The sequence below is a fragment of the Camelina sativa genome, chromosome 15, assembly GCF_030686135.1.
Source record: "Camelina sativa cultivar CO46 ecotype springtype chromosome 15, ASM3068613v1".
NCBI lineage: Eukaryota > Viridiplantae > Streptophyta > Magnoliopsida > Brassicales > Brassicaceae > Camelina > Camelina sativa.
Window position 1 is genome coordinate 30,801,326 of NC_141894.1, and position 277,761 is coordinate 31,079,086.

Consider the following 277,761-nt stretch of genomic DNA (forward strand, 5'->3'; position numbering starts at 1 on the left):
TCGTGTTCATGTTTCTAGAAACAAGTCATGATATCTTTTTATCCAAGAGATTAGTATTACACAAAAAAAAAAGCAATATTTTAAACTAACATGTAAAAGGTTAACGAGTCATAAATTTTGGACTCGGACATGGAATCAAAACAATTTTTCTAATTGTATGATACAGCTTTAGTTACTAATTTGTCAAACAAATTCGATCGATTTGATGAAAGTTTTAAATATCTTCTAAGAAATTTTATCTGCAATCTTTTTATTTTTATTTTTTAAACAGAGTTTAATTTTCAAGATATGAAGGCAAGGACTACAACTAGTAATCTTATTTCTATCCCCAGTTTAAATTTATACCATTCCAAAAATTTTCATTTTCCATGAAACCACATTAATAGAACGTATGGGGCTAAAAGAAGATTATCATAGAGAAGGAAAATTCGAAAGGTTTCTCTATACAAATGGAGGAGACAAATGAATCTTTGAAGAATCATACTTGAAGTACTTTTGGTATATAAATCTATATCTCCCTGTCTCTTATATATCAATTCTTTAACTGTGAAAATAGGCTTTCTTCAAAAGAATCATAGACAACGTCATTGGGACGAGCATCAGGTGAATACCAGTTTTGTTTTATAGCTTCTTGTATGAATTCAGTCAGAGAGCTTTGTTTTGGGTTCTACATCGTCTCCATTTGAATGTGGCGCTGCTGCTGTCTCATCGCCTGCATTGTTATTGATCCGCAAACCATCAATGCCTTTGAGTGCGGTTTCATAGTTTGCATTGTCACTCCCGCCACTGAATGGTTCACGGCTACTCGAGTCCACAACTCGTCTTGATGATGATCCTTCTGATCGACCCAAGTTCAAGGATCCAAGTAGCTGAGAGATCACAATGAACATCCCGAATCAAAATATGGTACCCGGGATGGAAAAAAACAGCATGACAAGAAACTTACCAGCTTATCCTTTGCAACTGCAGATTCATTTACAATCTTGTCTTTCTGCTTCTGGGTAAAATCCGGATTTGTTCTCTGGTTTGGGACATCTACAGCAGACAAACACGCCTTAAGTATATACACACACCTATCTGGCTGCATTTTCTTAAAGAAGGATTCAAAAATATACCTGGACGCTTCTCAGAATTGCCGACCGCAGGGTTCAATCCAGAACTAGTTCCAACACCACCATCCTGACAACAGAAACATTGCATTATTCATCTGTGTATGTACATGTATCATGGACGGCGCCCAAAATTAAAAGTATCAAGACTGTACCTGGGGACGAGGTTGAGGGTTTCCAGATTGTGATTGCTGATACTTAAATACTGTCCAGTCAAACACAAAATCAAACTGAAAACCTGGATAAACAAAATACTCATTTGGTGTCAGCAAATGCTTCTGTATGAATTTTAATAGCTTGATAGAAAGAAAGAAGAGATAAAATGAAATGACCTTCACGAATAAAGAGGTTGCGGAATAGTCTCTTCAAATATGCATAGTCTGGCTTATCATCAAACCTAAGTGAGCGGCAGTAATGGAAGTAGGATGCAAACTCTGTAGGATGACCTCTGCATAACGTCTGCAAAGACACTGATGCAAAGTTAAGAGTATTATCTATGATCAACCTTCTCTACTTCATAATCATTTCTTAGTACATGGGACTAGGACTTGTATAAGTTTCGAAAACTGTTCACCAGACAAGAAGAACTTACTTCGATGGAGGTTGAAACCTTCTTTTCGCTGATCTTATCATACTTCTGTTTCTTGTTCCCAGCTTTCAGTCCCTGCCACGGGAGACTAAAAAGAAAACAGGATGTAAGAGATGGATTGGGAGACAAGAAGCGGGATAGAAAGAAAGGTTTACTCAATGATGACTCTCACCTTCCCTTGAGGAAGTACATGAGGATATAACCAAGCGATTCTACATCATCTCTCCGACTTTGCTCTACCAAATGTGTATAAATGTACAGATGAACATAAAGATTGAAATAAGAAAAAAGTAGCCAGGGGAAAGAGAGAATAAGATCCGCGATTAATCAGGAGGGTTTATAGAAAGCTACCGATCCCTAGGTGAGTGTTCAAGCTGGCATACCTCGGAGTCCCAATTAGACTTTTATTCTCCCTGAATAATTCACACGTAAAATGTATGCATAAATAAACCCCAAGTCAGAAAAAAATCAGAATCTGACATCCAAAACCTTATTATGTACCTGTATGGGATGTGTCTATGAGTTGAGCTGTCTCTGTATTTCTTAGCCAAGCCATAGTCTATGATGTATACCTAGAGAAAGAGACTAAATAAAGTAAGATCCCAAAATAAAAGTTGAGACTAACGAAAATATCATAACAGAGTTTATAAAGAAAGATAACCTGATTTGCCCGCCTTCCCAAACCCATGAGGAAATTATCCGGTTTTATATCTCGATGAAGATACGACTTAGAATGGATGAACTCGAGACGATTGATCTGACAGAAAGGTGTAAAACAAAAGGTTCATGGAAAGAAACCCCCAGCACTGAAAGAGTTGCATTGTTAGAAAAAGAGAATGGCATCAATCAATCAAAAAGCATTACCATTTGATCAGCTAGCATAAGAACAGTCTTCAAGCTAAACTTCCTATTGCAATAACCAAACAGATCTTCAAGGCTAGGACCAAGCAAATCCATCACTAATACATTGAAGTCACCCTCTGTGCCATACCATTTCATGTTTGGAATCCCAGCTACATCATTCAACGAGATGAATAAGCCTAACCCGCAAACAAACTATATATAATCAATGAGAATACAAAACAACAGAGAAACATTGCGTACTTACTTCCACCCTGAAGAACTCTATAAATCCTCGACTCATATGACAATTGTGGATGCGCAGTCTTCACACTCTCCTGCACAAAAACCCAAAATTTTAAAAAATCGAGCTTTATCATGATCCAAACCCCCAAATGTTTCGAGTCAGTTCTCCAAAATGGGGACTTTTAAACAGGAGTTTGAAACAACACACTCACAAGTTTAATAGCAACCTCTTCGTTAGTCTGAACATCAGTTCCTGCAATGACAACCAGTCTCAAAAACTTAAGTCTTTACAGACGAAAGTAATTGACCAAAAATGAACCAAAAGAGGGGGAAACGAACGAACGAACCAAGGTAAATCTCTCCGAATGAGCCGCTCCCAATTTTGCGGCCAAGGCGGAACTTATTCCCAAAACGAGGTTCCATCCCCAATTAGAAAAATACCCTAAACTTGTTGTGTTGTTCGTCTTCTACTATGTTGAGCCGATTTCAAACGCGCCGGAGAAAGTGAAGTGAAAATAATTAAAAAAAAAACTAAGAGGGTTTCACAGAGTAGTTGAAATAGGGGAGTGCGTAGGTGAGGAAATTAGTGAGATTCCATGAGATGGGAGCTTTGGTTGGGCAACAAGAACAGGAACAAGGAACAAGGAACAAGGAAGAAGAAAAAGCTGCGCGTGTGCGTGTGTCGCTTAGCCTGTACATATATTTTTATTTTATTTTATTTTATTAAATAAAATACTGAATTTATATATATGTATATATGTATTTATTTTAAGGTTCTTTTGCTAAAAAAAAATACATTTACCTAAATTCCAAAAAATCGCTAAAATAGAGAAATTCGTACGTATTTCAACATTCATAGATCTTTTAATAGAAAACGAAAAAAAATTTACCTACTAGTTACAAAATCTATACTAGTATTTTTGAAATACATTTTTAAACATTTTTAAACTTCAAGATCAATTATAGGTAAAATTTTAAAAGACAGGAAAATCTCTCTATTTAATTCAAATATAGATATTTGATTCTCTTTTCATTGTTATTTGAATTTATATTTAAATTATTTTGAATTATTATATAAAATATTTAGTTTATAAGATTTGTGATTTTTCTGCATATGATGTAATTCAAAAAATTTTAGGCTTGAATTTTTTTGGCAATGGTTTAGTCATAATATAAAGGAGCAGGAAGCTTGATTTAGGGGGTTATTGGTTTAGGATTTAGAAAGAATTTGAATGATTTTAAAAGTTATGTAAAATATGTTGTTATTCAATCAAGACTTTTTAAAACTCTTTAAAAATTTGGTGTTATTGGTTGTGGATTTGTAAAAAGTTATCTAAAATCTTGATAAATCTAGTGTTATTGGATTAAGAGTCTTATAAAGTCATTAAAAGTTTTATGTTATTCAATTAAAACAAAAGAATCATGGATTGTTAATGAATTCAAATTTTGTGTTATTGGTTTAGGATTTTATAACATTTCCTTCATAACAAAAGTCATGAAAACTCTTTCATCAAATAGAAAGATTTTGAAAGATTTTATGAAATATTTTACAAGATTAGGAAACACAAATCAGCAAGATTTAAAATAACTTCCTAAACAATCTCTTATAGAATTCTTCATTTTTACTTTCTAATTTTCTATGATTTAAAAAATCAGCAAGATTTTTAAAAACACAAAGTCATTAAAACTCTTTCTAAATCCTAAACCAATACCTCCCCCTTATCATTTATTCAAATTTAAATTTTTTATTCGGTTATTCTGGTTTCTTTATTTTAAAAAATTTCAAATTATTTTAATATTTATTTTAAATAAATTTTATAAATAGAAATATTTTTAAAATATTATAAATATAAAACATTTAGAAAATTAATAATATTTAAACTTTTATGAATTTCAAATATTATAATTATGTAAAATTTATGAAATGGTTGGATGTGTTAAAATTGATGTACGAGTATAATCCACAGAGCAAAAAAGGTGCAAGTCGATCTCTCGATTTGATCTCCGGTTCTCAATATCCCAATAGAATCTGTTTAGGAAAGATTGTTAGCCTTGATGAATGTGATTCTCTATTCAACTGGTTTTGAGAGCTCGTTTCACAATTTCAATAGATCTAATTTTGAGTTGTGAAGCAAGTGTGTTTGTTTGGGACATGGATCCAAAAATCTGTTATAATCGACGACATTAACTTGCTTGATATAATCGACGACATTAACTTGTTGTACACCTCAAATACATATCTGATATAATCGGCAACATTCACAGTTTCTTATTACAATCCAAATCATGGTTCATTAATTTTTGATATGAACGATTAAAAAGCTTGGTGATGTGGTGTGTTTCTCTGTTTATGTTTTGCATTTTTGGAAAAAGTCTCCTAATTCTAGGTCGGCTTGATTGTGCATGGAGATGGACCGAATGTGGTCACCATTGCTCTGGGAAAGCAGTGTCTTATCGTTCACTTGCGCCAAGTCCTCCAGATTTTTTGTGTTTGTGGTATTTGGAAAATAAAATTTGTGTTGTATTTTTGGAAAAAAAACTAAAATATAGTATTTTGGAAAAAAAAAACTTTGAATGTGGTATTTGAATTCCTCTTTCCTCTTAAAACCCTTTTATTTTATTTTATTTTTTATAACAACCCCTTTTTCTTATTTATTCTTTATTGCCATATAATTAAAACATATCAATTAAAATTAAACTCAATATATTCTCATAATTTATGCTATTTTTTATGGTTTTTTTGGGTTTGGGCCTTGGCCATAATGACCAAACACGGCTTTGCTCTTTTCAATTAAAAACATTAACCCAAATAGGCAAATATAATAAAAAATAAATAAATACAGATATTGTCGCCCTTATAAAAAAAAGTGTCCAGTTAATTCGGTCTGGTCATTTTCTCAAAGCCCTTTTTTCATTTATTTATATATTTTCTTTTCTTCTCTATTTGTCCCCAAAAATCTAGGGTTTTAAGGTTTCTTATCTTCCTCCTCCTCCTCTTCCTCCGCCAGATTCTTTTCTTGCGAAGATGAGCAACGACAAGGACAGCATGAACATGGCCGATCTCACCGCCGGTAACATATTTTACTCTAGACCGAGGCCTTTGTGGGTTCTCTTTTCGTTTTCTTGATTTATTGAAAAAAGCTTCTCTTTTTGTGTTTTGCTTGTAGCTCTTAACGAGGAGGATCGTGCCGGGCTTGTTAATGCTCTTAAGGTGAGTTTTTTTTTTTCTAATTCACGATATGATTTGGGTGTTATGACTATATGTAGATTGGGTTTTAGGGATCGATTTGATTATAAGAGAATTCGAATTTGGTTTTTTAGGGATTGTCTCTGCATCTTAATTTGATTGGTTTGTAAAGTTTTGTGACTTTTTGATAGCTATTGTACTTATTTTCCTGATTTGTGTGTTTGCTGCAGAACAAGTTGCAGAACTTGGCTGGACAACACTCAGACGTCCTTGAGAACTTGACTCCGACTGTCAGGAAGCGTGTCGAGGTTCTAAGAGAGATTCAGGTTAGTAAATTTTCAGCCTTTTTACTTTGTGATCTTTGATTTTGTATTTTGTTTAGATTGCTGTTGTTGTGTTCTGATGATATTTGGTGGAGTGAACAATTGTTTGATTCCTTTTTGTTTTTGTATGAAACCTTTGCAGAACCAATATGATGAGATGGAAGCCAAATTCTTCGAAGAGAGGGCAGCTCTAGAAGCTAAATATCAAAAGCTATACCAGCCTTTGTATACCAAGGTTTGATAACGGTCTTTGATTCTTTGAGCTGCTTATGGTCTTTAATTTCCTATTATTAGACTATCTTTGTAATACATGATGACACCTCAACTGCTGAAAGTTAAAAAATATGACTTCTCTCTGTTGGTACTTCCGTGAATCATTAGGGATGCATGTTCTTTACCTTTTTTTTGGGCATCATTCGTGATTATAACTAATGGTGATGGTTTTCCTCTTTCCTAATTCCCCAATCACATGCAGCGATATGAGATTGTAAACGGTGTGGTTGAAGTTGAAGGCGCAGGGGAAGAAGTAAAATCAGAACAAGGAGAAGAGAAAGCAGCTGAAGGTAATTTTATCAGTTCTTACTCTGAAGTATGTTTATTTTATTAGTTTCTTATGATGATGATGATGAGCACATGGCTTTTGTAAATGATATACAATTGTCTTTCTTCAGAGAAAGGAGTGCCAGATTTCTGGCTTATTGCATTGAAGAACAATGAAATTACTGCTGAGGAGGTTCGTTATTAGATCATTTCTTATTCTTTTTGGGTAATGAATTTGCGATTCTCCTTATCCTTATGTGTATTTTTTTTCCATGGCTTTAGATCACTGAGCGCGATGAAGGGGCTCTCAAGTATCTTAAAGATATCAAGTGGAGTAGGGTTGAAGAACCAAAAGGGTTCAAGCTCGAGTTTTCCTTTGATCAGAACCCTTACTTCAAGAACACTGTCTTGACTAAGACATATCACATGATTGATGAAGATGAGCCTATCCTTGAGAAGGCCCTTGGGTAATCTTTTACTTTATTTAGTATATGCCTTTTTTAATTGTGAAGGCGAGAGAGTCTTTATTGATTGTTAACTGTTGTTGTTCAGGACTGAGATTGAGTGGTATCCTGGCAAGTGTTTGACACAAAAGATTCTAAAAAAGAAGCCAAAGAAAGGATCCAAAAACACTAAGCCGATCACTAAGACTGAGGACTGTGAGAGTTTCTTCAACTTTTTCACTCCACCTCAAGTTCCTGACGACGATGAGGATCTTGATGATGAAATGGTATGTCCATCTCCCGTTGCAGTTTAACTTTTGATTCAGTACGTAAGATTGTGTTAAACGTAAATCTGATCATTGAAATCTTGCACAGGCTGATGAACTCCAAGGCCAAATGGAACACGACTATGATATCGGGTTTGTACCTTTTTATTTCATCTTCAGTTCTCTTCACTTAAATTCTCTCAGTTATAATATCTGAATCTACCTACTGTTTATCCTGTAGATCAACCATAAAAGAAAAGATCATCTCGCACGCTGTGTCATGGTTCACTGGTGAAGCTGTTGAGGCAGATGACCTTGATATGGAGGAGGACGATGATGAGATTGACGAGGATGATGATGAAGAGGACGAGGAAGATGATGAGGATGAGGAGGATGATGATGAGGATGATGACGAGGAGGAAGAAGCTGATCAAGGAAAGAAGAACAAAAAGAGGGTAATTATGTGATATTATTGGTTTACTTTATGTCTCTAACATACAACTAAAAAAAACTCTGAAACTGATTTGGTGGTTTCTCTTTTCTTGTTCGTTTTATTTTGCAGTCATCAGCTGGACACAAGGTTTAAACAATCAACCAATCTCAACAGTTGGATATATGTTTCTTGGTTGATAATCCAACGACTGTCACTAACCAGAGGTCTCTATTTTTTTTTAATAAACAGAAGGCAGGAAGAAGTCAAGTTGCGGAAGGTCAAACAGGTGAGAGGCCACCGGAATGTAAACAGCAGTGAAGAATCTGAAGAAAAAAGAGTGTGAGGTCTTTGAGTTTGAGCCGAGGTTGTGTTTCTTTAGTTTGCGCAGTCATGGTCCGGTTTTATTATATATCAAGTTTTGGGTGGTTGGTTTGTTGAAAAAAAAAAAAAAATTGGTTCTTCGGTTGGGTTTGGTCAAGTCTTTGATTTTTCATTTGTAATATTTTTATGAATTTGTTTTAAGTTATAATATTTATGTCGTTCTGGTCAGATTTCAATCCAATTTAATTTATTTTCGACAATGAAAAATAACTTGGTTTATTCAAATTGGTTTTGGTCAGAAACTATGTACTTAAAATGATCATTATTAATCAGTTCATGAATTAACCTAAACCGGTGAATATAATTTATCAATAATATACATAAACGAACCAATGAGCCGGTTTAAACGTCGGTTTGAGCTAAGAAAGACAGAAGACAAAACATGTAAGCCGGCGACTTTGGTAAAAAAACCGATCAAAAAGGTTAGAAAGGAGGAGGGAAACAAAGTCCTAAAACCCTAAAAACTCTTCCTTTTTTTATTTTTTTCTCCAGTTCATAAAAGTGTGTCTTCTGGGTAGTTCGAATTTTCCTTTTTTTTTTTTTTTTCTTTTTTTTGGTATTCTTCGTTTTTTCTTTACCTGTGGTTTAATAAAAGTGGAGAAGAAGCTTTAGTACTTCTCTATGGCGAGATTACTCCGAAACGTGTCTTCTCTGAGACGGACTCTGTTCTCGTCAGAGGTATTTATATACTTTATTTTTCTCACTTGGGTCTTGCCAGAAATTAAGAAAACTCTGTTACTGTCGTTTTCGTTGCTTATTTTGAGTGTGTGTTTTGGTTAATCCCATATTCGTAAAAACAATCCCAAATTATGTCTCTTTTGTCTGATTTCGTTCTCTTACTGTTTGGATTGGTAAATTAATTGAGAAGGGTTGGTTGGTTCCATGGGGTTTTGCAGGTATTTAATAGCACTGTGGTTGGAACATCGTTTCAGCTTCGGGGCTTTGCTGCCAAAGGTGGATTGTCTTAAAGCTTGCTTTTTTACCTGTGTCTGAATCGATCTTACTGAAATTGGTTTTTGATTTTGATGAAGACTAAAGCCAAATCCGTTTTCTATTATGATTGCTTAGCTTTTCATTATGGTTGTTACAATTGAGGTTTTTACTGTGCAATTTCTTTTCTTTTGAAGCTAAAAAGAAGAGTAAGTCAGATGGAAATGGATCATCATCTGAGGAAGGTATGTCCAAAAAGGAGATTGCTTTGCAGCAAGCACTTGATCAGATTACAAGTTCATTTGGCAAAGGCTCGATAATGTGGCTCGGTCGTGCTGTTTCTCCTAGAAATGTTCCTGTTTTCTCTACCGGATCTTTTGCCCTCGATGTAGCATTGGGAGTCGGTGGCCTTCCTAAGGTATATATTTATCTCTCTTGGTGATATTGTGATTTAGTGTTTTCTTAGGTTGGTTCTGTTTCGATGTTTAGCTTTGTTTAATTGAGATTTATGTATCTCTTTGAAGAGTCTAATAATATTGGTCTCCCCATTGTGATTTTCCATAGGGGCGTGTTGTGGAGATATATGGTCCTGAAGCATCGGGAAAGACTACACTTGCTCTTCATGTTATTGCAGAAGCACAAAAACAAGGAGGTTGTTACACGTTTCTTTTAACTCGTCAGCAATGTTCTTTATATTGTATTTAGTATCCTAAAGAAAGTTCTCTTTGCATACAGGAACCTGTGTCTTTGTAGATGCTGAGCATGCTCTTGATTCATCACTTGCTAAGGCTATCGGTGTAAATACTGAAAACCTACTTCTATCGCAGCCTGATTGTGGTGAACAGGCCCTTAGTCTTGTGGACACTTTAATCCGAAGTGGTTCAGTTGATGTTATTGTAGTTGACAGTGTAAGTAAGGTGATTTATATGGGATGGATAACTGGTTTGATGCTTTTGCTTTGGGATCTATTATTTTGCTCTCTCATGAATTCCATGTGATTTTGTTTCACAGGTGGCTGCTCTTGTACCTAAAGGAGAACTCGAAGGTGAGATGGGTGATGCCCATATGGCTATGCAAGCCAGATTGATGAGCCAAGCTTTGCGTAAATTGAGCCATTCTTTATCGTTATCGCAAACACTTCTCATCTTTATAAATCAGGTAAAAGACAACTTTAGTAGCTGAGATTTGTTGAAAAGTTCCTCTTATGTGAATGTTTTATTTACAGGTGAGATCAAAACTATCTACGTTTGGAGGATTTGGAGGTCCAACAGAAGTTACCTGTGGTGGAAATGCTTTGAAGTTTTATGCTTCTATGCGTTTGAACATTAAGCGAATTGGACTTATCAAGAAAGGCGAAGAGGTAAACATCCGAAACCCGCTTACGCATTATGTGTTCCAAGCTCTTATCTTACGACCTGTCTTATGTTCGTGATGTGTGTCTCTTTAAATGTTGTCTACAAACTGCATTTGCTAGTGTTTGAAACCCTGAGATTGTATGCCTTTTGTGCAGACAACGGGAAGTCAAGTCTCGGTGAAGATAGTGAAGAACAAACTCGCTCCACCATTTAGGACTGCTCAGTTTGAGCTTGAATTCGGCAAAGGAATCTGCAAGGTCACTGAGATAATCGACCTGAGCATAAAGCACAAGTTCATCGCGAAGAACGGAACATTCTACAATCTCAATGGTAAAAACTACCATGGGAAAGAGGCCTTAAAGAAATTCCTGAGACAGAACGAATCTGATCAAGAAGAGCTCATGAAGAAGCTCCAAGACAAACTCATCGCCGATGAAGCTGCAGATAAGGAATCTGAATCTGAACCTGAGGATGAAGATTCCCTGAGAGTTGTGGTTTCACCTGACAACACAGATGATGATGAATCAACAGCTCCTGTTGTTGCCACTGCTGCTGGAGTGGTTGGTGAAGCAACCTGATCAGAGGCGTCCGGTTTAGTATAATATTTTTCCTTTGGCCTAGAGTTTTTTCGGTTTAATCTGGTTTGGATTCGGTTTCCGGCTCCTCATGTAATTTTTGTGCGAGTTAAAATCACATTTACATATTTAATCGTTTGATGTGGGTGATACATTTTTGTAATTTTTATAGGAAAATTTTAATGTTTAACATTTAAATCTCATTGATCAATTTTATAGGTTCTTGTTTTCGGATAAGGAAAAATATATCATTGAGAAAAACCAATTTTTTTTTTTTATTTATTAAGCAGTCTACGAGACTACAAAAGTAAAAGCATTCTATTTCTGTTAGAGAATTATAGACTTAAAAAGTTAATCAAAATATGTCTTGCCCTGGAGATAACAGTTTCTTGGGATCGAACAGCTCTTTCTTCTTTGAAAAATCATTCCATTTTGATCCAAAATGCTCAATCCAATCTTCTTTTTTGGTGTAATGCATTAGATATTGCTTAATCTTGATACCTGAATCCTTACAAAACCTAATTATCTTCTCGTTAACGCTCTCCATTTCTTGCAAATTCTGTGGAGTAGCCGATTGTAGTAGTCCGATGACATAGATAACATCTTCATCGACCTCTGGTATCATCGCCGACATACGATTGTTCCATCTAACAATAATAACAACAACAAATCATTTCATCAAAGTTTGATCTCTACTTGTTGTTCTTCTTGGAGATAAATCCGAATAGAGAGGAATGAACGTACTTATTCCGGTTAATGGGATAGAGGAGAGCGAGTCCCGAAGCTGATTTTTGCTTAGAAAGAATGTTTTTGACAGCACCCTCATGAAAATCGAGAATACGAGATTTAGGGACGTAAAGGTTAAGCCATGGATGAGGAACTTCCCATAATCCCAATGATCTAAGTTTATTTTCTTCGACTTGTACACGGTTCAAGAAATCGAAGTAGGTCACGTCGTGCATTGATATGAACCCGGGCAAGTAACTTTGGCTTTTATTGAGTTTGTCAATCACCTACAAACTCAATAAATGATATTTAGTTGGTCTCTGAATTACGAATCTATAGACAATATATGGTGATGTATGTGGTGATGATGATGATGATGATGATGATGATGTGTCTGTGTGTGTGTATGTGGTGCAATGATGATGTGAATGTGATCAAGATGGTGAACAAGTGAGCGAGTATCAACGCATAACCAAAGTAGTAACACTTAAAATGACGTATGTAGATCATGAGAAGATTAAGTGGTATATATATGTTAATGTAGTGCAGTAAATATCATATAAATTTCTTATGGTATGATCGAGAGGTGATGATGAATATGTAAATGTGTAGTACCGTGTGGATGATGGGAAGATTGGGATCATCATAATACTTGGCTGCTTCGAGAACGTAGATGATACCGTGCTTCTTCACTAAATCAGCGACTTTAGATTGATCGGACGGTGGGAAAAAAGAAGTGTCAACTACGCCGTTTGACATAAATATTTGGCCTTCTAAATAGTCAACTCCACTATCATTGGCCATTGATATCAAACGTTCTTGGTCCTTTGTAAAAGCTGTGAAGTCACTGTAGAGCATCCGAAACCATTTGGCCTACAAAATTTTATTTGGAAAAAAAAAAAACTCCCTTTAATTTATTATACACAAAAAAAAATTAAGTCTATTATTTTCACATTTTTCAACGTCGTGAACAGTTGAAAATAAAACAGAACGTCATCGTATATTATTATTGTGACCAAATCAGTTTTACTAGTGATCTGACGTTATGTTTAAAATGATAACCAATTATAGTGTTAACCACGGTTGTAAGATTCTAGTTAGTCAACAAACTTACCATTAATACCCAAAGACTATACTATATAGTATTTTACCAAACGTTGGAGTATATTTGACTAATTGAGGAGCTTCACTCTTATAGACAAGGATTATATGTTGACATCAAAAAGATTTGCACGCATAAGACAAGATTGGACAACAAGTCCTAGGAATATAAAGTATACATAATGAAATAAGCCATATCTTATTTATTCAATGCATAGATTTTGTTCAAATTTAAGCCTTTTGACCTGAAGCTGAATTCCAAATTCCTACCAAATTAATTGTACACCTAATTTTAGTTTTCGGATACCATCTAACAAAGCTTCATAATTTGTGATCCATACGTCTCTAACTCTCTTAGTGTAAAGTCATAACATAAATAGACATTATCCGATTTATAAATAGACGTAATTATTTTCCATCCCGGTTTTGTTCAGGTAACTTATGACTAAATGATATATACAAAAAAATAAAGAAGTCTTAATAACATTTTCGCATAAAAATACTGAAATCATCTTTTTTTTTTGCGAAAATTATGAATATACCACTTATCAATGCTGGCATATATATTCACACAAAGTTTACATGATTATTATTGGATACCCATTTATATACTAGTGTTACTCTATCCTAGTTTTTTTTAAAAGGCTGTGGAAACAATTCTTCTTGTTCTAAATGACTAAAACTGCTAAAATTTAAGTCTGATTTGCATAGTTTTCATCTTTTCATAACGAAGCTTTCTTTCATAAATGACATTTTCTATTTTATCTCAATGAAAATCATAAGAAAATCAAACTCTTGCAAAAGATTCATTTTCTATTTACTAAAAAATTGTATCAAATAGAAATTGAAAGGTAACTACTAATAAAAATTGGGCCATATATGAATGTTGACCAAATAAACAGATATATTCAATGAATATAAAATAATTGGTAAGATGAGATAATACGTACCCTTTTAGGTGCATGGTCTAAAACAATTCTGGCTCTCGTTATAATTCCAAATTGACCCAAACCTCCTAACACTCCATAGAACAATTCTGAGTTTAGCTTTGGCGAGCATGTCAACAGTTCACCTTTCCCTGAAATAAATATATTAAATATCAAGCAAAAATTATGTTTAAAAACTCCGTACGTATAATAATATTTAAAGAAAGATTTGCAACAAGTCATGATTTAAATTTTCAAACAAACCACTACCACATGATTAAAATTTTGCCACCTTATGGGTTGAGAAATGATATATTTAAAAATTCTATATGTATTTTGTTTGTAAAAACATTCATTATGAGTTATGCTCTCATACAGTTCACGTTAATTTATACAAATTATGGTGTGCATAAGTGTATTCCTTCAAATAAAATTTCAACCCAAGAAAAAAAATGTCCCTTCCAAAAATGTAGGTTACCGTCATATGAATGTTGCTGGTGAAAATGTCAACCAACATAGTTATTTTAATTCGTTGACCTATTATTGTAATTTGATTGTAGCTGAAAAACTGAAAAAGGAAAGAAACAACAAAAAATCTAGAAAACCGAAAAGTTCCATATGCATGCGTCATGCATGTTTGTGCATTACAAAAATCCAAATTATCACGCTACCAATTGTGGTTAATCAGTCTTAATTATATCTATTAATTCACGACAAAATGTCTTATGTGTGTATGCTTCATTTCGTAGGAAATACAAAAGTTCCTTGAAACAATATATATATATATATATATATCTTAGATGCGTTACGCATTTTGTTTTTCGAAGATTCCATATTGCGTGTGGTGCAAAAAGTTTTGCCGAACTATAAAATCTTAAACATTAAACATATGGTACACCAAAAGTACTATATTTTTTTTTTTAAATGTATCAAATTAGTTTAGAAGATGCGTACCAGTTATAACGTCCAACTCAAGGACGTTACTAATAAGAGGACCGTTTCGAAACACTTGACCACCGATTCCGCCATTTGACAGCGTTCCTCCGACGCTTATATGCAAGTAATCTGTCCAACAAACCGGCGAAACACCTTTCTCCGCCGTCTTTTTCAACACATCCACCCACAACGTCCCCGCCGCCACGTCAGCATACTTCTTGTCTTTCGAAACCACCACGTCAGAGAGACATGTCATGTTGACGACGACTCCTCCCGAGACGGAGGCTTGGCCTTTCAAGGAGTGGCCTTGGCCGCGAGCCGCCACTTGGAACGTTATTTTTCCGTTCGCGGCGTAGTGGAGGAGACGAGATATATCGGAGGATGAGGAGGGGCAGATTACGCCGCCGGGAGTGACGGTGGTGATGTTTCCGAAGTCTTGAGAGGCGGCGGAGATGGTGGAAGGATCGGTTAAAAGGGTGAGGTTAAGGGATTTAGGTAAATCAATTCTAATGTCTTTGGATGATTTGGTGAAGCTCGAGAATAAACAAACCAAAACTGTGATTAGAGTGATCATTAGACGAAGATTAGCCATTTTTTTTTCTCTCGCTTTAATCGGAACTTGAAGAAGAGAACTTTCACTTAAATAAATAGCGATATTAATTTGTTGTATATATATGGATATCCTATTCCTATATACCAACTTGCGGAAGATTTAGCCATATATAATTATGGCAAATAATATACGTAACATTAAATTTTGAAGTCAAAATGAAGATCTCAAATTACTTTAAAAAGAGTAAAATATTTAATATTTTTTTAACTCTTTGAATCCTTGGAGAAAAAAGATTAAGCACATCCCCATATTTTTTTTTTTTGGTAAAAAAGAGTGAGCACATCCCCATATTTAGATATTTCATAAAGATAAAAATAAGTTTTGACTATATTTATGGCATATTTAACTATATTCTCTACCAAAAAATTCTTAGGTTCGTCGAGAAAAAATATAAAAGAGTCAAACTGAATTAAAAAAGCTTCCGGTAATGTGCCCATGAACATAAACCTACCACCGAGTCATATATGAGATCCTAGAGGGGAGAAAAGTCGTGTAGGTCAAGGAGTGTATCCTGTTGTGAATGATTCGGTTGAAACTAAGCTCCCGATTGGAGCCCGAATCTTGGCTGGCCAATGCCCAATGGGCAGTCTCCTTGACACTGATTTGGATTGGATGGACAGTTTTGAAAGTGAAGAGCGGCACACAAGTGATGATGAGTCTTGTGATGAGCTTGGAGACACTAGCTAGACTCAAACAGAACAAATTAATTAAGGTTTTTGCTTCTTTTAATCAAAACATTAAAAAAAAAAACATATATTGCTGTTGACTAAGAGGAGACTTGTAAAGGCTTAGGGACACAAACTCTCCAGCATCTCATCAAAGAAAGATAGAAAGAAATCTAATGCAGCATTCGATCGTATTGCTGTTGGCCTCATAATGAGACATATTTTGAATTTTTTCTTCCTTCGGCACCAGCTGAATGTATTCACTGGATAAGTTGTGGGGCAAAGTAGATAGCTAGCGGAACTGACTTGGCTATAATGATCGCCTATACAAATATGTAGAGTACAAGATACAAATATGTAGAGTACAAGAGAACCAGGTTAAACACATGGGATGCGTTTGGACTAGAAAGATATAGCCCAATATTGCCCTCAAATTAGAGCGTAAAGATCACAAATGCTCAAATTGCTATGTAAATTATTGAAATTGAACACTCCATTTAGAAATCCTCGTCTACCACCAATTACACCCTGTAAAATCGCTAGGTCCATCTTCTTCGCCTCGATTAATGACTAATCCCTGCCTAACACATATTATCTACTTATATCTGTCTAATTTGATTATAACCCAACTAATCCGATTATTCCCAGCTTAATTTTTTGTTTACCGATTATTTTTGGAGCCAATATATAAATCAAATATTTATTTTTCTTTGTTATCTAACCATTCAATTTAAGAGTTTGTGATGTTTTATAATAACTAATGTACAAACTCTTAATGAAAATCGTAAAATTTTATTTTAAAATTATTTTTTTATTTGTTTACCATAATTTTAAAAACAATACTATAGTTATATATTTTATTTGGTATTTTTCCTTTTAAGTTTTAACAGTTTGGTGTAACACTGCCAGTGTTTATGAATAAATTATTTTAAAATGAATAAATTATTTTAAAATGAGACGATATATGATTATGTAGAACTGAGTATTTACAAAATTTAGAATTAATAATTAACTGTATATTTTCCTTAATCTCTTTTTCTATATTTTTTTAGAATTAATAACTTAAAATTAAAAATAAGTAAGTAATATTATAATTTTGAATTTTATGAAATATATATATATATATATAATCTTCTTATAATTATTTTAAAAACTTTATATTTTTTTTTATAAATTCTGTTATATTTGATAATTATCTTTTTACTTTATTAATATTTTTTAAAACAAAATAATAAAATTCCACATGAACTTTTACATATGTCTAAATCTGAGATTGATAACTTGACACATGTCAAAATCTTGTTAATGACTAACTTTCAAAACCCAACTTTATATAATAAGATATGATTACAATCATGAACAAATAAATATCAAAACTTACAAACCTAGATGTTATATAACATTGTAATCAAGTAATTGAATAAAGTTTAAAGTAGTGTAATGGCTAACGTTAATAATGAGTAATGTGTGAGGTAGTGAGTTTGATTCCTAGTAGACAGAAAATAATTTTTTTTCTTAAAAAGATGAGGGGTAAGAGAAAGAGAGCTCGAAGGAGGATTTGGAACAAAAAGAGAAAGAGAGCTCCAAAGAGGATTTGGTTGAGGAAGAAGAGAGCGCTGCTGAGGACAGTAATGGAGAAGAGAGCCGTGAGGAGGTTGAGGAGGAAGTTCCCTCGAAGAAATCTGAGGAGAAGCAGATTATATGTGTTTCTGGCAAAAATAACCTTAGGACCAAAAATGCACCAACTCATAAGAAACTTTACCTTTCAAACAAACCTTATATACCTTCAATGGACAAACATTTTTCTTTATATTATTTTGTTTCTGCAATTTAGATCATTGCTAATTTTTAGACTCAACTCAATATTAACACTTTTTTTTTTCCTATTTTACAACAGCTGAAGAAGGTTAATATCAAACAAACAATTTATTTTAAGGTATGTTGACTTTTGATTTTGGTGAACTAAAAGTATTTGAACACATATGTTTCTTTTATGGTATGATCACTTTTTATTTTTTACCAACATAAGTCCCTTGCATGATTGTACATTTCTACTCAAAATTGGTTTCTTTGTAAGTAAGTGAAGAAAAAGGAAAAGATATGAAGGAATAGATAAAATTAAATATTGTATCGATTTTTTCTTTTTCAATAATCCTATTTTCTGTACTTTTGTCTAATTAACTAACAATTTGGTTTCTTTATTATAATTTTTTAAGGTAATTTATAATTTAGCAATTTATAATAAATTGTGTGATTTTAATAATTGAAAATTTCAAACAATTGCCTATGCATTTATTCCACATTTTAAACCAGTTAAATCTATATTAACATTTGTGAAATACATTTTATGTTTAAATTTTTTAGTTTTGCTTATGTAAATTTTAATTTACAATCTTAATCCTACAAAATCACACAAATATAAACAAGTGACATATGGTAAATCGACCAAAATCAATAAAGTTTTGTTCCCATAAATTATTTTGAATTAATTGCTCTTTCACTTTTAAAAATTAAGAAAGATTTATTGTTTTATTTAACAAACAAAAATAATATCTGCCTTAAGTATCTATATTAAAAAAATTGAAATACATTTGGTGTTTTACCCTTTAAGTTATATTTATCTAAAAACTTAATCTCTAGAAAATTGCACAAAAAAACAAAATCAGTTAGATTCCTAAAAAATGTCTCTACCGGTTTGGTCAATAATTTTTTAAAATAATTTATATGTTTTGAAATTTATTACACTTAATAACATATACCAAAAATATATATATACAATATTTTTTTACCTTTAAAAACTATTTGGTGTTACACTGCTAGTGTTTATGAATAAATTATTTAAAAATGAGACGATCTATGATTATGTAGAACTGAGTATTTACAAAACTTAGAATTAATAATTAACTGTATATTTTGCTTAATCCCTTTTTCTATATTTTTTTAGAATTAATAACTTAAAATTAATAATAAGTAAATAATATTATAATTTTGAATTTTATGAAATATATATATATATATAGTCTTCTTATAATTATTTTAAAAACTTTAAATTTTTTTTACAAATTCTGTAATATTTGATAATTATATTTTTACTTTATTAATATTTTTTAAAACAAAATAATCAAATTCCATATGAACTTTTACATATGTCTAAATCTGAGATTGATAACTTGACACATGTAAAAATCTTGTTAATAACTAACTTTCAAAACCCAACTTTATATAATAAGATATGATTACAATCATGAACAAATAAATATCAAAACTTACAAACCTAGATGTTATATAACATTGTAATCAAGTAATTGAATAACGTTTAAAGTAGTGTAATGGCTAACGTTAATAATGAGTAATGTGTGAGGTAGTGAGTGTTATAATATTTTTTTACCAAATAGAATTATAATATTTTTTTAAATAATTTATTTATAAACACTGGCAGTGTTACACCAAATAAATTTTTCCTATAGTTATATATATTATGTGGAACTGAGTGTTAAAAGTTTTAACACAAATAGAATTATAAATATATTTAGTATTATATATTTTTGTTTTATTATTAATTTAATAAAATAACCCTAAAACTAGTCCCTGATGTGGAAGCCCCCTTGGCCCAGTGGTTCGCCTAGGGTTCATTAATGCTTCTACACCAGAAGGTCTGGAGTTCGAGCCCCGGATAATACGATTTATTATTTGTGCAGATTAATGGAGGCAAAATTACAGACGATCTCAAGTGATGTGCAATTATCGCCGTTCGCCGTGATTCTACATACACATGAAGGTGAGCATAGAGAAGGAAAGTGTCCATCAAGAACATGGAGCAGGAGAGCGTATGAAGCAAGAGTGTTTGTAATGAATCTAATAGGGTCGGAAGGAATAGCCCATGGTAGAATCATATGTAATTGTTCTCATAATTTGCAATCAATAATAAATCCAGACGATAAAAAAAACTAGTCCCCGACTAATCCCGTTTAATCTTCGATTTTCTTGTTAGACACTAGACATACCCGACCGCCCAACTAGCGTCTAGCGATTTCTAAAACAGGGCTCCATAGTGAAAATGTATGCAACTTGATATGTAATATGAACAAAAATTGTGGTGTGATAAATTAGTGATGATTAATTGATGGTAAATCATATACTGAACCAAACCAATGTGAATTAAAAGGATAATACTTGGGGATACACCTTTTTATTCACCTTCTTATAAAATAAGGACCAGAAAATTTGTATACATTATTGTAAAATTTCAATCCAAATGGTTGTTATGCTAGCAGATATGATGCAATCAAAACAATGCAAGTTAAGCCAAGTGATAAGTGGGATTTTGACTAACAACCTAGTGTAAATGGCAGTGAAAAGAATGAAACAAGAACTACTTGACCTAGAAACACGATGCAAGCAATCATGTACCAGATCGAGTAGGTGATCGAGTAACAGAAAAACTAAGAAAATAATGATAAACAACTAGAGGGTCTACACGAAGCTGGAGATCGAGCACCGGTTCGGGTAAAGGTTTGAGTTTAAGATAAAAGCTTAAACAATCAAATACGAAAGCTCCTAGGGATGGGGTAATCGGTTCATAAGTACTCCTAATCAATCTGGGATGCCTTACATACCTCAAGCAATATATTCCCTAGACAATGAATCTCTAAATCTTGCTAATCCACTATCATGGTAAAAACAATCAACCCTAATCAGATCTCAGGTTAATCGAAACAGAAGCATAAAAATAAGAACTTCATAAAATAAAAGTAGATGATGTATCAAAAAAGGAACAAAACGTAGTGCATAATCAAAGTGTATGAATCGCGAAAACAGAAGATAATAGATGAGAACATCATTATTTTACCCATATTAGCTATAGTTTTCATATATATTTAGGAAGAGTTTGATGAGATTTCAGGTATAAAAGGTCTATTATCAAGTATTTAAGGTTTCAACAAGGTTTTACAGGGTTTATAGCAAAAAGTATGAGAACCCACACACACACTGTCTGTACGTCCGTACAACAATCAAGATGGGCCGTCCGTACAACAAAGAGATTCAGCCAGCCCAGTTCATAAATGAGGAGATCACCAACAGTCACATAGTATCCAGATCCTTCTCTAGAGAGCTGTTGTCGAGGTTAAGCAAGTGGGAGCCAAAGAAAGTCAAACAAGAGTCACATGCTGTGTTAAGGAAGAGATGTCGCTCTTAACAATGTAAATTGTGCACTAGTACCTTGTAGAGAATATTCTGTTTGTAATATGTCTATAATTAGTTTGTAACTAGGAACTAAATCAAGTAAGAAGTTACAATTCTTCTTATACACTTCTCTCTCTATCCGATTGACTCTCCTACATAGGGCTGGGCAAAATAACCGATAACCAAATAACCGACCGAAACCGAACCGAAAAAAACCAAACCGAACCGAACCGAAATTTTTCAAATACCCGAATGGTTAGTAAAAATCTATATCCAAACTAACCGAAACCGAACCGAACCGAACCGACAATTAAATGGTTAACCGAAATATCCGAAAACCTAGAAGATATCAAATATTATATACTTAATATTATGCAAAACTATAAAATAAACTTAAAATATAAATTATTTCTAGATTTAAAACAATTAAATATTTTAAATAATCAATATATGTAAATGTTATTATTTTGAATTTACAAAGTTAAATACTATTTTGTAAAATTGAATCCATATTTTTCCCTTTTTTGTATTTTTGTTATTGTATATTTGGTTAATTTTGGTTATATTCGGTTAGTTTTGGTTATATTTGGTTTATTTGGTTAATGTTAATATAATTTATGTTAGTTATGGTTATTTATTTAAATAACCAAACGGAAACCGAACCGAAAGAAACCGAACCGAACCGAACCGAAATTTCAAAAATATCCAAATGGTTACTATATTACTATATCCAAAATAACCGAAACCGAATACAACCGAACCGAAACCGAATGGTTAACCGAATGCCCAGGCCTACTCCTACACTTCTCACACTTCTATACACTCGATTTCACTCTCATACTCGCTAATTGTTACTTGTTCCCTAAGCTATTCTTAGCTCTTTTCTAAACTTACATGGTATCAGAGCGGTTACGCTCCTCATTCTAAATTTCACACCCACCAAATAATTTCGCTTCAATATCTTTCTATACTTCTGTTTTGACTTTGACTTTGAAAGTCTATTTTCTTTATCCGTTGGACAATATCATTAACCAATGATCACTTCGACATGGAAGGCTCTAAGACCTTGATTGTTCCAGTTACTCTCAAAGGAGAGAACTATCTGTTGTGGGCGAGAACCACAGAAACGACACTCTGTGGCCGAGGGCTTTGGACCCACATCACTTCAAGTGAAGATCCAAAGGAGCCATCGACCCAAGAAGGCAAAGAAGTTATCACTAGCAGTGAAGACAAGTGGTTCCAAGAAGACCAGAGTGTTCTTGCCATCATTCAAAACTCGCTCGATGCTCCAATCCTTGAAGCATATTCCTATTGTGAAACCGCAAAGGATCTATGGGACACCCTCCAAAATGTCTTTGGAAATGTTACTAATGTCAACCGAATCTTTGAGATAAAGCGAGCCATCAATAATCTCAACCAAGAAGATATGGAGTTCACCAAACATTTTGGAAAGTTTAGATCTCTATGGGCTGAAATCGAGATGCTCCGACCAGCGACCATAAATCCGGCAATCCTAAACGAGAGGCGTGAACAAGACAAAGTGTTCGGCCTACTTATCACCATAAACCCATCTTACAACGATCTCATCAAGCATATCTTGAGGTCAGACAAGCTCCCAAGCCTTGACGATGTGTGCAACCAGATTCAGAAGGAACACGACTTGATTAGACTATTTGGAGGCAAAGGAGAGCTAGTAACCGCCAACAAGGTGGAGATTGCTTATGCAAACAAAGGTTATTACAAACAGGATGACAAAAATCCACCGGTTTGTGATCATTGTAAGAAGGTTGGCCACTTCAAGAGCCGATGCTGGATACTTCACCCTCATCTCCGAGTTAACCGGTCCATGAATAACCGTGGAGGACCAAGGGCTCATCAAGCGACCATGGTGGGCGAAGTGACAACCTCTGAGCTAAACCATCAAGTCTCTGGAGGAAATGGAACTGCTCTAGCAGCCTCTTATGAGCTGGTGAGGAGATCAAACTTTGATGCTCTCATGAAAGCTCTCAAGAAAGCCTCCGGTAACTCTTATCTTGCTCTAAGACCAACAAAACCCCTTATTGTTGATTCTGGTGCATCACATCATATGATTAGTGACTCTAAGTTAATTAGTGATATTAGACCTGCCATAGGGAATGTGGTTATAGCTAATGGTGAAAAAGTTCCAGTTGAAGGAATATGCAACTTGAAATTATTTGATAAAACTTCTAAAGCCTTTTATATGCCTAGTTTTACCTCCAATTTATTATCAGTTAAAAGAGATACCACTGATTTAAATTGTTATGCTATATTTGGTCCTAATAATGTATATTTTCAAGATATTGAGACCAGTAAAGTCCTTGGCCAAGGTGGTACTCAAGATGATCTCTACTTGCTTAAAGACTTGAATCTGCCCTCTTCTAATCTATCTTGTTTTAGTTCAATTAATGTTAAAGCAAACAATGTTATTTGGCATGCTAGACTAGGACATCCTCATTCTCGAGCTTTAGAACTAATGTTTCCAAGTATTTCTTTTTAAAATGATGAGTGTGAGACTTCTATCCTTGGTAAAGATTGCAAATCTGTTTTTCCTAAGTCATTGACTATTTATGAGAATTTTTTTGATCTAGTTCATTCTTATGTTTGGACATCTCCATGCTTATCTAGAGAAAATCAAAAATATTTTGTTACTTTTATTGATGAAAAATCTAAGTATACTTGGCTAACCTTGCTTCTTTCTAAAGATAGAGTTCTTGAAGCTTTTATTAGTTTCCAAAATTATTTGACTAACCATTATAATGCAAAGATTAAGATTTTGAGATCAAATAATGGTGGGGAGTATACAAGTCATGCCTTCAAACAACACCTCACCAAATATGGCATAATTCATCAAACAAGCTGTCTCTACACCCCACAACAAAATGGTGTGGCTGAAAAAAAGAATAGACACCTAATGGAAGTGGCTAGGTCCATGATGTTTCACACGAACGTCCCAAAATGTTTTTGGGGTGATGCTGTTCTTGCGGCGTGTTACCTAATCAACCGTACCCCCCACAAAGATTTTGCACGATGTCTCTCCATTCGAGGTACTAAACATAGAACCACCTACATTTGATCACCTAAGAGTATTTGGTTGTGTTTGCTTTGTCTTAAGACCAGGAGAATTACGGGACAAGTTGGATGCCAAAAGTACCAAAGGGATGTTTATTGGCTACTCTACCACACAAAAGGGCTACAAATGTTATGATCCAGAAACTAAACGAGTTCTCGTCTCTCGTGATGTGAAGTTTGTTGAATCTCAAGGCTACTGTGACACGAAAAATTGGGAAGATCTTCGTGACTTATCTACTTCTACCTCTGATAGAACAAGGAACCTTCATATTATACTTGAATGGCTAGGCGTTGAAAATGATCGGGCCAATCAAAATCCAGCCGGGCCAAACTTACCAGGAGACTTTGTTCCACCAGTCGACGGTGCTCCTAGTAGCTCAACTGAAGGAGATCATCCTATACAAGTCAATCAACCCGATCACGATGAGGACGATGAGCACAATCATCAACAAATTGATGATGATAAACAACCCGGGGAAGTAGTTGTACTATGCGATAATGATGATGGTGAGGAACAAGATCAAGAGGAAGTAATCCCACTTCGATGAAGTCAACGGCTAAAACATGTTCCTCGCATGTACTACAACAGTGTCGCTGTTGCTCATCCAATTCAAGCCGTATGTACTCTTGCTCATTTTCCGTTGGAACACCAGGCTTTCCTCGGCCAAGTAGACAAACATTGGGTACCACAAACCTATGATAAAGCCGAGGAACATAAGGTGTGGCGTGATGCAGTCAGCGCTGAAACGACGACCATGGAGCAAAACCACACGTGGGACGAGGCAAATTTACCGAAAGGCAAGAAGGCAGTCACCTCTCGATGGATTTTTACTATTAAATACAAGAGCGATGGGGAGATTGAACGCTATAAGGCAAGACTTGTCGCATGAGGGTTTACACAAACATATGGGGAGGACTATCTTGATACGTTTTCTCCAGTTACAAAACTACATACGGTTCGAGTTGTTCTCTCACTGGCTACTAACTTGGATTGGGAACTTTGGCAAATGGACGTAAAGAATGCATTCTTGCAAGGTGAACTCGAGGATGAAGTGTACATGCAACCTCCACCTGGCTTAGAAGATACTATTGGCCCAGGTAAAGTTTTCAATCTCAACAAAGCTATTTACGGTTTAAAGCAATCACGAAGAGCTTGGTACCATAAATTAAGCACTACACTGCTTGGGAGAGGCTTTCGCAAATTAGAGGCAGATCACACTCTCTTCACATTACCAAGTGACAAAGGTATTGTAGTCATTCTAGTATATGTTGATGATATCATCATAACTGGAAGTGACAAGGTAGGTATTCAAGAAACTAAAGACTTTCTCAAGTCAGTCTTTACCGAATTTATAATTAATGAATTTTGATATTGTATCCAAACCAAAATAGTGGTACCGACTACAGGTCGAAATCAGAATATGAAGCTAAGTAAATTAAATATATAAAATTATAAAATATATACAATAAAGAAAGTTTTTTCTATTTTTTTATAACTAACAAATCCAAAGTTACATAAATATTTCCCGCGATGTACGGCGTGAGTCACTCTCTAGTTAAAAGTGTTAGGCCAAAAGGATAGTAAAACTTTGAAAAATGATGGCATTTTGAAAATGACGTTTTCCTATGTCACTTTTCAAAAATACTATTTCATATTCGCCATTTTCAAAAGTGCTATTTTTCTATGTATAAAATAACTAAATTCTAAGCACTAAACTCCAAATACTAAATCTTACCCCCTCAAAACTATACCCTAAATATAAAATAGAGAGCTCAAACCTAAAAATAAAATTTTAAAAATTAATTTAACATATTTTAATTGTGTAAAAAAGGGTAAAAATGAAACAAAAACAAAAATAAAAAGGTATATTAGAAAAAGAGTATTTCTAACAAATTCTCAGAAAAAAAATGTGAGAATAATTTTGGGCTTTACATATAAGCACAAAAACTTTCTTTTAATAAATTGATGATTTTTATTTGGATGGAAAATATTATTAATAAAAACTGTTTTAGTAAAGTTATAAGAAAAAGTGATAATACAATTTTGAATGGGACACAATAAATTCCTAAATTTACATGAGAAGGATTGTATAAGTAGATCAATATTTTTTTTATTCCATAAGTTTCAGATATATGTTGCAATCTATGAAAGAATAATTTTTCAATTGAAAAACTCAATGGCAATAAGATAGAAAAAATCTTTTATATACAATATAAGATTAAATATTTTAAATTTAAAAATACATATCTATGGTAAGTAGTTACTATTTGTATGTGTTTGTGATAAACCACTCCAGGTTTACGTGAGGAAGAAGGCAGCACGTCCGGCGACTGGCACATGTGAATATGCTAATTAAAAGGACCGTTGGATGCAGATATTTTATGAGAAGCAAGATGATGAACACACATGGTTGTTGAGGGAAAATATCTGGTTTAAGCTGTCACCTCAACTATAAATAAGAAAATGCAATGTATCTGGCTTTTTATGCAAGATTGATGTACAATTTCTCCTACGTGGGATCTGAGGGTAAGTGATTTAGATAAGATGATGATCTAATCACCTGCTTTGTATATCGATTGAGCTTAATATTATCTGATATCCGTTTACAGTCTTATCAAATTGGTGCATTGTGAACCGGGTCGTTCTCTCGCCGTGTTCGTGTAACTATGGTGCTCGAGTCTCTGTTGTCACCGATTCAGTCCGCGGTGTCGCCGGGTTCTGACTCATATCCGATTCTCGAGCTGTTTGAGCGCATCAACATGCTCACGACTCAGTTTCATGAAGAAAGGGTGCGATCGAAGCAGCTTCACCAGATGATAGAGAAGCTCTTACTCCGTCTTCCTCCGGCAGAGGAGCATCAAGGCTCTCCAACGTCTAGCTCCGTTGATCGCTCTTGTTCTCTGGATTTTTGCAAGCAGGTTTTTCCCTCTCATGCTGATACTAAACAAGGTGACTTTAACCCTGGATTTAGGGATAATTTGTTAAAGAACTCTGAGATGTCGGTGTTTGATGGTGAGCGTATTTATGGTTGGCTCTCATTGGTGAAACGGTATTTCTGGATTGGTGGTTTTAATGACATGGAGAAGCTGGATCTGGTCTCCGTTCATTTGGCTGGTGATGCTTTGGGATGGTATAACTTGGAGGTGAATAAAGTTCCTTTCTCTAACTGGTTTCACTTCAAGGACCGATTATTTTTGCAATTTGGTAACCTCAGAATCATAGGGCTGAGTCAGACTCTCTTATGTATCAAGCAGACTGGATCCATGGTGGAGTATGTGTGGCTGTTCGAAGATATCTCTGCTCAGGTTTCCGGGTTGGATGACCACAAACTGGAAGGGATCTTTTTGAATGGGTTGCGGCCATAGACGCAGGAGTTAGTCTACATGATGAAACCATAGAGCTTACCCGAAATGGTAGCAGTGGCTCTCTCCATGGAGACTAGCACTTTGCGTAAGGTGATGCTAAAGGAGTTGCCTAGTGGGGACCCTGATCCCTCTACTCGGGTGCAGTAGTCGAAGTCGGTGGTGATGTGGAAAGGGAAGCCGGTTGTATCGGATGTGGGTAAGCCTACCGAGAAGCAGAGCTCCAGTGTGTCTCTTCGTCCTCAACGCCACCATTCCAATGTAGATTTGGATGACATGCGCCGCAGAGGTTTATGTTTTAAGTGTCATGGCAAGTGGTTATGAGGTCATGAGTGTCCGAATAAGGAACTACAAATCCTTACCGTTCTTGACGATTATATGGTGGAGGTGATACAAGACCATCAAGAGGAGGATGCATATGATATGGTGAAAGCAGGACAGAGTGTGGAGTTATCCTACAGCTCGTATATGGGGTGGTTTTCTTCTCCTATGACCACCAAGCTGAATGGAGTCATTTCAAATGGTGAAGTCACGATGATCATCGACAGTGGGGCCTCTCACAACTTCATCACTCCGGCAATGGTTAAATGCTTGAACCTCCAGGATCAGTCCTCTGGTGACCTGACTATTGTGTTAGGCACAGGTATCACAGCCAAGAGGAGTGGCATTTGTCGTCGGTTAAAGTTTTTGATGTAGGGTTGGTCGTTTGTGTCTGAATTTATCATTTTGGAGCTTGGTCAAGTGGATGTCATTTTGGGGGTTTATTGGCTTCGCACTTTGGGTGATTGTAACGTCAACTGGGAAAGACGTGAGCTTTCATTCCAGTATCAAGGTGAGCTGGTACGCTTATTTGGTGAAGTAGACACGCGGGGTTTGTATGCTACTCTCTAGCTGGCATATCCTTTTGCAGAGCCTACTTAGTCTATGGCTTGTTATAGTACGACGGTCCTTCACTTGGAGCAAGAGATTCCTGTAGCAATATCCCAGGTGTTGTAGGAGTACGTCCACATGTTTGAGGAACCCAAGGGGTTACCACCGGTTCGGGGCAGGGAACATGCAATTCCACTGGTGAAGGGTGTTAATGCAGTCAGTGTAAGGCCCTACCGTTATCCTCACGCTTAGAAGGAGATCATGAAGACTTTGGTTGAAGGAAATGCTTCAGGCGGGTACGATTCGTCCCAGTCATAGTCCTTTTTCTAGCCCAGTGTTGTTGGTACGCAAAAAGGACAAGTCGTGGCGCTTCTATGTTGACTACAGAGCATTGAACAGGGCTACTATACTGGATAAGTTTCCCATTTTGGTTATTGATCAATTGCTTGATGAGTTGCACGGCGCTAAAGTAATCTCTAAAATGGATTTGCGTGCTGACTACCACCAGATACGCATAAAGGAGCAAGATTTTGAGAAGACTGCTTTCCGCACCTATGATGGACATTATGAGTTTCTCATCATGCCCTTCGGTCTCTCAAACGCTCTTGCTACTTTTCAAGGGTTAATGAATGAACTATTCCGCCCCTACCTTCGTCAATTCATCTTGGTATTTTTCGATGATGTCTTGATTTACATTGCTACTCTCACGGCTCACTTGGACCATTTGAGGGTGGTTTTGGAGATCTTTGCCAAATATCACTTGTTTGCCAATATGAAAAAACTGCTTGTTTGCACAGTCTCGTGTGGAGTATTTGGGCCATGTGATTTTTGCTGAAGGGGTATCCACTGATCCTGCAAAGACTGTGGCGATGACCAAGTGGCCTTCTCCTCGTACTGTGAAGGAGTTGCACGGGTTTTTGGGGTTGACTAGTTACTACCGCCGCTTTGTCAAAGGCTATGCCGTTATTGCTAGGCCCCTCACTGACCTTTTGCGTAAGGAGGGTTTTGAATGGAGTCATGAGGCGCAGGTTGCGTTTGACCACTTAAAGTCTGCAATGAACTTGGCGCCGGTTTTAGCTCTGCCAAACTTCACCAAGCTTTTGGTCGTTGAGGCTGATGCTTCAGGGTTTGGTCTCGGGGCTGTGATGATGCATGAAAAGCGCTCTATCGCTTTTTCATTCATGGTCTCAATGACAAAGAACAACTTAAGCTGGTTTATGAGCGTGATCTCATGGCAATTGTTTTGGCAGTTCAAAAATGGAAGCACTACCTCTTGGGACGCCGGCTTGTTGTTCACACTGACCAAAAAAGCCTCAAATTTCTGCTGGAACAACGCGAGGTCACCATGGATTACCAGAAGTGGTTGATCAAACTGTTGATGTATGAGTTTGAGATCCTTTACAAACTAGGTATAGACAACAAGCTTCGGATGGTCTTTCCCGAATTTCTCAGACACTGGTGTTGGTTTCCACGTTGAGTTTGTTCGCTTTGACGGTACCAACAAGTCTGCACCTGCAGGATATTTACAAGGAAATTGACAGTTGTGTTGAGTTTCAGCGCTTGATGAAGAAAGACCCACATGTTCTTGCATCCGAAAGGCTATACAGTACGCGACGAGAAGCTGTGGCACAAGAACAGGTTACTCCTACCGCCTAAATCATGCTTTATTCCATTGATTCTCGAGACTTTCCATGATAGTTAGTTTGGCGGACACTCGGGGTGCTCAAGACCCTGAAATAAATTCAGCTATCTTTTCATTGGTGGGGAATGCTGAAGGATGTGCAACAATATGTTGCTGAGTGTGTAGTGTGTCAAACTCATAATACTTCTACCCTTTCTCCTGCTGGTCTCTTGCAACCACTGCCTATTCCTGGTCAAGTTTGGGACGAGGTGAGCATGGTCTTTATTGAAAGTTTGCCTATGTCTCAAGGCGTGAATGTCATATTGGTTGTCGTGGACCGTCTTAGTAAGTTTGGTCATTTTATGGGATTGCGCCACCCGTTTTCTGCTCATGAGGTCACTCAGAAGTTTATTCATGAAGTTCGTCTCCATGGGTTTCCAGCGGCTATTGTCTCTGATAGGTTTTCTGAGTAACTTTTGGAAGGACTGCTTCAAGCAGGCAGGTACAAAACTCAAATATAGTACCGCCTTTCATCCCTAGTTTGATGGTCAAACAGAGGTCCTTAACCGTTGCCTGGAAACATACTTGAGGTGTTTCGCTTCTACTCATCCTCGGTCGTGGGCCAATTTTATACTGTGGGCAGAGCTGTGGTATAACACATCTTTTCATACTTCCCTTCAGTCCACACCTTTCAAGGTTGTTTATGGCTGTGATCCACCTCCTCTGCTCCCCTACGAAGCTCGTTCTTTTTAGAATTTTGAATTGGAGAAAATGCTCTTGGAACGGGACTCCATGCTCACTGGCATCAAGGCACATTTGCTTCACGCTCAGCAACTGATGAAGAACTGTAACATTCGCAAACCAAAAATTGGTTTTTCTGGGATGGGTGTCGATCGACACCAAGGTGGTGTCGGTCGACACCAATGTTATCTGGTTCGATCAGATTATTTTACTCGTCGATTTTGGTCGGTTTGGTTTAAGGAGAACCATTAAACCGTGATATTTAAGTAGGAGAACGACCTAGGTCGTGTTTTGTTGTTGTCTAGCCGCTGGAAACAAAGAGAAAGAGGAGAAAGGAGAGTAAACTTGAGTGTTCAAAGCAAAAGGAACAGAATCGTCAGGGTTTGGGAGAAGGAGGATCCGACTGCTCAAATCGTTTTGAAAGGTATTGATATTTGGTAGGATTGTACCTAAGAGATTTTTGTACACTCTCCTTTTTACAGAAGTGAAGAGTTAATATTGTAAAAGATATCGGCAGTTTGGTGGGGCGTTTCTTCTCAGACGCGGATTGAGACCAGCAGGTGTTTCGGGATCGATTGCGGTTTCATCTGAGATCTGATCGTGCTGAAATTTTGTGGGAAGCTTCGTGACATCTAGGGATAGCTTTCCACCGGAGGGATTTGATAGTTAACGGTTGGTTTTCATTTTAGGAGGTGAGTGCATGACCATGGCTAATCTAAGCCTTTGATTCCCTTGTTGTTGCTTGTTGTTGCTTGTTTGTGTGTTTTTCTTACTGGGATTGGTTGATACAGGTTCATATGGAGGTATAAGGCTTGGGTTTTGAGTATTGGACGATTTGGAGGAGATTTGGGAGCGAGATTCGACTCTCGACTTCGCGCGGATCGCAGTTGCAGAAGGAGTGTCGATCGATACCACTTGGTGTCGGTCGACACCAGCAAATTGGGCATCAATCGACACTGTGGGGTAGTGTCGGTCGACACCATTGAGCCAGTGTTGGTCGACACTAGGCTGGTGTCGGTCGACACCTCCCTTCCAGCGAGACGATGTTTGATTTCCTGGGTTGTGTGTTTGTTTGTTGCTTGTTTTGGAACTTTGGAATCATTGTTGCTTGTGTGTATAGCCCAGTAGATGGGAGGATTGCCTCACTGAATGTTTATCAAATACTCATGCATCTCAATATGTGTTTGTGGTGCAGGTAAAGGCAAAGTGTGATCGTGAAATCAAGGCGATGAAGAGGAGGATGTTCTAGTGGTTCGCTTGGTTGTCTGGCTTCTGTTAGGTTGCTAGAGTTGAGTCCTAGAACATTGTTTAGGATTGCTGGTTATTTGATTTATGCTGTTTGGATCATTAGTTTGTGATTGGAATTAATACTGGTTATGATTTTATTGGTTATTGGTTTATTGGATATTTATTGGTTTGTTATTCCGCTGTTGATTGTGAATGTTGTTAGGTGGCTAGTGGGTATGGGACCACTAGTTGTAGTTTATTTATTATATCATTATTATTATTTATTATAAAAAAAAAGTCGTTCGTTTCATTTTGGTATTAGAGCCCTTATGGTTCTAGGTTTGGGTTCACTAGGCTTTGTGCTTTAGATGTTTGGGATTTACATGCTTTGATTGATTATGTGAGTTAGTCAATTGTGTGTGGCATGGAGTCCTAGAACATCCTCTTCGAGCCTACAGTGTGATTCCACGGTGAGTTTGTGTTTTTGTGTTTTTGTGTTATGTTAAAATTGCTTGTTAGCCTCTGTTCTTGGAAGATCAGTGGTTAAGGTGTTTGAGTTGTTGGTCGTGGACGGGGACGTGGTCGTGGTCATTGTTGGGCGGGTCCCGAGGCCAGCGAGTGTGTGGTCCAGAGTTCCACGAGGAGGTACGTCAGAGGGTCGCAAGCGTATCAGGAGGGACCAGAGGGGGTTAGCCGGTGAGCGTGCCGGGGGTGCTGGGAACCCAGGTGTTGCAGCAGGTGGAGCCCAGGGTCGAGATGTTCGCTTGGTGGATCTGTTGGCGTACTGTTGGAGCGGTTACCGAGAGGGGTACCAGTGTAAGAACAATGCTGACAAACGCCGTCGGGATGTTGAGTTTGTTGTCGACTTTTGGGTATATCTCAAGCTATGTCCCTACCGCCAACAGTCGGTTGTCAAACGCATCTGCCAGAAGTTGGCCGCTAAGTACTATGGGCCTTTCCGGATCCTCGAACGGATTGGCAAAGCTGCTTACCGCCTGTATTTACCTCCTACTTCCAAGATTCACCTGGTTTTCCATGTTTCCCAGTTGAAGCAGGTGTGGGGCTCTCATCACCAGGTTCTCCCCCTGCCTTCTTCTTTTTCTGACAACGATGAACTTGTTCTGATTCCCGAGGCTGTCCTGGCTATACGTTTACAACCCGCAAGGTCAAATGGTAGCACTAGTTTCTTGTAAGGGGTTGCCCGCTCATGAGACGACGTGGGAGAACTTGAAGGACCTTCGACAGCAATTTCCCACACTATCGTTTGAGGACAAGCTTGTTTGCGAAGGGGGGTATTGATAAACCACTCCAGGTTTACATGAGGCAGAAGGCAGCACATGTGGCGACTAACACGTGTGAAGATGCTAATTAAGAGGACCATTGGATGCAGATATTTGATGAGAAGCGAGACGATGAACACACGTGGTTGTTGAGGAAAAATATCTGGCTTAAGCGGTTCACCTCAACTATAAATAAGAAGATGCAATGTATGTGGCTTTTTATGTAAGATTGATGTACAATTTCTCCTGCGTGGGATCTAAGGGTAAGTGATTTAGATAAGATGATGATCTAATTACCTGTTTTGTATATCGATTGAGCTTAATATTATCTGATATCCGTTTACAGTCTTATCAGTTTGGTTGATGACGAAGAAAGATAGTTTAGTTAAAAAATGTTTGGCAAAAGAATAGTATAATTAGTTTACTTTTTAATATTGTATAATTAAATAAATGAAAAAAATGAGAAAAAAGGGTTGGCTCAGGTGACTCCATCTCTGTTTGGACTGATTCCTGGATTCCAGCTCAATCCCCAAGACCAGCTATATCTAACGGGTCTATTCCAGATCCTACTCTCCGATTGACTCAGTTTATTGATCCTCTTTCGCATATTTGGTGTCGGGATCGGCTTCTTGAGCATTTTGATCATGTGGATGTTGCCTTGATAGAGGCTATTCCGCTAAGTAGTTGTCCGAAGGCCGATTCGTTTGGGTGGCACTTTACTAAGTCTGGTAAATATACGGTCAAATTAGGATATAACACGCGCGTCATGGTGTTCCTAACACCTTCTAGGCTTTTGGGTCTGGACCGGATATTACCCCTCTTCTTGCAGGGGTTTGGCAGGTTCGTTGTCCACCAAAAATTAAACATTTTAAGTGGCAAGTCTTGACTGGATGTATCTCCGTCTTGGCAAACTTGAAACGGCGGGGGTTTTGCTTGTGATGCTGGTTGTACGAGATGTGGGGCTGAGGAGGAAACTATCAATCACGCCTTATTTGTATGTCCACCAGCACGTCGCGTCTGGGCTCTGGCCCATGTCCCTGTGGGTCCTCAGAACTTCCCTACGGAGTCTATCTTCTCCAATGTGGATCATTTTCTAGGGCGGAAAAATCCAGGTTCACAGGTCGTATTTTTTCCTCGGCTTATGTGGTACATCTGGAAAGCGAGGAATGCAAGGGTTTTTGAGAATCAAATGGAACATCCTGATGAGGTGGTGCGACTGGCGGAAGGGGAGGCGTCCTCCTGGCTTCAGGCACATGAGGAAGTAGGGGAGTTGGATTGCTCCACCTCTCCTCTTTCCTCTTCTCCTACGTCCTGCCGGAGCAGTCTGGCTCTACCTTTGACCTATTCAGGGTATCGATGTTTTGTTGACGGCTCTTGGAAAGAGTCTGATTGTTTTGCAGGTGCAGGGTGGTGTTGCACTTCTTTGCAGAGCGAATCCCCTTTACTCGGAGCTACCAATTTTTGGTGCAGTCTTTCTCTGTTACACGCTGAAGTGGAAGCTTTTATTTGGACCATGCGGTGCATGATAGGCCATGATTTCCAGGAGGTAGTTTTCTTTACGGACTGTTCCGACTTGGTGAAGATGGTGTCTTTTCCTTACAAATGGCCGGCCTTCGCGACATACTTAGATGACATAAAGATAGACAGAGAGGAGTTTTTTTTATTTATTTATGTTTTTCGTAATGCTAATATCAAGGCGGATTCTTTGGCACGCCAAATGCGCAGGAATCCGTTCTGTGTTATGTTTGTAAACAATTTTTCTCCAAATTGGCTCGTTGGAGCTTATTATTTTGTGGAAATGTTATTTAACAAAATATCTGATTTAGCGAATAAAAAATAAAAATGAGAGTGGAACGGTGGTTGATTTGTTTGTGAGAGGCGAGGAGAGAGGATACAAACAACACTGAAGAAAAGACAAAAAGAAAACGAAAGAAGGGAGAGAGAGAGAAATGGAGAGCGACGAAGCAGCAGCAGTGTCTCCTCAAGCGACGACGCCGAGCGGAGGAACCGTAGCTTCTGGGCCGAAGAAGAGAGGTCGGAAACCTAAAAACAAGGACGATTCTCAGACGCCGTCGTCTCAGCAAGGTGGCAAAATGAAGGAAAGCGGAAAGAAAACGTCGCAGCAGCAGCCGAGCGTCGACGAGAAGTACTCTCAGTGGAAAGGTCTCGTCCCCATTCTCTACGACTGGCTCGCCAACCACAACCTCGTCTGGCCTTCACTCTCTTGCAGGTTCTCTTTTCTCTTCTAGGGTTTCGCTTAAAATCGTCATCTTCCGCTTAAATTTGTGTTCCTGGGTTATCTATGAACATTATGATGTGTGGATTGAGTTGCATTTCTGCTTAATTTGAAGAAGAAAAAAACAAAAATGCTGAGAGATACACATTTTCTCGATTTCTGGGTTTAAGTGAGATTATTTTTTCCAATATTCCAGTTAGGGTTTGGTGTTTAGCGTTTTGGATCTTGTGCTTATTTCCTTTTAAGTTTTCAGATATATTTATGTTGTCCTATTCAATGGTTTTGGTGTGTTACAAATGATTTTGAGAAAATTTGTAGGTTTCAGATGTTTAGCTGTTTACATATCTGATGAAGTCTCTTTAGTTCTTGTGCTAAGAGTCCATTTGGTGAATTGTTGTTTGATTTTTTAACAGATGGGGTCCTCAGCTTGAGCAAGCGACCTACAAGAATCGCCAGCGTCTGTATCTCTCAGAGCAAGTAGGGGTTTTTCACATTCTTTTGTATCTTAGTCGCTATAACATATCAGTTAGTTGCTCACCTTCTCAGAGTATCTGTAATTCTCATCACATCTGTATTTTTTCTTGGTTGTGTCTCAAGACTGATGGCAGTGTGCCTAATACTCTGGTCATAGCGAATTGCGAAGTTGTTAAGCCAAGGGTCGCTGCAGCAGAGCACATATCTCAGGTAATTTATTAGTGGGTTTTTCCTACTAATCTTGTGCCTTTTCCTTTTTATCCTTCCCCAAGGATTTCCTGTCATGACAATTATTCACGATCTTCTGCAAATGTTCAGTTCAATGAAGAAGCACGTTCTCCATTTGTGAAGAAGTACAAGACCATCATTCACCCTGGAGAGGTGCGATAACCGTCTACTCTCGAGATATTACTGTATCGACATTGTTGCTTCTATTTCTATTTGGTGCATTAACTGTATCTGCGTAGCTGTTCAAACCAATGCATGAAGTTACTCAGTTTGGCATTTTGGTGAAAGTAAACCCTGTTTTGATGTGTATTCATCACCAATTTGCAATTGCAGGTTAACAGAATCAGGGAACTCCCGCAGAACAGTAAGATTGTTGCTACTCACACCGACAGTCCTGATGTAAGTTTTGCTTCTTCTATTTTGTTCTGGTCATAGCAACTCGAAATATGTCGGTGTTACCTCAACAAGTATCCTTTGTTTTGGACGTATTCCCAGTTTCAGTTATCTGAATACAATACTTTGCTTCCAGGTGCTCATATGGGATGTTGAAACGCAACCAAACCGTCATGCGGTGCTTGGAGCTGCAAATTCCCGACCGGATTTGGTATGACCACTTTCGTGAACTGTTGTTGCAAATTATTGCTTAAGTGATATCTTCTTAGATAGTGCTAGTTGTTTGCATCATCTGAACCATCTTTATTGCAGATACTAACTGGACACCAAGATAATGCTGAATTTGCTCTTGCAATGTGCCCAACTGAACCCTTTGTGCTCTCTGGAGGTTTGTGTTTCTGTGATTTGTAATGTCCAATCCTGTGGTTTGCCAGTTTCTCATACGAAATTTGTTCTCTTAGGCAAGGACAAATCAGTTGTTTTGTGGAGTATCCAGGACCACATCACAACTGCTGGGACAGCTTCTGGATCTATCGTCAAACAGACTGGTGAAGGTAGTGATAAGAATGAGAGTCCTTCTGTTGGCCCCCGAGGTGTATATCATGGCCATGAAGATACTGTTGAAGATGTGGCATTCAGCCCAACGAGGTAACTTCATAGAACAGACTCCTCCTTTTGATCTCGTATTTTTTTTGATGCAAAACACATTACTTTTCATGCTTTTCTAATGATGCTACTGGCAAAATTTTATGTCGTGAAGTGCACAAGAATTCTGCAGTGTTGGTGATGATTCTTGCCTTATACTATGGGATGCAAGAACTGGCACAAACCCTGTCACCAAGGTACTCTATCTTCTTAATCTTATCAAAAGTTTGAAAATTTATCTTCTTTTATCTTTATTTTTGCTTTGTGTTCACCAGGTTGCAAAGGCGCATGATGCTGATCTTCATTGTGTCGATTGGAATCCTCATGACGACAATCTGATCCTGACAGGGTATGGAGATGATTGATACACACTTAATATATGAAGTAAGAAAACGTTTAGCATATGCATACATATACTAATTAATAGTTGAGTGTTTCAGGTCAGCAGACAACACTGTCCGGTTGTATGACCGTAGGAGCCTTACCTCAAATGGAGTCGGTTCGCCTATTTACAAATTTGAGGGCCACAAAGCTGCTGTTCTTTGTGTTCAGGTTTCAACAAATGCGATATTTTTTCCTTCTACGTATGATGTATATCTATAAACCCACTGACACCATCTTGTTAATCATTTTAGTGGTCTCCTGATAAGTCATCTGTTTTTGGGAGTTCTGCAGAAGATGGTCTTTTGAACATCTGGGATTATGACATGGTGTGTACATATAATTCACTCAGACATGTCTGAAGTTAATCTTTCTTCACTTTCATCACAGAAAGACAATTCAATGTACTCATGTTTGTTTTGTTTTGATTATTTATCAGGTCAGTAAGAAGTCTGGTCGTGCAGCTAAAAGCCCTGCTGGACTCTTCTTCCAGCATGCTGGTCACAGGTTCTTAATGACTTAATCATAATTCCCTTGTTTGCTTTTCTCATTAACTTACTTCTAAGTTCCTTTATTTGTATACTTTCTTAGGGACAAAGTTGTTGATTTCCACTGGAATGCGTCGGACCCTTGGACTATTGTCAGTGTTTCTGATGACTGTGAGACGACTGGTGGAGGTGGAACATTGCAGGTAAACCTTTAAACACTTTCGTGGTACCTCAACAAGTAGATGTGCAATTTTTGTCGATAAAACTGAAAATGTTGTTTATACCTTCTTCCTTTGCCAGATATGGAGGATGAGTGACTTGATTTACAGACCAGAAGAGGAAGTCCTGCAAGAATTGGAGAAGTTCAAGTCGCATGTAATGACTTGTGCCTCCAAGCCTTGAGAGTAAAGAAATAAAGTACCGTTGTCTATCTATCTATGATCTATCTCTATCTATCGTCTATGTTAAACTAATGCGGTTTAGATGTCGGTTTAGTGAGGAATCATGGGTTTTTGAAACTCTGGTTCGTCTTTTGAGATATTGGTAGCTTTTAGGACGTTTCAAAACCATTTAGGGGTACATGGCTTTGGTTCTTGATCATGTTTCCACCAGACTCTTAGGTGCTGGTTTTGTCCAACTGAGATATTAATCGAATCGGACCAACTATTTATGTGTTTTGGTTTAAGTTTTTGATGCTTGGCCTGAACCTAATGATTCCTTCTCTGAAGCCAGACCATAACTTCGAAAGTTTGCGTTGCATCAAGCTTGTGGCAAATATAAAATAGCCGTATTCTCATTTTTAGATAAACATGTAAAATACAGTATTAGCATCGCGAAAATTGTAAACTGGTAAATATTTTTTTTCTCGCAATTCTCGTCACGTTTAGCAGTAGGACTTGGTGATTATCATATGTACAACCCCTAAACAGATTTTATTACAATCTGGTAATAAATTCGTAGACCAAAGTAAACACAATCTGATAATAGCAAACAAATTGCAATCAATCACAAAACACACACACTTTTTGTCATACTATAATTTAATAAGATGAGGGTTTGTGAAATGTTTGTGAAATGTTTGCTTTTACTTTTTATGGGCTTTTACGTTTAATATGGTCCCCCGAGATGAACAGGGCTTTATCAAGAAGTCTCTTGGTGAGCTAGAGACTTTCAAAACCCAATCGCAGGCAGAATCATACATGATATGATAGTACCGTCGTCCGTCAAGATCAGTCAGAGAAGAAGAAGATCAATGCGAAGAACAAAAAGTTAAGTAAGAGAGAATCAATCTATTGCTTGAGGAATAAGGCAAGGAAGGCAAATCAATCACAAGTAGGAGAATTAGGGAGAGGGTTTCATCAAATTAGGGTTTTCTAGACACCTACATTCTCTTTTATTTTTCCGACGATACTTATTAATTTGCTCGAGAAACTCTATATAAGTCGGAGGTTTCGCGAAATCTCTCCATCGGAATCGATGGAATCGTGTCCGTCTGGATCCGAACCTCCGCAGAAAGTGGTCTCCAAACTGCAGAAAGTAGGCTGGCGAGCTACGATGATCTTCAATCTCGGTTTTGCAGGTTATAGAAATTTTTATTACTTTCTTAGTGGGTTTTATTCTATTACGCCCGTAATGTGTTTGATGTAATGCCTAGCTGAGTCATTTATCTTCCTTTTGCTTCATTTAATGTTTCAAGACTCTAGACAAAATTCTTCTAGCAAGCAATATAGTCAGAAATTATGCTACAACTTACACTGGAACCATTGTCCTTGCTTTGCTTTGATTATCCAAGAAAGCTGTTTAATTCCATAATAGCATTACTCCAAGATTGTTTGATTCGCCATACTGTTAATCAGATATATAGAGCATGGACATTTTTCTTGGACCTGCTGCATCTCAGACACTGTTGATGTTTTCAGGGATAGGAAAGGACATTGAATTAAACAAATGTAGTATTTATAAACAACTATCTATGTCTCTGTGTGTGTGTGTGTGTGTGTGTTGGCTAAACAGTTACGTTGAATAGAGGATGCACTCGACTCAACTTCTTGTAAATTTCTCTGATTCATGGACATAATTGCACATCTTGTTTTTTTTTTGTTTTTGCTGTCAGAACTATAAGCTTGGTCTGAATCAGAATTGAGAAAAGCATGCTTGATGTCTTCTGGCATTATTCAATGTTTGCTGATTTTTTTTACCCCTTGTTTCTGCAGCTTACATATTTGCGATAAAACGAGAAAAGGACATTGATGCGGATGAGAAGAAGAAAGGGAAAAAGAGCAGCGAGGCCAGAAACAAAGGTGTGAAAAAGGGTGTTGTTAACGCTGATGATGTCGAGAAGAAAGGTGTAGACGACAGCAGAGTTGCAGAGACTAATAATAACAAGGCTAAGGAAGCAGAAAGTGCATTACCAGAGAAGGAAGAAACCAAGCCGATCCCTGAATTGGATCCGCTGTTTGAGTTCACAGATGCAGCTGATCAGTCGATGTTTCAGACTGTGGCAACTGAGTCTGTAAATGTAGCAAGGAAACCGATTCCAGAAGATGAGCAAAAGGAGCTGTTCAAGTGGATCTTGGAAGAGAAAAGGAAGATAGAACCAAAAGACAGAAAAGAAAAGAAACAAATCGACCAAGAGAAAGCTATTCTGAAACAGTTCATTCGCGCCGATAGGATTCCCAAACTCCTCCCTGATGATTCCGTTGATTCTTCCCTTCGTGATTGGGACAAATTCTTCTCCAAGTAGAAACAGAAACTAAGTGTACTTGATTTTTTTTTGTTAGTACACCAAATTGAACGTTGTCTTTTTAGTTCGACTACTCTGATTGTTACTCTAATCAACGAATAGCATAAAGTCTTTAAAGAACAGTTATAAATGTGACTTCTTGGTGTTGAGAATGATCATTTTATAAACTATGGGGTAATGTTTCTATTTCTTATAAGATTAAGGACCTAAAAATAAATTCAATAAAAGATAAGGTGTTTCTGAGAAAGAGGGTATAAATAGCTTAAACCCTAGAGCAACTAAATTGATCATCTTCGTCCCTCTTCACAGAGTAGTAAATTAGAATCAGAAGGAGGAGAAAATGGTTCGCAGCTTAAACCCTAAGAAGTCAAAGAGGAAGAACAAGGTTCGAACTTTTGAATCTGTACTTGCTTTCTTGCTCAATTCTTCAATCTGCTATTCTCAAATCAAAACCTAATTTGCGTGAATTGGATTTGTTTTTTTTTTTTTGGGTGGAATTAACAGAAGAAGGCAGAGGCGTCTTCTTCCGAGATACCATCGATACCAACTAGGGTTTGGCAACCAGGTGTTGATACCCTCGAAGATGGAGAGGAACTTCAGTGTGACCCTTCTGCTTATAATTCTCTTCATGGGTTCCATGTTGGTTGGCCCTGTCTGAGGTAAATTATCATTTGTAATTCAATCCATGTGTTCTTGTTTAATTCGAAATGGTGAATCTAGAATGGATTTGTATTCATGTAATTTAGCAGAAAGCGTGAGATTTTAAGAGATAACTTTATATGTTCGAAATGTATTAGCATTTAGCAAGTGTAGTATCTTAATGTTTTTGATGCATTTAAGTTAAGAAGTTTAGTGTCTGTGAATGATTACTATGCAAGTTTTGGTGATTTGATGGCTTTCTATTCCCTTTTTCAGTTTCGACATTTTGGCTGATAAGTTGGGTTTGAACCGAACTGAGTTTCCTCACACACTTTATATGGTGGCTGGTACTCAAGTATGTTTTGCAATTTTTTTTATATCTTCGTATGTATTCTTGCTTCTAAAATCTTGTGGTAAGTTGTTAACTCCTGTAAATACATTTCTTTAGGCTGAGAAAGCAGCTCATAACTCCATAGGATTATTTAAAATCACCAACGTGTCTGGTAAGAGACGTGATGTTGTTCCCAAGACAGTAGGGAATGGTGAAGATGCTATGGAGGATGACGATGATGAAGATGACAGTGATAGCGATGAGGAAAGCGACGATGAAGCTTCCAAAACTCCAAATATTCAGGTAATTCTTCATTCGTTTTAGATCTTCTGTTAATAATATCTGTCCTCTCTGAACTCAAGAGAGTTCTCCTGGTTGATTTTTTTTTGTCTCTAAATTTCGATATACAGGTTCGCAGGGTTGCTCACCATGGATGCGTTAACCGTATACGTGCAATGCCACAAAATTCTCATATCTGTGTCTCTTGGGCAGATTCTGGTCATGTACAGGTAAGATTATGTCCTTGTTAGCTCAGCATTTGGGCAATATGGATATATTTTTGTGTCTACTTACGTAGATTGGGTGGTTGTTTATATGTGTCTTTGTTATAGTGGATTAGCTTTTGTGTTTTTTTGGCAGGTGTGGGACATGAGCTCTCATCTTAATGCTTTAGCCGAATCAGAAACAGAAGGTAAAGATGGAACTGCACCAGTTCTTAACCAAGCGCCCTTAGTTAACTTTTCCGGCCACAAAGACGAAGGCTATGCTATAGATTGGAGCCCTGCAACCGCTGGAAGACTTCTTTCCGGTATATTTACCTCAGAAATTTCTGCAACACTCAAACAGTTACATATACTTTTCAATATAGTCAACAAATTTATCTATTTTTTGACTGGCTAGGGGACTGCAAGAGTATGATTCACTTGTGGCAGCCAGCTTCTGGTTCCTGGACTGTTGATCCTGTTCCGTTTGCCGGACACACTGCAAGTGTTGAAGATCTACAAGTAAACTACCACTTTGCAGCTAAGTTGTATTTCTGCTGGTACCATTTCCTTTTGGCTGAACATTCTTTTTCTTTGTTCCAGTGGAGTCCAGCCGAAGAAAACGTGTTTGCTTCATGTTCTGTGGATGGGAGTGTTGCAGTCTGGGATATCCGACTTGGGAAGTCGCCTGCACTATCTTTCAAGGCACATAACGCAGATGTGAATGTCATCTCATGGAACAGGTTCTTGTGCCTCTATTCTGTATAACTTTATTCTGTTGGATTTGGTATTACCCACAAATGGCTCAATCTTAATTTTTCTTTTTTCATGAAGGCTGGCTAGTTGCATGTTGGCCTCAGGAAGTGATGACGGGACATTCTCCATTCGTGATCTTAGACTGATCAAAGTAGGTTTTTGATGGTAGCTTTATATTTTCCTTGGCAATCTCTTAACAAGATTCTGATACAATAGCATATAAATCTTGAACTAGGGTGGAGATGCTGTGGTAGCACATTTTGAGTACCATAAGCATCCTATTACGTCAATTGAATGGAGCGCTCATGAAGCTTCAACACTTGCAGTCACATCCAGTGATCACCAGCTCACGTAAGCGAGAAAACAGTACACCGATTCTCTTGAGAAAAACCTGCAAAAGCTGTATCAATTGATTTTTGCTATCTGTTGTTGTGTTTGCAGGATATGGGATTTATCCTTGGAGAAGGATGAAGAAGAAGAGGCAGAGTTCAAAGCACAGACCAAGGAGCAAGTGAACACTCCTCAAGACTTGCCTCCTCAGCTTCTCTTCGTTCACCAAGTAACATTTTTACTTTAGCATCATTGCGTCGGGTTTGTTTGATCCATGTGTTTTTTTTTTTTGGTCTGATAACCTTGTTTATCGGGAACCCCAGGGACAAAAGGACTTGAAGGAGCTTCACTGGCACAACCAGATTCCGGGAATGATCATATCAACTGCTGGTGATGGTTTCAACATCTTAATGCCTTACAACATTCAGAACACACTTCCGTCTGAGCTACCTGCCTTAAAGACCCCCCAAGTCTTTGTCTGAATTCTCTTAAAAGTATTACGCATAGTTTTGTATTTGTACTCTCTCAGTTGTTCCATTGAACTTTTTTTGTTTCAAGTAACTATACTCTCTTTCAAAACTTTCAAGGTTTTCATCATCTGTTGGTTGATTTCAGTTGTGACAAAATGTCAATTTTGATTGGAATATAACATTCTCTTGTCCAGGAACATAAGCCAAATAAATAGTTAGAAGAAGCTTGTAGAATTTGAATGTGGTCGCCTTCATCGTAATTTTTAAACCGAAAGATACATATCAAAATTTGGATTGAATGCCGAGCGAATGTAACTAAGGGGTTTTATAAACATTTGACTTGGATGTTTAGCAGTATAGCATTGTTTCTGGGAAAAGGGTCATTTCCGACCTGTACAATCTCAAAAGTATCAATTTATACATGTACAAACTCTCGGCGCCAATTTCTATCTATATTCAAATAAAATTCAAATTTCATACCCAATTATAAAAAAAAGTGCCGATTTCAAAGTCAAAATCAATAAATATTAGTCAAGCGCTGACTCAGATGACACGTATTAGATAAAGTGTCATATATTAAAACGACGTCCCAGGTCCATCAAAGAATGAATAGAAGCTTTAACCATATGATCCAGCAGCTTTATTCAAAATATTAGGGAACTTTATTGTTTATAATCATATCCGTCTGTGAGAATCTATCTCCTCTTCCTCTTCTTCTCTTTCTTGGCATCGTTAATGGCTGCTCCGTGGTGGTTTATTCTCCATCTAGATCCGCTTCTGTTGGTCCAATTGCTAATTGATTACTTCTATCATGGTTTCCCAAAATTTGATTTTTTAACTTTTTGATTCTTTTAAAATTTTGAATTTTGAAGATTCTATGTTCTTCTTTGATCACAATCATCATCAATTCATCATTAGGGTTTTTGTTTTCCAGTAAAAATTAAGGAATGAGTAAGGCAAAATTATGATGCCATTAACGATGTGAAGGAAAAGAAGAAGAGGAAGAGGAGGGAGATTCTCGGGGGTGGATAGGATATAATTATTAATGTTCCCAAGTATACCGAATGAGGCTGTTGGATCATATGGTTAAAGCTTTGATAAACACTTGGATGGACCCGAGTTCGAGTCTGGGTCAGCTTTTAACTAATATTTATTGATTTTGACTCTGAAATCAGCACTTTTTCTATAATTGGGTATGAAATTTGAATTTTATTTGAGTATGGGTAGATATTGGCACCAAGAGTTTGTACATGTATAAATTGACACTTTTGAGATTGTAAATGTCGAAAATGGCCCTTTTCCCATTGTTTCTCCTTGCGCAATTTCCAGCTTGTGGTTTTTGGCATCTTCCACAGGTTATCATCCGATCCACAAACTGTGAAGACCCTCCATTCTTTGACAATCCTGACTGTGGAGGTCTCGTCTCGTCTCTCGTGAGCACTTGATAAAGCAGGTCTTTTTAACTCTGGATTTGGTAATTAATTAGAATGAGATCGAGGGAAGGATCCTTTCTTTGGTTAAGTGTTACCAGTGTTGCGTAGCAAATGTGTTAAAAGCTGGGTTGTGAATTGGGGTTTGATTACCGTGACCATATATATTATGGTAGCTGCATTGTCTTAGCATCCAAGGGATTGTTGCTGCTTCTGATAATATTACACCATAGTCCATAAACATAAATATTTTGTATGAAATTATAATCCACATTAATTTAAAATTTTATCTAATTGTCTTATATTAATGTGTCGTCAATCGTCATCAATGAAACACTTTGAATTGGCATTTCGGCGACATAGTCTCTAACAACAACCCCGCCGTCTGCTTTTGCCGGACCACCGCATCTATTTTCTCCACCAACACCGCTCCTACGATCCTCTCGTAACCTCCTCCACCACCGTTCGCCACGTAATCAACCAGCGCCGCCTGCACTGGTCCCATATACGCCGCCGATTCCCATATACGAATCGGTGATCAGGATTTTGATATCAGGAGCGTCGCGGTTCATCTACAAAGTATGCCCTCTGGTTGCAGTATCAGAGCTCTCTGGATCATCAACAACAATCAGGACAATGTTGTCTTCTCCAGGTTTTTGTATTCCCCCAAAAAAATCTCTCGTTCTTTCGCCCCTAAATCCATACTCTTAAAATTCATCTCAATTCAATTCCCAATTCAGGAGGTTCCCAGTCGTCGAGAAGCAATGGTGCTCCTCCGCTTACAAGTCCGGAAACACTGACTTAGATCTTCCTAGACTCCCCACCGATCAGCAACTCTCCAATGCTTTCACTCGAAGAAAGAGACAGTACTCTCTCTCTCTCTCTCTCTTATCTCTCTCTCTCTCTCTCTCTCTTGGTAGCTCTCAAAATGTAAAACCATGAATTTTCTTGTAATCACGAATTAGGGAAGGCTCTACTCGTGGATACGGCATACGTGTAGCTCAATCGACTAAAGGATCAGATTCTTGGGTTGATGATCCCATCGCTCGTCATATTATCAGCCTTTGTTTAAGCCAAGAAGATGGTGATGATGATGATGATGATGAATCTAACGAGCAGAACATTCTCTGGCCCATTGCTCTCCACACCAAATCCTTTTACTCCATCCTCGTTTTGCCTTTGGTTGACCCAAGGGAGATGAAGGATTACCTCAACTTATCTAGGAGATCTGACTGTGGTCCAGCCGTTGGTGAAGATTTCAGTTTGTCGTCTCTCTTGCTTAACATTTCCTCCATCACTGGGTACTCTTTATAACTTCATCTCCTCCTCCTCCTACTCTCATGTTTACCACTTATAATGTTTTAAACCTTGTTGGTCTTTTCCTCACTCATGTTGTAGGGCTTTCATGGTGGCTCATGCATTTGGTGACATCATTTCTGGTGATACAGTTGAACCTGAGGTTGTTGTGAGTGCCTCACCGTCAGTTGGGGGGTTGTTTGATTCACTCACTGGAAGCATTGGTATCTCATCCAGGGCAAAACCTGTTGCTGCTCCTCTTGCATCTTCTTCCCCGTCTGGAGCTGCAACATCTGGATCTACAGCCTCGGATGCTCCCAAATCAGGGTCTAGGTTACTCGATAGAGATTTGCTTAGGAATTTTATCGCTAGTGCTATGCCGTTTGGTTAGTGTTATCCCTCTGTTGTTGACGGTTTATTCTGTTCTCTGCTAGATCATTTGTTTCCTGATTGGTTTCTTATAATCACTTCTGCAGGTACCCCATTAGACCTCAGCTTGTCTAATATTTTTGCTATGAAGGCGAATGGCTTTTCCTCTGCTGATCCTCCTCCCCAAGAACTTAAGCAACCAGCATGGAAGCCATACTTGTACAAAGGAAAGCAAAGGCTATTGTTCACAATTCATGAGACCGTGAACGCTGCAATGTACGACCGCGATGAGATTCCTGATAATGTATCTGTTGCCGGACAGATAAACTGTCGGGCAGAGCTAGAAGGGCTGCCTGACGTATCGTTTCCTCTAGCAGGGCTGAGTACAGCCCACATCGAAGCTATATCTTTCCATCCATGTGCCCAAGTGCCAGCACATGGGATTGACAAGCAGAACATTGTTTTCCAGCCTCCCTTGGGTAACTTTGTTCTCATGCGATACCAGGCAGGTTGTGGACTCGGACCACCAGTGAAAGGGTTCTATCAGCTATCAATGGTCTCAGAAGACGAGGGTGCATTCCTCTTCAAGGTCCGCCTCATGGATGGTTACAAGTCTCCTCTGTCAATGGAATTTTGCACTATCACTATGCCCTTTCCACGGAGACGGATAGTGGCATTTGATGGGACTCCGTCAGCTGGGACTGTTTTAACCACAGAGCACTCTGTTGAGTGGAGGATTCTGGGCAGCGGACGTAGTCTTTCTGGAAAAAGCCTTGAAGCAACTTTCCCTGGGACAATCAAATTTAGCCCACTGCAGAGCAAGAGGAGAGGGGATGGGGATGAAGAAGAGAGCGAGTGCGAGGGTGCAGAGAATGTGGTGAACGTGGAGGACTTCTTGGTGGAGAAAATGAACAAGGATCTCCCAGCAGTTGAGTTGGAGGAACCGTTCTGCTGGCAAGCATATGACTATGCCAAGGTATGTGTGTCTTTTGCTTCTTTTTGAATTGGTTGTTGTTCAAAATATATCTTCTGGTTTACAGGTCTCATTCAAGATAGCCGGGGCATCTGTATCACGAATGTCAATCGACACAAAATCAGTAAGCTTTTGCAAGTTGGAATGAATTAGTTGACAGTGTCACAGCAGGATTATCTGACTTTATTATCGCCTCGCTTTGTTTTTGCCAGGTCAATATCTACCCAACCACAAAGTCGCCGGTTGAGTATTCTGCTCAGGTAAGACACTGCCAATATATAGTATTGAAATCTGAAAGTCCCCATGAAATGGTTGATAAATAGACTTGTACATAATATGTGTGCGTTAACAGGTGACATCAGGGGATTATATATTGTGGAACACATTAGGGAAGGCTCCATCTGCAGCCGTCTTGTAAAACCGCCAAGTCTCTTGTTCTTCACTGGTGTTTTATTTTCTCATCCCAGAGGAAGTGCGATTTGTTTGTCTGTTTCTCGAGTGTGAAATTTTTAAATGTATGAGAATTTTTTTTATTTTTTGCCGCGGAAGTGGATATTGTTGTTTCTTAAAGATAAAAGAAGATTGAATGTTTTTACTTTAGCATCATTGCCTCGGGTTTGTTTGAACCATGTTTTTTTTGTTTTTTCTGACAACCTTGTTTATCGAGAACCCCAGGGACAAAAGGACTTGAAGGAACTTCACTGGCACAACCAGATTCCGGGGATGATCATATCAACTGCTGGTGATGGTTTCAACATCTTAATGCCTTACAACATTCAGAACACCCTTCCGTCTGAGCTACCTGCCTGAAAGACCCCAGTCTCTGTCTGAAATCTATTACGCATAGTTTTGTATGTACTCTCAATTATTCCATTGAACTTTTTGTTTCAAGAACTATACTCTCTTTCAAAAGTTTCAATGTTTTCATCATGGGTTGATTGATTTAAGTTGTGACAAAATGTCACATTTTGAATAACATTCTCTTCTCCAGGAACATAAGCATAGTTAGAAGCTGTAGAATTTGAATGTTGTCGCCTACATCGTAATTCGGACTGAATGCAGCGATTGTAACTAAGGGTTTATAAACATCATAACTGTTGAAACTATTTGACTTCGATGTTTTAGTATAACAATGATTCTCCTTGTGCAATTTCCAGCCTGTGGTTTGGTATGACCTTGGCATCTTCCACAGGTCATCATCCGATCCACGAACTGCGAAGACCCTCCATTCTTTGTCAATCCTGACTGTGGAGGTCTCGTCTTTCGTGAGCAATTCATAAAGCAGTTTAAGACTGGTAAATTTTATGTTGCTTTAACTCTGGATTTGGTAATTAGAATGAGAGATAAGAGTCTTTTCTTAGTTCAGTGTTGTCAGTGTTGCGTTTGATTACAGTGATGTTGGGTTTGATTACAGTGACCACTAGGTTCACTACGGTAGAAGCATCCAATCACCCAAGGGATTGTTGCTGGTTCTGATAATAAATGATCTCTACCTCTGCTTGTATAATAATCATAAGACAGAAATTATTGCAATCAAACAAGACTTTATGGACAAAAAAATGTTGTATTCTGCTCATACAATGGAAGAGTACTAGAACAAAAAGGAAAAAGCAAACGGCAAGAATGTAACATCATGATGATGATGAGCAATCTCCCAAAGACAAACTGACTAGTTGTTGTTCAAGAATCACTGTCTTGATAAACTCCACAACTGTTGCAACCAATGGCTTCTGATGTTTGATGTAACCATGATTAGCTCCTTGCACAATCTCCAGCTTATGGTTCGGTATAACCTTTGCAAACTCCTTGGCATCTTCAACAGGCACAATTTTGTCATCCGAACCATGAACCGTCAAGACTTTGCAATCTTTGTCAATCTTCAGACAAGCTTCATGCATATCAGTGTTCAACCTATCCATTAAAGACTCTTGCGTAACACGAAAACAAGAATTGTTCTCTACAGCATCGATGAATCCTTCTTCCTTAATCCTTTCAAGATAGTTATCTCCGAGTCGTACACCCTTTCTTGAGATCAAAACGTCCCGAGATATTAACCACACTACGGATGTTGTCACGATACTTTGAAGCATAGAGAAGAACCACATCACCTCCTTTACTATGCCCGAGGATCACGGAAACCACACGGTTCATCTTGTTAGACAAGTGTTGGATGACGTAATGAAGATCATCATCAGCTTCGCTGTTGAAGTTACCATAGTGGAACTCGCCTTCGCTGTCTCCGTTACCAGAGAAATCGAAACGAAAAGAGCTGATCTTTTCTTTCTCTAAAGCAACAGCCGTCTTCTTGAGAATGGTGTTGTTCTTGTTCGAACTGAATCCATGGCACAAGACCACAACTTCTTTTGATCCGGTTTCGTGAAGCAAACCCACGAGCGTCTCGTTGCGGCTGTTGGGGATCTCGATCCTCGTAACACAATTTTTCTTCATCCTCTCCGTAATCGTAATCGTAATCGTAATCGTAATCGTAATCGTGAGAAGAAGATTTACCAAAGGCTTAAAACCCTGAGAGAGAGAGAGAGTTGAAAAAGGAAATCAAAGTCTCTGGAAAAAAAAAAAAGGAATAGTTCTATGGGCGAATTTGCACCATGACCAAAACAAAAAAAACCAATAAAGAATATAGCCTATTAACTATAAAAATTAAGTGAGTAACCATTGGCTAGTGGAAAAAGACAAGGGAAGGGTAAATGTGAGTGACAGGTGCGGCCAAAGAAGTGTTGGGGGTACAAAATGATTTATTTATTACTTTATTTATTTGAATAAATAACGCATACCCTTTAAAATTTTAATGTCATATATCTTTTTACCAAAAATAGTTAAAATTTTGAAATTTGTCATTAAAAGTTAGATTTTTTTTTCTGCATTCAACATAACTGAAATTTTTTAAATCGAATATTGAAAATTTGAAATGATGAATAGGAATTATAACAGGAACAAATTATATTAGGACTATATAATATATATATATATGATATGCAAGATTTAAACTCAAATATATATGTAAAATCAGTATAAATAAAATTTAGATGTTAAATAATGTATTTTAAATTAAATGTTAAACAAAAAATACAATAAATGAAATGATGAAATAGTATAGAAAAAATAAAATAGTATGAAACATAGATCATTTTAAACGTTATACTCTAAGAAAACAACAAAGGCAACCCAATCAATCGTTTCAAACGCTAATCGTAAGAAATAAAACATAAACAATTCAAAATACCAAATTAAATGCATAAACGCTATACCCTAAGGGATACAACATAGGCAACCCAAATAACCAAAAAATATAAAACATAGACAACTCATATGCTCGGATAAATGCACAAAAAAAAACGCTATACCCTAAGGGATACAATATAGAGAACCCAAGCAACCGTGTTAAACACTAACCGTAAGAGATAAAACATATCACAACTCAAATTATCAAAATAAACGAACAAAAATATAGTATATTATATCCTAAGGGATACAACATAGGCAATCCAAATAATTGTCTTAATTTCTAACGTAAGAGATAAAACATAGACAACTCAAACAGCCAAACGCACAATACAAATAATTTATACGCTAAAAGTTACCGCATAACAATCCACATCAACCAAGTTAAACACGGGTAATAAAATGATATATTCTATACCCTAAGGGATAAATGATATATTCTATACCCTAAGGGATACAACATAGACAACCCAAACAACCAGAAGATATAAAACATAGACAACTCAAATGCTCAGATAAATGCACAACAAAAAAACGCTATACCCTAAGGGATACAATATAGAGAACCCAAGCAACCGTATTAAACGCTAACCGTAAGAGATAAAACATATCACAACTCAAATGACCAAAATAAACGAACAAAATATAGTATATTATATCCTAAGGGATACAACATAGGCAATCCAAATAATTGTCTTAATTTCCAACGTAAGAGATAAAACATAGACAACTCAAACAGCCAAATCCCTAGTTACCGCATAACAATCCACATCAACCAAGTTAAACACTGGTAATTCTATAATTATAATTGAATTTCTGTAATTTGAAATTTGAGAAATATATTTTTTGAAAATAGAATAGAGTGTTATTGTGTTCTATATATTATGAATATTTTTGTTATTTATTAATTTATGAACTAAATTTTATCGTCTTTATGTCTATAAATAACTGTACAATAAAAATAAAAATCTATGGTTTTAACTAAGTTTGTAAAATCAAAATAGTTTGTTCAATAAAAAGTTATTGCAAAATATGAAAGAGTAGATATAAAAAAAGAATTGAGAGAGAGATGACAAAATATATATATACATACATAGCCATATATATCTACATACACAGTTTGCCAACAGTATGGACGAGTGACAATAGTTAACTTGGTATGAGGTTAGAATTGTCATTAATATATATATTATAGAGTATATGATCTTTTCATGGTTAGAAAAGTTAGATATTGAATTATAGTTTTTTTCTTTGTTATTCCTGCCAATTTCCCTAGTTCTATTTTTCAATAGAGATTTCCCTAATTTTGTAACTATTTTTTTCTTTTCTTTTTTTTGGTATTTTTCTCAAATGGCTAAATTAAAAAAGTATATTGGGAGAAATGAATTAATTATTTAAATTTCAATTTAATTATTAGTATTATTTAAATCTCAGATAACTTGTCGGTCTAAACAAAGAAACCCTAGAAATCAGTCTTGTTGGATTCTCTCGTTGTGATTACTTTCGATTTTGGCAATGGAGAAACCAATGGAGAAAGAAGAGCTGAAGAAATTGAATCACCTATCTCTCGTATCCAATGTCTGCAACGAGTTAGAAACGCATCTAGGAGGATCCGCGGAGAAAGTTTTGGCAGAGTTCATCATCGATCTCGGTCGTCACTCCCAAGACTGTAGATGAATTCGATAAGAAGCTTAAGGTTGAAGGCGTCGAGATGCCTGATTACTTCGTCCGGTCGTTGTTAACTGTAATCCACGCGATTTATCCGAAGAGAGAGGAAGCTGAGGAGAATAATGATGTTGCACCTTGTTCACGTAGGCCATTAATGAAGAAGATGAGCTCTCCTGAGAGGTGGGAAGTGAAACAGTTGATTGCCTCTGGTGTCTTGAGAGGAGTTGATGAGGAGGATGGAGATGGGATGCTTTATCATCAAGAGGAGGAAGGTGCTGAAGAAGAAGTTGAGATTGAGATTGAGATTGAGATGAATGAAGACGAACCTGCTTTCTTACAAGGGCTAACTAGGTACTCTGTTGACATGTCTCCGGTTAAGATCATCAAAGATCCAGAGGGTTCCTTGAGTCGTGCAGCTGCACTTCAGTCAGCACTCACCAAGGAGAGGAGAGAGATGAGGGAACAACAGCAAAGAACAATGCTTGACTCAATCCCAAAGGATCTGAATCGTCCATGGGAAGACCCTATCCCTGAGACTGGTGAAAGGCATCTTTCTCAAGAGCTTAGAGGTTGTTGGGTTATCAGCTTATGACATGCCTGAGTGGAAGAAGGATGCTTTTGGAAAAACTCCTACGTTTGGACAGAGATCTAAGCTTTCTATTCAGGAACAAAGGGAGAGCCTTCCGATATACAAGTTGAAAAAAGAGCTTATACAGGCTGTGCATGATAATCAAGTTTTGGTGGTCATTGGTGAGACTGGTTCTGGAAAGACAACACAGGTAACTCAGTACCTTGCCGAGTCAGGTTACACAACAAAGGGAAAGATCGGGTGTACTCAGCCTCGTAGGGTTGCTGCAATGTCTGTTGCCAAGAGAGTGGCTGAGGAGTTTGGTTGTCGCTTAGGAGAGGAGGTAGGGTATGCGATTCGGTTTGAGGATTGTACTGGACCAGATACAGTGATCAAGTACATGACTGATGGTATGCTTCTTAGGGAGATTCTGATTGACGAAAACCTCTCTCAATACTCTGTAATCATGCTTGATGAAGCTCACGAGCGGACAATCCACACTGATGTGCTTTTTGGTCTTCTAAAGAAGCTGATGAAACGTCGACTTGATCTTCGTCTGATTGTCACGTCTGCCACATTGGATGCAGAGAAGTTCTCAGAGTATTTCTTCAACTGCAACATCTTTACCATTCCTGGAAGAACCTTTCTTGTTGAGATACTGTATACCAAACAGCCAGAAACAGATTACTTGGATGCAGCTCTGATCACAGTCCTTCAGATTCACTTGACTGAACCTGAGGGTGACATTCTCGTCTTCTTGACTGGACAGGAAGAAATCGATTCTGCATGCCAATCTCTATACGAGAGAATGAAAGGTCTAGGTAAAAACGTTCCTGAACTCATCATACTTCCAGTTTACAGTGCCCTTCCTAGTGAAATGCAATCTAGAATATTTGATCCTTCACCTCCTGGTAAAAGGAAAGTGGTCGTAGCTACAAATATCGCAGAAGCTTCTTTAACAATAGATGGTATATACTACGTTGTTGATCCTGGTTTTGCAAAGCAGAACGTGTACATCCCAGAGAAAGGGCTAGAGTCGCTAGTCATTACTCCAATCTCACAAGCATCGGCAAAGCAAAGAGCTGGACGTGCTGGTCGTACTGGCCCCGGGAAATGTTACCGTCTCTACACGGAGAGCGCATATCGTAATGAGATGCTTCCTACATCAATCCCTGAAATACAAAGAATTAATCTTGGAATGACAAGCTTGACCATGAAAGCCATGGGTATTAATGACCTGATATCGTTTGACTTCATGGATGCACCTCAACGAGAAGCATTGGTCTCTGCAATGAAACAGTTGTACAGCCTTGGAGCTTTGGATGAAGAAGGTTTGTTGACGAAGCTTGGTCGAAGAATGGCAGAGTTTCCTCTTGAACCGCCGCTTTCTAAAATGTTGCTAGCAAGTGTGGATCTCGGGTGCAGCGATGAGGTTTTAACCATGATTGCTATGGTCCAGACGGGCAACATATTTTATAGACCGAGGGAGAAGCAAGCTCAGGCTGACCAAAAACGGGCAAAGTTTTTCCAGCCCGAGGGTGATCACCTGACGTTACTGGCTGTATATGAGGCGTGGAAGGCAAGAAACTTGTCAGGTCCATGGTGTTTTGAAAATTTCATATAGTCAAGATCGTTACGACGTGCTCAAGATGTGAGGAAACAACTTGTCAGCATTATGGACAAGTATAAACTAGATGTGGTGAGTGCGGGGAAGAGTTTCACCAAGATAAGGAAAGCAATCACGGCAGGGTTCTTCTTCCATGTAGCAAGGAAAGATCCACAGGAAGGTTACAGGACACTAGTGGAGAACCAACTCGTGTATATACACCCGAGCAGCGCGCTCTTCCAGAGACAACCACACTGGGTTATATATCATGATCTTGTCATGACGACCAAAGAGTACATGAGGGAAGTAACTGTGATTGACCCAAAGTGGCTTGTTGAGTTAGCTCCAAGGTTCTTCAAAGTCTCTGACCCTACGAAAATGAGCAAGCGCAAGCGTCAAGAACGCATTGAGCCTTTGTATGACCGTTACCACGAGCCTAACTCATGGCGTCTCAGCAAAAGACGTGCTTGAGAGACTTTTTCCTTTTTTTGGGTAAACCTATTCTTCTTCCTTACGTTTTATTTTGTTATCTTCAAATGTACACTGTTTATGTATGTATTGAAAGCTAAAAAAAAGGCTAACAGAAGTGATGGATGAGCCACATAGATTATATAGCTGCATCATCGTTTTTTGTTGACATATATGAAAATTTGTCTTTCCTTCTGCTAGTCCAAACAAAAAAAAATTATCAATTACTTAAATTTCCATTTAATTAATTATTATTATTTTTAAAATCTCATGGATACATAACTTATTAATTACTTAAATTACCATTCAAATATTATTATTTTTCAATTTGGTATTGTATTCTTCTCTGTTGCTTTCGTTCTTGTGTTAGCTCTTGTGTTCATTGATGTAAAAAAAAAAAGGAAATTTACAAGCCGGTAGAAGAAGTTCTTATTACTTTTCTAACATTCCTTTTGCTAAATAAAATCGACCAGACGATATCATCAATAAAAACAATAATGAAATTAAGCAATATTGTTCGCAGGGCTAGCTCGTGAAGGTACTTTATAGATATAATCTATGAGCCAACCGGCTTCCCGTTTAGTTTAGGGAAAGGATCTTGCTTGCTTAGAACTACCACTTTGCTCTTGTGCGCTAAATAGCCTTTCACAAGGTTCTTGTATATCAATATCGTCATTATACATTCCACCTGCAACAAAAACCAATATTTTTGAGTTTATAGAATTCATTTCTAGTAATCAAAAGCAATGAATGGGATGGGAACGTAGAAGATACCTCGTCAAGATCCATGTCCATTTCTAGCCATCTTAGTGCTTTGGCAATCACTTCAAGCTTCAGCTGGTGCGCTCTCGCTGGATCACTCTGCTTCTGGTTGATATAACTGCAAACCCAAAAAATTGATAATAAGAGTTATGAAACTAAAGTAACCCGAGAATCTTGGGTGGATTGATAAGCTTGTGTTACATTGCTTACATTTTCTTCATGAGTCTCTGGTAGACTTGGAGCTCTAGCTTTTCCAAGACAAGATACACACCCGACCTCAAGAACCTGTACAAAGAGTTTATTAGATAGAGAGACTTGAGTCATTAAACAAACGAAAGCATCTCAATACTCGAACCAATTCCAAATCCCAACCCCTAAACAAATCCATAATATCCCAAACCTTGTGCCCCAAATTTCTTTTAACCTGCTAGCTCTCTACCTAACCAATTGTTACTGAGCTATCAACACAGCTACAATCCACTACAAGCAGCCTACGCTAATTGCACCTTAAATGACCACAATGACTTATCATTTGAATTTAGATGAGAAAACCAAGATGTCGAAAGAAATACATACCGGTCTTCATGTTCTTGAAGAGCATGCCGTAGAAGCCTGAGATCACCCTTCCTCAGAGCTTGCACAATCTTTGTGTACTGGACATGTAGAGAAGTTGATTTAAGAGAGATATAATATCACCAGCAGATGAGAAATAAGTTTTGACGTAGAATTGAAAAGAACAAAAGTAAAGTTGTTACCTCATGAAGATTATAATTTTGCAAGAGCTCATCTTTCGGTATAACTCCTATTGAAAGTTTCACGGGTATCAAATACTTCAATATCATCCTGATACACAAAAGCCACATAAGCTGATTAAGCAACGCAATGCAAGAGTAAGGTAATCACAGAGTAAAACCACAATCAAACCTTATATTCCGTTCTCTTTTGGGGTTGCAATATTGCAAGGCATATGATAGCTTTGTGTCCGCCTGCAAGATCCAAAGAAAAGATTAAATATTACCATCAATATTTCGATTGACACAACAAAAAGAACTGTTAAAGAATGAGAAAATCTCTTAGTGACTTACAGCAGGAAAATTTTCGTTGAAGACTTCTAATCGTCCGGTATAATACATGTATGTGACCTGGTGTTTGTGAAGAAGAAACCGAAGATAATTAGTAATCAAATGAGAGGCCAAAAACTAAAACTGTTTACAAAGAATTGCATTATACCTTGTCTCTTCTTGGAAACTCCTCAAAGTCAAATATCCGAGCAGTTTCAATACTTCTTATTACACTTCGGCAAAGATTGACGGTTCCAAGCTGCAATACAAAATTAGGGACACATGTTTAGTTGGATGTAAAATCATTTCAGATCAGAAATATCAAACTGTAGCCAGAAAGCACATCACCTTAAAGTAGGTCTTGAACAATTGACACGTCACATATAGTGCTCCAACTCGTTTTGGACCTTTCCCCTACAGTTTAAAACCACATAAGGAGCCAAAAAAAAAAGAAACTGACACAAACATAAACTAATATTCCTGAAGATATATAGATAGATTGAAGGGACAACTTACAGCAAGAACTCCAAAAACTTTCATGAGAAGAGATCCAGCTGCTTTTAATTTCTCGGGAGATTTTCCATTAGAAGTTAACTCTTTATCAGCCTGTATATCAATTTGGAAAAAATCATGCTTTCAGAACTGAGTCCTTGATGCAATGAAACTAAACAAGATTAAAATTTTCAAAAAGGGACATATGAATGAGATATTACCTTTTCCGCAAGAACCCGAATTTCATAACAAACTACATACAGAGCTTCCAATGCCCAAGCAGATTCCCAATTACGAAACTCCTGAACAAATGCACTGCACATACAGAATCCAACAAATATCAGACATTGGGAACACACAAATAAAGAGCTTACCTATCATACAACAGGTAAAACCCTGAAATCAAATTAGAACATTAATAGAGGAGCAGAGGGGAACAGAAATACTTACTTGGCAAACTTCTCGAAAGCAAGGTATGCTTCGACTAGATTTCCAACTCGGTAACTTTGTAGAGAACGAAACAGATGAGCCAGAATCTCGCCGTATTCAGAGAATTTATCAGACTGTCTAATCAAACTGCTAGCATCCTGTATCAGTCAAAGAAAGGAAAATTCAAAGGATTTAGCCCTTTCACAGCTCTCTACATATAAAATCCAGAAAGTTTCAAACCCTAAATCTAAAAAACCATACTCATAAACTCAACCATAGACACAGAGTGTTTCAATACAACAACTCAATTAGAGAGACACTTTCACGCCCTAAATTCAAAATTTTTATACTCATTGATGAAGTAGGAGGACCCAATTGGAAAAATCATACTCTAAAGATCCTAAATTGATATTGAACCTAAAAGGTACAAACTTTGCTAGCAAAAAGATCATGCCTTTATCCTAGGAATATGCTCCTACTGTATTGGGCCCTAAATTCAAATATACGAGTACCCAATTGAAACATATTGTAAGGCATCATAGATTGAAATCGAAACAAAAAGCCACAAACTTTACCACACAATCGCAAAAACATTATCCTCGTATGTTCAAAGCTACTAATCTACATCATGGGTCTAGATTAAAACAGGAGAAATCATGAGAAATTTTAATGTACCTGGAAGACGTTGAGCGCATCGGCGAGTGAGAGAAGAGGTGGAGAATTGGAAGAGAAAGAGAGGAGACGGCAAAGTGTAGAAGAGTCTTGGTACGAAACGGCGTCGCAGAAACGGTTTGAGTATTCAGTAATCCGCCTGTGTGCTTCACCCATACTAACGTACGCCATTGTCACCTTCTTCTTCTTCTTCTTCGTCTAAACTTATGCTTTCAGAGAGAAAACGAAATCGAAGTCTTCGACTCTTGTGGTTTAATAGAGGTAAGAAAAAAGGAAATAATGGAGATGTCTAGAAGAACAAAAAGTAAACGACGACGTTATATAAATACACTAATTGTAAATCGTGAAAACTCTTGGACCGTCCGATTGAAGTAATCTGACGGATCAACGGAAAGTATCTAGATAATGTTTTCTGTTATTGGGCTTATTATTTGACTAGTTGGGCCACTTATGGTCCATATTAAAAAAAATAAATAATTGGTCATAATTTAATTGTGTGCAAACTTTTTATTCTATAGGGTTTTTTTTCCAAACTAAGAAATAGTTAAAAAAAAAAAAGTTAGAGAGAAATGTATCCCACCTGCATTATCTCTGAGCTTGTCACATCAGAAATGAAAATGCAAAGTGGCTCAACAATACTCTTCGATGTTGATTTTGTTACTCAAGTTGTGATGTCTTTTACCGTAAAAGACAAAACAACTGACAGAACAAAAATTGAGTAAGCGGCTGAGATTTAACCTCAATTAAGAAACTACGACAAGCCTACAATGACGTCTAGTATTAAATTTGAGAAGATAACAAATATGTCTACGTTCTTGTTTCCACAATGTTTTTTCCTCGGCCTTTTTTAAGCAAACATCCATTTCCTTAAAAGTTAAAACTCTTCCTTACACGAGAGTCTAAATTGTTACAGCTATATCTATTATTATACTTTGATATCTCCTATATATTAATCTTCTATATATTAATAAAGGAACATTTTGGCATAAAAGCTGAGGTGTCAGCATTACAGAGCTCTGTACACTATTTACTTTTTTTGTCATCAGCATTTAATAATATTTACATTTATTTACTTTTGTATTTTTCCCAAAATTAAATTCTTATATTTTCTTTCTAACTTAATTACATCCTTTAATTATATTTTCATAAAATCTTTAAAATGAATTTTAAGAACTCTTTGTTCATATGATATAATAATATAAGATTGATATTATAATAATTTACACGGGTTAAATTATAATTATTATACAAATTTTTTTATAGATATATACTACACAATCAAATTTTAGATTTTTCAGTTACTGATAAATATAATAAATTTTGTAGATAAAAATTACAGTAAAAATATTTAATAATTATTTTATACCGCACATAGTGCGGGTTATTACCTAGTATATATTAATAGAGGAACATTTTGGCAAAGCTGAGGTGTCAGCATTACAGAGCTCAGGACACTTTTTCCTTTATCTGTCATCAGCTTTTAAAAATATTTATATTTATTTACCATTGTATTTTTCCAAAAATACAATTAACACCCAAAATTAAATTTTTATATTATTATATCCTTTAATTATATTTTCATAAAATCTTTAAAATGTTTTATGAACCCTTTGTTCATATGATATAATAATATAAGATTGATATTATAATAACTCTCACGGGTTAAATTTTAATTATTATACAATTTTTTTATAGATATATACTATACAATCGAATTTTAAATATTTCAATTACCCATAAACAGAAGAGATTTTATAAATAAAAATTACAGTAAAAACATTAAATAATTATTTTATACCGCACTATGTACGGATTGTTACCTAGTATCTTATTAGAATAGTTGAATCGAGAGAAGTTAATCCAGGATTAGTATATATGTTGTAATGCTAAAAATTGGAGAATGGAGATATATATATATATATTTTTCACTGAGTGGATTATATTAAAACGGAAGAGTTCGAAAAGGTTACAAATCACAAGATAAAAGACGAGAATAAAATTACAAAGACACGATGATCTTTCTATTACCTACAACTAGAAGAGGAAAGGAATTTACCGATACATTGTTTGAACCAAAAACATTTTGTCTCGAGACTGATTGAGCTCTCGAAAAACCATAAGGACTTCCCATATACCAAAAGATGATAACGGGCTTCAATACAAATGGTCATAACAAGAGAATGGAATTTGGCTTTCTCCGAATAAGATGCATCTTTCTCTATAAGTGCTTTGTCAAGGGTCTCCCGGGATGTAACCGTAAAATAATCTAGACCCACTTGAACCTTTCAACGCCACATAGAACAAGTAATTAAGCTAAAACAAGCCTTAATTCTAAATGTTCTAAACCAAGCACAAACCAAAGCTCAATCCCCTAACTAACAAAGAGATATAGTCGAGGATGAGAAACTTAGCCCAAACAAGGGAAACTACAGCCCATACAGGGAAGCTACAGAACCTGAGCAACTGATGATACCAGATCTTAAACGGTTACAATCTGATCAGAGCAAACAGGAGACACAAGAGGAAAGCAGTAGAGAAGATGTGATACCGAGATAATGAAGATTCGAGATTGGCTTATGCAAAGATTTATCGATGAAGAAAGAGGAAAGAACCGTCGCTAGAAGAAACAGGTGCCTCCACTTCGCGTATACTCACTAGAAAAATCAGCGGTCATAACTGAGCCTAGCCAATATTCCCCTCCGTGAATCACAAACACCAGCGGCACCCCGAGCACATCAGCAACCAACAGATCCTAAGAAACATGAACCAACAATCTCGCTAGATCTGAACCTCCACATCTACAGAACTACTCACCAAAAAACTCCACGCTTTAACAACCGCATGATACAATAACAAGGACTGAAAAAATTAAGCAAGAATGTAAAAGAGGTGACCGACGCTGGCGCTATATGAGCTGCCACGCGCCGGTCAAAGTTTTAACGGAGGCTTTGAGAAGGAGAGGCGGCGAAAGAGAAATATTATGATTTTTAGAGAGAGAAATATTAGAAAGCAGAATGGAGATATATAACTAGACAATTATGTAGGATTCCTGCTAAAAACGTATGCTCTTAGCTTTTTATCCTAAAAGGTATTCCTTATGAAATCAAGTAATCTAAAGATCTTAGATTCATTGTTCACCACTCATAGTCTCATCGTAGGAGTTGCTGAGTGGACCATCTTTATATTCTCTCCTTTCATACAATTCGTATTTGGAACCTTTACTCCAACAAATCAAATTCAATGTAGAAAGGCACCAAAATATGTACATTTATTTTTGCCTTTCTGCGAACATAAAAGAACCATCATAACTTAATAAAAAGAACCGAGTTATACAACCTGACTTTACTAACAGTCTAACACAATATTATGATAGTAGTAGACTAGTAGTTTAAACTTTAAAGTGAGCTTTTGGTTTTTGTTTCCAAAAACTCATTTTATTTTATTTTAAATCAAGATTTTAATATATTGTAAATTGTTTAACACTAATATCTTTTAGATTAATTTGAATTGAGAAAGTTTAACCCAGGATTAGCATTTATGTTGTAAATGTTAAAAGTTGAAAATAACTAGAATATTGAGAGACTTTATATTTTTATGGTTCCTACTAACATATGTTTGTATATTTTTTTTTTTTATATAAAAAGTATTCGATATGAAAACCAACTCATCTAAAAAACTTAGATTGATTGTTCACGACTCACCAACACACCAAAAGGACAAAAAAAAAAAAGATAACAATACTCCATAGTCCAAAAACATAATAATTGAGAAACAAATTATAATCCACATTTTAAATAATAGTAATAAAAACTTTATCTTATTCTCTTATCATATGTGTCATAAACATTATTTTTAAATCTATCCACATCATCATTGAGAGAAGCACACATCAATTTCAACAATTATAGTGTATGAAATAAAAAAAGGGAAGTGACATTTTTGTTTATTCGTTTTCGTCTTTGCGATAATTAAAATGATTCTCTCGTTTTAAGCTGCATAGCAATGAAACACTTTGAATTCGCATTTCGGCGATATGGTCTCTAACAATAACCTCGCCGTCTGCTTTTGCCGGACCACCGCATCTATTTTCTCCACCAACACCGCTCCTACGATCCTCTCGTAACCTCCTCCACCACCGTTAGCCACGTAATCAACCAGCGCCGCCTGCACTGGTCCCAAACTAGGATTATACGCCGCCGATTCCATATACGAACCTCTGTACACTTTCCCGTCACAATCCACCAACGAGACTCCCGACGGACACAAACTATACGGCGCGTACGATCTATTCGCCGCCGCTAGTGCCGTTTGTTTCAAATCGGCGAAGGAATCGGTGGTTCCGTTACAGATCGAATTGAGATCTGAGATAACGAGACCGTTATCGTGAGGTTCGAGGAGAAGAGGGAGATCTTTCTCGAGAAGATCGTCGGGACCGAATCTGTGAGGCAAGAAGCTTCCGAGGCGTAAGAATCCGTCTGAGTCGGCGGCGGAATCGGAATCGGCGGAGTTTTTTGGATCGGTGATCAGGATTTTGATCTCAGGCGCGTCGCGGATTTCTTGAAGGAACTGGCGGCAATGACCACACGGTGCGGCGGAGACGGCGAAGTTTTTGAGGTGACGCTCGCCGTTGAGCGTGAGGTTGGTGACGAGGAACTGCTCGGCGTGGATTGAGTGGTGGAGAGGGAGCTTTGGGAATTCGACATTGACGCCTAAGAAGATCCGACCCGATGATCCGAGTCCGACGGTTGCGACGTTGAATTTTGAAATCGGAGTTCGAGCGTAGGATTCCGCTGGTTTGACTAGCGTCGGGAGGAGCTGGAGGACGGAGACGCCGAGTTGTTTCGCGGCGGATTCAGCTTCTTCGGATTGGATTACGAAGCTTGGCTTATCCATTTTGGGTTGACCCGGTTTGGATCGCGTAAATGGGTCGGGTTTTTTGTTTTGAGATAGTAGGAGAGATCCGGGAAACGGGGAGGATTATGAAATGGGAAGCTCTGTGGAACAAAACTATTTATAGAGATACAACAAAGTATGAAACTACATTACGCAATTGAATGAAGTATCTGAATTGGTTTAATTTGGTTTGGTCTCGGACTCGGTTCAATTTTGTAAATTTAATAATAATGTAAATAGCTAAGATGACGATCTATAAAAATCATATTCAGAATTGATTAAAAAAATAAAAGCAAATACAAAATGGATTTGGCATATGATTGTTGATTTGGGTTTATAATTAAATTAAATTTAAAATATATATACGACTTCGGTTTTAACTAAACCGAATGGGATACTCTTTTAGTCTTTATGCAAACTACGAAAAATGCAAGAAACATGTTATTTATTGTAACATAATGCTAAAATCGTGGTCTAGAAAGCTCATCTTGAATTGAATATACTATTTTGTGGATTAAGGAACTAACCTAGTAGTTTCGACCACGTTACGAAACTTAAAAAAAAATCTCCGGATAATATTATTTTTAAGGTTAGGAATGAATTGTAATATAGCTAAAGACAGCATAGGTTTATATAATTTTTTTGATAGAGGGAATAATAAACATTTTAATTGCGGTGTTGTTAATTTAACAATTACTAGGATATCCCGTGCTTAAAGCACGGGTCAACAATTTTAAAATAAATTATAATATAATAATAAAAAAATTTATTATTATTTTTTTAAAAGTTATTTTGTTTGAGATAATATGTAAATTTATTAGTTTATTTGAATACTAATTATTTTAGAATATTATAATATTTTATTTTTGACGTATTATTACAGTTTTATATTGTTTGTTTGTTGTATTTGCATCATTATTTTTTGAAATATAAAATAGTAATTTTAATATTATAATTATGAGTAAATAAAAATTATTAATTTATCATTTATATAAATTTAGTTTTACCGTGGAAATTAAAACACACATTTTCACATAATGAGTGGTATATCTTCATTTTAAAAAATTCAAATCACAACATATGCAGAAAAAAATATGCATTTTATTAATTATAAGTTTTATATGAAAATTTCAAACAATTTGTAAATAAAATAAAATAAAGATGATAGGAGAATCATAATTTGAAAACTTAACAAAATCTTCAAATTTAGTTATTCAAAATAATTGTATTGTATACTTGGATATAAAATCTTAGTTTTTAAAATTCTGATTGGTTTATATATTTCAAAAAAATAATAATTAGTAATTTCGTCCATAATTTATTAGAGTGAGAAAATATACTTTTAGATTTTTTTTAGATTTTTAATATTTGATCTGTGAGTGTTTTTTATTTTTAATTAATTATATTTATTTAAATTAGTTAATTAATTTTTTCTAATGGCAATTGAATGTAATTTTTTACATTTTTCAAGGTTAGTTTCATATTTGTACTTCTCAATTAATATAGTAGGATAGGATTTGATTGAGATCCAAGGAAAAATAGTTAATTACAAAAATATGTTAGTGAGATAGAAAGAAGTACACGGGACTAAAGAGAGCTTTGTATCCTTTAGCAATTATGGTTTGTTCTTATCGTTGGAACGTCGTCACGCACATTTCTCTCGATTATATTAAGATGAGAGCTCCCAAACAAAAGACAAGTCTTTGTTGATAATTATGTCTTAACCAACGGTTAAAGATTCTCCTTAGTAGAAGATACTGAGAGAACACTCTATAACCCAAACAACAATTCACTGCTTTAATTAGGGACATTTTGTGACAATTTCTCTTTAATATATATCGCTTTTTTGGTCCATATCAAAAAAAAAGAAAAAGTTGTAGCATAAACTCGACCTTACATAATAAAAACAATATATGTATATATATATCCTCGATGGCGTAATTGCATCAATCATAATCACCAACCGAAATCATTCATTGGCCTTGCGACTCAGGAAGCTTACAGCCTCGAGGCAGTAAGCTAGTAACCAGTAGCCCAACCTTCTAAACACCACCTAATGAAACCCCAAAAGAAAAAAGAGGTGAAAATATAAAAACCAAAACAATGTACATTAGTTCAAGTTTGCTTTCTTTCAACACCAAATCTAACATAAACAACGTAAAGATAATATCCATAAGAGAACGAAATGATATCACAAGCTATTTCCGAAAACTCCAATATTTTCAAGTTTCAACAACTACAAACAAATTTATAAACAGATACATTTTTTAGACCCAACCTTGTTTGTATTTGCGGAAGAGATCCTCAGTCTGTGCATTCCTAAACGCACTACACGCAATGACATAAACCCATATGAGAACAACGACAGTGATGATAAGTATGAGATTTGCTTTACGCCACTCTTTTCTAAGGTTCCCCAGTAGACCAGCTTTGCATGAGTTGCAATTGTAACAAAGCTGGCTTTGATCGTTGCTCCATAAGTAACAGTCCGCGTCTGCAGCCATGTTGGAAGGGTTTAGCCACAGTGTTGGGTTCACAAAGTTGTAGCCACACGCGGTCGGTGGTTTGCAGCAGCCGGACTGTGAAACAACAAGACGTTGAACAAAATGTTATAATTAGATATGAAAACAACAGAACTATACTGCCTTGTGTAAGAACAATAAATAGTTACTTTTCAAATTAATGAATATATGATAATCCTTCTCTGAAGATATCTTTCAATATATATGTGCTATACTATAAGCTTGGCGAGAACATGTATATATATATGATCCTGTAACATGGATTTAGGCCTATGTATTCTGAAATATTGTGCTCTAATTGCTTCAAACGCAAGTTTTACGTTTACTATTGAAAACCATAATTCACATTTCTGTAATATAAACCTAGAATTATAATATGTTTCACAGTGTAAACACAAACTCTACCATATGCGTTTGGCGTTTGTGTTTACAGAGAATAAATAATTTTTGTTTAACATGCTCTAAGGTTATGGGTTGGATAAAAAAGTATACACAAAACAAAATGCAAACAAACACAATCATGATATAAAACAATGAAACCTAAACAATTGCTTTAAGTGTAAAGTAAATAAGGAGAGGAAAAACACTTGAATCTTATCACAGAATAATCTTCATATTCCTTATGAGTAAAATTTGGTTTTCACTCGAGGAAGAGAAATTGTATAGTTCTTTCCTAGAAATCTATTTATTTCTTCCGTCTCAATTATTCAAATAAGAAAAAGAAAGTGGGACAACATGGGAGGGATATTTAATTATGTTTCATGATGGAGATAAAGACTTGTGATTTGTAATTATTGAATCAAATCATTGGTCCAATATTTAATAATGCATGTCTAGTGACTAACGATAACTCAGTCAAAACCTCATCATCTAGGCTTATTTAATTATTAGTGCTTGGTTCCAATCTTGTTACAGTGACAATGGACTAGGATGACAACTTCCTAGAAATTTAGTGACGAAATATAGTTAGGATGATATATAATACAAATTTACCGGAATTTCTGATTCGTTAAGAAGATAAGAAAAGTAGATGATCTTATTTCCCACACAACTAAGTCTTAATTTCGATAGAGTAATACCAAAATCTTATTCATATATAACAAAAACCTTCAAGACTCGACGCTACTACAAGGATATCGTGGAGCAGATGAACTTGCAAAGAACTCTTTGTCTTCCCTTTTGACTCTATCTAATTATCCTTTTAATTTACCTGTAATCTCATCTCCGAACCGAGTCGCTGAACCGGACCGGAATGTAACATTTTCCAATTAATCATAACGAAGTGGTTTGACAAAAAAAAAAAATATAACAAAAACCTAAGAATTTATAGTTCCTACTTCCTTTGGTCAGTATATTGTTCGAATAAAAAAGTTCCTATACCCTTAATTACTCCATGTTTCAAGCTTAAAAGACATAAAAGTTAATTTTAAGATTGATTTTAATAAATATAATTTGAATGGAAAAAGTTGGAAATTTTGTCAAGTTTTGAGTTGGGATATAAAAAGACTTATCCAAAGTGAATGGGATCATTGAATTTTGTGAGTGAGATAGTGACAAAGGACAAACATTATAAATAAACAGATAAAACATATTTTATCATGTACCATATTGTGGGTGCATGGGTGGGTCCTTATGATAGTGTATAATTTTGAATTCTGATTATATCTTAATCTTACTACATAATCTTTTGGACTTGGTCTCAATCAACTTCTACACCAGTCTACTAGGCATAAATATGTTTCAATAATGGTGATTGCATATGGCCTAAATTATCACAAAATGTCACTAACTACGATATGTTAAGAAAACTAATGTTTTATTTTCCACTCCAACACTAGAATACATGATATTAATTAGGTCAGAAACCATTTTTTTTTTTTAGTTTTTTCAAAGATAAGGAGATATACAAAACAAAATATAACTTAAAGCTGCAAACCAAAAAAAGAATATAGAGAATAAGAACAATGCTCTTTTGGACTTCACAAAAGATAAAGAGAAATTTTATAACTTTATGATATAAGCCACATACTTTACTTATTTTTTTCCTTTGAAAAATGGACCTTTCTTTCTATTCTTTTGCAAGAACAAGAACAAACCGTAGGTCTCACATAATCTAGAGATTTACAAAACATTCTCTTTTACTTCGTATCTTATCTCCATTAATCATCTAATACTACTTAATTAAACCCAAAATGATTCGTTGGAAAACCAATATTTAGTCTAGATTTTAACTTTAAAAAGTCGGTCACGGTACTATCTGTCAACTAATCTTTGAATATTTAGTCTAGATTTTAGCAAGAAAAGTTATTTTACAAGTTACCTATCAAGTATCAATAATGAATAATCATGTAGAGAGATGTACTAAGCTTTTATTTGACTTATGGACGTATTAAGTGCGATAATGACTTAAGTATTTCGTAAATGCATCATAATTAGTATGAAAATGCATCATACCTAAAGTTGCTAAGCATGTTAAAACTGTCTTGCTTCTTGGATTCTTTTTTTTGGGTCCAAAAACACTATTATTTTTGGCCTAAAATGTTAGCCTAATGGTTTTTATAGTATCACCAACCAATTCAAATTCGGTAAAGTGCGGGAGTATATAAAATGTTTTCTGAGTTAAAGCACAAAGACAAAAAAAAAGAAGCAGTTCCACTTTTTTACTCGAAAATGTTACTTAGAGAAATTAAACTTTTTAACGTTAAAATGATAAAATAATATTAAATGAAATTTTGCATAAAGTCAAATAAATAAAAACCAAAAAACCTCTAAAATGCTACACTCCTATATGAACAAAAAAAAGACTACCAAAATGAATATGTCGCTGTTGAGTGTTGAGTCTGACTACTGTCTTAATATGATTCATTTACCCATAATCCTAACCTACTTTAATTAACCACAAGTTGCATAACAAGTAACAACTACCACAATACAGTAATACACCAACAAAAAAAATTATGGAGGGAGACAAATCAAACAAAGTAGAAGTTGAGGGGTTTCTTAAGAAAAAAAAAGAATAAAAGAAGAAAGAGAACATGCCTGGAGAGGAGTGATCTTATTAGAGGAGTAGAACTGATCGGCGGTGATGAACTCTTGGTTGAGTTTAGGACAAACGTTAGTATCAGCCAAACAAGCCCTTAGCCTCACCCAATTCTTGGAATCAACAACGTTCTCCTTCAGCCAATTCGAGAACCCTTCAACTCTATACTCTTTGTAGCCTCTACCCGGAACCTGATACGATCCATCGGGTCGGGTCACGACGAACGCAAATATCAAAACCACCAGCAAAAGCCCGATCAGTATCGCCATACAACACAAGTAAACTGCCAGCAAAGTCTCCTTGTACCTGAATTTGAAAGCTCAAAGTTTAGATCTTTAACTCACTCTGTTTTCTCTGTAAATTTCATTAAAAAAAAAAAATTGTTATTTTGATTGTTACTTGTAGGCGCCGATGAAGCCGGTGGCGGAGACGACAAGTATGAGAACGCCGAGGACGACGACGGGCCAACGGAGGAGATTAACGCACTCGTTGTCAGGCTTTGAAGCTAGCCATATACCTGACGCCGTTATTGGTATGGAACAGAGTAAAGCTAGTAAGTTCAGTATCGCCGTTAAGTTATTCGCTAACGCCATCAAAATTCTCTCTCTCTCTCTCTGACTTGTAGAAGATTCGAGCTTTTTTTTGTTTGTTTGTTTTTTTATAGAATGAAAATGAAATAATGAGAGTGAGAGGAGTGTTTGTTGTCTCTGTTTTTAGACTTATGAAGGTCGGTGGTTAGAGGTGGTGGGATGTGTGAAACCTCTGTTTACCCCTATTTACACAAAACGAGGTTCGGTCCGTTCCGGTCCGGAAAACTCAATTTCCGGTTTGATGTTGATTTAAAGGGAGTGGGTTATTATTTTATTCGATTAATTAAACATAGAAATGTTTGGTTTATGATGGAAAGTAAACTGGTAAAAAGGGATAATTTTTAGTTTCACTTTAATGCGATGTAATAAGGTGAACTCTCTGGTGGTCGGACCGGCTTTTTGGGTTTTAAGGAGTGGAATCATGTCACATGGTCTGATGGATGGACGGACACGCGGAGACACGAGATTACTTTTTTTGTTGGCTTTGAAAGCGAGTTTGTGAAACAGACGCGCGTTTGTGCGCGTTGTTACTGCTTTATATCGAAGAAGATTCTTCTATTCTGTGTAAGTAGTTGATCAACCAACGAGAACTAACCACGTGGCGTCAACGACTTTGTGTGATTGCGTTGAACGTTGTTGTTTCCGACAGAGAATGCAAAATGGAGTTTTGGAGCACGATTTGTCTTAAGCTTGATGAGGGAAATGTCGAGTAATGATCAAGATTCAAGAGGTAGGCTTTGCTTTTAATTCAGAGGATTGGTATTTGGTGCACACAAGCTGCTCGATAGAATGTGTAAACCAAAATTACTGATTAAATTTTATTATTTTCTCATCTGGTTTTTGATATGGAATAAGATGATGGGGGAAGTTGTGGGTAACATTAAGCGTCTGCGTTGCGTTACATGTTGACATCTGATACCTCAATTTACTAGCTCATTGTCTAATCATAAGATCAAAAACTCTTCTTTTTGGTATGGTGAGGGGCTCTTGAGGAATTTGATGAGCCTGCTTCAGCTTTGGTTTGGAACTTGTTAAGTGAAAGTGACGAAAGAAGAGCTTCGTTGCCCCAGCCAGATTTGGTTCTTAGAGGAGTTTTGGTGTTGGTGTTCCCATTGACATTCAGGAAGGATGGGTTCAAAAACTTCATTTTCAAGGTGATGTTCGGTAGGGATAGAGGTCAAACAAGTTTCTGAATTCTGATGGGCTCGGTTAAGGATTTCAAAGTTGTCATCAAGGCTTGTGTAGTCAAAAGAGCATGAGAGGAAAATATATTACTTTTGAATGGAACAGAGTGGTCACATATTTGTGAACTGATCATCCCAGGTGACGAACATTATTACAAAAAGTAATAATAATATACTAGATTCGGACCGCACGTACGTCCGAGATTGATTTAAAAGTTAAAGTTATTATTAGATTTGCAGTATATTATGTATGTGCAGGATCATGTTTATAAACAAATTTTTAACGAATATTATTAACATTTATCATCCTAACTCGTATTAGTATAGTATTTGATATGTTTTTATTTTCTTTTAGACAAATGAATATTTGTTTTGTTATCAGTATAAACAACTACAATAATAATAAAAGAGAAAATAGAATAATAATTTCTGGACAAAAAAATTGTCACGCCCCATAAATGTCATATATATTTTATTTCATAACCATGATTTAAATAATAATTTACCCATTTGATATTGTATATTTTAGTCCAACCGATAAAAAAAATAAGTAGAAGATTCAGATGGGATACTCGTACTTCATGTACTTTTTGTTTGAATATTTAATTTTTACAAATTAGTAGACATTATATAAATTTTATTTATATTTCTCAAAAAAATTATCTATTAAACTGGATAAAATCTGCTATAATGATCAAAACTTCCTAAACTCGATAACCTAAATTGTATAGCATGACAAACCCACATTAATAGGCTTACCTCGTATTGGTTTTGCTATTTCTTTACCCGTGAAAAACTCGTCCCCAAAAACCACAGGAGCAATATCTACATTCTTCCTGTTGAATTTGCAAAAACCCGTGGGTAACATGTATTTCAATTTAAAAAATTTATAATCTATGATATATGTCTTAAGAGATCGGGTAAAAGTGTATTTTATGTTTTGATAGTCACAAACTCTCTAAAATTTTCAAAAGTACTCAAATTTTCCATTCCAAAGTTATATATTTATCTATTACAAAGTTGCTCTTATTCAAGTTAGATTTTGAGAATATAATATGACTATTAAAAAAACGTTTTAGCCTGTTACCCAAAATTTTATATATTCATGTGTGAAAAAAGTAAAACTATTTCCGTTTAAACTTGATATTTATTCATTGATATTTATTAATGAAACTTATCCTTATGCATCAACACAGCTACGGTAATTATTTTGGTACGATAAGTTTTTTGGTTTTAGTTGGTATGATAGCTTCTTTTTGCCCAAAAAAAAGTTGCTATGATAGGTTCTATATTTATGCAATCTAATTATTTAAAATTGATAATTATCTTTCCAAAATTTTATTGTACATATTGGTTCTTATAAGTTTCGATATGAGATTTTAACAAATACTCTAAAATATGTTTTGTTTAGTTTGATTGTCGCAATTTAAATAACACATAAATAAATGAAAATTAACAAAAATGTGAATTTATAATTTAAAAATGATTTGATAAAATATATTAATAAACATTTTGATTTTTTTTTATATTGTGGATGGTTACACAAATCTACTATACAATTATGTTGATTATCAATCACTTTTTTTTTTATCAACAATTGATTATCAATCACTTAAAAAGTATATTCTTCATGATTAAAGTCCTTTGACAATACTCTTACATGTATTACCTTTGACACAATATACTGGTATCTTCATGTATCTGTAATAAAATGAAATTTAAAATATCAAATCTTAATTAAAGATATAATTTCATAAACATAAACAAAACAATGAGTTGTTGATTGGCGAGGATTCATCAACCATGATGTAAATGGGAACCCTCTTCAAGGATGAAAAATATTAGAATACTAAAAACATAATAAAAAACTAATAAGAGTAGTTCAAAATAGAAAATAAATGGTCACATATATTTTTTTGAGTTAAACATGAATTTTTGAACCCTGTAAAAATACAGTTAAACATAAAAAAGTTTCATAGTATTTAAAAAATAATTTTACAAAATAGAAAAGAAGTATGCATACTAAATACTTTTAAATTCAAACCACTGTTTATAAGTGATGATCTCTTTATTATTTCACCCGATAAAACAACCTTCAATATATCTTACATCATGATTAGGATCTACCATCGTTGGTAGCCATTTTAATATACAAAATTAGAGATTTCAAGTAGGATCGGGTACACTAAACTTTGGCTCTGATTGGTACAAGACTTTTAAGACTTTAAAAAAAAACTAAAGTTTTGACAGCCATTTATTTGCCAATCATACTTTTTTGACTTTAATTTTTTTAAAGCTTTGTAAGTCACTTGTTTTTTTTTCTTCCTTGTTTTCTCAAAATTTTTAAAGCGTCAAAAACAGGCTTTAAAATTAAAAAAATATAAAACTTTATTTTTTTTCCCCATTATATTTAAAAGCTCTCCAAAAGTTTATATATAAATTTTACATAAATTATTTTTACACGTTAATTATTCTTTTTTTTCTCCTTCTTTTAAGATCCATTTTAATAATTATTATTTTTATTTTCATTATCATCATTTTAATATACTTTAATAATAAAAGTAACAGCTTCAGTTTTAAAATTATTTGTTACCAATCAAATTTTAAGAGTTAAAGTTTCTACAGTCAAAGCATCTACAACCAAATTCTCTACAGCTAAAATTTTAAAGTTAAAGTCTTTACAGCCATAACTAACAGCCGTTACCAATCGGGGCCTTTGTCTAGGATGGTTATATTTATAGTGGAGGTCAGCGGTTCCATCAATAGGATAAATGCAATTGATACCACATATTTTCATAAAAAATTTAGTATTTTCGTTCCTATATTTACGATTTTTAAAATTGAAAATGTCTATGATTTAGGTGATGGTAATTAATGTTTTGTGCACATTTGGTAAGTAGATAATATATTTTTAAGATTTTGAATTTGATCCTAATTAGGGGTGTCAATCGGGCTGGCCCGGTCCGGCCCGGCCCGAAACCCGTAAAACCCGCATATGTTTGAGCCCGGCCCGGTCCAACCCGAAATATTTCCGAGCCTATGTTTCAAAGCCCGAGCCCGGCCCTAACAGGGCTACAGGGCTTCTCGGGCTTTTTCGGGCTTATCTTATCGATCAAAAATTCAAACTTATAAGCCTTAAAAAGCAGTGTTTAAAGGTGCACTATAAAACAAATCAATCAAAAATTTAATAACTCATCTATATTTACTACAACCAACTTAATTTAATAGAAAATGTTTAAAACTAAATAAAATTTCGATACTTTAACCAAATAAACCAATATATATAACTCATATAAAATATCATTAATAAAAATATTAAAGTATAAAATATGGTTATTGAGTATATATGAAAACTAGGATTATAATTTGAAACTTTATTTACAATAAATTATTAATCAAATATTGCAATCAAATAAAAATGTTAACAAAAAGGTACAAATATATTTGTTAAAGGGCTTTTCGGGCTGGTCCGAGCCCGGTCGGGCTAAGCCCGAAAAATCCTATAACCCAAACGGGCTGAGTCTGAATGGCCTGATTTTTTCTGGACATATATATTTAAACCTGAACCCCGTGTTTTTCAGGGCCGGGCCGGGCCAGCCCGCGGGCTTTGGCCCCAATTGACATGCCTAATCCTAATGACTCATATCCTAAACAATTCAAAATATGGTTAATATTTAAATTCATAATTGTTAAGATTTGGATTTGGAAAGTTTGAAATGTAATTATTGAAAAGATCTCACGTATGGTTAGTATTTGTTGATTGCATATCTTTATATCTGTTATAGTATGTGATAATTAATAGAGATTATGATTTTTCAAAGATTTCCGTAAACTGATTAAATTCATTTTTACAACAAAAAAAGATCTGTAGGAAATTTCTTTGTTTGGTTCTGATTGGATACGAAAATATCTGTTAATTGTACCTGTTTGGTTTCAAGAATTAAACATATTCTTATTCCTTATTTGAGTGGCATTTCATTATAATAATCTCTAACTCTACGTCTTTGTGTTAAAAATGATTCCCTTAGATAGTAGTAACGTGACATGTATCTACTTTCAGATTACTAGAAAGATGTATCCGTTCCTTAAATAATTTATCTCTGCATTAGTAAATTAGAATACGCTTTGTTTAAGTTTGACATAAATGGGCCGTATTGGGCCAGCTTTAAACCGCCTACAAGGGAAGATGCAGGAGCGTCCGATTAGAGTATCTAACGGATCAACGGTCGATCCAGCATTAATAATATTAACGCGTTTACTGTCAAGACTCTCAAGACACAACGGATTAATAATTGGGAATATGCAGTGGATAGCATATTTTTGAGACTTATTAAAGAAACTACCACAAGTGTCACTGTGGATGTCGCTTGGCCCGTAGTTAATTACCAAGCTGGCCTTCAGTAGATGACCTCTTTCTAGGGAACATATATTATAGGGGGATATAATTTTATTATTTAATAGGTTAAGAGAAGGGATAAGATAATAGAGGATAGACCGATTTAGGACCACATATTTACCCGTTCGTAACAGTAAATATATTTTGCTATTGGTAGAAGGTGTGTTTGCCCAAACATATCTTCTCACTGACCCTTCAGTTGTCTCGCCAAACAATTCGCAGAGAGTTCTAAGCGTTTGACATCCAGTATCAGCAAGTAGTAGGGTACAATTATTTTTCGTTGGGTTGGAGCTTCTCCTGTAAGATCTTCCCTACTCAGCCCCATCATTTTTTGGGAGTGTGTGGAACGCAAGCGGATCTCTGTCCCACTGTTTTGTCGTCTACTTTCAAATTCGTTAACCCAAAAAAAGACAGGTATAATCAAAATAATTATCCCTATTTCCCTTATACCTGTGTGTTAGTTTTGCAGTGGTAAATTTGACAAACATCTATTTGACCGATACAGTTCATGGAGAATTCAGTCATGCCGCTTCGGCTGTTCAAAGAAGGTGCAGAACCAAATGGTGAACGTGTCCAGTCGTATAGCGAATTAGCTTACCTTGAAGGGATAACCTCATCATTGTTACCTGAGGATTTGAATTTCTTGAGATCTTCTCAATTTGGCAAACTGCTTGAGATTGTCGACGGTTCGGCTTTCTCAGGTAAGCTTGTACACTTTCTGTTAACCCACCAGTTGGTTGTAAAGAAAAAAGCAGAGTTGTGGGTTGTATTTGCCGGTTCTCCTATTCGATTCTCTCTGTCTGAATTCCAAATGGTAACTGGCCTTAATTGTGAGAAACCTCCAAACGAGAAAGCTAGAAAGAGGAAACGGGTAGTCGGACCTGGTAGATATTGGTACAGTCTTTTTGAGCGGCCTGATGTTTCTGTAGAATGGGTAGTTTCCAGACTGAAGAAGCGTTTGGTACCCGACCGTGATACCAGAATAAGATACGCACTGCTCGCCATAATTGACGGCGTGTTGTGTCCAACCTCAGGAAAAGCGAAGATTTCCCCTGTTCATGTTGATATGGTAGCAGATATATCCAAGTTCCTGGAGCACCCATGGGGGACTAAATCTTTTCAAATGACCTTGGCCAGCATAAAGGCAAGGGGGCCCGAGAAGTTGAATAAAAAGTCAGTGTCTCTGCAAGGATTTCCACATGCTTTGCAAATGGTTCTCCTTCAATGTGTCCCCAATATAAGGGAATTACAGTTCCCTGAAATAGATGTGGACGAGTATTCTGATATTGAAGAGGAAGTCCCCGAACCGGAACATCTTTGGAATTTGAAGTTGGACATTGTTTGGAAAGTCGACGCAAAAGCTAAGGTGAGTTTAAATTTACTAGTGTTTTTCATATCTATATGTAACTGTTTCGAAATAAGTACATGTGTTTTAATGTAATAACATGTATTCTATAGTTGTCATCTTGTTTTTTTTTAGTGAATTTCGTTTTATTAAAAAAATATCATCACTAATGTTATATATATAGCACATACGTAGTCTTCTCTACCATATAAAACAACTCTTTTGTGATATTTACACTTAGGTGGTAAATGAGAATCCAACGGCAGTGTATTTTTTTCTTTTCTTTTCAGTGTAACGTCACCCCCATCCTCGCAGCGTCTGCACCAGGACAGCCGTCAAGTAGTAGTAGTTGGATGGAGGATGAGGAAGACAGCCATGTGGACAATATGGTGAAACTAATAAGCAATGGCCATAAATTTACCACTTCCATGTTTTCCGGTGGTTTACTTTCTGCTGAAGTTTCGGTTGAACAAAATGACAACAGTGATGTTGGTAGCACGCATGACTCAGACGCTGCAAATAATCTGAAAGCCGAGAAGAAGAGTTTTGCGTGTAAGAAGAGTCACAACGTTGAAGACACAAGTGAGCATATCGAGAAGGGGATTAAACAGTATGTTGACATGCGCGCACAGCTTTTGGAGAAACGGCTTTTGCAAGCAATCGAAGACGCGGAGGTGCGATTGCAAACTACCTTCGCCACAATTGAAAGTAGAGTTAACAAAAGGGATACTCAGTCAGTTCCTGGAAACATTGTCTCTACCAAAGATACGGAGGAACCCTCTGTTCGTAGAGGAGAGGAGAATTTAGGGCTGGCAAAAGACGCGTCAACTGGAATAGCAGACAATATCATTGGTTCTGTATTGGCTGCTGTCGATAAAACGGTTTCAGTAAAAGAGGAGCAGCCCGTAGAACGGTTGTGGCATAGCATACTGGTAAACACTGTTTGGTACACTTGGGAAACCACTTTAACCTAATCGAATTCTAGATGGGACCATCTTTTTATCGTCTGATTAACCCCTCAATATATTTATTTTGCAGAAAAGATGTGGAGGCACTGCAGTTGACAAACTTTGTGTTGCAGAACTCAAAGCTTCCCCCTCGTTACTTCCAAGTAAAAGGCGTAAAAGTCTTTCTGCAGACGCCGATGTTTCAACTGCAATGGAGGGCCAGGTGCAAAGCAAATCTGATGGGAAGCGACCGGTATTATTAAAAATTAAAGTATTTAGTGTTCTATTGACCTTATGGTTTTAACAGTTGATTATAGGGTTGTATCCTAATAGTATGAGCTTTTTAGTAAAGTTGTTAGAGCTCATGTATATATACAATGTTATGTTGTGGTTGATTTAATTATTGTTTCCCCATAGCAGATTTATTCCACAGATGTGTTACCTGAAGTAAAACTAAGTGGCGTTCAAAGTGAGACTGTCTCCTCTATTCGGAGTGCCACTTTTGCAGATGACCATGGAGATGTTCTTTGTGAGGATTTAAGTACGACTATAGGTGGTATGGGTAAGAAAATCAACGTCGCAAATCTCCCGGTAAGTGTGTCATTTTCGTGATGCAAGAACAGTGGATTGGGGACACATCGTGTCCCCTCGGCTTATTAAAGATGCAAATACCAATGCTTGTAATCGGTTGCCAGGCTGTAGATAGCGTGCATAGTATGTCAGACTCACCAACGATTGTGAGCAGAGTAGGATATGACGTTGAACAGATGCAGAAACTATGCCGTATTACTGCTTCGATGGGGTAACTGTAGGAAAAAGATAGTGGTCTACGCTTTGATTGGTTGTTGACCTTATGGTCACACTATGCAGTATTTTTCAAATATCTGATAGTGGTCTCTACTTGTGTTTGGTTTACTAGGGAGATTGATTTTGGTGTCGGACGTCAACTAAGCAGCAGGGAGGTACTTGATATTCTCGAGTTAAAGTCGCCACTCACACCGCCGGTAAGCACCCTAACTCAACATTCTAATGAACTATTTCCCTTTCCAGTATCTTGTATGAAAATGTATTGGTGTTTTTGTAGATTATGGACCTGTTATTAAATACGGTCCGGATTGGGTGGGAAGCAGTACCTCATGTTGGTGCACATGAGAGTGTTGCTTTTCTGGATGCAACATTTGTATCTGAATTACTGAAGCACTACACGAAATTTACCAAGTCAACTGATAAGGGCATGTATGCGTTTGATGAAGACATTTTAAGCTGCACCCCAACTGGGATTGAACGTGTTTACATGTCCTTCATGGCTGATAAACAGCATTGGGTGGGATTATGCGTGCATCTTTCAGACTGGCGTATATATGTTATTGATTGTTTTACTTCTTCGTCTCGGGAACAAAAGCTGAAGAGTGTTGTTAATCCTTTGGGGGAGATGTTGCCCTACTTGATTCGTTATGCGACTGGAAAGGGTGGGAAAAGAAGTGGTGTTTATAAACCCATGAGTGTGCAGAGACTGAATAATATCCCCCAAGCTTGTTTTGGTAGACACTCTGGTGTGATGTCTGCACTTTTGCTCCAAAGACACGCAGTTGGAGGTGTAGAAGCATGCAAGGATGTGAACATCAATGACGTCTTCGATGCTGCAAAGAAGTTCATCGTTACGGCTTACGAGCTCGCTAACACCTCTCCCTAAAAAGACGGCAATCTTGGAGATAATGTTGTCTTGCCTACGCGTCCTTGGTCCTTAAGTCGTTTGTATTTGCATGTGTCATTTTTCAAACGTCTGACATTTTTAGCATCTGTGTTTGTAGACCTTCTATTCCTCTCATAAAGTATTTAGTGCTACGATTGTTAAACTGATAACAGTAGTTCGAAGTATTTACAAGAAGCTATATTTAAGAAGTACATGTGTTTTTGATCTTTTATTTGAATACTCTGAATTTGTTTTCAGTGGTAATCATACATGGTTATCTGAAATAGTACTCGAGTAAGGCATTATAGCACTCCGCATAGTTATCCTGTACATGTACTGATAATCGACCATGGCATTGACCTATTGTTGTTTTCACTTGCACCCTGATATATATATGTATAGCATTACAATTCTATATTTTTAGGAAAAGCATATAGTCCGAAATGACCTATTTTATAAAACATATTATGTTGCAGTACATTTATGTAGCAAAGCTACATTACGCGGAACATAAGTTATAGATATTATTACACATTCAGCAGAAGGTTTCATTTAAAACGAGTAAAGGGAGTCTTAATTTTCCCCTATTTAGCGAACCACCTCCAAATCTTCACCTACTTTCAAGATTGCAGTAGGCGCTGCTGGATAATAAACCAGTCTAACATCATTTGCAGAACTCTTTGGAACACCAGTGTATGTAGCATTCCTCACACCTGTTGTGGATATTATGGACATCCGAACAGTCAGGGACGGGTCCATTCCATGAGCGGGCGTAAGCAGTTCCATCCTTTACTCCCATGCGTTCCACTGACGCCAAAACAAAGTCACCCATAGCTAAAACATCTCCCCATGGGTAGCTGAACAATACATCCGTGAAGAACTCTCCTAGCTCTTTCTCTCCAGAACAGATTGCCAGCATCGCCATTACAAAAGTTGCCTCTGGGACAAGGTTAACAGCTTTGAATATTTGTTTCTTGGCCAAACAAATATCCTTCTCCCAAACAGCATACCTCAGCCCTTCCAAGTAGTGCGCCTCTGGTTTATTAGCCGCCAAAGCTGCTTCAAACGTTTTCCGGAACATCCCTTTTTTGGACATCAGCGATGGATGTTCTAGGTACTCCTTCATTAGACCAGTCCACATTATTTGTATTGAAATTTTGTATGTGTTTGGTTGTTTTGGTGGTGTTGTAGGTTTGATTACAACTGATCCACCATTGTTTATATATTGGAGGTCACATTTATTGTCAAATGTGGTTGGTTGGTGTGCTGGTAGAGAAGTGGCTGTCTTAAATTTTACCAGCCACCAAACGAAACCCAAACCTATGATTACACTAACTCGTTTAACAGATTAACTAAACATTGGCATTTTGTAAAACAACATCTAACCTGAAATGATATTTGCCAAATTTCCTAAACCCTAAATCCAATATTTGGTCCCAATATAATTGATTGAAGTCAAGGCTTCCTACTTCAGGGAGTGGCTGAACTCACGTTTAGTTGATATGAAGCTATTTCTCCTGGTTTTAATTACATGATATCTAAATTTTATAAAACATAAGCAGTAGTACATAAAACCATCCCGTTTCATAATGTAGCATTGATTTTACACAGAAAACAAATTCCAAATAGCACTAGTACGACCACAAAAAACATTGGGGGCAGATTGCAATATTTACAACAAAAGGCCACATACGGCTTGTGCGAAGCACTACGGCTACTACTTGAGTGCATTTAGTCCTCTGCTTCTGTCGCCACACTAGAAGCAATGACTCTATGCTACTTTGTACATGGAATCAAGTAGCGTCCATTTCTTTAAACTCCATCGACGATGGACTTCCCCTTCATAGCTTAATACTCTGTACAAACCAGGCAACGGGATGGTAGGATGCCCTGGTAATAGAGACTTGTTTAATTTCAGTAACTAAAGTGAACAATGCGTATATTTAAGAAAGTTGTATGTCATTAAGAGTCTGCCTAATTGACTAATAAGGACAATCAAATACGAAAGAAGTTGCTAACCTTTATATAGGCATTTTGCACGTTGCCCTATTATGGCCTGTGCCGGTGCAACGTGAACAGCGTGTCACAACTCTTTCTCTAACCTGTGATTTAAAAGACAATGCAGGATTCATAAAGGATTGACAAGAACGGTGTAAAAGGAAAACATCATGCGTGTAAAAATGGTTTACCGGGAACTCTCCACGAGATGGGATGCGTTTCTTCTTTGGGCGCCCAGGAGGCCTGCGAGTTATGGGTGGAAATAACATCAAGGAGCCTACAGCATCTGGAAGTGTTCCAGCTTCTCGCACATCAGGGACGGGTTTAATAGAGTTTTGGTAGGACATCCGCCAATGGTTTACCGAGTACACTGGCGCCGTAATCCCATGGATGGGGAGCCCTTCTGCAACAGCTGCAGATATTGCGTGAGGGCAAGGTAGTCGCAATAAATCAAATGCCTGCAGGAACACGTTCTGTCTACAAGTTTGACATAATGGGAAACCTCCCCGGTCCCGATAACCTCATACTCAAACTTATCAACACGCTTAACCCCAAACCTGACAGACTTTTCAAAGTTCTGGTGGATCACTTCTCTCAGCTTTGGTGGGATTTCAGAGATTTCAGACCTACCAGCTTCACGCCGCATTGCAAACCAACTACATTTTTTTATTAAATCGTTTATTATTATCTATATATACATTTTTGAAGTACATTTTGGGTTCTACCCTTTTATTTATACTTATTTAAATTGTTATTTTGCAAAATTGATCCCTAAACAATTCAAAAAACTCAATTAGCAAAATCAAAGAAATCTACCAAAAACGTAATATTTTATTGCCTGTAGATCAACAACATATCTATAAATTTACTATAATCTCTTAAATTTTTAATGTTTGAACCGATTTTCCATAACAAAATAATTCACAATCTCTACATAATAAGCTATTAATTAGCATTAATATTCAAAAAAGATTTTCAAGATCTCAAACTTGCTCAGCAAGATTTTCTCGCTTTTTATATTCAGATTTGATCATTTGAACCAAGTCCATTTCGGGTTGGTCATATCAGCATTTGCTTTTATGATAAAGATGTTAATCTAGCAAAAAAAAAACAATTGCTTTGGTGAGCCTTTCAATAGCTTATGTTTCTAGATAACAACGAAAGAGAATGACTTTTGAGTTTATTTTCATTTACTAATTTGTTTTTTTACTTCTGTGCAGGATTATTTGATTTCCTCAGTTAAAAATTTCAATTTGACAACATGACGTCCGACCTATCTATAAACAAAGGCAGATGATTTTTACCAGGTATATCGTACTAAAGCCTTTGTTGGTTATTTTTACAGGTATAATTTATATATATTCATTACTTAAAGATTTCAGTTTTAGGTATAATTTGTATATATTCATTACTTAAAGATTTCAGTTTTTTAACACTAAAAATCCTTTTTTGAATGAGTAAGTTGCTATATTTCATGTGATTCGATGAGGTATATGTGATAAATAATATTTTCAATTTGAAATATCTATTGACTCTCCAAAATCTCTAACCGTGTCTTTGCAGCTCTCCAAACATTGCGTTCATCGGTAAGCCGATGATAAGGAAAATACAAGAATTTTCTAACAAAAATGAAACAACAATATCTTCGTCATATTTGTTTAAAATTTTAAATCTTCTACAATCAAATCAATCTTAATTTTTGTTTACCAAAACTGCTTACTAAATATGTAGGAAATATACTTATTTAAATTTCCTGTTTTTTAATTATAAAACTATTGTATATACTATAGTTTATTTATGTATTTATTTCCATCAAATACCTAAATCGTGCGATTAGAATATTAACTAAATATTTGACAAAAAAAGAATATTAACTAAATTTTTATCATTTATTTTACCTCTCAACAATATGTATCCGAATATAAGAAATCGGATCTGCAAACAAGTAAATGCCATAAATTTCGCTTTAATTGTTATACATATATTTGAAAGAAAAAAATTATAGAAACTAATTAACTCTGCTTTACTTCCTAGTAAGAAAATAAATATGCGGCTTCACTATGATGGGCCTTAACCTATCCGTGTTTGTTAGTTTTAAATATGTTTATTTTTTCTGCTCATGTTTATAAAATGAGACAAAGAAAGACCAAAAAAAAATCTAGAATTCTTAACTTCGAATCAAGGGAAACTAATAATTAAATAGTGATTTGAAAGTTTGTATCCGGATTATATTGGTTCTTTAGACGAACTATATAACTATACCATATATAAGAAAAATTTAAACTTTAAAATGTTATGAAAATCAAACTTTAAAATTTTTTAAAAATATTACAGGACAATATTAAATGGTGAAACAAGTTCAGATCACTATTAATAATTTGAAACTAGCTAATGACCCGCGTTGTTACCGCGGAGAATTTTTTATTTATTTTGTTATTTGTTAATATGTTTATGTTGTATCATTCATTTACATATTATATAATATAGTACTAAATGGTGAGTTTTGTTTCATAGTAAATTACTAATAGGTAGGCCTGGAAACTACTACCGATATCCGTATTCGACCCGTTTTTTGGTTTGTATCCGCTCCATGAAAAGGTACCCATAGCTTTAGGATTGAGTGAAAGATATAATAATTATATTATCCGTGAATAATGATCGAGTATCAGATATTAATTTAGTTTTTGAGTGTCTCGTTACCCGTCTCATTACTCGTTTTATTACCCGACTCATAAATACACGTTAATATTTTGTAGAATAATGTTACCAGTGAAGGAAATATTTATGTAAATTTAGATTTGTTTGTTACAAAATAATAGTAGAAAAATTATTAATTCTATACATTTTATAAAATCATAGTATATTTTATTTTGCTTAAGGTCATATTCTGATTTTGACCCGTAGTTGGTACTACTATTTTGGTTTGGTGCAATATCAAATTCGTTAATTATACATTTGGTAAAGCTAAAAAAACCCAACAAAACATGTATTGACCCGTGATTTGGTATTACAAATTAATATGATCGTGTTTAGAGATCTTAATATGCCAAATTTACAAATTGAAGTTATTGCCTTATTGCTCTAACATGTTATATATTAATTTTATAGGTGAAAAATACAATTAGGTTATGTATATTATCAACATTATACACTTATTAGTATTGTTTATATAGTGAATATTATGTATAAACAATTAATTTTTTGACAATTAAATTGTTTGTTATTATTTCCTAAGATTTATGAAACAATAAATAAAGTTTTAATATTTTGTAAACAAATCTAAACTTTTTTTTGTTTATTAGAATAATTAAAATATAATAGCATTTTCGTAATATGTCACATCGGAACTGGTTAAATTTTTAACAACATAGCTTAAATAAGTATATATATATATATTTTAAAAATAGAAACAATGTTGTATCTTAATTTTAATATATATTTGTTATTATTAAATGATTTAGATATGTAAGTATTTAATCTTAGTTTTATAAATAAATTTAAGTTTTATATTTTTCTAAATAGTTTGTTATTGTTTCCTAAAATTTCTGAAACAAGAAATAGAATCTGTTTAATTATTTTATTACATAATTTCGAAATTATTTTATTATTATTTTTATTAAATAATTCCGAAATTATTTTATTAATAATTTCTTGTAAACTAATAAATTAATAATTGCTATTTTTTAGGTAATCATTTTCTGGTTACAACAAATTAATATTAAGATTTTGTTATTATATTTTGTATTAAAAATACAATGGCATTTTATGTAATATCTTACCTAAAGTAAGGTTATTTGTTTATAGAGTTGCTTAAATAATATAATAGAGATATCATTAACTCAGTGTTACAATACATATAATTCATCATTTCATAAATTTGTTAACACCATCGGTATTAGAATATAAGACATATCTAATTGAGTTGATTAAATTACGATCATGTAAAAAATAAACTGTTTTAGCGGTATACCGCGGGTTAAACCTACAATTAACAGTCATACAATCTTAGGGGGGTTATTGGATCTTTGATTTTAATGGATTTAGAAATCCATGTTAAATCATGTGTTATTCAATCATTCATTTTAAAATCTTTATTAAAATTCTGTGTTATTGGATCTATGAATTCTAAATCCTAATTAAAATCACCCCTTATTCATTATTAAAGATTTGAGTATGGATTTGATTTCATATTGGATTTGGATGGATTTGAAAATATGTTTTACTTATAAATATAGAGATTGAAATCCTTGGTCTCCACCTAGTTATTTGGGTGGATTTGGAAAAAAAATCACAATACGTAATAATGAAAGAAAGAATGACATGATAATAATAAAAAGCATAAAGAGTGTTTTCATGCACAAACATAACAATACGTATCGGACATGATAAATTATGAAGCACCTAATAAAAAATCAAGGGGTTCGAAGACAAAAAATCATGAAGCACCTAATAAAAATAATTCAACTTATAAACAGAAAGCAGAAAGGATGATCCCCTAATAATATTTAGCACTCCATCACGTTACGCTAAATCCAACCATAACGCTCATCAGTGGACATGCTAACAAAGACTTCTTTCATTCCTAATTGGTGAATCACTTTGACTGCATCGTAACGAACGTTTTCTTCCAAATTAGGAACTTCTTTGATAGCTTCCCATACATTATTTCTTTTCTTCTCGACCTCTCTTTGTTCAGCTTCTCTTTGTTGTCTTGTTTCTCTTTCTTGTATTAGATCGAAGAGTTTATGAGTTACTGTTGTCAATGAATTCATCTCAGCATGGACATCTGTTGAACCTTCAGATTGACTTGATGGTTCACTTACATTGTTAGTATTGCTTCTATGCTTCCTTCTTAAAGGTAGTTTGTCTAGAGTGCCCCTTGCATTGCTGCATACAAAAGACAAAGGTGTTTTATAATTTTCTGCGAAAGTTTACATAATTTTCTGTGAAAGTTTTGTCGAACGGATATTTTTCCAGAAGAAATCGAGAGTGCAGAAGAAGTTGTCGAAGAAATTAATGACGATGATAATGCTGAAGTACTTACAACCCAAGAACAACAAAGAGAATATGCCAATGAGTGGAGAGAGACAATAGCATCAAACATGTGGACTGATTCACTTGAGAATACTACATAAGAGATTATTTTTATAAGTTCTATTTCTTTTATAATTTTTGAATTCTATTCTCTAGGATTTTCAAATCCACTTTCTTTGACTTTCAAATCCACATTATTTGATTTTCAAATCCATATTATTTGATTTTAAAATCCATGGATTCCATATGGATTTCCAAATCTTATAAGGATTTCAAATCCATTAAAATCAAGGATCCAATAACCCCCCCCCTTAAGCACTAAACAAAATTAAAAATTAATAAACAAATCTATATTAACATTTTTGAAGTACATTTTGGTTTATGCCCTTTAAGTTTTACTTATTATTTTTTATTTTTTACAACATTAACTCCTAAAACAATTCCATAAATAACATTGCAGAGAAACTCAAATACTAAACTTTCTTAAATTGACCAACATTTGTTACATTTATTGCCATAAAATCTTAACAACAACTCTACCCATTAAAATTTTAATCCATTAAATCTCCAAAACTATTTTTATGGATGCTAAAATCTCTCAAATTTAAATGATATACAATAGATTTTCCATAACAAAAGTTTACAATCTCCATAATTATATTAACATTAATAAAATTCCTAAACCAAAAATTCAATTATAAAATATTACCTTAAATATGCTGGAAACCCCCATATAATTTGGTTTATTTTTTATTTTTTTGAGGAATTACCAAAAAATTAAAATTCTATTAATTATCATAAACTATATATATTGACATGGAAAAATTATAAACTATAAAAATATGCTAATTTGGTAAAACAATTAACATAATTAAACTTGATAAAAAAACATATTTTGATTATTATTTTTTACGCAAAAACTTATTTTGATTTTGGTGAGACGGGTTGACATTAATCTCATATAGGAAGGTAAGTGGAATTGTTTTTTTTTAAACACTTTTAGATGTGTACCAGGAGATAAATGTATTACTAGACTATACATATATTACACAGGTTAAAACTTTGAAAACACTACAAAAATCCTATACTTTGAATAATATCAAATACCTGTAAAATTTTTTATTTTTAAAATTAATAAAACAATAATAAAATAACAAATAAATACAATATAAATTTTAAATTTTTAAAATTAAAAATATTGTCACCGCGAATTAAATCCTAATTTTTTCTGTTGACCTAATATCACTTTCAAAAAACAACAAAATAGTTTTGATATTCTCGGTAAATTTTTTTTTAATTGATCCAGAAATATAGGGAAATAATTTATCTTAATACTCAAATAAATTGTCTAAGAATTTTCAAATTCCTTAAAAACTCTCAACACCATTACGGCATTATCGCCTTAAATTTTTTAAAGAGAGCCTAATATTTTCAATAACCGCTTTAATTTTTGCCAAAATTTCCCCAACTCATTGGGAACCCCTAAAAATATGTCAAAGCTATTTAACATCTCCCTCTACCTCTCAAAATCGTTCTCTACGGCAGTTTTTTCTTTTTCTTTCTAGAGCGATTAATTGGTTTGTCTTTTAATCCAGAGATCTCATTCCAAGGTAACTATTTCTACAAAATTCTGAATTTTTATTATGTTAATATAGATGTTAAACTACTAATCTCTGGTTTGTCTCTGTTAGTCGTTTAAAAATTAAGGTCAAAGTAATACTTTCTTAACTTCATACTGTTCTAAGATTTTATTAAGATCAAATATCTGTGATTAATTTATTTATAGTATAACCTCAATTTTATCTCTATATACTATTTTTTACTCGGTCGTGAATTATGTTTTTGGACTACATGTGAATTACGTACGTGTGGTGTATCGAGGTTTGCTGTGAACTACGTGTGGTGTATAAAGGTTTGTTGTGAATTACATGTGTGGTGTGGTTTAGTTTAGTGTGAACTGCGTGTGTGTGGGGTGTGGGATTGGTTTGGTGTGAATTACTGTACATGCTTGTGGATTAGAGTTTACTTTAAAAATCAAACAAATATTTCTTGTTTTCTTATACTTGTAAGGAAGAACAATAGGTTTTACATTAATTGGTGTTTCTTGTGAGGTAGTCTTAATTAGTCATCTTATAGTGTATGTGCTCATGTATATGCTCTTTATTTATGTAGATTACTGGAATATCTAAACAAGTCCATGTATTTGGACATGAAGCGTTTCGTGAGGGTGCTTCTTCGAGTGCACCACAAGCTTCTGAAGAAATAGAGACATTGACATATCGGCTACAAGAGATGGAAACTAATCTGAATAAAAGCTTCGAAAGAAAATCAAATATATTTAGAAAAAGGTTTAAAACTATGGAAAAACTTGTTTAGTCCTTTGCAAGTTAAAATCCCTAGATTTAACTCTTCCACCTTATTTAACTATTATGTTTTCTATTTATGCTTGCTATTGTTTAATTTGTATTTCCCTCAAGTTGTGTTTCTCGATTAACTTTGTGTTTTGCGTCTTAGTTTGTTATGTAAATATTAAGCTTTGCTAGTTATTTTAAAATTTAATATTTTTATTCTATAATTATATTTTTATGAAATGGTGACTGCAAGTACTAAAAAAATTGTATCTATTTTTTTGTGGGTCTTCACGTTATTTTACGAATTCGGTATTAAAAAAAGTCACAAATGAAAATCAACTTGTGACCATATGACTAATCGAGTCGCTAACTGTGTTGGATTTGTAATCTTATTGTGGTCACAAAATGTAACAGATCAGTGACTCATATATGGTAATAATTTGTGACAAGTATATGACAATTTTTATGTCACATTTTGTGGCATAATTGTGACGGTAATGTTTGTCACAGATTGTGTCATTTTGGTGACTATTTGTATGTCGTCACAATATGTGACAAATTGTTGCCATTTAAAAAAGTTACAAAAAATTGTGACTATTTTGAGACCTACATAGATTTGTGACCATTTTATTGTGACTATTTTGAGACTTACATAGATTTGTGACCATTTTATTGTGACATTGTGAAAATCATATCATTCTCCTCACAATGAAAAGTTTGCGACAAAATATTTATATATTATGATTGTTATAATGGTAACAATATTCACTTTTTATTGTAGTGAAGAAGATTCGAGGAACCACCCCTGCTGCTGCTACGAATGATATGAACTTGGTTCACTCTACTCCTAAGCAGGTGGAGCTTTGTTTGCAGAGGACTGAGCTCGCTAACGAAACTGAGAGATGGTATTCAAAGCCTACGAATCCTGATCGGTTTGTCTTTTTTTTTTTTTTTTTTTTTACTCTCTAGTATGCATCTTTTGAGTCTTTTTATATATTGTGCATATTAGCTTGTGGAACTAATCCTAGGTAACTCGTTGCCGTATTTTTTTCTTTATGACTACAACCTGTGTGGTTCTCTTAATGTTCTCCTTGTCCCATATACAGTATGGAATGACTGGAATCGGTAAGATTTGTTCAGAAGACTTTTTGAAGTTTTCTTGTGAAAATAATTTGGAAAACTTATGACTTAGGAGACCTTTTCTCATGGCCGCTTGGAGAATCCCTGGTGTTGCTCCTTTCGCCTTCTGCCTTTTCTTCGCTAAGTTGGTCTCAACAACACTTTCCTCTACTGGCTTCCTTTCTATGTCAGCCACAACAGTATGTTTTCTCATCATCTCTCCTTCCTTTGACCCTCTAAAGTTGTAGCCTTGATATAATAGGGTATTGACTGAATTACGTGATGCAGTGATCGGAGGAGAGTACCTGACTGTCCGAGGAGACATCAGGAAACCTGTCGACACTCTTCGATGTTGGAGGCGTGGTTGGATGAGTCTTAGCCGCCGGATACATCTCTGATCAACTGGACGGAAGAGCCATCACAGCAGCAGGATTCATCTACTTGTCTTCGGACATATCTCAATGACCATCAATGTCATCCTCATGTTCACATCACGAGTCTTTGTCAATGAACCATTCGCTCTCATCACAACAGCTGATCTCGGAACACACAAATCTCTAAAAGGCAATTCAAGGGCTTTGGCTACAGTCACAGCTATCATAGACGGCACAGGATCCGTAGGTGCTCCGACTGGACCGGTACTCACTGGTTACATCTCTGCTATTAGCTGGGACGCAGTGTTTTACATGTTGATGACTGCAGCTTTCATCTCTGGATTGCTTCTCACTAAACTAATCATAGCACAAGTCAAAGCTATATTGTTTGGATCAGAAGATGAAGTAGCTTCATCATCATCATCACCATCACCAGCAAGCAGAGCTCCCATTGATCTCCTCATTTAAAACTTTTAACAATTTCACTAGAGAGAGACATTTTTTTAATCTTTTAAAGTTCGTTCCTTTTTTTTTTTTTACCAGCTCTGTTCTGTTAACATGATCAATGTCTTAATTTCTAAAGTTTGAATGAGAATAAAATTGACCTAATTTGATTGTAGAAAGCGATAAAACGGATCAAATCTGAGAAAAAGAATCTTCCTTTGATTGTTAAACTTGTATGAATTTACAATCCCGCACACACAAAGCCCCCGTTAAAAAGTATAACAAAAGAACGGTGGTTTGATAGGACATGAAAAGAGAAGAAGATCTTGAAAATTCTGGAAATCGAAGATCCATTAATGGACTTATTAAGGCCCAGTTAGAGTTAAAATTTCTATGGGCTCACTTTGATCCACATGTATCTACTGGAAGATTATGCACCTAACTATGGTTTGTAGATTGAAGAAATCTCTTAATGACATACAGTAAAAGGTGTTTTTGGTTGAATTGGGTCGTATTCAAATCTGTCGGCGTGTCAATATCAAATATCAAAACTATAGTTGTTTATTAATACTAGGGATCATGATCCGGCGCTCCCTTTTTATAAGAAGTAATTTTTTTTATTTATTTGTAATTTGAGATTAATTTCTATTAATAAATGTATTCAAACAATTATATTAATATTTTGACATATTTCTGAAATAAAGTATTTTGGTAAAAAATTGTGTTTTATAATAAATATTTGGAGAGCATAAATTTTTAGTAGTAAAAGTATTACATGTACATATTTGAGTAGCTTAAGTATTAGCGTTGTATATAACGTAAAAGCTTTCAATACGATATAATCACCTTTTATGTTGATGATAATTTGGATATCTATACTATTAAAAGGGAAACATTTTTATACCGATTAGGTATCCAAATTATATATTTATAACAGTATAGATATCAATTCAAATTATGGAAACATTTTTATACCTAATGGGACGATAACTTTATGAATTCCTTCTAAATAACTTTTATACTTCTAAATAACTTTATGAATTCCTCTTAACATTTTTATACTTCTAAATAACTTTATGAATTCCTATTTTTGCTAAATCTATTAATTACTAATACGTTAATATCTAATTTGAAACCATAATCAAAATACGCAGACACAAAGCCCCCATCAAAAAGTATAAGCAGAAACAAAACAAAAAAGGTAACAAAAGAACGGTGATTTGATAGGACATGAAAAGAGAAGAAGATCTTGAAAATTCTGGAAATCGAAGATCCATTAATGGGCTTATTAAGGCCCAGTTAGAGTTAAAATTTCTGCTTAAACACAAATTTAGCACAAATTAAGAAGTTTCCAAATCAAGTATATCGTGCTAGGTACTTTATGGACCTATGGTTGGTTTAATATATACGACTAGGGCTGGGCAAAATAACCGATAACCAAATAACCGATCGAAACCGAACCGAAAAAAACCAAACCGAACCGAACCGAAATTCTTCAAATACCCGAATGGTTAGTAAAAATCTATATCCAAACTAACTGAAACCGAACCGAACCGAACCGACAATTAAATGGTTAACCGAAATATCCGAAAACCTAGAAGATATCAAATATTATATACTTAATATTATGCAAAACTATAAAATAAACTTAAAATATAAATTATTTCTAGATTCAAAACAATTAAATATTTTAAATAATCAATATATGTAAATGTTATTATTTTGAATTTACAAAGTTAAATACTATTTTGTAAAATTGAATCCATATTTTTCCCTTTTTTGTATTTTTGTTATTGTATATTTGGTTAATTTTGGTTATATTCGGTTAGTTTTGGTTATATTTGGTTTATTTGGTTAATGTTAATATAATTTATGTTAGTTATGGTTATTTATTTAAATAACCAAACCGAAACCGAACCGAAAGAAACCGAACCGAACCGAACCGAAATTTCAAAAATATCCAAATGGTTACTATATTACTATATCCAAAATAACCGAAACCGAATACAACCGAACCGAAACCGAATGGTTAACCGAATGCCCAGGCCTATATACGACTTTTCAATAAGACCCGAAGACGAGTTCTGAGGTCGAGGGTATTCCGACGGACCGGTCTAATAAAAACTCGCAAAGTACCGAAGCCCGTTAGAGTAAAATGGAGTGGGAACTGCGCGTGTTGGGAAGCCCAACTTTGTAAGAAGATCGACAAAAAAAGTAGGGCAAAAAAATTACAAAACCCGACAAGTTTAACCTAGAATCGCAAAACCTAAAAGCAAAAGCTAATCGACGGCGACGAGAACAAAAAAGAGGAGAAGAAGAAGACTTTGTCGCCGCTCTCAGATCTCGATGGCACCGACGAAAGCGGAAGCTACATGCTTCTTCGACAACCCACCTGTGGTCTCTTCGAGTGAAGAGGAAGAATCTGGTTCATCTGGAGATGAATCTGATTCCTCTGCTGAAGTTTCCGAGTCCGATTCCGAACCCGAGCCTGCTAAGAAGAAGTCAGATGCTTCTGGATCTGCTGCGGCTTTACCCGAGAGTTCAAAATCAAAGCGTCCTTTGAAAGAAGCTGAGCCTGAAGGTAGCAAGAAGCTGAAGATATCAGAGACAGAGCATGTGGTGAAGAAGACGAAAGCAAATGATAATGAATCCATGTTTGATGCTCAGAGTTTGAGTTCCCTCTATGAATCCATAATAAGAGGGGGTTGGAAAAAAGTTGCTGATGGAGCTAAGAAGACACAAGTGGATGAAAAATGGAAGACGCTTAAGGCTAAGGAGGTGGAGCTTAAGGCTAAGGAGGTGGAGCTTAAGGCTAAGCAGGTGGAGCTTTGTTTGCAGAGGACTGAGCTCACTAACGAAACTGCAAAGATGATATTGGAAGCCTACGAATCCTGATCGGTTTGTCTTTTTTTTTACTCTCTAGTATGCATCTTTTGAGTCTTTTTATATATTGTGCATATTAGCTTGTAGAACTAATCCTAGGTAACTCGTTGTCGTATTTTTTGCTTTATGCCCCTATGTTGAATGCTTTGGTTTGGGTATAAGACCCCTTTATTTATCTTGTTCGGTTTCTATGAACCCAGCCAGAAAATAGAATGGCCTTATTAGTTCTTTTATGTTAAGAGCTGTGAAACTACTTGTCAAGATCATATGCATCCTTTGTGAAGTTCAGCTGGTGCCTCCCGAGGACTGCACGGTTAAGAAGCAAACTTAACTTCACATGGTCTTGCAGTTTGCATATCGATAAGAGACTAGAATGATGATACCTCCACGTACGAGATAATGTTTCTGCAGAATCATGTCGATATGTTTTCATCCTATCTTTGACATCGTCGTGCATCACTAAGAATCATAGGCTTTTATCAAATTTATTGAGTTTCTATTGCTCTCACCGTCTCTGATAGATGACAGCGTTTTTGTCGCATTCTTTTCAGAACCTATTATTCCACATGGAAAAAACAACATACTAAATAGTACAATACTTCTCTCCTTATCTTAGAATATTCTACAAGAAGAGCAGCGAGATGTTTCAATCTTTGATTGAAACAATAAGGTAAGCTATTATGAAACATGATACCTCGTGAGCATCTCTCAGACAAGCAGAGAAAAGGTCTCCTAAGTTATAAGTTTTCCAAATTATTTTCACAAGAAAACTTCAAAAAGTCTTATGAACAAATCTTACCGATTCCAGTCATTCCATACTGTATATGGGACAAGGAGAAAATTAAGAGAACCACACAAGTTTGACAATGTAAATTTAAGTACTGTAACATCTACGATGTAGCATTGTAACTTTTGCATACTGTACTCTACATTAAGAGGGAAAGAACCAAGTAACCTTTTGTATAACCTTTCTCCATCACAAGTGTAACATTCTCTAGACAATGTCCTTTGGAAGTGTAATATTTCTATATTTAGTTGACATTGTCCCAAAAAAAAAAAGTGAATTTGGACACCAAAATGAAGTACCATTCCAAAGAATGTTATGTGTAGCTGGGTAGATAAACTAAACAATTAAAGAGTAGAATGTTAGGATTCAGAAACGAGTTAGAGTCAGAGGCTTACGTGCGGGCACAAGCAGATAGCTCGGACGCCGACTTGCTACTTCACATAAACTATTATTAAATAGTTCAACAACATCTGTGTTGAAGGATTCGATTCATATGATACCGTCTTCTTCTGTTTGATTTGTATCTAGTAATAATAATAACTAGGATATATCCCGTGCTTAAAGTACGTGTCAACATTTTAAAAAAAATTTATAATATAATAATAAAAATTATTGTTTTTTTAAAAAAATTATTTTGTTTGAGATAATATTTATTTTTAATTGTTATGTAAATCTATTAGTCTATATGAATACTAATTATTTTAGAATATTATAATATTTTCTTTTTGACATATTATTACAGTTTTATATTGTTTATTTGTTGTATTTGCATCATAGTTTCATATTTGTACTTCTCAATTAATATAGTAGGATAATAATAATAATGATAATAATTAACGTGACAATATATACGTTAAAATTGGCATTATCTATATAAAACTTTAGTGCAACACCGGTGGTGTTTATTGACAAAATATTATGGCAGTGAATGGTAACATGTATAAGTGCGTATTTGAACATTTTTAAAAAAAATCTGATTCATGTTACCATTCATACATTTAGTGAGCAATATGCGTTTTTCAAAAAAAAATGAGAAACCCACTTTGCGTTTTTTAAGGGAAGGTAATATACTCTTGGACCGCCTTTTGTTTGTCCAGAATCAATTAGGTAGCGTTTTTGTAGATTACGCACTGTTATTTTATTCTTTTTTAATTATTTATTTTATAAAGAGAGTAATTATTTATTTATTTTATAAAAAATATTATTTCATTATTCTTCACAAACTACAAAATAATCACTTATAATATGGAAAAACAGATCCAAAAAACTTAATTTAGTTTTAAATTTTTAATCAAAATATAATTTTAAATTATGTCATCTAAAATGTATCATATCTATGTTAACTAAATTTAACAATTTACAAGTAAACTATAGTTTCTTCTATAATGAAATTATTTTTAAAAGATGTATTCTTCATTATTTAAAAAAAAAATTTTTTACATGATTAAAGTTTGGTTTTAAAAGTTCATAAATTATAAATAAAAATAAAAATACTTTTTCACTAACAATCAAAAAAAGAAATTAAAATTATATTAATATAATATATTTGTTTATAATGTGTAACTATAATATGTATTATGCACCGCTTATTGTTTTTTTTACCAATCAAACATTATTTTGTACCGCTTATTTTGGAATAACCGCACTTGTCTCGCAAATACATTGATCCCGCACGTACCGCAGTTGAACCGTACCGTACTAACAAATTTTTTGTCCCGCACCACTAAATCCGCAGTTACCATTCGGACCTCCCACAATCTAAAGAAATGGTTTACGTAGAATAACACGAGAATTATTACATCACGTGAGAGAGAATCTTCACGAAAGAGAGAATTAATTATGTCGTTTTCTGGTTATAGCTTCGTCGTATTAGCATTATTCTCCATCGTCTTAACTCAAATCTATGGGTTGAGAAACATAAACCGAATGGATGATCTCCAACCGCAAGAAACGCTAAGGATTCACAACCAGATTCGAGCTGCGGTCGGGGTTGCTCCTTTGGTGTGGGACCCAAAACTTGCTGCGGGACCCAAACTTGCTGCCCATGCGCAAAGCTACGCTAACGTACGATCCGGAGACTGCGCCATAAAACATTCCACCGATGGAACCTACGGCGAGAATATAGCCGCCGGGTGGGTCCAACCTGTCGACACCATGAGCGGTCCGATCGCGACTAAGTTTTGGTTGACGGAGAAGCCTTATTACAATTATGCTACCAACAGATGTAGTGATGTACTGATGTGTGTGGGCATTACACTCAGATTGTCGCTAATCAATCGACCCGACTCGGTTGTGGTACGGTCAGGTGTTTTAATAATGAGTATGTTTGGGTCGTATGTAACTATGCTCCTAGGCCAATGGGTGATGCCAATACTCGTCCCTATTGATGAATCGCATCCGGACTAATCAAAAAGATTAATACGGTGTCAAATGTGAAACATGATCAATATCTATAGATATTAAGATAACATGTTATCATAGACCCAATTATAAGCTACATAGCAAGTTTGTAATCTAGTGGTTTGTAGTAGCATTGTATCAACTATCAAACATAAGGAAACACATGTTTGAGTTATTTCTTTTGAACAGAAAACATCTTTATATATAAAGTTCACTTTACTCACTTTTGGTGCTGCCACATCAACATCTTTATCTGTGTAATAAGCGTATATTTCCCGAGACAGCCCATTTTCGTAGCCCATATTTTCCGAGACAGCCATTTTACGTAATTATTTGTTTCTTATGTTTTCAAAAGCCCATTAGAATTTTTCTCTCAGGGCCTAATATATTATTATTCGTTTACTATGTTCTGGAAATAAAACCCTTACTGCAGGAATATCTACTCCACCGTCAACCGATGTGCGACCTCAAGCGCCACGCCTCTTCAGCCTTCCTGACTTCCATCGCTATCATTTTGTTTTCCTCTGAAACCGTTAATTGATTCCTTCAATGCTTTTTCTTTCAATTGAAGTCTCACTACTTTCCCTTAATTGGTGTTACTTGAATTCCTATATAATGCCATCTTCTCCAATTTCATTCATCTTACAATTCCTTCACTCTCTGAAATTTGTTTTTATAATTATGGATTCCAGTGTTGTTTCATTCGCAAATCTGAAAGCCGGTCGCACATGTCATGGGCCAAGTATGTTCAAGCAAGGCATATAGAAAACTTTTTATGTATTTTGTAGATTGCAAAGAGTAAGCTTTGGTCTTTGTGTTAACTTGTATTTGTAATTCTGTTTTCTTTATCTTACATTTTGTTTTTTTTTGGTGTGTTTGATTGATAATAATTCAAGCTAACATGATTCCATTAGTCTCTTTTGCGATATGATGCAGGAAGATGCTGATCTTCTCTTTAGAAAGCTCTCAAGGTAACACAGCGTTACATAATACTTTTATATGTTTATTTTTTGTATATGCTTTCTTTAATAGCTTCTTGAATCATATTCAAATTTATCTTGTTTGTAGATACCAGAACCACTCATACCACAAGCTGGAGCCCGTGTAATGTCTCTTACTGATGGTCTTTCCAAGGTAGAATGTTTTCATTCACAGCTACTATAAGGTTTCATGTCATCTATTTTTCTTTCTGCATTCAGCAGGTGCATCGCAATTGGTAAAATAAATGAAAATTTGGAGAAGGTGAACAGAGTTCATAAATCCTATTGAAAATAGATTGACGTTAACCCTTCATATTCTTTAACATCTGAGAGACTTTTACCACTAGCTAGCCTGTTTCTAGATAAGTTAAAGGGTTTACAATTTTACACACTTCTGAGTTCTGATATTTGCATCCTAAGTGGTCTGAATATATTTTGTCACTTCAGAGGATCATATGAACCAATACAACTTTTGGGCTTTGCTTATTGCTGTAGTCAAATGATTTAGAGGAATTTCCTACTTGTTGCTGAGGTCTTACTGTCATGTAATTTTGTAGATGTCCAAGTCTGCACCTTCTGATCAGTCTCGGATCAATCTCCTTGACTCAAAAGATGTAAGTAAAATGATGTCACTGGTGTCTAAAATTCTTTTGAAACAGCAGTTTCTCATTGAGCATGAATATGGTACACCGTTCACCATTTCCATGAACGTTCTGACGTCCAATTTTCTTAATTTTTCTTCGTGACAGCCGGTGCAACAATTTACACTGCAATACAACTCACAACATATTATTCATGTGCCATATGTTCTTAGAGCTCATAAAATTATACTTGCCTGGTGATATTTAATGAACACAACGCTTTCTTTGTTGAATTATGTATCATGTTGGTTGTATGTGTTCTTCTGCTACTAAATCCATTTCTCATCCCTCCTTTTGAAAACTGTGTAGTTGATTGCAGACAAAATAAAACGGTGCAAGACAGACTCATTTGCAGGGTGAGTGCTGGTTATGTCGTTTAAAATTTTCTTGCAATGCAAAGTTTGTTTCTTTTTTCTTGTTAAAGTTGAGAAATCTATATTAAAACTTTCTGTTTCTTGCTGTTCTAACAGCCTTGAGTTTGATAATGCTGAGAGACCTGAATGCAAAAATCTCCTCTCAGTATATCAGATTGTTTCGGGCAAGACGAAAGAGGTATGGAAAAGGAGATAATGTCGTTTACTCTTAAAGAATTGGGTTACAGAGATGTTTTCATATGTCATTTATTCCCTTGGCCACAATAACTACTCACAGAGATAATCGGTGAACATATCTTTAATTGGTTGCACGAAGTGGAGGAATGCAAAGATTTGAGCTGGGGTACATTTAAGTCTCTCCTTGCATATGCTTTGATCGAACATCTTAGTCCAATCAAGGTCTGTGAAGCCAAAACCTTAAACCAATCCAATGTTTTCCTTTGAGTTTGCACCATTTTGTCTCATCAAACCGTAGAAAGAAAATTTGAGGTGTTTTTGCAGCTTCCATTAGTAAATGGTTAGAAGGGCATGTCATATGCATAAGTTATGAAATATTTGGTTTTGTATATGTTTCCGTGTCAGGCCCGCTATCAGGAGATAACAGCTGAACCAGAGTATTTGGACAAAATATTGTCAGAAGGTGCGGACAGAGCCACGGAGTTAGGGGATGTTACAATGTGCAATGTGTACCAAGCTATGGGTTTCTACCCAAGGAGGAGATAGTGCCAATTGATATTTGTGGTCGGCCGTTTTGAAGTAACAAGAAAAGAGCAAGTTACATTGCGAAATATTTGTTGATTCTTGAATTTTGATCATTGTTACTTTTTGCAATTACCATGATCTCTCAAAGTTTATCACACTTCCTATTGATCAACCTTTGCTCAAAAGTGAAACAGATTGGTGCACTCACTATATTTTTCCTCCCTCCTTAGTTAGTATGTAATTTTGCTTTTAGGCTTACAAAAAGCCTCCACCAATTAAAATTAATTATGTTACATAATTTGTTACAGAATAAAACACCAAAGAATTTGTTCATCAGTCAAGTGACCAGTTCAATTATCTAAAGTATAGTCCCAATTACTTGCATAAACCAGAGAAAAGGCATATATCCAGATACAATTTGGTGAATAGGGTTGGGTCAAACACGTCCTTCATAAAAAGTCATTATAGATCCATAGATAAACATTCTTCTATATCTAACCTCATGCAGACTGAATTTCTTAACAACAAGCAGCAATTAGAAAGCAGGCGATAATTTTATGCATAGAGTCGTAAAAGATAAACAGCAAACTAAATTATACTTACTGCAAAACCTATTTTTATAAAAAAGTATCCAACAAAGCAACATAAGTAAACAAAATCAAATACAAAAACATACATAAAGATGAATTTACGTAACCAAAAAAATAATATACACAACAAAATCCGGAATACACTTTAATCTAACTACCGCGCGTAGTGCGAGTCAATTGCTAGTAATATATAATATTGATTATTTTGGGCAAAGTAAAATTTGTTGAGCGCCTAAACAAAAACTTTACAAATCATAAATTCAAACAAAAGCGTTAAAGGGCATGTCCATCCCACATAATTGGTGAATGTCTGTAACAAAATTAAAAAATTCAAGTTACAAAAAGTATTAGTATTTAATTGTGAATGATTTTAAAATAGAGACATCTTCCAATAAAAATAATATTAATTTATGTTTTGATCCTCATACTATTGTTTTAATTTTTCCCCCTCCCATTAGTCATCCTTAAACATGGGTGTCTTATATAAATTTTATTAAAATTGTGTTTTAAGTATATTTAATAATGTTATAAATGTTGGTATATAATGTATACAATATTAGGAAAATAAAACTAGAAACTGTAGTTATAGTATAATACATTTTATTAAAAAAAAATATATTACATTATAAAAACAATTCAAACATATATTACAATAAAAAAACATAGAATAATAGAACCATATAAAAACATTATCAATAACTTAATTAACATCGGTTTATTTTGAGTTGTGCCAAATTTTTGCCAAATATGTTCAACCAAATCAGCTTTCAACCGTCAATGTATCTTTCTATCACGAACTTGATTCCAAGCGCTCATCACATTGTTCATATCGGCAATCCTTTCTGTAGAATATGTTAAATCGACATGTGAAGTCTCGCTTCCTTCTCCTTGATGGAATTCTGTGACATTGTACAGACTGTATCTATCTCGTTCATCTTCTACAATCATATTGTGCAATATGATACATGCTCTCATCATCTTTCCTATTTTTGCCTTATTCAAAAAAAGGGGGGGGATTTTTTACAATTGCAAATCGAGCTTGCAAAACCCCGAAAGCACCTTCAACATCTTTCCGGGCAGCTTCTTGATAATGAGCAAATAATGATGCTTTCGGGTCTTGTGGAAGTGAAATTGATTGGATGAATTTTGCCCATTTCGGATATATACCATCAGTGAGGTAGTAAGCCATATTGTAATGTCGACCATTGACAAAGTAATCTACTCTTGGAGCTTGACCTTCTAATATGTCATCAAAAAGTGGTGAACGGTCAAGGACATTAATATCATTTAAAGTACCTGGAGGTCCAAAAAATGCATGCCAAATCCAAAGATCTTGCGAAGCCACAGCCTCTAAAACGATTGTAGGCTTTCCAGATCCACGAGAATATTGTCCTTTCCATGCTGTTGGGCAATTCTTCCATTCCCAATGCATACAATCAATGCTTCCTATCATCCCGGGAAATCCGCGTGCCTCTCCTTGATTGAGTAATCGTTGGAGATCCTCTGTCGTAGGTCTTCTTAGGTACGTACTCTGAAACAAATATATAATTCCCTCCACAAAATTTTCCAAGCATAGCCTTGCGGTGCTATCTGCGAGGCGGATGTATTCATCCACCGCATCTGCTGCACAGCCATATGCCAATAAACGAATGGCTGTTGTACACTTTTGTAATCCAAACAGTCCCAACCTTCCCGTAGCATCTTTTTTTTTGTTGGAAATATGGTACTTCATTGGATAGTGCATCAACAATAAGAATGAACAATGACTTGTTCATTCGAAAACGACGACGGAAACTAGCGTGAGAGTAAGTAGAATTTTCGCTGAAATAATCATTCCATAAATGAGTGTGCCCTTCCTCGCGGTCTCTTTCAATAAAAGCTCTTGGCGGCCTTGAACTAGTTGGCTGTTGATCATTGCCATAATCATCTAGGCAATTTTGAAATAGACTATCAAAGTATCCATCAAACATTTCATCGTACTCATCATCTAAATTTGGAGATGACATGTCATAGAAATATTTAATTCCCAGCAGAAAGATATTTTATGGTGTGAAAAAAAAAATGGGAGCTAGCAAGAGAGATTTGGGAGAAAAGATGTGAAACTTAAAAGAAAGAAGTAGACTGCATTGGGAGTTTTTACAAAATAGAGAAGCTGATTATGAACACTATATATACACGGTCATTCAACTACAAGTTGGGAAAGAAAAAAAAACAAATTAGCCACGGGTTGTCTTGTTCACGGGGTACAAAAAAACAAACCACGGAGCTGACAGAAACACAGGTTAGCAAAAAACAAGCATATTGGAGTGTTGTCTTGTGCCGACTGCTCCCAATCACGGGTTGTCTTTCTGGATTTTATTGTTGTCATGTGCCGACTGCTCCCAATCAGGGGTTCGCTGCATAACATAACATAAACAATTAGAGATTCTTGTTCCATAACATAACAAGACATAACACAACATAACATAACATAACATAACATAACATAACATAACATAACATAACATAACATAACATAACATAACATAACATAACATAACATAACATAACATAACATAACATAACATAACATAACATAACATAACATAACACAAACCTAGCATAACAAAACATAAAGCTGATATTCTGTCAAGAAACCTATGAGGTTGTAAAAGGTTTTCTTATTTTTATTGATTATGCCTAAGCGGCTTATATACATCAACTACAATTAACCTAGGTTACATTCACAATATTAACAAGATAAGTATAACCGTAAGCCCAATTATGGCCCAATATCCCCCCTCAAGATGGAGTGTGTAGACTGCAAACACCCATCTTGACAAGGAAACCATCAAACTCTTTCTTCTCCAAAGCTTTGGTCATAATATCAGCAAGTTGTTGAGAAGTGTGCGCATGGATATGAGTAATTACACCACGCAAAATCTCATCACATATGAAATGGCAGTCATTCTCAATATGCTTCGTACGAGCATGGTAAACTGGATTCTTCGCCAAGGAAATCGCCAAGAGACTATCTGAATACAAAACCGTAGAAGCCGAACAATCAATGCCAAGAGATGGTAACAAACCTCGCAGCCATAAGATTTCCGAGACCGTGTCAGCCATAGCACGATATTCCGCTTCGGCAGAAGAACGAGAAACAACATCATGCTTCTTGTGAATATGTTAACACCTGAATTTAAATTCATATATATTAGATATTCTTGAAAAATAATAAAAATTAACTGACTAGTATGTTATTAAATCATTTTCTAAATATTATTCATCATTCAAAGCTTTGATTTTATTTTCTTTAATTTAATTTTGGTGATAAATCTTTAAAGAAAGCAAAACAAACTATTAAATCATAATCTATACTATTAATTGAGGAGCACACATAGGGATATAAAAAAATGAAAAACTATAACATATATCCATGTTGCCAAACAGATCTACTTGCCTACATAATTTTTAAAAACAAATTAAAATTTCCTAAAACAATGGTAACAATTATTAAAGACTAAATGATTAACTCTTTTTATAATTCAAAATATTCCAGTATTTTAGGAAACTATATTAACTATAAATTATACATTCCTATATTTTATGAACTATATTAATTACAAATAATAAATTCAAATATTTGACATCTATATAAAAAAATTACAGCCAATAAGATTACAAAATGAAAATTTTAAATATTATAATAAAAACGAAATTACTTATATTAACAATTCCTTGAATTTTATATAGTAATTAAAATTTTATAAATTAATAAAACTTATCATTTAAGATTTCCATAACAACTATAACTAATTAAATTTGAATAGTATACATGAAAATAACTTAACTTTAATTTAAACAGATTATTTATTTTAAGAAATCTTGAAATAAATCAGTAATTAATTTACCAAAAATCTAAAATTTAGGGATTATTTCTAAAACTAACCTTATATATTTACTCTTATCGGTTTAATAGGAATTGCAAAATCTAGACAATTAATTCATTATCCAAATCAAATCATCCATATAGATTCAAACATATTGTATATGCATTAACTGAAAAATAAATAAGATTTTAAAAGATTTTATATAGATTTTTGTTGTTCTAAACGTAAAAGTAAAAAACATTTAGCCGGACTCTTTCCAGCCTATAAATAGAGTAATCGATTTACCATTTACATATTATATACAACACTCTACATTATTTTTGTATCTCTTTGTTTATGCAAAAAAAAAATGTATGTGTATTAATATTTAAGTTTGCATATGCATATTGCTAACATCTACTATATTCTTTTTTAGTTAACCAATACTATGTTCTATGTACTGTTTATCATTTATTATTCTTATGAATTGTTAAATTTATAATTTTCTGTCGTGTACATAAGCATATACAAATCAAGATCTTTTTCCAAAGCATAATTTTTTTACCTAGAGATTGTATATAAGTGAGGATTGTGGTATAAACGGGTGTTCATCCAATTGACATAGCATATGCAAAACAAAAAAAATTACATTTGATTGCTTAAAAGAAGTCCACATTTTTTATATGAACCCGGTAAATCACAAAATACTATATTAGTGTTTGTTTTCTTCAGTCTTTATATAGATTTATTTAAGAAAAGTCTATAGAAATTTCTTATTAGGGTATATAGTTGAGCCTTGATTTAACATTATCAATTAACTTTAGAAACCAATACATAAAAGTACAATTCAATCTTCCATGATTGTGTTGTTAATTTGTAATCAGCTGTATGTATTAAATTATATTATTTTTCTTATTTTTTTCAAATATATGATGTGAACAGTCTTTTTAAAAATGGCACTACAATTTGGGATGTATATGGAAAAGAAAACAAACAACACATGGCAGTAAAATTTTATAACATGAATACCTTGAAATTTGTTTTTTAAGTCATCATTATCTTTAAAAAGTCTATAAAATAAAAATAAAAATATTACTCTGCAAAATACCACATAAGATTAGAAAATTTAGATAACAACATTCAATTTTCAAATTCTTAATAATTTTAGTCAGAGTTAATTTAAGAACATATATTTTGTAGAATTCAGCTATTTTTGGATTAAAAAATAAATATTTTTTAAAAAACAATAAAGAATTTTGGATAATTTCCATTAATTTTGTAATAATTTTGTAAAAATTAAATACTCAAACAAAAAATACGGACATCCTGTTAGAAGCTTTCTCTATTTATTTATTTTTGACAACCAAATACAATTATTTTTTGCCCAATCTCTTATCCGCTGGACTAATATAAATATTGTCAAAAGAATATTATAACAGAAATTTACATTTGGTGGATACAATATGTCCAAAATATACATGTCTATGTTCTCTCATTTATAACTTATTTTTTTATTGTTTCCAGGCCAACCGATGGTCCGCTCCAAGTCTTAAAGTACTGATTAACATTCAAACACCCAAATATTCATAAACCAAAATGAAACTGAACCAAAAACCAAAATGACAAAAATTTGGGTTACATATGTTATACTAAATAAATATGTTTACACATACTAAATAAATAATTCTAATTCTTGACATGTTCTATGACATGATAAAATACATTTAATATCCTCAAATAAATCTTACTATTTTCAATTGAACTAGCATAGGTTCAAAATAAAATAAAAATAAAAATACATACAATATGATCTATAACAGTTAAAAATATTAAAACAAAAAAACATAATCTAATATAGGTGAACCATATATAAAATGATAAGAATAAAGAAGTCAACTAATTTGTAATATTTTTATTACAACATATGATATATAAATATACTATGAATTATATTTATGTTTATTCCATACGGGAGTTTGAGAATGTATGTTTTCGTCTGGTCCCGTCCTGTATATTCTTTTATGCAACAAAAATTTGAGAACAGGTGTAGGACATGATGGAACATGACAAAACGAAACGAGAATTACGCTCATCCTTAAATATTTGTATTTGTCTCAAACGGGTTTTCATCGTTGTTAACGGTTATATATTTGATTTGATAGTTCACAAATTTAATAGAATCTAACCAATTGATTTCGTTTGTTATCAGTCCAGCCATTATGTTGTTCTGAATTTTAAAATTTTGGTGAAACTATTATTATTTCAAATTTTCAAACATTAATAAACTAAACCAAAAATCAAACTAGAATCTCAATTAGAATGAGTTTGATTATAAATACTAAAATAAATTGATTTATAAACATAACCCCGCACGTACGTGCGGGTCCGAACCTAGTCTACAATATTTTGGGAATCTATTTTAACATTTTCTTATAAAAATCTATAAGTCATATAGAATTGACAAAAAAAAAAAAGTATAATCTACGAAATGATAGAATGCATTTAATTCTTGACATATATTTTTTTGCTATCAAATTTTATTTTGTTAAATCTGAAATCTAAGATCTTATACTAAAACCATGATTTACCCTACAATTATGTTATTATAGGGGATTTCGAAATTTAATTGTGTGAGATTGACTAATGAATGATACCCACCAAACCAACTTTTTGTTAATCCTAGTTAATTTTATAATCTACATAGTTTGCAGAGCCATTTTTAATTATTTTGTTAGGCCTACAAAAGGACGACGAAGTAAGAACAATCAGAATAGAGACCATCAGTTCCAAAAACAAATTATACAACTAAACATAACAAAATGTTGTCTATTCGTTATAGCTTCATCGTACTGACATTATTCTCTGTTCTTTTAACTCGAGCCTATGGTTTACCTTCTAGAAATTGAATATGGTTTTAACGAACACAAGATTGTAAAAGTATAAACTCACTTTTATTAGTTTAAGAAAATTCTCTCAAAACTTAAACTCTCAATCTCTCTTTCTCTCTTAAAACCACTACATCATTGTGTCATGCCTCGACACATATATATAGTAAAACACAAATCCTAATCCTACTAGGAAACCACATAAGTTAGATAACTCCTAACTTATTTTGATCCTTATCTCTCTAGAATCATAATTCTAATAGGATTAGTGTAGCTCATTTCTTAAGTTAACTTCAAACTTAAGTCAACATTCTCCCTCCTAAGTTTGAAGTTAACTCCAGCCAAGTCTCTTACTCCAATAAGTTCCCTCATCTCCTTAAACTTGATCCTTCCAAGAGCTTTAGTTAATATATCTGCTTTCTGTTCTTCTCCTGGTACATGCTCAACTTCCACAAGCCCTCTCTCAACACATTCTCTAATGAAATGGTACCTTGTGTGTATGTGCTTGCTTCTCCCATGGAAAACTGGGTTCTTGGTCAATGCAATGGCAGATTGGTTATCTATTCGAATAACCACCTTCTCACATGATAACTCTGTGATCTCTCCAAGCAGGTCTTGCAGCCAAATCGCCTGTCTCGCAGCTTCGGTGCCGGCCATGAACTCAGCTTCACAGGAGGATAACGCCACCGTATCTTGCTTCTGTGAGCACCATGTAATCAAGCTGTCTCCTAGATAGAAAACATGACCAGTCGTGCTCTTGCCATCGTCTTGATCCACATTGTGACTATTGTCACTATAACCAACTAGCCTGGTCGAAACCCGTGGTGAAATTGATCTTGCAAACGTCAGTCCAAATGTTGTTGTTCCTCGTAAGTACCTCAAGCACTGCTTCATTGCCACACCATGTGACTCCTTTGGATTCTGCATATAACGACTTAGCACCCCAACACAATATGACAGATCCGGCCTTGTGTGAAGCAAATAACGAAAACATCCAACAGTTCTCCTATACTTAGTCGCATCTATATCCTTTTCTTTTGGAGACTTTGACAACTTCAATCCCTCATCCATGGGCGTGTGAACCATATTACAGTCTTTCATCCCTGCTTCTTCCAATATCTTCAACGCATAACGACCTTGGCTTAGCGTAATTCCTCCTTGATGCTGACATACCTCAATCCCGAGGTAGTAGGTTAATCTTCCGAGATCACTCATCTCAAATTTACTTGCCATCTCCTTCTTAAAGTCCTCAATGACTTTTATATCTGTTCCTGACACAAACAGATCATCGACATATACTGCAACAACAATAAAACCTTGATTCACCTTTTTGCGATAGACCGATGGCTCTTTAGTACACCTCTTAAACTGCAGATCCTTGAGAATTTGATTTAGTTTATCATTCCAAGCCCTTGGTGCTTGTTTTAAGCCATACAAGGCTTTATTTAACTTGTAGACCTTGTCCTCTGAGCCTCTTACTTCAAAACCCTCTGGCTGAGTTACAAAGACTGTTTCCTTCAGCTCTCCATGAAGAAACGATGTCTTCACGTCAAGGTGGTGTATCTCCCATCCATTCGTTGCTGCAAGACTGATCAGAAGACGAATTGTTTCTATACGCGCAACCGGAGCAAATACCTCTTCAAAGTCAATACCATACCGCTGCACATATCCCTTAGCTACAAGCCTCGCTTTGTATTTGTTTATGCTGCCATCAGAGTTCCCTTTGAGCTTAAAAACCCACTTCAGACCTATTGGCTTCGCTCCAATTGGAAGATCAACAAGGTTCCAAGTGTGATTCTTAACAATAGAGTGTATCTCTTCCTCACATGCCTTCATCCATTTTTCTGATTCTTGAGCTTCATAAAAATCTCTTGGCTCATTGTTTAGACACATCAATAATTGCTCTCCTTCTTCCTCAGCAAACAGAGCATATTTATCCAGATGATCCGGTAAAACATAGTCATCAAGGTGTGCCGGTTTCGTCCTATGCCTTGTAGTTCTTCTCAGTATCACTGGTTGTTCTGAAACCTCTTCGCCACTGTCATCAACATTATCACTATTTCCACCATCATCATGATTACCAGATTCTGACCTGACTTCACCTTGCTCTGTTTCGAACTCTACTCCTTGAATTCCATGATTACCAAAAACACCGACATTGATCCTGAAACCTCCGACTTCACCCTGTTCTAACTGTCTCTTATCCCAGTCCCAGCTTCTTGTTTCATCAAAAATAACATCACGACTAACTACAACCTTCTGAGTTTTAGGATCAAACAAGCGATATGCTTTTGATCCTGGTTCTGTACCCAAGTGTACCAACATTCGTGATCTGTCTTCGAGTTTTTTCAGGTGAGGTTGCTCCATCTTAGCAAATCCTATGCAACCAAACACTCGAAGATGGCTGAGATTAGGTTTTCTTCCACGAAACGCCTCATACGGAGTCTTCTCATTCAACGACCTTGTAGCTAACATGTTGATCAGATACGTAGCATGCCGTACTGCTTCTCCCCATAAGTAGTTTGGAATAGACATGTGCTTTAGGATGCTCCTAGTCATCTCCATCAAAGTCCTATTGCGTCTTTCAACCACACCGTTTTGTTGAGGGGTGTATGGAGCTGTGAGCTGTCTCTTAATACCATTGTCACTGCAGAAAGAGTCAAACTCATGTGACACAAACTCTCCTCCTCTATCTACTCTGAAAGTTTGTATATGCTTCCCTGTTTCTTGCTCCACTACTGCCTTAAACTTCTTGAATTTGTTGAAAGCCTCACTTTTCTCTTTCAAGAGAATTGTCCACATATATCTAGAATGATCATCAATAAGGACAAAAACATATCTGTTCCCAGCCGCAGTACTTGGTGTTATTGGACCACACAAATCACCATGAACAAGCTCCAACGCCGTGGTTGCTCGAAAAGTGGTTGCCTGAGGAAACATTTGTCTTGTCTGTTTTCCAAATAGACACGAACTGCAGATCCTTCTTTCAAGTTGTATATGTGGAACCCCAGTAACTAACTCTCTCTGAATCATTGATCTTATTGACTCGAAGTTGACATGCCCCATTCTCGCATGCCATGTGTATGAATCACTTGAAACTGCAGACTGTAAACACACATCATTCTTTATCCCCATACGAACTTTGTAAAGTTGATTTCTAGACTTTGGTGTCTTAACAAGCAGCTTTCCTTCTTGATCGTGTACTGTCAAGTACTCTCCCTTCATCCTCACATCACACCCTGATTCTGTGACTTGGCCAAGGCTAATGATATTACTCTTAAGACCTGGTATATAGTAAACATTGGTTAATGTTCGTAGTTCTCCATTATCATCAGTAAACTTCACAGTGCCTTTTCCCTTAATATCTATTCTCGAATCATCACCAAATTTCACTTTTCCAGTAATCGAATAGTCAACCTTTGAGAAATATCTTAGATCACCAGTCATGTGATTACTCGCTCCATTGTCAAGATACCACAGATCATCTTCTCCTCTCTGCAACTCATATTTGCTTGGTACAACCTTCTTTTCATTCAAAAACACTATCTCATGTAACATTAGCTCATCTGCATTCTCTGTCTCATTATTCTCCCTTTCTTGTGTTTCTTGAAGTTTAAGAAGGCGATCAGGACATCTTGAGGCAAAGTGACCCTGCTTATCACATCGGAAACATGTCACCTTAGACAAATCTCTAGCCTCATAAGATCTCCCTCGACCTCTTCCCCTGTAGTAGCGTCCTCCTCGACCTCTACCTCTAAAATTACTATTGTAATCACGAGTTGGTGGAGCAGCAACGGGAACTGGTGAATAGCTGGATTGTGTGTCGTTGTTTGCATATAACAACTTGGTTTGACCTTGATCTGTTGTCGTTGATTCTTCTTCCTCTTCTGCAACACATTCTTCATATACTTTTAAACGGCCAATGATTTCTTCAAAACTGGTCTTGTTAAGGTCCAAAACTTGTTCTAATGAGGCTACGATGTGTATATATTTTGCTCGAGGCAAACACTTGAGGAATTTCTTCACAAGCTTTGTTTGATCAATGATTTCTCCAAGAGCTGCGGATTTTGAGGATATCTCGGATAGTTTCCCAGCAAAATCATCGATTCTCTCTGTATCCTTCATCTTGAGCCGATCAAACTCGGCCATTAATGTCTGCAGCCTTGCTTCTTTAACCCTTTCTGCTCCTACGTGTCTCGACTGAATCGCATCCCACACTTTCTTAGCAGTACCAAGTTCTCCGACCTGCAGAATGAGAGCTTCTGGAATAGACTGAAACAACAGACCTAGCGCCATATCATTCATGTCAGCATCATCCTTTGGTTCTTCAATAATTGGCCACACCTTATGTATTTTCAGAAGGATCCTCATCTTCATCGCCCAAACTGTATAGTTTGAGGAATTCAACATAGGACATTTAAGAGAAGAGGATCCTCCTCCTTCCACCATCTTTGCTGCTTCCACAGTATCTCCCATAGCTCTGATACCAAATCTAGAAATTGAATATGGTTTTAACGAACACAAGATTGTAAAGTATAAACTCACTTTTATTAGTTTAAGAAAATTCTCTCAAAACTTAAACTCTCAATCTCTCTTTCTCTCTTAAAACCACTACATCATTGTGTCATGCCTCGACACATATATATAGTAAAACACAAATCCTAATCCTACTAGGAAACCACATAAGTTAGATAACTCCTAACTTATTTTGATCCTTATCTCTCTAGAATCATAATTCTAATAGGATTAGTGTAGCTCATTTCTTAAGTTAACTTCAAACTTAAGTCAACATACCTAAGGTAAGACCAATCGATGACGTCCAACCGACAAAAACGGTAAGGATCCACAACAAGATCCGAGCCGAGGTCGGGGTGGCTCCATTGGTGTGGAACAAAACCGTAGCGGCCTATGCACAGAACTTCGCAAACAGACAAGCCAAAGCTGGAGTCTGCGATTACAGCTCCATGAGACATTCAGGTGGACCTTACGGGGAGAATATAGCCGCGGGATGGGTCCAACCTGAGGACCAAATGAGCGGTCCAATCGCGGCAAAGTATTGGTATACGGAGAAGCCAAACTACGATTATGCCACCAACAAGTGCAAAGGTGATTGCGGACACTACACTCAGATGGTGGCCAATCAATCGTTCAGTATCGGTTGTGGCTCGTTCAGGTGTCATGATAATGAGTTAATTTATATTGTATGTGACTATTATCCTATGCAAGTGGGTGATGCGAATACGCGTCCCTATTGATTATGTTGGTTTGAATGATTCAAAAAGACTTCATATGGTGTAACATATGATTTGATCAGATAATGTATATATAGTGAAACATAATTATGCATATATAGTTTTTACGCGACGCTATACTTTGAAAGTTGAGAGACGCCTTTAGCCTAGTTGAAAAAGACTATGGCCACGTTTCACTTTCGGGAAGTTCAATTTCCCAACCTTTTGAGTGAGATAAATAGGCCATTGTACTATCGGTTTGTTGTCATTCAACAGAAAAGTAAAAGAAGTGACGTTACGTTTGTGGCAAATTTGGTTGGTATTCTATGAAATTCGAAAAATATAAGGCTAAGTGAGATTATTGGGTGCCACATAACATAACTTATCAAAATCAGAACGGATGCAAGTGTTCGAGAAGATATTACAAGTGCAAACCTGAAAAACTAAGTGCCCATCAAAAACAAAACTTACGTGGTAAGTTGTCAAATATAGACTTTACTAGTGAACTATGATGTACTCAAACAAAATCTATTTTTTTACTACAGTTAATGTGCTCAAAATCTATTCTTACTGTCTTTTTTTTGGGGTGAATCCACAAAGAGTAAATGGAAGCAAACATACATGAATTTTCATGGATTTTATGTTACGTTATATTTGAAAAAATATTGACAAAAAAATCATTTCATGGACCTTCGTAGTTAGTACCGATCGAAGGTGGTTCCATCAACAACCGGCTAGACCAAATAGTTGTTAAAAACTAGATAGATATAGTCTCTGCTCAAGCTTTTGGTTGGATTATAAAATTAAAATGGCGAGACGATCCTTAACCCCTTCTGGCCTTCACAAAGTAGTAGTAGCTAGCTAGAAACGATCATCTTTGAAAGATATCGTTTCCTCCTGACATTATGATATCTTTCAAAGTGTCCATCTAGGACGATGAGGCAAGAAAAGAATTCACAATGGGCGTTATGTCTGTCCTCTATAATTTTCAATTTGCATGGTATAGAAAAACAAAAATGGGCGTTATTTTTTTCCTTTCTAAAGTAGAACAAAACGACGACGTATTAATTTGTTTCATTCATTACGTTAGTCAATAGTCCAAAAACAACGTCGTGTTTATTGTAACTTTAAGAGAAAATCTCATAATCCAAAATTGGACGGCCACGATCAGCTAGACCACTGTAACTCAGGTGGTCGTGACACCAGCAGATCAACGATCTGAGAGTTCTTCCTTGTTCCGCTCATATGCGTATTCAAGTGGGAAACATCTGAAGAAGTCGTTCGTCGCCTTTCAATTTGGAACAAAAAAATCTGTTTACAGAGATCAGAACTCGATCCCTCAATACGATTGGTTAATTCTGTAACATCAAAACCGTGAATTTAAGCCCGGTGGTGCATGGAAGCAAGCTCCTTTGTGTCGGGAGTTTACCTTGTACTAATTTGATTGATCATCAATGGCGTCTTGGCTCAAAGCTGCCGAAGGTACAATTTGCAGTGATTTAATCTGCATTCGTTCATATCGGGATACCAATTTTGAAGTTTCCGTTAATTTTATTTTCGTTAGATTTATTTGAGGTTGTGGATCGAAGAGCAAAATCTGTGGTTGAAGATTTCTCGGAAGAACAGAGCGAGTTGCAGTTGCCAGGTACTGTGAACTGTGAAGCTTTGTATTTGGAACTTGTTTGATCTCTGTGATTACAATTTGAATGTCAGAAGAATCTTGGAAATGACTAACACAAATTGCGCTGTTTTAAATTCCAATAATTTGATGAACTTCAAGTAACCCTGTGAGAAATTGTACTTATAGACATTGGCATTGTCCTGGAGTTAATCTAAGCAAAGCTTGACGCTTATATCTTTTATTATTTTTAACTTATAGTCAATGTATAGATGTCTCTTATTCTGTGTGTTTGTCTTTCTTTGGGATGGCTAAAGCTTCCGGGAGAAAAGGGCCCCAAGGGAAGAGAACCAATTCAAAGAAAAACGTATGATCGTGGATCTATCGTCCATAAGTTGTTATCTTTGCTTGTTTCATCAATACTTAAGTATTAAGATGAATTTGTTTGTTGTGGTATGTATTTGTAGTCTCGACAGAAACTTGTAAAAGAAGAATCTTCTAGCAAAAGAGATTTTTCTGGTGATCAATCCGGCCCAGGGGTATCACAGTCAGAGGTTCCTCCATCTAAAAGCTCTGTTTCCACTGAAGAGGCCTCTTCATCGGGGCCTGTTTTGCAGACAACAGAGGTTAAACCGATTGATGTAGATGCTCAGAGGGTTCAATCACTTCCACAGTCAGCGGCAGATACAAAAAGTGACAATGCCCCTGTGGTAGCTTCAGAATCTGTTGTGGACGGTGATGTAGCTGAGTCAAAGCATGCTGATGCAGATATTCCAAACGATTCTTTCGTGCAACCATCACCATCTTTACCTGACAAAGAAATTGAGGTTGCTGTCAGTGAGAACCTGGTTGATGCTCCCAAAAAAGGCGCTCAAAGAGAATTAGATGATTCTTCAAAAAGTGACCTGGAGAAATTGGAATCTGTAGTGCATGTATCTCCGATTGGTGAAGGGAATGTTGCTCAGAGCGCGGATGATGAGGCGAAATCTGGCACTTCAATCAATCTGGAGAAAGAACAGGAACAGAAAGTTCCTGACACCTCAACCATTCTGGAGAGAGAGAAGGATCGTAGAGCTGATAAGACGATCATGAAGATTCAAGATCAACTTGAAGAGGTTAGTTAGTCTCGGGATAATGAAGAAAATGGCAAATGCTATGTCTGCCACTTGACTTTCAATGTATGTTGTCTTCTTAATAGTCTGTTGATCAATCTTTCTACTAATTCTAGGCCCAGGGGTTGCTAAAAGCTACAGTTTCCACTGGGCAGTCAAAAGAAGCCAGGTTAGCAAGGGTAAGCTCAAATATCCGTTGGTAGTTTACCGCATGAAATTGGTGATTAAACACTCTTTCATATGTAAGATAGGATTTATCCATGCCTGTGATTGGACCTGACCAATTTCAGATGTATCCTTCTTTTGTCTTAATTTGCTTTTAGGTTTGTGCTGGACTTTCATCCCGTCTTCAAGAAATTAAGGCGGAAAATGCACAATTGGAAGAGCTTCTCAATGCAGAGGTAAATTTCAAAAGTTTGAGTTTCCTTTGATCCAGATAAGAAAAAGTAAAAGTGATGCTCGAAGGGTGCTGGAAAAAGTAAAAGTGATACTTGAAGGGCAGTGCACCTAATTTTATTTCTTAATTTTTTTATTGTAATAGCAAGAGCTTACCAAGTCCTATGAAGCTAGCATTAGACAGTTGCAAAAAGATATGTCAGCTGCTAAAAGTGAAGTGACGAAAGTAGAGTCAAGCATGGTTGAGGCACTAGCAGCTAAGAACTCAGAGATAGAAGCACTTGTCAGCGCAATGGATGCCCTGAAAAATAAGTCTGCCCTGAACGAAGGAAAATTGTCATCTCTCCAGGTTTCTAGGCCTCTCACTTACTCGAATTTTCTTTTGTGTTACCTATCATAACATACTATGCGTCTTTAACGGTCTTAGTTACTTCCTCTCTTCAGTTGCCATTTTCTTTTTTGCCCAACCAACTTTTAGTAAAATCATTACTTTTATTAGGCAGACATGGAGTCTATTATGAGAAACAGAGAATTGGCTGAGACTAGGATGATGCAGGTATTACTATATTTTTTTCATTAATGACTTCCAATAATTTGCTGTTTGCTATATACAAATATAAACATATTATGTCCTCAGATCATAGAATCAATTTTTTCTTATTCCAGGCATTGCGGGAGGAGCTTGCCACTACTGAAAGGAGAGCCGAAGAGGAGCGTTCTGCACATAATGCCACAAAGATGGTTTGTTGCCTGAACGATGCCAAATCTATTTCCAATGGAAACATTATATCATTTTTTTTTTCTTTTACATGAATTGCTCTTTCTAGGACAGGCTGCCATGGAAAGGGAAAGGGACCTAGAGCACAGAGCTGTGGATGCTTCCACAGCACTTGTTAGAATTCAGGTGAGACAGACTTCTTGGATTGAGCGCTACTATCAGTTGTTTACATTTCAAATAGGCCATCCAACTTAATATGCTGTTAGTTTCTGACTGTTGGCTTTCTTTTTTTTTAAATTGTGTTTTGTCTTTTTTTAACAAGGAAAGTTAGAAAACCTTTGTATTTTCATATACTACATATTCACGAATAATATAAAGATTCTGTGTGGAACTTTTAATTCTCAAAAACTACTTTGATTCGAGTTTTCAATTGGCTGGCATTTTAGAGAATTGCTGATGAAAGGACAGCAAAAGTGGCAGATCTGGAACAGAAGGTGGCATTACTTGAGGTAGATGAACTTATCGTCAGTGGGATCTGTTCCTGCATCTACATATATATGAATTTAATGCAAATAATTTGCAAATAATACTCAGGCTGAATGTACATCTCTAAATCAAGAGCTGCAAGATATGGAAGTTCGTGCTCGCAGAGGACAAAAGAAGGCCCCAGATGAAGCAAACCAAGTGATCCAGGTATGTTATATTAGGTTATCATGCTCGACATTGTGGAAGTTTACTTATGAGTTAGTAGCACACTTTGAAATTTTCTGTTAGAAGTAGAAACTATAGAACATATATGCACAAAGTATTTATGATCCCTTGGTAACTTTGATAACTCATGTAGCTTGAGTTTAAATTTTCTATTGTATTTTTTATGGGTCGTTTCACATAATAAAGCACCAGGTGTTATCGAAATCAAATTCCAAAAGTGAGAAATATTTGAAACCTTGAAAAACAACTTTGACAGCTTTTCAAAGTTCAGATTTTAGCTACTCCAGAGAAGTAACTTTTAAATATGCAGATTCAAGCATGGCAGGACGAAGTGGACCGTGCTCGGCAAGGTCAAAGAGATGCTGAGGAGAAACTTTCTTCAATGGAGGTATGTTACTAACATTGGAATCCTTGATGACATGAAGTATTTGTTGTTTGTGCTATACTAGCATTATTATTTACACATGATCTGTTCGTTTCTTATAGGCTGAAATGCAAAAGTTGAGAGTTGAAATGGCAGCCATGAAGAGGGATGCAGAACATTACTCACGTCAGGTGACATTTACAGTTTCTGAGAGTCTGTCTTTTCTTGTCAACGCATTAACAGTTTCTGATTGTTTGTTTCTCCTAGTCTATAATTATGAGATTTCCTAATTACTACTCTTCAATTTCTATCAATTGGATAAGGTAGACCTGGTAGTTCTTTATTAAACCCATTTTGATTATATTGAATGCAGTAAATATCATTGTCCTGTCAACTTCTGTTCAATCTTTTGTGTGAAAAAATCATTAGATGGTGTTGTGAACAGAAGTGACTATGATTAATTGATTTATTTTGCTTTTGCTCGTCAAGTGGTACCTTTAATACATATGATTATTGAACATGAGCATAATGGTTATATACCCTTGACCTAGTAGGAGCATACGGAGCTGGAGAAACGCTACCGTGAACTAACAGATTTACTGGTAAAGTGAACAAGAGAATTTACCGATTCTTTAAATTAAAGTCATATTGGGGAGTTGTCTGATAGCTTCTGGCCACTGGGTTTTAATTCAGTACTACAAGCAAACGCAACTGGAGACTATGGCGAGTGAGAAGGCTGCAGCAGAGTTTCAGTTAGAGAAAGAGGTGAAACGTCTACACGAAGCACAGGTCTGACATCAAAGCTCTTACAGTTAATTTATGTGCTTTTGCTTTCCATGCTACTTACAAGAAAGGTTCTAAACTTGTCGATTCAGGTAGAGGTAGAAAAAAGCAGGGTTTCACGGCGCCCATCAGCAACTTGGGAAGAAGATTCTGAGATCAAGACTCTCGGGTACGTGTTTAAACTTGTCTTATGTTCCAGTGTCTGCATTTATGCTGTGTTTGTTCTTCGATACTTAACTAAAACAATTTCAGGCCTCTTCCGTTGTATCATCGACACATGGCTACAGCAAGCACACAGGTAGAAATTTAGGAGCCCAGTTAGAAAAACACTGCTTTCATCATTCACTTTTAACTTTTTTTCTTCTATTAATTTCTTTGTTTGCCTTCTCTCTTCAGTTCCAAAATGCAGTGAAACTGTTAGACTCAGGAGCTGTGAGAGCCACAAGGTTCCTTTGGCGGTACCCGATAGCGCGGATTTTCCTACTCTTTTACCTTGTGAGGCGCTCGCTTACCTATTCAATCTCATTTGCGGTACTTGTGAGTTTATGGAGCCGTTAACCAACATCAATTATGAATTTGCAGGTCTTTGTTCATCTCTTCTTGATGTATCTAATACACCGGCTCCAGGTATGGCTGGCCCTTTTACATTAAAAGTTTAAAACTCACATCACAGTCATGGAATTCAAATTGTTGTCATTCATAATCTCATGCTCTGGTGTAGGAACAAGCTGAGGCCCAGGAAGTTGCGGAAATGACCAACAACGTATTCAGACCATAACAGATTCCATAAGAAAGCAACCAATGGGGTTTTCATTAGATTGCTGAGTGAGAAGTGTGGAAGAAAGAAGCATAACTATGGAGTATAGAGAAGGTTTTGAACTTTTTATATAGAAGCTGCTTCTCACGGTGTTCCATATTGCACAGAATTTTTTTGTCTCTTTCTAACCGTTGGAATGTGAAGAACATAATGTTTGGTAAATGAGGCTTATACACTTTATTGATATGCATGGTTTTAAAAGCTTTTGAATCTATGTCTACTGAACCAGACCAATCTCACATTAAAGGTACTTATTTTCTGAAACCTGAAGTAACCCCTGTAAAATTCTTCTCTGACTGAAACGAAAACTTGAATTCGAAAAGACAATATAATAAACAAGAGAAAAGGTTATTGCTAACTTAATTAACATACAACAAAACCATGTGTTTGTAATGATAAGAGAAGAGCTTTTTTTGTCTTTATAATAAATCATATAGGATAACCCTCTTTATGCTCCAGAATGCCGTCCCAAACAGCTTCAGGTTTGTCATCTGAAGATAAGTGTAAAAATAAGAAAATTACAAGGGCCAAGGTAATGACAGAAGAAACCTTCTAGAAGCGGAGCAAACCAAAGAAAACAAGTTCTTTCACCTTTTAAAGGCGGAATTTGGAATATCTCAAGGGAAAAGTGGCTGTTGTAGGAGTCCCGTTGTTTCGGAATATCCCAACATTATGTTAAGATTCTGCAACGCTTGCCCCGAAGCTCCTTTCACGAGATTATCAATCTGCAACACCAAAGAGCTTTTTATACACGACATTGTGTAAAATTTAAAAATGAATTTATAACAAAGCATGGCTATGCTCAATTACCACTGAGATTATGATAGCTCTTCCAGGGATTCGATCAGGATAGACATTCATATGACAATAGTTGGATCCTCTAACGTTGTGTGTCCGAGGAACTACTCCTTTATCCAACACTTTGACAAATTCTTCATCCTACAAAACATTTTGTGAAATATCATGAGTAACGAAACGTAGTAATTGGCTTACAACACAAGAGTAATCATCACCTCATAAGACGTCTTCAATTGCTGGTGTAAGTCTTCAGTTGTAACCCCAGGTGCCATTTCCACATATATAGTTGATTGCATTCCGCGGATCTACACAAACAACAAAGATCAATAAACACGTTTTGAGGCGAAAACCATAGAGAACAGGTATAAGATCCGCGGAATACCATTGGCATGAGATGCGGCGTAAAACTGACTGTTACTTTTGATTGTGCAACATCAGATAATCCCTGTTCAATTTCAGGAACTACAAAATAAAACAGTTGAATTCAAATCACGAAACCAAATTTTTACTCAAGCGTAATAATGTTATGAACCTCTTTATTGCTTGAGATTTAAGAAAGGATTGAAAGCTTAGCTCCCTCTTAACCCTAATTCTCTCCTAGAGATTAAGGTTAATTCTTGGGGCTTGGTTTCTCATTAATCATTAAAGAACCTTATATAGGTTTTCATACAACTTAAATCATAGCACTAATGCATAAAGGAAAATACTTAAACCAAATGTCCTAACTAATTAATAAAGTAAACCACATAAAACTAATTAATAAAGTAAACCACATAAAACTAATTAATTAAAATGTCCTAACCATACTCTACTCTACCTAACCATGATCACGTATCAAATAATCAAATTGTGACCTACCATGGCGATGTCGTGTGACACCATAAGAAGAAATGCCTTCAGCTATCTCAGAGTAAAGATTCGCCTCCTTAGCACCACGTCCTGATAATATTTTTATATCAGTTAAGAAACTAGAAACATTTGACTGCATCATTGTTCATATAATAAAGATCAGAGAGTAGGTACAAACCTGCTCCACTAACACCAGATTTTGCGTCGATAATAATGTTTTCATGTTTGATAAGATTTGCCTGCATGAATGTCAACACATTAAATAGATTTGATTGAACAGTTTAATAAAATCGCATTACGGAAAGAATAGACAAACCTTCATTAAAGGAACAAGGGGAAGCTGAATCGAAGTCGGGTAACAGCCTGGGTTAGCTACAAGGCGTGCCTTTTTTATGTCCTCCCTTAGAATCTCTGTTAGACCATACACAACTTCTTTCTGAAACCAGCATGACACTTGGTAAGTTGAAGCATTATGAACACAACAGACAAAAAATCAAGCGATAGCCTTTAGATAGAGAAGTACCTGTAACTCTACTGCCTTGTGTGGTTGACCATACCATTCTTCATATTCTGAAATATTTCGCAGCCGGAAGTCCTAAAAAAGTGTATTTTAGATAAGCACATATAGAAAAAAACAAAAGAAAGCCATTTGTCTAGGGGATTACCGCTGAAAGGTCAACAATTTTTAACGCGCTGGGCAGTTCCTTGATGATTTCCTATCAAAATTCACACACTCATTTCTGTTAAGCTAGGAAAAGAAGCTTTGAAACAAATGGTAACGGAAGCATAAAATAAAATATGGACCTGTGTTGTTCCATGAGGCAAACAGCAGAATACAGCGTCCACAGTAGAAAAATCTGCATCCTTCACCGAGATCAAACTAGGTAGTTTCTGAGGACAGGAAAAAGGTTTAATCAATTGACCACTATATACCATTAGAAAGTAATCATTGAACAGATTCATCTCTTGGAAATTTTACTAGGGATAGAAATCACTTAATACTTGAGCTCTCAGGTGCGGGAAAACGCTTTCCATTGACTGGCCAGCTTTTCTATCAGCAGTCATCAGAGTGACCTGGAAATGCGGATGATTTGCAAGAAGCCTGACGATCTGCCATTCAATAAAAAAAGGTATCCCAAATCATTTGCTAAATTCAAAACTTATATACCTCATCCATTCTTTTCCCATGAAGTTTTTAAGAACCTTAAAAAACCAATGACTACTAGGCTTCTCTTTCTTTCTTTTACCGGAATAAAAGCTAAACTTAGCATATGGTTTACTGCTTAAGCTAAATAAGGAGGACAATACCCAAAAAAAAAAAGCCACATACTACTTGCAACAAAATGCATACCACTTAAGCTGTGATTCATCATTTCAAAAACCAAAGAGATCACTAAAAAGAACAATTCCAAGGAAACTAAACTTTGAAAAAGAAGACAGAATCAACATTGCACAAACCTCAGCACCAGTGTAGCCACTAGCACCAAGAAGACCAATCCGAACATCCTTGTCAGATTTAACAGAACTACTAGCAGAAAATCTGACGCTCACTGAAGACGGAGAAGCCAAATGGGATCCCAAAGTAAGCTTATTGAATCGCTTATCCGCTACACGAATCTTCCTTTCCCCCTTTTTCAAAACAAGAGATAAAAAAAAAAAAAAAAAAAAAAAAAAAAAAACAAGCTACAACAATGAGCTTAAATAGGAGGATCAAAATTAGTTTGAACTTCATCAATGTGGATTCAATAGAAACAAACCTGGAACCAACATCCTCGTTCGAAGCAAATTGAACTAAAAGCCGACGCAGTACTCATTCTTGGCTTCTCTTCAATATAAACTGAGATTGAGATACACGTTTATCAATAATGTAAAGAAAAAGAGACATTTATTGCAGTGAAATCAAATACCCCACTAAACTCTTCGCCACTGACTTCGTCGGAGTCGGAACGCGAAAAAAGACGAAAACGACGACGCTTTGAGCTGTCCAACCCTAGACGAAAACGATGTCGTTTTAAAAAGAAACTCTTAGATTTAACACACGTGTCGGGACGCAGCCGCAACGATTCTAGCAGAAAACGTGATATTTTCTCGGCGTTTGCATTATGTGGCGACAAATAAATATTGCATTTTTTTGGTAAATTAACTGACTAAAGTAGGAGGCGTACATGACAATTACTAGAGTAAGTAAACGGTTAGATGAACGAACTTGTGTGTATGATACAACAAAATAAAAATCGAATCTTTTTGGAAGTCAAAACGAAATCTAGTAGAGAGAAAAAAAAAAGCTTCCAACTTTATTTATTTTTCTTGTGTCGTCAAATCAAAATCACTACTGTTTTTGAAATATCGCCATTAACAGTGATCACTGATCAGTCTACTGGGTATTTTCATCAACCCTTTTAATCTGCTGTGTTGTGTCTACTGAGAAGAAAAAGAAGAACGCACAAACCTGAAGAAGAAAAATGATAACTTTACGCAGCAGTGCTTCTTCGAGGTCAAGGATCGATCTTTCGGGTCGGATTGAAACGGCGTTGGTGAATATTTACAGAAAACACAATCTTCCTCCGATCAATGATGAGACGAGGCAGAGACTGTCTTCGATTCCAGAGAATTTGGCTTTTGGGTTGGTCTGCCACGTTTTTAGTTTGCAGTTTGGTGTGATATGCAACCTCGACAGCTTCATCGTTTCTACGGTTAACCAGGCCGTTGGTGTCACTGGCTCTCCTCCGCTGAGCTCCGGTGGGTCTCCGGCACAGTCTCGTATCCCCTCTGGAGGATACGTGTGCAGGGTTCTTCAAGGTCAGTATCACAAACACTCACTCTTTTTGCTTGTGAATGTGTGATTTTGTTTTGGATTCGGAGGATGACTCTTTTGAAATAGTATAAAAAATCGTTACTTTCTTATGATTTGTTTGTTGTTGGGCGATTGCAGAAGAGATGTCTGTTGATTCTGATGCTCCTTCTCCCAAGTCTTTGCAAAGAGAAGACATTAGAGGATCTCTGCAGATTCCTCAGCTGGTAGCTTTGGGAGAACTCGAATTCAAGAAGGCGTTTCTGTTGCTTTGCTATATCCCAGGGTAATGTTTGTGTTGCAAGTTTTTTCAAATTTGGTTCCATTACTATAAATCTCTTATCCAAGTATTTTAAGTGATTGGTTTTGGGGAAAGATACATTTTTTGGTAATACTTAGCCTTTGCTGTTATGTAGGCAACGTTTGGGTGAGGTTAAAACTGCTGGTGGTAAGGTTTTAACTGCCGATGAAATCAGACAATGGAAAGATTTGCCCATGGTTGCATATGAAGCAGCGGTTTGGGACAGCTTGGGCCGGTTTTATTGTCCTCAAACTGACCGAAGTGTGGTATGCTGTTTTGTTGTTCTATGGGGTTTCATATTCAGATTTCATGTTTGCATTTCTAGGGGCGAATTGATCAGAACTAGAGACTTGTTCGTTACTAGATAATTATTTTCTGCTATGAGAATTTGACTTTGGTATCAAAGTTTTACTAACTGCATCCTCTTACTTTCTTTGTTTCTCCAGTTACAATGGGATACCGGAAAGACCCATTACTATCAATGCCATGTAGCTCCCGATGGTAGCTACACATTTAAGGTTGATTCAGCTCTTCAAGTACTACCTTTCATGTTTCATTTTACCATCCCACATATATTCTTTGTGGCTGTTGAAGCAATATGTTACCATATGTCTATTAAAACTTAATGTCTCAGTAATAGGATAAAGTCTTTGACAGTAACTTAATATGCTAGTACTTGTCAATACGATATTCGCAGGGCCCTTTACTGGAAAACACTGGAACACACCTGCACAAGGTCTTGGGTGATGAAAATGTTCTAACGGTCAAATTTACAGATGTCCAGAAAAAATCGTCAACCTATTCTAGTGACCGTTACTTCACATACAAAGGGATTGCCAAGAATGGTATCATGGTTGGTTTGCGTCGTTATCAATTTTTTGGTGGGTTTTTTTCCTTTCTCGTCTTCATTCATGCCATCAGACACACAACACTTTTCAATAAGTACTCTTTGATTTTGGAGCTTATTCTACCATTCTGTTGAACAGTTTTCAAAGATGGAGGGAAGGAAGACAAAAGCAAAGATGTTTCTACAAAGAGAGCGAAATGCTACTTTATACGCACAGACTCTACAGCTTCAATTGATATGGAAAAACCCTATATCTTTTCTGGGAAGTCAATCTATGAAGCTCGTATGCATTTTATGCATGTGCATACATTGCCGTCTTTGGCCAACTATATGGCAAGGTACTCCTGTTTTTTCCCCTGTTTGAGGGAAAACAAGTGCTACAGTTTCATCTTTGAACTCCTTGAAAGATCTTCCCTTATATAATTCAAGTCACCTTTCTGTTTGTTAATGCTTCAGGTTTTCTTTGATTCTTTCGAAGACTAAGAAGCTTGAAGTTGATTTGACAGGAGTTAACTTCGAAATAATCAAGGATATACCCTGCCATGTACTTCCTTTACTGACATGTCCATGAGGACCTCAGTCTCTTTCTCCTTAGCTTTACTTAGTGATTTACTAAGCCTCACTATATGCCTCTAACATTTCTAACTGTTCCAATGGCAGGATCACGATGGTAAAGATGTTCTTGACAAGAATAACAAACCTTGTATACATTCAGATGGAACTGGCTACATCTCTGAGGACCTTGCCCGGATGTGTCCAGTAAATATATTTAAAGGGAAATGTCTCAGAAGTGAAAATATTAAGGTCCTTTCCTTACTTCCATGACTTTGATGGTTTCTTAGGTGCTCTTTGTTCACTCTATTTTTATTCCTAGGATTCCTTGTCATTTTTCTTTAATTTGCTGTGAATTAAGATTACGATTTCAAATTTTGAAGGACAGGAAGCATGTGGCCAAGAACCGGTATGTATGATATAATAATACCCCTGTTTTTGCTTGATCATATATATTTGTCTTTTAAAGACTACAAGTAACACTTATTTTTTCCAACAGCCTCTGCTGATCCAGTTTCGGATGTTTTATAATGGCTATGCTGTTAAGGGAACTTTCCTCTTAAACAAGAAAGTAAGCTTGCTCTTTCTAAATTTTCGGTTTAAATATTTGCAAGCTATTCCTTAATTTTCTCCCATTTTGGTAGATTCCTTCTCAGACTGTCCAGGTTCGACCTTCTATGATCAAGGTGTTGCCGGATTCCTTGCCAAATTTTAGTACCTTTAATGCCCTGGAGGTAGTCAATACAAGGTATTCGTTCCTTGAATAGTTGTTGTACTGATACTGATGTTCTCTCACCCAACCGTCTTATTGTGGAGTGTGATTATCCTAGTGACATCTGGTTGTTTCCATCATCCAGTAATCCACCAAAAAGAACAAAGCTATCAAGAAATTTGGTTGCGCTGCTTAGCTATGGAGGAATCCCTAATGAATTCTTTTTGGATATATTGCTCAACACGCTGGAAGAATCGAAAGCCATATTCTACAACAAACGTGCCGCACTTAATGGTGCTTTAAATTCCAAAGCTTTCTGGTTCTTTTGCATTTTTTTCTGTAATCATGTCCCTAAACCTACTGAGTTAAGTAGCCAAGATGTGACTCTTGATGGATCTTTTAAGAAGTCAATTTGTCTGTGCAGCTGCCCTTAATTATGGCGAAATGGACCACCAAAATGCTGCACAAATGATATTGGTTGGTATTCCCCTTGATGAACCGCACTTGAAGAATCATCTGTCTATTCTCTTAAAGACAGAGAAAAATGATCTCAAAGCAGGCAAGCTTCCTGTGACTGAATCTTACTATCTCATGGGCACAGTGGATCCTACCGGAGAGCTAAAGGAAGATGAAGTCTGTGTCATCCTGTATGCTACTCAATTCTTCTTTTATTATTGCATTTTCAATTTTACATGGAAACAAGTAACAGTTACTTACTTTCATGGAATCGTGAGTTAGTTGTTCTTGTTCATTTTGTCACTGCTTCTTGTCATGGTTTTGTAGGGAGTGTGGGCAAATTTCGGGAGAAGTGTTAGTTTATAGAAATCCTGGATTACATTTTGGAGACATACATGTTCTTAAGGCTACATATGTTAAGGCCTTGGAAGAGTATGTTGGAAATTCCAAGTATGCTGTGTTCTTCCCTCAGAAAGGTCCAAGATCCTTGGGAGACGAGATTGCAGGTGGTGACTTTGATGGTGATCTGTATTTCATATCAAGAAACCCTGAGGTAATACACGGCATTAGAAAGTAAATAATCATTGTTGTGACCTGATTTTCTTCGGCTTGCTTTCTGTTTTAGCTACTTGAGCACTTCAAGCCAAGTGAACCGTGGGTGAGTTTGACTCCTCCCAGTAAAAGTAACTCTGGTAGAGAGCCAAGCCAGTTTTCACCAGAAGAGTTAGAAGAAGAGCTTTTCGAAATCTTCCTGAAGGCAGGATTTCATGCCAGGTACTCTCAACTCAGTTTTAAGATCTCAATACTGAAATAGTCAAAACTATCTTGGATTTGCAGAAATCAAATCTTTGGGATTCATGTGTCTTTTTTCTCGGGTTCACAGCAATGTTATAGGAATAGCTGCAGATAGCTGGTTAGCAATAATGGACCGCTTCCTCATACTAGGAGATGAGAGAGCTGATGAAAAAGCTGAAATGAAGCAGAAGATGCTAGAGCTAATAGATATATACTATGATGCTCTTGATGCACCGAAGAAAGGGGCTACGGTCTATCTCCCAGGTAACCTGAGGCCCGACATTTTTCCACATTACATGGAGCGGGAGAAAAAATTCAAGTCTACTTCTATTCTTGGATTAATCTATGACTTTGTTACAACAGAGCAACCCTCACCATCACCTGGTAAAGGACCCTTCTTGTTACTAGTACATAAATTAGACATACAATCAGATCACCAAATAAATCATAATATCATAATATGTGCTTAACTGTGGTATACAATTCAGAGATCAATAAACTCCAGTGTTTTGAAGATGAGCCTGTCTCTGAGTTTCATATGGAGAAATGTAGACGGTGGTATGGTGCTTACAAAGCTGAGATGGCCCACGCAATGCAAACGGATACCACTCATGCAGATTCAGTTATTGAGAGCTACAAGGAGGTAATATCTTCAATCCAATACCAAGTATGATACAATCACAAAACTTGGTGAAGTACATTCTAAAAAAAAAAAACTGTTTCTTCTCGTATATAACAGGAGTTCTACGGCGCTGCAAGGTTTGAAGACAGCAAGAAAAGTCTGGAAGAACTCTATCCGCAAGCCCTGGCACTCTACAACATAGTATACGATTATGCCATTTATAAAGGTGTTTCGAAATGCAGTTTTGTCTGGAAGGTAGCAGGACCTGTCCTGTGCAGCTTCTATCTTAAGAAGAAAATGCAAGAGAAATCTTTAGTGTGTGCACCATCTGTGCTTAAAGAGCTTTGGGGTTGAAGAATACAATCAGTTGGTGTGCCCTGTTCTGGTAATAAATAAGCCTATGTTGTTGCTTCAGGTCTAATAAGAAGCGTATGAGGCAAGTAACCTAACTTAAGTAGGTGCCAAGATGTGTATTGTGTAGTGCCTTAGGTTTAGTTCTAATGTAACTCTGTCGTCCTCCAGTGAGTAAATTTGCTTATGAAATGAATTAAAAAAATATGTTAAATAACGAAGCTTATATATTTAGTGTTATTTGTAACCTTGAATTCTTGTCGTATCAATATGATCGCGATTTTGCGATGATCACACCCGAAAACGCGATTTTTACTGGTGCGTTTGCAGCGATGGTGGCGACAAAGCTGTGGCAGCTTTTGTAATTTATGAGGCTTCCGCTTGGGCATTTTAGTATATTATTAAAAAGTTTAATAAACGGTTATATTATTTAAAATCTACAGGAAACACAATCTTAGTCCGATCAAAGTGGAGACAAGGCGGATGCTTTCTTCGATTTCTGAGGAATTGGCTTTGGAAACGCTCAGGAAAGTTTTCAATAAGCCGTATGTGAATACCCTCGATGGGTTAATCTTGTATATTATTAAAGATGCGGCCACTGTTGATGGCTCTCCACGGCTGAGTTCTCCGGTACACTCCCCTCCTAGAACTCCTGGGGAAGAAAAGTTGCAGGGGATTTCAACAAGGTCAGTTATCTAATGCGTTCAAAGATCAGTTATCTAACTGCGTCTCTTTCTTGTGCTTAGTTGTATTCGATATGTGCTTTGACCTATAGCCTCTCTTCCAAGTTCCAACTGCAGGATCAAAATGATAAAGATGTTCTTGACAAGAATGGGAAACCTTGTATACATTCAGATGGAACTGGCTACATCTCTGAGGACCTTGCTCGGATGTGTCCAATTAATACATACTAAGGGAAATCTTTCAGAAGTGACAATATTCAGGTCTTTCTTGTACTTCCATGATTATGTAATGATTGCTAACTTACCTTTTCTTCACTCGTGCTTCCTTGTCATGTTTGTTTAATATTTGTTTTTGATCAAGAGTAAGATTCCAAATTTTGAAGCACAGGGACCATGTGTCCAACAGTCCAAGAGCCGGTATGTAGTTTATATTCCATGTTTAAGCTTGATTCTCTATTTGATTATCACTTAAAACAAGTAGTAATAACAATTCTTTTTTCAAACAGCCTCTGCTGATCCAATTTCGGATGTTTTATAATGGCTATGCTGGCAAGCTATTCCTAATTTTTCTCCTTTATTTGGCAGCTTCCTCCTCGGACTGTCCAGGTTCGACCTTCTATGTAGATCGAACCTTGTCAAATTTTAGTACCTTTAACTCCCTGGAGGTAGTCGCTACAAGGTATCTATCTTGAGGATTCTTACTATCTTGAAGCTAAACTTCTCGTTCGATGTTTTTTCATTTCTTGTTGATCTCTGCTTGTTCGCATCTTCTAGTAATCCTAATGATTTCTTTTTGAATATATTGCGCAACTCGTTGGAAGAGTCCAAAACCATATTCTGCAATGAACGTGCTGCGGTTAAAGGTACTAAGAACCTTAAAGCTTTCTGATTCCTTTTCAATTTCTTACTACCCCTGAAACTACTGAGTTAAACTAGCTTAATATGCGTACTGGAGTTAAATAATGACCGGAAGTTTGAGGAGACACTCGATGGGTCTTTTTATTAAGTTATTTTGTCTGTGCAGCTGCCATTAATTATGGGGATTTGAGCGACCAGAACACTGCAGAAATGATCTTGGTTGGTATCCCCCTTGATGAACCATACTTGAAGGATTGTCTGTCTTATCTCTTAACTACAGACAGGAAGGCTCTCAAAGCAGGAAGGCTTCCTATTACCGAATCATACTATCTCATGGGTACAGTGGATCCCACAGGAAAGCTGAAGGGAAATGAAGTCTGTGTCATCATCCTATAAGCTACCAAATTAAATTATCCTCTTGCTCTTTCGCTTTCTGTTTTGCATGGAAACATCAAGAAACAGTGATTAGCTTCCTTGGAGTTGTGAGTTCTTCCCTACAAGTAGCTGGTCATTTCCTCACTGCTTTTTTTTTAGCGAGTCTGGCCAAATTTCCGGGGATGTGTTAGTTTACAGAAATCCTGGATTACATTTTGGGGACATAATTTGAAAGTAAATTCTTCATTGCTGAGACCTGATTTGTGCACCGTAAATTCTTCTATTTAGCTACTTGAACACTTCAAGCCAAGTGAACCGTGGGTGAGTTCTTCTAAACCGAGTAAAATCTACTCTGGTAGAAAGCCAAGTGAACTATCACAAGAAGAGTTGGAAGAAGAACTTTTCAAATTGTTCTTAAAAGCAAGATTTTGTAAGAGGTACATATAGTTAATCTCGGCTTACTTTCAAGCTCACTATATTTCATATACTTAACATTATTTTTTCTTGGTTTACAGAGACGTTATAGGGATGGCTGCAGATAGATAGCTGGCTAAGAATAATGGACCCTTTACTCACCTTAGGAGATGAGAGTGCTAAGAAAAAATATGAAAGGAAGAAGAAAATTCTTAAGTTGATTGATATATACTATGATGCTCTTGATGCACCAAAAAAGGGGGCTAAGGTTGATCTACCACCCGACCTAGAGATCGACATTTTTCCACATTACATGGAGCGTGAACATAAGAGAGATTTCAAGTCCACTTCTATTCTTGGATTAATCTTTGACACTGTAGTATCCCATAATGCAGAGGAACCCTCACCATCTAGTACGGATCTTCTATTTATTATCAGTAATCAGAGTACACAAGAACTCATCATCTCGAATATTTATTAACGTCTTTATTGTGTTGTATGTTACAATTTCAGAAATCAGTAAAATCTGGTGTTTTGAAGATGAACCGGTCCCTATTTCTTACGGGGATAAATTTAAATCCTGGTACGAGAAACACAGAGCTGAGATGAACCAAGCGATGATGGAAACTGATAAGGTTAAGAGGAAGCTATTAACTAATGAAGTTATCCAGAAATACAAGCAGGTAAGCTTCTTAATCCAATGCAAAGATCTGCCAATAGACTTCATAAATCACATTTTTTTGTTGATTAGTCCATCTAATGCTTCTTGTCACAACTCATCGGTTGAACCATTTCTTCTCCCTGTATCAGGATTTCTATGGCGCTGCAGGGTTTGAAGACAGCAACAAAAGTCTGGAAGAACTCTATCTCCAAGCCCTCGCACTCTACAACATCGTTTACGATTATGCCATTCAGACAGATGCTTCAAAATGTGGGTTTGTCTGGTTGATTGCAGGACCGGTCCTGTGCAGATTTTACCTTAAAAAAAACGCAGGAGAAACCATCAGTGGCTTCAAACTCTGTGCTTAAAAAGATTTTGAGTTGAAGATTTGTCCGGTCTGTTGTCTTTGATGTCTCATAAGATGCGCGTTAGGCAAGTATCTGACCTAAGTAGCCTAACTTATAGGCTAAGCTATGTGGTGTAGTACCTTTGTTTTAGTTCTGATCTTGGATTTCTCTTCTAGTGTACAAGTAATTCCGTCTGTATGTTTGCTTATGGAATAAATTGTCTTTAAAAAACATGTTTAAATAAGGCTAAGCTTATATTTAAATTTCAATTTAATTGTACGTGGCAACTTCAGAGTCCATGTGGTGTACAAAGCTGTCTTCTCCAGTGTGACACCTCTTTGTATCCTCAAGCTTCCATTTGGATTTTCCACAGCCTTCTTCCTTCCATTACTATATTTTCTTCCTTCCATTACTATATTTTTCAAGAAAAGTAGGAAAAGTTTATTCCCTTGTGATCCTAAAAATTTTCTACTTCTTTTCGCATTTGTTTTTGGCTTTGTGTTCATTGATCCTTTCAAGATGAAGAAAGTGACCAACTCGGATTTGAAATCATCCGTCAATGGTGACGTTGTTGATGTGTACGGAGAAGATTCAGCTACCATTGAGCACAACATAACTCCTTGGTCTCTCTATGTTTCTAGGTAAACAACATAACTTCTCCATGTTAACGAAAACTAAGTGTCTAAGTTGTCAGTCAAGTAAGTAACTTCCGTTTCTTGTTTCAGTGGGTACCCGCTGCTTAGATATCCTCGCTACAACAAAGCACTACTTGCGTGGTCTTCTCCCTCCAGTTGTTCTTGATCAAAGGCTTCAGGTAGAACTTGGTGATTTGGTTATTGTGTATGGTTCTATTAATGGAGTTCAATCAAAACTTTTTCCAATCATATATTTCGGAGTTTCGAATGATTTAGGGGAAAAGGCTGGTGAACAATATCCGACAATATCAGTTTCCATTACAAAAGTACATGCCTTGACAGAACTTCAGGTAAAAAATCGTGTCTGCTTAGTTAATCTGCGTAATTGTTAGTGTAAAAATATCAGAGAAAGATGAATCTCTTCTTGGACATAAAACAGGAAAGATGAATCTCTTCTTCACCATTATTTTCTGGCACCCTCTTCTTGGCTTTGTATGCGTTCCTTCTCCTTTGTTTGTCGCAATGCGCCTTGGATATTGTTTTACTCCTTTGAGATAATAACCTCTTTGGGCTGACGTCTAATGATTCATATGGCTTCTTCATCTTCGCTTCGACTAAAGTACCATATCGTCATGTATCTTCCTTTCACCCTTGGTCTCCATGTGTGATTCTCTATGTTAATATATATGGTGTGGCTATCGAATTAGCTTGTCTCTTTGGTCAGTGAGGTTTTGGGATATTCATTCTAACTTATATAGTTTTTGTCTAACTCTCTCTTGCTCTCTGGACTCCTTAGACTCATATGCCTTTAACTAAGACTCCTTAAGTTGAACAAATATAAACACTCACATGCAAACAAACAAATCAATATAAAGCAATCAAAGGCAAGAGCGAGGATATAAATACAGCATGGTCATATTATAACATAAGTATCATACATCATGGTTGTATCCATATACACACACCGCTTATTCAAACCTCGTCACAAACCAACCCAACCCAAAAAGATGATATAAGATAGAACCGCAAGTCACTAGGGGTCTAATCAAAGCCACCGCTGTACACGCAAAAATATGGTTAGTGCCGGTTACCTAACTAGGGTTTAGGATACCTACAAGGATCAAGGGAACCTAAAGCTATATTGGGAGCATATACAACCTGGGTAGCTAGTGGGTGGAGTTTGGGCCAGTATCGTGAGATGGGGGTGGAGTAGGAGTTGGTGCGCGAGTCGGAGTGTCAACCCTCAGTGTTGGGAAAGTGCTAGAGTAATTACTTTCACTCCGTAAATCAAACATATGTTGCATGTTGGTGCGTACGGGTGTAAAACTGGCAGTCAAGCGGGTAATGTCCTATACGCCCACAAAGAAAGCAGTATGGTACCTGGGTGACTGGTGCGCTGACTGTCTTGTCCACCGGGATAACATCAGCCAAAAGTTCAGTTCCAAGTCCAAGTGCAGGTGGAGTATCCCTCCATATCATGGTGATCGGCGTGTCAGGTGAAGGGATAATGAACTCTGGGACTTCCAAGGGAGGATCAGGGAGATCTCCAAAGTCCAAGTCCAATAGGTCATCCCCATTGATCAAGGGTGTGTATGCATAGGAGCTAGGCACTATAGATGGCGTAGCGGAGCTGTTAGAGGAGATGTCTATGACGCTCGATGGTGCTCTGAACGCTCGTACCGACTGAAAGGAACCCGAGGAGATGCTGAGATAATCTTCTACCATGACAACCTCCTCCTCTTCTGGTTCCGGCTCCAAACAAATACATTCCTCAGAATTTTCCTCGACTTCATGCTCAGGCTTCTCATGGAACTATATCAAGCTTTTAACACCAACGGTGGATTCTATAGATAGGACAGCCAAAGAGAAAGAGGTTGTCATGGTAGAATATTATATCGAAGAATGCTACTGAGGAATGTGTTTTTTTGGAGCCGAAACTAGAAGAGAAGGAGGTTGTCATGGTAGAAGATTATATAAGCATCTCCTTGGGTTCCTTTCAGTCGCTACGGGCGTTCGGAGCACCATCGAGCGTCGTAGACAGCTCCTCTGACAGCTCCGCTACGCCATCTATAGTGTCTAGCACTTATGCATACACGCCCTTGATCGATGGGGATGACCTATTGGACTTAGACTTTGGGGATCTCCCTGATCCTCCCCTGGTCGTTCCAAAATTCATTATCCCTTCACCTGATACCCCGATCACCATGACATGGAAGGATACTCCACCTGCACTTGGACTTGGAACTGACCTTTTGGTTGATGTTATCCCAGTGGACGAGACAGTCAGCGCACCAGGCGCCCATGTACCATACTGTTTTTTTTGTGGGCGTATAGGACATTACCTGCTTGACTGCCAGTTTTACACTCCGTACGCACCATCATGCAACATCTACTTGATTTGTGGAGTGAGAGGAAATTATTCCAGCACTTGCCCAACACTGAGGGTTGATACTCCGACTCGCGCACAGACTCCTACTCCACCCCCATTTCACGCTACTGGTCCAGATTTCGTCCACTAGCTACCCAGGTTGTATATGCTCCCAATGTAGCTTTAGGTTCCTTTGATTTTTGTAGGTATCCTAAACCCTAGTTAGGTAACCGGCACTAACCATATTTTTGCGTGTACAGCGGTGGTGTTGGTTAGGTCCCTAGTGACTTGCGGTTCTATCTTGTATCATCTTTTTGGGTTGGGTTGGTTTGTGACGAGGTTTGAATAAGCGGTGTGTGTATATGGATACAAGAATGATGTTTGAAACTTATGTTATGATATGACCATGTTGTGTTTATATTCTCGCTCTTGCCTTTGATTGCTTTATATTGATTTGTTTGTTTGCGTGTGAGTGTTTATATTTGTTCAACTTAAGGAGCCTTAGTTAAAGGCATAGGAGTCTAAGGAGTCCGGAGAGCAAGTGAGAGTTAGGCAAAAACCATAGAAGTTAGTACGAATATCCCAAAACCTCACTGACCAAAGAGACAAGTCGATAGCCACGCCATATATATTGACGTAGAGAATCACACATGGAAACCAAGGGTGAAAGAAAGATACATGACGATATGGTACCTTAGTCGAGGCGAAGATAAAGAAGCCATATGAATCACTAGACGTCAGCCAAAGAGGTTATTATCTTCATGAAGAAGAAAAAAAATGGCTAGATAAATGTATTATAAGAGAATACATAGTCACACATACCAAATATATTATTATATTGTCAACTATACGAAATATATGTATTACATTGCCATATGCATGAACTATATGACATTATGTGCTCAACACCATAGACATACAATCCGGTAAATCGGTCGACTGACTTCGGCGAAAATCAACGCTAACTCGGGAGTTGACCAAAAAGATATATTATGAATTTTTTTTATTAAAAATCGAAATTAATAAATATTATATTTAAACATTTATGGTTTTTCATGATTAACAACATATTCAATTCAATATCTAAATACTTTTATATATCTCTAATGTATTTATTCTTATAATTAGTTAATTTTTATTTTTAAAGCTAAATTAATAGTTAAAATAAAATCATTAGTAATTACTAGGTTTTGAACCTACGCTATTCGTGGGTATATTTAATATATTTCTATGAAATTATATATAATTGATGACAATTATAAAATATTAACTTCTGAAAATTTGAAGTTATTATTTAGACAATAATTTTAGTAAGAAACTCTTAAGTTAAGAAAATTTGATCTAAAGAATCATGAACCAATTTTGGTTTCTCATATTCAGTTGAACACCACCACTTATATCTTCGTGTTTTTTTATTTATTTACTATTTGTTTTCTTTCTCGTCATTTTCATTTTCAATTTTGCATGGTAGTTGTAATCGTTACTTTCACCGTTGCTTCTTCGTTATATTCTTATTCTTTTTTTTTGTTTTCAACCAGTTGTGGCCAAATGGTTAAAAAAAACTTTTATTCTTTTTTCTTCTTGTCTGATTTACCGCTTTTTTCAGTGGATAATCATTGAGAACATTTTTGTTTTAAATTACCATATAACTTCTGTCCGCTTCTTCATTATACTTTTATTCTTCTTCGTCCTCGTCTACTTTCTCATTTTCTATCACTGAATAATCATTCAAAACCTTTTTGTTTTGAAGTACTACACAACTTACTTTTTGTTGGAAATTGTAAAAAAATTTTATTATTATCTAAAATAAAGAACAGCAAATCAGTTGTATATATAATCTAAATTGTTGGATATTTAATTATCGTTTAAATATTAAAATGTTTAAATTCTCTAAAATAAAGAACTAAAATAAACTGAATTAAACTATTAAATTTGGATGCATGACAAATCAAGCTTCCTGTTCATTTTTAAAATTTTGTAAAACCTAAGAACTTTTAAAAGTTTTAATATATATAATATTTAAACTTTTTAAATTTTTAAATATTATAATATTTAGAAACTTTTAAATTTTTTTATTTACTCAAATAAAACATCAGATTAAATCGAATAAATTTTTAAAATTGGACGAAGCTTTCATGCTTATTCGTTGTTGGAAGCATATTAGTCTTATTTATAATGGTATTGAACTATTGTCTAAATTTTTTCTAGCCGATGTGGAATGTTATATATATGTCTTTTATTTTCATTGAATTAAAATTTTCCATTTTAAAAAAAAATTAATAATATAGAAAACTACTATATTTTCAAAAATGTTAATAAATGAAATGTGTAATTCATGTTGGTTGTTTTAAATACTATGTGGATACCTTAAGCAAAAATGTTAATTAGTGATATGTCTAATTCATATTGGTGGTTTAAAATCTCATTTGGACAGCCTTAGAAGCTTATAGCTTCTACTTTTAGTAGTATAGATTATATATATATATATATATATATTGATAATCAGATTATTTAAATACTACAAAATCAACAAAATCAAATTCAACTACTTTCATTAGAAAAATAATATACAAAAGATTGAGTATATGACTCTTTACTCTGAAGTTTGCATGGTAAATGTCGTACAAAATTTTAGATATTTTTTACTATAAAATTTACATACTCTTAATAACATGTAAACAACAACAAAAATTCTCAATATTTACTTATAATATATAAAAGATAAAGATACAAAAAATTGATTTTAGGAAAACAATATATTTGATTTGAGGGTATGTTTGCAAAAGAGTATAGAATAAGAGTATATTTGCAAATACCTTTATGTTATATCTTGAAAATAATTATCAATGAATTTTATTTAACTATTAGTTTTGTTTTAAAAATAAAAATTAACTAATTATAAGAATAAATACATTAGAGATATATAAAAAGATTTAGATATTGAATTGATTTTAATCATGAAAAAGCATAAATGATTTTATATAATATATTTTTTTATTAAATACATTTTTTTAGTCAACATTGGTCTTTGCCGAAGTCCAGGCCCGGCTTTACCATAAGGCAGATAAAACTTATGCTTTAGGCCACACATTATTAAGTTAAAAATTGATACCACATTGTTGAATATGTTATTGGTCTAGTGACATTATTACCATTACATGCAGTTTTTAAGTCACCCACTTTCGTTCTATCTTCTATTTTGTTTGTTTTTTTCTTTCTTTTCGCCTCTTATTTTCCAAAATCTTCTCCCTTCACAAATTTAGTTTTTTTTTTTGCCTTTTTCTTCATTCTTTTATTAATCACATATACAATAAAATATTACTGAAACAAAAAAAAATTTATAAACTATGTTAAAGTTTTACAGGTTTTAATCAGTGTTCAAGAAAGCGCTAGGCGGTATCTGCGCGGTGATTCAGCACCTAGCGCCTAGAACGTTTAGTCGGGGCTTAGACGGTTTTTAGGCGGTTTAGGCGTTTACAACATACAACATTAAATATATAAAATTATACAAAAATATATGTTATAAAAATAAAAAAAATATAAATTATAAACAAAAGTAAAAAAAATACATTTATTTAAATTATATTAACAACATATAAATGTTTATAGTTACATATATAGATATAAAACATAATAATTTAATATATGTAATTTAAAAATCAAAAATAAATATTAAAATACAATTTATGTAATTTTAAGCGGTTTAGGCGGTCATCTAGGCGTCTGCTGAGCGTCTAGCGCCTAGATGGCGCCTAGGCGGCCGCCTAGACCGCTTTTTTGAACACTGGTTTTAATAATGAAATTTCTATAAATTTGCTTTAGGGCACAAAAACTATAGAACCGGCTCTACCAAAGGACCGGTGTACCAGATTTTATGAATATGGTGTTGATCACACATACCAAATTCTATTACTATATTTCGAGTATCTAGCATTATTTTGCGATTTTTTGCGATTTTGGGAATGAGTATTTTTTGCGATTTTGCAATGAGTCGAGAAAAAGAGACGCGATTTTATTTGGGCGTTTACAGAGGCGGCGAGAAAGTTAGTGGCAGGGTTTGTAATTGATAGTAGTGGAGGTTGGGCATTTGATAAAATTAAAAATAATTTTAAAACGGCTAGATTTGTGGACTACTGTACTGTGTATGCAAAATAAAATCTCCCGTCTAGTCAAATCAATCAGACTTACTTACACACAAAGCAAATTTGTCTGACAAAAAAATGCAAATCAAACTTTATTTTTGAAATCGAAAGGAAGAAACTTTTTGAGAGAAAATGGCAGAGAAAGGCAAGATTTTTGAACAGTTTAGTATCTCTTCCCATATATTTCTTTATGAACCCTAACTAAAGAGACGAAGACACAAAACTCTGATTTTGGGGAAAAAAAAACGAAAATGATGAACACTTGTTGTTCGGATGAAGTGTTGTCTTCTTTGCGTTCAGAGATTACTCTTCCGGGTCCGGTGGAGACTTTGTTAGAGAGAATATATGGGAAACACAATCTTAGTCCTATCAAAGTGGAGACAAGGCGGAAGCTTTCTTCGATTTCTGAGGAATTGGCTTTGGAGACTCTCAGGAAAGTTTTCAATAAGCCGTGTGTGAATTCCCTAGATGGGCTAATCTTGTATATTATTAAAGATGCGGCCACTGTTGATGGCTCTCCACGGCTGAGTTCCGTCGAGTCTCCGGTACCCTCTCCTCCTAGAACTCCTGGGAAGAAAAGTTGCAGGGGCTCTCAACAAGGTCAGTCGTGTATCTCTGATGGGTTCTAAGAATACTTATTATTATGACTATGCTCTAGAGTTTGATTATGACTATGGCTAATTGTTGTAGCAGAAGTGTTGTCTCTTGATATGGAAACTCCCTCTCCTAAGTTGTTGAGAAGAGAAGAGAATAGAGGGTCTAAGCACATTCCTCCACTGTTAGCTCTTGGCGAACTTGAATTCAAGAAGATGTTTTTGTTGCTTAGCTATATTGGAGGGTATGTTTAGTATAGGGCTCCATCACTTTTTTTTTATCTATTTCTTCGGAAAGTAATCGTCTTTTTACAGGGAATCCCTAGATGAGGTTATTACCGGTGATCAGATCAGAGAATGGAAGGATTTGCCAATGGTTTCTTATGAAGAAGCGGTTTGGTTCGGGTTGGGACAGCGTTATTGTTCCCCAAAGGAGCGAAGAAGGGTATGACAAGAGACCTGCAAATTCCTTTTTTTTTTAACTGCTGCAATTTATGAGGAATCTGACTTTTGTATCACATTTGTACTAATTGCATCTTCTTACATGCTTCTTTCCCCAGTCACTTGGAGGGGATAGTGGGAAGACTCATTACTATCAGTGTCATGTTGCTCCCGATGGTAGTTACAAATTCAAGGTTCGGTCCGCTCTCTTAGCTCTCTCTTTCTTGTTTGTGTTTTCCCATGTTGCCACTATCATATGTCAGTTAAAAGTGTATATCCTACTGTTAGGATAAAGTCTTTGACAGTGTCTCAATACGCTTTTACTTATTGATAGACTGTGTTCACAGGGTCATCTTCTGGAGAACACTGGAACACACCTGCACAAGGTTTTGGGTGATGATAATGTTTTAACCGTCAAATTCGATGACGTGTCAGGCGTGGAAACCAATTGTAATAACCTCTACTCTACATACAAAGGGATTGCTAAGAATGGTATCATGGTTGGTTTACGTCGTTATCAATTTTTTGGTGGGTCTTTCTCCTTGTTAATTTCTCTTGATTATTATCTATGTTAGTTTACGTACAACACTTTTCATTGTTAAGGTGCTAAGGCCATGTCTTGCAGCTATTGTCATACTTTTCCTCTGTGTTTAGAACTCCACATAGTAGCTTCTTTACCTCTTTTTTAAACAGTTTTCAAAGATGGAGGGAAAGAAGGGAAGAAGAAAGATTTTTCTACAAAGGGAGTTAGATGCTACTTTATACGCACGGGCTCTACAGCGTTGAGTGATATGGAAAATCCTTATATCCTTGACGGGATGTCAATCCATGAAGCTCGCATGCGTTTTATGCATGTGCATAATTTGCCATCTCCGGCGAACTATATGGCACGGTACTCTAGTTTCTTTTAAGTCTCTATTGTATGCATATGAAGACTTTTTACTGTTTCACCTTTAAACTCTTCTAGAGATGTTCTCATTTGTAATTAGAGTCAGATTTCTTTTGCTGATGCTTCAGGTTTTCTCTAATTCTGTCAAAGACTAAAAAGGTTGAAGTGGATATGAATGGGATTACCTTTGAGAAAATCGATGATATACACTGCCTTGTATGTCCTCAAACCATGTTTTCTTCAGTAACTGCATCTCTAAGGCCTTAACTTAAAATGCATCCATTATGTGACTTTGACCTCTTTCCATTTCTTCCAATCGCAGGATCAAGATAATAATGATGTTCTTGATAAGAATGGGAAACCATATATACATTCAGATGGAACTGGCTACATCTCTGAAGACCTTGCTCGGATGTGTCCAATTATCTGTAAAGGGAAATCTGTTAGAAGTAACAATGTTCAGGTCTTTCTTGTACTTCCATGATTATTTGATGGTTGCTTAGTTGCCTTTTGTTTACTCTTGTTACCTTATCATGTTTGTTTCTTATTTTTTTAAACACAGGGACCCTGTGGCGAAGACCCGGTAAGTAGTTCATATTCCCTGTTCAGGCTCGATTCTGTATTTTTCTATCACTTATAACATGTAGTAACAATTCTTATTTTCAACAGCCTCTGCTGATCCAGTTTCGGATGTTTTATAAAGGCCATGCTGTTAAGGGAACTTTTCTCTCAAACAAGAAAGTAAGCCAACTCTCTTTCATGTCACAAAATCAGGTTTGCAAGCTATTCCTAATTTTGCTCCTTTATTTGGCAGCTTCCTCCTCAGACTGTCCAGGTTCGACCTTCTATGATCAAGGTGTATGAAGATGAGACCTTGCTAAATTTTAGAACTTTTAACTCCCTGGAGGTAGTCAATACAAGGTAGCTTCCTCGCGGATTTTTATTATCTTGAATCTGAACTCACTTCTCATTCGTTTTTTTTGTTAATGAACTTTGGTTGTTTACATCTTCCAGTAATCCACCAAAAATGACGAGGCTGTCAAGAAATTTGATTGCACTGCTTAGTTATGGAGGAGTCCCTGATGACTTCTTTTTGAATATATTGCTCAAAACGTTGGAAGAGTCTAAAACCATATTCTACAGTGAACGTGCTGCGTTTAAAGGTACCAAAAACCCCAAATCTTTCTGGTTCATTTGCAATTTCTTACTACCCCTGAAACCACTGATTTAACTTAACTTACGCACCCTGAAGTCTTTAACATGATAAGTAGTTTGAGGAGACACTCGATGGGTCTTTTATTAAGTTAATTTTGTATGTGCAGCTGCCATTAATTATGGGAATATGGACGACCAGAACATTGCAGAAATGATCTTGGTTGAAATCCCCCTTGACGAACCACACTTGAAATATCGCCTGTCGATTCTCTTAAATACAGAGAAGAGTGCTCTAAAAGAAGGAAGGCTTCCTATTGACGAATCATACTATCTCATGGGTACGGTGGATCCCACCGGAAAGCTTAAGGATAATGAAGTCTGTGTCATTCTGTATGCGACCCCATTCTTCTCTTGGTCTTTCACTTTGGATTCTAGATGGAAACATCAAGAAACACTAAATTAGCTTCAAAGTTATTCCCAAGAAGTAGCTGATCATTTCCTCACTGCTTTCTTTTTGTGGTTTTGTAGCAAGTCTGGCCAAATCTCTGGGGATGTGTTGGTTTATAGGAATCCTGGATTACATTTTGGAGACATACATGTACTTAAGGCTACATATGTCAAGGCCTTAGAAGAATATGTTGGAAATTCCAAGTATGCTGTGTTCTTCCCTCAGAAAGGTCCAAGATCCTTGGGCGACGTGATTGCAGGTGGTGACTTTGATGGCGATATGTATTTTATATCCAGAAATCCCCAGGTACTCACTTTGCTATATCCGTCGTAATTTGAAAGTAAATTCTTCATTGCTGAGACCTGACATGTGAACTGTAAATTCTTCTAATTAGCTACTTGAACACTTCAAACCAAGTGAACCGTGGGTTAGTTCTTCTAAACCGAGTAAAATCTACTGTGGTAGAAAGCCAAGTGAACTATCACAAGAAGAGTTGGAAGAAGAGCTTTTCAAATTGTTCTTAAATGCACGATTTTGTAAGAGGTACATAATTTAATTCTCGGCTTAGCTTACTTTCAAGCTCACAATAGCTCTTTTTAGTTAATATACATGCTTTGTTTTCTCGGTTTACAGAGACGTTATAGGGATGGCTGCAGATAGCTGGCTAGCAATAATGGACGGCTTCCTCACCTTAGGAGATGAGAGTGCGAAGGAAAAATATGAAAGGAACAAAAATATGCTAAAGTTGTTTGATATATATTATGATGCTCTTGATGCACCCAAAAAAGGTGCTAAGGTCGATCTCCCACCCAACCTACAGGTCGGCACCTTTCCACATTACATGGATCATAAAAAAAAGACAATCAAGTCCACTTCTATTCTTGGATTAATCTATGACACTGTAGAATACCACAATGCAGAGATACCCCTACCATCCAGTACGGATCTTCTTTTCCCTATCGATAATCAGAGTACACAAGAACTCATTATCTCGAATATGTAATAATAATATGTCTTTACTCTGTTTGTTACAATTCAGAAATCAGTAAACTCACGTGTTTAGAAGATGAGCCGGTCCCTGAGTCTCACATGGAGAAATGTGGACGCTGGTACGAGAACTACAGAGATGATATGAGCCAGGCGTTGATGGAAAAGGATGAAAATAAGAAGAAGAAACTAACCAGTGAAGTTAACCAGAGATACCAGCAGGTAAGCTTCTCAACCCAATGCAAAGATCTGACCAATAGACTTCATGAATCACAATTTTTTTGTTAGTTAGTCCTGGGGAAGTCTGCACTCACAAGAATCCATCTAATGCTTTATAAACACAACTCATTGGTTGAACGGTTTCTTCTCTCTGTATCAGGATTTCTATGGTGCTGCAGGGTTTGAAGACAGCAAGATAAGCCTGGAAGAACTCTATACCAAATCCTTGGCACTTTACAACATTGTTTACGACTACGCCATCAAAAAGAACAACGCTAGTTATTGTGGATTTGTCTGGAAGGTTGCAGGACCAGTCCTGTGCAGAATTTACCTGAAGAAAACGCAGGAGAAATCATTAGTGGCTTCAACCTCTATGCTTAAAAAGCTTTTGGGTTGAACACACCTACTTGTCCTGTTTGTTGTCTTCGTGTCTCATAAGATGCGCATTAGGCAAGTATCTGACCTAAGTAGCCTAACTTTTAGGTCAAGCTATGTGGTGTAGTATCTGTGCTTTAGTTATAATCTTAGATTTGTCCTGTAGTGTCAAATAAATTCCGTGTGTAAGTTTGCTTGTGGAATAAATTAAAAAAACCATGTATAAATAAGATTAAGTTCATATTTAATTTCATTTAATTGTACGTGGCAACTTTAGAGTCCATGTGGTGTACAGAGCTGTCTTCTTCAGTGTGACACCTCTATGCATCCTCAAGCTTCCATTTGGATTTTCCACAGCCTTCTTCCTTCCATTACTATATTTTTCAAGAAAAGTAGGGAAAGTTTCTTCTTTGTGATACGTGAAAAAAACTACCTTCTTTTCGTTTTTGTTTTTGGGATTGTGTTCATTGATCCTTTCAAGATGGAGAAAGTGACCAACTCGGATTTGAAATCCTCCGTCAATGGTGGCGTTGTTGATGTGTACGGAGAAGATTCAGCTACCATTGAGCACAACATAACTCCTTGGTCTCTCGCTGTTTCTAGGTAACAACATAACTTCTCCATGGTCACAAAATTTAAGTGTCTAAATTGTCAGTCAAGTTAGTAACTTCCGTTTCTTGTTTCAGTGGGTACTCGTTGCTGAGAGATCCTCGCTACAACAAAGGACTTGCTTTCACTGAGAAAGAGAGAGACACACATTACTTGCGTGGTCTTCTCCCTCCAGTTGTTCTTGATCAAAAGCTTCAGGTAGAACTTGGTGATTTGTTTATTTGGTATGGTTCTATTAATGGAGTTCAATCAAAACTTTTAATTCCAATCATTTTTCGAGTTTGAATTATTTAGGAAAAAAGGCTGATGAACAATATCCGACAATATCAGTTCCCATTACAAAAGTACATGGCCTTGACAGAACTTCAGGTAAAAAAAATCTTCTCTGTTTAATTAATCTGAGAAATTATTGTGTAAAACTATCAGAGAAAGATGAATCTCTTCTTGGACATAAAACAGGAAAGGAACGAGAGGCTGTTTTACAAGTTGTTGATAGATAATGTTGAGGAGCTTCTTCCTATTGTTTATACTCCAACTGTTGGTGAAGCTTGCCAAAAATTTGGAAGTATTTTCAGGCGACCTCAGGGTTTATTCATCAGTTTAAAAGACAAGTACATACTGCTTGTAACTTTTATCTTGAAATTTTCATTTTCTTGGCTTTACTCATGTCATAACCTTTATATTCATGCAGGGGAAAGATTCTAGATGTTTTAAAAAACTGGCCTGAAAGGAATATACAAGTTATTGTTGTTACTGATGGTGAAAGGATTTTGGGATTAGGAGATCTTGGATGTCAGGTATTCCTAGGATTTTGTTTCATTTCGGTTTTGATGTGATCTTAATGTGGCTTTGGTTCCTTGTTTGCCTTTGCATTGACGTTTACATTTAGTGTGTAATTTCTTCTCCAAATGAACCCATAACCTCTACCATCTTATAAAAAATTCGTTTGATAAGTTTATATCTGAGTACCTGACCAGAGGTTGATTGACTTCAGGGGATGGGTATACCGGTTGGTAAATTGGCGTTATATTCAGCACTTGGAGGTGTTCGACCTTCAGCGGTATTGGTTTGATTGTACAAAAAGTTTAAAACAATATTTCTAGAGTCAGGAACTTGAGACTAGATTACTTTTGGCAGTGTTTACCTGTCACCATTGATGTGGGAACAAACAATGAGAAACTGTTGAATGATGAGTTCTACATAGGACTCAGACAAAAGAGAGCAACGGGACAGGTTTTTTTTCTTTCTTTCTTGCATCCTTTATTCTGTTAAGAATTTTAGGACATGATCATATGAACTTCCATGAGTGAATAGCTTTAAAACATCATTGCAGGAGTACAGCGAACTCTTGCATGAATTTATGAGTGCTGTGAAACAGAACTATGGTGAAAATGTTCTTGTACAGGTAAAGAAACAATGAATTTTTTCTTCTTGCTTCTTGATTCTATTATACGAGGATTCAGTATATTATTGTTTCAGCTGTTTATCTACTTTGTTATCTTCCATCTAACACAGTTTGAAGATTTTGCTAATCATAATGCCTTTAAGTTGCTTGCAAAATACCGCGACAGTCATCTAGTCTTCAATGATGATATACAGGTAAGAGTTTTAGAATTCATTTTTGTTGTTTCTTGTTGTCTCCATTGTTTGAAAATTTATTCTTTGCCTGTCAATTTCAGGGGACAGCATCTGTTGTTTTAGCGGGATTAGTTTCCGCACAGAAGTTAACTAATAGTCCACTAGCAGAGCACACCTTCCTATTTCTTGGTGCTGGTGAAGTAAGAGTCAATTTTTGGAATCACTGTCTGATCCTTTAAGTCCACATATGCTGAATGTTTTCTTATGTCTTCTTGTTTGGTTGTTGCAGGCTGGAACTGGAATAGCAGAACTCATAGCTCTATATATATCAAAACAGGTAATGACTGTTCTTTGGAATTCGCGTGTTCCGAGGTGTAGTCGCTTCAATTTATCTATCTTTCTTCTGCAGATGAATGCTTCAGTGGAGGAAAGCCGCAAGAAAATCTGGCTTGTGGATTCCAAGGTAGAGACAATAAAAACTGTAGATACGACATTTTCATTGGAACGACAATTTTGATGCAAGTTTTGGTTCTCTAATAGGGATTGATTGTTAACTCCCGTAAAGATTCACTTCAAGACTTCAAGAAACCATGGGCTCATGAACATGAACCAGTGAAAGACCTCTTAGGTGCTATAAAGGTTTGAAACTTCTTCCTATTAAGCATCAAAATCCTCTTTTTTATCTAAATCAGTGATGAGGTCGAGGGAAGTAAGGCTACTAGCTATTGACATCTTTAATTTATATGTCTTATTAGGCCATAAACCCGACTGTTCTAATTGGATCTGCTGGCATTGGACGGGCTTTTACAAAAGAAGTGATTGAAGCCATGTCCTCCACTAATGAGGTATATCTATTATTCCCTATCAGGTGTTCATATTAAAACATCGTTTTGATTAAAGAGTTAGAGAAACTAACAAAATGTTTCTTGCAGAGACCTCTGATAATGGCTCTCTCTAACCCGACAACACAATCAGAATGTACCGCTGAAGAAGCTTATACTTGGAGTAAGGTAAATCTCTCCACACCACACACCCTTATTCCAGTATATCTTCACCTCAAATTGAAATTGAAGTTTTCTGATATTCTTCGAATGAAGGGTCGTGCCATTTTCGCAAGTGGAAGCCCTTTTGATCCAGTTGAGTATGAAGGAAATGTGTTTGTAACTACACAGGTAATGATAGATAACTCTTCATCCATTGGGGTTTACTGAACTTGGTTGGTAAATTAGCGCTCTGCATTTCCTTTATTAAAATACAGGCAAACAATGCGTACATATTCCCGGGTCTCGGACTTGGTTTGGTTATCTCAGGAGCGATAAGGGTACATGACGATATGCTTCTTGCTGCTGGTAAGCATTTAAGAGATGTAAACTTAGTGAACATATCTCCCAGCGTTGTTGTTTATTAATATTATGATGTGTTTCTGCGACATAGCTGAGGCATTAGCTCGACAAGTAAGCAAAGAGAACTATGAGAAAGGAATGATATATCCTTCATTCTCTTCCATCCGGAAAATATCAGCTCATATTGCAGCCAATGTAGCAACTAAGGCATATGAACTAGGTCTGTCTCTTTCTGTCTTTCTCCCTCTTGTATCAGCCTTTTATTGCGGTTTTGAGTATTTATGCGGTTATGGTGGAAATGTTGGTTTTGCAGGATTGGCGGGGCGGCTTCCACGGCCGAAAGATATTGTCAAGTGTGCAGAGAGTAGCATGTACAGCCCCACCTATCGTCTCTACCGCTGAAAGTTGAAACTCAAGAGTCTACTTTGTGTGCTTCTCCTCCCTTTTTTCAGTTATTCCCAAGTTTTAATGTAATTTCCAGTAATAATTCAAGTTCAGAGCTCAAACACATGCAAGATCTCATCTTAACTTTGTAACTTTGAATGGTTAATAGTATTACTCACTCTTGTTTGTCAAACTATGACCTAACCCCAGCACTCGTTAAAAACAAATGCAGCACAAGTGATTATGTGCTATGTGTATTGGTTATTACCATCTAGTTCCATAAAATATGGTTGGTTGTTGGTTATCATCATATTTGACATAAAATTGTTGTCTATATGTTTTTTGTTTTAAACTTTTTGTAAACGCAAATGGACATTCATTGACCAACATATCAAACTAGACTAAGTGGAGGATATGACATAAAATAGTGCACATACATCTTCAATTTAGAATATTGGATTGAACATTTGTAAGATACACAACAAACTAAAAAGATGAATGATGAACCAAACAATTACAGAAATCAAGGTGATGAATTAAGATGGTAAGCAATATATTTCATCTCAAATGGCTAAGTAAAACCCAAAAATAAAACAAAAAGAAAGAGATCAATAAATAAAAATTTACCAAAGGGGGAATTAACGCCTTTCTTCACCATTTGAAGCCAACAAGAAAAAAAGAAAAAAAAAAAAAAAAATCTTCCCCTTCTTGAAAAAGAATCACCAACATTGCAAAGAATCATCAGTTCACCCGCGAATTCCCGGGCAAAAAATGACTTTGTGAGCTTGCTTCTACTGTATAAATAGGGACCTTTTCTTTTTAAACATCGAATTTTTTCGGTTGTCGCCAGTGAGCCAAATTTCTTCCCAAGGAGCTTAAGAATGAAGCTTTCTGAGGAGCTCCTTTCTTACCATACAAATGTTTGCCTCCTAAATCTGTCTTTGCTGGTCCCATATCCTTTCGTCTCTCAATCTGATATCACGTTACAAAGAATTACATATACACTTTTGTCTAACTGAACACAACATATTTATTACAAGTGACGTGAGACAAATGTTTTACCTTGAATATCTTTCCATCTTTCAAATGGTATCGGATTCCAGACCAATTTATGGATTGAGAAAAGTGAGAACGGAAAGCTGAGATCGGGTATAGGAAGTTGTCTACAAGCATTGCTACAAAAATCTGTACATTTTCCCCCAATCAAAATGAAAATGTTAACTTCATATATCTATCATCATCACAACTATTACTAGTTATAATCTAAATCAATATTAGGGGGGATGAAAGTACTTACAAGTCCCCAGTTGTATGTTGCAAGAGAGAGACGAGGAGCCTCAGGGGATAACATATTGCATAGTTGAACTTCTCGCCTTGTCAAATTCCACATTGAAAGAAGTTCAATGAAAGTGCAGACCGCCAACATTATAACAAGCAACATACCTACATAGAACCTCATCTTTCCAGGTCAGTATGCAGCATAAGAAAAAACAGACAATCCTATATTTCAAGTTGAAGATGACAAATCGCTTCCACATTGTATTACAATAGTTCAATAGCCCCCAACACACTAGCAATCATCGTGGCAATAGGACAATTATCTCTCATCTGAAACATATCCCACCTAAATAAGAGGAAACGTATGCTCACCACCAGATGCAAAGGATGTGTCTTCATGTTGATATCCCTTAATGTAGATTCTTAAAGCTGATGTGATGTGAATGACAGCCATAACATATGGTGCAATAAAACCCCATGAAAGATAGCAGTGGACAGCAAACAAAGCCTTGTTCATTATCCAGTTAACTTTGGATATGTAAGATTCTAGCACAAAGGTTTGCTTTCTCAGGTAGTTCCAGTACCTAGAAGTAAGAAAGAAAAAAAAAAAAAATGGTTTAACATCTACATATTCAGTACCTTTGGGTTCAAACAAGTATAAGCAAATGTACCGTCCAAAACTCAGATCACTTGCAAGAGGATGAGGAAAAACAGCAACAGGAGGAGATGTAATGAGCCTCTTGTGAGCACCTGCAGTGAAAAGAAGAAACTGTCAACTAAACATACAATAGGCATATATCGTGCAACAAAATGGAGGAAAACTCAGAACCAAAGGTTACCTGCTAGAGAGGCAAGTGTCATATCATCTGAATATCCACCATCACGTAAGCCAGAGACAACACCGTATCGATCTTGTCTGAAATCATCGGCATGCATCTACAAATAGTTGCAAACAATCACCAAAATTAGATGTAGCAGAGTATATAAAAGAAACATTACGTATCATGTTATCTACATACCATCATACACCCTCCCCATAAAAAGAATGTTCTCCCGCCAGTCGCAAATCCCATTGAGCAAGGCTGTAAAGAGAAGATGCCAAAGACTAGCTCAAATTACAAACACGAAGAATCTAAAAGCTTGATAAGGAAGCCAGTGATTATAGGCACTCTACCATGTGATACTCATAGATGCAATAACTCCCAAGAGTTCCAGAAGGCAAGTCTAGAGGATACCCTGTTTGAATAAATATCTGCAAGAGATCACTATAACTGTTAAACAAATTCAAACAGAAGGAAGTACAAGGGCCTGTTCTCATTAGCCATGTCTTCGATACATGTAAACCAGAAACAAGAAAATTAAGCCAATTCATTCATGAATAATGTAGGTTGGGTACCACCTCTGGATTTTTCTCCATCTCAGTTGTGAGGGCCCCGATTGTTCCAGGATGCAGTCTAACATCGTCGTCCAGAAATAATACATATTTGCTGTCTTTGTGCATCTTCTCAACTCCAATCTTCAAGAAATAAAAATAAATTCAACTAAAGCCAATGAATAAACAACAAAAATGAAAAACATCAAATTGGAAGATAGTTTCTCTTCTCATGGTTATAGCTAAGAACAGTCACAAAGGAGAGAGGGAATATATTGAGAGAGAAAAAAACACAGGTGCAACCAATGAAAGCCATTCACCAAAAAATTCAATCTACATTAAAGATCATACATACCAACTGATTATGAATTTTCTGGCTGCAGGTAGTCGATAAACCAGCAACCACAACCTTAGCTTCAACATCATCCTGTGCACATTCGGTGAAGAAAGATGAGGAGTCAGTAGATACTTCAAGACAAATGAAGGCCAAACGAACTATAAATTGAACTTTTGTGGACAGTACTTTCATCAGTAGAAAAAATTAAACAACCACAAAGATATGTTGAGACGTGTCTGCTGTACCTGATACATAGATAATAAACGGGAAACAGCATGATATGCAGGGTCTTCCGTACTTTCTACGACAAAAAGGAATTCCAATGGCCCACCATAGAGAGAAGTAATCTACACATACAGATGGATCAATTTTTACAATTAAGTAGGAAGCAACATTCTTCATTGACAAAACTTAACCATAATGAAAAGTAAAAAAAACTTTGCGAAGAAAAGGAGAGAATGATAGTGCAACATGAGAGGCTGACCTGACTTCTCCAGTTGTGTAAGTTGTGTTCTCCAAAACCTTTTAGAGGCATGACAACGGAAACTCTGGGAAGTTTGACCTGCCTAGAGTGCTCGAGTTCATTGATATCTTGATAAAGAAAGGCCAAGCTATTGCCCGCTTTCATGCTGTTTTTAATTCTCTTAACCTCTCGGTTCCTTACACAAGTAGAACACACAGATATTCAGAAAACATAACTCAGATTGTAAAATCAAAATCAGGCTTTTTTATATGGTAAAAGGACACTACCTGACATATTCAGCCAAAAACCAGCCGATAGCAAGGAGTAAGCATATTGTACACCCCTGAGGCACAAAAAGGAAAATTTAAGAAACAGCCAACACAAGAAAATTCTTATCCTGATGATAAAAAATCCCCCAATCAACCATTCATTCTTCCTTGAAAATCATTGACGATACGAAAACAAAACATGTTTGATTCATCAATAAAGGCTAGAAATTTCTTCTTTTCTACGCTTCATTATGGTACTTAAAAAAAACCATTACTTTTCAAACCTCTAAAGAACAGAACGTAGCTTAACCCCAAGACCCAAAATCCATAATTGTTTTCTCCAACATTAGAAGAGATAAAAAAAAGGACCAAACTTTCGATCTGAACCAACATAGAAGATGAACAAGAGAATTGGGTTTTGTTTAGGAATCATCAGAAGAGGTGTGATGATTGAAAACGAGCAAAGCAAAATCCAAAATTTTCTTTCGATCTGAAGCAGCAGAAAAAAAAAGAAAAGGAAAGAGAGGTGACACCTGGATCTGAACGAAGACAGCGAAAGGGCTGGTGAAAGCTCTGCTCAGAGAGAAGAGAATCGCATCAATGGAGTCCAATGCTGTAGACATCTTTCTTTCTTTCTTTCTTTCTTTTTTGTTTTTTTTTTTTGGGTTGGGGGGGGGGGGGGGTCTTTGCTCTTTGCTTCTCTCGCTTTTGTTCTAGTCCTCTTGGTCGCGAGAATAAAAAGGGATTATGAGAAGAAGAGAGCAAAAAATGAGAAACCCTAGATTTGTAAATCGTTTCCTTGTCTCTCTCTCTCTCTCTATCTCTGTTGTCACAACATCGAAACCAATTTAGATTCGTGCAAAAACAATACTGGTCTCAGATCACCATTGACGGACCAGCGACAATCCAGAGAGTAGAACCCCAAAATATAAAATAAGAAAAAAAAAACCTAAATAGTATTATTATAAAACTCTAATTTTTTCAAAAAGGAATCACACAAATTCACCATTCAATCATGTACACATCCCCTATTTCTCTTACCTTTTTCTCTTTTTTAATCCCAAAAAAAAAAAAATTACTATTTTATCTTTAAGAATTTAGCTAGCACCTTCTATTTAAATAAGATATTTTTGTTGTTGTTGTTGTCATCAACTCAAAAAGAAAAAAGAAAAATAAATTATTCCCAATAATTAAGGAAATATATATTGAGTTAAAAGAAATATATATGATTTGTAAATCTGTCAAATAAATACATATGTACATTATGTTTTAAATATTTGTTGCACGTTTTAGTCTTTTTTTATTCTTTCATTTATTTATTTTGTATAGAGCTAATAAAGGAACAGATTTTTCTCAGTGATTTTGCTGATAATTTCACACATTAAAAAACGCGTTAGAAACATTTTTGTTGGTTGGTTCATTGTGAAAATATTTTATTTTATTAAACTCTAGACTCTAGCGTGTGACCATATGTGTCAACTGGTGGTACGCTTTTTTACTGACCATAAGTGTTGGCAGGATTGGTTATCTTTTTGGAAAGATTCTTATCAAAATAGATATTTCATTTATTTTGGATTGGTTATGTTTTGTTCGTTGCCAATATAAATAATATATGTTTTAGAAATGGTGAATGATATTTTGATTATTAGTTACATAGGTTTTTTGATCAATCACACCAAAACACATCAACGAGTGTGTGTTTTTTTTTTTTTTTTTGCTTTCTCGTGAAAGATTATTCTTAGTCAATAAGTAAAATTGTTTGTTTAATAAGTTGATTTTGGCGGCAAAGATGCCAGAATGTGATGCCCGAATCTGAAAAATGTCCTTTTCGAACAGAGTATCACGTAGGGCTGGGCAAAATAACCGATAACCAAATAACCGACCGAAACCGAACCGAAAAAAACTAAACCGAACCGAACCGAAATTCTTCAAATACCCGAATGGTTAGTAAAAATCTATATCCAAACTAACCGAAACCGAACCGAACCGAACCGACAATTAAATGGTTAACCGAAATATCCGAAAACCTAGAAGATATCAAATATTATATACTTAATATTATGCAAAACTATAAAATAAACTTAAAATATAAATTATTTCTAGATTCAAAACAATTAAATATTTTAAATAATCAATATATGTAAATGTTATTATTTTGAATTTACAAAGTTAAATACTATTTTGTAAAATTGAATCAATATTTTTCCCTTTTTTGTATTTTTGTTATTGTATATTTGGTTAATTTTGGTTATATTCGGTTAGTTTTGGTTATATTTGGTTTATTTGGTTAATGTTAATATAATTTATGTTAGTTATGGTTATTTATTTAAATAACCAAACCGAAACCGAACCGAAAGAAACCGAACCGAACTAAACCGAAATTTCATAAATATCTAAATGGTTACTATATTACTATATCCAAAATAACCGAAACCGAATACAACCGAACCGAAACCGAATGGTTAACCGAATGCCCAGGCCTAGTATCACGAGTGGTGACAGCTTAGATACATGTGTGTTTTTTTTTTTTTTTTTAAATTGACAACCCAATTTCTTCTTTTCATAATTATTATATTCAAACATATTTTGTTCTATAATTTATTACTCCTATGACCTAATCATTGATCTCTTTTGCGTATTTGAATTATTTTCTCTGGTATATTCTTATGCATCTTCTTCTCTGATGTGACTTAAAAATTATTATTGTGTTTGCCTTGTAATGTTTTCCAAATCAAATTTGGAATGGTTGTAAACCCATATGGCCTATATTATCGAGTTAGACTAGTTTAAAAGAAAAAAAAATTAGAATCTGTTTGCTTAGATTATAAAAATAGAGACTATACATATTTTATATTGGCAGTGAACAAAACTATTGTATTGGATCTAGACTCTGTGTCTAAAAATTAGAATCTGTGTCTAAAGATTTTTGTTGTTTGTTTTCTGGTTTATTGTCTAAGTAGGCTCTATTACTGCACTTTTGAGATGGCCTACTGCTCCTCCAAGGTAAGAGATTTGGATCATTCTTGATAACTGTTGCAGTGGTAAATAAGTTTATGCTATTGGGATATTCTTGATTTTAACTTTTTTTGTATATGAGAACAGAATGGATATGCCGGTTGTGGAAATTTGGAGGAGTGGAGTCTGGCTTATAGCTAGAAATGTAATGACTTTTCCTTCTTGATACGTAAATGTGGATCATTCTTTTGTTTTTGTTACCAAAGCAAATTTTTACAGTTTCTGATATTCAGGTAGATGAGTATATTCACCGAATTCTGGTTGAAGAAGATGCAAAAGATTTGATAGAACTTTATCGTGCTTCAGCAGAGGCAGGTGAAAAACTTTACAAAAAGGGTGCTTTTGCTGAATCTCAAACTGACAATCTCAATGTCTACGTCTTGCCTCTTGAAGAAGGTAAGACTTAAAAAAACCATTACTTATGTAGATCAAATGTGTTATGTACACCACAAATAGTAAACAATATTTATGTTTTTGGTATTGTATAGGTTGGACTATTTCCAGATTTGTTGGAACAAAAAGTATTACGGTATTTCGATGAAGGAGATCATGTAAGAATCTTTTATAGCCTACAATATCACATCCTCCATTGATGAATACCTTTTGTCAAACTTTTAAAGGACTTCTTTTGTCCCCTGCAAGGTTTCAGCTATGCTAACAGGAGAATTTTACACAAAGAAAGACCTCTTTCCAGGATTTGGCCGGCCTTTTGTATATTATGCAAACATGCTGCAGAAGTTTGTAACTGAACATATCTCTTTTTTGTTTTGTTAAAGGAAAATGGAGTCTTATTATTCTCATTTGCAAGGTAGGAAGGAATTCAGAAGCAAAAGACGCAGCTACAGTAGCATTGAAATCACCTTGGTAGACATTAGGATGTCCTTATGAGGCATGTCTAAACAATAATTCTTGTACTTCTTTTTTTTTGGTTGTTCTGAGTTTTTAAAGCATAAAAACATTTTCTTAGTCATGACACCTTGAAAACATGCAGGACGTTGCTAGTATTGCGCAATGGGAAGACGAGCAGATTGAATTCATAAGGGAGAAAGTGAGTGATGAAGGTCGTCTTGAGGATTTGACGAAAGGGAAAGCCCCAGTCCAGGTCGCCTTGGATGTTGCGGCTTTTCTCTTGGATTTGGCCTCTATTGAAGGAACTTGGTCTGAATCCTTGAACCAAGTTGCTAAATGTTATGAAGAGGCTGGACTACACCATATTTCCAATTTCGTTTTGTACACAGATTGAAACCAAATCATATGAAAAAAACCATTTGTTTTTTTAATCACAAAAGCTTCAATTAAAAAAGTTAGCAAAACTAGACTAAAAAGAGAAACAAACTAAACGATTATATATCATCGTCATGCCCTCTCCCAACAGGTGGAGTGTGTAGTCTTCGGACAAGTTCTTGTGGCATTCGCTTCTTTCTATCAAATGCTCTCATACATAAAAACCCTGCACATTATCATCACCACACAACATTATTGCACAATTATTTTTAATTTAAGAATTCAACAACTATTTTTCATTTAAAAATATGTTTGTTACCTTCCCAAAAGCAAAATTGAATCCGTTGTGTATCTAAAAGTCGAAAAATAGATGTTACCGACGAACCACAGTACATTGCACGTTTTTCTAGGTTGTCACACCACTCTCTAGGAAACACAACGGGTACTAAACTTGTACCATGATCTGCAAAAACCTGAGAACAAAATCTAATTGCTCAATAAAAGAATTATTTTAAAGAAATTTTATGAAGAAAAAGAAAAAATCACTTGCCTCATTAGTCTGAAAATATGTTCCATTGAGTGGGAAACCCCCTCGCATTGCTGTTCTACATGGAATCTGTTCAGTTGCATTCATCCATGTCATTTGAGTATAAGTAAACAACGTTAGAAAAAGCTAAAATGTAAATTCTGCTTACCAAAATTGTTCCACGAAAAGTGTTAGAACTTTGTTCACGTATAGTGCAACAATAAGAACAAGTCTTTTTCTTGCATAATTCTGATCCGTCAGAGTCACACTTCTTTTTTGGTTGAGTGAACGAGTTAGACGTTTCACCTAAACATATCCAATAAGAACTTAGTTTATGTTTATGTGAAATGGATAAATTATGTTTGTACATACCTGGTTGCCAAATCGCAAGAAGGTAGGGACTCGGATCATCAAGTTCTCTTCTCTCAAACTATATAATATGTGTAAACAATAAAAATATTACCGCATAAATTATACAAAATAGTTGCATTTTTTGGTAGTTAAGAGCAAATATACTTACATCGTGGAGAAGCTTATGATTGTCTGGAAGCACATATCTGCAAAAAAAAGAAAATTATATATTTACCTATTCTCACAATATACATCAAAATATGATAATGATGTGTAAATACATAAAGATACTTACACCACATGCTCAGTTCTTAGTCGACCATAATACTTGATTTTTCGAGGTGGTTTGATTGGAATGCATGCATCTTCAGGGGTGAGAAGTACTATTGCTTTTGATATTTCTTCATCAGACCTGCTCAATAACTTTCCACCTTCTACAAGTGCATCCACTACATTTTTCTTCAATGCATCCAAGTCAATATCAATTTCAGGAATTCTAGCATATGGCTGATAAGTATTTCTGCATGGAAAATCTTCAATGTCTACTAACTCGGGAATCTCCGGTCTTGGAGAAGAAGGAAACTCAACCAATGGCTTAAAACATATATCTTGCTCGCTACATCTGGGAGAAGCACATTCCTCTATCAGATTTATATTTGATGTCATGTTAACGTCGACATCTTGAGAACATGCATGTTTAAAAGTATCAGGCTCATCATGCGTCTTCTCTTCTGGACCTTCGAGAAGAACCTTAGAACTGAACAAAAGATGGTGAAATTAACAACTTCGTTTATATAATCTAGGTGAACCAAAAAAAAAAGGAAAAAATAAATAAACAATGTGTACCTGACATATGCACTTGCAAAATATTTGCATTCGGACTTCATTGGACACGCATTACAGTTAGGAATAGACTTTGTGCAGAAAACCTATAATTGATAAAATCTAGTTGAATGAGTATTGTTTTTGATTGATTAATAATTAATTAACGTCATATAAAGGTTTAATTTTGTATGCACCTTTCCAAATGTTATCATCTGATAATGTAGTTCATACCTGTAAAAACAATTTAGCATGAAATTAAGCAATATATATTCATATGGTATTACAAATAATTGGCTTGTTGAGAAAAAAAGAAAAGCATTTGAACTTACAGAGTTTCTTGAGGAAGTTTACATAGTCGTGGCCAAAGGTATTGTTGAATCGAATCATTTGAAGGGTACCTGAAACAAGGGTGATTTTATAGGTGATAGTTGTTAGTAAATTACCATATACTATATATTTTTTTTTTAATCAAATTGATGAGAAAACAGAACTGGGATAGTTGATGCATTTGAATTCCATTTGGTAAAGGTTCAAGAGGAACCCAACCAAGTCTAACTGCTATACGACCAACATTTGTGTCAACCTATACACATCAAAAGCAGAAGGTTTTGATGAGTAAGCAAAAATAAGTAAACTTCAAGTGAAAAAGTTATCAAAATCTTATTATACCGGAAATGCAGAATGTTTAATTTCTAACAGTCGTACACATTCAGCACTCTTTATTCCTATCCCTTCAATATCCAATAGATATCTCCTGATAAACAAAAAATACAAAATGTTAATGATGCTTGCAAATAATGATATCAATAGAAACATAAAAACTAACATAAACATACTTCACTAGATCTGATGGAGCATCTCGGAGCCATTCAAGATCAATAGTTCCATTTTGTTTAACTTCATCGTTGAGAAATTTCTTGATAAAAATCATACAAAAAATAAATAAAAAAGAAATATTAGTCTTAAATCTTTAAAATGATTAATTCACAAAGTTCTTGAATTTTTTTTGCTTTTCTTACCATAATTCTTCCTGAAAGAATCCTGAATAGCCCTCGTGATCTGATGATGTTTTTAAAAAATTTCTCGCCAGATAATCTCACATCATTCCAATTCACAGAGTCCATATGCATTTTGTGTCGAGATCCTTCTTTTCTGTACGTGTTTCTAATAGTCTTCCAATCAACAATCGCATCTTCCATAATACCGGTTTTTTTGTTTTTCCTTTTTGCAGATTTCTCATGTTTTTCTACCTCTGGTATTGAATCCTTAGATAAGGTGATGAACTGAGAATTCTTAGCATCATCATCGTTTCCTATATGAGTTGGTTCTTGGTCATCAAGAATTGAGTCATTAACATCTTCAGGTTCCTCAATGTAGTATGCTAGAGGATCTAAACATTCTCTTGCATTCGCGGGAAAATTTGCAGCCACACTCATGAAAGCGTTGCTGTAAAAAAATATATTGTAATTAAAGCAGACATATGTTATCTCAACTGGTTTTCCAAATTTCTAAGCAGTTTAACTCGAAGTTTTACCTTGAATGGTAGTCTGACACTGCTTGTGTCAAGAAAACCCCAACCACTGAATCTACGACTGAGCCATTCCACTGCTTAAACTTTCTATCGCCTGTAAAATAATAATTGATGACATCATGAGAGGAAATCATTTCAATAACATTTTAATGATAACAATGTACTTTACATAGTCACTTAAACTTGAATTCTTTATAGATTGTATTTACACTCATAAGCTCATTCTAACAATATCAATACCTTGTAGAAGATGCATCCGACTAATGAAACGATCTATAGGACCTTTGAACTTCTCCCTTTTTTGTTCCCACCCAGCATTTGTTTCCTTGTCAGCATGTGATTTATTCTCCATTAAGCGCGTCCACTCTTTAATGGTCTCTGGATCAAGTTTAATCTTTGCAGTAACAAGTTTTTTGCTTTGCTTTGGGACTACACAACTAACTTGTCTCATAGGTGAGTCTGCCAAAAAAAAAAAAAAAAAAATAGTTAGCTTAAGTGTATATATACGTGATGAAACGTTACAAAATTGATGATTCCTTTGTTGGATTAAGTGATTAACGGCTCAACAATATCTTTAGTTCTGTTATTGAATGCATAATCCATCTTTGGTGCTACATAATTAGTCGTGTCTGTATGTAGTATAAGTATAACTAAAAGTTATAATAAGCATATAAGCAATCTCTAATTTTAAAGGTAAACAAAAAAAAAAGAAATGATTACCTTCAATGTGCAAAGGAACATCTGCTTGAGATAAGTGCCTGTCGACTAAAGGTAGGGTCTTTTCTTGCTCTTGCAGTTCAAGAGACAAGGCAATTCCAAACCATCTGACCAAGTTTTTCTTACGGTTAGACCTTGTTGACTGCTTTTTCCAAATAGGCAGAGGAAATGAGTAGGGAGATATCAAACAGTGGAAATCAGATCTACGAACTGGAGTCATCCTCTTTCTCCCCTTTGGAAAAGTTGGTCCACAAATTCTGTCGAGCTCAAGACAACTAAGAAGATTAAAATTCAAAGCTCGAGCCACATTTCTTGTAGGCTTCTTCTCAGTTTTACTTCTACTTTGCTGCTTTTGTGGAGTTGGAGGCTCGGCTATAATAACTTCATCATCTTCACTGGCGTTGCTGCTGTTGTCCTTTTTCTTTCCCTTCTTAGATATAGGGGTTCTCAGTCGATCAACATTTCTCCTTTTAGGCTTCTCAGTTTTACTTCTACTTTGCTGCTTTTGTGGAGTTGGAGGCTCGGGTATAATAACCTCATCATCTTCACTGTCCTTGTTGTACTCCTTCTTCTTTCCTTTCTTGGATATAGTTCTCAGTCGAGTAGTGGTGGGATCCCTTGGTTTTTTCCCCTCTTCCATGATCCGAGGTCTATGATACCTCATCTTTTTTGGCGTCTCTTTTGGATTCTCTCTCTTTCTTTTTCCACTAACATGTTGTGAATCATCACCACCTTTCACCATAAAAAGTGTACAAATAAATAAGATATATGATGATGAACCAACCATACGATGTATTGTATTCCTACAGATGAATTCAAAAAATGACTTTACCTTGAAAAATATCTGACTCATGACACTTTCTTTCACGCTCTTCATCTGAATTCTTCTTCTCCTCTACGCTTTGTGAATTATCTTTTACCGTCAATGAAATAAATATAATTAGTATTAGTTACGCAATGCAATAAATCAACGGAAACTGAAACTCTATCTAAATTTAACTAATTTCATATTTAGAATCAAAATAATATAATCATATGAAAAATTGTGTTTATAATTAAAATATGGTCACTAATTATAAACGGAAGAAAAAAATACACACAAAAGAGTAATTTAGGTTACATAATTTTGTTTACGTACCTTGTTGAAGCTCTTGTTTATGAGGAGGATCTATTTCGAGTGGAGAAATTACAGAAACTGAGATTCTCTTCTTAATGGATTTTCGTCTCACATAACATTTAGTAAATAATTTAGGTTTTTCGGGAGTCTTTGGAACAATCTCCATCGTTTCGAGTGGAGAAATTACAGAAACTGAGAAGGATTTTCGTCTCACATAAAATTTAGTAAATAATTTAGGTTTCTCGGGAGTCTTTGGAACAATCTCCATCGTTTCTCTATCTCCCCTACATCAGTAAAAAAAAAAAAAAAAAAAAAAAACAACAACTGTCACTACAATTGGATTCTCAAACCGATAGCAATTTTTCATCAAAACAAAACAAAAATTCAAAAGCAGTCAAATTCGATGTTAACTGAGAGCGATGTTACAATGATACAGCGAATTTTAACCAAATAAACAAAAATTAGGGATTAAATTAAGTATAAAGAAAAGCTTACCTTACCAAATTGATTATGGAGGTTTTGGGAGAGAGAAAGAGGTTTAGGAGAAATTATGAGGGGACACGGCGACTCTGTTTAGTGCAGCGGAATGTTAGACGAGATGCTCGCTAAGAACTTGATGACTTGTGCAACAAGACGTAACAATCCTATTTATACTTCTTATGATACTAGGGTTAGGGTATGATGCTAAGAATTAAAATAAGGAAAACTCCTAAGTAGATATGAGGTGAATAAACCTCCACTAATAATAATTAAACCGACAAATAAAAATAAAAGTCCATAAATAAAAATCAAATGAAGTCCAAAACGAGAGAGGTGTATCTCTACATTAGTAAAAGAGAAGTATAAAATGAATTCGGATCGGGTCAAAATTAGAAAATTACCCGAAATTAATCAAATTGGATTCGGGTCAGAAATATCCGATTCATTTATAATGGGTTATTAGTTAGAATTTGAAAGCAATATTTATTTAAATTATACTAACAAACATTTCAAAAAAGGAAACCATATTGATCACGAGAATATTGATTTTTCCTATTATTTAGGAAACCATATATATATATATATATATATATATATGTAATTTTTAAATAAAATCATATTTCTTATTTAGAAAATAGCATATTTTTTATATGACTAAAGTTATTAATAACTAATTAAGAAAAAATGTAAATTTTACTACAAAATAATTTAATAAAAATCATTAAGTTTTTTATAAGAGAATATTTTTAAAAACAAATTTTAAAAAGTTACAAAAATAAAACTAAGTTTGTTATATAATCATCTCTGTAATTCTAATAAAGTACATAATAATGATAATGTAATTTATCTACACCATCAAATAGAAAATAATTTTAATTATATGATGAGATTAATTTTATAAACTATTACAAAACCTTTAATGGATTATCGTTTAAACAAAATTACCATAATTAAAACGTATAAATATATTTTAAATTTTTGATTTAAGGAAAATATCTAAGAAGATCAAATTAAATTTAGCATTCTCCAAATTTAGTACCTAACATACAACTATAAATATATTCAAATCCCAAAAACCTTTTATGTTAATTATTCGGATTATGAAGAAAATGACTAACCATATTTAAAAACTGTTTAGCTATAATAAGGAAATCTAAATAAAATCAATCACCCTAATAATTAGCATTTGACATGACCACTCGAAATTAAATGAATAATTTGATTTTGATATTTTTGGGAACAATAGTGTATAATTTGATTTCAAATCTACAAACTAACCAAAAATAAAATTCAATTTTCAATTGTACTTAATCTATATATACATTTTTGAAGTACATTTTGGGTTTTACCCTTTTATTTGTACTTATTTAGATTGTTATTTACAATATTGATCCCTAAACAATTTAAAAAACTCAATTAGCAAAATCAAAGAAATCGATCAAAAATGTAATATTTTATTGCCATTAGATCAACAACATATCTATAAGTTTACTATAATCTCTCAAACTCTTAATGATACAACTGATTTTCCAAACAAAATAATACTCAATCTTTACATAAATAAATTATTCCAAAAATCGAATGCATAATTTTCGGCCTATTATATTCATATTCGCAAAATCTCCAAGTTTGGTCCAAAAATATATCTCAAACTTGCTCAGCAAGATTTTCTACCTTCGACCAAACTTAATCCTAAACATCCACTACCTATATAAATTAGTTTGTCAATAGATCAATGTATTCTTTTTTTTTGTAAAACTAGATCAATGTATTCGGCCTACACAGTCGTCCGTGTACATCATGTCTCTCTCCCAGGTTCTTATTATGTGTTCTAGGTTTTGATACACATGAAGATATAAGGATTTTAGTTTAAATCATTCTTTTTTATATATACAGATTTGATCATTTGAACCAAGTCCATTTCGGGATGGTCATCCTCAACATTTTGCTTTTATGATAAAGATCTTAATCTAGCAAAAAAAAAACAATTGCTTTGTTGAGCCTTTCAATAGCTTATGTTTCTAGATTTTTTTTTTTTTTTTTTGAACAAAGATTATTAACAACGAAAGAGAATGACTTTTGATCTTTAACAAAAAAAAAAAAAGAGAATGACTTTTGAGTTTATTTTCATTTACTATTTTTTTTTTCTTTTTTACTTCTGTGCAGGATTATTTGATTTCCTCAATTAAAAATCTCAATTTGACAACATAACGTCCGACCTATCAATAAACAAAGGAAAATGATTTTTACCAGCTATATCATACTAAAGCATTTGTTGGTTATTTTTACAGGTATAATTTGTATTTATTAAATAAAGATTCAGCTTTCTAACACTAAAAATTCTTTTTCACCGAGTAAGTTGTTATATTTCATGTGATTCGACGAGGTATCTCTGATAAATAATATTTTTAATTTGAAATTGACATCTCTATATTATGAAAAATCTATTGACTCTCCAAAATCTCTAACCCTGTCTTTGCAGCTCTCCAAAGTTTTTGTTCGTCATTTTAAAAAAAAAAAAATCAAACAGATGATAAGTTAAATACAAGAATTTTCTAAAAAAGTGAGACAACAATATCTTCGTCATATTTTGTTTAAAATTTTAAATCTTCTACAAAATCTTAATTATTGTCAGCAAAACTGCTTACTAAATATGTATGAAATATACTTATTTTAATTTCCTATATTTAATTAGAAATTGTTGTATATACCATAATTTATTTATGTATTTATTTCCATCAAATAATCGCGCGATTAGAATCTAAACTAAATATTTGACAATAAATGCCATAAATTTCTCTTTAATTGTTATACATATATTCGAAAGAAAAACTTATAGAAACTAATTAACTCTGCTAAACTTCCTATAAGGAAAATAAATATGCGGCTTCACTATGATAAGCCTGAATCTATCCGTGTTTGTTAGTTCTTGGATGTTTATTTTTTTCTTCTCATGTTTATAAAATGAGACAACAAAAATGGGACCAAAAGAAATATAGAATTCTAAACTTTGCCTTAATATTACATTAATGAAGAAAAACTAATGATTAAATAGTGATTTAAAAGTTTGTAGCCGGTTTATTTTGGTTCTTTAGACTAACTGTATATAACTATACCAAATATAAGAAAAATTTTAAACTTTAAATGTTATGAAAATTAAACTTAAAATTTTTAAAAATATTTCATGACGAGACAAGTTCAGATCACTATTAATAATTTGAAATATCATTAACTCGGTGCTACAATATAGATAATTCATCATTTCATGAATTGGTTAACATCATCAGTATTAGAATATTAGACATATCTAATTGAATTGATTAAATTACGATTATGTAAAAAAAGTTGTTTTTAGCGGTATACTACGGGTTAAACCTACAATTAACAATTATACAATCTTAAACATTAAACAAAATTAAAAATTAATAAACAAATACAATTTAAAATTTGAATTTTTAGTCTTAAAAACTAGTCCCGCGGTAAAATCTAGTAGTTTACAAAATCATATCACAATAGTTATAATATTTGCAAGTATAATTTTAATCTTAAATATGTTGACAAAAAAAATCTTCATAAATATAGATTTCGATTTTTTTTGGAAATTGAGCATATATACCTCGAATCTATATTTAAATATTTGATTTACAAATATATTATTAAGATCATATTTATGACAGTGTTAATTAACTCTAAATATTGAAATCAACTTTATTTATCCGATAAATATAGTACTACTCTAACATATTCACTCCCCACTAATCATTGATATTTTTCAAGTTTTTTTTGATAATTTTAACTTATGTCGAAACAATAACTGTTGCATGGTTTCAAGCGATATATACATGTTTCTTGAATCACTTCAATGAGACATAAGGTGCTTTTTTTGAATCTTCTTTTTTGATAGCAATGATTTGCTCATGTGTCAATCTGTTAGTTTTTATATAAAGATCGACCAATTATTTTTTTTCTTTGGTTATGATTTGTTGATAGATTGTGTTTAACTTGGATACAAAAATAAATCTGAACGTTTACAAATAATAATAAAAATACAAATTTGAATGTAGCTTTTGTTTTTATGTGCTTCAATTTGACAGATAAACACATTTCACTGCCCTATATTTTAATGTCCCTTAACATATTTTTCAAAAATTTTAAGAACAGATTTGGTGTATAACATAGAGACCGATAATTGGATTTTCTTTTGCATAAAAGGGAGACATGTTGGCTGAGATAAGATAATTGTTGGTAGAAAACAGATAATTTGATATATAAGTTCATTGAAATTTGATATTACCAATTTTTTTCATTCTACTATTTTATTCAAACTCATTACACAATATATGATTTAGTGTAATTGATTATACTAAAATTTATAATCCTAGTATGGACGATATAGGAGGAGAAATTATGAGGAGAGAAGGTTAAAAAAAAAAAAAAAAAAAAAAAAAAAAGAAATCTCTAGGCTCTCAACAGGGGGCGACTCTGTTGGTCGATATAGGAGGGGACACGTGCTGCTCACACTTTTTCCCATTTTTTATATATTTCTCCTCAATTTTTCCTTTTTGATTGTTTTCTTCAGTTAAGATAATAACTAAACGCAAGGGAGGGGAACGTTTCGATCGGTGTGCAGCAGCGTATGTTTGCTGCGTCCTTCAGTAAAAAAATTTAAAATTTAAGTAGAAATGAGACAATTATTAAAGATATGTTCTTTCAAAGGGGACATATTTTTCTCCGTCCTTCGTTACACGTGGCAGCCTCTGTGTTGTTTATGTTGTTTGGGTAGGGGAACCCAAAAAATCAAAGCTTTTTCGTTCATTTGTTTTTTCTTCGACTTAGGCGATTTCATCCGTTAATTTCACCCGTCTCTCTTTCTTTACTCTCTCTCTCTCTCTATCAATCGAGTGAACGTTGCTTTAAGGTTAATGATCATGTCTCCTATTAAGTCGAGACTTAACGAATAAGAGAATAGAGTAAGAAAAGAAGATATGAGATGAGTTAAGAGACAAGAAAGATAGAAGAAGGCGAGATTAAGAGATTAATAATTTCATTCATAAGATAAGGAAACCCTAAGGTTCCACTGTTCATTTAAATACACTTTGTAAAGTATAAAACGACAGTGCATAGATAATAAGTAAACCTTCTCCTTCTCTCCAAGTCTTCAATACTCTCTTAGCCACTTTTGTAAGCTTCTTTCTTCTCCCACTGACGAGCCTTTCTTCCACTTGTTCGAATCTTCTTCTTCATACACGCTAACGGAATCATCAACCTATCAATACTCTCCCGAAGTGAACTAACCTTGTTCTCAAGGTTAAAGTCTGGAAATTGATTCACCAAGGTAGAGAGAGTTTCCCAAGTCGACTCTGAAGCTGGTAATCCTTGCCACTTCACCAAAACCTCAGTTTCATTCTTTTCTGACGAGCTCCTGCGGATATCCGTGATCGCCTCTGGTTCGGTTGCCCATTCTAATGATGGAGTAAGGATGGGAGGTAAAACCTGAGCCTGATGCGAATCCGGAATGGCCCCTTTCAGCTGCGACACATGGAAAGTGGGATGAATCTGACAGTAAGCGGGTAGCTTTAGTTTATACGCTACTTTTCCAATCTTTTCGTCCACTTGATAGGGTCCACAATAGCGCCGAGCCAACTTCTCATTCTTCCTCTGCACCAATGATTGTTGGCGATAGGGTCTTAACTTGAGATACACCCAGTCACCAGCCTTGAACTCTAAATCACGGTGATGCTTATTCGCTTGCTTCTGCATTGTTTGCTGAGCTAATTCCAGATTCTCGCGAAGCTCCACCAAAAGGCTATCTCTATCTTTTAACAGGTCTTCAACTTGAGCATTCATGGTGGGAACGTCTCCATAACGCAGCAACTTTGGTGGTTCTCTACCATATAGGGCATGGAATGGTGTACTCTTAGTTACTGAGTGATAAGAGGTATTGTACCAATACTCTGCCCATGGCAGCCACTGTGCCCAAGAAGTGGGTCTCCTACTAGCGAAACAACGCAAGAACGTCTCCAAACAATGATTCACAACTTCAGTCTGGCCGTCGCTTTGAGGATGATAGGCGGCGCTCTTGTGGAAAGCTGAACCATGTAGCTTGAAAAGCTCAGACCAAAAGTTACTAAGGAAGACCCTATCTCTGTCTGACACTATCGTTTATGGGAACCCATGCAAGTGTATCACTTCTTTCACAAACACTTCTACAACTGACTTAGCTGTGAATGGATGTTAAGTTCAATGAAATGCCCATATTTAGTCAACATATCCACCACTACTAAAATGGCATTGAATCCTTTGGATTTAGGTAATCCTTCGACAAAATCTAAACTGATATCAGACCAGACCTGCTTTGGAATCGGTAATGGGGCTAACAGACTAGCAGGTGATAGAGTCGAGTATTTATTTTCCTAACATACCTGGCATTTAGTAATGTAGTCCACCACTCTCTTTTGCATCCCTCGCCAATACACTTCTTGGCTCAATCGTTTGTACGTCTTAAGAGCTCCTTCATGTCCACAGACCACACTTGCGTGAAATTGCTCTAGCAGACTCGGTATGAATGAAGATTCAGGAGGTATGACAAGGCGTTCTTCCTTATACAGCATTCCCTTCACCAAACTATACCCTTCCTTCACGGTTTCTCCTTTTTCTAGTCCTTGGACAATCTCACCCAACTCTGCATTTTGCTTTACTTGCGCCGCCAACTCCTTCGCGTCAAGGTTCAAGGGTGCTACTAGTGTGAGTTGTAGCAGGGTCTCATCTGGAGGTCTCCTTGACAACGCATCAGCCACTCGATTTTCGACCCCTGGCTTATACTCTATGCGATAATTCAGACCAATGAGCTTGGCAGCCCACCTCTGCTGCACTGTTGATACTGCCTTTTGGTCCAGTAAGTGCCTTAAGCTCCTCTGGTCCGTTTTGATTACAAACTCTCTACCAGTCAAGTAGTATTTCCACTTGGTGACCGCCTTAACTATCGCAAGCAACTCCCTCTTATAAACTGATTTGATACGACCTTGCGATGAAAAAGCTTGATTGATAAAGGCTACAGATCGTCTTTCTTTTGACAAGACAGCTCCGATTCCCACACCCGATGCGTCTGTCTCTATGGTGAATTCCTTGGTAAAATCAGGTAGTACCAACACAGGAAGAGTAGTCACTGCTTCTTTAAGAGCTTGAAAAGGTGTCATGGCTTATGGAGACCAAACAAACTCATTTTTCTTTAATATATCTGTCAGTGGTCTCGCAATCAACCCATAATTTTTGACAAACCTCCTGTAATACCTGGTTAATCCCAGGAAACCTCTCAACTCTGTAATCGTCTTTGGCTCAGGCCAGTTCACCATTGCTGCTATTTTGTCAGGGTCCGCTGCCACTCCATCCCCTGAGATCACATGTCCCAAGTATGAGACCATGGTCTGACCAAAAGAGCACTTCTTTCTGTTGGCATAGAATTGGTGTTGTTGCAGAAGCTTAAGAACTGACTCCAAGTGTTTCAGATGCATCTCCAAGTTGGGGCTGTAGACCAGTATGTCATCAAAAAACACTAACACAAACCTTCGAAGATAGGGTCGAAACAAGTCATTCATCACATTCTAAAGGGTTGAGGGTGCATTAGTGAGTCCAAAAGGCATTACTAGGAACTCATAATGCCCTTGATGAGTCTTGAAAACTGTCATAGCAACATCACTACTCTTCACCCTGATTTGGTGATAACCTGATTTCAATTCCAGTTTTGAAAAGACAATTACTCCATTCAATTCATCTAACAACTCCTCAATAACTGGGATCGGGTATCTGTCAGGGACTGTCACTGTGTTGAGTGCTCGGTAATCCACGCAAAACCTCCACCCTCCATCCTTTTTCTTCACCAATAACACAGGACAAGAGTAGGGGCTCACACTTGGTCGTATAATTTGAGCATCGAGCATCTCCTGCACCAGTTTCTTGATCTCATTCTTCTGAACAAACGAGTATCTATACGGCCTCATGTTGACCGGACCAGCACCTTCCTTCAAAGTTATCGCATGTTCTCTGTCACGCTTGGGTGGTAAGCTCTTTGGCATCTCAAACACTGAGTGGTATTCTTCCAACAGTGAGCATATCTCCGGTCTTGCCATTCCCTTAAGAGGTTGTTTCCCATCGTCAAAGAGTGAGGTTAGTTCCAAGAGATACGCCACTCCCTTCCTTCGGACCAACCGCTCCATCGAGTTTAAGGACACCTGCACCTTGCTCAAAGCTGGATCTCCAACAATAGTCACCCACATTGGCCCAATCTGCCAGCTAAGCTTCAAAAGTGCCCAGTTAGTGCGAGTGTCACCCAGTGAGGCTAACCAGGGAAACCCCAGTATCACATCCGTGTCCCCCAGATCAAAAATCAAAAAAATCATCTGTAATCTCCACCCCCTGAATGTCAAGCACCACACTTGAACATTGGGAAAATTCCCAAAAAAAACACCAACTATTTAATATTTACCAGAAAAAAACATGAACTTTTTTCGTTGCCAGAAAAATACGCAGACTATTTTTTAGTTGATAAAAAATACACGAACTATTATTTTTTTTCAGTTTCTCCTCGTTTCCGTTACGGCGTTACTATTTTTGAAAAAAAAATCCAGAAAAAAACACAAACTATTTATTTGTTGCCAGAAAAATACATGAACTTTTTTTTTGCCTAAAAAATACATAATTTTTCATTTCTTATTTTTCCATTGACAATGTTAGAGATCATAACTTATAATTTTCTCTGCTCTCTTGAACCTCATTCAAGTTTTCACTACTATTTAGGATAACTAAAATAAGAACAAAAATACACAATTAGATTAATCGATTTCCAAATTTCTCAATTAGTATTGTTTTTGGATTTATACTGACTTTACAAATTTTGAAACTTCATCAACATTTCTCTAAAATTTTATGAGATCTCCACCTTTGTAGACCTTTGTATACATTTCAAAAAATATGCATCTCTTTAGTTTAGTACCTTTTATGATGCTGATAGCCAGTGTAAATCATCAAATGGGCTGGTGTATGCAAACTTGATCGAGATCGTAGATTATAGCCATTTTGTGGGATATCAACTCTTGTAACCTAACCAGATTCACCATTTATTTATGCAAAAACAATACTATTGAGAAATTTAGAAATCAATTAATCTAATTGTATATTTTTGTTCTTGAATTTAGTTATCATAAATAGTAGTGAAAACTAGTATGAAGTTCAAGAGAGCAGAGAAAGTTATGAGATATGATCTCTAACATTGTTAATAAGAAAAAAAAATTATGTATTTTTCAGGCAAAGAAAAAAAAGTTAATGTATTTTTCTGGCAACAAATAAATAGTTTATGTTTTTTTCTGGAATTTTTTTCAAAAATAGTAACGTCGTTACAATACCTTTAATGGTCGTAACGGAGACGAGGAGAAACTGGAAAAAAATAATAGTTCGTGTATTTTTTATCAACTAAAAAATAGTTTGCGTATTTTTCTAACAACGAAAAAAGTTAATGTTTTTTTCTGGCAAATATTAAATAGTTGGTGTTTTTTTTGGGAATTTTCCCCTTGAACATTTGCCATTACCTCTGAGGATTTGTCCACCAGCTACTCTCACACCAAACCCCTTATGTTCTGAAACCGTTAATCCCAGTTCCTGCACCAACTTATTAGAAATAAAGTTTCGAGTTGCTCCAGAATCGATAAAAACCACAACCTTCTTTCTCTTGATCTTACCCCACAGTCGCATAGATTGTTCTGCGTCCAAGGATCCTAACGACATGATCTCCGGTTAATCCTCCTGCTCGCAAGAGGTGCCTCCTTGGTTCTGAGGGTTCTCTTCGACTGCATTATACTCTTCACCATCATCTACTTCAATGCATTTAAGCTTTTGTTGTTGTTTGCATCGATGACCACTGAACCAACGATCCCCACAATGTCGACATGGAATGAACCCGCTACTTGTGGGAGACTTGCTCACCGTCTTAACTCCCTCGATAGGTCTCCTTGTCCCTGGACTCTGGTTTGTGTAGGAAGTGTTACCAGAAGGCCTTGTAAATGAGCGACCTTGGTAGCCGGAGTTTTCACTTTCTTGGAACTCTACCAGTCTGGCCATGTCAACGATTGCGTTCATGTCCACTGGTCTGCTTCGGATGACAGGGTCTCGCAAACTCTTCTTCAACCCTCTCAGGAAAGCAGCTTCCAGCACATCATCAGTCACATGTGGTAGCTCTACTGATAACTCTTCGAAACGATCACAGTTCTCATCCACCGTTCCCTGCTGTCTGATGCTGAGCAAGTGGTCCAGAGTAGAACAACCATGGCTAGGTTTAAATCTCTCCTTAAACCTATCCTGAAAATCCTTCCAGTTGGTAATCCTCAGTCTTCCCTGAGAGTTTCGCCACCAAGAGAATCCAGATCCCGTCAAGCAAGCTACTGCTTCGTCTAGCTTTTCATACTCTGGTGTGTTATTCAAAAAGAATCCCCTTTCCATCCTAAAAATCCAGTCATCTGGGTTTTGACCTTCAAACAACGGAAGATCCACTCTCCTTCGTGGTATCTCACCGCGGTTTGGCGCAAAATCCACACGGTGTTCCGTTGTTGGCATCGGAAGTAACCCTTCGGTGGTTACCGTCACTCGATTCATTGGATATTCGATCCTCTGTACCGCTGCAGGAATCGGTAGCAACCCCTCTGTAGATCTAGGGTTCGCCACTGGTAAGGATCTTTCCGGACGACTCTGCTCAACACTCCCCGACGCGGTTGCTGTAGTGTGCTGATTAACCCCAAGCGGAGTTGAGAATCCCGGCAGAGTGGCACTACGGTTCTCTCCAAGTGACAACGAGCGAACACAAACGTTGATGTTGTGAACGACTTCCCACAGCGCCGCCATCTCTCTGTCGCGACGAGCTTCTCGTTGTTCCACCGTTTCTGGTTGCGGTGTGTCTGCCACCACTCGTGACTCGAGTTCTGTTGTGTTTTGTCGCGGATCTGGTGTAGCCGCCATTTCTCTCAACGAAAGCACCAAATGTTAAGTCGAGACTTAACGAATAAGAGAATAGAGTAAGAAAAGAAGATATGAGATGAGTTAAGAGACAAGAAAGATAGAAAGAGGCGAGATTAAGAGATTAATAATTTCATTCATAAGATAAGGAAACCCTAAGGTTCCACTGTTCATTTAAATACACTTTGTAAAGTATAAAACGACAGTGCATAGATAATAAGTAAACCTTCTCGTTGTCTCCAAGTCTTCAATACTCTCTTAGCCACTTTTGTAAGCTTCTTTCTTCTCCCACTGACGAGCCTTTCTTCCACTTGTTCGAATCTTCTTCTTCATACACGCTAACGGAATCATCAACCTATCATCTCCTCTTCTTCTTCTTCTCTGTTATCTAATTCTAAAGTTTATTCCTTTTTTTTCTCTCAATTTCTGATTGATTGCAAAAGAGTCTTCTCTGTTAGCAAGTTTTGTTAAATCTTTGGACTTCAAGTTTTTGGGTTTCGAAGTTTTGATTTTAATAAGCAATCAGTTGTTTAGTATATGAATCAATTCGAATCAATTCGTTTCCTTTTGGTATTTTTTTCTCTCTTTCTTTCTAATTTGGTCTCTCTGTAGATAACATTTGGTTTTGTCCGATGATGATCGTTGATTGTTTTTCACATGGTTAAGTTTGGTGTTGACAATTTCTGTTTTCAATAGAAGAAAGAATCATGTGATACAGAGACATAGCTTATATCTGCAGTCAAAAGATCTTATATGATAAGGATATTCTAATATTATATCTCTTCTTGATGAACTTGTTTTGTTTAAGAAGTTAGCGTCTAAAAGGCTCCTAGGATTTGGAAAAAAAATCGGGTTTTGCTTAGAAGTTGCATTAGCCATATTCTCTTGGATAATCTATTTGGAATAACGGCTAAGCAACTGTCTCTTTTGCTATGAGCTTCTATTCGATGTTGTGTGTACGTTTACCGCATATGCTTATTCTCTCTCTGAATTTTCTTTTTTGGTTGTTGGGCATTGACAGAAGGAACACAAGAACGTTTTTGGATTCTGGGGAATTATAGATTTTAAAGGTATAAAATGGGTTGGGAATGTATGTGTACCAGAAGTTTGAAGCAATGTGCTTAGAGGTTGAAGAGATCATTGTGCAGGTGAATGCTTTGTTGGTGTAAGAACTTTGTAACTGTACCACGTCGATTTGTATCTTTTGTTTTAACTCTTGGTTTGCTTTTTTATGTTTTAACTATGATGATGACTCTGTAGGTTCAAGGAAACCTTTACCTGTTTCTATGTTAAATGAATACGCTCCTGTTTGTTCCTTCAAAAAGAAGAAAGAAAGCGTGAACCGAAAAACCAGAGATGTGACTTCAATAGATTAACTAAACATTTTTCGTCATACTACTAAAAATAATATATTCTACCAAATTACCAATGTTTTACATTTTAGTTCCCCAGGCAGAACTGGATATATTGTGGTACCTTATTTCATGTCTTTGGCTCCATATCCTTTTAAAATAAAATAGTGAAGCAACATGGTTACATGGGTATATTCTGAATGTGGTTTTGTTAACGTTAAAACTAATCTTAATTAATTATTTGTTTGTATCCCTTCACTAATGCAACATTAGAAACTCGGATAATGCGCAGCTTTCCGGGAATAGATAGATCAGATCATATTATCACAACAATCCATTTTCGTAACAATAACCATAGAATAAGAGCATAACGTTATACAAGTAAAGAGCAAATCCCAAGTATGGTGCAAAAATGGAATTGTTAAGGATACATCACTCAGGGTTCAATTCAAGCACTTGCTTTGTTGCCTATCAAGTGATGAAGAAACAAACCAGCTGCAACACTCACGTTCAAGCTCTCCACAGCAAGAAATGATCTGAAGCCTCCACCTTCCGCATCATCAGACTCTGTAACAGCAACAGCATTAGGCATATTACCACTAATCCTGACCAAGTCAGTACAGGATCTCTCCACTAATGGCCTTAAACCAGTTCCTTCATTCCCCAAGACAAGTATTGTCGGACTACCGGGTAAAACCTCGTTCAAAGCAACAGCCTTTGGAGATACCGAACCGCCAACCACACGCCAACCGTTCTCAGTGGAAGCTTCTAAAAACTGCATCATGTTTTTGCAGTACCTGAGTTCCATAACTTCGAGTGACCCAGCACTTGCTTTACTCACAACTGCACTTAATGGAGCTGAGTTTTTTGCGCATACCACAACACCCGTGGCTCCAAAAAAGTAAGCGGATCTTATGATCGCACCTAAGTTCTGCGGATCAGTGACCTCATCAAGAGCTACCCAAAGAGAAGATTTCTCTTCCTCTGATGAAATCGGATCTAGTTCTTTCACTTTCACCAGTTCCAAGGGTGAAGCATCAAGCACCAATCCTTGATGCGGTCTGTTATCAGAGACCATGTTAAGATCATGCTTTGACGTTTCCTTGATGTTCAACCCAAGCTTTTCAGAGATTTTCAAGACTTTCTCGAACCCCTTCTTGTCTTTCTTCTTCTTGTTGTTACTGCTCAAATCTAAACCCTCCTGAACATAAAGAGCATAGAACTCTCGTCTCCCAACAGAGAGTGCAGCCAACACTGGACTTACTCCATAAACCACTTCACCCTCCAGCCTAGGCACACTGGACTCTGTCGCCTCTTGCCATGTTTTCCTACCCCAGCTCTCTTGCCTATTCCAGTTCTGATATGCTGCATTCCCACGTCCTTGTTCTCTTACATCATATCTATTGAACCTATTTTTAATCTCAGACCACCTAGTATTATCCGGCTCTTCTTCAACGATTCCATCATCACCATCTTCACGGACATGCCTCACTGTTTCGTCTTCTTCTTCTTCTTCAGTGATTCTATTTCTTGTTGTATCCTCCCACGACGACCGGTTGTTAACTCTCGGCGATTGCTCTTTCGCCGGTTTATCATTATTCGCCACCCAAATCGAGTTCCCACCACCTTTCTTACTATCTTCTTCCACTTCACTGATTCTATCATCTCCTCTAGAACGAAAAGAATCTCGATTCCTCGTTTCACCATAACCTCTGAATCTATCTCTCCTATCAGAAACAGAACCATTTCTACCATCTCGTTTCTCCCAAGAAGGCTTATTACCTCTCTGAAACTTTTCCCCCACTGGTTTCTCATCAGACTTCACCCAAATCGAATCTCCACTAGAGCGGCCATCACCGCTACTTCTCTTATCTCGGAAAGCTTTCGATTCAAATCTAGATTTCCCTCTATTACTACTACCAATAGGATTACTTCGTTTGCCAAATCTCTGAGAATCAAAACTCGAGAACCCTCTAACACATCCATCAGGCTTACTCAACATTGCAATCTTCATAGAATTAAGGCGAGAACTAACTAAACCAGTCGAAACATTTGCAAAAGCGCATCCTTTAGGGTTTAGGAGATACTTAACTGGTAAAGACGAAGACTTTGAGAAGTGGAAGCAGCTTTTGACTGTCGTTTGTTGTAATGAAACCCTAATCGCCATTGGAAAACCTTGACTTCTTGTTAAATTACAGTACATGATTTTTGGGGTAAAACAGAAGAGAACAAAAAACAAACCAACGGTGGAGAAAGGTGAAATTTTTCAAACAAAGGAGCTATTAGAAAACGGTAGTTGAAGATTCTCTCATTGATATAGACCAATCTGATGAATACCAGAAAACTTTAGGGTTTAAGGGAAAGAGCAGAGGAGAGAAGTGGAGAAGATAAGAACAGTATAACCGGCATCGTTTTGAGAAGTACTTTCTCGACCTCAAATAGTGAAATAGACCGAAATTACCACTAGTATAGAAAATTACCTTAATTTTCATGATTTTAAAATATACTATTTTCTAATACTATAGTAGTTTTTTTTTTTGACAACAACAGAAACGAAAGAGGCTTATAGGCTTTGGGACGGGACATCATTTACATAGGTAATAAGATGTGCTTCGGTACGAACACGTCGTGCCAGATTATCAACTTTCCAGATTATTAGATTTTCTAATACTATAGTAGTGTTAAACTAAATTCAAAGAAAAAATAGCATTTTTACTGTTGTTTTTGGTCGAAAAGATGAATTGGTTTAAATGCTTGATTGGGTGAGTCAAGTTAAAAAGAATATGAAGATAAGACTTCCCTTAAGATTACTGTTTTGGGAAAAAAAAATGAACATTTATATAAAGAACTCGAATATATATATATATATATATATATAGTTCTACAACATTGGCTGGTATTTTGAATTTCCCAGAGCTTGAAGAAGAATCCAGTTTTTATTCTTCCTGAAAATTGAGAAAATAAAATTTTACCTTCTTCCTTTTTCTTATTTGTTTAAACCTAATTGGCAAACAAAGAAGAAGGGTTAACACACAAAAAAAAAAAAAAGGCTTTACGATTAACTTGTTTCAGAGTCTTCTCCAGGTTCGAGATACTGAGAATGAGAAGCAGCGAGTAATGCAGCTCCAACACCTGAACCATCATTCGATAGAATCACTTCAACACTCTCTGAAACTTCATCTCCAAGTAACTCTTTCAATGAACTCTTCATTGACTCGCTGAACTGAGTGTAGTGCTCGAATAGCCCACCGTCCATGGCTATCACAGATTTCTGACTTTCTCCATCTTTTGCTGCGTCTCTTCCTATTTTCTTGAGGATTCCATAGATCCCTGCAGCAGACAAACGAGCTCCTCGGCTTGCGATGATGTTACACAGGCTGATCACAACTTTTCTCATCTTCAGAGAAGATGTAGGGACCTGAGAGTTCACCAATTTGAGATTTCAGTTAAACCTTTAAAGTGTGAAATCATTATGTATATGAGAAGAGTGTCTAACCTCCAATATGTCCTTTAACTTGCTTCCCACAACCTTCAAATCCGGAGAAGTGTCGCTGTGCATAGCAGACATGTTCGGGGTCCTGCACAATGTAAGAAGTGATTATTAGACTTCTGATACGATGCAAGTAACCATATCCAAGAAGTTAATTAATCAACCTTATGATGAATGGTATTCTCAGCTTAGGTGGGACAACGTCACCAAAGAAAGCAGCTTCTTCAGCCATCTTCAGAAGAACTCTACGCAAGATTTCTCCCAAATACATTCCGGATATAATTTTCTCAAGAATCTGAACATGTTAAAAGCCAGATAGAATCTTCAAGGGTCATGTCATGATGATTCTCTAAGCGAACTTAAAAGCCAGTAGAAGTTCAAAGCTCATACCTGTTCACCAGGATTCAAACTCTCTAAATCTAGAGAATGGTCGTATTCTGTCAATGGAAGATGCGATGACCTGAAGTTTCCCCACTCCATGTTTATAACCTACATGGCATTACATCTAAGATTCAAGTACTTTAAAGCTTAATCGGAATTGTTATGCTTTTGGAGAAAACACAAACCATTTCTCCTGATTTGGGAAGCAAACCATGCCATTTGGGAATTGCATGTGCCCGTTCGACATAGGCTGCATTTGTCCCGGTTCCCAATATAACAGCGACAACAACATCCGGATTAGTGTATCTACCACCCGCAAGTGTTCCAATGGTATCATTAACCTGTACAGTTTACAAAGGGATAACAGGATCATAATCAAATAGATGATCACAAATTTCTGCTATCTGAAACAAAGATTGGGTAAGAGGAAAAACTCACAAGCGCTGCAACACGCATGTCCAACCCAACTCTTTCCATAGCTTTAACAAGTTCTCCAACAACATCTTCACCAACCTACACAATCACCAAGAAACAGAGGTCAGAATTTCAGAAACAGCGTAATCATATCAAAAACTCAGTCTTCAAATCTCTTAGCTACAACAAAACAGGGTTCATGATGTCTAGAGGAAGAACAGAAGCTGCTGTAATGAAATAAAAATAGATGAAAGGGAAATCAAGCTCAACTGTATCATCAATGGAAAAGCCCTTTGTCCAGTTGATGAGAGTGCCAGAGGACAAAGACGTCTGCTTAACCGGAAATGAGAAAGTGAAACCTAATTCCCTTTGTCTACCGGGTGGGAGATGAAAGTCCTCGCCTTCTGTAGCGACAAACTTTGCAAGAACTTCGACAATGAAATCGAATAACTCCTGCCTCCATAATTACACAAAACACAATCAACACATAAAGAGATAGATCATCCCAAGACTAAACATAACATATAAGTATATAGTAAGAAAACTGACATCTGATTTCCCAGTCATGAGATGAGGAGGAATTGATTCTTCTTTGAACTCTCGTTTAACAACACGGTCTTGCTTCCCACCAAGAAGCACACGCATTACACGGAAATTTGTTCCGCCTAGATCCAACGCATAAAAGAAACCAGTTTCATCCCTGTCAAATAAATAGATAGTAACAAGCATTTAGAAGATCATCCAATTACAGCTCAAACCTTTACAACTTAATTAGCATCAGAACCCAAAAAGAAACAAACTACACAGTGAAAGTACAACACTCATACATAATTCACCAAAAAGTTTCGTTAAATCCTCTTACAAAGACATATGGGCTCCTACAAAGAACAAGACAGAAAACATTAAAAGAAAAAAAAGAACTCTTTCTAATCCAAGAAAGTGATAATAATAGTCAAACTTTGGAACAGTGAAACTGAAACATCAAAAATGCAGATACTATTAAGGATAAGAATCTCTAGACCCTTGGATTGTTCAGGTAAAAATGTTCTGCAATCAAGTGAGAGATTATGATTCAAAGTGACGGATCCGGATTCCATAGATTCTCAAAGTGAGACAATCAAACAAGTGATATATAAAAAAAAAAAAAAAATCGAATTCCATATGAATCATCATCATAAAGCATGAAACTTTCTTAGATAAAAAGAAAAGACAAATAAAATTAAAGAAACGTGGCAACGATGTTATCCAAATTCATCTGAATTCAGATAAAAATCCCATAAAAATCTCCACTTTATCTCTTATTTTTTTGTTATCTCAATCCAATTCACAAAATTAAGGAACAAGATTAAATATTACCCAGAAGGAAGATTATCAACGTAGCTAATAAGCATCTTAAGCTTGCTTCCACCTTCAGAGGCAAGACCAGCGTGCATCTCAACGGTCATAGCATCAGCCACTTGTCTCAATTTCGCAACTGGCGTTGCACAATCCTCTTCGAAAGCTTTCAAGATCTCTATCACTCTTGCCCATTTCCCTGAGCTTTGCATTCGCCGCCGCACAATCAACGCCGCCGCCGCACACACCGCCACAGAGCACACCACCGTCGTTGCAACAGCCACTTTACCCATCTCTCTCTCTCTCTCTCCGTATAATTAAAACTAAATTCTTACCAAAAAGAAAAAACAAGGAACAAAATTTGGGAGAATCAAAATAAAAAGCTTGGAAATTTAGAGAACCCTAAAGAGATGAAGGGATGGATCTAATCTAGTTGAGGTACGAATTTTGAAGAACACGTAAGCAGCTCTGTTGTCTGTAAACTACGAAAAGTTTTATTTAAATTATTGAATATATATTTTTTTTGGTTTCGGTTTTTTTAGTTTTTTTATTTTTATAATATAGTATATATCTACGATGGTAATGGAGTTTGTGTAAAGTTACGAAAATGACCTTTTAAGAGATTTGGTTTTGTCTTTTTCTTGCCGAATTTTGTGGAGGACGTTTAGCTTATGAATTTATGATAATCGAGTGTTTTTTTTTAATTTCCTTTTGGGTATTATCATTTATTTTACAGTTCATGGAATTAAATTTTCATTATGAAAATATCAAATTTTAGTTAGTTTTGACTTGACACGTCTTTTCGCTTTATATTATTAATAAAAAAAATTAACGCTTGAGTCTATTAAAGAGCTAAAAGACGGCGAAATTATATAAAAAATATAGTGTCATTGGTCAGCAGTCAGCACTATATTATAAGAACTCATTATTGATTTGAACACCGACCTAAAATTACGCTAATTATTTTGTAAATTGTTCAATCCATTTCTGTAATAATTTCTTCTTTGTTCTTTTTTTTTGTTTTCAATATGAACAATATTTTTATGTGTATAATTAGGTCTTATCTGTCACTTGGAAGGCTTTTTTGGTTTCATAATCAAGTGAGAGCTGAAGCGTTTTATGTAAGAACATAATGGGAATGATACGCTAGAATGAAATGGCCAAATGGGAATAGTAAAATTTGGGTATTGGCAAATTCAGTGGGATCTAACATCATCTAGCTATTAGCTAACACCTTTTTATTTTCTGAGTGCATGTGTCTCTTTTCTGATCAAAGTCATTTTAGATTTCACATCAGTTCGGTACGAGAAAGCTAATATTTTGAATTATCTTTATATGCATAAAGTGCTAACAACAACATACTACTCACTCTTTAGCTTTCTACTTTTTAGACTTTTTTAATACTAAAACTATGCAAAATCCTTGTTCAAACCCGGTGGTAGTCAGTAGACATTCCATCAAAATCGAATCAAACAAAAATAATAAACATTTTTTTCAAGTAAACTAGTTGGTTGTACGGAACTAAACCAGCACAATTGAGTATAATTCGAAACATAGTAAAGAATGAAACAAATCAAATCAGCCTTAAACTATAATTTAGCCATAACTAAATTAATATGGTGAAGTAGATGGACAAAACAAACTTCATGAACAACCAGGCCAACCCGCACAACAAAGTTGAGGAAACCGTGATATATACCGGCTTACCAGTTACCACCTCGGATATATATAGCTCTAATTTTAAAACCTTGTAAACAAACTCAACTAGATGGAAGCCGCGACTCATGCTTATATTTCAGTAGTATAATAGTATTTTGTGATGATTCAAATAATGAATTGAAACAATCACCAGAATGGTAATCCTACTTAGTGAAACATTCTGAACAATATCAATAGATTAATATCACTAAACGACGTGCTAATCTATTAATTGTCAACTTATATAACCTAAAACAAATAAAAGTTCAATTTATCAACGGATCTAACAAAAACATATAAAAGCTCAAATATCAGGTTAATGTTTCTTTTTGTCCACGACACTGACAATGACAAAAAAAAATATCTAAGAAAACCATTATGTGTTTGCTCGTTTTGTTAATGGAAAATTGAAAACAACGTCCAACGTTACCAATACGTGTTTTTTTTTTTTATGTTGGTGACTTGGTGGCTAAAGACTAAATTTTACTGTAATAGGTAAAACGTAAGTTGATGAGCATACATACCCACACCATGTCATTGTCACCATCAAATTTTACTGAAAACCAAAAGCTCGCAACTATATTCATGTCGTTTTTGAGATTTGAACTCGAGACGTGAATAAAATATAAACTTTCACAAATGAAAGAATACAGTGGTTTTTTACGTCATATATATATATATATGTGCTGTTTTCATATTGAAAAAAAAAACAGAGTTAATTTATGGTTTTGGTAAGTCGCTATCAATATCATAATAAGTGGTCCTCAACTAGTTTTCTCAAAACAACGGTGGAGAAAGATGATTCTTCTGGAGTCTTACATCATTTGCATATAATAGAAGTTTGATTCCTCTCTATTATTTATACATCGAGCCTCTGGTTTTAAAAACATTTTTTCTTAATGATACTATTTTTAAGCCCTCCATATGTTAGATAAAAATTTGGGATATATAATGGTGGCTATTGATCGGACAAAAGTATAAATATAACACAACTACGATATAAAAAATTGTTGTTTTCCCATATTTAATTACTTAAGGAAAAACGAATTGGGTAATGCATAGATCATTCAGATAATGAAAAATGAAAACGAATATCCGAAACGTTACAAAGAGTGAATAGTTTTAGGGGAAAAAACGAACCGGATAATGAATGGATAATTCAAATATTATCCAATTACTATCCAAAACGAATAAGAATTAGATTTTACATCTACGAAACTCTTTGTTTTACTGAAAGAAAAAGAGCAATATACAATTATACATCATGATTTTGTTTAACTTCAAAATGTTTAGTGCTTGCAAATGGGCCAAGCTAGGATATATGTAATAACTAATAAACATGGACAGATTTGGTGTTTACGAGAGCTTGAACAAGCAAACAAACAGCATAACAGATTTTTTTAAAACACTTCCATCATTCTACCCAAATAAAATTTACAAAATTCGATGTCACACAATTTTTTTATATTTTATTTATAAAAAAATTCAATATGTCATCAAGAAGAAGTTACTGAGACATATAATTAAATTCAGTAAGATTAAGACAGCTGGGCTCTTACTGGGCATAAGACTGTTAACTAAAAATAATTTAGCCCATGACTATTGGGTTTATAAACTTTTTCTCAGATCTTATTATATAGTAATGTTGTTCATGAAGAATGTAGATTAAGATTATAGTTTTCTGAGACTTTGAGATCCGATCCGACACAGGGACATGTTGAAAAATACAACGTTTTGTTTTCGAAACTAACACTAACACATATATTTAGGAGACTTTTAAAAGAAAACTCTTACTACTAAGTTTAAAATAAAATAAAGGAAAAGGATGCAAACTTGAGTACTGGGAAGCTTGGCACGCATGGTGTTAAGTGTTAACTATATGAACAACTTACTCAGTGTCTGATAATATACACAACTTACTCAAGTCTATGACAAAACAGAAACATAAAGAAGGCAATGTAATCAAGTCGCCACAAAATTGGTTCACCGACAACTTGTAATCTTCAATTTGCTATATAGCAAGACTATGTAAACATTTTGACAAATATAATACAAACTATCTCAGTTGTTAAAGAAAAACAAGTACTTAATTTTTTATACTTTCAAAAATTTGAGCCTGTTCTAATTGTTTATTCCCCCAACAAAATTTAGTATATTAATCCTATCTTTTTATTTATGAGAATTTTCGAAATTCCCCCATTTATTTATTTTATAAACGTAAAATAGATTATCAGATCATTACGATAATTATACTATAAAAATCAAATATCAGAATTCTAAAAGGAAAATAACTAACACCTTTTCTAAAAGGAAAATAACTAACACCTTTTAAAAAAAAAAACAAAAAAAACAGTAGGAATCCGTGAAAAGACTGGTTAAACTTATAATTTGAAAATAATTTTTTCTTAGAGATAATTACATAAATATATAAGGGTAGAATAAGAACGAATCAATCAATCTCAAAAATAAAAATATCAACCAATAAGTAATGATATCTGTAATAATAAATAAATACAGGTAGGAAGACATTAGTTACTTAAGATTTTTTTATTTATTTTATACCAAAAAAAAAAAAAAAAAAAAAAGAACTTGAATCAACGCCATCTTCCTCGCTTCCTCATCTCAATCATAGCAAAAAGCTTCTCATCTGAAATCCCATCAAGGTTTGTTTCTTAATCAAATTCGATTTAACAGATTCAAATCACCAAAACCCTTAATTCTATTCTCTCTGTCGATTGCAAATCCTTCACCTTTTTTACATCTTCGAGATCTAATTTCTAGATTGAGATTCCAAATTTTTTTGTTAGAATACAAAAAAGAAACCCTAATTTCGATTGATCAATTCATCCTTAATGGGTTAATCCTGATTTCATTCTTTCGATTTTGTTTGGGCATAGGATCGAGAGAGTTGTTTATTTAATCAAACAATCGTCACCATGTTTATGAATCGGCTATTTGGTAAACCTAAGCCGGAGGCTAATACTCTCCAGACGTTAGACAAGCTCAATGAGGTAACTATTACACCCCAAATCTCTATCTTTTTTGACCATCTCAAACTTAAAATGTCAACACCAAAAAAAATTCGATTTTTATAAGTGGATTAGAGATTCAGCTATATATAGTTCGAGGAACAAAGGTTACTCCTTTTTTCTTATATATTATGGTTGTGAATTGGGATTGTGTCTTATTGGGTATACATTACTCTCTGCATTGTTATAAGCCAGTTTTGGTACTCTCTTCTTGTGTGAGAAATATATATTTTTGTGTTGTGATTATCTCAATTCCTAACCATTGTTCTTGCTTAGACTCTTGAGATGCTAGAGAAGAAGGAGGGTGTTCTTATTAAGAAAGCTGCTGGAGAGGTTGAGAAAGCTAAGGAATTCTCTCGCGTTAAGAACAAACGCGGTTAGTCCTCCCCCAACCCCCAAATTCTCGGTTCTGATCGAATTCATAATGAGAATCAGATTTTTGGTTTTAGACATGTGTGTTTGCGTTGTCATTAGGTTGACTGTGTTTACCTTTTTACTGGTGTTGTTATTGTGCAGCGGCGATTCAATGTTTGAAAAGGAAGAGGTTATATGAGCAACAAGTTGAACAGCTTGGGAATTTCCAGCTCCGTATTCATGATCAAGTGAGTGTTTTTTTTTGCTTTTTGTTACTGAAACGTTTTATGACTTTGCTACTATATAGTTAACTATATTTTTATTTGTGTAAACAGATGATTATGTTAGAAGGTGCTAAAGCAACTACAGAGACTGTTGATGCTTTGAGGACCGGAGCTTCTGCCATGAAAGCTATGCAGAAAGCAACGTATGTCTTTTCTATTATTGAGCCTAGATAAATTTTAGTAGCGACTAAGTGTGCGTGTTCAAACACATTTGTTTTGCAGTAACATTGATGATGTTGACAAGACAATGGATGAGATCAACGAGCAAACCGAGAACATGAAACAGATCCAGGAAGCATTGTCAGCTCCATTTGGGACTGCTGCTGATTTTGATGAGGTAACTTTCCTTTACACCCCTTCCATCATCATCATATATATTTACTCAACTAAAACACACAAAATCTGTTTCAGCTTTTTCTTAACTGTATTTTTATTGGCAATCACAGGATGAATTGGAAGCAGAACTTCAAGAACTAGAAGAGACGGAGCTAGAAGAGCAACTTCTTCAGCCTGTTCCAATCCATGTGCCCCAAGGTAAGCAACCTACTCGTCCTGCAGCTCAGAAGAAACCTACCGCTGAGGATGATGAACTTGCTGCCTTACAAGCTGAAATGGCTCTCTAAAGGTAACTTTCTCATATCATAAACAAACAAAACTAATTGATGAATTTCGATATTTCATCTGATTGGTTAACGGCTGTTTTGTTTACCGCAGCTGTTGAAGCTAAGCCTTGGGATATTTCGGTTTAAGTGGGGAGATTTGTGTGTGCATTATTATTTAAAACAGAAAGAAAGATGTTATGTATATAAGGATCCGAGTCAAATTGATCGGAAGTTTTTTTTTTTTTTTTTTTTTTTTTCAATATAATTAACTTCATAAACTACATTCGAATGTTTCTTTATGTTGATACTTTCTTGTGGTGATCTTCTGGGTTACGACTTGGTGGCACTTTCTATTCTTTCTTTTCTCTCCTTCCTTCCCACTGTTTTGACTTGGTTAAAATTATTAGAGAATCCATATGACCAATATAGTGTCTTTATCTTATGCCCAAGTAAATGGTCCATGTGAATAGGGTTCTTAGCTAGATAAGGATTCATATATTTTCATGTAATGAAAACTTTGATTACAACTAAAGTTTTCATAACATTTAGATATTTATACCAAACACATGAGCTAATTGACATTGCATTAAACTTGTTAGTATTACAAGGCTTTGTGTTTTGAGATCCTGTAATAAAAATAGCTAGACTGTCGATTGTATATTACTATATTTATCGACCTTTTCTTTTGTCCCCAAAAGTCAGTAACCTGACCGCGGTTGATTGCAGTCTCTGGTAATGCATTGTATCACCGGTTAATGTCTTTGTTTTTTCCTTTCTTTTTTTGGGCAAAAATGTCTGTGTGTAACAACCGACATGTTGTCTGTTTTGTCAAGATGGGTCTAACAATTGTTTGCAATCACTTTCCATGTGGTTCGTAGGTATTTTCTAGACCATGCTGATTGCAACGCGTGTAGAAAGCTTTATGCTTTAGACTCCTAGAACTATACTAAATTACTAATGTCACAGTTTTTTAGCACACAGCTAGAGCCTAAACGCTGATGAAATATTTTTCCTGACACAATTCCTTGAACAGATTCAGCAATTAGCTATGCTCACAATTAAGCTTCTATTCGTAGATATGGTCAATGTCTCATTTGCATGTTGAAGACAATGACGTTAGAACCGCATAGCAAAATTTGTTACGTTGTTTTTTTTATAGTAACTGGTACAGGTATTCAACGGAGCTTAACACTAATCACAAACATCCTTTAAGCTTTAGATGTATGTGTCAGTCAAGCTTTCAACCAAACTGTATTCTGTTTTCGTTGTTAGTGATCTTTTACTGCTTTTGATTGAACTCTTTTTTCAAATAGTAATTGTCATTTCCCTGACGGTCTCGTTACGGCGATGATTGCCAATCGGACTATATGATATCGAGCTAACATGCATCATGGTTTCCGTATGATTTTAGCTACATCTGTTAATTAACGGGCAATTGTCATAAATACCACTAAAATAGGTTTTTATTCTAAAAATACCACAATTTAGTTTTTTTTTCCAAAACTACCACTAAAATGTATTTTTTTCCAAAAATACCACATAATTGAACTAAAGTTTTAATACTAGAAACTAATTCCTAAATTATAAATACTAAACCCTACCCCTAAAAACTAAACCCTAAAACTAAATTTGTCAACCCAAACATAAAAAAAAATTCTACATTCTTAAAATTCAATTTTTTGTGTTAGTGGTAATTTTGGAAAAAAACACTTTTGTGGTATTTTTGGAAAAAAAAACTAACATGTGGTATTTTTGGAAAAAAACTTTTTTAGTGGTATTTAAAGGAATTTCTCTTAATTAATTCTTAACATTTAGGGTCCGAATGATAACAGCGTATTTGGTTGTGCAGGTAAAACAGTTTTATTGTGCGGTACGGTTCAACTGCGGTTCGTGCGGGAGAAAAATATTTGCAGGACAAGTGTGGTTTATAGAAAATAAGTGATACGAAATAATGTTTGAATGGTGAAAAACTATTTCCGGTGTGGATTTCATATTGTTTTATTAATAATTAGTATAATTATATATTCTAATTTGTTTGTATTAATAAATAAATATTTTTATTTTGTATATATATATTATTGTAACAACAATTATATGAATAAATTTTAAAATATAAATACTTAATATAGTTGTAAATTATTATCTGCTTTGTGTTAATAGAAAAATATTAAGAACCTTAAATATCTATATTTATCAAAGATATTACACAATAAAAAGAACTAATAATAGTTTCAAAAATAAAACTATTTATTATAAGATTAACTGGAGTTATTAATGTTTATATGTATATATTACTAAATTATTAATATCTATTATAGTTTGAAATTTATGAAATTATTTAAAAGTATTATGACAATAACTTAAATAGAAGTGAGAAAAAGTATATAGAGAAGTTTAAAATTTTTCTTTTGCATATACATAGTTTAAACACAAAGATATCTAATTATTATAATAATAAAATCTCAATAAATTTTTGTTTTTAGATAATGTGAATGCTTTTGTTCGAAAACAGCTGGATAATAGATGGTTTCAGTTGAAAAAGCGGTCCAAATCTATATCTTCTGTACAAATCCGCATTTCTTTTTTACAAAAAATGCAAATTTGTGAAAAGATAGTGATTGGTGTTTACAGTACAATTTTCATTAAAAAAAAAAAAATTAAACGGCATTTGGATTTTCTCCATTCACAACCTTAGTTTGGTGATAACATATAGTAATAGACTTAAAAAGAAAGATAATAGTAAAAAACACTGAATAAGTTAATTTAAGAAGATTAATCATATTATTTTTTCTAGTTAAATATATTTTTAACATATTATTATTATATAATAGAATCATTTTTCCCAAACGTGAAAACTTGATAAATATTTAAATAACAAAAAGTAGCGGAATCATATTTTAAAAACATGAAATGCCAAATATATGATTAATCTACTTAATTAATCTTAGTACATATTTCATCTAAATATATGAATTTATAGAAAATATTATATATTTTGTTCTAATGTGTTTTTCTTTTTTTCTTTTCTCTTTTTATAATGTACACTAAAGCCACGAGACGCTATTTAACACAACAAATTTCTATATTATTTGTTTGACGTAAACCACATATCAATCAAAATGGATTTTTAAGTTTCTCAAAAATTTGTGCTTTCACTTCAAACAAATATATGCATAAATAATTTTTAACATTTTGGTGATAACATATATATGTAAATAATTTTGATTACTTTAAATCATTGCAAATATTCGGCTTTTCCAGATAGAACAAAAGCGAGTATAAACATAAGCTTAAATCCTTAGGATAATGAGACCTCTATTTCAGAGGTCAATACCAACTTCGAATAAGATCCATGACTACCAGACCTCTTTTAAAAAGTCAAATACTCTCATATGTTTTATTTTTCCTAAAACTTGAGAGTTTTAACTTTGAAGCAAAATATTTATAAAAGCATCGTCAAGACTCAAGAGAACGTCGTGATCATTAATTCATTATGAAGCATTGACAAAAGAAAATATAGCATATGAATTAAAATATCCCATTCCTTAACTAAAGAATTCGACACTCGTTTTGGAGTGTCAAATTTGATCATAAATCCAAATAGTTTCGACCTAACCCAGCAAAAGCCAAGTATCATCATATCTCATATAGGATAAGCTCAACATCCTGTAACGTGCAAAAGGTGTTTCCATATGCTATAGGCCTAGCCTACAGCATCATAGCTTAAGTTCCATTTTATAACTTTTGATTTACTCAAGTCAAGGACTATAGGACATACAAGTACAACCAACAGTCTCCGACTCATTTAGGACATAATCACAGTTTCTGATAATGATGTTCACGGACGTTAATCACATAACCACCACTTTACGCATGCCTAAGTAAACAGACCAAAACATATCATGACTTCAAAAAAAATCTTAACACATTAAATAAAGAAATGTCCACTTATGGCTGGCTCATCAACAAAATAAATAATTGACATTCTCATTCCATTCATTAAGTAATTATTAATTACATTGAGCGTTGCAACTTGCATCTAACATCATAAATGGTGATAAAATAAGAAATAAAATGGTGATAAAAATGCGGTGAGCGTGGATCGAACACGCGACCTTCAGATCTTCAGTCTGACGCTCTCCCAACTGAGCTATCCCCGCTTGTTGTGATTTGATGTTTTACGATAACTCATTTATAATCGCAAGTTTGATTCACATTTTATTGATGTTGCTTTTTTTTTTTTCTTTTTGAATAAATGTAAAATAATTGATGGCTATTAGCATGCTCTTATCTTTTAGTTTTATATAACTTCTCTATATTAATTTTTGAACTAGTTTCAGAGTCAATCATTGCAAGTTTGCAACGTTTTCTTTGATTCCACTAGGATCAGATGAATAAATAATTGGGCTTCATTCCTTGGTGTAAGCTCATCTTGCAATTACTCTGACGTAGGTAGCCCATACCATATTCTTTGCTCCACTTAGTTGACTCAAGTGAAAACATTCTATTTTTATGTGAAGTTACACATTATCAATCACATTTTCATTGTTTTGGTTTAGTGAAAACTTTCTTCTCCTTTTATACTTGTGTTATATTAGGGTTTAAAAAGATCTCTTAAAAATTTATACATGTAAGATAATAATAAAATATGGTCTCATCGTTGATATTGATTTTGATGTCATATGTGTTGATCTTGATCAATTATTCTAAAAAACCATCTCAAGAGTGTAACTAAATTTTTTTTGTTTTTTTTTCTTCCAACATCTTGCATGAGTGCAAGTGCAAACCAATGTGATCTTCATGAAAGATTTGTTACTAGATAGCTTGAGACTCGGAACATAGAAATAAGATACAAATTGAGAATTGATAAGGAGATATATACTACTAAACAGTTTTTACATAAATGTTTAAAATTGAGTTACGAATAGAGAAGATAAGTTTTTCTTAATGATAAAAGATTCCACATGGTGAGAATAGCAGACAGAAAAAAACATTTAGAAAAACGAGAATGCAGTTTGGACTTTGGACTCCATCAATACATGAGAGGTTCGCATTCATTTTGTGAGATATTTTGTTTTGTCCGAATAGTAAATTATAAAGTATATGCAATCATATAGTATACGACGCGGTGATGGCAATGGAGAAAATGACGTGGCTCTTAGTCAGTATATGGATTAACTTTGTTGATAAAAGAATATTCTGAATTCTAAAATAATATTCTAAATTCTAAAGTAATATTTTCTAAACTTGGTGTGCGATGATGGTTCGCTCCTCTCGCCGTCTGATTGTCGTTAAGGCAAAGCTTAAGCGATACTAATTTATAATATAACTATGACGGTGGCTACTTAATCATTAATTAGTTCATAAGTGTAACACTCAAGCTTTTCCTGCTGGCACCCACTTTGAGCTCTAAGGAGTATTTGTTAAAGAAGAACTAAAAAACATATAGGCTTCACTTGTAATGTTTGTCAATCGTGCCACAAGCAGTTGAACTTTTAAAAGTATTTATTTAGTTATGAAGAAAATGTTATGTTGATGTTTTCAGAATTCTTATATTTTAAAAGTAATCTTTAACCATTTTCGCACGATCATATATTATAATGCATATGTGACTAATGTGAGTTACTTAACCCGCCAAAAACTATTGAATCAAAGTATCAAACTCATAACCATCTTCTTGAAACGATATTTGTATTTCTTGGCATGAACAAATAAAGTTAGAAGCTAGGAATATGCAACGGAAAAAGCATTTTTACATCGAAAATGGGAATCCAAACCAATTCATACGCACCCACAATAGTGAAGTATCACTAATAAAACTATTGGATGTAGGACTTCTAACATATATTGACGTAATCTTAAATTACATTAGATCTCAAGTGGAACGCGGTTGGTCGACGTCGTTAGCAGTGCGGTGTTTGTGTTTGTCCTCTGCGTTAGGGAAAGAGGAGGTGGTCACGAGAGCTCGTTGAATTTTAAAAGGTCAAGCTACATTTTTTTTGTTTTAATCTATCTATCCATGTTTTTATTCACGTCAGCCAGCCAAAGTCAAGTCTCAATCACAACGTTTTTTTTATGGTTTTTTTTCTTTCGTTGTTTCTATTTTGGTCCTACTATTCATATCTCTCTTGATGTTTTTGTTTAGATTTTGGTCCAATTATTATTTGTGATATCAAAATATATCAGAAAAAGTATTAAATCAAATGACTAATACGAAAGGTTGGAAATGTCACGCATTGCACATGAAGACAAAGTAAATGGACGGTAGAGTGTACCCGACTCAATTTCTTATGAATCTAACATGCACTTCACAAAAATCCAATATTTCTTTGGAATAAAATCTGATTTTTATAGTTTCTGTTCTACAAAAAAAAAGAAAGATATATTTAATTTGTTTGCAAAAAAAAAAAAAAAAAAAAAAACCTTTGTAGAACGCCAAAACAGATAACAAAAAATGTGAGTAGATGCTGACTCACATGTTGGTCAATACCACAATTTGAGATAATATTATACACGTCAGGCTGACTTGTTTTTTCTTCTGTCCTCCCAACTTGTTTGATTTCTTTATTTTCCAAAATTAAACTATCACAATAACAGCTGTGTTCTCTTCGACTACCAAATTTATGTTTTGCTGCTAAGGACATTTTATCTCAATATTTCACACTTCAGGACTCCTTAGATTTTGCTTTTTTTGTCCTAACTTTTTCTCTCTCTTCTTTCAACATTTTCTCATTTTTTAAGATTATCTTAAAAATCTTTTATTGTTTTCTTTTTTTAGTAGAAAACGTTTGTTACTTGTTGTTAGTTTGCTACCAACACAGGTTGACCATTCTATTAATCATCCAAATTCATCTAATTTAGATAATTTTTCCACGTTCTGTAGTAAAATATAATTTAGCGTCAAGAGATAAATTTTACAAACTAATACATTCCAGAGCGTGTACAACACAGACGTGGCTTGAAACGTAGCGTGAGTTATACGCACCTAAAAAAGGACGTGACTTTTTATGGTTGTAACAAAGATACGGAGAAGTGTGACATCTTACTATACATTTATTTCAGTTTGAGGACAGAACACAACTTTAGTTTGAGATCTAAGGACTTGCACTGTCTCCAAATCTGCAGGAAGGACTTTTTGATTGGCTCAATATAAATACCTTCTCCATTCTCGCCTCCCTTCAACAACATCTTCTTTCACACAACAACAATTCACACAATATCTTGTTCGATTTTTTTTCATTTTAAATTACGTATCAAATTCCGAGCAAGATGACTATTCTGGTTGAACATTTCGTTCCTGGTAACGTTTCATTTCTGCTTTTATTAAATATGCTTTTCAAAAATACTTGGATGTCTTTTGAGATATATCGATATAGATGATTTATCAAATTTTGCCGATTAGATTTTATATTAATTAGTGCATCATGAGAATATGACAAATTCCATTACAAAAATAAAAAAAATTGAGGAAGTGAAAATTATGAATTAATGTTGTGATGACGATTTTTAGATTCGAGAGTCGAGGAAAAGAAACTGACAGAGGAGAGGAATGAGGAATTGGTGTTGGATGGAGGCTTCGTGGTTCCACAATCTAAGGAAACTAATGGATTTGATGCTCCTGATATGAATTTCCTGGGCCATTCTTTCAGGTTTGTAACGTTTGTTATTTTCTCATACATAATAATTGATTAGTTGATCCGCATTTTAATGATCAGAATTAGTTACAATCTCTTTTGTTTATTTTATTATTTAGGGATTATGAGAATGATTTAAGCGAGAGACAACAAGGTGTTGAGGAATTCTACAGGCTGCAACACATTCACCAGACTTATGACTTTGTAAGCTAGCCAAACAAATCTTAGTGTTTACTAATTCCATTAGGTTAAGTAATTAAATCTTAAAGTATTTTAAGGGTTAGTTGAAAACTGAGCTTATAAAAAAAATGGACAGGTGAAGAAGATGAGAAAAGAGTATGGGAAACTTGACAAGATGGAAATGAGTATATGGGAATGTTGTGAGTTATTGAACAATGTTGTCGATGAAAGCGATCCGGATCTTGATGAGCCTCAAATCCAACACCTTCTCCAAACTGCTGAAGCCATTCGGAGGGACTATCCTAACGAAGATTGGCTCCATCTCACTGCCTTGATCCATGGTACATGTCTTGTTATGTTATCTCATAAATATATATACTAAAGTTATAAAAAATCTACCGTTTCATGTATCATACATTACATACTATTATATAGTGTTTCACAAAACATCCTAACAAGTTATTTTATTTTGTTTTTTTAATACTTAAAACTGAGTTTTTTTAAGGTCAATATATTGGACTTTTAAGTTAAAGTTTTTATTTTTTCAGATCTTGGAAAGGTTCTTCTTCTGCCAGAATTCGGTGGTCTTCCACAATGGGCTGTCGTAGGTGCGTAGTCAAAATACGAATAAACCTAATCATCTAGAATTAGATAAGATTCTAGATAAATAAACAAAACACAACAATTTGACACTTCCAAGAATTTACAGGCGATACATTTCCAGTTGGATGCACCTTTGACTCGGCCAATATTCACCACAAGGTAAAATATATATATACAATAGTTCTATCGTACTAGATTTTGGATGTTTGCCAAAGAAATTTTCGATATTAACGTTTTCCAAATAATGTTATCTTGCAGTATTTCAAAGGAAATAGTGATAACAACAACCCAAAGTACAACACAAAAAATGGAGTTTATAATGAAGGATGTGGATTGGACAATGTTCTCATGTCATGGGGTCATGACGACTACATGTATTTGGTAATTAAATTTTACTTATATCTTCTATTTTTTTTGGGTTTATGCTTTCATCAACTTTTAATCTACTTTTTAATTTTTTCTGTCAAAAGAAATTACCAAAACTTAATAGTTTGATTGTTTTCCTTATTCAAAATAGGTGGCTAAGGAGAATGGCACGACTCTCCCCCACGCTGGTCTCTTCATTATCCGATACCATTCTTTTTATCGTACGTTTTCAATCATATGCTACACAACAAAATACATATATTGTTTGTATTATTTGGTTTCAGTAAATTATTACGATGTATCTTGTATTGTTTATTATTAACATTGAAAGAAATAATGACGCAGCATTGCACAAGGCCGGAGCCTACACACACTTGATGAACGATGAAGACAGAGATGATGATCTCAAGTGGCTCCATGTCTTCAAGTAAGAATTTTTGTCTTTTCTTCTTATTATTTTATTATTTCATTTTTTTTTGTTATTTTCTGACGAATAAAAATGGAATTGCAGTAAATATGACCTATACAGTAAGAGCAAAGTTCAAGTAGATGTCGAACAAGTGAAGCCTTACTACGTTTCCCTCATCAACAAGGTAAAAAAAAATTCAAAATATACATTTAAACAGTGTTTTTCTTTTAATAACCAAACTTGTGAAAATATTTTAAAAAAGATTTGTAAAGATATATGATAAATTTGATCTTTATATTTTTTTGTTGACATTGCAGTACTTTCCGGCCAAACTAAAATGGTGAGATATAAAAAGCGGAGAGTCCATTAATTACCTTTTACGTGGAGAACGAGATCGAAGGTTAACGAGTTTCTATTGAATACAACGGAAGATAATCTATCTAATAAAAAAGTTGAGGTGTTCATTTGTAATTTTCTTTTCCCATCAAAATCTTAAATTATGTTGTATGGAATAAGCATTCTAATAATAATTGCAATAGGACTCGCGGTATACCGCGGGGAAAAATTATGTACAACTAAAATATTTAAATATAAGTTGTATTTGTTGGTTAAACATGTTATAATTATATAATAAATGTTAAATAAACCATATAATACTGCAATATAATTTATTTTTTACATAATATTTATTTAATCAATTTAATTAGATATGATATTGACAGTGTTAACAAAATAATGAAATGATGTTTCACCCGTGCAACACCAAATTAATAATATTTTTTAATTTATATAAATATCGATAAAATCTGTCCCGCTATATAATCCCGTCCCGTGATATTTTAACTCACACTATATTATCTTAATTTTTAATATTTATTGTGTACATACGGTATAATATTTATCATACAGTATTTAACCTTTTTAAAAGGTTTAAATATCTTTCATACTAGGTAATTAGTCCACGCAATGCGTGGTTGTATACATTATAGTTTTGATTATATTTCTTAAAATTTTTAAAACTAAAATATCGTTTTACTAATGTATAATCTCAAAAAAAAATATACTAATGTATGAATCTCAAAAATTTTATAGCAATATCTCAAAATAATACTCCTGTCAACATTTTTTTGGTATAGTTATTTATTATACAAAATTTAAAATATATAAACTTTTCTATAAAAAAAAAATTAACCAATACTACTAAAAATTATTACAAATTGATTAGCTATATTAATATAAATGATATAGAAATTTAAACATTTTCCTAATATGAGAGAATCTATGTTTATGATCATGTTTTATAGGGGTTTTTTTCTTAATGACATTGTAAACATAAGACTGTAGTATAGTAAAATTGAATCAAATAAAATTATCAAAAATTTAGTAACTACGTATAAAATTATTGTATATAGAATATTCCTCATTTCAAAGTTTAAAGCAATTAAAATAATTTTAAAATATTAAAATTTTACCAAAAATATTTTTTCTTGAAAGATAAATATATTAGTTGGAGGAATGAATGTAAAATTATTGGGTAGGAGTTACATTTGAGTTAAATGTAGAGTTAAATGGAGTTAAATGCCTTTAAAAGTGGGTTAATTATAAATAAATATTTTAATTTATTTTTGACTTAAAAGAAAAGGAATACCAAGTGGCTCAATCAACATTTAAACTTACACTTTTTGATTGTTTTGTTGATATAAACTCAACACTCACACATAATGTTCTAAATTGAAAATATTACTTTTGAAGTGACAAACTTTTTTTTTTTTTTTTTGAACAACCAAACTCTTTTATAATAAAAACCCGACGGTTCAGGTACAAGAGAGAGATAAATCTAGGGCTCTCTTAGCTAGAGCATCAACGATTTGGTTCTGATTTCTGGGAATAAAATGAAAACTACAAACAGAGAGATTACGAGATAGATCGAGGATATCATGGAGAATCCCGTGAAGTTCCTTAGAGTGGATCTTCAAATTTAATGCCTTGACTAACCGCTGTGAGTCTGAGGCTACCGAGAGATGTGTATAACCCGAAGCGATTGCAACTTCTACCGCGGTAAGAGTTGCTATCGCTTCGGCCAACAGAGGGGAAGAGACGTTGAGAGCTAGATCTGCGCCTTGCTTGAGGGTCCGATCTTGATAGTCTTTGAAGACCCAACCCAGGCCTGCTTTTGGTTCTGCGATCCACGAGGCATCTGTGAAGCAGGTGATTACTTCCTCACTTGCTTGTGGTCGATTTGGGGGTAAAGGGATTTTTGGATTAAGTGGTTTGCATCCTTTTTCCGATTGTGCTAATTGCCATTCTTTTGCTCTGATGATGGCTAGATGAAGAGCTTCCTCCGCAGATAATTTTTCCTTGTTGAAGATCAGCTTATTCCGCGTCGTCCATAGGGTCCAGAAGATCCACGGTGAAAGGGGTCCATTGCCAATTCCCGAAGGCAGTAAGCAGATCAGTTGGTTTGCCTTCAGGAGTCCTTCCGTTGTAGACGACAATTGTTCTGGGGAGAAGGTAGAGCTAAAAGGGCCCAAATTCCAGAGCCTAATTGCAAATGGGCAGGTGAAGAACAGGTGTAATTCAGATTCAGTTGCATTACAGTGTGGGCATTTTGAATCCTCTGCAACTTTTCGGCGGGTGAGGTTAGCTCCAACTGGAATGGCTTGTTGAATGATCTTCCACAGCAGCATTTTTGTTTTCTGAGAGGTCTTTAGGTTCCAGATATTTACGTGCCAGTTGAAAGGGGGGGGGGTTCTGTGATTAGGAGGTAAGCTCTGGTTTGAACTATCTGATTGAGCAGTATAGTATCCTGATTTGGTGGAGTATATGCCATCTTGTGATGGGAGCCAAGCCCATTTGTCAATTGCCCCCTGTTTGCTTGGTTTTAACTTGAGTATTTCGGATTCATATGCAGGGAGCACTTGCCTGATTAGATCAATGTTCCATGACGAGGATCCAGGTTCGATGAGATCCGCCACTGTCCAAAGGGCTGAGTCCTCTGTTGGTGGACCTACAGAGGTTAAGGGGGTGTCCAGGGATAACCAAGGACTACTCCACAGAGGGGTAGACCTACCGGAGCCAATGAGGCGTCCGACATTGGTTTTGAAGAGATCTCTCCCAATGCAAATGCTTCTCCACCCATGAGAAGCTGAATTTGGGACCGCACAGTTTAGGAGGGTTGAGTTTTGGCAATATTTTCCTAAGAGGACTCTGGCTAAGAGGCAAGTTGGACATGTTAGGAGGCACAAACTGATTTTTGCAAGAAGAGCATCATTGAATGCTGGGATATCTCTGAAACCGAGACCACCCAGTTTGAAAGGTTGTGTTAATCTTTTCCAAGAGATCCAACTCATTTTCTTCTTTTCTGGATTCTGATCCCACCAAAACCTAGTTAATGCTTATTGAATTCTCTTGCAGAGGTTATTTGGGAGTTTGAAACAGGACATGGTGTAGGTGGGCATGGCCGCTAGGACAGACTTTAACATGGTGAGTTTACCAGCAGAGGAGAGGAACTTGGATGACCAGCTTAAGGCTTTTTGCTTTATCCTATCCACAATTGCAGTAAAGAGATATTTTTTCTTTCGACCAAAGAGCTCAGGTAAACCTAAATACTTGCCTTGACCTCCCTCTTTTTGAATTCCCAGTATCCTCTTTGCAACCTCTTTACTCGGGGATGGGGTCTTTGCAGAGAAAGTGATAGATGACTTATCTTGGTTTATTTGCTGACCTGAAGCATTCTCATAAAGCTGTAGGATGGATTTCAGTGTGGAGCAGCTTTGAGCATCAGAATGACAGAAGAACATAGTATCATCAGCAAATAACAGGTGGTTTACCCGGGGGCTATTTGTTGCAACGCGTATACCAAGTAGATCACCTTGGGATTGAGCTTTCGAACATAGACCAGAGAGAACCTCGCTGCACATGATAAAGAGGTAGGGCGACAGAGGGTCTCCTTGACGGATCCCTCTTTCCGGAGTGACTACACCACGAGCTTGGCCATTCAGAAGGTAAGAATATTCTACTGTATTAATACATTGCATGATCCACTGAATCCAAGTATGGTTGAAGCCCATTCTATCCATTACTGCTTTAATGAAACCCCATTCCAAACGATCATAAGCCTTGCTCATGTCAGTTTTGACTGCCATATAACATCGTTCCTTTGCTTTTGACGTTTTCAGGTAGTGTAAGGTTTCATGCGTGATCAGAACATTGTCAGCAATTGCTCGTTGGGGCACAAAGGCGGATTGGTTTTCTGAGATGCACGTGTGGAGGATAGGTTGGAGCCTTTTTGCCAGGATCTTAGAGATGATCTTTTAATAAACAGAGCAGAGGGCAATGGGTCGATAGTCAGCCACTTTCTGTGGATTTGTAAGCTTTGGGATTAATCTAACATGGGTAAGGTTTATTTTCAGGGGCAGAGAACCATAAGCGAAGAAAGCTTGTATTTCAGAGGTTATGGAAGGTCCCATTGTCTCCCAGTTTGCTTGGAAGAAGCTGGTTGAGAAACCATCTGGGCCAGGCGCTTTATCAGCGTGAATAGAAAAACAAGCGTTCTTAACTTCAATGGTTGAGGGTGGGATAGTAAGCTCCTCATTCATGGCTGCGGTAATACACGGGGTGATACCCGCTTCCACCACTCCTCTACAATTACCAGGTTCTGTTTTGAAGAGATTTTGAAAATAACTTGAGATTGTGGATGCAATATCTTTTTCTTCATACACATGTCTACCCTCAGAATTCTCAATGACAGAAATATTGTTGAAAGCATTGCGGGACTTTGTAGTCGCATGGAAAAAGCTTGTATTTTTATCTCCCAAAGCCAGCCAGAGATTTCGGCTCCTTTGTTTCCAATAAGCTTCCTCTTTTTGATATGCAGTCAATAACTCTTTATTTAGCAGGTCAATGCTTTCCTGGGGGGCCAAATCATCAGTCATTGCTTCCTCCAATTGTTCTCTGAGGGTAAGGATGATCTGTTGCGCGTTCAATAGTTGAGTTTTGCTCCATCTGATGATATAATCTCTGCAGGTGCGGAGGCGAGAGTCAACACTTTGGTGAGGGTTCTCATTCCAGGCTTTGAAGACCAATTTTTTGACTTCCGGGTTTTCTCTTAGTCTTCTGTCAAACCTAAATAGGCCAAGCTGTTTCTTCTTCTTTGGATCAAAAGACGTTACTAAGGGGCGGTGATCAGAGCCTTCAAAGTGAAGGTACTCACATCGACCGGAAGGATAAGCTAAGATCCACTCACTATTAGCCATAACTCGATCAAGCCTGCATCTGACTAGGTGAGAATGTCGTTTGCCTCTCCAGGACAAACAGTTACCGGTATATTTGAGATCATACAAATCTGCACTAGACATAAAGGATCTGAGGTCCGAGAAAGATCCCTCTGGACGTTGGGGTCCTCCCACTTTCTCTGACTGGTGAATGATATCATTGAAGTCCCCAGTGATGATCCACGGAGATGATCTGTTGGATGTGTAATCTTGAAGGCTCCTCCAGGCTTCCCTCTTTTGGTTCTATCCGGTTCTCCATATAAAAAGGTAGCAAAAAAGAACTTTCCTTTTGCTTTGATCTTTGTATCAATATAATGAAGACTCGAGTTGAGGATCTCAACCTCTATGTTATTTTTCCAGAAAAGCGCTAGTCCTCCCGCACCAGGAACCAACGGAGGCACCAAATGGTTGTGAGGATAATCAAGCCACTGTAGAGTTTGGAGTACCGAGTCCGAGGGGTTTTTCGTCTCCATGAGGAACAACAGGTCAGGGAAAATACTTTTACGTATTTCCCGTATTCGCTGGACTGTTATGGGGTTCCCCAACCCACAACAGTTCCAGCTCACCATCCTTAAGGAATTGGGGTTGGGGGATTCTGAAAATCCGCATTCTTCCTCTTTATTGCAGGGATTAAGGAAATCAAAGGTGAACCAGATGAGGAGGGTTGTTGAGGGGTGGCTTGGTTTTGATGTGAGCTCCTGTTTTGGTCCGGGGTTGAGTTCTGAGATTTTGAGGTCTGGGATTTGCCTTTTGGTGAGGATCTTGACCCTTTCATGTGTGTTGTCTTAGACGTTCCTGGTTTTTCGATCACTCGAATAGTATTAGTCTTTCTTGGGGAACCCTGAGCAAAGTTTCTTTTTTGAGATTTGGCTCCTAACAATTTTTGATTTTGTCTTGGTACTTGTTTGTGTGCAGGGGGACGACCCCTACCTCGCTTGTTAGAGCTAGAAATACCTCTCCCAAGGATTGGGAGATCAGTGTTTGTCAGACAGGGACTTTGGGGGGTCTCGCTTACAGGATCTAGGGTTTGTGGTGGGTTTTCCTCCCTAGTATTCTGATAAGCAATGATTGAATCAGCTGTTTTCTCCATAAGGTTCTCTGCCTCGCTCTGCATCACCCTCATACGACGGGCAGCACTTTCTGAGGGATCCGGGCAAGAGATGTATTAAACAGTGACCTCGCGTAAATCCTCCATCACTTGGGCTCTGAGAGGGGAAGCAGGGGATGTGGTTACCTTTGTGGGTGGTACAGATGGAGATAGTCTTTCCTGTCTTGGAGGCGGTGTAGTTGGGTCCGGACTCGGGACATTTTGCTCCAAAGGAGGTCGTCTAGCTCGGGAGGAGACAGAGGGATCACCCTGTTCATCTGTTGAAATTAAAGGCTTTTCTCTCCAATGCAGATTACGGACTGGTTGAGGGAGATGACGGCGGGAGACAGATAAGGAGCTCGCACTCCTGGCTCCTTGTGAGGAAACTTCAACATAACGGGATGGTGGGTGGCGGTGATGGGAGCGTTTTTCCACCTCAGGGTCTTTACTCGTTAAATGGTAAACTTTGTTAGCTGAGTATGACCTCTCCCTTTCTCTAGAACTGATAGGCTGGCGGTTTCTCGGGGTTGGGAGTGTCCTAGGTAGAGAGGTTCTCCCTGAAATGTGCTGTTGGTTTCTAGGAGGTAGGAAATTGTCCTGTGAAGTGTAATAAATTCTCGAGACTGGTCTATGTGCTTGCAGGTCGCTATCTTGCCCTCCCTCTCGTAGCGGAGTTGTTTCTTTAGTCTGGAGTCCCGGGCATCTACTCTTCTCATGAGTTAGGCGTAAGCAATAGGTACAGTGATTTTTCAAGTTTTTATAAGCCAAATACACTATGACCTCACTACCATCAGGAAACTCAACCACCGCTTCCTTCGTGATAGGTTCAAGCCCATTTATGAGAGCTTTAAGCTGGATGGTCGAACTGGTGATTTCCCAGTCTAGAAGCTCGCCTAGAATTTCTCCAATGGTATGAATCATCTCGACTTTCCAGTAATGCTTAGGTAGACCTTGGAGTTCTATCCAGAAGGGAATCAAGGCTGGAAAAGATGAGGATATGATTGGTTCCGACTTCTGAATAATGACCATCCATTGGTCAAAATGGTATGGTCTATTAGCCAAGACTTGGTGGAGGTCTTCCTCCTTTTCAAACTTAAATTGGAAACAACCCTGTCCCAGATCTGAGCCTGAGATTTTGCCTTGCAGGTTCCATCTATTCGTGAGAAAAGGGAAGAGAGCCCACATGCGTTGGATAGAGGGGTTGGTCAGACGTCCAATGAGGGTCAAAGCATTTTCTCGTATCAGATCTGAGGTGTCCATTTCTGGAGCTCGTATTCGCTTGCGTGGTGCGGAGAAAACCCTCCGACAAGTTCTTTCCCTTTTTGGTGGTAAGGTATGCGGTTTGACATTCTCAGCGAGGGCAATAAGGCGGTGTTTTTCAGTTTGACAGAAGTTCAAGAGAGGGTAACTTGGTGAAAAACAGGAAGGCAATATGGGTTCAAAGAGGTAGAGCACAACAAGTTTAAATAGGTTTTGCAAAGTAAATGCAAAAACCTGGATCAGGGAGATGGGTTAGCAGTTGATACCAGAGTAAATGCACTTTGCAATGAGGCTGGTTGAGAGGTGGGGATGTTCATCTTGTGGTGGATCTGGTGGCTGGGGGTGAGAGGCGGGGTATTATCCAGCGGATATAACCGTTACCCTGTTCCTATTGGAGGGGGGAAGTGGTTGAGATCTGGATAAAAGCCATACTCAAAACTCCTCGGAAAAGGTGCCTGGGAGCGTTTTCTTAACTTAAAGTGGCACTTTTTTCTTAATACATCACACTCTTTTTATCTTTAACTCTAATTTTTGAAGTGAGAAACTAAATTAGTTTTTTTTAAAATTATATGAACTTCAATCTAAAGATTTTTTAAAACCCCAATAATAACTTCGATCTTTTGTTTTTTTTTCACTCATCAATTTAATTTATAGTGCTATATTTCATACTAATGGTTTCATCTTTAGAGGATTTAGTTAAATAGTTTTTTTAATAATTATATTATTTTCTATATTTCACTTCCAGTTAAACATGATTTCTTTTTGGAATCACTTTTTCATTTTGGCTAAATCAAGAAAATCAATTTTTATAATTAATTTCTTTTTGTTTCCAAAAACCTCAAATCTTAAATAATATAAATATTATATTGATCTTTACATATTTATCTATTGGATCACAAAACAAAATATACTTTACAAAATAAAATAGACTTTATAAATGGATAATTATATTCATCATTCTAAATTATTAAAAATGATACATGAATATGTGAGATAATTAGAGTACATAATAGAGATTTAGAGATGGATCTTTTCAACTTCATGACCTTATTGTGTGGTGAATATTGTAAGAGTATGAAAATAATGACTTATAAGATGCTAATCTCAAATAGATAATGAAGATAAACTTTTTAAATAGATTCTCAAATAAACTTGATTTTTTTGTTAAAACCAACATATGTTAATTTAAATTTAGCTATGGAAATTTTAGAAATAAATATGAATAGATTAGAAAGGCAAGAAATATTTTCTTTTATATATAAATAAAATAAAAATTGAAAACAATGTTAATTATATATAATACTTTCTAAATTAAAATATAGAATCAAACTCTTACAACACATATTAGATATAACAACATTTGATATTGGTGAGAGAGGAGAAGAGAATGATTACTTATAAGATGATAATCCACATTAGATAATGGAGATGAATCTATAAATATAAAAACAATGTAAATATACATATCATGTAGTCTCTAAAGTTAAAATTTATCATTAAAATTTTACAATGATATTTCATTTGGTTTATTGTAACCCATACAACAAAAATAAGAAATTGAAAACATAAAATGATTTGAGATATTGTGGAAGAGAATGAGAGAAGTGGAAGAGAATGAAATAATGTAAAAATGAGAAAGTAAAAAATGCCAATATGAGAGAATGAGGCAATGCTTATTTATATGATAAGAATTGATGGAAGTTACATTTAGAATCTTTGGAGTTACAAATATTATTTATTGTGTTTGAACAAAATTGAGTGGTGGAATATGATTCATGCATAATTTATTTTTTTCAGTTATAATTTTATTTTAATGTATGAATTAAATGTATTGTGTTAATTGGGTCTTAAATATTATTTAAAGTAATTAAACAATTAGAAAGCAAATAAAAAAATAAAAAATTAGAAAGTATTAAATGAAAATCAACCAATAAGGAGAGACCAAAACCTTACTTTTATATATATGATTTAACCCTTTAAAAAATTTTAAAATAAAGAACCGGAATAAACCAAATAAAAGTTTTTAAAGTTTGAATGCCTGATAAATCAAGGTTTCTACTCATTTGTATTCATAATCATTTTGGTCTCTTTTATAGTATGACTCTAAACCATTGCCCAATTTTTTTTAGACGGTGTGGGATATTGTACCCGTATTTTTTATTCATCTATTGAGTAATATATGTCCGTTTCTAAAATTTTGTATTACATCATATGTAGGAAAAAATCACAATTTTTATTAACTAAATGTATTATAGAATAATTCAAAATAATTTAAATAAAAATTCAAAGAAAAATGAAAGGAAATCATATATTTATGTTTGAATGAGGTAGAAAGATTTTTATAATCTTACCTATAATTAATTTTGAAGTTTTGGTAACTAATATTAAAGTCAATGCATTAAATGTAAAAACTTTCCAAAAAGTATTTTGAGCAAAAACTGCTGCAAAAATACTAGTATAGATAATAATAAAAAAATTGATTTGTTTCTCAGTTTTCCAAAGTTTTAAATTGTATCTGTTTATCATATTAAACAATGCAACATTGATGCTTCTTGGAATGCATATGAAAAAATATGTCAAGGCTTTAACCAAGACTGTGGTCCGACTAGGAAGTAGAAGCTCATGACACTAGTGTGGGAGTCATGCTTGGACGACTTGGGCTTTGAGTAAGTTCAATTTGACAATGACTCTAAAAACAATTTGGTTGAAACTGTCTAACCAAGTGGCCAAGGCTGCAAACGTACATAGAGGATATCTTAAGGAACCAAAGAAGACACTTTCGGCCAACCTTCTTTTTAAGAAGTTGACAAATAAACCTTTGTGCGGATGTGCAATAGCTAGACAAGCTAACAATAGAAACTCGTTAACCTTCCGATGGTTGATAGCAATGATTGAGAACGATAAACAACCAATGTATTGTCTCGGTAATGTTAAAATAATTGGTACTTTTTGAAGCATCCTCTCTTTGAAGCATCTTTAATAATAATACAAGACAAAGAAGTTGTGTAACAGAGAGATGAAACAGAAATGGCAACAAGGTGTATATAATTAATGGGCTTTGTCCATAAGTTGTATAGGTGAAAGTATGTTGGCTTTGCTTGTCTCCACAATGCAACCGTTCATCACCATTTCTTCCAGCATGAAATGAGCTTTCTCCAGATGGAACATTATGTCAAGCTCACACTGCATTAACAAAAAGTTATACACATCACAAAGGGAGAACACAAAAACAAGACAGTCTATTTGAATCGAAAGTACTATGAATTCCAGACAGCTTACCACATTTCCAAAATGCTTGTCCATCGTCTCCACCAAAAGATGTATGAACTCTAGAATTGCCAGCTCGTTCTGGGATGAAAAAAAAGTGTGATTTAGTTGTAACAAGCAAACATTTTTAGAGATTGATGAAAAGCAAAAACTAAGCTAAGTTTTACTGATGACAAAGATTTGTTGTATTTATAAGTAAGTATACATGCATTTTCTGAGTCACAGATTCTATATTGTTCCACCATACTATACTTGAACGGTTGAACCTATATCATTTGATTTCAAAATTGGATTGCAGCTCACAAGAATATAAGGTATATATAACTAACTTACTTCGTCGTCATCGACCCCAACCATGAAGAAGAGAGATGCGTAACGTCTGTAGACTATCTTGTAGTTGCGATGTTCGACAAATGAACACTGTTAATGAAGAAGAACAAATGCAACAAAACTTAGTCCCATTCCGTAAGCTGAACATAATTTAATTTACTAAGAAACGGTTATCTAAAGAATACAAAACTCCAACATCTCTCGAAGCTAATCAGCTTTGCACCAACCTTAACATAGCAAGAAGAAGCCAAAAACATGAAACAGAGTAACTAGGATCAATGATATTGAATTAGGTTGATTTCGGTAAGCCAATGGTCGGTGATCTATGCATCACGGCTACGAAATTCCCAAAATCGACTCTGTATTAGTCTAAGATTACTTCGATTCCCAAATCATATAATGCCAAATAGATCCATATCCAGATCATCATCTAAAGAATTCAAAAACTCGTAGTGATCAAAGGCCAATTCCAAACTAATTACGACTCAATACGATCAAAACAGACATTAATTGAGCTAAGGAGACGAGATCGGATCGATCTAAATGGAATTTGAAAAGAAGAGAGAGAGAGAGAGAGAGAGAGAGAGAGAGAGAGAGAGAGAGAGAGAGAGGAACCTGCTGGTCGTTGCGAGCGAGGCATTTACGGACGATTTCGCCTTCGAGAGCTCGACGCTCCTCGAGAGTGAGCCACTCGTAGTACTGAGCCAGACGAGTCTGGCCTTGCTTGTTCACCATCAGTATGAACCTTATTCCCATCTTCAAGCTTCGAAGCTCTCTCTCCCAAACTCAGATCTTTGGGTTTTTCTTTTTCTTACTTCTTCTTCTTGGAGATAGACACATCATCGCTACTTACTCTGTTCAATTTTAATTTTCAGATAAATTAATATAAGAAAATTAAAGTGTATGTTACGGCCCATTTAAGCCCATTTATCTAACGATATCTTAAAAGCCCACGCTATTGATGTTGTAATGTGTTTTGAGTTTTGACAACACATTTCTTCAGTGATATGACTGTGACATATACATGACCAAATCATACGTTCGTTTTTTCTTCTTCTAAAAGACACCTTTTGTTATCGTTCCGAAAAACCAATATGATAGTTTCTGTAGAAACTAGGTTTCCACGATGAATTTGTTTAATGGGGGAAACAAATTCAATGAAGCTATCTCTCTAGAAAATAGATCTAAACCTTGGAATTAGAAGTAAAGAAGAAGAACTCAAAGAAATTAGAGTTTATTGCTAAGAACAAGAGGAGAACTCGATTATTGTATTAGATTCTGGATGATTTACAATGGAGAAGTCTCCCCTTATTTATACATGTTCGCAGATCACATAATATATTAACTTTCCTTAACGGACGAAGTGAGATATGGGAAACTGCCTTATTGCTTGAGTCGGCCGCCGCACCGAAGTGGACGTCGGTTCCTTCTTCTCCAAGACTACGCTTCATCCAAACTGATTCCTGGTGACCTAATTGATCCCTTAACCGGATTCCCGGTTAAGTAATCAATTAATATTTCTGGTTTAGCTCGGTATGTCGGGGTGCTGAATCCCGCACCAACAATTAGTCCCCCCCCCAGTTCAGTATATTCGAGATTTAATTCGAATATTTTGAACTATGGAAAGAGAATATCCGATCTAATCCATAAAAACTTAATTGATTTTATTCAGATCTCCGAATCATCTCACCGCATATTGTCGGGACGACACGTGTCGTTTCCGTCACATCCGCTAGCTTGGAATTCGAAGAGTCGCGTAGGTCATCATTACCTTTCGTAGGGTTGCCGCCCATTCGACTCTATAAATACGCCTCTGCTCTCATCATTTCTCATTTTCCGCCAACAGCAACAGGTAATCTGCTCCGATCTCTCTTCCACTTTGTTATTTTTCTTCCACACTCTCCGAACTCAGGGTATGGCGAGCACATCGGAACCTGCCTCTTCGCCAGAAATTGAAAACGAGCAATTAATTCGTCGTACTTCCAGACGAAGAGCTCTCAATCCTGGACGCTCCGCGCAGATCGGGGAGTCAAGTAGATCGGGCTCCAGAGTCCCGCCTCACCTGGTTCGCTGTTCAACGGGAGCCTCTTCTTCGCAGGCGAACCCAACTTCGCCGTCGTCAGTTCGTCACGAAGAGGAGAATACTGAACTGACTCCGGACGTATTTTCGCAAGAGGAAGACCGGTTCGCACCCTTGGGATTTTCGATCGAGGATATCGACCCCTTGTTTGACCATGAAGGACGGATTGGAGGCGAAAAGAGTTCGAGTTCGACCGAAACTGTGAACGATATGCTAAACTCGTGCGGTTTATTCAATAGCAACGTCACAATTTTGATTCCTCGAGAAGACCAACGCCCCTGGAGCCCCCCTGGAAGGGTATGTATGCTTGTACGAGGGTTACTTTACCGAGTGTCGCCTCCTATTCCCAATCCCGGAGTTGATTTCAATCTATGTCGAAAGACAGATGATAGCGATCTCGCAGTTCGTACCCGGAGCCATTTGTAACTTCATGGCTGCCTTGACCGTAGCAGCCGAAGTCAGAGTCGACATTAGAGTTCAATGTTTCGAACAACTATCAAATTTCAAGCAATCGAAGAGTTCGAATCGCTGGGAAGTGAACATGAGGCCGGCTCATAATTTCCTCGTCGGTAGACGAGTGAATAAATTTAAGAAGTGTACGAACCAATACTTCTTCGTCCGCGTCGACCAATATTCATTTGCTAACCCGTTGGGTTTTCACCGGAGAGTGTGGAATGAAAATCCTGGTAGATTTATATTTCTAGTATTTTAATTGACTTCGGCACCTCTGACCATTTTTAACTTTTTCGTGTCTCTGCTTTCAGATCGTCCGTTTTGTGCAACGCGCCTAGCTCCGAACTATATCCTCGTTAGAGACGCTTTGCTAACCGGAAACAATCGTCAGTTGGATTTTATCACTCGTATCCGAGTCGAAACAGCAATGGGCAAAGCTAGAACAAATTTTCCAAGTTTCGCAAGTTCGCTAGGACGATCTGCCGGATGCCGTATCATGGAATCCAAAGATGTCCAGATTGTTCGCCGAGACACTCAAGCTGCCATTGAAGCCGAGATCGGTCCATCTCAGGATCTAACCGAAGTCGATCCTACCCCAGATCAGACCGTCGCCGACCCTACTCAGGCTCCCGGAGAAGATATCGAGCCATCCAACGTTGCAGAGGGAAATGCCCTTCCTTTGGCTTTAGAAAACGCCAATCCTCCGAACGAAGAATAAGACGTTCCTCAACTCGAAGCTGGATCTAAAAGGAGGAAGAAGAAGAACAAACACAAACAAATCAGTGTTGAGCCAGCCACTGATGCGCGTCCGTTACCGAACCGCAAGCGTTCGGCCGATGAAGCCGGAATGGAGTCCGCCGATCGATTTCGCCTTGAAAGAAAGGATGACAAGACGAATCACTTCGCCTATAATTACTTCGGCAATTATCCCTTGGTGACCAATCGCGAGGCTTCGGGCGAGCTTTTCTGGACCCTGAAGATTTCCAACCGAATTCTTCCGTCAGCTGACGAATTGGAATTCAAGCAAGCATTCCTCGACGTCGCTGAATCCCACTTAATGGTTCGTCTTACTATCAACCTATTAAAGTTTATTTTTCCAACGAAGCTTCAAGCTGACGTATATTCTTTGAATCCACAGACTGCCGCCAAGATGAATGCGCTGGTTCAGAAATATGATAGGCAAGTCAAAACCAATAAGGGGTCCGAGCTTGAATTTGAAAAGGTGAAAGAATGCGTGGAAAAAATCCAAATTGCCAGCAGAGCGAAGGATGAGAGAATCAAGTAGCTTGAAGCTCTTATCGCTGAGAAAGATGGCATCATTGCCAACACCGAACTGAGGGTTAGCGAATTGAACTCCCGAGCGCTTACTCTAGAAGAAGAGAAAGCCGAACTGCAGGAGTCATGCGACGGGTTGAAGGTTCAGCTCAACTTCGAAGTTAAGAGACTTCGGAAAGATCGTTGGGATAAGGTGGAGCGAACAGCGAAGAAAGCGCAAAACCGATTAGACAAGGTCAAGGCCTATCTAGTTGAGCAGGTGAAAGTCCGCCCTTTGGAGGACCTGCTGAATCAAGCCACCGGAGTACAGGAAGCTATACGATATCTGATTGAAAATGGGGCCGTCATTCCTGAAGAGCGGATCAAGGAGATTGACGAGAAAAAGGCCGAAGCCGAGAAGACTGTCACAGCGATCGATGTCCCCGGACCAGCTCGGTTATGGATTTCTCCCCCCGGAGATGACGGCTCTGGAGTCCGTTGAACATCCATTCGGCTCGAACGCCGAGAGTTTTCAAGCAGATCTGTCCGGTGCCTTGGACGTTTAAAATTTATTTTTTGTTTGGCTTTTGTCTAAGTATGGGTTCGAATACTCTTGTTAAAACATTGCCGACTTATCCGGCCCATTTTCTCTTTTGGAACCTATTAACCGGAATTTTTCCTTTTCGTTGAAAAAGAAAACTGACAATTTCAAGAAATTTGCATTCTTACCATTTTGCATGGAAAGTTCCCAATTTTTTTAAGAGGTTTATCTCCCAAGACTTGTATAAATCGAACCAGTGCTGCCTGCGGATTAAACATCCAAGAAAGCTTTTCAATCAAAGACAATGTCGAGCTCGATTAGCAGCGTAGAATCCCCGTTGGTTGGCAACGATGTGCCAACGTTCTCGAATGCCGAAGCTATCGAAAGAGGGATGGCGTACTTCCCGAACATCAGAGCTCCTTGGATGTTGATGTTCCGCGTTAAACCGGAAGAAAGACGCGAACTGGTCGAATTTCTTCACGAGGTGGAAGATCGCCACGCGGAATATTCCAATCGTCTTGCTGCATCGGAACAAGCACAACGAGATCTGCTTCTCAAACTCGAGATGCTGGAGTCTCACCCAAAGGATTGGATTAAGAATGGGTTTGACAAGATAGCTGATTTGCCGCCATGTCTTGTTGCATACTGCAATGAATGCCGAAGGGCATCAGATCGTTATCCGACGCACATGGATCCCGCCTTGATTGGCGACTTCGTTCCAGGCAACGTTAAGCCTTTCTACATCAACCGGCACGCAACCGATGCCGAACTTGCCGAAGCTGACGCCTTTTTCCGTCAGGTAGCCACTATCCTCTTTTGCTTTCTTTGTAAACGACCGAAACTTGTCTTCTCCGTACTAACCCGTTGTTGATCTTACATATGCAGATTGAGGGTACGCACCAAGAACTGACTCAAGATCTTCAGTACTTTCATATGAAGAGGGGCAGAATCGATCGACGATTGAGGACTCTGGAATCCGAGATTGTTTTACTCAAGGCGAAAAGGAAAAGGATTACTGATCTGCTTGACGAATCCGAACAAAAAGCCAGAGCGTTGGAGACTCGTTCCGAGGACTGGGAAAAGACTGGGTTGCAACTGCTATGGCCAATGCCGAAACGACTCAAGACAAGCATTCATGAGATTGCTGCGAATGGCGCACCAGTTCGGAATTAGGGTGTTTTATTTGGTTATTTAATAAGACCCAGCTGCAATGTAACAGGCGAACTTTGAATTCCGCTTAGAATAAAATTTTTATAATAATAAAAGATTCGCTTTGCTGCTCTATTTTGTACTTAGTCATTGTTTTACTATTTGAAAAATGTGTCAGAAGCGAGACGTCTCCCGGCTTACAACAGACAATTATTATTAATTGATGGTAGAGGAAATCGACTCGAACCTTAATCGGAGAGCGAGATACTAGGCTCGACTTATCTCCTTTGTTTTAGTTCGGATGCCGGACTGCGAAAATATTCTCTGGGTTCGGCTAACCGTTCCGTCCGAACTAAAGTTTGGGTGCGAAATAAATACTTTGGATTCAGCTTACCCCAAAAATAACAAGCGGGTGCGGAAAAAATACTCTGGGTCCGGCTTATCCCTACATAGGAAGGTCAGGCGCGACTCTGGGTTTGGCTTATCCTGAAAATAGTTGGTCTTTATCCTAGCTGATCACCTGGCCAGGATGTCAACAAAAGGGGTGAATTTAGTGTGGACTAATACTTTGTCCAGATCGGGCTGAGATAAGATATATTATCATTATTTATTTATTTATATTTTTTTTTATTTTTTTTTTCGCGCTAGAGAGAGGGGAAATTTTCCTTTTCCATCTTGGAAATAGAGGATGCATCGCATTAAATACGCTGCGCGGTCTTTGAGAGTTATTCTCGGGACCTCGCGAAAATCTCGCTGCACGCTGATTGGTGGGTTCAGCGGCGGTTACTTTCCTAATCCTGTATAAATAGGATTAAGAATTTGGGAAGATCATTCTTAAAATCACAACTTCCCTAAATATTGAGAGAAAAAGATGGTGTCTACTCGATCTGCGAGGCTGAGACGGGCTCGGGAAAGGTTGGCCACTTCGTCGAGCGGTTCCAGTCGAGCCGAATCGTCAGATAACCTCTCCGCCCAAGAGGGCGTAGAGACTTTCCGAGTCCGCGCGCCTGTCCCACATGTCGATATGGCGGGTGTGGAAGGCAGCCCTGTGTGTCAGGAACTCCGAAGGTATCGAGCTCGCCGCTACAGGCTGGGGGCTCACCTTATGGCGAGGCGCCGCAGATTGGCCGAAGTCTGTCGGCTTTATCGTTTGGACGGAACTATTCGGGTCCTGAACGAAATAATCGCCGAGGGCTTCTACTTGGAGAAGTGGCGCATGACCGGGCTGCTTGCCGCGCGTGCAGCGTGCCAAGAGCTGGTGGCGAACATGGAGGTGCCTATTCTTTTGGAAGCCGACTGTCAGCCTCTCCAAGATACCACGCACCTCCATACTGTGGATATCTGGGCCTACCGGGCTTCTATAGAAAGGTTAAGGCGGTACGCCAACTTTCTGGAGTCGGCTGGCCCGATCTTCCGTGAGAGGCACTTGGTTGAAGGCCCGTGTTCTTTTTTGGAGGACCTGGTGTCAAGAGGTGTCGAAGTGCCGAGGGAAAGGCTGGAGACCCTGAGGCAATCCCGTCAGTTCTGGCGAACCGAACTGGATAAGGTAACGGTGGAAGAACCACTGGTAGACGATCTGTCAGGTCCGCGGCCTCCACTTCGTCTGCAGGACCAACCCAGACGATGATGGTGGAACTCTGACCGTTCCGGATTCTGAATTCGGACGGTCTTTTTCTTTTCTCATCTAGGACCCTGAGTCGTTGAAGGGATTTTCTCCTTTGCGTCTCTTTTCTCTTTTTATTTTTTTTTTATTTTTTATTTTTATTCAAAACATCCAAAGCATGTAATGAGAATTGACCTAGTTATTGAAACTTTAATTTTATTGGAATTATCAAACCGTGTAAAGGATCCTTAAATGCAAGTAAAATTTTGGATATAGTCGATATGTTGCACACTGGCTTGTCGCCGTACCGAATTTGTTCGGAAGTAAGAAGAAGTTTTTCAAGATGAAAAAACTTTATTAAACTATTAGCTTCATTCGCTTAATCTTCTAAAAGATAAGGAATTGCCTACGTACCCCGAAGTGGGAATCAAGCCAACTGTAGTTCGTGTTACAAATAAAAAATAAATGGAGTTCGGATTCCCGAAAACTCCTAGACAGAGTCGTAACAACAGCTTAGCTGTAGTAACGTTTCAAGTGGACCGTGTTCCACGAGTTTTTGATTCGTTCCCTGGCCATTGTTACGAGTTCATAAACACCCGGACGAACTGCTCTAGATATGAGGTATGGACCTTCCCATCGAGCGCCGAGTTTACCGGCGTTTACTTCCTTGGTGTTCTCGAAGACTTCTCGCAGAACCAGATCACCTTCGTTAAAACGCCGCTGACGAACAGTCTTATTGTAGTATCGAGCCGCTGCATCTTGGTAGTGTTGCATCCGAACTAGAGCTTTGTCACGCAGTTCTTCGGCAAGATCGTTGTGGTCGATCAGCATCTCATTGTTAAGTTTGGGATTATCGACCATCATAGTGCGACGAAGTGTCAGGACTCCTGCTTCAGCCGGGGCAAGTGCTTCGAGACCATATGCGAGGGAGAAAGGGGACTGTCCCGTGCGCCGCCGCGGAGTTGTGCGGTATGACCACCGCACGCCATCGAGGTGATCTGCCCACGCTCCTTTCCTTCGACCGAGCCGTTTTTTGAGCCCATCGACGATCGACTTATTCGTGGCTTCAGCTTGACCATTGCCTTGCGGGTATCGAGGAGTCGAAGTGCTGAGACGGATTTACCATTTCGTCAGGAAGCGTCTGGTGATCATCGAAGTGAATTGGGTACCGTTGTCGGTGACAATCTCGTATGGGAGTCCGTGGCGACATATGATGTTCTTCCATATGAAATTGGTCACGTCTAAGGATTGAATCCTTGTGAAAGATTCTGCCTCCACCCACTTGGTGAAGTAAACGGTCAGCACTAGGACATACTTCTTGGATTTGGATGCCGGCAAAGGTCCTATGGCATCCATGGCCCAGCACATAAATGGATACGGAGCAGTGACGGTGTTTAATAGTTCGGGCGGGACGTGTCGCATGGGTCCATGGCGCTGACAAGCTTCGCATTTGGCCGCGAAAGTTTCACAATCGGCCATCATGGTAGGCCAATAGTGTCCGTCCTTTTTGATTTTGAGAGCAAGTGCGCGTCCGCCAGAATGGTTGCCACCCTCGCCTTCATGCACTTCCATCATGATACGTTCGGCCTCGTCCCGAGTAACACAGGTAAGGAACACTCCCGAAGCACTCCGGCGAAATAGTTCCCCGTCCAACAGGATGTACCTGGCACTTCGAGCCTTAAGTCGTCGAGCTGCCCATCGGTCTGCCGGGACGGTGCCATCGGAGATGTAAAGTTTGATCTCGGTTTGCCAATCTTCGGGAGGCTTGACGATGTCCGCCATATCTTCTATCGGCTCGTCGACTTCCATCGGGATTGGGTCGTCGTTGATGAGGGCGATCTGGCTGTCCGGATCAATGCTGGGAGCCTCGATGCATTCAATGGGAATGGTACACCGTAACTCGGGGTCGGAGCGGTTCGCCAGAGCTGCGAGGGCGTCGGCTGATGCGTTTTCGTTCCGTGGAACCTTCGTCAGAGAAAAAGACGTAAATTCGCCGGATAGCGTGCGGACCAACTGTCGATATGCTCCCATTCGCTTGTTTTTGGTGTCGAATTCGCCGCTGAATTGACTGACTACGAGTTGGGAGTCACAGAAGACCTGCAGGTGTTTGACTCCAAGTCCCTGGGCTAGCCGGAGTCCTACGAGAACGACCTCGTACTCGGTCTCGTTGTTCGACGCTTTGAAATTGAGCTTTAACGCCTGCTCGAGGATTTCTCCGGTGGGGGATCGGAGTATGAGTCCGACCCCGGATCCTTGGTTTGTTGACGAACCGTTGACGAACATTGTCCATTGCTCCACCGCGGGGGTGGGGTCGTCAAGCTCGGGCGACAGTTTGGTGATGAAGTCAGCCAGAACTTGTGACTTCAGACTTGGGCGAGAACGGTATTCGATGTCGTACTCGCTGAGCTCGACGCCCATTTCGCCATGCGTCCGGATTGGAGAGGGCTATGAAGGATGGTTCGGAGTGGTTGATCAGTAAATACGACGATAGAGTGTGACTGAAAATAGGGTCGTAGTTTCCGTGCTGCGACGATCACTGCAAGGGCCAGTTTCTCCAGCGTGGGGTATCGTGATTCCGCGTCGTTTAGTGCTTTGCTTCTGTAGAAAATGGGCTTCTGGTCTCCGCGGTCGTCTCGGACTAGTACCCCGCTGACTGCCGAACTGGAAACTGAGACATAGAGATATAGTGTTTCTCCGTCCTCCGGTTTGACCAAAACTGGGTGATAGGTGAGATATTCCTTCAATTGACGAAAGGCGATCTCGCATTCCTCGTCCCAATGGAAATCCTTATTCCCGCGAAGAAGTTGGTAAAAGGGGAGGCACTTGTCCGTTGAGCGAGCGATGAAACGATTTAGAGCAGCGATCCGGCCTGTCAGGCGTTGTACTTCTTGCTTGTTGGTCGGTGACGGGAGTCCTAGTATAGCTTCGATCTGCTTAGGATTTGCCTCTATTCCCCGTTCAGTGACGATGTACCCCAGGAATTCCCCGGAAGTTACTCCGAATGTACACTTCGTCGGGTTTAGTTTCATCTGGAATTGATCCAAGATGTCGAAACATTCTGCCAAATGTTGGACATGCTGTTCCGTGATCAGAGATTTTACCAGCATATCGTCTATAGACCTCCATGGTTTTGCCGAGCAGATCCGCAAACATCATGTTTACCAATCGCTGGTAGGTTGCTCCGGCGTTTTTCAATCCGAACGGCATCACTTTGTAGCAGTAGGTCCCCCTATCTGTGATGAATGCCGTTTTCTCGCGGTCGGTTGAGCTCATGGTGATCTGGTTGTAGCCTGAGAAAGCATCCATAAATGAAAGCAACTGGTTTCCAGCCGTGGCTTCGACGAGACGATCTATGTGCGGCAGAGGAAAGCTGTCCTTAGGGCAAGCTTTGTTGAGATCGGTGAAGTCAACGCAAACTCTCCACTTGCCGTTTTTCTTTTTGACCACCATCGGGTTAGCCAGCCAATCAGGGTATTGGACTTCCATGATTTGATCCGCCTTGAGTAGTCGTTCAACTTCGTCCTAGACCGCCTTGGCTCGATCCTGTCCTAGGCGCCTGCGCTTCTGTCTGATCGGCTTGAACGTGGGGTCGATATTGAGCTTGTGGCACATGACTTCGGGGCTTATCCCGACCATGTCCTTTGTTGACCAGGCAAATGTGGAAGCCCGAGATTGCAGGAAAGCGATCAGCTTAGCCTTTATGCTTTCATCGAGTTCGGCCCCGATACCGACAGTTTGCAAGGGGTCGGAAGGGTCAATATTCGCCTGTAGGATCCGACACTCCGGAGACTTGAGGCGATCCCGCTCCGGCTTTCGGGGACCGGTGAGATGGTTCCCGCTCTGTAATTGCTATGCGGCCTCCGTCTTCCTCTGCTTCTTTTCGATAACAGAGCAGGCTCGGGCCACCCTCTGGTCGCCGTAAAGTGTGCAAATTCCTGTAGGAGTTGGGAATTTGAGGCAGAGGTGATAGGTCGATGGTACGGCCTGCATCGCATATATCCACGGTACCCCCAAAATAGCGTTGTAGATTGGTGGTGCATCAACGACTACGAACTTAGTCTTCCGGGTCACTCCGCCAGCTCGTACTTGTAGTTTTACGTCTCCCATCGACATCTTGGCGACCCCATCATAGCCCGTCAGCGTTCGAGTTTCGGGTTTTAGTTGGTCTGGTGTGACACCCATTTTTTCTAGCGTTTGCCAACAGAGTACATTGACGGTGCTCCCAGTGTCAATCAGGACTCGTTCGACGTCAAAGTCGCCCATCAAGACTTCGATAACCAAAGGGTCTGAATGGGGGTGTTGGATCCCTTTGGCGTCCTCCGAAGTGAATGATATCGGGTCCGAACAGAGTGAAGGCTCGCTCGGAGCAGTTTGAAGGGCGCAAACTTGTCGTGCCCTCTTCTTTAGTGCGCGAACAGAGTCTGCGCAGTCCTCTGGTGGACAAAGTATCATGGTTATTCGTCCACGGGGAGGGGAATTGACCCGCTCCGGGTTTTGTCCCCTCTGTCGTTTCGGAGGGCCAGGCAGTTCGTCTGCTTGGGGCGCCTCCTCCTGATGATTCACGGGTGCTTGGTTGACCGGCTGTTGGACTGCGTTGGGTAGTCCGTCGTAGCCCCGTCTGCCGACTGCACCACAGCCTCGGTTAGATCGTCCTCCGCGCCATCCCCCTCGGCGACCTCTGCCTCCACGGGCGCTTTTTGGCTGATAAGTAGCTTCGACCTTGCCGGAGAGATACTTCGCGTACAGGTAGTTCTTCAGGTGGACGCACTCTTGTGTGGAGTGACCGGGGTACATGTGAAAATCGCAGTAGAGTTCCTTCAGGTCGGATGGCTGCTTTTCTTGATCGTCCACCTCGGAGACTGCGTGGATGACGCCCTTTTTGCGATCCTGGGGTTCATGGTGCTTGCGGGGTTCGTGGTGTTCGACCCGATGGTTGTTCGTCATGGGTTTTTGCGGCTATTCGGGCTTCCTCCTCCTCGTCCAGTGCGAATATGGAGGCTCGATGCACCGCGTCATCGAGGTCTTTGGGTTCCTGGATGTTGAGGTCCTTTCGTAACGGTGATCCAGGGATCAGGCCCTTTCTGAAGGCTGCCATTGCTGCATCCTCCGGGACGTTGACCTTTGTCAGCTTCTCCTTGAACATGTTCAAGAAGCTGGCGATGGGTTCTCCCCGTTCCTGGGCCATCTCCCATAGATCTGAACTTGTCACGCCTCGTTCAATGAGGATTCGGTAGTTCTTGAGGAAGGCCTTAGATAAGTCGTCAAAGTTGTCGATCGAGTTCGGCTCGAGCATTGTGAACCATACCAAGGCAGGGCCGGAAAGGCTATCTACGAATAGCTGACAGCAACCGGCGTCTGTTCGTCGGTGAATCCTGCCTTTGACATGGTTGCCATGAAGGATGTCATGAACTGGACCGGATCTTTGTCTCCCTGGTAGATCGGAAGCTTCAGCTTGACGTTCGGTATGGCAGCCCGTGCTATCCGTTGAGTGAATGGTGACTGCCGAGTTACTTCGACAATCCTATCGATCTCGGGGGCCGTGCTGATAGCTCGATGGAGGAGCGTGTTCATGCCGCTAATCTGTGACTTGATTTCTTCGAGTTCGAAGCAAGGTCCGGAGTTCGCAAGGCGGGTGACCGGGGCGGCCGAGATCTCGTGTATCCGTAAATTCGGATTCGTCGGTCGAATGCTCGACGTTGTTTGAGGGGGAGGATTCCTCTGCTCGAATTGTGCGTCCGAAAAGTCGAGACGACGAGTGAGACCGCCCAAGTTGAGTGCTGGCGATTGTCCGTCAGAGATCTGTGATGGGGTTGTTTGGGTTACAACGGCGTCAACTCTGCGGTTGGTGTCGGAGATCATCTGGTAGATCTCTTTCGTCATGGTGCCGAACAAGATTCTGAAGTCCTCCATGGAAACGACCTACGGATTCTGGACCGCTGGCGTGGTATGAACGGGGAGGTTCCCGTTCTGTGCGCCGATTTGCTGCTCCGTTGTGCGAGCATCCGCCTCGTTATGGGTTTGTTCATCAGAAGGCTCCGTGTCGAGGTTGACTAGCTCTTCGAGAGTTCGTCCTGCACCCTGGCTGGTTTCCCCTTCAGATCTGACCCCGAATGGGAGTTCGGTGGAGGTTCCGGCCAGGTTTGCCGTTGTGTTGACGCGATGACGAGAGTACACGGCAGTGACAGGCCTAGTCGATGCGCCACCCAGTGTCGCGATGTCATCCTGAGAAGGCGTGATGCCCGTGAGATCGGGCGTGCGGTTTGCTTCGGGAACTTCGTTCACGACGGAAGACATTATTGCAAGGCTTTTTAAGGAGAGTTTCCTAGAGAGTAACTTTTCTAGAGACGATTTGCGTCCCCACAGACGGCGCCAATTGTAGAAACTAGGTTTCCACAATGAATTTGTTTAAGGGGGGAAACAAATTCAATGAAGCTATCTCTCTAGAAAATAGATCTAAACCTTGGAATTAGAAGTAAAGAAGAAGAACTCAAAGAAATTAGGGTTTATTGCTAAGAACAAGAGGAGAACTCGATTATTGTATTAGATTCTGGATGATTTACAATGGAGAAGTCTCCCCTTATTTATACATGTTCGCAGATCACATAATATATTAACTTTCCTTAACGGACGAAGTGAGATATGGGAAACTGCCTTATTGCTTGAGTCGGCCGCCGCACCGAAGTGGACGTCGGTTCCTTCTTCTCCAAGACTACGTTTCATCCGAACTGATTCCTGGTGACCTAATTGATCCATTAACCGGATTTCCGGTTAAGTAATCAATTAATATTTCTGGTTTAGCTCGGTATGTCAGGGGTGCTGAATCCCACACCAACAGTTTCAAATAAAGAAAATTTACAGTCATATTCATCTACCCACTCGAAATAAAGATTCCTAAAACATGAATTAATGATAAAACTCTATTTGCTTCGTATGAATGCTATAGATGGCGCATGCGATAAAGATGAGAGAAAACAAATGTGTTTCTATGAATGCTTCATATAATGTGTGTCTACTTTAAAGTCAAAATGAACAGGAAAGATAAACCATAATGTTTCTTCTTTATGTTTTTTCTAACCCAAGAAAATAGCGATGAAGAAAAAATAAACCATTGATTAGTAGTGGCCTAGTGGGGAATACAAAGCTTCCAACTCAAATTTACAAAAATCTAATCAATGTATTGTTGATTCTTCTCCTCTACTTCTTCGCATTCACATGGAATCTCTCACTCACTAACTTCTGCAATCATGAGTGCGTTATAACCTAATCTATTTATCAATATATGTAACATCACGTATTAAACACTACATGGGCAAAAATTTATTAGACATTATACATCTCCACATCGATTTAACAACTACCATTTTTTTGGTATTATCTAACTTTATACACCCAAAAATACTTCTTTTGGTTTTATTTGTGGGATATAATATATATGAGCTGGCGGATTTGCATATTCAAGCATAAGATTCATACTATTGTTTGTACTCTTGCTAGATTTAAAGTATTTATATCCTAATATATGTGGACATTCTTTTGTTTTTATTTTGAGACACTAGTTAGCTGCTTGGGGTGCCCCAGATATAAGAAACATACAACTGTTTTGTTCAGTAGTTAGCTAGATTCAAATATATATATTTTTTTATTTTTCTTAATCTTATTGTTAACTTTCGTTTTCTTGTGGGTTCCTTCGAAAATTTTGTGTGGATGATCGCACTCATTCGTTAACTGACGAAACATAACTTACCGAAACATCAAATATTATATATATATATTTTTAAAAAATATAATATGGGATGCATCATGCATGCATATATATAACAATTAGATTTTGAATGGTAGCTGTAAGAAAAAAAAAAAAACAAGAAGACTATAAATGTGGGATTAAATTTTTCATTTTTGGAAGGAATATGTAATTGAATCGGTCGGAAAGGGTGTAAAAATCTACAAGAATTTAAGTATCCACCTAATTTCTTTTAAGTTAAAAGCAAACAAAGAGCCAGAATATGATGGGTGGCAAATAATTAGATGATTCAATATCAGTCCATTTTTGATTAATTTTCTAATACTATTAAATGGATGAGTCATCCCCAAAATCTATTGGTGTGTGTCCCCTCCATGTGAAGGCGATAAGTAAATCTCCAAATACTTTTTTAACATTTTGATTAATCATTCTCTCAAGTCAACACGATCTCACGACATTCACACTAAGAAGCTTACCCCCTTTTTCGATGTATGCACCTTCATTAGATTCTTCTTTTTACTTCTTCTTTGGATCTATATGTAATATAGGATAAATAACTAATTCTATCATGTCGTTTGGTTATTTCCTTTCCTAGCAAATTGGTCATACTTCTGTATTTTTACGTCGGCACGATAGTTGTTCAATTCTTCACATTCTCATTTTTGGTGGATTGACAGAAAAAATCAACTGATATGACAGACAAATATTCTGAATTTTCTGATAGCAAAATCGGAGAGTCAATGGAAACACTATCATTATTAGGTATTTACCAGCTTCACATAAAAATAAGATACCTTGTTTTTATAATCTAGATTTGAAGTTATCTTTGATTTTAAAATATTTAATGTGTTTATTTATACCAGGTAGGCAGGTACCAAATGTTTAATATATTTCTAAATGACATATATAGCTGTAATGATTTTTCAAAAAAGGAGGTTTGTTTAGAAACATTCGGAAGAACGTACTAGACTTCTAGTGACAGCACATGGAAATAATAACTCTCATATGGGACTGGAAATATTTTTACAAACAAACAAATGACAAACTTATGAATCCTCCCAACCCGGAAAGTAAAATAATGTTTTTATTATGACAGTGGTCAGTGGTAACTTCTTAAAATTATTTAATAGAGAAAAGTAGTTTTTATATTCGAAATATGGAAACATGAGGTTAAATGTCCCGGAGTACACAGGGTACATATTATAATACGACCCAAGTCCTAACCATAATATTATCATCACACAGTACTGTATCTTACTATTCTACGCAAAGTATCCCACTAAATAATGCTTTATAAAAATAAAATTCATGGGGGACATATGATGAATGAATGAAATATATATAGCACGAGGCCTTTTTGACAAAATTGACATCATAAGTTGAAAACAAAACAGTAACTGAGAAGCAAAAAAAAAAACTCCCATCAAAAACCCCAATTGCCCCCACACTACTACTTACTTGCTCATCATCAATCAATGCTTCAACCACACTTTTGTAACAACAACACAAACCTCACACTAATCCAACGAAACCCTTCATTCTCTTTCCAAATTTTCAACATTCCCCAAGAAAGAAAAGACAGCAACTTTAATTAAAAGCTTCTTCTTGAGTTGTTACTTCAGTTTCCAAAAGTAAACAAGAAGATATGATGATGAAGAAGAAGAAAGGCACCAACTTTAAGCTACTCTGTTTACTTCTGTTCCTGGGTTCGATCCAGACAAACGGATTCGGCATTGGAGTTGGAGTAGGAATCGGCGGCGGAGACGGAGACGGTGACGACGGAGTTTGGATCGGTGCCGGCGGTGGAAACCCTAATTCCAATCCTGGCTCAGCTCCAAAGCAGCAGACAACAAATGCAGCTTACAGAGCTCTTCAATCTTGGAAAACCGCAATCACAGAGGATCCATTAGGTGTTCTAAAGACATGGGTCGGTGAAGATGTTTGTACTTACAGAGGCGTGTTCTGTTCTGGCTCCTATGTTACCTCAATAGATCTAAACAAAGCGAATCTCAAAGGCACCATTGTCAAAGACCTCTCTTTGCTCTCAGACCTAACCATTCTCCATCTCAACAGCAACAGATTCTCAGGTCAAATCCCAGATTCTTTCAGGAATCTTGATTCACTTCAAGAACTCGATCTCAGCAACAACGGGTTCTCCGGTTCTTTCCCTCAAGTCACACTCTACATCCCAAACCTGGTTTACCTCGATCTCCGGTTCAACGATTTCACTGGTTCTATACCGGAGAGTCTTTTCAGCAAACAGCTAGACGCGATTCTCCTCAACGACAACCAGTTCACCGGAGAAATCCCCCGGAACCTCGGTTACTCGACAGCCTCGGTGATCAATCTCGCCAACAACAGATTATCCGGCGAAATACCGACGAGTTTCGGCATAACCGGTTCGAAATTGAAAGAGGTTCTGTTTCTTAATAACCAGTTAACCGGTTGTATACCGGAATCAGTTGGTTTGTTCTCCGACATTGAAGTCTTCGACGTTAGTTTCAACTCCTTGATGGGTCATGTCCCTGACACGATCTCTTGCTTGTCGGAGATTGAGGTTTTGAATCTCGGCCACAACAAATTCTCCGGCGATCTTCCCGATTTGGTTTGCGCTTTAAGGAATCTGATTAACCTGACCGTTTCTTTCAATTTCTTCTCTGGGTTTAGCTCCCAGTGCTCGAGTCTTAGCGTCGGGTTTGATTTCACCGGGAATTGTATTCCCGGTAAGGGTTATCAGCGGTCGCAGCCGGATTGTTCTGCGATTCCCGGCGGTCAGTTGAGTTGTCTTAGAATTCCGACGCAGCCGTTAACTTGTGCTGGGATTGGCGTGGGATTGAAGGTGACGAAGTCACCATGAGAACGCAAAGTTGGAAGCTTTTTTATTTTGAAAGTTCTGTTGAGTTATTATGCAATGGTGCTTTTTGTTATGTTTGATAGAAGAAAATGGTTTTTATCAGTTTACGTTATTAATCAACTGATTTTAGTAGAAACAAATTAGAAAGCTTATCTCTGATTTTGAACATTTTTTTTGTAATGTGATGATCTTTCTAAAAAAAATAAAAGTTGTTGTTGACCCTAATGAGCAAATATTTGTTGGGATGAAATTTATTAATGTTCGTTATTAAATGGTCTTTAATGTCTTCAAAGGAATTGGACATGTTGTTGGTCCAAAAAACTGGTGCTGTTTTGCTTAAACTGATTAATGGCAAAGATGACCCATTACTTTTTCTTTCTTTGAAGTTGTTCAAGAATTCAAAACTGATACAAATATCCCTAGGAGGGATCCATGGTAATCACAAAAGAGAAGGCCATTGGGGCATCTCAAGCTACATATGATTGTCTTCCATCCTCCTTAGTCAATCTTCTATATAGCCATTAAGAAAGCTTCCATATTTTCACTTCTTAATGAAAGTATGTATATTGTTGGAAACAAAAGATGAGATCAAGACTTGTCTATGGTAAGGTAACAACATAAAAGAAAAGAAAAAAGACCTCAATGGGCCATTGTTCAAGATAAGCCGAATTGCTTGAGAAGCATGGCTTAAATCTAGGGTTTTTGACACTTGATTAGATTTACCATGAGTTTGTAACACAAAGCCTTGCACGTCTAGAGTATATCGAGAATAGGCACACTTATGTGTGTGACGTTGCCCCACCGACGAGGGTTGACGATCTATTAGTGGTTTTGTGTGCAAAAATACAAATACGAGTGGTAGTCAGTGCCGGCCCAGCAAAAAATGAGGCCCAATACGTAAACATTTTTTTTAATGGATTTTATAAGATAAATTTTAAAAGTTAAAACAAAATCTTAAGAGCTCATAAAATAGAGGCCTATTTTTGGAATAATAGATAGATAAAGATTAAAATTTGAGACCAAATCTTGAATGTTTTGAAAAATGAGGCCTATATTTGTAATATAAATATTTAGTTGGGCTTAACTTTTTTACTAAAAATTTCAAAAAAATTAGAGGCCCAATACGTTTGTGTCATAGGAATGTGCGGCGGGCCGGGCCTGGTGGTAGTATCCTCAATCCAAGTAGATAAAAGCAGTAAACACAAATATGTGCTAGTTATCAAAAACACAAATATAAAGTTACAATATATTTTACGTTTTCATTTTAGTAGATTCAAAGACCAAGAAAATAGTTGAGCACTTGATTTACTTAGAAGATATCAAAATGGTAACGGATCATGCTCGAAAAATAATTTTGGCAAAAAACTAACGGAAATCAAGTGCTCAACTATTTTCATGCTTGAGAAATGATGTTGGAAAATGGTAACAGTCAAGATCAGAAATATGCCTTTACTTCTCCTTCAATTCTTCTTCATCTTTCTTTTCTTTATACCTATGCGACTGAAATCCCATGATTTTTGGGTCGCCAGATGAAATAGCGATGCCATCTATGCCTTTGTTTCAAAGAAGCGACTGTTGCTAGTTTTAAACCATGACAAAAATCTATGGAGAAGACGATCATAGAAAATATTTTGTTACCTAAAAAATCTGAATTTTAATTGGGAATTTTCCAAAATTATAGTTACACCCTCTAATATGTTAATAATTACAATATGATGTGTTAATAAAAGAGTCGCTGGTTTGAGTCGTGCGACCAACAAAAGAACAGGACCATTATCATCAAAAGAACAATAAGTTATACAGGCTTTGAATAGATACTCAATATCTAGTACTCATTGGTCATTTTAGACTCAAGTGTATGTTCTTATAATATGGTATGCCAAAAATTACAAAAACTGATTAGAAAAACATAAACAAATTTTAATTTTAAATTCGAAACTGAAATAGGAACTTAAAGAGGTTTTGAACATTCAATTAACTGCAGACTGAATCATGTAAGAATGGTATTTGTATATTAGTATTTCAACCATAGAGTACTAGGGATAAAATTTGATTAGAGTCATTTCCCACAAGTGGATTAGGTTGACAATGAAAATATAGTCCACATAACCATTAACCTCTCACATTTAATTTGTTTCTCTTTTTGCCATGATTTTAATCTATATATCTATGTTTTTTTTTCTTAATTGAGTTTTCAAATTTTGTTGAGAATTTGTTAGAAATGCCATTTTTGAGATACCCCTTTCAAAAGTACCTTTTTTTTTGAACATTTTCATTTTTGTTATCTTTTATACAATTACAATATGAACATTAATTTTTAGAATTTTTTTTTAGGTTTGAGTTATCTATTTTACATTTGGGGTATATTTTTTAGGGGATAGGGTTAGTATTTGGGTTTAAACCTTTAATGGTTTAGAATTTAGTCATTATATATATTAAAAATGGTATTTTTGAAAATGGACACCATGAAATGGTAGTTTTGAAAAGTGACATAGAAATAGGGGTATTTTTGAAAATCCCCCAATTTTGTTTCTATTCTCTTTAATAAACATTGTTTTACATCTATTTTAAAGAAGTATTTTCTCTAGTTTACGAAAAAATATTTTTTGTAATTATTAGTCATCGACCTAAAATATATTCATTTTTTACAAACTTATCAATAAGGTTTCAACCTTTTTATTTATGTTAAAAAAATGTTACACATTTTATATATACAGCTCTAGTGAATCTCAGATTCTTTTTAAAAATTTTTTTTGATAATGAAATGTTGTAATAGAAATTAGAAACATACTAGTGGCATTTCTTTGTCAATTAGATAAGAAATTTATTAGTGTGACTTAGAGTTTTTATACATTAAAAATAAAATATATTTATATGTCAAACTACTAAAAAATAGTTTAATATATTTAAAACTCTATATATTTCAGTTAGTATATAACATCATATTAAAATAATTGGCCTAAAAGTTTGCATGATTTAAAACAAAATTACAATATTCTCCATTTAAACAAGATATCTTTACTTATATTAAATTTGTCATTACAATTTAAAAAACAATAATTGAAAAGAGAAATTTAAACGCTCATAGTGTATTTATTTACCGAGAAAAGAAACTCTTTCTCATTAATTATTTTAGTTTTGTAATATGTTATGATAGTTACGTTGGGTTTTCAATTACATATAAATAGTGTATGTAGCATTGTGTCTATGATATCAAATACAAAACACACTTCATTACATTCTTTTCATATAAGAAATAATAGTTGGTAAATTTCACGTATAAGCACATATGGCTAAATTTACCTCTCAGATTGCTATGTTATTCATTGTTGTAGCCTTGGTTTGCGCCTTTGTTCCTGTATTTTCGGTCGATGAATCTGAAGCAAAATCGTTATGGGATACTTGTCTTGTTAAAATCTCTCCTCACTGTGCCTTGGATATAATCGCCGTTGTTTTTGGAAATGCAACCATCAATGATTCTTGCTGCCACGATCTTGTTCAAGAAGGAAAAGTGTGTCACGATAATCTTATTAAGTATATTGCTGACAGACCAGCCTTAATTGCCCGTGAAACACTATATTTGAAGAAGAGGGACGACTTGTGGAGTCATTGCATTGCAATCTCGAAAACTGCTTAAATTATTTTGATTAAAAACTTGATAGTTTTGGTGTAACATTTAATTTATCGGAAATATCCACTTCAGTACTTTTACAAAAAATAAAGGAAATGTAAAGCTCTTTGAAGATAAATAACATAATTTGTATTTCTAACAAATATGAGCTAGTTATCCTCAATTCAAGTAGATAAAAGCTTTAAACACAAATACGTGCTAGTTATCAAAAACACAAATATAAAGTTACAATATATTTTACGTTTTCATTTTAGTAGATTCAAAAAACAAGAAAATAGTTGAGCACTTGATTTACTTAGAAGATATAAAAATGGTAACAGTGTGGGATCATGCTCAAAAAATGATGTTGGCAAAAAACAGACGGAAATCAAGTGCTCAACTATTTTCATCTCGATAAATGATGTTGGAAAATGGTAACAGTCACGATCAGAAATATGCCTTTACTTCTCCTTCAATTCTTCTTCATCTTTCTTTTCTTTATGTCTATGCGACTGAAATTCCATGATTTTTGGGTCGCCAGATGAAATAGCGATGCCATCTATGCCTTTGTTTCAAAGAAGCGACTGTCGCTGGTTTTAAACCATGACAAAAATCTATGGAGAAGACGATCATAGAAAATTTTTTGTTACCTAAAAAATCTGAATTTTAATTGGGAATTTTCCAAAATTATAGTTACACCCTCTAATATGTTAATAATTACAATATGATGTGTTAATAAAAGAGTCACTGGTTTGAGTCGTGCGACCAACAAAAGAACAGGACCATTATCATCAAAAGAACAATAAGTTATATAGGCTTTGACCAGATACTTAATATCTAGTACACATTGGTCATTTTAGACTCAAGTGTATGTTCTTATAATATAGTATGCCAAAAATTACAAAAACTGATTAGAAAAACATAAACAAATTTCAATTCTAGATTCGAAAATGAAATAGGAATTTAAAGAGGTTTTGAACATTCAATTAACTGCAGACTGAATCATGTAAGAATGGTATTTGTATATTAGTATTTCAACCATAGAGTACTAGGGATAAAATTTGATTAGAGTCATTTCCCACAAGTGGATTAGGTTGACAATGAAAATATAGTCCACATAACCATTAACCTCACTCACATTTAATTTGTTTCTCATTTTGCCATGATTTTAATCTATATATCTATGTTTTTTTTTTTTTTTTCTTAATTGAGTTTTCAAATTTTGTTGAGAATTTGTTAGAAATGCCCTTTTTGAGATACCCCTTTCAAAAGTGCTTTTTTTTTTTTGAACATTTTCATTTTTGTTATCTTTTATACAATTACAATATGTTACATTAATTTTTAGAATTGTTTTTTAGGTTTGAGTTATCTATTTTACATTTGGGGTATATTTTTTAGGGGATAGGGTTAGTATTTGGGTTTAAACCTTTAATGGTTTAGAATTTAGTCATTTTATATATTAAAAATGGTATTTTTGAAAATGGACACCATGAAATGGTAGTTTTGAAAAGTGACATAGAAATAGGGGTATTTTTGAAAATCCCCCAATTTTGTTTCTATTCTCTTTAATAAACATTGTTTTACATCTATTTTAAAGAAGTATTTTCTCTAGTTTACGAAAAAATATTTTTTGTAATTATTAGTCATCGACCTAAAATATATTCATTTTTTACAAACTTCTCAATAAGGTTTCAACCTTTTTATTTATGTTAAAAAAATGTTACACATTTCATATATACAGCTCTAGTGAATCTCAGATTCTTTTTAAAAATTTTTTTGATAATGAAATGTTGTAATAGAAATTAGAAACATACTAGTGGCATTTCTTTGTCAATTAGATAAGAAATTTATTAGTGTGACTTAGAGTTTTTATACATTAAAAATAAAATATATTTATATGTCAAACTACTAACAAATAGTTTAATATATTTAAAACTCTATATATTTCAGTTAGTATATAACATCATATTAAAATAATTGGCCTAAAAGTTTGCATGATTTAAAACAAAATTACAATATTCTCCATTTAAACAAGATATCTTTACTTATATTAAATTTGTCATTACAATTTAAAAAACAATAATTGAAAAGAGAAATTTAAACGCTCATAGTGTATTTATTTACCGAGAAAAGAAACTCTTTCTCATTAATTATTTTAGTTTTGTAATATGTTATGATAGTTACGTTGGGTTTTCAATTACATATAAATAGTGTATGTAGCATTGTGTCTATGATATCAAATACAAAACACACTTCATTACATTCTTTTCATATAAGAAATAATAGTTGGTAAATTTCACGTATAAGCACATATGGCTAAATTTACCTCTCAGATTGCTATGTTATTCATTGTTGTAGCCTTGGTTTGCGCCTTTGTTCCTGTATTTTCGGTCGATGAATCTGAAGCAAAATCGTTATGGCCTACTTGTCTTGTTAAAATCTCTCCTCACTGTGCCTTGGATATAATCGCCGTTGTTTTTGGAAATGCAACCATCAATGATTCTTGCTGCCACGATCTTGTTCAAGAAGGAAAAGTGTGTCACGATAATCTTATTAAGTATATTGCTGACAGACCAGCCTTAATTGCCCGTGAAACACTATATTTGAAGAAGAGGGACGACTTGTGGAGTCATTGCATTGCAATCTCGAAAACTGCTTAAATTATTTTGATTAAAAACTTGATAGTTTTGGTGTAACATTTAATTTATCGGAAATATCCACTTCAGTACTTTTACAAAAAATAAAGGAAATGTAAAGCTCTTTGAAGATAAATAACATAATTTGTATTTCTAACAAATATGAGCTAGTTATCCTCAATTCAAGTAGATAAAAGCTTTAAACACAAATACGTGCTAGTTATCAAAAACACAAATATAAAGTTACAATATATTTTACGTTTTCATTTTAGTAGATTCAAAAAACAAGAAAATAGTTGAGCACTTGATTTACTTAGAAGATATAAAAATGGTAACAGTGTGGGATCATGCTCAAAAAATGATGTTGGCAAAAAACAGACGGAAATCAAGTGCTCAACTATTTTCATCTCGATAAATGATGTTGGAAAATGGTAACAGTCACGATCAGAAATATGCCTTTACTTCTCCTTCAATTCTTCTTCATCTTTCTTTTCTTTATGTCTATGCGACTGAAATTCCATGATTTTTGGGTCGCCAGATGAAATAGCGATGCCATCTATGCCTTTGTTTCAAAGAAGCGACTGTCGCTGGTTTTAAACCATGACAAAAATCTATGGAGAAGACGATCATAGAAAATTTTTTGTTACCTAAAAAATCTGAATTTTAATTGGGAATTTTCCAAAATTATAGTTACACCCTCTAATATGTTAATAATTACAATATGATGTGTTAATAAAAGAGTCACTGGTTTGAGTCGTGCGACCAACAAAAGAACAGGACCATTATCATCAAAAGAACAATAAGTTATATAGGCTTTGACCAGATACTTAATATCTAGTACACATTGGTCATTTTAGACTCAAGTGTATGTTCTTATAATATAGTATGCCAAAAATTACAAAAACTGATTAGAAAAACATAAACAAATTTCAATTCTAGATTCGAAAATGAAATAGGAATTTAAAGAGGTTTTGAACATTCAATTAACTGCAGACTGAATCATGTAAGAATGGTATTTGTATATTAGTATTTGTGACAACCCGTCCCGTGGATCCTGCTAGCCTCACTGCTAACCCACTAGCCCACCGCTAGCCGCCCAACGGACTCCAAGCTGGCCCTGCAGGGCATCGATCCTAACCCATCACTGTGGAAATCCACATCCACCAGTAGGTTATTGGTGCGCTAGGCGTTCCCGAACTTTGGTACCCACCCTTTAACAACCTTCCCACAGGACAAGTTGCCACCAATTGACTTTGTCATATAAAAATCGATTTTTATTTAACAACCCGTCCCGTGGACCCCACTAGCCTCACTGCTAGCCTACTAGCCTCACTGCTAGCCGCCCAAACGGACCCCAAGCTGGCCCTGCAGGGCATCGATCCTAACCCATCACTGTGGATATCCCAATCCACCAGTAGGTTATTGGTGCGCCAGGCGTTCCTCGAACCCTGGTCCCCACCCTTTAACAACCTTCCCACAGGACAAGCTGTCACCAATCCCTGATAGCCTGAATCTTCTCTGGATCTACTGAAACCCCCTCAGCAGAAACAATATGACCCAGAAAGCCCATCTCACGCTGCCAAAAACTGCACTTGCTCAACTTAGCAAACAACTTCTGCTCCCGCAGCTTCTCCATAACTGCCCTCAAATGCACTGCATGCTCTTCAGGACTCTTAGAATAAACCAGAATATCGTTGATGAAAATGATGACAGATACATCCAGAAACTCCTGAAACACACTGTTCATCAATCTCATAAACGCTGCTGGCGCGTTAGTCAATCCGAAGGGCATCACCACAAACTCATAGTGCCCATACCTCGTCCTGAAAGCAGTCTTCCTCACATCTGCCTCATCTATCGGTATCTGATGATATCCCGACGCCAGATCTACCTTGGAGAACCAAGTAGCACCCCTCAACTGGTCCAACAACTCATCAATCCTCGGGAGAGGGTACTTGTTCTTCACGGTAACCCGGTTGAAACCCCATTAATCTATACTCAAGCGGAGACTTCCGTCCTCCTTTATAACAAACAACACCGGTGCTCTCCATGGTGATACACTAGAACGTATGAATCCCTTGCTCCATAAACCCTCTAGTTACTTCCTTGGCTCAACTAAAAAAATACTCAAGTATGCCGACATCAACTCGCCGCCACCTGAATATCAACCCTCTTGTTCCTCCAAGAACCTCTAGTAACTTGCCAGTTAGGGAAACTTCCACAAGTTAGCTTATTCCAAAGATAGCTTTCCGCTTGGCAATTTTCCACAGCAAATCATCAATACGAACGTAATAAAATAAACAAGTACCATACGTTCACATATTCTGATTCACCGCTTCAAATGCTTTACAGGCCGCTAACTCAAACCACTTGACTTATTCCCTCCAACAAGCTTACCAAAACCTTGAATCTAGCAACCCTGTCCATCTCCAATGAACTTCATCCAACATCGTCGTAACGATTAGTTTATCCTGCCATGAAGGCTTCTCGTGAACTTATGTATCTGGCAAACATGCCTTTCCCGGCTCAAACCTGCTGTAACTCCCCTTCCCGGGACTCCGGCACCACCGGCCTCACAAACCTGGCACAACAACCACACATTCACAACCGCTCAGCCCCTCGAGCTATTGGTATTCAGGGGAATCACCATCCCCTCAGGAGCAACAATCTTTAACGACTATAAACATCTCTCGACACAACTACCTCCTGTGGTCCGAGTATAACATTGCAATGTTACACCTGCCCACTCAACTTATAATATCCAACTGGATTAACCACCAAGCAGAAAAAATATATGCTCCAACTGCATATGTCCACCTATCCGCCTCTCTAGGCCCGATACCTCTTGAGAATAATCTCATACCAGTCATCTACAACCGCTCCATCCTCTTAACATAAGGTGGAAAGTCCTCAACATCCGCAGCCCTCGACTGCACCCCGCCACATGCGGCACAACTGGAGCCTACAGTGGTACCCCTCTCGGTAACCGCTCCAACAGCACGCCAACAGATCCACCAAGCGATCATCTCGACCCTGGGCTCCACCTGCTGCAACCCCACACCTGGGTTCCTAGCACCCCCGGCACGCTCACCGGCTAACCCCCTCTGGTCCCTCCTGATACGCTTGCGACCCTCTGACGTACCTCCTCGTGGAACTCTGGACCACACACTCGCTGGCCTCGGGACCCGCCCGACAATGACCACAACCACGTCCCCGTCCACAACCAACAACTCAAACACCTTAACCACTGATCTTCCAAGAACAGAGGCTATCAAGCAGAAAACAAATCAATACCACACAAAGAAACATAACAATAACTCACCGTAGAATCTCATTGAAGGCTCGAAGAGGATGTTCTAGGACTCCATGCCACCCACAATTGACTAACTCACATAATCAATCAAGCATGCAAATCCCAAACATCTACAACAGAAACCTAGTGAACCCAAACCTAGAACCGTAAGGGCTCTGATACCAAAATGAAACGACCGACCCTTTTTTTTTAAATAAATAAATATAAATATAATATAATAAAATAAACTACAACTAGTGGTCCCATACCCACTAGCCACCTAACCACAACACATTCAACAGCGGAAATAACCAACCAATATTCAACAATAACCCAATAATAAAATATAACCATATTCCAACATAATCAATATCCAAACATCAAGAATCAAAGAACCAGCAACCTAACAATGTTCTAATGACCCAACTCTAGCAACCTAGCAATGCCAGACAACATCAAACCGAGTCCCTAGAACATCCTCCTCTTCATTGCCGGGATTCCACGATCACACTTTGCCTTTACCTGCACCACAAACACATATTGCAATGCATGAGTATTTTATAAACACTCAGTAAGGCAATCCTCCCATCTACTGGGCTATACACACAAGCAATAGAGTATCAATAACCAACACACAACAATCAACAAACGACCATAACAAACCAGGACTTAGCATCGACCGACACCACACATGCATCGACCGATGCCAAATGGGGAAGCATCGATCGACACAGAAGCTGCATCGACCGATGCAAGTGTAACTTGCATCGACCGATACCCAGTCTGCATCGACCGGCGCATGCTCGACGCAACACGAAAACCCTAGAGTTTTACGCGCCGTCCTCGCACTTGCATCGACCGATGCATGATATGTATCGATCGACGCAACGTCGAGCACCGTGATTTCCCCGAAGCTTCTCGCCGGATTTCGTTCCTACAACCACAGAAACTCATTCCCAAGCCACAAGAAAGCTTCCTAACGCCCATACCAACAATCTAACAAGTCTAACAACAAAAAACAAGCAAGTTAAAGGTTCCTCTCGCTTAGATAAGCCATGGTCATGCACTTACCTGTGCCAAAACGAATCTGAACAACCAACAAGCAAGAACACGCTTCTAGGAAGCTCCTACAACAATCCCAGCTACAGATCTCACCAAGAAACGCCTCAAATCTCCAGAAAACTCCAAGAACTTTCAAGGACTCTTTCTCCCTTCTCTTTTCTCTCAAAAACGGCCACACACGTGTAATGAGACAAAGACACGACCCTAAGGGTTTTCCCCTTTCTCTTCTGACCAAAACGCAGCGTTTGACTTAAGTCAAAACGCAGAGAATTGCACATGCATCGACCGATGCACCTCTTGCATCGACCGATGCAATCCCCTAAACCGGGATTTCGGTTCACGGATGTTATAATTCTCCCCCACCAAACTGGATTCGTCCTCGAATCCCAAACAACCATCAGCCAAGGACTCCCGTGCAACCGTCTCCACGGCCCACACTCCTCCGACCGATCCACAGAAGGTTACCTCTAGGCGTTAAACTCACGCTCCAGGCGTCATTTGCTCTTGACTTTTTGGACTTCCCTCTACTCATAGGCCTAAACCTTGAGTTTTTATTGGCTCCTCATCAGACCTAAGTCTGCATGCCAAATGATAAAAGGAAAAGTCCAAAACTCGTCTCTCGGGTTGCCACCCTATGGCGCGCCCCCGGATCGTCATCCGAAGTCGATATACCAACCATATTCCCAAGCCACAAAGTCTCTGAATATGGCAGTACTAGGAGAACCTAAGTCCCCCAAGAGTCGCGAGCAAACAATTCTGAACACGTTTGAGTCCTATCCTTATCCATGTTTCCTTCCCGTGGCTCGCGTAAAACATCCTAATGTCCTACCAACCACATATCCCCTCACCGGGATACCCCATGACCACACATGGATCATATACACGCCACAAGGGCCGCCACAAAGGCCAACAAAATGTCCTCACGAGGACCGCCACCAAGGCCAAACAAATGTCCTAAAAAGGACCGCCACCAAGGCCACTCGTCCCAAAGGACCGTCACAAAGACCATCTGTCCCGAAGGACCGTCACAAAGACCATCTGTCCCGAAGGACCGTCACAAAGACCATCTGTCCCGAAGGACCGTCACAAAGACCATCTGTCCCAAAGGACCGTCACAAAGACCATCTGTCCCGAAGGACCGTCACAAAGACACTCTGGCTAAACAGCCCGCCACAAAGACCAACAAATGGCTAAAAGCCCGCCACAAAGGCCACACAATTTGGCTAAAAGCCCGCCACAAAGGCCACACAATGTCTAACAAGACCGCCACACACAGGCACTCTGACTCGAAAGTCCGCCACAAAGGCCACACAATGTCTAACAAGACAGCCACACACAGGCACTCTGACTCGAAAGTCCGCCACAAAAGCATAAAAGCCCCTCCAAGGCTTCCCACCGCTAAAATGGACAAATTCTGACTCCCGCAAAACTTTCCATATTTAGCACTTTCCATTTTTGGAAACTTTCCACTTTTGGAAACTTCTCTTCACAATCCCGCCTCACGGAAACTTTGTACCCCAAACACCACCTCATCTTGTTACTGAGTCGCACAACCAACCACCCCAAGCGACCGAGTAATAAGAGAGATGGGCTGGAATACTCCATTCCCGCTCCAGCCACGGATTACAGATGGGACCAGGCTAAACAAGCTCAAGTCGCGGCTTGCTTCTCATACCACTTCTTGAACCTTGCCTTCATCTTTGCCTCAGGCTCCCAAGTCTGCTCCTCAACACCATCACAGTCCCACAGGACTCTCATCAAAGGAATCTTCTTCTTCCGAAGTTCCTTGATCCTCCTCTCGAGAACCCTCACTGGTCTCACCTCCACAGTCATGTTAGGCCGAAGATCCTCAGGAATCTTAGCCAACACCTGCTCACCCTCACGGAGACACTTCCGCAACATAGACACATGGAAAACCTTATGGAATGCACGCATAACCTCAGGTAACTCCAATCTATATGCTACTGGTCAAACCCGCTCAATCACTCTGAATGGACCCATATACCTCGGACTCAACTTAGTCTCTGACAATGACCTGTTCGGACCCCGCAACATAGCCATCTTGAGGTACACTCTGTCTCCTACCTGAAACTCAAGATCTCTCCTCCTCCTATCAGCATAACTCCTCTGTCTATCCTGAGCCTCTTTCATGTTCAGCTTGAGAACCCGAATCTTCTCTGAGGTCTCCTGAACAAAACTAGCACCAAACATGCTCCTCTCCCCCACCTGAGTCCAACATAATGGTGTACGACATGGCCTCCCATACAAAGCCTCATAAGGAGCCATCTTAATACTCGCCTGATAACTGTTGTTGTAAGCAAACTCTACCAGGTTCAGGTGATCTGCCCAATGGCCACCCCAATCCAACACACACAACCTCAGCAAATCCTCCAGCGTCTGGATCGTCCTCTCAGACTGTCCATCTGTCTGGGGATGATAAGCTGTACTCATATGCACCTTAGTGCCCATCTCTGCCTGAAATGCCTTCCAGAACACCGAAGTGAACTTGGAATCTCTGTCAGACACAATGCTCGCTTGCACCCCATGCAATCTGACTATCTCTCTCACATACTTCTTAGCCAAGACCGCTGCTCCATCGGTCTTCTTAATGGCCAGAAAATGTGCTGACTTAGTCAACCGGTCCATAATGACCCAAATAGCATCAAAAGTCCGTGACACTAGCAATCCTACCACAAAATCCATGGTGATCATATCCCACTTCCACTAAGGAATGGGTAAACTCTTCAGTAACCCGCCAGGAACCTGATGCTCAACCTTCACTAGCTGACACACATAACACCTCGAAACCCAACTCGCTACATCCTTCTTCATCCCGACCCAATGATAGTACCTCTTGAGATCACGGTACATCTTAGTCGCTCCTGGATGAATAGATAACTTGCTCGCATGAGCCTCTCTCAGAATCTCCTGTCTCAACTCCTCATCCTTGGGCACACAAACCCGACCGTGCACCAAGATAGTACCATTATCTGAGACCTGATACTCTGAATCCACATCCTTAGAGGCATTCACCAGCCCCAAATCCTTCTCCTGAGCCAACCGCACCCTACTCAGAAGATCTGCTCTATCCACTGCTTCCAAACCCAATGGTTCCTGTGAAACAGCACACAAGCTCAACGCACTGATCTCCCCTACCAGAGACTCCATCTCCTGCTCCTGAGCCGAAGCTACCCTCTTCCGACTCAGAGCATCTGCAACCGTGTTAGCCTTACCAGGATGATAGGCTATCTCCAAATCATAATCTGCCACAAGCTCCATCCACCGCCTCTGTCTCAAATTCAGCTCAGGCTGAGTGAATATATACTTCAGGCTCTTATGATCTGTAAACACCTGTACCTTTGCACCATAAAGATAAGATCTCCAAATCTTCAGGGCAAAAACTACAACACCCATCTCCAAGTCATGAGTAGGATAGTTGCCTTCATGCACCCGCAACTGCCGCGAAGCATAGGCAATCACCTTCCCATGCTGCATCAGAATACACCCCAAACCAACTCTAGATGCATCTGTATAAACCACATAGGGTTCTCCCTGCTCAGGCAAAACCAACACTGGCGCAGTAGTCAACATCTCCTTCAGGCTTGCAAAGCCTTCCTCACACTCTTCTGACCAGACACAAGGAACATCCTTCCTTGACAACTTAGTCATAGGACGTGCTCTGCTTGCAAACCCCTGCACAAATCTCCTGTAGTAGCCTGCCAAACCAAGGAAACTTCTGATCTCTGTGGCATTCTGCGGTCTAGGCCAATCCCTGATATCCTGAATCTTCTCTGGATCTACTGAAACCCCCTCAGCAGAAACAATATGACCCAGAAAGCCCATCTCACGCTGCCAAAAACTGCACTTGCTCAACTTAGCAAACAACTTCTGCTCCCGCAGCTTCTCCATAACTGCCCTCAAATGCACTGCATGCTCTTCAGGACTCTTAGAATAAACCAGAATATCGTCGATGAAAATGATGACAGATACATCCAGAAACTCCTGAAACACACTGTTCATCAATCTCATAAACGCTGCTGGCGCGTTAGTCAATCCGAAGGGCATCACCACAAACTCATAGTGCCCATACCTCGTCCTGAAAGCAGTCTTCCTCACATCTGCCTCATCTATCGGTATCTGATGATATCCCGACGCCAGATCTACCTTGGAGAACCAAGTAGCACCCCTCAACTGGTCCAACAACTCATCAATCCTCGGGAGAGGGTACTTGTTCTTCACGGTAACCCGGTTGAAACCCCATTAATCTATACTCAAGCGGAGACTTCCGTCCTCTTTTATAACAAACAACACCGGTGCTCTCCACGGTGATACACTAGAACGTATGAATCCCTTGCTCCATAAACCCTCTAGTTACTTCCTTGGCTCAACTAAACAAATACTCAAGTATGCCGACATCAACTCGCCGCCACCTGAATATCAACCCTCTTGTTCCTCCAAGAACCTCTAGTAACTTGCCAGTTAGGGAAACTTCCACAAGTTAGCTTATTCCAAAGATAGCTTTCCGCTTGGCAATTCTCCACAGCAAATCATCAATACGAACGTAATAAAACAAACAAGTACCATACGTTCGCATATTCTGATTCACCGCTTCAAATGCTTTACAGGCCGCTAACTCAAACCACTTGACTTATTCCCTCCAACAAGCTTACCAAAACCTTGAATCTAGCAACCCTGTCCATCTCCAATGAACTTCATCCACCATCGTCGTAACGATTAGTTTATCCTGCCATGAAGGCTTCTCGTGAACTTATGTATCTGGCAAACATGCCTTTCCCGACTCAAACCTGCTGTAACTCCCCTTCCCGGGACTCTGGCACCACCGGCCTCACAAACCTGGCACAACAGCCACACATTCATAACCGCTCTGGTTCATAAAACCCTGGCCCATCGGCCAACATAATCCTAAAATCCAAGATTAACCCACCATCACTCTCGAGGTCTACATTCCGTCGTTGTGTTTATACTCACGTTCTATACATTGCCTGCTCCCACCTCTTCCACTCTTAGGTCGTAACCTTCGAGTCATACCGATCTCACTCTCAGACCAGCGTCTTCGAGTTACACCGTCTCACTCTTGGACCCCAATCCTCAAGATCTCGGTATCAGGGAAACTACTCATCCCCTCAGGAGAACAACATCCCCTCTGCCACTCTTGGAGCCCTCAGCCCCTCGAGCTATCGGTATTCAGGGGAATCACCATCCCCTCAGGAGCAACAATCTTTAACGACTATAAACATCTCTCGACACAACTACCTCCTGTGGTCCGAGTATAACATTGCAATGTTACACCTATCCGCCTCTCTAGGCCCGATACCTCTTGAGAATAATCTCATACCAGTCATCTACAACCGCTCCATCCTCTTAACATAAGGTGGAAAGTCCTCAACATCCGCAGCCCTCGACTGCACCCCGCCACATGCGGCACAACTGGAGCCTACACTGGTACCCCTCTCGGTAACCGCTTCAACAGCACGCCAACAGATCCGCCAAGCGATCATCTCGAACCTGGGCTCCACCTGCTGCAACCCCACACCTGGGTTCCCAGCACCCCCGGCACGCTCACCGGCTAACCCCCTTTGGTCCCTCCTGATACGCTTGCGACCCTCTGACGTACCTCCTCGTGGAACTCTGGACCACACACTCGCTGGCCTCGGGACCCGCCCGACAATGACCATAACCACGTCCCCGTCCACAACCAACAACTCAAACACCTTAACCACTGATCTTCCAAGAACAGAGGCTATCAAGCAGAAAACAAATCAATACCGCACAAAGAAACATAACAATAACTCACCATGGAATCTCATTGAAGGCTCGAAGAGGATGTTCTAGGACTCCATGCCACCCACAATTGACTAACTCACATAATCAATCAAGCATGCAAATCCCAAACATCTACAACAGAAACCTAGTGAACCCAAACCTAGAACCGTAAGGGCTCTGATACCAAAATGAAACGACCGACCCTTTTTTTTTAAAATAAATAAATAATAAATATAATATAATAAAATAAACTATAACTAGTGGTCCCATATCCACTAGCCACCTAACCACAACACATTCAACAGCGGAAATAACCAACCAATATTCAACAATAACCCAATAATAAAATATAACCGTGATTTCCCCGAAGCTTCTCGCCGGATTTCGTTCCTACAACCACAGAAACTCATTCTCAAGCCACAAGAAAGCTTCCTAACGCCCATACCAACAATCTAACAAGTCTAACAACACAAAACAAGCAAGTTAAAGGTTCCTCTCGCTTAGATAAGCCATGGTCATGCACTTACCTGTGCCAAGACGAATCTGAACAACCAACAAGCAAGAACACACTTCTAGGAAGCTCCTACAACAATCCCAGCTACAGATCTCACCAAGAAACGCCTCAAATCTCCAGAAAACTCCAAGAACTTTCAAGGACTCTTTCTCCCTTCTCTTTTCTCTCAAAAACGGCCACACACGTCTAATGAGACAAAGACACGACCCTAAGGGTTTTCCTCTTTCTCTTCTGACCAAAACGCAGCGTTTGACTTAAGTCAAAACGCAGAGAATTGCACATGCATCGACCGATGCACCTCTTGCATCGACCGATGCAATCCCCTAAACCGGGATTTTGGTTCACAGATGTTACAGTTTAAACCTTTAATGGTTTAGAATTTAGTCATTTTATATATTAAAAATGGTATTTTTGAAAATGGACACCATGAAATGGTAGTTTTGAAAAGTGACATAGAAATAGGGGTATTTTTGAAAATCCCCCAATTTTGTTTCTATTCTCTTTAATAAACATTGTTTTACATCTATTTTAAAGAAGTATTTTCTCTAGTTTACGAAAAAATATTTTTTGTAATTATTAGTCATCGACCTAAAATATATTCATTTTTTACAAACTTATCAATAAGGTTTCAACCTTTTTATTTATGTTAAAAAAATGTTACACATTTTATATATACAGCTCTAGTGAATCTCAGATTCTTTTTAAAATTTTTTTTGATAATGAAATGTTGTAATAGAAATTAGAAACATACTAGTGGCATTTCTTTGTCAATTAGATAAGAAATTTATTAGTGTGACTTAGAGTTTTTATACATTAAAAATAAAATATATTTATATGTCAAACTACTAAAAAATAGTTTAATATATTTAAAACTCTATATATTTCAGTTAGTATATAACCTCATATTAAAAAAATTGGCCTAAAAGTTTGCATGATTTAAAACAAAATTACAATGTTCTCCATTTAAACAAGATATCTTTACTTGTATTAAATTTGTCATTACAATTTAAAAAACAATAATTGAAAAGAGAAATTTAAACGCTCATAGTGTATTTATTTACCGAGAAAAGAAACTCTTTCTCATTAATTATTTTAGTTTTGTAATATGTTATGATAGTTACGTTGGGTTTTCAATTACATATAAATAGTGTATGTAGCTTTGTGTCTATAATATCAAATACAAAACACACTTCATTACATTCTTTTCATATAAGAAATAATAGTCGGTAAATTTCACGTATAAGCACATATGGCTAAATTTACCTCTCAGATTGCTATGTTATTCATTGTTGTAGCCTTGGTTTGCGCCTTTGTTCCTGTATTTTCGGTCGATGAATCTGAAGCAAAATCGTTATGAGATACTTGTCTTGTTAATTTCCCGTGAAACACTATATTTGAAGAAGAGGGACGACTTGTGGAGTCATTGCGTTGCAATCTCGAAAACTGCTTAAATTATTTTGATTAAAAACTTGATAGTTTTGGTGTAACATTTAATTTATCGGAAATATCCACTTCAGTACTTTTACAAAAAATAAAGGAAAAATAAAGCTCTTTGAAGATAAATAACATAATTTGTATTTCTAACAAATATGAGCTAGTTATCCTCAATTCAAGTAGATAAAAGCTTTAAACACAAATACGTGCTAGTTATCAAAAACACAAATATAAAGTTACAATATATTTTACGTTTTCATTTTAGTAGATTCAAAAAACAAGAAAATAGTTGAGCACTTGATTTACTTAGAAGATATCAAAATGGTAACAGTGTGGGATCATGCTCAAAAAATGATGTTGGCAAAAAACAGACGGAAATCAAGTGTTCAACTATTTTCATCTCGATAAATGATGTTGGAAAATGGTAACAGTCACGATCAGAAATATGCATTTACTTCTCCTTCAATTCTTCTTCATCTTTCTTTTCTTTATGTCTATGCGACTGAAATTCCATGATTTTTGGGTCACCAGATGAAATAGCGATGCCATCTATGCCTTTGTTTCAAAGAAGCGACTGTCGCTGGTTTTAAACCATGACAAAAATCTATGGAGAAGATGATCATAGAAAATATTTTGTTACCTAAAAAATCTGAATTTTAATTGGGAATTTTCCAAAATTATAGTTACACCCTCTAATATGTTAATAATTACAATATGATGTGTTAATAAAAGAGTCGCTGGTTTGAGTCGTGCCACCAACAAAAGAACAGGAACATTATCATCAAAAGAACAATAAGTTATATAGGCTTTGACCAGATACTCAATATCTAGTACTCATTGGTCATTTTAGACTCAAGTGTATGTTCTTATAATATGGTATGCCAAAAATTACAAAAACTGATTAGAAAAACATAAACAAATTTCAATTTTAAATTCGAAACTGAAATAAGAAATTAAAGAGGTTTTGAACATTCAATTAACTGCAGACTGAATCATGTAAGAATGGTATTTGTATATTAGTATTTCAACCATAGAGTACTAGGGATAAAATTTGATTAGAGTCATTTCCCACAAGTGGATTAGGTTGACAATGAAAATATAGTCCACATAACCATTAACCTCACTCACATTTAATTTGTTTCTCTTTTTGCCATGATTTTAATCTATATATCTGAAACGATCGACCTTTTTTTTTTAATAATAAATAATAAATATAATATAATAAAATAATCTACAGCTAGTGGTCCCATACCCACTAGCCACCTAACCACAAACACATTCAACAGCGGAATACTCAATACCAATAACCAATAATAAACCAATAATATAACCAATACCATAGCATAAGCAATATCCAATAATCAATCATCAGAAAACATGAAACCAGCAACCTAACAATATTTCTAATGACTCAACTCTAGCAACCTAACAATGCCAGACAACATCCAATCAAGTCCCTAGAACATCTTCCTCTTCATTGCCTGGATTCCACGATCACACTTTGCCTTTACCTGCACACCACAAACAACAATTGAGATGCGTAAGTATTATCACAAATACTTAGTGAGGCAATCCTCCCATCTACTGGGCTATACACACAAGCAATAAGATCTCTACATGCCACAAACAACAATCAATAAAACAAACCAGGCAATATACAAGCATGCAACATCCATCATAACTGGAAGAGGGGTGTCGACCGACACCAAACTGGTGTCGACCGACACCCTGCCCGACACTCCCGAACATCCTAGTTTGTGTCGACCGACACCTCCACATGGCATCGATCGACACTCGCCAAAGTCCCGAGCCGTCCTCGCGTTGGTGTCGACCGACACCCCAACTGGTGTCGACCGACACCGATGCCGAGCAGCGATTTCCCTCGATCAGAAACTTGGAATCTCGCCTCCAATCTTCTCCAATCCGCTCCATGCGCTCCCAGAAGCCAAACCCAGCCCAGACAGTGACGAAATTCCATAGAGAACTCAAAGAAACAACCACATAAGCACCAAATCACATAGAATCTAGAGATCTTAGCTTAGATAAGCCATGGTCATGCACTCACCTCTTTCAAGAAGATTCTGACCAACAAGAACGAATTCCCTCACTCCTAGCAAGCTTCTAACACCTTCCCAGCCTTAGATCTCCCAAAAACAGCAAGGAATCTCTCAATCTCTTCCCAAAAGCTCAAGAACACTCTCTCTCTTTTGATTTTCTCTCAAAACGGCGAATAACACAAAATAACACGACCCTAGGTCGTTTTCTACCTCTAAAACTCGATTTTAGGGATTCCCTAAACCAACCACGCAAACCGGACAATTAAAATTGAACCGACCGATCGATGCCTCACTAGAAGGTGTCGATCGACACCCTTACCAAATTACCAAAAATTGGTTTGCGGGTGTTACAATTCTTCCCCACCAAACTAGATTCGTCCTCGAATCTCGAACAACCATCAGTCAAGGACTCCCGTGCAACCGTCTCCACGGCCCGCACTCCTCCGACCGAGCTACAGAAGGTCACCTCTAAGCGATAGACTCACGTTCCAGGCGCCATTTGCTCTTGACTTTTTGGACTTTCCTTTACTCCTAGGCCTAAACCTTGAGTTTTTATTGGCTCCTCATCAGACCTAAGTCTGCATGCCAAAATATATAAGAAAAAGTCCAAACTCGTCTCTCGGGTTGCCACCCTACAGCGCGCCCCCGGATCGTCATCCGAAGTCGATATACCAACCATACTCCCGAGCCACAAAGTCTCTGAATATGGCAGTACTAGGAGAACCTAAGTCCCCCAAGAGTCGCGAGCAAACGATTCTAAACACGTCTGAGTCCTATCCCTATCCAGGTTTCCTTCCCGTGGCTCACGTAAAACATCTCAATGTCCTACCAACCACATATCCCCTCACCGGGATACCCCCTGACCACACAAGGATCATATTCACGCCACAAAGGCCATCTGTCCCGAAGGACCGTCTGTCCCGAAGGACCATCAGTCCCGAAGGACCGTCTATCCCGAAGGACCATCAGTCCCGAAAGACCGTCTGTCCCGAAGGACCATCAGTCCCGAAAGACCGTCTGTCCTGAAGGACCATCAGTCCCGAAAGACCGTCTGTCCCGAAGGACCATCAGTCCCGAAGGACCGTCTGTCCCGAAGGACCATCAGTCCCGAAGGACCGTCTGTCCCGAAGGACCATCAGTCCCGAAAGACCGTCTTTCCCGAAGGACCGCCTTAACAGGCACTCTGGCTAAACAGCCTGCCACAAAGGCCACAAAATAACAAAAGAATACTGCCACAAAGGCCACACCATAACAAAAGAAATACCGCCACACACTGGCACACTGACTCAAAAGTCCGCCATTAAGGCCACACAAGCCCCTCCAAGGCTCTCCACCGCTAAAATGGACAAATTCCAACTCCCGGAAAACTTTCCATATTTAGCACTTTCCATTTTTGGAAACTTTCCACTTTTGGAAACTTCTATTTCAGGAAACTTTCTTCCAAAACCCCGCCTCACGGAAACTTTGTACCCCGAACACCACCTCATCTTGTTACTGAGTCGCACAACCAACCACCCCAAGCGACCGAGTAACAAGAGAGATGGGCTGGAATACTCCATTCCCGCTCCAGCCACGGATTACAGATGGGACCAGGCTAAACAAGCTCAAGTCGCAGCTTGCTTCTCATACCACTTCTTGAACCTTGCCTTCATCCTTGCCTCAGGCTCCCAAGTCTGCTTCTCAACACCATCACAGTCCCACAAGACTCTCATCAAAGGAATCTTCTTCTTCCGAAGTTCCTTGATCCTCCTCTCGAGAACCCTCACTGGTCTCGCCTCCAAAGTCATGTTAGGCTGAAGATCCTTAGGAATCTTAGCCAACACCTCCTCTCCCTCACGGAGACACTTCCGCAACATAGACACATGGAAAACCTTATGGAATGCACGCATCACCTCAGGTAACTCCAATCTATAAGCAACTGGTCCAACCCGCTCAATCACTCTGAATGGACCCATATACCTCGGACTCAACTTAGTCTCTGACAATGACCTGTTCGGACCACGCAACATAGCCATCTTGAGGTACACTCTGTCTCCTACCTGAAACTCAAGATCTCTCCTCCTCCTATCTGCATAACTCCTCTGCCTATCCTGAGCCTCCTTCATGTTCAGCTTGAGAACCCGAATCTTCTCTGAGGTCTCCTGAACAAAACTAGCACCAAAAATGCTCCTCTCCCCCACCTGAGTCCAGCATAAAGGTGTACGACATGGCCTCCCATACAAAGCCTCATAAGGAGCCATCTTAATGCTCGCCTGATAGCTGTTGTTGTAAGCAAACTCTACCAGGTTCAGGTGATCTGCCCAATGGCCACCCCAATCCAACACACACATCCTCAGCAAATCCTCCAGTGTCTGGATCGTCCTCTCTGACTGTCCATCAGTCTGGGGATGATAAGCTGTACTCATATGCACCTTAGTGCACATCTCTGCCTGAAATGCCTTCCAGAACACCGAAGTGAACTTAGAATCCCTATCAGACACAATGCTCGCTGGCACCCCATGCAACCTGACTATCTCCCTCACATACTTCTTAGCCAAGACCGCTGCTCCATCAGTCTTCCTAATGGCCAGAAAATGTGCCGACTTAGTCAACCGGTCAACAATGACCCAGATAGCATCAAAGGTCCGTGACACTGGCAAGCCTACCACAAAATCCATGGTGATCATATCCCACTTCCACTCAGGAATGGGTAAACTCTTCAGTAACCCGCCAGGAACCTGATGCTCAGCCTTCACTAGCTGACACACATCACACCTCGAAACCCAACTAGCTACATCCTTCTTCATCCCGACCCAATGATAGTACCTCTTGAGATCACGGTACATCTTAGTCGCTCCTGGATGAATAGACAACTTGCTCGCATGAGCCTCTCTCAGAATCTCCTGCCTCAACTCCTCATCCTTGGGCACACACATACGACCGTGCACCAAGATAGTACCATTATCTGAGACCTGATACTCTGAATCCACATCCTTAGAGGCATTCACCAGCCCCAAATCCTTCTCCTGAGCCAACCGCACTCTACTCAGAAGATCTGCTCTATCGACTGCTTCCAAACCCAACGGTTCCTGTGAAACAGCACACAAGCTCAAAGCACTGATCTCCCCTACCAGAGACTCCATCTCCTGCTCTTGAGCCGAAGCTACCCTCTTCCGACTCAGAGCATCTGCAACCGTGTTAGCCTTACCAGGATGATAGGCTATCTCCAAATCATAATCTGCCACCAGCTCCATCCACCGCCTCTGTCTCAAATTCAGCTCAGGCTGAGTGAATATATACTTCAGGCTCTTATGATCTGTAAACACCTGTACCTTTGCACCATAAAGATAAGATCTCCAAATCTTCAGGGCAAAAACTACAGCACCCATCTCCAAATCATGAGTAGGATAGTTGGCTTCATGCACCCGCAACTGCCGCGAAGCATAGGCAATCACCTTCCCATGCTGCATCAGAACAAAACCCAAACCAACTCTAGATGCATCTGTATAAACCACATAGGATTCTCCCTGCTCAGGCAAAGCCAACACTGGCGCAGTAGTCAGCATCTCCTTCAGGCTTGCAAAGCCTTCCTCACACTCTTCTGACCAGACAAAAGGAACATCCTTCCCTGTCAACTTAGTCATAGGACGTGCTCTGCTTGCAAACCCCTGCACAAACCTCCTGTAGTAACCTGCCAATCCAAGGAAACTTCTGATCTCTGTGGCATTCTGCGGTCTAGGCCAATCTCTGATAGTCTGAATCTTCTCTGGATCTACAGAAACCCCCTCTGCAGAAACAATGTAACCCAGAAAGCCCATCTCACGCTGCCAAAAACTACACTTGCTCAACTTGGCAAACAACTTCTGCTCCCGCAGCTTCTCCATAACTGCCCTCAAATGCACTGCATGCTCCTCAGGACTCTTAGAATAGACCAGGATATCGTCGATGAAAATGATGACAGACACATCCAGAAACTCCTGAAACACGTTGTTCATCAATCTCATAAATGCTGTTGGCGCGTTAGTCAACTCAAAAAGGCATCTCCACAAACTCATAATGCCCATACCTCATCCTGAAAGCCGTCTTTCTCACACCTGCCTCATCTATCGGTATCTGATGATAACCCGACGCCAGATCTACCTTAGAGAACCAAGTAGCACCCCTATACTGATCCAACAACTCATCGATCCTAGGAAGAGGGTACTTGTTCTTCACAGTGACCCGGTTCAAACCCTGATAATCAATGCACAACCTGAAACTCCCATCCTTCTTCTACACAAACAACACCGGCGCTCCCCACGGTGATACACTAGGACGGATGAATCTCTTACTCAACAAATCCTCTAGCTGCTTCTTCAGCTCTGCCAAACAAACACTCAAGTATACCGACATCAACTCAAAGCCACATGAATGTCAACCCTCTTGTTCGTCCAAAAACCTCTAGTAACATGTCTCTTAGGGAAAACTTCCAGAAGATAGATCAATCCAAAATTAGCTTTCCGCTTAGCTATTCTCCACATCAAATCATCAATACGAGCGTAATAAAACAAACAAGTACCATACGTTTGCATATTCCGATTCACCGCATCAAATGCTTTGCAGACCGCCAACTTAACCTACTTGACTTGTTTCTCCTCAGCAAGCTTACCAAAACCTTAAATCTAGTAACCCTGTCCGTCTCCAATGAACTTCATCCACCATCGTCAAAACGACTAGTTTATCCTGCCATGAAGGCTTCTCGTGAATCTTATGTACCTGGCAACCATGCCCTTACCGGCTCATATCTGCTGCAACTCTCCTTCCCGGGACTCCAACACCACCGGCCACTCATACTTGGCACATCAGCCACATATTCTTGACCACTCCGGTCATAAAACCCTGGCCCACCGGCCAACATAATCCTAAAATCCAAGATTAAACCATCATCACTCTCGAGGTCTACATTCCGTCGTTATGTTCATACTCACGTTCTATACATTGCTTGCTCACAACTCTTCCTCTCTTAGGTCGCAACCTTTGAGCCATACCGATCTCACTCTCAGACCAGCGTCTTCGAGTTATACCATCTCACTCTTAGACCACAATCCTCAAGATCTCGGTATCAGGGGAACTACTCATCCCCTCAGGAGAACATCATCCCCTCTGCCACTCTCGGAGCCCTCAACCCCTCGAGCTATCGGTATTCAAGGGAATAATCATCCCCTTAGGAGCAACAATCCTTAACGACTATAAACATCTCTCGACACAAAGTACCTCCTGTGGTCCGAGTATAACATTGCAATGTTACACCTGCCCACTAATCTTCTAATATCCAACTGGATTAACCCCCAAACAGAGAAATATCTGCTCCAACTGCAAATGTCCACCTATCCGCCTCTCTAGGTCAGATACCCCTTGAGAATAATCTCATACCGGTCATCTACAACCGCTCCATCCTGTTAACATAAGGTGGAAAGTCCTCAACATCCGCAGCCCTCGGCTGCACCCTGCCACATGCGGCACAACTGGAGCCTACACTGGTACCCCTCTCGGTAACCGCTCCAACAGCACGCTAACCGATCTGCCAAGCAATCATCTCGACCCTGGGCTCCACCTGCTGCAACCCCACACCTGGGTTCCCAGCACCACCGGCATGCTCACCGGCTAACCCCCTCTGGTCCCTCTTGATACACTTGCGATCCTCTGACGTACCTCCTCGTGGAACTCTGGACCACACACTCGCTGGCCTCGGGACCCGCCCGACAATGACCACGACCACGTCCCCGTCCACGACCAACAACTCAAACACCTTAACCACTGATCTTCCAAGAACAGAGGCTAGCAAGCATAAAACATATCAATACCACACAAAGAAACATAACAATAACTCACCGTGGAATCTCATTGAAGGCTCGAAGAGGATGTTCTAGGACTCAATGCCACACACAATTGACTAACTCACATAAGCAATCAAAACATGCAATCCAAAACATCACAACAGAAACCTAGCGAACCCAAACCTAGAACCGTAAGGGCTCTGATACCAAAATGAAACGACCGACCTTTTTTTTTTTAATAATAAATAATAAATGTAATATAATAAAATAATCTACAGCTAGTGGTCCCATACCCACTAGCCACCTAACCACAAACACATTCAACAACGGAATACTCAATACCAATAACCAATAATAAACCAATAATATAACCAATACCATAGCATAAGCAATATCCAATAATCTATCATCAGAAAACATGAAACCAGCAACCTAACAATGTTTCTAATGACTCAACTCTAGCAACCTAACAATGCTAGACAACATCCAATCAAGTCCCTAGAACATCCTCCTCTTCATTGCCTGGATTCCACGATCACACTTTGCCATTACCTGCGCACCACAAACAACAATTGAGATGCGTAAGTATTATCACAATTACTTAGTGAGGCAATCCTCCCATCTACTGGGCTATACACACAAGCAATAAGATCTCTACATGCCACAAACAACAATCAATAAAACAAACCAGGCAATATACAAGCATGCAACATCCATCGTAACTGGAAGAGGGGTGTCGACCGACATCAGATGGTGTCGATCGACACTGACTATCTGGTGTCGACCGAAACCAAACTGGTGTCGACCGACACCCTGACCGACACTCCCGAAAACCCTAGTTTGTGTCGACCGACACCTCCACATGGCATCGATCGACACTCGCCAAAGTCCCGAGCCGTCCTCGCATTGGTGTCGACTCCTTTTTTTTTTGAATAATAAATAATAAGTATAATATAATAAAATAAACTACAGCTAGTGGTCCCATACCCACTAGCCACCTAACCACAAACACATTCAACAGCGGAATAACATAATCAATATCCAATAATAAACCAATAATAATCAATAACAAACCAATATTATAGCAAAGGCAATATGCCAATACCAAACAACAAGAAACAAGGAACCAACAACCTAGCAATGTTTCTAATGACCCAACTCTAGCAACCTAGCAATGCCAGACAACATCCAATCGAGTCCCTAGAACATCCTCCTCTTCATTGCCTTGATTCCACGATCACACTTTGCCTTTACCTGCACCACAAACACAAATTGAGATGCATGAGTATTTGATAAACACTCAGTGAGGCAATCCTCCCATCTATTGGGCTATACACACAAGCAATAAGATCTCTACATGCCACAAACAACAATCAATAAAACAAACCAGGCATTATACAAAGCACACAGCAATCCGTCGTAGCTGAAAGAAGGGTGTCGACCGACACCAGAAGGTGTCGATCGACACTGACAATCTGGTGTCGACCGACACCCTGCCCGACACTCCCAAAAACCCTAGTTTGTGTCGACCGACACCTCCACATGGCATCGATTGGCACTCGCCAAAGTCTCGAGCCGTCCTTGCGTTGGTGTCGACCGACACCCCAACTGGTGTCGACCGACACCGTCGCCGAGCAGCGATTTCCTTCGATCAAAAACTTTGAATCTCGCCTCCAAACTTCTCCAATCCGCTCCTTGCACTCCCAGAAGCCAAACCCAGCCACAACAGCGATGAAATACCATAGAGAACTCACAGAAACAACCACATAAGCACCAAATCACATGTAATCTAAAGATCTTAGCTTAGATAAGCCATGGTCATGCACTCACCTCTTTCAAGAAGATTCTGACCAACAAGAACGAATTCCCTCACTCTTAGCAAGCTTCTAGCTCCTTCCAACCTTAGATCTCCCAAGAACAGCAAGGAATCTCCCCAATCTCTCTCAAAAGCTCAAGAACTACTCTCTCTTTTGTTTTTCTCTGAAAACGGCGATAAAACACAAACAACACGACCCCTCAAAACTCGATTTTAGGGATTTCCTAAACCAACCACGCAAACCGGACAATTAAAATTAAACCGACCAAACCGGCTACCACTAGTGTCGATCGACACTCCCCCTGTGGTGTCGATCGACACCCTCACCAAAATTCCCAGAAAATGGTTTGCGGGTGTTACAAATAGCGATGCCATCTATGCCTTTGTTTCAAAGAAGCGACTGTCGCTGGTTTTAAACCATGAAAAACATCTATGGAGAAGACGATCATAGAAAATATTTTGTTACCTAAAAAATCTGAATTTTAATTGGGAATTTTTCAAAATTATAGTTACACCCTCTAATATGTTAATAATTACAATATGATGTGTTAATAAAAGAGTCGCTGGTTTGAGTTGTGCGACCAACAAAAGAACAGGACCATTATCATCAAAAGAACAATAAGTTATATAAGCTTTGACCAGATACTCAATATCTAGTACTCATTGGTCATTTTAGACTCAAGTGTATGTTCTTATAATATGGTACGCCAAAAATTACAAAAACTGATTAGAAAAACATAAACAAATTTCAATTTTAAATTCGAAACTGAAATAGGAACTTAAAGAGGTTTTGATCATTCAATTAACTGCAGACTGAATCATGTAAGAGTGGTATTTGTATATTAGTATTTCAACCATAGAGTACTAGGGATAAAATTTGATTTGAGTCATTTCCCACAAGTGGATTAGGTTGACAATGAAAATATAGTCCACATAACCATTAACCTCACTCACATTTAATTTGTTTCTCTTTTTGCCATGATTTTAATCTATATATCTATGTTTTTTTTTTCTTAATTGAGTTTTCAAATTTTGTTGAGAATTTGTTAAAAATGCCCTTTTTGAGATACCCCTTTCAAAAGTGCTTTTTTTTTTTGAACATTTTCATTTTTGTTAACTTTTATACAATTACAGTATGTTACATTAATTTTTAGAATTTTTTTTTAGGTTTGAGTTATCTATTTTATATTTGGGGTATATTTTTTAGGGGATAGAGTTAGTATTTGGGTTTAAACCTTTAATGGTTTAGAATTTAGTCATTTTATATATTAAAAATGGTATTTTTGAAAATGAACACCATGAAATGGTAGTTTTGAAAAGTGACATAGAAATAGGGGTATTTTTGAAAATCCCCCAATTTTGTTTCTATTCTCTTTAATAAACATTGTTTTACATCTATTTTAAAGAAGTATTTTCTCGAAAAAAATATTTTTTGTAATTATTAGTCATCGACCTAAAATATATTCATTTTTTACAAACTTATCAATAAGGTTTCAACCTTTTTATTTATGTTAAAAAATGTTACACATTTTATATATACAGCTCTAGTGAATCTCAGATTCTTTTTTAAATTTTTTTTTGATAATGAAATGTTGTAATAGAAATTAGAAACATACTAGTGGCATTTCTTTGTCAATTAGATAAGAAATTTATTTGTGTGACTTAGAGTTTTTATACATTAAAAATAAAATATATTTATATGTCAAACTACTAAAAAATAGTTTAATATATTTAAAACTCTATATATTTCAGTTAGTATATATCCTCATATTAAAAAATTGGCCTAAAAGTTTGCATGATTTAAAACCTAATTACAATGTTCTCCATTAAAACAAGATATCTTTTCTTGTATTAAATTTGTCATTACAATTTAAAAAACAATAATTGAAAAGAGAAATTTAAACGCTCATAGTGTATTTATTTACCGAGAAAAGAAACTCTTTCTCATTAATTATTTTAGTTTTGTAATATGTTATGATAGTTACGTTGGGTTTTCAATTACATATAAATAGTGTATGTAGCTTTGTGTCTATAATATCAAATACAAAACACACTTCATTACATTCTTTTCTTATAAGAAATAATAGTCTGTAAACTTCACGTATAAGCACATATGGCTAAATTTACCTCTCAGATTGCTATGTTATTCATTGTTGTAGCCTTGGTTTGCGCCTTTGTTCCTGTATTTTCGGTCGATGAATCTGAAGCAAAATCGTTATGGGATACTTGTCTTGTTAAAATCTCTCCTCACTGTGCCTTGGATATAATCGCCGTTGTTTTTGGAAATGCAACCATCAATGATTCTTGCTGCCACGATCTTGTTCAAGAAGGAAAAGTGTGTCACGATAATCTTATTAAGTATATTGCTGACAGACCAGCCTTAATTGCCCGTGAAACACTATACTTGAAGAAGAGGGACGACTTGTGGAGTCATTGCGTTGCAATCTCGAAAACTGCTTAAATTATTTTGCTTAAAAACTTGATAGTTTTGGTGTAACATTTAATTTATCGGAAATATCCACTTCAGTACTTTTACAAAAAATAAAGGAAAAGTAAAGCTCTTTGTAGATAAATAACATAATTTGTATTTCTAACAAATATGAGCTAGTTATCCTCAATTCAAGTAGATAAAAGCTTTAAACACAACTACGTGCTAGTTATCAAAAACACAAATATAAAGTTACAATATATTTTACATTTTCATTTTAGTAGATTCAAAAAACAAGAAAATAGTTGAGCACTTGATTTACTTAGAAGATATCAAAATGGTAACAGTGTGGGATCATGCTCAAAAATGATGTTGGCAAAAAATAGACGGAAATCAAGTGCTCAACTATTTTCATGCTCGATAAATGATGTTGGAAAATAGTAACATTCACGATCAGAAATATGCCTTTACTTCTCCTTCAATTCTTCTTCATCTTTCTTTTCTTTATGTCTATGCGACTGAAATCCCATGATTTTGGGTCGCCAGATGAAATAGCGATGCCATCTATGCCTTTGTTTCAAAGAAGCGACTGTTGCTGGTTTTAAACCATGACAAAAATCTATGGAGAAGACGATCATAGAAAATATTTTGTTACCTAAAAAATCTGAATTTTAATTGGGAATTTTCCAAAATTATAGTTACACCCTCTAATATGTTAATAATTACAATATAATGTGTTAATAAAAGAGTCGCTGGTTTGAGTCGTGCGACCAACAAAAGAACAGGACCATTATCATCAAAAGAACAATAAGTTATATAGGCTTTGACCAGATACTCAATATCTAGTACTCATTGGTCATTTTAGACTCAAGTGTATGTTCTTATAATATAGGATGCCAAAAATTACAAAAACTGATTAGAAAAACATAAACAAATTTCAATTTTAAATTCGAAACTGAAATAGGAACTTAAAGAGGTTTTGAACATTCAATTAACTACAGACTGAATCATGTAAGAATGGTATTTGTATATTAGTATTTCAACCATAGATTACTAGGGATAAAATTTGATTAGAGTCATTTCCCACAAGTGGATTAGGTTGACAATGAAAATATAGTCCACATAACCATTAACCTCACTCACATTTAATTTGTTTCTCTTTTTGCCATGATTTTAATCTATATATCTATGTTTTTTTTTTCTTAATTGAGTTTTCAAATTTTGTTGAGAATTTGTTAGAAATGCCCTTTTTGAGATACCCCTTTCAAAAGTGCTTTTTTTTTTGAACATTTTCATTTTTGTTATCTTTTATACAATTACAATATGTTACATAAATTTTTAGAATTTTTTTTTAGGTTTGAGTTATCTATTTTACATTTGGGGTATATTTTTTAGGGGATAGGGTTAGTATTTGGGTTTAAACCTTTAATGGTTTAGAATTTAGTCATTTTATATATTAAAAATGGTATTTTTGAAAATGGACACCATGAAATGGTAGTTTTGAAAAGTGACATGGAAATAGGGGTATTTTTGAAAATCCCCCAATTTTGTTTCTATTCTCTTTAATAAACATTGTTTTACATCTATTTTAAAGAAGTATTTTCTCTAGTTTACGAAAACATATTTTTTGTAATTATTAGTCATCGACCTAAAATATATTCATTTTTTACAAACTTATCAATAAGGTTTCAACCTTTTTATTTATGGTAAAAAAATGTTACACATTTTATATATACAGCTCTAGTGAATCTCAGATTCTTTTGTAAATTTTTTTTTGATAATGAAATATTGTAATAGAAATTAGAAACATACTAGTGGCATTTCTTTGTCAATTAGATAAGAAATTTATTAGTGTGACTTAGGGTTTTTATACATTAAAAATAAAATATATTTATATGTCAAACTACTAACAAATAGTTTAATATATTTAAAACTCTATATATTTCAGTTAGTATATAACCTCATATTAAAAAAATTGGCCTAAAAGTTTGCATGATTTAAAACAAAATTACAATGTTCTCCATTAAAACAAGATATATTTACTTGTATTAAATTTGTCATTACAATTTAAAAAACAATAATTGAAAAGAGAAATTTAAACGCTCATAGTGTATTTATTTACCGAGAAAAGAAACTCTTTCTCATTAATTATTTTAGTTTTGTAATATGTTATGATAGTTACGTTGAGTTTTCAATTACATATAAATAGTGTATGTAGCTTTGTGTCTATAATATCAAATACAAAACACACTTCATTACATTCTTTTCATATAAGAAATAATAGTCGGTAAATTTCACGTATAAGCACATATGGCTAAATTTACCTCTCAGATTGCTATGTTATTCATTGTTGTAGCCTTGGTTTGCGCCTTTGTTCCTGTATTTTCGGTCGATGAATCTGAAGCAAAATCGTTATGGGATACTTGTCTTGTTAAAATCTCTCCTCACTGTGCCTTGGATATAATCGCCGTTGTTTTTGGAAATGCAACCATCAATGATTCTTGCTGCCACGATCTTGTTCAAGAAGGAAAAGTGTGTCACGATAATCTTATTAAGTATATTGCTGACAGACCAGCCTTAATTGCCCGTGAAACACTATATTTGAAGAAGAGGGACGACTTGTGGAGTCATTGCATTGCAATCTCGAAAACTGCTTAAATTATTTTTATTAAAAACTTGATAGTTTTGGTGTAACATTTAATTTATCGGAAATATCCATTTCAGTACTTTTACAAAAAATAAAGGAAAAGTAAAGCTCTTTGAAGATAAATAACATAATTTGTATTTCTAACAAATATGAGCTAGTTATCCTCAATTCAAGTAGATAAAAGCTTTAAACACAAATACGTGCTAGTTTGAAACAAGTTTTTATTATGGTGGTGAATGATGATGAATGTATGCAATGGTGAGATATGAATGGAATGATGGATGGGTGTTTCAATTCCCCTTATGCTGTTGCAGTATAAGAGGTATCAATCCTAAATGAGTGTTTGTGAACAATTAAGATATGCATATGAATCTAAGTTAAGATAAATGTGAAGATTGTTTGTCACTAACAATCCTAAGATGGAAATGTAAAATGCAGAAAATAAAATACAAGAACTAAGAACTAGATGCAAATGATACTGAATGATTGTAACAGTAATGAAGCAAGAACAGAAATAGGAACTACTACTAATGAACTAATGCAAGACAGGTAATGAACTGAAAACTAAATGAATGCAACTAAAATGAAACAGGAATGAAACAGGACAATCACAAATCATAAACAAGTATTATGGGGATGAACTCGAGCAAGCACTCGACCGAGTGTAGGTCGAGTTGGTTAAATCCGGAAAACAGAGCAACACAATAAAAACAGAGCAATGCAAATACGAATCAAACAACAAGCAAGCAACATGATTAAGACTAAGATATCAATAAACAAAGAAGGTCCTGAGGAGGGATTCATGGGCTAGACTAATGAATAAGGCTATCACACTTTGGCCAACAAATCTCAAGCAAAGCTTTGAGCTAATCTCTAGACACATTAGTCTAAGACAAGCTTCTTCCACTCTCATGGCAAGAATCAATCAAACCTATGCATCTCTAGACTTGTTCTCACAAAGTAAATAATCTACACAAGCAGGCATTAAGCAATATGTCTTATACAAAGCAAAACCTCTAATCTCTTAGCAAGCAAGATGGTAAGCTCTAGATCTAGCCTTATCTATGCCTCTTAAACATTGGTGTGATGCTAAGAAGCTTAAGATCATATCCTACCCTCTCAGATATAGGATCAGCATTAAGAACCTCTACCCTAGAAGAGATCTACAACAATCAAGCTTGACCAAAGCAAACAAACCTCAAACAAAGCCTAGCCTAACCCATCCTCAAGATCCTAAGGAAACTACTCACAACAATACATGATGAACAAAGTCAAAAACCCAGAAAATATTGAAACTTGCATTATCAGAAAGATGAAACAAAGATCTTCAATATTAATGAAAGGATAAACTCAAATTCTCAATATTAAGAAAGTTATGAAACCAACAATATTGAGGAATTTAGTCTTTTTCAAGTACAAAATCTAAGAAAAATAAAAGTGCAAAAAGAATAATTCCCAAAAGGGTAAAAACTAGGTTTAGAGAATATCTAAAAAGCTGGACTCCCTTGGTGGCTGCAGGTACAAGGCTTTATATAGGAGGGAAGTGGAAGCCCTAAAAATACAAAAAGTCAAAGTAGTCAACGGCTCGGTCAACTCGACCAGTGCTCGGTCGAGTGGCTGGTCGAGCTGGCTTCTCTCGTGCAATCTCCACTCGGTCGAGTCCTCCTCAGCACACGGTCGAGTGTCTGGTCGAGTGTGCGGTCGAGTTGGACTCTGAACCTTGGTTCTTCAGCCTTAACTCCCTTGTTTCCTCCTCATGATTGCTTCACATCTCTTCTCCATTGCTTCCATGCTCCTTAAGCTCCAAAATCACCTGTTTATGCATGAAAAGATGCAAATGCAATGCAACTAAACTCTAATGCATGATTGGTCCTAAAGCTATGCAATAATGGTTAAAATGGATAGCAAAAGATGCAAAAAGTGTGAATAAACTAAGGGAAAACATGGTAAAATATATGAACATCAACACCCCCAAACTTAGTCTTTGCTTGCCCTCAAGCAAATAAGCAAGACATAAGAAGGTAAGTGAGGTTTGAAAATGGGATCTCAGCTCCTAAAGCTTGCAAAAAGACCATCTAGAATCAATGTCCAAGTTACTAATACTATGATGCAAGTTGAATGAGCTGGAATTAAAGACTTTAAACAAGCATTTCACAACCTTTATTGATTTGAGCCTTAGATATCCACATGCATTCAAATCAACCATTTCCTTTAACATTCATTAAACAAGAACATGAATCAATTCTATGCAATGCTTAAACTCATTTGGCTTGGTAATAAAGAGTTTTGAGACAATGATGGTCTCTTTTTAGAGTGGAGCTTGTCAATATCAAGATTCTCTCATGAAAATGGATTGAGCTTTAGAAGAATGCTAAAGGTAAGAACACCTAGACACATACAAGAATAAAACCTTGTCTACCCAAAGGCACCCAAAGTGTTTATCCTAGCAATCTAAACCCAAATGATCCTAGTGCTACCTTTTACTTCTTCTTTTCTCTTTAACCCTTTTTCTCTTTTGGTTTTCAAGTCTTAGGAGATGTTTTCTTATTTGATCTTTCTAGTGGGATGGGGGATTCTTACTTATTTGCTATGGTTCTCTTTTCTTCTTATTCTTAAGACATATAACCATTTTGCTAAACTTTTCTTTTCTTTCTTTTCTTTTCCTTAACTAGAACCATCTTAAACAACATTTTACTTCCCATCCTTTCACTAGACTTTGCTTAAACACAATCTCCTCTTAAAGACTCTACCCTTTTTCTTTCTCTTTTCTTTCTTTTCTTTTCCTTAACTACCAAGTCCCAAACCCAACAAGTGAACCACCTAGTCCTATCTAGTTTGAAAAATGCAAACTAGAACTACACAAGGTCTTACTCTTGTCAGTTCAAACCTAACACTTTCTACCAAGCTCAATCCCAAAAATAGGCCTCACACACTCAAGAATAAACAAGGCTTGAAAGAAGGTTTGGTTTAGGGGTAGGGGAACTGATCTTAATGATTTAATCAGCTACTTGGATCAACAAGAGTGGTAAAAAGGAGAAAGATGATCCAAATATGTATATAGTATCCATGAGTTTAAAGCAATGCACACATTGATAATTATAAGTCAATATTAGGTTCTTATAAATAGGAAATGGTTTCAAATCTCAACATGCTTCAATTTAGACCAAATGCAATGCAAGAATTCAAGGCTTGGTTCAATCTTATGCTTCTAACTACTCAACTAGCATCAAAGTACTATTAACTTGTGCATTGATCCTAGTCTAGTGAATAAGCTAGCTAACAAGGCAAACTCATCATAGATCCCTAATGCAAATATTATACAATTCTATATGAAACATGCTAAACAAGATCCTAATATGCAATGCAAACTACATGAACACTCTTTTTTTTTATGAAGATTTTTTCAAAAATTTTCAAATTTTTATGGTTTTTCTATGCCTTAGATGCTTATGCAAGTGCTAACATGATGATGATAAAAATTTGAAATAAGAACACAAAACACAACATCAAATGCTATCTCAAACCCTCCCCCAAACTTAAATCACACAGTCCTCTGTGTGAAAGAAATTTGATTGAGGATTCAAGATTAAAAACAAAACAAAACACAACATCAAATGCAATGGTATTTACAAGTGAAGGTGATAGTGGTACCTTAGGGGTTGTGGAAAAAGTTGTCCACATCCATCTGCATGCTGTCATAGGAGTAGTTTGGGTCTTGTTGGTGACTTGGAGATGGACTTTGGGGCAGCTCGACGATGGCGATCGACCGCGACTCGGTCGAGTACGTGTCCGAGTGGGGGGGTCGAGCTGGACCGCGAGTGTCAAAATGTTGACCTTGCTGCTGGCAAAACTGCTGGTAGAGAGCTGGATCCATGTAGTACTGAGGTGGGATGGGAGGGAACTTGGATAACCTGGATAAGCAGCTGGAGGTGGGAAACCATAGGGTGATCTGGGCTGGTACTCGGCCGAGTGCATTGGAGGTGCTCGTCGAGTGGGTGCTCGAGTGACCCGGTCGAGTGCCTCGAAAATTGTTGTTCTCGGGTACTTGAGCTCCTCTTCCTCTGATTTGGCTCATACATTGAAGTCCTAGCTGGTTCCACAGGATTCGCAACCCTTGAAAGTGCTCTAGTTGAGCTACTTCTCCTCAAAGGGCTTGAATGGCTAGGAGATGAGTTTCCATTCTTCAGCTCAGCAATCTCCTTCTTTAAGCATTTGATAGACTTAGCCATGTTGGTCACCTTCTTCTTCAGCTTATCAAACCTCTTTCCATGCCACTTGCCCCACTTTTGCAAAAGAGTTAACCTCTTGGCATTCTCCCTCACTCCTCTACTATCTCTTGGGTTGGGCTCATAGTCTTCAAAGTAGAACTTCTCCTCTCCATCAGCTACTTGTGCATTCCCAGCTTCCTCAACTCTAGGTTGAACCACTCCATCAAACCAATGCTCCTCAGCTGGCCAAAAATCAATGTTGGCTCCTTCTTGAATGGTGGTGAGCTCTTGGTTAGGCAATATGAATTGCTTTTTCCCAAGTGTTGGGAGCTCAAAGTTGAAGATGTGGTTCCCTTGATGCATCTCCTTGGCTAGGATGAGAGTAGAAGTGAGGTAACTTGAGTCAATCCATCTTGGTGAGACACTTTCTCCTCTAAGTGGAACTTTAGCAGCTTGAAGGATTGGAGTGATGATGTCTCCATTGGTAAGTGCTCGTCTTGACCCTTTGTTCTCCAACTTTCCTACCCAACTTCTCAATTGAATCATGTGGTCAATGAGCACCATTCCTAGATCAGTCTCCACTGTGCTCTCAAGAATGATGGTACCATTCCTTGCTTGAAAGATCACTCCATTAAGAACCAAGTCAATCATCTTTAGCTCTCCCTCATTGATGTTCCCAGTTTCCTTCCTTGCAAAGAAGGTGTTGGCAAGAGCCTTGTGGAAGTACCTTAGGACTGGGCTCCGTATCCTTGAGCTCTTGGAGTTGGAGGATGAGTAGAGCTTGTTGTCTCCAATGGTTTCCCACACAGCATACAACTCTTCTCTTGGAACCATCAAACTCCTATTGCTCCCAACCTCAAAACCAAACACATTGGCTATCTTTTTCATTGAAAGTTCATGCTTCTTCCCTTTGATAGTGAAGGAAATGTGGCCAGCTCCAACCTCAGGGTCTTTCCTTGCATATGTATGCAGCTTGACAGTGGCAAGGAACTCACAACTCTCCTCTTTGTAGCCCTCCATGCAAAGCCCCATAAACTTGGTGAGATTGCTCTTCTCAAAGAGATATTCCACATCCTCATCAATAGCAAGCTTCTCCATGGTCTCCTTGTGTGGATACCTAGTTCCTAAGAACTCCATCCTCATGAAAGCATCATAAAGCTGCCTCTTTGACAGCCCACAAGACTCAGCTTCTCCATCATCCATCAATTCTTCTTCTTCACTTTCTTCCTCACTTTCACTTTCACTCTCTTCTTGCTCAACTTCAACAGCTGGCCTCTTCCCTTTGGCCTTGTGTCTCCTCATAAACTCATTGAGAGTAGGCTCTCTTTCCTCCTCACTCTCAGTCCTCTCAGGATCTTCCTCAACTGGCTCTCTCCTTGGATACGGCATCTGGCTCGACCGACTGCTCGAACCGGCACTCGGTCGAGTGGTCGATCGAGTGGTCCGTCGAGTGACTCTCCCAGCTTCACCTCTTGATTCAAGGTTAGCATCACGACGTTCCATGGAGCTTGCAACGGTTTGGTGAGACTTCTTGGTTATCTTGGAAGACATTTTCAAAAGAAACTGAAGGAAATAGACTCAAAGCTCAAAGTTAATAGGTTAGTGACCCAAAAACTTGAAAGAACAAAGCTTGAGCAAGAGATGAACTTTGAAAGAGATTTTAAAGCTTGAATTTAAATGTTTTGAGCAAATGAGAGAATGTGAGAGGTATAGGATCTTGCAAGGACTATATAAAGAAGCTAAGGGGACAAGGAGACAAGGGTGGAGCGTCCATACCATTCAAATTTGAATTGGGAATCTTTGACTTGCTTTTGGCTGCCACTCGACCCCACCACTCGACCAGCACGTGGTCGAGCTCCTTGACCAATTTTGAAATTTCAAAATTTTCCTCCTTGTTCTTTCCTCCACTCGATCATTCTAGAAGAATGGGAATCAAATGGGCCTCAAATCTTACCCAGCTCGGCCGAGTACCTCTCGTGGCCTGGTCGAGTGGGCCTGCGAGTCTCCTTCTCCAAGTCCACATCTCTCCTTACCTAACTATACTTTCACCAAAAAGCCTGTCCAACAAAAACATAAAAGAAAACACATCAAAACTACTAAGAAATTAAAGCATATTTACAAAGGATACCTTAGGGACTTCCTCCCTAGTGAGCTTGTTTAAAGTCACTAAGCTTGACTTTGGTTTCCTCTTTTAGACTTGATCTAGATACCAAGGAGGTGATGAATTCCTCTCTGGAACCTCTTGGTCACTGTGAAGTTGATCCTTGATCACCTCACCCTTAGCACACAAACCATACTTCTTCTTGATTTTGAGCCTAGGTCTTGCTTTCCTCAAAGACCTCTTTTTCAGCTTAACTTGGAGATCCTCAACCATACTAGACAGCTCTTGAACTGACCTCTTAAGCTTCTCCACAGAAGCCTCTTGAAGTGGGAGCTCAGCCTTAGGATCTCCTTCATCCTTGAAAACCTCATGATCAACTCTCTCCTTGATAGTGAAGGGTTGATCATCAATGGTAGGAAGGTTGGTTGGGTTATAGATTTTGAACTTCATGACTGTATCCTCAGCAATGTTCAAGGTCACAAGACCTTCCTTGACATTAATAACTGCTCCAACAGTGGCTAAGAATGGCCTCCCTAATAAGATTGGATCTTCAGGCTCCTTGTCCATCTCTATGACCACAAAATCAGTGTGAACCCTTGCCTTCCCTATCTTGAGTGGGACATTCTCCAACCTTCCAACTACCTCTCTATTTGTCCCATCAGCTAGGCACACATGGAGGTTAGTGGATTTGAAATCAGTTCTCCCAAGCTTTTGAGCTATAGAGTATGGCATCACACTTGTTGAAGCTCCCAAATCACAAAGGCATTGATTGTAGTGAAGGTAACTGATGGTGCAAGGCAGATAGAATGGCCCTGGATCCTTAAGCTTAAGTGGGATGATCACTCCTCCAAGGTTCTCAAGATCTTTCTCATCTTGAGCTTGAGCCTTCTTCCTTGACAAATCAAGCAAAAAATTTCTATAGAGAGGATATGGTTCATACTGTTCCAAGGCAGGTCCTCTCTCCTCTTCTTGGTAAGCTATGATGATCTCTTGAATGGCTGACACTTGCTCCTTTTTCTCAACCAAAGCTTCTTCCTTCAAAACCCTTTCTTCCTCTTGTTGCTTAGCCAACATCTCCTTTTTCTCAATGATTTCCCTAAGCTCGTTAATTTTCTGTGCTTTGCAACGCCCAGGGAATGGTAATGGAGGCTTGTAGGCAGGAGGAATTTACTTAGCAGGCTTGACAGCTTCGGAATCTCCAGCTCGATCGACCACTCGAGCATGCACTCGGTCGAGTGGCTGCTCGAGTTCCTGGTCAAGTTCGTATGCGAGCTCCTGTTGCTTTGCACAAACGTCACTTGGGGCTTCAGTAACTAATGAATTCCCCCAAACTTGGACTTCACTGTCCTCAGTGACTTCTTCCTCTTGAAATTGAATGGCTTTGGCTGTGAACTCCCTTGGATTTTGGACAGCTTTTCCAGGGAGTTGGTTGGGTTTTGGAGCTGAAGTAGAGGCTATGTTACTCTCCATATACTTCACTCTTGAATTGAGACCCTCAAACTTCATATTCAGATCATTGTACTGTGATGTTAACCTTTGGTTCAACTCAGCAAACTGCTTGGCTTCCTCAATCTTTCCTTGTGTTTGCCCAATCAACAATTGTTGCATCATGGCTCTTAAGTCTTGTTCCTGACCTTGGTTAGTCTGAAACCCTGGTGGGGGACACAACTGAGGCTGGAACACTTGATGTTGTTGTTTGGGGATGTAGTTTTGTTGCTGTTGAGGCTGTTGAGGTGGATAGACTTGGTCTTGAGGATTGGCCACATTGGTACTCCTATAAGAGAGATTGTTGTTTTTGAAACCTCCTTGGTTGTAGCCTTTGAATCCTCCTTGGTTTTGCATGTAGCACAACTCAGCAAATTCAGTCTCCCCCTCTTGAGCTGGAACCTCTTCTTTACCAATGAAGTGAATAGACTTTTGTTGGCTAAGAAGTATCTTGTCAAGCTTCTCATTGACCATCTTCAAGTCCTTCTTGTACTTGTCCTCTTGATCAGTTGAGGAACTCCTTATGGTTCTGTCATAGTCCTCATTATAGTTGCCATCTGACTGAGCAAGATTCTCAACTAATTCCCAGCCTTCTTCCACATTCTTGTTGAGGAAGTTGCCATTAGAAGCTGTGTCAAGCAACATCCTTATCTTGGGAAGTACTCCTCTATACAATGTACTCAAGAGTGACTCATTACTGAAGCCATGATGAGGACATTGAGTCTGAACTCCTTTGAACCTCTCCCATGCTTCACAAAAGCTTTCATTGTTTCTTTGAGCAAACCCAGAAATCTCATTCCTCAACCTAGAAGTCCTTGCATTGGAGAAGAATTTGGCTAAGAAAGCCTTCTTGCAAGCATCTCATGTGGTTATTGCTCCAGTAGGAAGAGTCTTCTCCCAAAGGTGTGCCTTATCTCCAAGTGAGAATGGGAAGAGCCTCAACTTGAATCCATCTTCACTCACTCCATTGATCTTTGTAAGACCACAAATTCTGTCAAACTCATCAAGGTGATCTAGTGGATCCTCCATTGGCAACCCATGGAACTTGTTAGCTTGAATCATGGAGATCAATCCACTCTTGATCTCAAAGTTGTTGTTTGCTACAGTTGGAGGCACAATTCCAGCCCTTTGGTTGTGGGTGTTGGGTGCATCTCCAGCACCAATGTGCCTAGGTCTCTGCTCATGGTTAGCTTGTTGCTCCATGATCACTGAATCCTCTTGCTGAACTTGAACTACCCTTCTTCTCTGATTTCCCAAAGCTCCTTTGGCTTCCTATGTATGTTGTCAATAGGCCTTTGAAGATTATCTTTCCCCTTAGACCTTGTGTGCATCAACAAACGCGAGTACAGACTCGAACAGGTTCACAATTGAGCTCAGGCTCGTCTGGGGGGTCAAGTCGACTGGGAAGTGGTGTCCAAATGTACACGGCTTCTGGCTCGATCAAGTGCTCGATCACTGCTCGGTCGAGTGGTGGTCGAGTGACTGGTCGAGTGGTACCTGAAGTGGAACTTCAACCCAACAACAGAAGATTCAAGTGTATAAACGAACTTAATCTTAGACTAATATGGATCCTAAATGTCATAAAAACACACTCAAATGGGCAACGGCGCCAAATTGAAACAAGTTTTTATTATGGTGGTAAATGATGATGAATGTATGTAATGGTGAGATATGAATGGAATGATGGATGGGTGTTTCAATTCCCCTTATGCTGTTGCAGTATAAGAGGTATCAATCCTAAATGAGTGTTTGTGAACAATTAAGATATGCATATGAATCTAAGTTAAGACAAATGTGAAGATTGTTTGTCACTAACAATCCTAAGATGGAAATGTAAAATGCAGAAAATAAACTACAAGAACTAAGAACTAGATGCAAATGATACTGAATGATTGTAACAGTAATGAAGCAAGAACAGAAATAGGAACTACTACTAATGAACTAATGCAAGACAGGTAATGAACTGAAAACTAAATGAATGCAACTAAAATGAAACAGGAATGAAACATGACAATCACAAATCATAAACAAGTATTCTGGGGATGAACTCGAGCAAGCACTCGACCGAGTGTAGGTCGAGTGGGTGGTCGAGTTGGTTAAATCCGGAAAACAGAGCAACACAATAAAAACAGAGCAATGCAAATACGAATCAAACAACAAGCAAGCAACATGATTAAGACTAAGATATCAATAAACAAAGAAGGTCCTGAGGAGGGATTCATGGGCTAGACTAATGAATGAGGCTATCACACTTTGGCCAACAAATCTCAAGCAAAGCTTTGAGCTAATCTCTAGACACATTAATCTAAGACAAGCTTCTTCCACTCTCATGGCAAGAATCAATCAAACCTATGCATCTCTAGACTTGTTCTCACAAAGTAAAGAATCTACACAAGCAGGCATTAAGCAATATGTATCATACCAAGCAAAACCTCTAATCTCTTAGCAAGCAAGATGGTAAGCTCTAGATCTAGCCTTATCTATGCCTCTTAAACATTGGTGTGATGCTAAGAAGCTTAAGATCATATCCTACCCTCTCAGATATAGGATCAGCATTAAGAACATCTACCCTAGAAGAGATCTACAACAATCAAGCTTGACCAAAGCAAACAAACCTCAAACAAAGCATAGCCTAACCCATCCTCAAGATCCTAAGGAAACTACTCACAACAATACATGATGAACAAAGTCAAAAACCCAGAGAATATTGAAACTTGCATTATCAGAAAGATGAAACAAAGATCTTCAATATTAATGAAAGGATCTAACTCAAATTCTCAATATTAAGAAAGTTATGAAACCAACAATATTGAGGAATTTAGGGGGTGTTATTGGAGAGGTAATTTATAAATCCATAAGGAATTGTAAATTCTAGAAATCAAAATACATGGATTTTGAAATAACATGTTTTATCCTTGGATTTGAGTCCTTCTATTTTACACTTTCAAATCCATTCAAATCCATTTAAAACATAATGTGGATTTTGAAATCCAAAAAAAAATCATTAAATGAATAACATGGGATTTTAACAAGTATTTGTAAATCATGGAACCAATAACACATCATTTTGATAAGTATTTTAAAATCAATGATTGAATAACACATGATTTTTGTCTGGATTTCCAAATCCATTAAAATCATAGAACCAATAACCCCCTCTTAGTCTTTTTCAAGTACAAAATCTAAGAAAAATAAAAGTGCAAAAGGAATAATTCCCAAAAGGGTAAAAACTAGGTTTAGAGAATATCTAAAAAGCTGGACTCCCTTGGTGGCTGCAGGTACAAGGCTTTATATAGGAGGGGAGTGGAAGCCCTAAAAATACAAAAAGTCAAAGTAGTCAACGGCTCGGTCAACTCGACCAGTGCTCGGTTGAGTGGCTGGTCGAGCTGGCTTCTCTCGTGCAATCTCCACTCGGTCGAGTCCTCCTCAGCACACGGTCGAGTGTCTGGTCGAGTGTGCGGTCGAGTTGGACTCTGGACCTTGGTTCTTCAGCCTTAACTCCCTTGTTTCCTCCTCATGATTGCTTCACATTTCTTCTCCATTGCTTCCATGCTCCTTAAGCTCCAAAATCACCTGTTTATGCATGAAAAGATGCAAATGCAATGCAACTAAACTCTAATGCATTATTGATCCTAAAGCTATGCAATAATGGTTAAAATGGATAGCAAAAGATGCAAAAGGTGTGAATAAACTAAGGGAAAACATGGTAAAATATATGAACATCATAGTTATCAAAAACACAAATATAAAGTTACAATATATTTTACGTTTTCATTTTAGTAGATTCAAAAAACAAGAAAATAGTTGAGCACTTGATTTACTTAGAAGATATCAAAATGGTAACAGTGTGGGATCATGCTCAAAAAATGATGTTGGCAAAAAATAGACGGAAATCAAGTGCTCAACTATTTTCATGCTCGATAAATGATGTTGGAAAATGGTAACAGTCACGATCAGAAATATGCCTTTACTTCTCCTTCAATTCTTCTTCATCTTTCTTTTCTTTATGTCTATGCGACTAAAATCCCATGATTTTTGGGTCGCCAGATGAAATAGCGATCCCATCTATTCCTTTGTTTCAAAGAAGCGACTGTCGCTGGTTTTAAACCATGACAAAAATCTTTGGAGAAGACGATCATAGAAAATATTTTGTTACCTAAAAAATCTGAATTTTAATTGGGAATTTTCCAAAATTATAGTTACACCCTCTAATATGTTAACAATTACAATATGATGTGTTAATAAAAGAGTCGCTGGTTTGAGTCGTGCGACCAACAAAAGAACAGGACCATTATCATCAAAAGAACAATAAGTTATATAGGCTTTGACCAGATACTCAATATCTAGTACTCATTGGTCATTTTAGACTCAAGTGAATGTACAATAAGTTATATAGGCTTTGACCAGATACTCAATATCTAGTACTCATTGGTCATTTTAGACTCAAGTGAATGTTCTTATAATATGGTATGCCAAAAATTACAAAAACTGATTAGAAAAACATAAACAAATTTCAATTTTAGATTCGAAACTGAAATAGGAACTTAAAGAGGTTTTGAACATTCAATTAACTGCAGACTGAATCATGTAAGAATGGTATTTGTATATAAGTATTTGTGACAACCCGTCCCGTGGACCCCGCTAGCCTCACTGCTAGCCCACTAGCCCACCGTTAGCCGCCCAACCGACTCCAAGCTGGCCCTGCAGGGCATCGATCCTAACCCATCACTGTGGAAATCCACATCCACCAGTAGGTTATTGGTGCGCCAGGCGTTCCCGAAGCTTTGTCCCCACCCTTTAACAACCTTCCCACAGGACAAGTTGCCACCAATTGACTTTGTCATATAAAAATCGATTTTTATTTAACAACCCGTCCCGTGGACCCCACTAGCCTCACTGCTAGCCGCCCAAGCCGCCCAAACAGACCCCAAGCTGGCCCTGCAGGGCATCGATCCTAACCCATCACTGTGGATATCCCAATCCACCAGTAGGTTATTGGTGCGCCAGGCGTTCCTAGAACCCTGGTCCTCACCCTTTAACAACCTTCCCATAGGATAAGCTGTCACCAATCCCTGATAGCCTGAATCTTCTCTGGATCTACTGAAACCCCCTCAGCAGAAACAATATGACCCAGAAAGCCCATCTCACGCTGCCAAAAACTGCACTTGCTCAACTTAGCAAACAACTTCTGCTCCCGCAGCTTCTCCATAACTGCCCTCAAATGCACTGCATGCTCTTCAGGACTCTTAGAATAAACCATAATATCGTCAATGAAAATGATGATTGATACATCTAGAAACTCCTGAAACACACTGTTCATCAATCTCATAAACGCTGCTGGCGCGTTAGTCAATCCGAAGGGCATCACCACAAACTCATAGTGCCCATACCTCGTCCTGAAAGCAGTCTTCCTCACATCTGCCTCATCTATCGGTATCTGATGATATCCCGACGCCAGATCTACCTTGGAGAACCAAGTAGCACCCCTCAACTGGTCCAACAACTCATCCATCCTCGGGAGAGGGTACTTGTTCTTCACGGTAACCCGGTTGAAACCCCATTAATCTATACTCAAGCGGAGACTTCCGTCCTCCTTTATAACAAACAACACCGGTGCTCTCCATGGTGATACACTAGAACGTATGAATCCCTTGCTCCATAAACCCTCTAGTTACTTCCTTGGCTCAACTAAACAAATACTCAAGTATGCCGACATCAACTCGCCGCCACCTGAATATCAACCCTCTTGTTCCTCCAAGAACCTCTAGTAACTTGCCAGTTAGGGAAACTTCCACAAGTTAGCTTATTCCAAAGATAGCTTTCCGCTTGGCAATTCTCCACAGCAAATCATCAATACGAACGTAATAAAACAAACAAGTACCATACGTTCGCATATTCTGATTTACCGCTTCAAATGCTTTACAGGCCGCTAACTCAAACCACTTGACTTATTCCCTCCAACAAGCTTACCAAAACCTAGAATCTAGCAACCCTGTCCATCTCCAATGAACTTCATCCAACATCGTCGTAACGATTAGTTTATCCTGCCATGAAGGCTTCTCGTGAACTTATGTATCTGGCAAACATGCCTTTCCCGGCTCAAACCTGCTGTAACTCCCCTTCCCGGGACTCCGGCACCATCGGCCTCACAAACCTGGCACAACAGCCACACATTCATAACCGCTCTGGTTCATAAAACCCTGGCCCATCGGCCAACATAATCCTAAAATCCAAGATTAAACCACCATCACTCTCGAGGTCTACATTCCGTCGTTGTGTTTATACTCACGTTCTATACATTGCTTGCTCCCACCTCTTCCACTCTTAGGTCGCAACCTTCGAGTCATACCGATCTCACTCTCAGACCAGCGTCTTCGAGTTATACCGTCTCACTCTTGGACCACAATCCTCAAGATCTCGGTATCAGGGAAACTACTCATCCCCTGAGGAGAACAACATCCCCTCTGCCACTCTTGGAGCCCTCAGCCCCTCGAGCTATCGGTATTCAGGGGAATCACCATCCCCTCAGGAGCAACAATCTTTAACGACTATAAACATCTCTCGACACAACTACCTCCTGTGGTCCGGGTATAACATTGCAATGTTACACCTGCCCACTCAACTTATAATATCCAACTGGATTAACCACCAAGCAGAAAAAATATATGCTCCAACTGCATATGTCCACCTATCCGCCTCTCTAGGCCCGATACCTCTTGAGAATAATCTCATACCAGTCATCTACAACCGCTCCATCCTCTTAACATAAGGTGGAAAGTCCTCAACATCCGCAGCCCTCGACTGCACCCCGCCACATGCGGCACAACTGGAGCCTACACTGGTACCCCTCTCGGTAACCGCTCCAACAGCACGCCAACAGATCCGCCAAGCGATCATCTCGACCCTGGGCTCCACATGCTGCAACCCCACACCTGGGTTCCCAGCACCCCCGGCACGCTCACCGGCTAACCCCCTCTGGTCCCTCCTGATACGCTTGCGACCCTCTGACGTACCTCCTCGTGGAACTCTGGACCACACACTCGCTGGCCTCGGGACCCGCCCGACAATGACCACAACCACGTCCCCGTCCACAACCAACAACTCAAACACCTTAACCACTGATCTTCCAAGAACAGAGGCTATCAAGCAGAAAACAAATCAATACCACACAAAGAAACATAACAATAACTCACCGTGGAATCTCATTGAAGGCTCGAAGAGGATGTTCTAGGACTCCATGCCACCCACAATTGACTAACTCACATAATCAATCAAGCATGCAAATCCCAAACATCTACAACAGAAACCTAGTGAACCCAAACCTAGAACCGTAAGGGCTCTGATACCAAAATGAAACGACCGACCCTTTTTTTTTTAAATAAATAAATAATAAATATAATATAATAAAATAAACTACAACTAGTGGTCCCATACCCACACATGCATCGACCGACACCACACATGCATCGACCGACACCACACATGCATCGACCGATGCCAAATGGGGAAGCATCGATCGACACAGAAGCTGCATCGACCGATGCAAGTGTAACTTGCATCGACCGACGCATGCTCGACGCAACACGAAAACCCTAGAGTTTTACGCACCGTCCTCGCACTTGCATCGACCGATGCATGATATGCATCGATCGATGCAACGTCGAGCACCGTGATTTCCCCGAAGCTTCTCGCCGGATTTCGTTCCTACAACCACAGAAACTCATTCCCAAGCCACAAGAAAGCTTCCTAACGCCCATACCAACAATCTAACAAGTCTAACAACACAAAACAAGCAAGTTAAAGGTTCCTCTAGCTTAGATAAGCCATGGTCATGCACTTACCTGTGCCAAGACGAATCTGAACAACCAAAAGGCAAGAACACGCTTCTAGGAAGCTCCTACAACAATCCCAACTACAGATCTCACCAAGAAACGCCTCAAATCTCCAGAAAACTCCAAGAACTTTCAAGGACTCTTTCTCCCTTCTCTTTTCTCTCAAAAACGGCCACACACGTCTAATGAGACAAAGACACGACCCTAAGGGTTTTCCCCTTTCTCTTCTGACCAAAACGCAGCGTTTGACTTAAGTCAAAACGCAGAGAATTGCACATGCATCGACCGATGCACCTCTTGCATCGACCGATGCAATCCCCTAAACCGGGATTTCGGTTCACGGATGTTACAGTTTAAACCTTTAATGGTTTAGAATTTAGTCATTTTATATATTAAAAATGGTATTTTTGAAAATGGACACCATGAAATGGTAGTTTTGAAAAGTGACATAGAAATAGGGGTATTTTTGAAAATCCCCCAATTTTGTTTCTATTCTCTTTAATAAACATTGTTTTACATCTATTTTAAAGAAGTATTTTCTCTAGTTTACGAAAAAATATTTTTTGTAATTATTAGTCATCGACCTAAAATATATTCATTTTTTACAAACTTATCAATAAGGTTTCAACCTTTTTATTTATGTTAAAAAAATGTTACACATTTTATATATACAGCTCTAGTGAATCTCAGATTCTTTTTAAAATTTTTTTTGATAATGAAATGTTGTAATAGAAATTAGAAACATACTAGTGGCATTTCTTTGTCAATTAGATAAGAAATTTATTAGTGTGACTTAGAGTTTTTATACATTAAAAATAAAATATATTTATATGTCAAACTACTAAAAAATAGTTTAATATATTTAAAACTCTATATATTTCAGTTAGTATATAACCTCATATTAAAAAAATTGGCCTAAAAGTTTGCATGATTTAAAACAAAATTACAATGTTCTCCATTTAAACAAGATATCTTTATTTGTATTAAATTTGTCATTACAATTTAAAAAACAATAATTCAAAAGAGAAATTTAAACGCTCGTAGTATATTTATTTACCGAGAAAAGAAACTCTTTCTCATTAATTATTTTAGTTTTGTAATATGTTATGATAGTTACGTTGGGTTTTCAATTACATATAAATAGTGTATGTAGCTTTGTGTCTATAATATCAAATACAAAACACACTTCATTACATTCTTTTCATATAAGAAATAATAGTTGGTAAATTTCACGTATAAGCACATATGGCTAAATTTACATCTCAGATTGCTATGTTATTCATTGTTGTAGCCTTGGTTTGCGCCTTTGTTCCTGTATTTTCGGTCGATGAATCTGAAGCAAAATCGTTATGAGATACTTGTCTTGTTAAAATCTCTCCTCACTCTGCCTTGGATATAATCGCCGTTGTTTTTGGAAATGCAATCATCAATGATTCTTGCTGCCACGATCTTGTTCAAGAAGGAAAAGTGTGTCACGATAATCTTATTAAGTATATTGCTGACAGACCAGCCTTAATTGCCCGTGAAACACTATATTTGAAGAAGAGGGACGACTTGTGGAGTCATTCCGTTGCAATCTCGAAAACTGCTTAAATTATTTTGATTAAAAACTTGATAGTTTTGGTGTAACATTTAATTTATCGGAAATATCCACTTCAGTACTTTTACAAAAAATAAAGGAAAAGTAAAGCTCTTTGAAGATAAATAACATAATTTGTATTTCTAACAAATATGAGCTAGTTATCCTCAATTCAAGTAGATAAAAGCTTTAAACACAAATAAGTGCTAGTTATCAAAAACACAAATATAAAGTTACAATATATTTTACGTTTTCATTTTAGTAGATTCAAAAAACAAGAAAATAGTTGAGCACTTGATTTACTTAGAAGATATCAAAATGGTAACAGTGTGGGATCATGCTCAAAAAATGATGTTGGCAAAAAACAGACGGAAATCAAGTGCTCAACTATTTTCATCTCGATAAATGATGTTGGAAAATGGTAACAGTCACGATCAGAAATATGCCTTTACTTCTCCTTCAATTCTTCTTCATCTTTCTTTTCTTTATGTCTATGCGACTGAAATCCCATGATTTTTGGGTCGCCAGATGAAATAGCGATGCCATCTATGCCTTTGTTTCAAAGAAGCGACTGTCGCTGGTTTTAAACCATGACAAAAATCTATGGAGAAGACGATCATAGAAAATATTTTGTTACCTAAAAAATCTGAATTTTAATTGGGAATTTTCCAAAATTATAGTTACACCCTCTAATATGTTAATAATTACAATATGATGTGTTAATAAAAGAGTCGCTGGTTTGAGTCGTGCGACCAACAAAAGAACAGGACTATTATCATCAAAAGAACAATAAGTTATATAGGCTTTGACCAGATACTCAATATCTAGTACTCATTGGTCATTTTAGACTCAAGTGTATGTTCTTATAATATGGTATGCCAAAAATTACAAAAACTGATTAGAAAAACATAAACAAATTTCAATTTTAAATTAGAAACTGAAATAGGAAATTAAAGAGGTTTTGAACATTCAATTAACTGCAGACTGAATCATGTAAGAATGGTATTTGTATATTAGTATTTCAACCATAGAGTACTAGGGATAAAATTTGATTAGAGTCATTTCCCACAAGTGGATTAGGTTGACAATGAAAATATAGTCCACATAACCATTAACCTCACTCACATTTAATTTGTTTCTCTTTTTGCCATGATTTTAATCTATATATCTGAAACGACCGACCTTTTTTTTTTAATAATAAATAATAAATATAATATAATAAAATAATCTACAGCTAGTGGTCCCATACCCACTAGCCACCTAACCACAAACACATTCAACAGCGGAATACTCAATACCAATAACCAATAATAAACCAATAATATAACCAATACCATAGCATAAGCAATATCCAATAATCAATCATCAGAAAACATGAAACCAGCAACCTAACAATGTTTCTAATGACTCAACTCTAGCAACCTAATGATATGCTCAAATTTAACCCTGAGCTACTCTCTCAAATTAAGAGATCAATTGTAGTACTTAGGGATCGAATCCACAAGAACTCTAGATTCACACAATAGACTTATTACTCTTTTAATTATGCTAAATCAAAATATTAAATTTAAATAGCAATGCAAAAACAGAAAATAAAGGAGTTGTAAATCAATAGGAATAAACCCTAGGCTTAGGGAAATTCTCAGGAAATCATGGAAAATCAGATCAATTAATTAAATAAGCAGGATTCAACAATTAAGCACCGTTCTTGAACTCTAAATACAATTATAAAATAAATCAGTTCTCACTGCAAATATTATCTAAATTTAAAACCAGAAAATCCAAATCTCTTTGCAAAATTCTAAGTAATAAATCAGCTTTAAAAACAAGTTTAGATTGTTCACAAAATTATTAAATCAAATCTCTTTGCAAGAAATAATTTTGCTCACCAAGGTTTTATCAGGAAAATCAATTATATTCTCATATCAATTAATAATCCTAAGATCTAAATCCAGATGACTAATCAAAGATCTAGCATTGAGAACAACCTATGATGAAGAACAAGAAAGATAATGAATCCTAAATAATAACAGATCTAATAATCCATGAAATCCCTAATGAGAAACCCTAAACCTAACAAGCAGATCTACTCAGACATAATCAATGAAACACAAAACATCTTCTGAATAAATTGCATTAAGAAAGAGATTAAAGAAGAAGTAAAGGAGTTCTGAATCTTCTCTGAAGGAGTCTTGATTCTTCTCTCCAAAAGTTCTCTAAAATCTCACAGGGTTTTGCTCTCTAGCAACCTAACAATGCCAGACAACATCCAATCAAGTCCTTAGAACATCCTCCTCTTCATTGCCTGGATTCCACGATCACACTTTGCCTTTACCTGCACACCACAAACAACAATTGAGATGCGTAAGAATTATCACAAATACTTAGTGAGGCAATCCTCCAATCTACTGGGCTATACACACAAGCAATAAGATCTCTACATACCACAAACAACAATCAATAAAACAAACCAGGCAATATACAAGCATGCAACATCCATCATAATTGGAAGAGGGGTGTCGACCGACACCAAACTGGTGTCGACCGACACCCTGCCCGACACTCCCGAAAATCCTAGTTTGTGTTGACCGACACCTCCACATGGCATCGATCGACACTCGCCAAAGTCCCGAGCCGTCCTCGCGTTGGTGTCGACCGACACCCCAACTGGTGTCGACCGACACCGATGCCGAGCAGCGATTTCCCTCGATCAGAAACTCCGAATCTCACCTCCAATCTTCTCCAATCCGCTCCATGCGCTCCCAGAAGCCAAACCCAGCCCAGACAGTGACGAAATACCATAGAGAACTCAAAGAAACAACCACATAAGCACCAAATCACATAGAATCTAGAGATCTTAGCTTAGATAAGCCATGGTCATGCACTCACCTCTTTCAAGAAGATTCTGACCAACAAGAACGAATTCCCTCACTCCTAGCAAGCTTCTAACACCTTTCCAGCCTTAGATCTCCCAAGAACAGCAAGGAATCTCTCAATCTCTTCCCAAAAGCTCAAGAACACTCTCTCTCTTTTGATTTTCTCTCAAAACGGCGAATAACACAAAATAACACGACCCTAGGTCGTTTTCTACCTCTAAAACTCGATTTTAGGGATTCCCTAAACCAACCACGCAAACCGGACAATTAAAATTGAACCGACCGATCGATGCCTCACTAGAAGGTGTCGATCGACACCCTTACCAAATTACCAAAAATTGGTTTGCGGGTGTTACAATTCTCCCCCACCAAACTAGATTCGTCCTTGAATCTCGAACAACCATCAGTCAAGGACTCCCGTGCAACCGTCTCCACGGCCCGCACTCCTCCGACCGAGCTACAGAAGGTCACCTCTAGGCGATAGACTCACGTTCCAGGCGTCATTTGCTCTTGACTTTTTGGACTTTCCTTTACTCCTAGGCCTAGACCTTGAGTTTTTATTGGCTCCTCATCAGACCTAAGTCTGCATGCCAAAATATATAAGGAAAAGTCCAAACTCGTCTCTCGGGTTGCCACCCTACAGCGCGCCCCCGGATCGTCATCCGAAGTCGATATACCAACCATACTCCCGAGCCACAAAGTCTCTGAATATGGCAGTACTAGGAGAACCTAAGTCCCCCAAGAGTCGCGAGCAATCGATTCTGAACACGTCTGAGTCCTATCACTATGCAGGTTTCCTTCCCGTGGCTCACGTAAAACATCTCAATGTCCTACCAACCACATATCCCCTCACCGGGATACCCCATGACCACACAAGGATCATATTCACGCCACAAAGGCCATTTGTCCCGAAGGACCGTCTGTCCCGAAGGACCATCAGTCCCGAAGGATCGTCTGTCCCGAAGGACCATCAGTCCCGAAAGACCGTCTGTCCCAAAGGACCATCAGTCCCGAAAGACCGTCTGTCCTGAAGGACCATCAGTCCCGAAAGACCGTCTCTCCCGAAGGACCATCAGTCCCGAAGGACCGTCTGTCCCAAAGGACCATCAGTCCCGAAGGACCGTCTGTTCCGAAGGACCATCAGTCCCGAAAGACCATCTGTCCCGAAGGACCACCTTAACAGGCACTCTGGCTAAACAGCCTGCCACAAAGGCCACATAATAACAAAAGAATACTGCCACAAAGGCCACACCATAACAAAAGAAATACCGCCGCACACTGGCACACTGACTCAAAAGTCCGCCACTAAGGCCACACAAGCCCCTCCAAGGCTCTCCACCGCTAAAATGGACAAATTCCAACTCCCGGAAAACTTTCCATATTTAGCACTTTCCATTTTTGGAAACTTTCCACTTTTGGAAACTTCTATTTCAGGAAACTTTCTTCCAAAACCCCGCCTCACGGAAACTTTGTACCCCGAACACCACCTCATCTTGTTACTGAGTCGCACAACCAACCACCCCAAGCGACCGAGTATCAAG

At 36.9% G+C, this 277,761-nt stretch overlaps 35 protein-coding genes, 5 long non-coding RNA genes, 3 other non-coding genes and 9 pseudogenes across 78 annotated transcripts; 33 read left to right on the forward strand and 19 right to left on the reverse strand.

The window, feature by feature from the left end:
- Window positions 1-392: 392 nt before the first annotated feature.
- LOC104747881 (casein kinase 1-like protein 5) lies at window positions 393-3,483 on the reverse strand. 2 transcript variants are annotated; one of them, XR_015582503.1, is made up of 14 exons: window positions 3,132-3,483; window positions 2,997-3,037; window positions 2,807-2,876; window positions 2,563-2,711; window positions 2,360-2,455; window positions 2,200-2,270; window positions 2,050-2,111; window positions 1,871-1,934; window positions 1,702-1,786; window positions 1,442-1,579; window positions 1,265-1,347; window positions 1,116-1,179; window positions 947-1,035; window positions 393-869 (listed from the first exon to the last, which is right to left on the reverse strand). XR_015582503.1 is itself a non-coding variant. In XM_010469591.3 (14 exons), the coding sequence occupies exons 1-14, from the start codon at window positions 3,205-3,207 to the stop codon at window positions 642-644; spliced, it is 1,305 nt and encodes a 434-aa protein (XP_010467893.2). In that variant the 5' UTR covers window positions 3,208-3,483; the 3' UTR covers window positions 393-641. The 2 variants fall into 2 exon arrangements, 1 of the variants encoding a protein (XP_010467893.2); XM_010469591.3 differs by having other exon boundaries at window positions 1,442-1,568.
- Window positions 3,484-5,632: 2,149 nt separating this feature from the next.
- LOC104747882 (nucleosome assembly protein 1;2) lies at window positions 5,633-8,525 on the forward strand. Of its 2 annotated transcripts, XM_010469592.2 has the most exons (12): window positions 5,644-5,855; window positions 5,952-5,995; window positions 6,202-6,297; window positions 6,437-6,529; window positions 6,770-6,857; window positions 6,966-7,027; window positions 7,117-7,301; window positions 7,387-7,564; window positions 7,653-7,696; window positions 7,785-7,998; window positions 8,106-8,123; window positions 8,226-8,525. In XM_010469592.2, the coding sequence occupies exons 1-12, from the start codon at window positions 5,810-5,812 to the stop codon at window positions 8,292-8,294; spliced, it is 1,137 nt and encodes a 378-aa protein (XP_010467894.1). In that variant the 5' UTR covers window positions 5,644-5,809; the 3' UTR covers window positions 8,295-8,525. The 2 variants fall into 2 exon arrangements, with proteins under 2 accessions (XP_087345477.1, XP_010467894.1); XM_087489351.1 differs by lacking the exon at window positions 8,106-8,123 and having other exon boundaries at window positions 5,633-5,855; window positions 7,785-8,018.
- A 185-nt stretch (window positions 8,526-8,710) lies between these two features.
- On the forward strand, window positions 8,711-11,461 carry LOC104747883 (DNA repair protein recA homolog 3, mitochondrial). Of its 2 annotated transcripts, none has more exons than XM_087489350.1 (8): window positions 8,711-9,035; window positions 9,254-9,311; window positions 9,485-9,705; window positions 9,852-9,939; window positions 10,023-10,195; window positions 10,299-10,445; window positions 10,513-10,647; window positions 10,798-11,461. In XM_087489350.1, the coding sequence occupies exons 1-8, from the start codon at window positions 8,979-8,981 to the stop codon at window positions 11,218-11,220; spliced, it is 1,302 nt and encodes a 433-aa protein (XP_087345476.1). In that variant the 5' UTR covers window positions 8,711-8,978; the 3' UTR covers window positions 11,221-11,461. The 2 variants fall into 2 exon arrangements, with proteins under 2 accessions (XP_087345476.1, XP_087345475.1); XM_087489349.1 differs by having other exon boundaries at window positions 8,728-9,035; window positions 10,023-10,204.
- Window positions 11,462-11,468: 7 nt separating this feature from the next.
- On the reverse strand, window positions 11,469-16,375 carry LOC104747884 (cytokinin dehydrogenase 2-like). The gene is made up of 5 exons (XM_087489348.1): window positions 14,925-16,375; window positions 13,995-14,122; window positions 12,559-12,816; window positions 11,962-12,230; window positions 11,469-11,864 (listed from the first exon to the last, which is right to left on the reverse strand). The coding sequence occupies exons 1-5, from the start codon at window positions 15,496-15,498 to the stop codon at window positions 11,573-11,575; spliced, it is 1,521 nt and encodes a 506-aa protein (XP_087345474.1). The 5' UTR covers window positions 15,499-16,375; the 3' UTR covers window positions 11,469-11,572.
- A 10,568-nt stretch (window positions 16,376-26,943) lies between these two features.
- LOC104747885 (uncharacterized) lies at window positions 26,944-31,745 on the forward strand. The gene is made up of 3 exons (XM_010469597.3): window positions 26,944-26,985; window positions 27,069-27,602; window positions 27,714-31,745. Exons 2-3 carry the CDS (start codon window positions 27,126-27,128, stop codon window positions 27,822-27,824), a joined length of 588 nt encoding a protein of 195 aa, XP_010467899.1. The 5' UTR covers window positions 26,944-26,985; window positions 27,069-27,125; the 3' UTR covers window positions 27,825-31,745.
- A 1,329-nt stretch (window positions 31,746-33,074) lies between these two features.
- LOC104747886 (WD-40 repeat-containing protein MSI4) lies at window positions 33,075-39,090 on the forward strand. The gene is made up of 15 exons (XM_010469598.3): window positions 33,075-35,790; window positions 36,210-36,273; window positions 36,394-36,480; window positions 36,589-36,651; window positions 36,832-36,897; window positions 37,028-37,102; window positions 37,204-37,279; window positions 37,353-37,539; window positions 37,652-37,733; window positions 37,812-37,885; window positions 37,977-38,088; window positions 38,172-38,246; window positions 38,357-38,424; window positions 38,509-38,608; window positions 38,706-39,090. The coding sequence occupies exons 1-15, from the start codon at window positions 35,510-35,512 to the stop codon at window positions 38,805-38,807; spliced, it is 1,512 nt and encodes a 503-aa protein (XP_010467900.1). The 5' UTR covers window positions 33,075-35,509; the 3' UTR covers window positions 38,808-39,090.
- Window positions 39,091-39,435: 345 nt separating this feature from the next.
- On the forward strand, window positions 39,436-41,315 carry LOC104747888 (uncharacterized). Its single transcript, XM_010469601.3, has 2 exons — window positions 39,436-39,984; window positions 40,619-41,315. Exons 1-2 carry the CDS (start codon window positions 39,882-39,884, stop codon window positions 41,146-41,148), a joined length of 633 nt encoding a protein of 210 aa, XP_010467903.1. The 5' UTR covers window positions 39,436-39,881; the 3' UTR covers window positions 41,149-41,315.
- On the forward strand, window positions 41,282-44,349 carry LOC104747889 (protein HEAT STRESS TOLERANT DWD 1). Its single transcript, XM_087489352.1, has 12 exons — window positions 41,282-41,533; window positions 41,653-41,807; window positions 42,064-42,142; window positions 42,236-42,421; window positions 42,529-42,627; window positions 42,758-42,926; window positions 43,019-43,122; window positions 43,204-43,343; window positions 43,435-43,507; window positions 43,592-43,707; window positions 43,798-43,915; window positions 44,010-44,349. Exons 1-12 carry the CDS (start codon window positions 41,489-41,491, stop codon window positions 44,166-44,168), a joined length of 1,443 nt encoding a protein of 480 aa, XP_087345478.1. The 5' UTR covers window positions 41,282-41,488; the 3' UTR covers window positions 44,169-44,349.
- A 1,092-nt stretch (window positions 44,350-45,441) lies between these two features.
- LOC104747890 (AP-5 complex subunit mu-like) lies at window positions 45,442-49,154 on the forward strand. 4 transcript variants are annotated; one of them, XM_087489353.1, is made up of 9 exons: window positions 45,442-45,609; window positions 45,950-46,238; window positions 46,327-46,452; window positions 46,552-46,887; window positions 46,985-47,268; window positions 47,359-48,227; window positions 48,292-48,348; window positions 48,437-48,484; window positions 48,577-48,824. In XM_087489353.1, the coding sequence occupies exons 2-9, from the start codon at window positions 46,168-46,170 to the stop codon at window positions 48,640-48,642; spliced, it is 1,857 nt and encodes a 618-aa protein (XP_087345479.1). In that variant the 5' UTR covers window positions 45,442-45,609; window positions 45,950-46,167; the 3' UTR covers window positions 48,643-48,824. The 4 variants fall into 4 exon arrangements, 3 of the variants coding, with proteins under 3 accessions (XP_087345479.1, XP_087345480.1, XP_087345481.1); XM_087489354.1 differs by having other exon boundaries at window positions 45,463-45,605; XR_015582687.1 differs by lacking the exon at window positions 45,442-45,609 and adding an exon at window positions 48,900-49,154 and having other exon boundaries at window positions 45,883-46,238; window positions 48,577-48,739.
- A 594-nt stretch (window positions 49,155-49,748) lies between these two features.
- On the reverse strand, window positions 49,749-50,815 carry LOC104747891 (putative uncharacterized protein YDL057W; annotated as a pseudogene).
- Window positions 50,816-53,725: 2,910 nt separating this feature from the next.
- LOC104747892 (putative pre-mRNA-splicing factor ATP-dependent RNA helicase DEAH5 pseudogene) lies at window positions 53,726-55,324 on the forward strand (annotated as a pseudogene).
- A 51-nt stretch (window positions 55,325-55,375) lies between these two features.
- LOC147927367 (putative pre-mRNA-splicing factor ATP-dependent RNA helicase DEAH5 pseudogene) lies at window positions 55,376-55,780 on the forward strand (annotated as a pseudogene).
- A 355-nt stretch (window positions 55,781-56,135) lies between these two features.
- On the reverse strand, window positions 56,136-59,566 carry LOC104747893 (enhanced ethylene response protein 5). The gene is made up of 13 exons (XM_010469605.3): window positions 59,194-59,566; window positions 58,540-58,676; window positions 58,311-58,404; window positions 58,114-58,203; window positions 57,946-58,011; window positions 57,767-57,856; window positions 57,622-57,678; window positions 57,461-57,522; window positions 57,292-57,379; window positions 57,113-57,189; window positions 56,747-56,821; window positions 56,549-56,654; window positions 56,136-56,462 (listed from the first exon to the last, which is right to left on the reverse strand). Exons 1-13 carry the CDS (start codon window positions 59,359-59,361, stop codon window positions 56,331-56,333), a joined length of 1,242 nt encoding a protein of 413 aa, XP_010467907.1. The 5' UTR covers window positions 59,362-59,566; the 3' UTR covers window positions 56,136-56,330.
- A 3,419-nt stretch (window positions 59,567-62,985) lies between these two features.
- Window positions 62,986-64,434, reverse strand: LOC104747894 (cytidine deaminase 1). The gene has a single exon (XM_010469606.3). It carries the CDS (start codon window positions 64,081-64,083, stop codon window positions 63,178-63,180), a length of 906 nt encoding a protein of 301 aa, XP_010467908.2. The 5' UTR covers window positions 64,084-64,434; the 3' UTR covers window positions 62,986-63,177.
- Window positions 64,435-65,893: 1,459 nt separating this feature from the next.
- Window positions 65,894-70,396, reverse strand: LOC104747896 (tetraspanin-2-like). 2 transcript variants are annotated; one of them, XM_010469607.2, is made up of 4 exons: window positions 70,045-70,396; window positions 69,645-69,951; window positions 66,362-66,662; window positions 65,894-66,136 (listed from the first exon to the last, which is right to left on the reverse strand). In XM_010469607.2, the coding sequence occupies exons 1-4, from the start codon at window positions 70,236-70,238 to the stop codon at window positions 66,126-66,128; spliced, it is 813 nt and encodes a 270-aa protein (XP_010467909.1). In that variant the 5' UTR covers window positions 70,239-70,396; the 3' UTR covers window positions 65,894-66,125. The 2 variants fall into 2 exon arrangements, with proteins under 2 accessions (XP_010467909.1, XP_010467910.1); XM_010469608.2 differs by lacking the exon at window positions 65,894-66,136 and having other exon boundaries at window positions 66,171-66,662.
- Window positions 69,783-71,731, forward strand: LOC104747895 (uncharacterized). The gene is made up of 6 exons (XR_761264.3): window positions 69,783-69,923; window positions 70,051-70,198; window positions 70,363-70,435; window positions 70,606-70,799; window positions 70,885-70,965; window positions 71,091-71,731. It is a non-coding gene; the product is annotated as an uncharacterized LOC104747895 (long non-coding RNA).
- A 4,592-nt stretch (window positions 71,732-76,323) lies between these two features.
- On the forward strand, window positions 76,324-79,838 carry LOC147927368 (uncharacterized). The gene is made up of 7 exons (XM_087487431.1): window positions 76,324-77,181; window positions 77,451-78,092; window positions 78,199-78,360; window positions 78,528-78,698; window positions 78,803-78,909; window positions 79,027-79,111; window positions 79,192-79,838. The coding sequence occupies exons 1-7, from the start codon at window positions 76,324-76,326 to the stop codon at window positions 79,798-79,800; spliced, it is 2,634 nt and encodes an 877-aa protein (XP_087343557.1). The 3' UTR covers window positions 79,801-79,838.
- Window positions 79,839-81,311: 1,473 nt separating this feature from the next.
- On the reverse strand, window positions 81,312-82,306 carry LOC104747897 (uncharacterized). The gene is made up of 3 exons (XR_761265.3): window positions 81,990-82,306; window positions 81,820-81,902; window positions 81,312-81,690 (listed from the first exon to the last, which is right to left on the reverse strand). It is a non-coding gene; the product is annotated as an uncharacterized LOC104747897 (long non-coding RNA).
- Window positions 82,307-88,300: 5,994 nt separating this feature from the next.
- On the forward strand, window positions 88,301-89,399 carry LOC147927369 (uncharacterized). Its single transcript, XR_015581576.1, has 2 exons — window positions 88,301-88,442; window positions 89,005-89,399. It is a non-coding gene; the product is annotated as an uncharacterized LOC147927369 (long non-coding RNA).
- Window positions 89,400-93,205: 3,806 nt separating this feature from the next.
- LOC109129038 (uncharacterized) lies at window positions 93,206-94,182 on the forward strand. The gene has a single exon (XM_019236551.2). It carries the CDS (start codon window positions 93,467-93,469, stop codon window positions 94,013-94,015), a length of 549 nt encoding a protein of 182 aa, XP_019092096.1. The 5' UTR covers window positions 93,206-93,466; the 3' UTR covers window positions 94,016-94,182.
- Window positions 94,183-96,629: 2,447 nt separating this feature from the next.
- On the forward strand, window positions 96,630-97,177 carry LOC104747898 (pathogenesis-related protein 1 pseudogene; annotated as a pseudogene).
- A 430-nt stretch (window positions 97,178-97,607) lies between these two features.
- LOC104747899 (uncharacterized) lies at window positions 97,608-100,072 on the forward strand. Of its 14 annotated transcripts, none has more exons than XR_015582529.1 (10): window positions 97,608-97,783; window positions 97,883-97,988; window positions 98,105-98,161; window positions 98,259-98,324; window positions 98,728-98,784; window positions 98,920-99,008; window positions 99,121-99,167; window positions 99,282-99,363; window positions 99,463-99,584; window positions 99,768-100,072. It is a non-coding gene; the product is annotated as an uncharacterized LOC104747899 (transcript). The 14 variants fall into 14 exon arrangements; XR_015582530.1 differs by having other exon boundaries at window positions 98,127-98,161; XR_015582536.1 differs by having other exon boundaries at window positions 97,640-97,783; window positions 97,883-97,932; window positions 98,127-98,161.
- Window positions 100,073-100,750: 678 nt separating this feature from the next.
- Window positions 100,751-102,483, reverse strand: LOC147927370 (uncharacterized; annotated as a pseudogene).
- Window positions 102,484-107,108: 4,625 nt separating this feature from the next.
- On the forward strand, window positions 107,109-112,465 carry LOC109129181 (pathogenesis-related protein 1-like). Its single transcript, XM_087486743.1, has 2 exons — window positions 107,109-107,211; window positions 111,996-112,465. The coding sequence occupies exons 1-2, from the start codon at window positions 107,145-107,147 to the stop codon at window positions 112,463-112,465; spliced, it is 537 nt and encodes a 178-aa protein (XP_087342869.1). The 5' UTR covers window positions 107,109-107,144.
- Window positions 112,466-113,484: 1,019 nt separating this feature from the next.
- Window positions 113,485-119,174, forward strand: LOC104747900 (golgin candidate 1). Of its 9 annotated transcripts, none has more exons than XR_015581765.1 (21): window positions 113,485-113,923; window positions 114,006-114,086; window positions 114,377-114,426; window positions 114,527-115,174; window positions 115,288-115,350; window positions 115,495-115,572; window positions 115,713-115,916; window positions 116,067-116,123; window positions 116,234-116,308; window positions 116,395-116,471; window positions 116,732-116,794; window positions 116,880-116,978; window positions 117,307-117,384; window positions 117,483-117,551; window positions 117,915-117,962; window positions 118,054-118,149; window positions 118,236-118,312; window positions 118,396-118,441; window positions 118,540-118,638; window positions 118,726-118,770; window positions 118,865-119,174. XR_015581765.1 is itself a non-coding variant. In XM_010469609.3 (21 exons), the coding sequence occupies exons 1-21, from the start codon at window positions 113,896-113,898 to the stop codon at window positions 118,919-118,921; spliced, it is 2,133 nt and encodes a 710-aa protein (XP_010467911.2). In that variant the 5' UTR covers window positions 113,563-113,895; the 3' UTR covers window positions 118,922-119,174. The 9 variants fall into 9 exon arrangements, 2 of the variants coding, with proteins under 2 accessions (XP_010467911.2, XP_087343791.1); XM_010469609.3 differs by having other exon boundaries at window positions 113,563-113,923; window positions 116,400-116,471; XR_015581764.1 differs by having other exon boundaries at window positions 113,597-113,923; window positions 116,400-116,471; window positions 117,912-117,962.
- Window positions 119,175-119,231: 57 nt separating this feature from the next.
- LOC104747901 (putative N-acetyl-gamma-glutamyl-phosphate reductase, chloroplastic) lies at window positions 119,232-122,599 on the reverse strand. Its single transcript, XM_010469610.3, has 15 exons — window positions 122,515-122,599; window positions 122,365-122,444; window positions 122,066-122,236; window positions 121,610-121,717; window positions 121,412-121,498; window positions 121,273-121,323; window positions 121,131-121,202; window positions 120,924-121,043; window positions 120,786-120,846; window positions 120,617-120,697; window positions 120,141-120,220; window positions 119,974-120,063; window positions 119,771-119,899; window positions 119,552-119,685; window positions 119,232-119,451 (listed from the first exon to the last, which is right to left on the reverse strand). The coding sequence occupies exons 2-14, from the start codon at window positions 122,419-122,421 to the stop codon at window positions 119,578-119,580; spliced, it is 1,215 nt and encodes a 404-aa protein (XP_010467912.1). The 5' UTR covers window positions 122,422-122,444; window positions 122,515-122,599; the 3' UTR covers window positions 119,232-119,451; window positions 119,552-119,577.
- A 113-nt stretch (window positions 122,600-122,712) lies between these two features.
- Window positions 122,713-128,288, forward strand: LOC104747902 (putative RNA-dependent RNA polymerase 5). 2 transcript variants are annotated; one of them, XM_010469612.3, is made up of 18 exons: window positions 122,713-123,406; window positions 123,540-123,684; window positions 123,815-123,965; window positions 124,146-124,217; window positions 124,397-124,580; window positions 124,686-124,884; window positions 125,003-125,090; window positions 125,207-125,350; window positions 125,487-125,507; window positions 125,598-125,669; window positions 125,743-125,846; window positions 125,956-126,104; window positions 126,235-126,457; window positions 126,594-126,819; window positions 126,892-127,040; window positions 127,150-127,445; window positions 127,550-127,704; window positions 127,801-128,288. In XM_010469612.3, the coding sequence occupies exons 1-18, from the start codon at window positions 123,070-123,072 to the stop codon at window positions 128,035-128,037; spliced, it is 2,952 nt and encodes a 983-aa protein (XP_010467914.1). In that variant the 5' UTR covers window positions 122,713-123,069; the 3' UTR covers window positions 128,038-128,288. The 2 variants fall into 2 exon arrangements, with proteins under 2 accessions (XP_010467914.1, XP_010467913.1); XM_010469611.3 differs by having other exon boundaries at window positions 122,806-123,406; window positions 125,460-125,507.
- A 1,950-nt stretch (window positions 128,289-130,238) lies between these two features.
- Window positions 130,239-131,638, forward strand: LOC104748936 (putative RNA-dependent RNA polymerase 3). The gene is made up of 4 exons (XM_087486783.1): window positions 130,239-130,387; window positions 130,466-130,777; window positions 130,878-131,047; window positions 131,175-131,638. Exons 2-4 carry the CDS (start codon window positions 130,510-130,512, stop codon window positions 131,391-131,393), a joined length of 657 nt encoding a protein of 218 aa, XP_087342909.1. The 5' UTR covers window positions 130,239-130,387; window positions 130,466-130,509; the 3' UTR covers window positions 131,394-131,638.
- Window positions 131,639-131,776: 138 nt separating this feature from the next.
- LOC104747903 (NADP-dependent malic enzyme 1-like) lies at window positions 131,777-132,545 on the forward strand (annotated as a pseudogene). Its single transcript, XR_015581407.1, has 3 exons — window positions 131,777-132,013; window positions 132,098-132,186; window positions 132,284-132,545. The product of XR_015581407.1 is annotated as an NADP-dependent malic enzyme 1-like (transcript).
- Window positions 132,546-138,500: 5,955 nt separating this feature from the next.
- Window positions 138,501-143,882, forward strand: LOC104747905 (putative RNA-dependent RNA polymerase 3). 2 transcript variants are annotated; one of them, XM_010469615.3, is made up of 18 exons: window positions 138,501-139,117; window positions 139,211-139,355; window positions 139,426-139,555; window positions 139,671-139,745; window positions 139,899-140,079; window positions 140,245-140,443; window positions 140,569-140,656; window positions 140,763-140,903; window positions 141,003-141,023; window positions 141,110-141,181; window positions 141,255-141,361; window positions 141,455-141,603; window positions 141,763-141,985; window positions 142,124-142,349; window positions 142,438-142,586; window positions 142,677-142,981; window positions 143,083-143,252; window positions 143,410-143,882. In XM_010469615.3, exons 1-18 carry the CDS (start codon window positions 138,769-138,771, stop codon window positions 143,644-143,646), a joined length of 2,967 nt encoding a protein of 988 aa, XP_010467917.2. In that variant the 5' UTR covers window positions 138,501-138,768; the 3' UTR covers window positions 143,647-143,882. The 2 variants fall into 2 exon arrangements, with proteins under 2 accessions (XP_010467917.2, XP_010467916.2); XM_010469614.3 differs by having other exon boundaries at window positions 138,552-139,117; window positions 139,208-139,355.
- LOC147927371 (uncharacterized) lies at window positions 142,762-143,603 on the reverse strand. The gene is made up of 2 exons (XR_015581409.1): window positions 143,099-143,603; window positions 142,762-142,999 (listed from the first exon to the last, which is right to left on the reverse strand). It is a non-coding gene; the product is annotated as an uncharacterized LOC147927371 (long non-coding RNA).
- Window positions 143,877-147,731, forward strand: LOC104747904 (NADP-dependent malic enzyme 1-like). Its single transcript, XM_010469613.3, has 19 exons — window positions 143,877-144,227; window positions 144,311-144,431; window positions 144,528-144,602; window positions 144,693-144,844; window positions 144,925-145,030; window positions 145,228-145,293; window positions 145,371-145,466; window positions 145,567-145,638; window positions 145,749-145,832; window positions 145,913-146,011; window positions 146,101-146,148; window positions 146,221-146,274; window positions 146,352-146,450; window positions 146,567-146,656; window positions 146,744-146,821; window positions 146,909-146,983; window positions 147,070-147,160; window positions 147,246-147,374; window positions 147,468-147,731. Exons 1-19 carry the CDS (start codon window positions 143,947-143,949, stop codon window positions 147,554-147,556), a joined length of 1,905 nt encoding a protein of 634 aa, XP_010467915.2. The 5' UTR covers window positions 143,877-143,946; the 3' UTR covers window positions 147,557-147,731.
- A 321-nt stretch (window positions 147,732-148,052) lies between these two features.
- On the reverse strand, window positions 148,053-152,374 carry LOC104747906 (uncharacterized). 2 transcript variants are annotated; one of them, XR_015581408.1, is made up of 14 exons: window positions 151,791-152,342; window positions 151,276-151,331; window positions 151,010-151,184; window positions 150,771-150,872; window positions 150,544-150,615; window positions 150,216-150,332; window positions 149,991-150,068; window positions 149,836-149,898; window positions 149,656-149,752; window positions 149,488-149,566; window positions 149,163-149,400; window positions 148,836-148,981; window positions 148,601-148,723; window positions 148,053-148,510 (listed from the first exon to the last, which is right to left on the reverse strand). XR_015581408.1 is itself a non-coding variant. In XM_087486784.1 (14 exons), exons 1-14 carry the CDS (start codon window positions 151,878-151,880, stop codon window positions 148,358-148,360), a joined length of 1,563 nt encoding a protein of 520 aa, XP_087342910.1. In that variant the 5' UTR covers window positions 151,881-152,374; the 3' UTR covers window positions 148,053-148,357. The 2 variants fall into 2 exon arrangements, 1 of the variants encoding a protein (XP_087342910.1); XM_087486784.1 differs by having other exon boundaries at window positions 149,189-149,400; window positions 151,791-152,374.
- Window positions 152,375-153,727: 1,353 nt separating this feature from the next.
- On the forward strand, window positions 153,728-155,550 carry LOC104748938 (protein IN CHLOROPLAST ATPASE BIOGENESIS, chloroplastic-like; annotated as a pseudogene). The gene is made up of 8 exons (XR_015581678.1): window positions 153,728-153,770; window positions 154,218-154,260; window positions 154,360-154,417; window positions 154,506-154,659; window positions 154,759-154,823; window positions 154,915-155,011; window positions 155,064-155,161; window positions 155,264-155,550. The product of XR_015581678.1 is annotated as a protein IN CHLOROPLAST ATPASE BIOGENESIS, chloroplastic-like (transcript).
- Window positions 155,011-161,472, reverse strand: LOC104747907 (DEMETER-like protein 3). 2 transcript variants are annotated; one of them, XM_087487503.1, is made up of 20 exons: window positions 161,059-161,472; window positions 160,585-160,847; window positions 160,279-160,359; window positions 159,450-160,178; window positions 158,970-159,188; window positions 158,733-158,823; window positions 158,218-158,644; window positions 158,035-158,114; window positions 157,868-157,952; window positions 157,690-157,781; window positions 157,528-157,596; window positions 157,393-157,429; window positions 157,220-157,302; window positions 156,669-157,130; window positions 156,543-156,579; window positions 156,395-156,452; window positions 156,192-156,328; window positions 156,047-156,112; window positions 155,816-155,969; window positions 155,011-155,722 (listed from the first exon to the last, which is right to left on the reverse strand). In XM_087487503.1, the coding sequence occupies exons 2-20, from the start codon at window positions 160,829-160,831 to the stop codon at window positions 155,616-155,618; spliced, it is 3,261 nt and encodes a 1,086-aa protein (XP_087343629.1). In that variant the 5' UTR covers window positions 160,832-160,847; window positions 161,059-161,472; the 3' UTR covers window positions 155,011-155,615. The 2 variants fall into 2 exon arrangements, with proteins under 2 accessions (XP_087343629.1, XP_087343630.1); XM_087487504.1 differs by having other exon boundaries at window positions 161,064-161,227.
- A 9,001-nt stretch (window positions 161,473-170,473) lies between these two features.
- On the reverse strand, window positions 170,474-172,198 carry LOC104747909 (uncharacterized). Its single transcript, XM_010469618.3, has 2 exons — window positions 170,775-172,198; window positions 170,474-170,694 (listed from the first exon to the last, which is right to left on the reverse strand). The coding sequence occupies exon 1, from the start codon at window positions 172,042-172,044 to the stop codon at window positions 170,830-170,832; it is 1,215 nt and encodes a 404-aa protein (XP_010467920.1). The 5' UTR covers window positions 172,045-172,198; the 3' UTR covers window positions 170,474-170,694; window positions 170,775-170,829.
- A 115-nt stretch (window positions 172,199-172,313) lies between these two features.
- On the forward strand, window positions 172,314-173,376 carry LOC147927372 (uncharacterized). Of its 2 annotated transcripts, none has more exons than XR_015582430.1 (3): window positions 172,314-172,611; window positions 173,063-173,189; window positions 173,302-173,376. It is a non-coding gene; the product is annotated as an uncharacterized LOC147927372 (long non-coding RNA). The 2 variants fall into 2 exon arrangements; XR_015582429.1 differs by having other exon boundaries at window positions 172,440-172,611; window positions 173,063-173,206.
- Window positions 173,377-173,730: 354 nt separating this feature from the next.
- LOC104747911 (uncharacterized) lies at window positions 173,731-175,828 on the reverse strand. The gene has a single exon (XM_010469619.3). It carries the CDS (start codon window positions 175,594-175,596, stop codon window positions 173,842-173,844), a length of 1,755 nt encoding a protein of 584 aa, XP_010467921.1. The 5' UTR covers window positions 175,597-175,828; the 3' UTR covers window positions 173,731-173,841.
- A 400-nt stretch (window positions 175,829-176,228) lies between these two features.
- On the reverse strand, window positions 176,229-179,575 carry LOC104747912 (hexokinase-2). Its single transcript, XM_010469620.3, has 9 exons — window positions 179,035-179,575; window positions 178,228-178,378; window positions 177,949-178,131; window positions 177,703-177,777; window positions 177,450-177,605; window positions 177,274-177,372; window positions 177,048-177,178; window positions 176,890-176,971; window positions 176,229-176,811 (listed from the first exon to the last, which is right to left on the reverse strand). The coding sequence occupies exons 1-9, from the start codon at window positions 179,304-179,306 to the stop codon at window positions 176,452-176,454; spliced, it is 1,509 nt and encodes a 502-aa protein (XP_010467922.1). The 5' UTR covers window positions 179,307-179,575; the 3' UTR covers window positions 176,229-176,451.
- A 3,591-nt stretch (window positions 179,576-183,166) lies between these two features.
- Window positions 183,167-185,301, forward strand: LOC104747913 (vacuolar protein sorting-associated protein 32 homolog 1). The gene is made up of 8 exons (XM_010469622.3): window positions 183,167-183,374; window positions 183,609-183,722; window positions 184,017-184,116; window positions 184,257-184,342; window positions 184,430-184,521; window positions 184,601-184,715; window positions 184,825-185,003; window positions 185,093-185,301. Exons 2-7 carry the CDS (start codon window positions 183,648-183,650, stop codon window positions 184,999-185,001), a joined length of 645 nt encoding a protein of 214 aa, XP_010467924.1. The 5' UTR covers window positions 183,167-183,374; window positions 183,609-183,647; the 3' UTR covers window positions 185,002-185,003; window positions 185,093-185,301.
- A 3,766-nt stretch (window positions 185,302-189,067) lies between these two features.
- TRNAF-GAA (transfer RNA phenylalanine (anticodon GAA)) lies at window positions 189,068-189,140 on the reverse strand. Its single transcript has one exon. It is a non-coding gene; the product is annotated as a tRNA-Phe (tRNA).
- A 2,508-nt stretch (window positions 189,141-191,648) lies between these two features.
- LOC104747914 (inositol oxygenase 2) lies at window positions 191,649-194,785 on the forward strand. The gene is made up of 11 exons (XM_010469623.3): window positions 191,649-192,280; window positions 192,491-192,629; window positions 192,734-192,818; window positions 192,931-193,135; window positions 193,343-193,402; window positions 193,504-193,556; window positions 193,656-193,778; window positions 193,915-193,984; window positions 194,109-194,190; window positions 194,275-194,356; window positions 194,490-194,785. Exons 1-11 carry the CDS (start codon window positions 192,250-192,252, stop codon window positions 194,514-194,516), a joined length of 957 nt encoding a protein of 318 aa, XP_010467925.1. The 5' UTR covers window positions 191,649-192,249; the 3' UTR covers window positions 194,517-194,785.
- A 1,201-nt stretch (window positions 194,786-195,986) lies between these two features.
- On the reverse strand, window positions 195,987-201,453 carry LOC104748940 (uncharacterized; annotated as a pseudogene).
- Window positions 201,454-204,683: 3,230 nt separating this feature from the next.
- LOC104747916 (AP-4 complex subunit sigma) lies at window positions 204,684-206,255 on the reverse strand. The gene is made up of 4 exons (XM_010469624.2): window positions 206,005-206,255; window positions 205,393-205,479; window positions 205,072-205,140; window positions 204,684-204,975 (listed from the first exon to the last, which is right to left on the reverse strand). Exons 1-4 carry the CDS (start codon window positions 206,143-206,145, stop codon window positions 204,841-204,843), a joined length of 432 nt encoding a protein of 143 aa, XP_010467926.1. The 5' UTR covers window positions 206,146-206,255; the 3' UTR covers window positions 204,684-204,840.
- Window positions 206,256-216,318: 10,063 nt separating this feature from the next.
- On the reverse strand, window positions 216,319-217,413 carry LOC104748947 (uncharacterized). The gene has a single exon (XM_010470519.1). The coding sequence runs from the start codon at window positions 217,411-217,413 to the stop codon at window positions 216,319-216,321; it is 1,095 nt and encodes a 364-aa protein (XP_010468821.1).
- Window positions 217,414-221,487: 4,074 nt separating this feature from the next.
- LOC104747917 (leucine-rich repeat extensin-like protein 7) lies at window positions 221,488-223,289 on the forward strand. The gene has a single exon (XM_010469625.3). It carries the CDS (start codon window positions 221,856-221,858, stop codon window positions 223,065-223,067), a length of 1,212 nt encoding a protein of 403 aa, XP_010467927.1. The 5' UTR covers window positions 221,488-221,855; the 3' UTR covers window positions 223,068-223,289.
- Window positions 223,290-226,299: 3,010 nt separating this feature from the next.
- On the forward strand, window positions 226,300-226,838 carry LOC104747918 (uncharacterized). The gene has a single exon (XM_010469626.2). The coding sequence runs from the start codon at window positions 226,354-226,356 to the stop codon at window positions 226,699-226,701; it is 348 nt and encodes a 115-aa protein (XP_010467928.2). The 5' UTR covers window positions 226,300-226,353; the 3' UTR covers window positions 226,702-226,838.
- Window positions 226,839-228,932: 2,094 nt separating this feature from the next.
- LOC147927373 (uncharacterized) lies at window positions 228,933-229,471 on the forward strand. Its single transcript, XM_087489268.1, has one exon. The coding sequence runs from the start codon at window positions 228,987-228,989 to the stop codon at window positions 229,332-229,334; it is 348 nt and encodes a 115-aa protein (XP_087345394.1). The 5' UTR covers window positions 228,933-228,986; the 3' UTR covers window positions 229,335-229,471.
- Window positions 229,472-253,127: 23,656 nt separating this feature from the next.
- Window positions 253,128-253,637, forward strand: LOC147927374 (uncharacterized). Its single transcript, XM_087489274.1, has one exon. It carries the CDS (start codon window positions 253,178-253,180, stop codon window positions 253,523-253,525), a length of 348 nt encoding a protein of 115 aa, XP_087345400.1. The 5' UTR covers window positions 253,128-253,177; the 3' UTR covers window positions 253,526-253,637.
- A 2,111-nt stretch (window positions 253,638-255,748) lies between these two features.
- LOC147927375 (uncharacterized) lies at window positions 255,749-256,315 on the forward strand. The gene has a single exon (XM_087489263.1). It carries the CDS (start codon window positions 255,803-255,805, stop codon window positions 256,148-256,150), a length of 348 nt encoding a protein of 115 aa, XP_087345389.1. The 5' UTR covers window positions 255,749-255,802; the 3' UTR covers window positions 256,151-256,315.
- An 8,318-nt stretch (window positions 256,316-264,633) lies between these two features.
- LOC147927376 (small nucleolar RNA R71) lies at window positions 264,634-264,740 on the forward strand. The gene has a single exon (XR_015583088.1). It is a non-coding gene; the product is annotated as a small nucleolar RNA R71 (small nucleolar RNA).
- Window positions 264,741-273,010: 8,270 nt separating this feature from the next.
- LOC147927377 (uncharacterized) lies at window positions 273,011-273,358 on the forward strand (annotated as a pseudogene).
- The last annotated feature ends 4,403 nt before the right edge of the window (window positions 273,359-277,761 follow it).

Coding starts and splice junctions, on each gene's coding strand:
- LOC104747916 (XM_010469624.2), bottom strand. CDS start 206,145: ATGGGAATAAGGTTCATACTGATGGTGAACAAGCAAGGCCAGACTCGT. Junction 205,480..206,004: donor TCGCTCGCAACGACCAGCAG/GTTCCTCTCTCT, acceptor CTTCATTAACAG/TGTTCATTTGTCGAACATCG. Junction 204,976..205,071: donor ACAAGCATTTTGGAAATGTG/GTAAGCTGTCTG, acceptor TTGTTAATGCAG/TGTGAGCTTGACATAATGTT.
- LOC104747889 (XM_087489352.1), top strand. CDS start 41,489: ATGGTTCGCAGCTTAAACCCTAAGAAGTCAAAGAGGAAGAACAAG. Junction 42,927..43,018: donor CGCTGGAAGACTTCTTTCCG/GTATATTTACCT, acceptor TTGACTGGCTAG/GGGACTGCAAGAGTATGATT. Junction 43,916..44,009: donor AGCTTCTCTTCGTTCACCAA/GTAACATTTTTA, acceptor CGGGAACCCCAG/GGACAAAAGGACTTGAAGGA.
- LOC104747917 (XM_010469625.3), top strand. CDS start 221,856: ATGATGATGAAGAAGAAGAAAGGCACCAACTTTAAGCTACTCTGTTTA.
- LOC104747907 (XM_087487503.1), bottom strand. CDS start 160,831: ATGGAGATTGTTCCAAAGACTCCCGAGAAACCTAAATTATTTACTAAA. Junction 157,782..157,867: donor TTAAACATTCTGCATTTCCG/GTATAATAAGAT, acceptor TGATGTGTATAG/GTTGACACAAATGTTGGTCG. Junction 156,580..156,668: donor CTAAGAACTGAGCATGTGGT/GTAAGTATCTTT, acceptor TTTTTTTTGCAG/ATATGTGCTTCCAGACAATC.
- LOC104747882 (XM_010469592.2), top strand. CDS start 5,810: ATGAGCAACGACAAGGACAGCATGAACATGGCCGATCTCACCGCCG. Junction 6,530..6,769: donor ACCAGCCTTTGTATACCAAG/GTTTGATAACGG, acceptor AATCACATGCAG/CGATATGAGATTGTAAACGG. Junction 6,858..6,965: donor AGAAGAGAAAGCAGCTGAAG/GTAATTTTATCA, acceptor GTCTTTCTTCAG/AGAAAGGAGTGCCAGATTTC.
- LOC104747904 (XM_010469613.3), top strand. CDS start 143,947: ATGCATCCTCAAGCTTCCATTTGGATTTTCCACAGCCTTCTTCCTTCC. Junction 145,639..145,748: donor GTGAAAATGTTCTTGTACAG/GTAAAGAAACAA, acceptor CATCTAACACAG/TTTGAAGATTTTGCTAATCA. Junction 146,657..146,743: donor CCATGTCCTCCACTAATGAG/GTATATCTATTA, acceptor TGTTTCTTGCAG/AGACCTCTGATAATGGCTCT.
- LOC104747888 (XM_010469601.3), top strand. CDS start 39,882: ATGGAATCGTGTCCGTCTGGATCCGAACCTCCGCAGAAAGTGGTCTCC. Junction 39,985..40,618: donor CTTCAATCTCGGTTTTGCAG/GTTATAGAAATT, acceptor TTGTTTCTGCAG/CTTACATATTTGCGATAAAA.
- LOC104748936 (XM_087486783.1), top strand. CDS start 130,510: ATGGACCCTTTACTCACCTTAGGAGATGAGAGTGCTAAGAAAAAATAT. Junction 130,778..130,877: donor AGAGGAACCCTCACCATCTA/GTACGGATCTTC, acceptor TTACAATTTCAG/AAATCAGTAAAATCTGGTGT. Junction 131,048..131,174: donor TTATCCAGAAATACAAGCAG/GTAAGCTTCTTA, acceptor TCCCTGTATCAG/GATTTCTATGGCGCTGCAGG.
- LOC104747896 (XM_010469607.2), bottom strand. CDS start 70,238: ATGGCGTTAGCGAATAACTTAACGGCGATACTGAACTTACTAGCTTTA. Junction 69,952..70,044: donor GGCTTCATCGGCGCCTACAA/GTAACAATCAAA, acceptor TTTCAAATTCAG/GTACAAGGAGACTTTGCTGG. Junction 66,663..69,644: donor ATAAGATCACTCCTCTCCAG/GCATGTTCTCTT, acceptor GTTGTTTCACAG/TCCGGCTGCTGCAAACCACC.
- LOC104747886 (XM_010469598.3), top strand. CDS start 35,510: ATGGAGAGCGACGAAGCAGCAGCAGTGTCTCCTCAAGCGACGACGCCG. Junction 35,791..36,209: donor TGGCCTTCACTCTCTTGCAG/GTTCTCTTTTCT, acceptor ATTTTTTAACAG/ATGGGGTCCTCAGCTTGAGC. Junction 38,089..38,171: donor CTGCTGTTCTTTGTGTTCAG/GTTTCAACAAAT, acceptor TAATCATTTTAG/TGGTCTCCTGATAAGTCATC.
- LOC104747881 (XM_010469591.3), bottom strand. CDS start 3,207: ATGGAACCTCGTTTTGGGAATAAGTTCCGCCTTGGCCGCAAAATTGGG. Junction 1,787..1,870: donor ATGTACTTCCTCAAGGGAAG/GTGAGAGTCATC, acceptor TTTTCTTTTTAG/TCTCCCGTGGCAGGGACTGA. Junction 1,569..1,701: donor AGGTTTCAACCTCCATCGAA/GTAAGTTCTTCT, acceptor GTGTCTTTGCAG/ACGTTATGCAGAGGTCATCC.
- LOC104747890 (XM_087489353.1), top strand. CDS start 46,168: ATGCCCTCTGGTTGCAGTATCAGAGCTCTCTGGATCATCAACAACAAT. Junction 46,239..46,326: donor GACAATGTTGTCTTCTCCAG/GTTTTTGTATTC, acceptor TTCCCAATTCAG/GAGGTTCCCAGTCGTCGAGA. Junction 47,269..47,358: donor CGCTAGTGCTATGCCGTTTG/GTTAGTGTTATC, acceptor TCACTTCTGCAG/GTACCCCATTAGACCTCAGC.
- LOC104747883 (XM_087489349.1), top strand. CDS start 8,979: ATGGCGAGATTACTCCGAAACGTGTCTTCTCTGAGACGGACTCTGTTC. Junction 9,706..9,851: donor GAGTCGGTGGCCTTCCTAAG/GTATATATTTAT, acceptor GATTTTCCATAG/GGGCGTGTTGTGGAGATATA. Junction 10,648..10,797: donor TTATCAAGAAAGGCGAAGAG/GTAAACATCCGA, acceptor CCTTTTGTGCAG/ACAACGGGAAGTCAAGTCTC.
- LOC104747893 (XM_010469605.3), bottom strand. CDS start 59,361: ATGGCGTACGTTAGTATGGGTGAAGCACACAGGCGGATTACTGAATAC. Junction 58,204..58,310: donor TTCGGGTTCTTGCGGAAAAG/GTAATATCTCAT, acceptor ATTGATATACAG/GCTGATAAAGAGTTAACTTC. Junction 57,190..57,291: donor AAAATTATAATCTTCATGAG/GTAACAACTTTA, acceptor CTACATGTCCAG/TACACAAAGATTGTGCAAGC.
- LOC147927373 (XM_087489268.1), top strand. CDS start 228,987: ATGGCTAAATTTACCTCTCAGATTGCTATGTTATTCATTGTTGTAGCC.
- LOC104747906 (XM_087486784.1), bottom strand. CDS start 151,880: ATGTCTACAGCATTGGACTCCATTGATGCGATTCTCTTCTCTCTGAGC. Junction 149,567..149,655: donor GACACTTGCCTCTCTAGCAG/GTAACCTTTGGT, acceptor TTTTCACTGCAG/GTGCTCACAAGAGGCTCATT. Junction 148,982..149,188: donor CACATCCTTTGCATCTGGTG/GTGAGCATACGT, acceptor GGTTCTATGTAG/GTATGTTGCTTGTTATAATG.
- LOC109129038 (XM_019236551.2), top strand. CDS start 93,467: ATGGCACCGACGAAAGCGGAAGCTACATGCTTCTTCGACAACCCACCT.
- LOC104747914 (XM_010469623.3), top strand. CDS start 192,250: ATGACTATTCTGGTTGAACATTTCGTTCCTG. Junction 193,136..193,342: donor TCTCACTGCCTTGATCCATG/GTACATGTCTTG, acceptor TTATTTTTTCAG/ATCTTGGAAAGGTTCTTCTT. Junction 194,191..194,274: donor AAGTGGCTCCATGTCTTCAA/GTAAGAATTTTT, acceptor ATGGAATTGCAG/TAAATATGACCTATACAGTA.
- LOC104747905 (XM_010469614.3), top strand. CDS start 138,769: ATGATGAACACTTGTTGTTCGGATGAAGTGTTGTCTTCTTTGCGTTCA. Junction 139,556..139,670: donor CCCCAAAGGAGCGAAGAAGG/GTATGACAAGAG, acceptor TTCTTTCCCCAG/TCACTTGGAGGGGATAGTGG. Junction 139,746..139,898: donor ATGGTAGTTACAAATTCAAG/GTTCGGTCCGCT, acceptor CTGTGTTCACAG/GGTCATCTTCTGGAGAACAC.
- LOC104747909 (XM_010469618.3), bottom strand. CDS start 172,044: ATGGCGGCTACACCAGATCCGCGACAAAACACAACAGAACTCGAGTCA.
- LOC104748947 (XM_010470519.1), bottom strand. CDS start 217,413: ATGACGAACAACCATCGGGTCGAACACCACGAACCCCGCAAGCACCAT.
- LOC104747902 (XM_010469611.3), top strand. CDS start 123,070: ATGATAACTTTACGCAGCAGTGCTTCTTCGAGGTCAAGGATCGATCTT. Junction 126,458..126,593: donor GATGAAGTCTGTGTCATCCT/GTATGCTACTCA, acceptor ATGGTTTTGTAG/GGAGTGTGGGCAAATTTCGG. Junction 126,820..126,891: donor TCATATCAAGAAACCCTGAG/GTAATACACGGC, acceptor TTTCTGTTTTAG/CTACTTGAGCACTTCAAGCC.
- LOC109129181 (XM_087486743.1), top strand. CDS start 107,145: ATGTTGTCTATTCGTTATAGCTTCATCGTACTGACATTATTCTCTGTT. Junction 107,212..111,995: donor TCTTTTAACTCGAGCCTATG/GTTTACCTTCTA, acceptor TTCAAACTTAAG/TCAACATACCTAAGGTAAGA.
- LOC104747912 (XM_010469620.3), bottom strand. CDS start 179,306: ATGGGTAAAGTGGCTGTTGCAACGACGGTGGTGTGCTCTGTGGCGGTG. Junction 178,132..178,227: donor TCATGACTGGGAAATCAGAT/GTCAGTTTTCTT, acceptor TTATGGAGGCAG/GAGTTATTCGATTTCATTGT. Junction 176,972..177,047: donor AGAATACCATTCATCATAAG/GTTGATTAATTA, acceptor TACATTGTGCAG/GACCCCGAACATGTCTGCTA.
- LOC104747894 (XM_010469606.3), bottom strand. CDS start 64,083: ATGGATAAGCCAAGCTTCGTAATCCAATCCGAAGAAGCTGAATCCGCC.
- LOC147927374 (XM_087489274.1), top strand. CDS start 253,178: ATGGCTAAATTTACCTCTCAGATTGCTATGTTATTCATTGTTGTAGCC.
- LOC104747884 (XM_087489348.1), bottom strand. CDS start 15,498: ATGGCTAATCTTCGTCTAATGATCACTCTAATCACAGTTTTGGTTTGT. Junction 14,123..14,924: donor TGAGTTGGACGTTATAACTG/GTACGCATCTTC, acceptor TATTTATTTCAG/GGAAAGGTGAACTGTTGACA. Junction 11,865..11,961: donor TATCCCATTAACCGGAATAA/GTACGTTCATTC, acceptor TATTATTGTTAG/ATGGAACAATCGTATGTCGG.
- LOC104747918 (XM_010469626.2), top strand. CDS start 226,354: ATGGCTAAATTTACCTCTCAGATTGCTATGTTATTCATTGTTGTAGCC.
- LOC104747911 (XM_010469619.3), bottom strand. CDS start 175,596: ATGTACTGTAATTTAACAAGAAGTCAAGGTTTTCCAATGGCGATTAGG.
- LOC104747885 (XM_010469597.3), top strand. CDS start 27,126: ATGGTGCTCGAGTCTCTGTTGTCACCGATTCAGTCCGCGGTGTCGCCG. Junction 27,603..27,713: donor TGGGATGGTATAACTTGGAG/GTGAATAAAGTT, acceptor TGTATCAAGCAG/ACTGGATCCATGGTGGAGTA.
- LOC104747901 (XM_010469610.3), bottom strand. CDS start 122,421: ATGAGTACTGCGTCGGCTTTTAGTTCAATTTGCTTCGAACGAGGATGT. Junction 122,237..122,364: donor AACGAGGATGTTGGTTCCAG/GTTTGTTTCTAT, acceptor GTTTTGAAAAAG/GGGGAAAGGAAGATTCGTGT. Junction 119,900..119,973: donor AATTGAAGACGTCTTATGAG/GTGATGATTACT, acceptor AATGTTTTGTAG/GATGAAGAATTTGTCAAAGT.
- LOC104747913 (XM_010469622.3), top strand. CDS start 183,648: ATGTTTATGAATCGGCTATTTGGTAAACCTAAGCCGGAGGCTAATACT. Junction 184,343..184,429: donor AGCTCCGTATTCATGATCAA/GTGAGTGTTTTT, acceptor TTGTGTAAACAG/ATGATTATGTTAGAAGGTGC. Junction 184,716..184,824: donor CTGCTGCTGATTTTGATGAG/GTAACTTTCCTT, acceptor TGGCAATCACAG/GATGAATTGGAAGCAGAACT.
- LOC147927375 (XM_087489263.1), top strand. CDS start 255,803: ATGGCTAAATTTACCTCTCAGATTGCTATGTTATTCATTGTTGTAGCC.
- LOC147927368 (XM_087487431.1), top strand. CDS start 76,324: ATGGAGAATTCAGTCATGCCGCTTCGGCTGTTCAAAGAAGGTGCAGAA. Junction 78,093..78,198: donor GGTTGTGGCATAGCATACTG/GTAAACACTGTT, acceptor TTTATTTTGCAG/AAAAGATGTGGAGGCACTGC. Junction 78,910..79,026: donor CGTATTACTGCTTCGATGGG/GTAACTGTAGGA, acceptor TTGGTTTACTAG/GGAGATTGATTTTGGTGTCG.
- LOC104747900 (XM_010469609.3), top strand. CDS start 113,896: ATGGCGTCTTGGCTCAAAGCTGCCGAAG. Junction 116,124..116,233: donor CTGAGACTAGGATGATGCAG/GTATTACTATAT, acceptor TTCTTATTCCAG/GCATTGCGGGAGGAGCTTGC. Junction 118,442..118,539: donor TGGCTACAGCAAGCACACAG/GTAGAAATTTAG, acceptor TTCTCTCTTCAG/TTCCAAAATGCAGTGAAACT.